Here is a 288,358-nt window from a genome sequence, read left to right as displayed (position 1 = left end):
TGCATCTACTATGGAAAACAGTATGGACATTCCTCAAAAAATTAAAAATAATTAAATTAAATAATTAAATAATTAGACACATGATCCAGTAATTCCACCATTTACCCAAAGAATATGAAAACACTAATTCAAAAAGATATATGTACCTTATGTTTATTGCAGCATTATTTGCAGTAGCCAAATTATTGAAGCAGCCCAAGCGTCCATTGACAGATGAATGGGTAAAGAAGATGTGGTATATGTGTGCGCGCACGCGCGCGTGTGTCTGTGTGTGTGTGTGTGTGTGTGTATGATGAAATATTACTCAGCCATAAAAAAAAAAAATGAAATCTTGCTATTTGCTACCACACTGATGGATCTAGAGAGTGAAATAAGTCAGTCAGAGAAATACAAATACCATATGATTTCATTCATATGTGGAATTTAAGAAGCAAAACAAACACAGAGAAAAAGACAAACCAAAACACAGACTCTTAACTATAGAAAACGAACTGCTGGTTAGCAGAGGGGAGATGAGTGGGGGATGAGTGAAATATGTGAAGGCGATTAGGGATACACTTGTCTTTTTTTTTTTTGAGATATTATTTCTTTATTTGCCAGAGAGAGTGAGAACACAAGCAGGGGCAGTGGCAAGCAGAGGGAGAAGCAGACGCCCCACTGAGCAAGGAGCCTGATGCAGGACTCGATCCTAGGACCCTGGGATCATGACCTGAGCTGAAGGCAGCCACTTAATGACTGAGCCACCCAAGCACCCAGGATATACTTGTTGTAATGAGCACTGAGTAATGTACAGAACAGCTGGATCACTATATATTCACCTGAAACTAATATAATACTGTATGTTAACTCTACTGGAATTTTTTTTTTAATTTAAAAGAAAGGGAGGATATCAAGGTCAAAAAAATTATTGGATTAGAAAATATGTGACAAGTTAAGATCTATTTTGAAGTGAAGCTAGGACGTCATTGAAAGCTCCCTTTGCAGCCTAGCATTTAGCAGGTAGTAGGGACTCAATAAATAATTACTGACTGATAATAAAAGCAAATATTTATTGAGTGCTGTTCGTGTACTAGATCTTGTCTCTAAGGGCAAAAAATAGCACGCTACTTCATTTAATCCTTGCATTCACCTCTGAGGTGAGTTCTATTATCATCCCCATTGTACAGATGCTTATACTGAGTTTCAAAAAAGCTAATTTGCTGATAATGGCAAAGTTGGGCTGCAAGCCCAGATAGTCTAACTCCTGGAATTTTAACCACTGCACCATGCAGCCTCCAAAATTAACCTTCTAGAATCCCTGCTCATGAAACACTTGGTAGAGGACACGGAGAGAAGTCCATCTCAGCATCACCTTGGCTCTGTCAATTGAAGGAAAGAATAAATGGACATGGCAGGCCATATATTTTGTCCTAAGATCTCTAATATCCAAAACAAAAAAAAGGAAACAAATTTAATTCTATGTTCTGAAAGACACTGTGTCTTTCAGAAAAAAACCAAACCAATTTCTTAAGAGAAGCATAAATAGATACACATAATAGGTGCACACAAGACCAGAAGACAAAATGAAAAACTTAACAGTGGAAATACCAAGTTCATATAGAAATATGACCCATCATATATGTTTCTTTAATTGTGGAGAATTTTAAACAAATATTAAAATAAAATAACATAATGAAGCCATCATCCAACTCAACCATTATCAATGCATGGCAAATCTTGTTTCTTTCTTTCTTTCTTTTTTTTTAGGTAAAAAGTAGATATTTATTTGGAAGAAGAAAGAAATTACATCAAATTTCAAATTTTTAAGAGCTGACAAACTTAGACAAATAATATTGTGCTTGAATTAACAGCCAGATGCAGCTCTGTAATAATTTTTACTGACCTATTTTTTATTTTTTCCTTTTTTTTCTTTCTCAAAAAATTATTTTAATTTTTTAAAATTTAAATTCAATTAATTAACATACAGTGTATTATTAGTTCCGGAGGTAGAGTTCAGTGATTCATCAGTCTTATATAACACCCAGTACTCATTACATCACGTGCCCTCTTTAATGCCCATCACCTGGTTACCCCATCCCTCCCCTCCCCTCCAGTAATCTTCAGTTTGTTTCCTATGATTAAGAGTCTGTTATGGTTTCTCTCCCTCTTTGATTTCATCTTTTTTATTTTTCCCTCCCTTCCCTTTGTTTCTTAAATTCCACATATCAGTGAGATCATATGATAATTGTCTTTCTCTGATTGACTTATTTTGCTTAGCATAATACCCTCTAGTTCCATCCATGTCATTGCAAATGGCAAGGTTTCATTATTTTCTGATGGCTGAGTAATATGCCATTGTGTGTGTGTGTATATATATATATATATATATATATATACCACCTCTTCTTTATCCATTCATCAGTTGATGGACATCTGGGCTCTTTCCATAGTTCGGCTATGGTGGACATTGCTGCTATAAACACTGGGGTCCATGTGCCCCTTTGGATCAGTACATTTGTATCTTTGGGGTACATGCCCAGTAGTGCAATTGCTGGGTCATAGGGTAGCTCTATTTTCAACTTTTTGAAGAACCTCCATACTGTTTTCCAGAGTGGCTGCACCAGCTTGCATTCCTACCAACAGCGTAGGAGGGTTCCTCTTTTTCTGCATCCTCACCAACATTTATCGTTTCCTGACTTGCTCATTTTAGCCCTTCTGACTGGTGTGCGGTGGTTCTCCTTGTGGTTTTGATTCGATTGATGGTGAGCATTTTTTCAGTCTGTTGGCCATTTGTATGTCTTCTTTGGAGAAATTCATGTCTTCTGCCCATTTCTTGATTGGATTATTTGTTCTTTGGGTGTTGAGTTTGATAAGTTCTTTATAGATTTTGGATACTAGCCCTTTATCTGATAAGGCATTTGCAAATATCTTTTCCCATTCTGTCAATTGTCTTTTGGTTTTGTTGACTGTTTCCTTTGCTCTGCAAAAGCTTTTTATTTTGATGTCCTAATAGTTCATTTTTGTTCATGGCAAATCTTGTTTCTTCTGGACCCACCCCATTCCCTCATTTTCCACCCACACTATATGATTTGAAGGAAATCCTAGACATAACATTTCATTCACTAATATTTCACTATGGATCTCTTAAGAGAAGTTCTTTATTTCTTGACACAACCACAGTAAGATGACCAAATCTAAAAACCTAATATTTGGGGTGCCCGGATGGCTCAGTCAGTTAAGCGTTTGGCTTTGGCTCAGGTGATGATCCAGGGTCCTGGGATCAAGCCCTGAACCAGGCTCCCTGTTCAGCAGGGAGTCTGTTTCTCCCTCTCCCTCTGCTGCTACACCGCTTGTACTCTCTCTCTCTCAAATAAAATCTTAAAAAAATAAAATTAAAATTAAAAAATAAAAATGTCATAATAATTCTTTAATATCTGTTCAATGTTTAAATTCTCAATCATCTCTTGAATCTCATCATTTTTAAAAAGTTGTTTGTTTGAATCAGAATCCAGATAAGGTCCGCACATTGCAATTTATAACCACTTCTTTTTAACACAGAGAATGATTTGATTTCACTGCAATATATAAAGAAAGTGTGTCAGTCGTGGGGTAAGAAGTCATGAGGTAAAAGAGATGTGGGTTCATACATGCAATGGAATATCACTCAGCCATCAGAAAGGATGAATACCCAACATTTGCATCAATGTGGATGGAACTGGAGGAGATTGTGCTAAGTGAAATAAGTCAAACAGAGAAAGACAATTATCATATGGTTTCACTTATTTGTGGAACATAAGGAACAGCATGGAGGACATTAGGAGAAGGAAGGGGGGGTAGTCAGAGGGGGAGACGAACGATGAGAGACTATGGACTCCGGGAATCAAATTGAGGGTTCTAGAGGGGAGGGGGGTGAGGAGTTGGGTGAGCTTGGTGATGGGTATTAAGGAGGGCACGTATTGCATGGAGCACTGGGTGTTATACACAAACAATGAGTCATGGAACACTGCATCAAAAACTAATTGTGTACTGTATAGTGACTGACATAACATAATAAAAAAATTATAAAAAAATAAATAAAAATAAATAAACAAGAAGTGAACTAATCTTTCAAATCATTCTGTCTATGAATGTATACAGTCTTTGCTAATAAAAGTTATTTTTTCTCTAAAAAAAGTAAAAATAAAATAAAATTAAAAATTAAAATTAAAAAAATAAAAATGTAATAATTCTTCAATATCTGTTCAGTGTTTAAATTCTCAGTCATCTCTTGAATCTCATCATTTTAAAAAAGTTGTTTGTTTGAGAATCAGAATCCAGATAAGGCCCACACATTGCAATTTATAACCACTTCTTTTTTAACACAGAGAATGATTTGATTTCACTGCAATATGTAACGGAAAGTGTGTCAGTCTAGGGGTAAGAAGTCATGTGGTAAAGGAGATGTGGGTTCAGGTCCACTTTCATCTGCTTGACCTTGAACAAGTCACATTCCCTCTGTCTATAAAAAATAAGGAGGTGGCAAGACAATTTTCAGAGTCTCCTTCAATGAGATAATGGCTGGTCAAACCATTCTGTTATGGATGAGGGGTTCATGACCAAAAAGTTAAATGGATCACAGATTTAAATTTACAACAGAAAAATTAATTATTTGATGTAATTCATCAACTCATTCATAAATAGTATCTCAAGAATTTTCAAGCAATATCCCTCACATTACTTAAAGTCCTGCAGTTTGCTTCTCTTGAGTGACTAATCTCACCCATAAGTTTAACAGGCCTAATTCTGTACCACATTGATTCTAATCAGAACCAAGTCTTTAAAGCCTATGACTATGGGGGTGCCTGGGTGGCTCAGTCGGTTAAGCGTCTGCCTTTGGCTCAGGTCATGATCCCAGGGTTCCGGGTTTGAGCCCCGAGTTGGGATCCCTGCTCAGTGGGTAGCCTGCTTCTCCCTCTCCTTCTTCCATTCCCTCTGCTCGTACTCTTTCCCTCTCAAATAAATAAATAAAATCTTTTAAAAAAAGCCTATGACTATGATTATTCATTATATAAATAGTGGTTATCTTCAGCCTTACAATCAATCTCTTTCTCTGAAGCTAACCTATCCAACTGGTAAAGATAGGATGGAGAGGAAAGGGTGAGAGAAATATTTATTAAGTTGTTATAATTATTATAATTTATTATTATTTAGAAGGTTGTCTTGTCTTGTTTAATCCCCAGGAAGGTTAGTTAAGATGGCAGAACAGGAATTGGAACCCAGCATCACTGCTCCAAAACCTGTGCTCTATTCTTGTTTAGAAAATAGAAATATTAGGGGCACCTGAGTGGCTCAGTCATTAAGCATCTGCCTTCAGCTCAGGTCATGATCCCAGGGTCCTGGGATTGAGCCCCGCATCGGGCTCCCTGCTCAGCGGGAAGCCTGCTTCTCCCTCTGCCACTCCCCCTGCTTGTGTTCCCTCTCTTACTGTCTCTCTCTCTAATAAATAAATAAAATCTTTTTCAAAAAAAAAGGAAAATAGAAATATTACCCTCAACTTCAGAACAATGTGATAAGGATTAAATGAAGAAGAGAGAAATGTTTTTTAAAAAGTGCCTTCTAAATCATAAAGTGCTATGTTCACATAGGGCAGAGTACATGGTCTCCTAAGGAATAGTTTACTTGTAACTTTTAAAATGTACTGACTCAAGAGTAGCATACTGGACATACCTGGTTGCCCCTGTGGGCTCTCAAATTGAGTCCCCCAAAATACAGGGGGACATTCTTAAATTCCAATTCCATCTCCCTTCCACACACCTCTCCATCCACAAGCAATGTCCTGAACCACATTTGTCTTCTCTCGACTTTCCCCAGGACTGTCCAGTGCTATAGGGAAAGAAAAGCCACTTCAATCGTTACACACAGCCAGCCGAGCATAGAGCAGGACACAGTCAGGAAGTACTTTCCAAGACATTTGATTTCATTAAAATCATCACCCTTCTATTTCCCTATAAATTAAATTTCCTACACAAACAGCAAGTAAGCTGCCATAAAATTTCCGTCTCCATCTGGCAAACTCAGCGTTATGCATGGATTTCTGTACCATAAGTGAAGGGTATTGTCAGATTTGAACCTTCCCCAGAGAAACTGGGACACCAAGCACAACTGGAGACAGGAGCCTTAGAAATGCGGACCTGTGGTGTTCATTCTAAATGGATGACACATGAACTTCAAAGAGCATTTTACAATGCACTGCAGAAAAGAATTCAAGTCAGGGGTGGCTGGAATTGAAAGACAAAACAAACATTTCCATTTGCTAGGTAGGGAGTGAACCAATTGCAGTGAGCCCCCCTTGTTAAATTCAGGGCCTGGAGTAAAAAGTGTAGTGAACATGCAGAGCTCATTATTGTGCTTCCTAGTAAAGTGGACAAAAAGCATATTTCTGAAATGATGTTTATTACCATATCGTGTATTCTCTTAAGAGGCTGAACAGCTGCTGTCTAACCACTGTTCTAATGGAAAGCAAATTTAGGACTTTGGAAGCTTTCAGTGGTGTTGAGAATTGGGGGGCTGGCAGGGAGAGAGGGTTTCCTTCCTCTCTCTTCTACTCTCTCCTTTCTTTCTTTCTTTCTTTCTTTTCTTTCTTTCTTTCTTTCTTTCTTTCTTTCTTTCTTCCTTTCTTCCTTTCTTTCCTTTCTTTCCTTTCTTTCCTTTCTTTTCCTTCCTTCCTTCGTCCCTCCCTTCTGCTTGCTTGCTTGCTTTCTCTTTCTTTTTCTTTCTTCCGTTATTTTGCAAAGATTTTAATATTGGATTATTGACTGGGTTCTTTAACCAAATCGATGTGTAAGCCTCCATTACACCAAATACAAAAGAAATCAGAGTTTATGGATAGGTGCAGAATTTTACTTTGCCCAAATAACTAAATCACTAATTGTTCCTATGCACTGTCCTCAAGAAGAATAGCGTGACCATCCTAAGAAAAAGGTAAGGGAATTCATTTTACCTTTACAAAACTTCCTAAAATTCACTGAACACTGAGTTTTCAGACCCACATAGGATCATCAATAAGTAAAACTACAGCTAATTTTCTCATCTCATTTAATACAAAGAGATATTTTGGCACTGCAGTCTGCTAAATTTTCAACATTAACCAAAAAACAACCTGCTCACATTATGCAACAAAGATTCAGCAAAAATAGCCAAAAACAGAGTGTCTGGGTGGCTCGGTCGGTTAAGCGTCTGCTTTTGGCTCAGGTCATGACCCCAGGGTCCTGGGATCCAGCCCTGCATTGGGCTCCCTGCTTAGCGGGGAGTCTGCTTCCCCCTCTGCCACTCCCCACCCCTGCTCATGCTCGCTCTCTCTCGCTCTCTCTCAAAAATAAATAAATAAAATCTTTTAAAAAAATAGACACACACAAAGTCCAATAATGTTACAACACACAGCAGAAGAGTGGTCAGGTGACAGGTGTGTTAGACAAATGATACTGGGCTGCCTTGAGGAAATAGCACAAACTCTCTGACAAGATGACAGACAAAGAGTAAAGAGTCCCCAACTCCTCTTCCAGTGATATGATGCCAGAGGGTCAACATAAGAAGCGGCAACCCAGAAATTCCAAAAATGTCATGGAAAACACAGAATTTCAATTATGTCTTCATACAGCTGGGAAAATATTAAATTTTTAAAAATTTTTAAAAAGAAATACTAGTCCATCAACACATACAAAACAGCAAGCCTCGAATTTCGATCTTTACTCCCAGGATTAAACTTGTAGTTCTTAAGTACTGAACCTATAAACTTTAAAAAGTAAGATGAAAAGGCAAAGAAACAGAGCAAGGATTATATGAACCTAGTATATTCCCCAAAGAAGGCTCATAGGGAAAATCAGTACTTTAACCCAGAATAATCCTCCACGTTGCAACAGATGACTATGATGGCTACCATCAAAGTGAGAGTGTGTTTGGGACTAATTGTGCATTAGACACTTTAGGGGAAACTAATTGAGCCTCCCCATACCATGGAACTTTTAGATTCATCCCGTTCCCTGATTTCTGATGATTGGTTCTCATCATCCCACCGTAAAGATTTGGATCATCCCAATTACGTTTTGCAGTTACAAGGGCCTGAACACATCTGCAGCACAGCAGGGAACACTGTAGACCTCAAAGGAAAGCCATCCACATGAGATCCATGATGTGTGTTTCCAATGTCAAATGCAATTAATCTTTAAATGGATACTTAGATTTTAGGAGCATTCACCCAGAGCTTTCACTGGTGATTGCCTGAGTGATGATTTCAGTTCTGCTCATCAAGGGCAGCTGTCCCTTCCATCCACTTCCATCCACTCACTCCCAGAACAACCTGACACTCATCCCAATCTGCTCAGCCCATATGGACAAGGGTATCCAGTCTATGTTTGTTCATGATCATCTCCCAAAAAAAGTCACTGAGAGGGAGAAATAGTGTTTGTGAGAAACAGCCTCCATTACTTTACACCACGCTTAATATTTTCTTAATTGCCCTTTGAAATGTACAGACATGGGGTATAATAGATATCAGAGCATAGGGTTAGCCTGCTCTATTTCCTGTGTTCATCTGTGTAACAATACGTGGCATTTCATTAAGTAGAAGTCTCATTTATGCTGAATGCAGAATAATCCACTTTCTGCTACCATTAATTCATCATCCTGAAGTTCAGAAATAGGTTGGTTCCATTTCTCTGCCCCACAGATTATCATTTCATTCACATGTGAGCAGTTTTAGATGGCTGATATTACAGGTAAGTGGTTTTCCCTAGAACTAGTTATAAATGGTTTATTGTCCATTTGGGACCATGTAGTCAAGATCAGAGCAGGAGTCTAAGCAGGATTCAGGTACATTTGAGTATGTGTGGCCAAGTGGTGAGGAAAGACTCTTTGAAGCCATTTGCCTGTGGCCTGAGGTGCCTCCTAGGAGCACACAACCTGAGAGGAGAGGCAGGTTGAGGGGAGGGATGGTTCTGACATTTCTGTCACTCTTTTACAGTTTTCCTGCCAGCCTGGCACCCACTGTCCCCAATCCTAAAAGCAAGAGGGTTGTGAGTAGAGGGGTGAGAGTTCTTTCTCTAAAAACTCAGTGAAACCTTGGATCACAGAACAGGTTGCTTTAAGACTCCTCACACCACATATAACACAGCATTCTTCCCCTTCACCGGAGGTCACTCCACACCTGGTCACTTTAGGGATTCAGGGTTTCAAAAAATTGACGCCAAGGGGAGTAGGGGTGGAACCTGGAAAGAGCTGGGACAGAGATTATGGTAAATTCATGTGCAACACCCCCAGGACTCGAACAAGCATTAGGGGGAGAAAGAGGAGATGTACATCAGCACATGAAGAACAGAGCCAGCAAAACCTGAGCTGTGATGTTATTACAGCCCATCCATATCCACAGGTGGGGAAGCTGTAAAAGACCAGTGTACACTGATCGATATCCTATAGGGGGTCTGCCTCTCTAGACAATCAGAAATACTGATCAGTGAAATGGGTAACAGAAAAAAAAAACTATGCTGCTTAAATTCAGCTAATTTTGAAGATTAGAATTCAGTTTTAAGATTCAAAACAATCACAGGAAATTAACGATGATCCTAATACATTTATCTGGAACTCATTGCCAATACTAAATGATGAGCTACAGGTTTTCAAGGTGCTCTGTAGAAAATATTAGATAGGTAAATATAAATATAAATGAATGGATCATGTAGCAAGCCTAAGCTCCAGGTGACCTTATGGCTAGATTATGATTCTTAGAGGTGTTTAAAGTTTACCCTGTACTGTATCTGTTGGCTCTCAAGCCCCCAACGCCAAATGTATTGGGCAAGCCTACAGTTTCCCTATGAGTAGTTTCTAGGACTCTCCTACCCCAAGCTAGGAGGGAGGAAGTGCAGGTCCAGATAGGGAGCAATTCTTTGAAACCCCGAATCTGAAATTAAGCATCTTAGGTATGTGACTGTGCTGAATTTCAAATTTAATCATTTAAAATTTAAAATATTAAATATTATATTATATTATATATAAATATTATAATTAATAAATTTAAAGAGTATAATAATAATACCCAAAAGAAAATGGTATGGAATTTACAATTCATTTACCAAAAGAAAAGAGAACTAATCTGGATTAAATAGCCCTCTTCAAGTATTGTATATAAATGACAATATTATGAGAAGAGAGTAGCTTAGCTGATATTTAATCTCACTGCTTTTAGAATGTGAATTTAATTCAGTGATAACAGGTATTGAGTGCTATGTAAAAACCCCGCATTAGTCTGTGACTGCTCAAGTTTGTGTTTGATATTCATACTGGACAAGAAAAAGGGATTTCTGTGTAGTGAAATTGGTTGTGAGGGAGCAGAAAGGTTATGAGTTCTGTTCTGGTGATATTAAGGATAAATATCTACCTGTCTATAGAATGGACCTATTTGGAAATAGGGGGCATCTAGCAAAAACCTTTCATCTTAACCTGTTACCTTTTACAAATTTTTAAATTTCTGAATAAATTATAATTACGGTAACCTAAAATTTTAGATTTGCCTAACATACATGGTGTTCTATGGTAATATCCATTGCTTCATCAATGAAAGGAAAGATTCTGGAATGAATCTGCACTCTTGTTACAGATGGGAATAGAAGCAGCACACTGAACGTGGAGCAGAGGGCCTGAATTAGCATCCTGACTCTGCCATTTACCAACCAGGTGACTGTAGGCAAATTATATAATAAAATATTATAATACATATTATATATTATATAATATTGTTATGTATTATATACTTATATATTATATAATTAAATAATTATAATATATAAATAATATATTATAATATTATAACTATATTATAGATTATATATGTATAGTTATGTTATATATAATTTATAACTCTCCAAGTCTCATTTCCTTCACATGTAAAATGCAGATATTGATAATCATCTCTCAAGAGATTATTCTGAAAATTAAATAGCTCCTAGAATATTAGCTTCGAGCACTGAGATTTATGTCCAGCACATATATGTTTAATAAATATTCATTATTGAATAAATGATCCAGTATATACATTGCCATCATCCTTAGCAAAAATATGGAAACTGTCATAACCTCCTTGTGTCAACCACACTTCTGTAAACATGACATTTTTCTCAAGGATCTTATAAAAACGTGTAATGGGCAAGCTTCATGCTGTAGCTAGAATCATAATCCTTCTTGATATTCCTATCATAGGGAGCATTTGTTGAGACTGATTGTGTGCCGGGCACTGTGCTAAGTGCTTCACATGCTTATCTCATTTCATCCTCACAATCATGCTGGGAGGAGTGATTTTACAGATGGGGAGCAAAAGCTAAAGGAGGCTAAGGATCTTTCGCAAAGTCTCCCAGCTAGCTAGTGACAGAGCTCAGAAGGAGAATGCAGACATCTATGTCCAGAGCTCATGCACTTTGGTAAGAGCAAGAGTTTGGAGCAAAGAAGACCGGGTTTGAGGACTGGCACTGCCCCTTCTGAATGTGGAAATATTGATGTAAACTTAACTTCTCCAGCCTAAATAAACATATTCAAGAAAAACAAATCCTACATCACCAGTTATTGTGATAACCAAATAAATTACCGTAATTTACTTCCCTATAAACTTTCTGAGAGTAGCACCATGTCTTACTAATATTTAAATCCTGAGTACCTAGCATATAGTAGATCCCTAGGAAATTCTCTTGGATAAACAGGATTTAATAGGAATTTAATAGGAAATTCTGTTGGATAAATAGAATTTCCGTCCAGTAAATTAGTATCCTTGAGTTGCTTTGTAACTATAAATCACTTTACAAATTCCAGTTATCATCTTTATCAGCAACTATTGACCAAGACTCTCCAGACTGTAGAATCTAAGTGATTCCCAAACTCTTGCAATGAACCTATTCTCCTCTCCGATACAAAGGTGACTTTGAACACCACTGCAGGTAAAATCCTGATCTAGGCCTTAGAATAGGAGACAAGTAGCTGGTCATCCTAATTACCAACAGATGATTTCAGAAATGAACTTTTTTTTTCAAGGAAGTAGTTGAGAAATCATTATAAAAACATTCAAAATGTGGTCTACAGCAGGGGCCCAGCGTGAGGCTTGCAGCAAACAGTGGAATCTTTAGAAGCCTACTTTGTGTTCCCAAGGTCAGGGGAGCAAACACAAGCATATTGCAGCATTTAGCCACCCCAGGAGCCAGAAGCACTCCTTCAGCTATCTTGGGCTTGGCAGGAAAATGAAAGTGATATTGTCCATAATATAAATATTACCACTATAGGCTATATCAGATATGGCATCTCAGATATGTCAAAAACCTATTTGCAAAACATAATTTGTCAAATATCTCCTATTCTGAGCTAAGAACGTGAAACTATGGCTAACTGTAGCCCAAGGCACGATGTCTCAAGAGGTGTCGTCACCTACCTTGATGCTGCAGTAAGCATATCACTGGGCTTTAGTTTCTTTGAGCATGCAGTTGATATTCTGAGGGCTTAGCAAAATCTAGAAAAGGCCCAGCACCTCACCATTCTGTTTATGTGGATAAATATGTCCAACAAGACAAAGACTGAAAAACACATCAGAAGGAGTTTAAATCGTAGCTCATGAGAAGTAATTTGGCATATGGTTTCACTTATGAATCTATCAGTATCAGTCAATTCTTTCACTTAGAAATATCTTCCATGATATGACTCTGAACACAGAATAGGATAGACTACGGGGAAAAAAACTTTATCTGGGTCAGAAATTTCTTTTGACCTGACTGACATACTACTTTGAAAAGAAAGGACACTGCCTTTCTTTCTTTCATGGAAGTAACTACAGTATATATCAGGGTGTGTGTGTGTGTGTTTGTGTGTATGTGTACGTGTGCACGAATGTGCGTGCATGGCAGCATGGATATTGGTAAAGAGAGTACTAGCCTAGGAATTAGGTTCCTGAAGATCTGTTCCTGGCTCTAAATCAGCCCCTTTCAAATTCTTCATCCAAGATCACCATTGCACCATTCAAATTGGACATGAATCATGATCTATGTACTCCCAAGTAGGCTACCTCACTTAATCCCCTCCCTTTCTAGACAAAAAAACAAAACAAAAACAAAAACAAAACCTGATCCATAAGAAGCCAAGTGCTAGATGTAGAGAAAAGAGCATAGGATGTGAAGTGAGAAGGCGGAACGTGTCACTCTCCCACCACACACAGCTGCTTGGCCTCTAGTTTAACTTCCATGAGTAATGCATCCTGGGACACTCTATAAGTACTCTATAAATAAGGATGCTGCTTCTTTCTGTCCCTGTGCTCAAGAACATGAAACTGTTAGTGTCGATGCTAGAATTCAAATTCACATCTGTTGATTTAGAAGTCAAAAATAATCTTTCTTCTGTGGAGGGGGTGACAAGGTCTGCCTTGAACAGGAAGGTGACTCAGAGTGAGCCAAGAACAGAGACTGGGGAGGGCTCAGAGGCAGGGAACCAGCAATGAATTGTGAGGCAACCCCTGGGCTGTCCTGCCCACCTCCGATGAGTCATAGTTTAACAGCCGAGAAGACACTATTTGCAAATTACATCATTTTTTCACATCTCCTTTTTGCTGAATATGAAAGTAATCTAGATGCTGAATATGGAGGAGCATGGCTTTGCAAAGGCTTAGACAAAGGAGAATTATTGCTCTAAAACATATTTAAAACATAAATTATATAGGTTATTTCATAGAGACCTTATCTCCCCATTCCATCTCTGGAAATGGCAAAATAAAACTAATATCTGCTGGTAATAGAAAAAAAGTATCAGCCATAGTTAACCACACTTAGAGAGCGACACTGTTAACATTTTGGTGCATTTATGCAGCCATGTGGAAAACAGTATGGAGTGTCCTAAAAAAGTTAAAAATAAAACTACCCTACAATCCAACAATCGCACTACTGGGTATTTACCCAAAGAATACAAAAACACAAATGTAAAGGGATACATGTGCCCCTATGTTTATGGCAGCATTATTTAAAATAGCCAAATTATGGAAGCAGCCCAAATGTCCATTGATTGATGAATGGATAAAGAAGATGTGGTAATATATAATATATATATATGCAATGGAATGTTATTCAGCCATAAAAAAAGAATGAAATCTTGCCATTTGTAATGACATGGATGGATCTAGAGAGTATAGAGAATATAAGGTTAAGCAAAATAAGTCAATTAGAGAAAAACAAATACCATTGATTTCACTCATATGTGGAACTTAAGAAACAAAACAAACAAGCAAAGGCAAAAAAGAGGGAGAAAGAGACAAAGCAAGAAACAGACTCATTATTATAGAGAACAAGCTGGTTACCAGAGGGGAGAAAGGTGGGGAGAAGGGTTAAATAGGTGATGGGGGGCACCTGAGTGGCTCAGTCGGTTAAGCACTGGACTCGGTTTTGGCTCAGGTCAGGATCTCAGGATTGTGAGATCAAGCCCCACACCGGGCTTGCTGGGCATGGAGACTGTTAAAGATTTTCTCTCCCTCTGCCCCTCCCCACCCTCGCACATACGCTCTCTCTCAAAAAAGAATTAGTAATAAATAAATAGGTGATGGGGATTAAGGAGTGTACTTGTGATGAGTACCAGGTGATGTATGGAAGTGCTGAATCACTATATTGTACACCTGAAACTAATATAACACTGTACGTTAACTAACTGGAATTAAAATTAAAACTTAAAAAAAACATTTCGATGCATTTACATTTAGTCTTTTTTTGATGCATATATATTACATATTTGCATAGAGCATATGTATAAATATGAAACTGGGATCCCACTGTACAGTTTTGTACCCCTCTCTTCTAAATGAACTTAAATTGCTTCTTAATAAAATTTTCCAGATTTTGATCCCCTATTGTTGGATATGTTGGTTATTTCCAATTTCTTTATCCCATTATAATCAATGTTGCAATGAGCACCTTTATACATAAATTTGGCAAAGCCTTTTTCAACTTTCAAGAAGATGTTCTAGGTAAATTTTGGGCATGTTATGAGTGTCTACTATGTGCCAAATACTGTGGTATAATTTATGAGCATTACCTCAATTCTCACCATATTCCTATGAGATAATCTACAACTAATAGTCCATTTTACAGATGTGAAAACTGAGTATAAGAGAGATTAAGTAACTTGCCCGAGTTCACACAGAAATAACAGAGATCTGGGGTGCCTGGGTGGCTCAGTTGGTTAACGACTGCCTTAGGCTCAGGTCATGATCCTGGGGTCCCGGGATCGAGTCCCACATCGGGCTCCCTGCTCAGCAGGGAGTCTGCTTCTCCCTCTGACCCTCTTCCCTCTCGTGCTCTCTATCTCTCATTCTCTCTCTCTCAAATAAATAAATAAAATCTTAAAAAAAAAAAGAAATAACAGAGATCTGAACACTTCCAGTCTGCCTCCAGAGTCTAGACTTTTAATAAAAATATTGCCAAACTTGCCATGTCTTCTAACATTCTCTCTCCTCAAAAGGAGATTTTTCTCCACATCAGATGTAGTGTATAGGACCTGTCCGATTAGAGAGTCCACCTGGGATGACCTGGGAAGACTCAGGAAGCTGGAGTTGTCCGTGGTTGTTCTGAGCTCAGGGTGTCATCAGCATGCAACCACCTAGCCTGTGAGATGAGCCAAATAGACCTGAGTCCCCCCTGCTAATGACAGAAAGGACATTTACGTCAAGATCCCTGAGAACACACAACCTAATAAAGCCACACTGCAGATAATTCTGCAGGATCTTCCCTTAAAGTTCACTTTTCATCTTGTTGCTTAAGAACATGTATCTTTCTTTACTACATTTATCTTCCTCCCATTCATGCACAGACCTGAATTTGTCAAGTATATCACAGAGTTGACCTATGAAGGTTAAGCCCATTGAAGAAATACACAAGAGCTCAATAATTAGTCTGGGGGTAAAATAAGAATTTCTAAAGTTGCAAATTTACAAAAATTTCTCAAGAAACAGATTTTTAACCCCCCCCCACTTTCTTATTAAAATTAGACTTCTGTGTTCACGTATGAGGAAGGGTGCAAATGAAAAATGGTAACGTGAATCCCAAAAAGTGAACTTGCAGTCTCCAGAATCGAGGACAGGATGTGTAAAGGAGAGTGAACAACACAGAAGTGGTTTTAATAGGGGTAGTCATGGAAGTGGGAAGCAGCATGCAGCCACCGGGACGGAGCCTTGGTACAAAGGCAGGGCCTGGTGGTAATGGGATACAGCTGAAGAAGGAAAACTCAAGATGAGTATCAGACAAGACTTCCTGGCGGTGAGAACTGCTGGATTTGAGAATGCCCTCCCCAGGGAAGGGCGGGAAGCTCCCTCACTCGGGACACTGGAAACCAGACAGAGCAAAACAGCAACAGCCATGCTGAAGGAAGAGAGTCTGCACTAACAGAGGATGAACTGGATAACCTGCAAGGCCTTTTCTATCTGGAGTTACTTTGATTACAGTAATATAATCCTTCAGGGATGTAGGAAGTTGTAGGGGGTGGGGTGCTTTAAATTTTTGAGTGAACTTAATTCTGATGGAAGGTGCTAGACTGACATCCCGAGACAGAAGTTCTCTATTCATCCCTACAACATTGACAGAGATATGTTTCCCCACTGGGCTTTACCAAATGTGTCCCCAGTCCAGGCATTAAAGGAGGAGGAAAGCTGTGTCCTTTTACCCCTTGACTCTTGGCTTCTCCTCATAGCTTCACAACAACAAAGGGGTTGTTAGTTTTAGACATTGGCTCTTAGACCGAATGCCCTGCTTCTTCCGTCCCACTTCTAACAACTGAAATGCTACATTTTGAGGGCACCATGTAGAATTTCCTGAAGCATCCATCTGGGAAGCATTAAAATCAGCAAACCACTTTCAAATGATGGTGTGTGGCAGCAGGCCGTAGTCTCCCTTTGTCTCTTTCCTCCATGGACAGATGTCAGAAGGATGGACAGGTAGACGGATTGGGTATGATTTCTACATACCCTCTATTTCTAAGTCTTGGACAGGAAGGAGATTTCACTTAAATTCCTGTTCCCTTTCCATTCTTCTTTGTCTTCCATCTCCTTCCACACCTTTCCTTCCAAAGAATAATTTTTTTCCTTCCTTAAGTTTGTTTGGAACATACCAGAATAAAAGATGTCAGTTATAAAGAGTTGGAGTATAGACTTTCACCAGGTTAATTCAGATCTCTTGTGCTGTATCATGCACCTCTCCTGAATTACTGGTTTCTTATTTTCTTTACTTGAATTTTTGCAGAAGTAACCGCAAAGTGCTGGCTAAGTTCTGCACATAAACCAAACAGTAACATTCATCCGACACACAGCTCTTTGATTTTCTCTGCAAAGAATGTGTAAATTTGGGTGTTTTGTCTTCTATATCTATCTTCTGCTAGAGCCAGACATCACTGGCATGTCCACGTAGTTACCCATCTCCCTTTTATATGAAGCCTTGGTCTCCCTATGTCCCAGTGTAGATATTTTACCCGCTTTTCTAGAGGGGTATAAGAGCAGAATGCCTGCTGCCTTTGTACGGTACGTTGGGCTTTGCAGACCTAAACAGCCATGCTTCCCATCCAGGTAGATGCAAAATCTTCTGCTCAAACAAGTGTAAAAGGTGTGATCGAGCTTGCCCTGGGTCTCATTCTGATCTCAAGGACACTAAGCATAAAGGGGAAATCCAGGTTGGACTGTTCCCCCTGACCCTGCGATTTTGCATGGTGATTGTTAACAAAATCCCCTGCATGTTCTGACAATAAGCATATTCAATTAGGAATTTCCTATAGAAAGTTTCTCTTATACTTCAATGAACTTGGGTGAAGACAAGGCCTGACATGTGGCCCCACAAGGGTTCATATGGCGCCTTAGCTGACACTTGCCCACAGAGGTTGGAACCTGTTTTTCCCCTCTATGTTTAAGTAATCAAATGAACATCTACTCAATGAGACAGAGAGAGCTGAATTTGTCAGGAAGTAGTTGTTACCTTTGATTTCCTGCTCCTTCATTGCAGACAAAAGCTTGCTATATAGTTACCTCCAACTGGCGTATGGTGTACATTGCAGACCACAATGTAGGTGAGGTAATGAATCCTGTGAGAATCTGAGTGACCTGACCCAAGACCCCACTCACAAGTGGACAGACAACGTGGAGCCTGTAAACACATTGTTTTTAAGTTAGTGAAAAGCGATTTTCAAAAACTAAAATCACAGAAAAAGAGCACACAATGACTCTCCCAACAATGATTATAAATATTTTCACGGCTAATAAGAAAGTGAATCAATGCATACCATGCCCAAGGGTAAGGCATGGTGGAATATAAGAAATGCAGTAAATAATTTCCTCCTTGTATCCACCTACTGCCAAAAGGTCTCCTGCTTCAGAACTTGTCTATCTCCACACCTAAACCACCCAGCAAGAGAAAGTTTCCTTGAAAAAGTACTTGACGTAAACTTGTAATATAGTAGAGCCATGATAACCTCTCTACAACCCCTGGAATAAACGTATCACTCTATCTGCAGACACTCAGCACATCGACTCCCTTGTACTTCCAGAACTGCAGCTAAATTATCACTCGGTGAGTCCCTCAATCCTTAAACAGGAGTGCAGTTTGCCAAGAATGCCTTTCCTGAACTACGGGACCACAGCCCTCCCAGAATGTGGCAGAGCAAGCTAGCACAGTCTGTGTGCTGTCAGTAAGCAAGCTCTCACACATGCCACAGGGGGGCTGTGGCCTTGCATGTCTCTGTCTAGTCCACAGCACGGCTAAGGTGGCATCCTGGGTCTTTTACCCAGGGACCAGGTTCTTGGTCCAGAGGACCTGAAACCTTTCTTTATACTCAATTCTTTTCATATGGTTTTTATTTTCAACTCCCTTATAAGGAGACCTCCCATTCAGCTGGGTCTCCTACATAGTAAAGAAGCGCTTGTTCTGAACAAATTAAGTAAGTCATAGGTTTATAAAGAGTTTTTCTATTGCCCCAGAGCCCCTTTGCATCCACATACTGAACCCACATCAATATAACCCCATTCCAATATAACTTGGAATGCCAGGGCCAATTCTGGATGTGAAGGGGCTACGTCCTCTCAAAGCATTCTTGATTTGAACTGACTAAGGGGATCCATGGAACCTTACTCATTAGCCTCCCAAGATACCACCTGCTCCATGTCTTAGTTTGAAATTTTTTCCCCATGAAACCCTAAGCATGGTCAAAATGTTCATAGCTGGCTAACCAACAGTCCACTTGTCCTCTCCCATGATAGCCCAACTTAACCATATTCTCATTCCCACCCATAGTTTTTCTACATTATTTCACAGAAGTAGCTTTTAAAACTTCTTTTATTTTATGTAATAGCTTTCAAATTTGTTTTCTAGAACACTTGAAGCACACACGTGCATGCACACACACACACACGCAGAGTCTTCTCTTCCTTTTACAGTCATTCAGTTACTTAAAACATCCATCACATTTATGCTCGGAGTTTTGTGGAGAGAGCTTGGCTGGGTGGTTCATCTCTGATCCCCATGGCATCCTCATGGGGGAGCTGGGAATCAAGACTCCTCTTCTATGATGATACTTCACTCAAATGTCTGCTGCCTCAGTTCTCCTTGGTCTCTCTCCACATGGTGTCTCCAGGACCTCTCCATGTGACTTGGACTTTTCATGAATGATGGTCTTGAGATGTGCTTCTTAAGTAGCTTAGAGTTGCAAGAAAGATCATTCCAGATGTCCCAAATGTAAGCTGCAAGGCTTCTTATGACTGAGCCTCAGAAATCCCTGAATATCATTTGTGCCATATTCTATTTATCAAGCAAGTCACTAAGGTCAATCCAGTATCAAGGGGATGGGAGAAGTAGATTCCACCTCTTAACAGGGGAATTCACATATACAAAGGGAAAAGATCGATATGGCCATCTTGGATATGAACTACCCACACTTTCTCCATTAGCGTCAACTCCTCACTGCTAATAATGTGTTTTAGAACCAGGTTGTCTGGAGACCTTCTTTTTCCTTCAATGATAAGTTCTCATCCAGGATGCTCCTCAGTTCCCTCAATCTTCTGGAACGTCCATTTTGCCAGGTCATTTGCCAGGTGACCTTTGCCAGGGTCACCAAACATGCCTAGACATTATAGATCCCAAATGGTTACTACAGCCTGGGCTCAAGCTGAGACCCCTGCTACCCAACTTAGCCCAGCCCAGATTCTGGCACAAAAGAGATACCCAGCAAGTATCAGTTCCCATCTTCTTTCCTTCCCTGACTATGTACTAAGACCTATGTTAAATATTGGATTATAACTCCCACATAAAGATGATAAAACTGAGCTCATAAAAGTTAAGAGGTCTGCCATGTTCATATAACCAGAGTGTAATGGAATTGAAACTTGAACCCAGTTCAGCTCCACCATCAAAGTGTGTTTACTCCATGAATTCGAAGGTATAATATAGAGAGCAGAACCTTCAAAGGAAAGGAATATAGCAGTAAGAAAAATGGGGTTCCAGGGTTGGTGGAGACAGGCATTGAAACAGAGGTAGTGTGCCATAAAATCACACTACCCACTCACCAGTTTTGCTTGGAGCCAGTCTTATATTCCCCAGAAATATTATTCCAGAGGATTTACTCTTGCAAAGGGTGTTCTTTTTGTTTGCACTGGAAAATATCAGTTACTCCAGTAGATAATTTTTAGCCTTGTGCGGCCCACTCCAACTCCCTTTTAATCCCTCACATCCTGCTTACAGTTAATGGAATGCAGAATTCCATCTAGCCCCGCTCTGCAGATCCCTTCACAGGGACGTCACTGCTGTGTATCAGTTACTAGGTGTGAGTTTCCTTTTGCACCAGCTTGTCTGCCTTCCCAGGGATGAAAGGAAGATTTCCCCAAGGAGCAAACCCAACATCATTGCCTCTTGCCTGGTCAGCTTCCATGGAAGGCCAGTGGCAGCCTTTGCTTCCATCAACAACAGGCTGCGTATCCATAACAAAGGCAGCAGGACGCTGTGATCTGGCCGTCTTCAACTCTGTCATTTAGCCAAGATGGTTTCCGAGCCTTGCCGCAGAGACCTAAGCCTCTGGTCTTTGGTGGCCCTACCACCTGGTGTACACTTATGAGTCAGCAGACAAGATGAGCCTAGGTTCCCCTCTCCGTGACTCACCAGATCCCTGTGACCCATGCTGAGTAAAGGTTACTTCCTTTACTGAAATAGCCAGAGGACATCTACAAAAAGGGTAGGTGACCTTAGACCACAACCATATACATCACTTTGGAGAAAAAAGTTCATAAACGCTGTCCAGAATCACAGCATTTTTACACTATCCTGGAGCAAGAAATAAACAGGTGCCTTAAATTCTGTGATATTTCATTTTAAATTACCAAAAAAAGCATACTTTACTCATTAAGTACAGGGTACTGATTAAAATATACAAGTTGAGATTCTGGAGAGAAGTGTGAGAATTCTGTCCTTGAATTAATTGTTCCTTTCTAGAGAAATATGCCCAGTAGGATCCACTAGAGTAACAATAAAAATAGCTCTAACTATGCAGACAACATATGTGTGTCACCAAAACAGGAAAGAGTAAAGGGAGAATAAATATATTATGTTCACCTATTTAAAATAGGCTGTAAAACATTAGTTGCATTCAATCCATTTTATTAACTTCTAAAATTATACAAGTTATATGTAGTCATTATTTAAAATAATCAAATAAAAAAGAGAAAAATAAAAATCACCCATAGTCATATGACTTTGACGTAAGTACTATAAATGCCTTGGGATATATGTCCTCTGCTTTGGGTTATGTACCTTAGACATTACCGTGTGTGAGTGTGTGTGTGTGTGTGTGTGTGTGTGTGTGTGTAAAATCTTTTTGACAAAATTAAGTCCTTTACAGTTCCTAATTTTCTCTTTATACTTAATAGAGCATGAACATCTTTCCATTTTGATAAACATACATCTACACTTCAAAATATGAGCCTACATTATTATAAAGGGGAAAATGTGCCTTTAAAATAAAGGCACTTCCCAATTAAGTGTGGCTTTGCCAATAATGTGATTACCAGATATTTTACGCCCCATGATACAATGTAGTGGGAGGTATACACATCACCTATAAAGTGTTCTTGCCCCAAATTTTTAACCTGAATTTAATCCTGAAAAAATAGATTAATCCAGAATGTAGGGCATTCTGTAAGAAGGCTGCTCTGGACTTTTCAAAAGATTTGATGCCCTGGGAAGACAAGGAAGTGTTCTAGATTGAGGGGAACTAAAACTTCTATGCATTTTAAATGTTTCAAAATAATACATATTTACACTTATATGTAAATATGTATTTACATATATATTTTATATAACTCATCATATTTAATGACTAAATGTGATTCTATTACATGGATTTATAATAATCTAACAAACTCCTGATTTTAACACTTTCTTCCAATTTTTAACTTAGAAGAACAAGTTCCAAAAACAATTCTTGTAGTTGCTTGTACATATTCTTAATTACTTATTTTGTATAAATTACCAGAAGCAATTGTTCCATCAAGTTTAGGATATTTAAAAATATTTTGGTACTACCACCTACAGTACAATTATCTGATTCGGCCTTGAAATTTTTCTGTGGCCTCAGGCCCCAGGCCCTAGTAATTCTCTTTGAAATGATTTCATTTGTCAAATGGTAAGACTTCTAATGTTGGTATTCTATTTCCTGGGTTAATTATTAAAATCTGTACTCTCAGTCCTTGACAGCCTCCAGCAACTTTTTGTACATAATCATGGACATTGCAGTCTCTACCAAAAATTGCTTTAGTTGTAACCGTGAGTCACCTACAGAACTTAGGGATTGTCAGCCACCTTTCATGTGCTGTCCATATGCTCTCATACCATCTACCTGAATTACTGGCAGCAGCACATCTTTGGTCACTGTCCCCAACAAATGTGGCACCACCTTGGCTCTACCAGGACCTAGACCCAAGCAGTGTGCCACAACCACTGACACTAGGTGAGACACCTCTCTGGAGGAGACAGTCTGAGTTCTGCCATAGAAATAAACACAGCCTTGACCACTGTCCCAAGGATTCACTACCTAACACTCATTACGTGATACACACATCACTAGAGTAACACTTATTAAGCCTCCCAAACCAAACCTTAGCCAGTCTCAAAGGTGCTCCCAATAAGGTTTGGTCTGTTGAATAAACCACACTTACTGTAACAACACATTCAGATGTGGCTAATTCGCTCGTGCTCTCTGTCTCTGTCTCTCTGTCTGTCTCTCTCTCTCTCCCAGCCCCCTCCCCCAACACATGCACACATCTCCCCCCACACTTGAGCATATGGAGAATATTTTCCAGGACCTCACTTTGGCCAAGTGACCAAAAAGGAAAGGAAAGTTAAGAAAAATAGACATAATCTTTTTATGTAGTATATTTTCTGCCACTAGAAGTGAAATAGTTGACCCAAGAATCCAAGCAAATGCTGTTTTAGCTGGATCCCTTTCAAGTAATAATAATCAACAAATCTTCAAATAACTAGAATTAAAGTTACCATTTATGGAAGTGCTGAGATAAACTCATGCCTGCTTCATGCTTCTCACAAGTTGCAGGATCAATATTTTCTGTTACTGCTTCTAATGTGGTACCCAAGCCCAGATCACGTTGACTAATAACAGAGAGTTCATCCAAAGAAAATAGATAACAAGTTCTACTGAAAGTCTTAATCCCTTTCCAGAGCAATTATTTTTCTTAGGAGCTCATGGGAATAGTTCCAATGCCTCTTTTCGGTGGTTTGGTTGCTCTTCTCACGCTAAAACACACTGGCCCTGGTTCTTCCATTGACTCATATGGTACAACACATTTACTTCCTAGATACGGAGCCATGGTGGAACATTCCTTAGGGTGAGGCAGTGTATACGGAGCACACGGGAAATGCGGATCCCGGAAAGGGGTGCAGGAGGTCTGGATCACCCACACAGACTGTGTAACCTCAGGCAAAGCTCATAACCTCTCAGAACCACAGATTCTACATTTGTGCTCTGGCCTCCATAACTCAAATCCACAAAGCTCCTATGTGGAGTAGGTGGAAAACCAAACTACAAACGTTCCACAATGTTTATTATTTTGATAGAATTACATAAAAGAAAAATATTTAGTACATTCAGATGGTTTTCTGGTCTCTTTTGAAGAAAAAATTAGCTAACATAAGACCAAAGAAGGGCCTTATCTGAGGTTACTATTAAGTGATAAGTAAGAAAGAAAAATTTTTGTGCTAAAGAAAATTGTTTGAAAATTTTATCAATAAAAAATGTTTAATATATGTGCTATTATCTGTTTTTTTACAAAACCAAAAGATATGTACATCAATAATTTTTAAAAACCTCAGAGGCACATTTATTTTACTTCTTAGGTCAGTGTTCAATGGGAGACCATATTCTGGATCCTTCTGCCCAAGGTTATATATTCCCTGGCTGTGACCATGGGTCTGGAGTTCAGCCACAACAAGTAAATAGCCTCCAGCCATTCCATTTAGAAGCTGTGTGACTTTGGGCACTTGCTATACCACTCTGAACTTGTTTTGTTTTTTTAATTTACACAATAGGGGATATAAATCTTTTTGTGTGTGTGCATCATGTGACTGATTTTTATTCAGAACTGATATTCTCTCTGTCTCTCTGCTCTCTGATATTCTCTCCCTCAGTTTAGAATAACTCTTAAGGACTACTTCAGCTTCAGAACTCCCCCAGTAGGAGAAACCAAGTCTTTTACTGCAAAGTCGTAATTCCACATCTTCTTTGCCTAATCCTGCTTTCCTTCTCTCTCAAATGTGTTGGCATTTCCCAACACACTAACTGTACATAAATTTCAGTGCTTCAGAGTCTGAGGGAACCCAAACTATAACACCCTTGTTCCACAAATAAGGAGGAAATATCTGTATCACAGAGGCATGTGATGCTAAGTATATGTTTTAGAGGTCATCAAAACCAGGATAAACAACAAGAAACCCTTGGTGGTCGGGTTTCTAGTTCCTTCAACACCTGCTGCTAAGGAATCTAACTAGAGCAACTTAAGAAGATCTGACAGTGTCTGCTATCAATTGTTCCTCACTCCTAGAAGCAATTTCAGTGTTTACTCTTTTCTTTAGATTTGCCTCCCTGTCCTATATCATCAATTCTTGCTTTACCTTCCAAATATGCAAACCACGCATGTGATAGGATCTTGGTGTATCCTCAAAACCGACTCGCTGTCAATCTTTTGCAATTACATGCTTGGCTCTGGCAACACTCTGACTTTATTTCTCATTCAAGCTCTGTATGCCATAATGGACCCCATTTCATTATTGTCTCAATCCTCAATCAAAGATCAGAGAGCTACCTAGCACAGGGAATGGGAAGACTTCAAGACTGATTTCAACTGGCTCAGGAACAAGTGCCTCAAACACTGAGTATGCAAGTCATTTCTTAAAAGAACGCCAAAGAACTCTCCAGTGGCATATAAAACCCTCTATCTGGAAATGGAGCCTTTAGAACTATATTTAACGCATGGCATTATCTCCTCCCGTTTTACCACTAGTTATGTCTAGTCTCTTTGGAATCTGGTTCTAGCAGTGACAAGAAAATTATGGAAATGTCTCAAAGGTGTTACTAAGATTCACCTTTACCACTACTTCTACATTCCTAAAGATTCCAAGTGCCTCAGTCAATTAGGTGATAGCAGTTGGTGACCATCTAAACACCCTCTGCTAGAGCTGCTGACTGTGCTAGAGCTTAGTCATGGTTTTCCAGAGAAAAGTGAAAGTCAATGTAAAGATGAGATGCTCCCTTGACAGTGTTCATCTTGGCAGACTAGAGCCTTAGAAGCCCATGTGTTGCCAACAGAGCTCTCAAACTATGGGATTCAATAACAGCACAGCAGAACACTAGCAGATTCAACTGGTGTTGAAAAGGCCTTCAAATATATATACTTTTAAATAAATGTGACTATGGTATGATCTTCATTTTTGAAGTGCTTTTGTGAACATTGGCTTATTTTTCCTTCTGTTCTTGCCACACCAGAAAGGGAATTGTCCTGCTGAACTCCCTTCATGACTGAGTCAGATCCATCCAAGAAGCAATACTTTGAACAATGTTGTGGTGGTTATAAATGTCTTATTGTATGTTTTCCCTCATAACTTTAAACAAAGAAATTCCAATGTTTCTAGCTTGCCCCCCCCCCGCCCTCAACTTGAATTAGTCCCTCCCTCTCCCTCCCTCTCTGTCTCTCTGTCTCTCTCTCTTACTCTCAACAAATTTCTTAGGAGGTCAAAATTTTTTATTATTTCTAGTTAGTAACAAAAGAAACTTAAGTGTACTTGAGTGAATAAGATATAAGTGTTTATGTTGTATACAGATCATGGCACCTTTCAACTAAAGTACATATTTTCTGCCTCTTTATATTGCTTGTTTTTCTAATTTGCCAGTGTTACATGATATTAACCCATCAAACACAAAACAACTGCTTGGGCATAGTTTGAATAGGACTAAGGAGCCATTATTACTCTGTTTAAAATCACCTCATGATCAAGAATCAAAACTGGTATATGATTAACTGAGCTAAAGGAGATTTAATAAGATAAATTTTTATCAGTGATAGGTTTAAACTCTATCTGGATTTCCTAAATTTAGATAGAGCCTAACTGAAAATGGACATTCCTGAATGTTTCAATTACATTTTGCTTCTAGTTTGGTAAGAAATGGAATCAAGGAAAAGCTTGATTCCTCTCCAAATCCTCTGTATATAATTCATAAAGTATTAAAAATTAAATAAATATTATATAGTCCTAACTCTGATAAATGTGAATTGATTGCATTTACAAGATTACATTTCCTATTCTTGCTAATATAATGTTACATCAATATTTTTAAATAATATACATTGTATCATTGAATGGGATTTTGTGCCTTTCATTATTTTTAATTAGGAACAAACTAGAGAGAAAAAGTTTGAAATAATCTTTATCCTCCCAACCACTCCTCTAATTACATGTTTATAATTATAGAAAAATATTCTTAGAAACCAACTTGGGTCACTCCTGGGGAGTTCTAGAAACATTTCACAACTTTTTGAAATGGAAATAATAATTAATTTACAGTAAATGTTTGTTTGTTCATGCCTGTGTTTAAAAGTATTTCTCTGAGGGCAGAGCTATAGGAAAAAAAAAAAAAATGTTAGGACATTTAGAATAGCTCAACTTTTAAAAATATTACCTGTAGCTAGAATTCAGTGTTGTTTAATTCATATACAAGCTCTCATAGCGGGGTCTAAGAGAGACAATGTGGTATATCAGAAAGAGCAAGAGGGCAAGAGTCAGGGACGTGACAAGGGACCTCTGCCATGAACAAGGTATGAAAGCCGGCTAAGTCACTTTACTACTCTGGACCTTGCTTTCCGGAGGCCTCCTGCTTCAACATTCTGCAATTGCTCATTCGCTTGACAAACCTTACTGAGTGCCTAGGAAAGGCAAATTTGCTTTGAAGGGATCATCGGTTATGTTGCCCTTGTTTCATCTGGTGCCGATGCCAAACATTACACTTCACTTTTCACATCATCTCCTTGAATCCTCTATTTTGAGGGACAGATCAAGCATCCCCAAGCTCAATTTTGAATGAGTAAAGGGAGCCACAGAACAGCGAAGTGACTCGAGCAGCACCAGCACAACTAGTTCAAGAATTCAGGTCTCCAGAGTCCAACAAAATAACCTCTTTACTTGAACCCTCTTTGCACAAATAAAAGTACCTGGCTGTATTACTGCTCTCTTGTTTCTTTCCTGTAAGAGCTTGCATCAGCTGTCCACGTGTTTTAGGATTGCTGCTGACAGTTATTTGCACAGGACTTGAAATCTGGGCTGTGGCTTGATCCCAGTCTCTCCTCCACCATCCCAGATGACCTTGGGCTAGTGATCCACCCATGAAATGAAGATCTACACCCCTGAGGATACTCTTGGCATTAGGCTGTGTTAACTGCCCGGGTAGGTTATGAGGGAAGATGTTTGTGGAGTCCTTGAACTCATGAGGGAAGGGGAAATAAAAACAATAAACTTTATAAATAGGCTCCTACCAAAGTTTTTTCTAAAGAAAAAGTGAGGTTTCTAATCCCTGCTTTCTCTAAGCCATTTTTGACTAATGTCTCTTGGTTGTCAAGGACACAGTAAGGTCATTAAGACTGTCATCATGCTTATTTCCATATTATATTCCCCAAAAGGCAGAGCTGGTTGGTGTCAGATTCCTGGAGATATCGTGTGGAAAATAGGAGACTTGCAAATGCTTATGGAGGTACTAAAATATTCTGTGTGCTTTTCACATCTTGAAATTTTCAAAAAGTCAAACTTTTGCTATGGCAAAGGACTGCAACAGGAACATTTTCTAGAATCTAAATTTGAACTAAGATTTATTCCCCAGAACTCAACTCCTACTTTCAGCTTATTTCAATCATACTCTTTTTATGCCCCCTTCTTCAACCCCAAGTGGGGAAACTGATCAAACGCATTCTACACATACCACTGAGCCCACAGATTCAGCCTCCCAGCTGCAGTACTAACCTCACAAATTCACAGACCATCTCCAGTTTCCAAAAGTGGAGCAACTTTCTGGACTAGAGTAATATGCTGGACACACCTACTATTCTCGGCTTGCCTTTCACATCTCTGTCTTATAATCACTGAGACACCATCTTTCTGTCAAATCAGACTATTGGATAAAACGGATTTCTGTTTAATAGAAAGAGCTTCCCTCTGTATTCTTCTACCCTCCCCCCCCACACACACACATCACATCACAATTTTGTCTCCATATCCACTAGTGTTATACATCAGTTGCCCGACTTCTCTGTCATGAGGTGGTTGGGACATCGTCAGGTTTTCAGCCAGCAAATAAACTGGCTTTATGTAGTCTGTGTGTGAAGAGTTTGGCAGATGAAAATTCAGAAATGCTGCCAATGAGGCAAATGTTTAATCTTGAAGAAAGCTCTTCACACGAATGCAGTTGACGTAGAGGAAAGGAAACCACAAAACAACAGGGCAATAACATTAAAGACTGGTTTACACACACCAAAAGAAGAGGAAATTCAGAGCCGACTTCCACATCCCTTCTTATAATTTATCACAACAGGATGAATTATGCAGCTGGTGTTTCCTCTATGAGACTGGAAAAAGAGCAGAAATTTCAAAATCAGATGAACACAAATGGAGTAAAATGTCTGGTTATTCTTTGCACCTTGATAGTTATCTTCCATATAAGGTTCTTGTAATATATTTGCAACAATTAGTCTTCCTATTTCATAGCTGGGAAAAGTAAGATCCAGGCCAATAAATTAATCCCTTCAAACACGCTGAAAATCAGAGCCACAGAATTGAATTGCAACTTTTTTTTCTCACAAACTGTTATAAAAATCACTTTCTGGGGAGCATGCTTTTCTCAAAAAGAAATTGGCTTTTATTTTAAAATATTCAATCAGTCAAATAAATCTATAGATTATTGCAACAATAACAATATATGTTTTAGACCAAATTTTATTTTATATGTAATAATTTGAAAATTATTTCATGATACTTCTTTCCCTTTACCACCTCACTTTCTAATTCCAGAGAATCCATAAAATTTATAAGGCATAATTATATCTATATTCTGAGAATGACTTTTTATTCTTTTTAGTCAGACTTAAAAAATCATAAAACACTGCCCTAAATCCCTAATACACAAAAATAGCTTAAATAGTTCAGATAAAATTCATATCTATTTAAACAAGGTATGTAGGTGTATGTACATGTTGGGAGTTTCATTTGATTTGTTCTAAGTAATGCTTAAATTTCTACCAAGGTAGAAATTGTGAGAGAGTTTCCCCCATCTATCCCAAGATCCTCTCTGTCTCTTTTTCTATTAAATGTGTCATCACAAGAACCTGAATTTTTTGAACCAGCCCACCAAAAGTTATACACATAGAAACTATACTGAAGTCAGGGCTTCTGGGATCCAAGTCTGCCTTGGAGAAAGATTTATCCAGAGTGGTTTCCTGCAGCATAGCTAGAAAAGAATTTGGGTAACAATCAAAGAGGGAGTAAAGAGCCTCCCTATGAGACTGTGCCAAGTCTGATCTGAAGGGACAAATAAGACCTCTGAAGAAGAGAATGTGAAAAAAGGTCAAAAGTCAAGAAGAGAAGGACAGAAAGCACAGAAGATCCGGAGGTGAACCCTTCCTATGCCACAGGGCCAGCCAGCGAAGAAGGGAGAATGAGGGTGAAAATATTAAAAGATGCCAATGCTCCCATTTGGGTGCAGCCAGATGACTGACTGTGGCACGCACGCATGCGCGCAAACACACACACACACACACACACACACACACACACACACACACCAAACAAACAAAAACACAAATAAAAACCAGTCATACAGAGGCAAAGAGCTCCAAACAATGCTGAAAGAAAGTCAGGTAAAGGTCAATAAATGTTCACGTGAAAAAAAATTTTTTTTAATTACTGCTGATTCTCAATGCAGAATAAAGGTAAAATAAAGACATTTTTAAAATAAGAAAACCAAAGGAGTTCACCACTAGAAGACAGGCATAAGAGGAATTCTAAAGGGTGTTCTTTGGGCAAAAAGAAAGTAGTCCTAAATGGAAGGATGAAGATACAAGTAGGAATAAAGACCAGTAAAAAAATGGGATGTTGATTAACCTAAATAATTACTAACTATCTAAAAGAAGAACAGTGCTAGAGTTAAGCTCAGACCTCAGAAAAACATGAGATACAGGAAACAGGATAAAATCGAAGGAATTCTCAAGAAGGATGATGAGGAGACATCCCCAGGACGGTAGCTACACTGGAAAGAGAGAGCAATTAGCTGAGATTGGAACAATCTTACAGGCCCACGTCGAGGACTTTGCCACATATTTCCTTTTCATCATGAGTTGAGAATGTCTGGCTGAACCAGCCCAGACTTTTATCTGAGTAATTTATGGCTCTCCATTCCATGTGCCACAGCCTAAATCGGCTCAAGACATTCAGTTCACTTCCCAGAAGTGTTCTTCTTTGATTTGCTCCTGAGAGCTGGACGTAAGCTTGGAAGCATAGCAGCAATGTGTAGTGTAGAAGCAAAAAATAAAGAGCAACTTACTCCCACCACTAAACATTTTTCTATTAAACAGGCAGAACCTAGCCCACAACACAGTCCTGCTTACTGGCCCAATTCCAATATTCCATCCAGCCCAATGTTTTCCATGATCCACTCAAGATCTTGCCCAAAGACTTCTCCAGAGGAGAGGTCTTGTAAACTTTCAGGGAAGCTACAGCTTGATTGTGATCATACAGTTTTGTTCACTCATCTTTTCCCAGAAGCCTCTATCTCAACATGGTAGTATTATCCTTTCCCTACACAGCTAGGTTCGTGCTTCTTACCATTTTCCAATAGTAAGCGAAATGTTGTGTAGCAATACAATATATAACTGATAAATCTGTAAGGAAGCATTAGAGAAAATAATTTTTAAAAAAGTAGGATAATAGTTACCTCTGGGAAGCAGGGAAACGATATAACTGGGGAGAAGATCACAAAGGCTTTTAAAATTCTGGCAATATTTTTCTTTAAGATTTTATTTATTTATTTATTTGAGAGAGAGACAGAGATAGCAAGAGAGCACAAGCAGGGGAGGAGAGGAAGAAGCAGGCTCCCTGCTCAGCAGGGAGCCCAATACACCAACACACACACTGGGCCTGATCCCAGGACCCTGAGATCATGACCTGAGCTGAAAGCAGACACTTACCCTGACTGAGCCACCCAGGCGCCCCAGTCCTGGCAATATTTTTATTTCTTAATCTGGGTGATGAATAGTCATGTTCATTTTAATAAAAATCTTTACATTGTTCCTATCAATTCTGTACACAGCCAAAAATAAAAGAAGAAAAGTCACATGGCTCTCTCATCAACCCAAACTTACAGTACCTAGTATTTGCCTGCCCTTCTTTGGAATCCTGCCACCATCATGGTCTAAACCACCCTCATTTCTTGCCTGGAATACAAAAATTTCCTAATTTATCCCTCTGCTTCTACTCCTGACCCCCTACATTGTGTTTTTCACACAAAAGCCAGAGTGATCTTTTTAAAGCCTAAGTTAGGTCTTGTCACTGCTACTCAAAACCTCCAAGGCTCTCACCCAACTCAAAGAAAACCATGGGGTGCAGGGCCCAAAATGACCTGACTCTCTGCTTTCATCTGCTGGCTCACCTCTTCCACTTCCAATCATATTGGCTTCCTTATCACTTCTAAATACACCCAGCACACTCCTACCTCAAAAGCTGGCTTTTTCATCTCAAGATATCCATATAGCTCACTTTTCTCCTTATTCAGACTTCTGATCCATCACTTCTTGTCAGAAAGGCTTTCCCTAACCATGTATTCTTTTTAAATATTATTCCCCTGACTTGCTTTATTTTCTTCTTAGAACTAATTAACATAAGACCCATGTATTTGCTCGTTTCTTTATTATCTTTCTTTCGTAACTAGAATGTAAGCTCCATTAGGCCAGAAACTTTATCACTTTTGTTCACTGTTGAATGATATCTGGTAACATAGTCAGAGTGTTTTTACTATTTGTTGAACAAATGAAGGCTATTCCTTTATTTATCCACCTTAATTTAATCTCAGCCAAATTTCCCAACAAGTCCTAGTTTTACTGGACTTTCTTTTCTTGTTTTCTTTTCTTGGGGGGTGGTGATCATAGACCTTGATTATGATTATGGTCTTTATCATTCATTAAGCAGCCTGCACAAATCATTTTCTTTTCCTCTGCCTCAAATAGCAGCAGCTGCATCCAAGCCCAAGATGGAAAAACACAACTACAGGAAGGACTTGTAGAGAAAAGCCAACAGGTGAGATCTCTGCTTCTCCCAGCTTAGGTGAAGGTAGAACAGGAGAAGTATCTAAGTATAATATTCCAAATACTCTGTTCTTCAAAGCTGAGGCCTGCAGGACAAGAGCTAGCTGAAGGATGCAGGTGAAGGCTCACAAAACTGCCCAACTCGGCCATCAAGCCAAAGTTCCTTCCAGAAAAGCAAATTCATCCACAGCTTCTATTTCATTATCCAAATCTCTCCTCTGGAGGGTTTTCCTCTTTCCTTGTTGAGCACAGCAGTAGGCACTGTTTGCAATGGTCTCCGAGGCTTGTGCCAGAATAAAGATGGCTTCCTGTCCCTCGAGGGTCACGTCGAGGTCCGCCTCTATGAAGGCCTTCACTTGCGCCAGAGGCAGCCTCCAGCTAAAAGCCCGGGCGCACTCCAATAACAGGGCTTGGGGCTACGGCACTGCTGCCTCCCCCCATGGGCCCCTCCTCCGCTTCCCCCAGACGGTGTCCCACTTCCAGGCCACTGCCATCTGGCTGGAGCATGCTGTGCAGGGCCACCCTTCATCGGACTTTCTTATTGTCCACTCAGGTTCTTAACAAATGATCACCGGAAGCAGACCGATGGCATGTCAAATAAATCACTCAGGCAAAAATTGCAAGTTCACAAAAGCAAGAGAATATAAAGATATTGGTGAGCTTTGAAAAACCCAGATCTGGATTATGTGCTTAAGAATAAAAATAAGCAGAGCATAAAAAATATAATTGGAGAAAATAAATACAACTATGAGCCATGCATGGAATGTTTAACTGACTTTAGGTTAAATCCACACCTCTAGGGAAAGAGGCCATTTAAGTTACAGAATAGAAAAAGACATACCCTCAGCCATTCTCAGCCAATAACTATATTTAAGTGACTATGAAAATAAACAGGAGGAATGGAAAGGAAGAGTACTTGAGATTTAAATTGTAATAAATCGTAATGCATTTAGTTGATATCATAGACTATTGAAAACAAAGTAAATTTTAAGGAAGGATTCACAGCCATATTGGGAAAAAAAATCAGTTAATACTACTTCAAAATTTATTGCTACATCTGTTTTCTTTATTTTTGTCTTTTTTTTCCCCCAGTAGAAAAGCTCATCCCTAAATTTGAATTAGTTGGCTTTTGCTAGACCAAAAATCTTACTTCTTAAGTCCTGTTGAAGATAGACAAGCAACCAAAAGATGATACCATTTACTCAGATCAACAGGTGACAACCGGTGAAAACTTTTTTTAAGGTTCAAATATTTCTTTTTTTTTTTAAAGATTTTATTTATTTGAGAGAGAGAATGAGATAGAGAGAGAGAGAGCATGAGAGGGGGGAGGGTCAGAGGGAGAAGCAGACTCCCTGCCTGCCAAGCAGGGAGCCTGATGCGGGACTCGATCCTGGGACTCCATGATCATGACCTGAGTCAAAGGCAATCACTTAACCAACTGAGCCACCCAGGCACCCCAAGGTTCAAATATTTCTTGACATAATACAGCTGGATTGCAAGAGCTAATTAACACCTTGATTACTTTTCCATTACATTCCATTATTTTAGACATAGGTTAATATGTCTTTTGGCTTATGTTTTAAAAATCCAGATTTTTCCATTAGGAATATAAAATTCATTACCATCACTTAGCCATATTTCTTCCCCATGATATTTCTGTTTAGGATTTTTTAATATTGACATATGAAATTTTCTATTTTAGGAAAACTGGACAAATAATTTTTCATCTATCCCTTAACACTGAAGATCATTTTTAGGGTTAGTAATAAGGTAACATATATATACTATTTTAAGAACAGCTCCTGGCTGCTACTGGGCTCTAGTAGAGATGAGCGTCTGATTGTGGGTCAAGAGATTTTAATTCTAATCCTGCCTCTAGCAATAATAACTAGTAGCTCTATCACTTTCAGGAAAGTCATTTAATCTTTGTGTATCTCAGTTTTTTTCTCATCTGTAAGAGGGCTGGAGAAGGACTAGGTTGGCTTCCATCTTTAAAATTTTATGAATCCATATTTTGTTTTGTCTGGCATGGTTTGATGCATTCCTGATCTGAATCTGTACAATTATAAATATATGTGACCCTAACAACAGAGCTCAAAATACATGGAGCAAAAACCATCAGAACTGAAGGGAGAAATTCAAAAATAATAGTTGTAGGTTTCATTATTCCACTTTCAAAAAAGGGTAGAACAACTAGACAAAAGATCAGCAAGGAAATAGAAGGCCTAAACAACATTGTATTTTATTTTTTTAAAGATTTTATTTATTTATTTGACAGAGAGAGACACAGCAAGAGAGGGAACACAAGCAGGGGGAGGGGGAGAGGGAGAAGCAGGCTTCCCACTGAGTAGGGAGCCCTATGTAGGGCTCGATTCCAGGACCCTGGGATCATGACCTGAGCCGAAGGCATACGCTTAATGACTGAGCCACCCAGGAGCCCCTTGAACAACATTTTAGACCAACTTGACATAACGTATCTAGAAAACGCTCCACTTAACAATAGCAGAACACAACATTCTTCTCAAGTGCAGATGGAACATTCTCCAGAATAGGCCATGTATTAAGCCATAAAACAAGTCTCAATAAATGTAAAAAGACTGCAATTATACAAAGTATATTCTCTGTCCATAAGGAAGTAAGTTAGAAATCAATAACAAAGGGAAATTTGGCAAATTTACAAATATGTGGAAATTATAAGTACGTAGAAAATATGTGGCAATTATAGCACACTCCCAATCCTTTTCAAAATCTCAGCTGTCTTTTTTTTGCAGAAATTGACAAACTAAAATTCATAATAGCCAAACAATCTTGAAAAAGTATAACAAAGTTGGAGGACTCATACTTTCCAATTACAAAGCCATGAACTCACCATAAAGCTACAGTAATGAAGACTTCGTGCTATTGGCATAAGGATAAACATATAGATCAATAAAATAAAGATCCCAGAAATGAACCTACATATTTATGCTCAACTGATTTTGACAAGGGTGCCAGGATCGTTCAATAGGAGAAAGAACAAGCTTTCTAACAAATGGTAGGTCAACTGGATATCCACATTTAAAAGAATGAAGTTGGACCCCTATCCCACACCACATACAAAAATTAACTCAAAATGGATCAAAGGCCCAAATGTAATAGCTAAAACTATCAAAATCTTAAAAGAAAACAGGGAACTAAGTCTTCATGTCCTTGAATTAAGCAATGATTTCCTAGATACAACACCAAAAGCACAAGTAACCAAAGAAAAAATAGACAAATTGGATTTCATCAAAATTTAGAAATTCTTGCTTCAAAAGACACTATCAAAAAGTGAAAAGATAAACAACAAGATGGGAGGAAATGTTTACAAATCATATATCTGAAAGTGATCCACTTTCTAAAATAGAGAACTCTTGCCACTCAATAATACAAGACAACCCAATTAATAAATGAGTGGAGGATTTGGATAGACATTTCTCCAAAGAATATACACAAATGACCAATAAGCACATGAAAAAATGCTCAATATCCTTAGTCATCAGAGAAATGCAAATCAAAACCACCATAAGACAACACTTCACAAGCATCAGATGGTTATAATCAAAAAGACAGATAATAACAAATGTTGACAAGGATGTGGAGAAATTGGAACCCTCAAACACTGGTGGTGGGAGTGTAAAATAGTGCAGTTATTTTAGAAAACTACTTAGCAGTTCCTCAACAAGTTAAACACACCGGTATCATATGACTCTTTAACTCTACTTCTATGCATATATACCCAAGAGAACTGAAAACACATGTTCACACAAAAACACACACATGAATGTTCATTACAGCATTACTTATAATAACCAAAAAGTGGAAATAACACAAATGCCCATCAACTGATGGAAGGTTAAACAAAATGTGATACATCCATGGAATGGATATATTTCGTAAAAAGGAATGAAGTACTGATAGGTGCTACAAGTTGGGTGAACCTTGAAAGAAACCAATCACAAAAGGTCATAGATTACATAATTCCATTTAGATGAAATGTCCAGAACAGGCAAATCTATAGTGACAGAAAGTAGATACTGGTTGCTGAGGGCTGGGTGAGGACAGAAAATACGGGATAACTGCTAATGGGTATGGGATGTCTTTTGCGGGGAATGAAGATGTCCTGGAATTAGATAGTGATAATAGTTGCACAACTTTCTGAATATATTTGGAACTACTGAACAGTACACCTTAAAAAGGGGAATGTCATGATATGTAAACTAAACTTCAATTAAAAAAAAATCCAAATCTGCAGAGTGACAAGTTGTGTAAAATGCACTATATTCTGGGGTGTATTCTGCTGTGACACACGCAGAGTGGAGGTAAAGCAAAGAGGACAGACAGGTGGAGGTATATTGCTAGAAAACGAAAAACATCAATATTTTTTTCCTTCAGGCAGAAAAGTTTCTATACACCCATGACAAGGAGGCTAGTGACTATATCCAGAACTGATGTAGACTGTGAAAAATGAAGTGCTTAGTATTCAGATATGCTTTTTTTGTGGTTTTAAGACCAAGAAATGGAAGGAGTTTCAATTCCTAGATCACACGTTTTTACTGAGCAAACAAGTCTGGGATAGTTATATTTAATTTAAAATCTGTACCCCTCCTCAATCAGGTCCTTTAGCCAAAGACGTGCTGTGCCATTTTTCCCTGTCCTAGTTATCAGGTTTTTTAAGCTGAGAAAAAAAAGCCTGTCACCAAAAAAAGAGAGAAAGTTAAAAAAGACTTTGTATTTGAAAAGTGTCTACTTTGATTTTCAAAAAATAAAATTTCCAATAGCTTTGTACTTTTACTGTGAAGAAAATACATACCATTTCAGGATAGTAGTTACATCCAGAAAGAAAGGGAGAGAGAAAAAATGGGCAGGGGTTGGGGGTGGGGGTGGGGGGCTCTATCTTTAACATTGTGCTTATATAAAGACAGAGAGAGTGCTAAAGCAAGTTATTTGCATTTGTTTAATTTTAGTGATAGGTATATGGGCCTCTGTTATTTTATTTTTTGAACTTTTTGGTATGTTTGAAATAGTTTTAAAATATTAAAAATTAAAAATGTTCAAAAATGATTTTTAAATTATTTGATATTAAAACATGATATATTCATCACTGTAATAATATTTTCTCATCATGAACACATTTTATGCTTTTTAAAATTAAATTTTTAATTTTGTTTTATGTTTTCATCATGAAAAGTGTACTCTTTAATCCCCATCACCTATTTCCCCCATCCCCCTACCCACCTCCCCTCTGGTAACCATCAGTTGGTTCTCTGTAGTTAAGAGTCTGTTTCTTGGTTTGACTCTCTTTCTTTTTCCCCCTTTGTTTTGTTTCTTAAATTCCACATATGAGTGAGATCATATGGCATTTGTCTTTCTCTAACTTATTTCACTTAGCATTGTACTCTTTAGCTCTATCCATGTTGTTGCAAATGGCAAGATTTCATTCTTTTTTATGGCTGAATTTTATATAGATATATATATATATAAAATATATAAACATATATATTATAAATAGATATAAATATATATATATCACCTCTTCATTATCTAATCTATTGATGGACACTTGGGCTGCTTCCATAGTTCGGCTATTATAAATAATGCTGCAATAAACATAGGGGTGCATGTATTCCTTTGAATTAGTGTTTTTGTATTTTGGGGGCAAATACCCAGTAGTGTGATTCCTTGATCATAGGATAATTTTATTTTTAGTTTTCAAAGGAAAGTCCATACTGTTTTCCAGAGTTACTGCACCAATTTGCACTCCACCAATAGTGCAAGAGGGTTTCTTTTTCTCCATAACCTTTTTGTTTCCTATGTTTTTTATTTTAACCATTCTGACACGTATGAGGTGATACCTCATTGTAGTTTTGATTTGTATTTCCCTGATGATGAGTGATGTTGAGCATCTTTTCATGTGTCTGTTGGCCATCTGTATGCTTTGTTTGAAGAAATGTCTATTCATGTCTTCCCACTTTTTACTTGGATTATTTATTTTTTGGGGATTGAGTTATATCAGCTCTTTATATATTTTGGATACTAACCCTTTTTTGGATATGTCATTTGCAAATAGCTTCTCCCATTCAGTAGATTGTCTTTTAGTTTTGTTGATCCTTTTCTTCATTGTGCAGAAACTTTTTATTTTGATGTAACAATATTATGAAAACCTATATGCCAACAAATTGGACAACTTAGGAGAAATGGATAAATTCCTAGAAAGATATAACCCACCAAAACTAAAGCAGGAAAAAATAGAAAATTTGAAAAGACCTGTTACCAGCAATGAAATTGAATCAGTAATCAAAAAAGCAAAAGTCCAGGACCAGATGGCTTCACAGGAAAATTCTCCCAAACATTTAAAGAAGAGTTAATACCCATTCTTCTCAAACTATTCCAAAAAATACAAGAGGAAGGAAAACTTCCAAATTCATTCTATGAGGCCAGTATCACCCTGATACCAAAACCAGATAAAGACACCACAAAAAAGAGAACTACAGGCCAGTATCTCTCATGAATATGGATGCAAAAATCCTCAACAAAATATTAGCAAACTGAATCCAACAATATATTTTAAAATAAATCATTCACCATGATCAAGTGGGCTTTATTCCCAGGATGCAAGGTGGTTCAATATTCACAAATCAACATGAAACATCACATCAATAAAAGAAAGGATAAAAAAAATAAAAGAAAGGATAAAAATCACATGATCATTTCAATAGACACAGAAAAAGCATTTGAGAAAGTACGAAATATATTCATGATAAAAATCCTCTGCAAAGTAGGTCTAGAGGGAATATACCTCAACATAATAAAGGCCATATATGAAAAACCCACAGCTGGGGCACCTGGGTGGCTCAGTCATTTAAGCTGCTGCCTTCGGCTCAGATCATGATCCCAGGATCCTGGAATCGAGCCCCGCATCGGGCTCCTTGCTCAGCAGGGAGTTAGCTTCTCCCTCTGCCTCTGCCTGCCACTCCCCCTGCTTGTGCTCTCTCTCTCTCTCTGTCTAATAAATAAATAAAATCTTAAAAAAAGAAGAAGAAGAAGAAAAACCCATAGCTAACATCATACTCAATAGTAAAAAACAGAGCTCTTCCCCTAAGGTCAGGAACAAGACAACAATGTCTACTCTCACTACTATTATTCAACATAGTACTGGAAGTCCTAGCCTTAGCAATTGGACACATAAAGAAATAAAAGGCATCCAGATTAGTAGGGAAGAAGTCAAACTCTCACTATATGCAGATGACGTAAGACTATATATAAAAACCCTAAAGACTCCACCAAAAAAACTACTAGAACTGATAAATGATAAATGAAGTCAATAAAGTCATAGGATACAAAATCAATGTACAAAATACTCTAATAATGAAGCAGCAGATTGTGAAATTAAGAAAACAATCCCATTTACAATTGCACTGAAACCAATAAAATATCTAGTAAAAAACTTAATCAAAGAGGTGAAAGACTCGTGATCTGAAAACAATATAACACTGATGAAATAAATTCAAGATGACACAAAGAAATGGAAAGACATTCCATGCTTTTGGGTTGGAAGAACAAATATTGTTAAAATGTCTATACTACCCAAAGCAATCTATAAGATTTAATGCAATCTTTATTTAAATACCAATAGCATTTTTCACAGAACTGGAACAAATAATCCCTAAGGTTTGTATGGAACCACAAAAGCCCTCAATTAGACAAAGCCATCGTATAGAAAAACAAAACTGGAGGTATCACAATTCCAGACTTCAAGTTATATTACAAAGTGGAGGTAATTAAAACAGTATGGTACTGGCATAAAAATAGACACATAGATCAATAGGATAGAACCAAAAACCCAGAGATAAACCCATAATTATATGGTCAATTAATCTTTGATAAAGGAGGAAGGAATATCCAATGGGAAAGGACAGTCTCTTCAACAAAAGGTGTTGGGAAAACTGAACAGCCACATGCAAAAGAATGAAACTGGACCATTTGCTTACATCGTATACAAAAATAAACTCAAAATGGATTAAAGACCAAAATGTGAGATCTGAAACCATAAAAATCCTTGAAGAGAGCACAGGTGGTACCTCTCTGTCATCAGCCATAGCAACATTTTTCTAGATCTGTCACCTGAGGCAAGGGAAATAAGAGCAAAAATAAACTATTGGGAATGCTTAATTTTATTTTAAAGATGTTTCTTGGTATAATTAATAATTACTAAGTCCTACTATAAGCTGGCACACAGTCCTTAAAAATACATTCCATCAGTCATGAAACATTTTTGAGGACCTATCGTGGCACCATGCACCAAGTGCTATGAAACAAAGTGCTTGTGAGACAAAGATAAATAAGACAATGTCTCTGTCCTCAAAAAGCTCTTGGCCTAGTGGCTAATTCAGACCACTGAAGGAATAATCCCAACACAATTTAGTAAGGGCTATGAGAGATATATGCACAGAAAGGAAGTGAAAAACAAAATCAGTCACATGTACTCCCCAATTCTCCCTGATGGATACATCAATCCATTGGGGAAGGGAAGGGAAGGAGAAGACAACAGAAGAGTTTATTTCATCTAGCATAGGGACACAACCCACTGAATGTAGGCCACAATACATATAATTTTTCCCTCTATAATTTTTAAAACTTAATTTTATACAGTTATTTCAATCAAATTCACTTAGCCAACTATGACATTTTTGCATACTTGTACTGGGAAACTTTCATGGCTAACATTTATTTTTTACTACATGGAAGTCATTGTGCATGGATTATTTCATTAAATCTTCATAACATCTCTGGGAGATAGGCGCTATTATCATCCCCATTTTACAGAGAAGAATAACTAGAAAATTTAGAGTAACTAGAAAATTTGTCCGGGTTTGCAATTCCAATTAAACAGAGCCTTTAACCATCTGTTCATGCTACATCAATGTCAGTTATATAATAGGAAAATAAAGGATCCATAGAACCCTCTGTTAGCACAGAGAATATTTTCATCATGATGTTTGAAATTCCATCCAATTTTTAAGATGAAAAAAGCCCTTGAAATTATTTGGCTTATTATATCTTAGTAACAGAGTACTTGTATGTTTAATCTTTAACTCTGCAAAGTGTGCAAAGAGAAACCAATCTAATAGCATTCATTTTCCGTGATCGAACAACTGGATTTGGTTCTGGTCAATTAAAATGGTCTGCCCAGGACTCTCAACAGGATGGTGATTGATGTTAAGAAAGAGCACTTATTGAGACCTACTGGCTGCTTTAAAAAGAAAACTCACAAGGATCCCATTCCTTAGTGCTGTTTGGACTAGGGGGACACAGTGCCATTGGCAACCAGCAGGGTGTTAGAAAAAAAACAAAACAAAAAAAAAGAAAGGCATGTATTGTTTAATAGAGATCAGCTGCTCAAGAGACACTTATCAGAACCCCTTTGTTCCCAAGGCTGGGAGGATCTGCCACAGACTCACCAAACAACAAGAACTACAAGCAGCATCGCACAGAAGAAAAACACATCAGAAACTACCCCGCAGCCCAAGGGCCCAGGGAAATAGCCCAAGAACCGAGTAGGAGTACAGAAAATGATGATTGTCTGAACAGCTCTCCAACATTGCATGATGCCAGACTCCTGGGACAACAGGGGCTGAGGCGTCAGGGCTGCCAAAAGATACAGAACTGTTGCCATTTAATGAAGCCTGAAAAAAAAGGGCTGCGTGGATATATTTTTACTGTTTTAATGGGCTTTAGCTCAGGTCTGGGCTAAGCGGGCTCCTGTGTCTCTCAGAGACCCAGCCACCAGAAAGACTGCGCACCCACAGGGACCCTTCCCATCCCATCAAGTGTGCGAACAAATTTGGTTGATTCTCCTCCAGAGAGAGCTTGACAATCACACAGCAGGTTGTGCCTCCCACAAAAAGCATTTCCTGGTATTCCAGTGACATTTGCTTCCAACCCTTGCTTCGACCCCTTGCTTCCACCTGTTTGCCTTGTCTGTAACACATACACTGTGTTACATAAGACATTGTTTTGTGGGCTCAGGAGACATTCTTTATTATTTGACTGAGGCTATGGGTCACCATAATGACAGTGACGGTCCTCAAAGAGGCCAGGTCAAGGCTGAGGGGGCATCCACCACCCTGCCAATTCACTTCATTGGAAACAGTGCATAAAGCAGAAATTCTAACTGGGTGTCCTGGCTTTGAAGCTTACTCTCTCTTTTCCCTTGTATAAGAACACGAATTAAACAGAAGGCTAATTTTGCTAGTTTCAGAAGGCAACATTCAAATGGTAACTTACCTAAACAAAGTGACCTGTCTATTCATAGGGACAACTATACAACTATAAAGAGCATAAAAGCACTCTGTCTGAAAATGCACATGGCATTGTAAGTTAAGAGTTGAACTAAATATTTAGTTTACATTCTCTATTTAAAATGCTGAAACCTACCAGGGATAACTAAGGTCAGAATTTTAGGTGCTTAGTTGTATGCCACAGTTCAGAAAATGATGCTTTGTATATTCAACAATTTCAGAGACAATAGGCCCCCAAGTTTGGGGGTTCTTATAAAGACAGCTCTTCTGTAATGGCTGAGGATTCCATGTGGTTGTGATATTTTCCAGAATGAAGGACTAAGTCAATCCTGATGAAATTTTGAAAGATGCCACCACGTCTAAATGTTTCAAAGCCAACACTTCAACTGCTAAATCATTCCCTCTGTTTTAAAGGAGTGATTATTTGATTGGCAATGGGGGTGGAGAGAAACCTGTCATCAGTAATGCAGATGGGCACATCATCTCCATGATTACATATGAAAGAGAATGGGATCTGGGGAAAACCTCCTGATTCGTTCAGACACACAAATCATCTGAAGGAGGGGCTTACCCCATTTTCTCTTGAACTCTAGTAGGAAATTTCCCATGCCATAATTGTATTTGTTATACTGCAATGATCAAAGTCAATAAATTCCTCCATCCATCTCCATTCAGGGAAACCATATGGCATTACTAGGAGAGTCACATGCAAGGCCAGTTTGTCATATACATGATTGAATACCCATGGGGAAAAGGAACACTGAAGAGAGCAAAAGTATTTAAGACTAAAGCATGAATTCCAAGAGACATGGGGATATATACTCTACTTCTCAAGCTCTCAAATGGCAGGTCTATAAAGAAAACATACTGCAATATGATCATGAAAAAAAAAAGAACAGATTCCTGAAAAGAATAGGTGATTTCACTCAGCAGCTGTGCACATAGAACCACTGAGGTCTAACTCAGAAGTTAGCACTTCTAGGAGGCAAGTATGTCCATTCTGAAGTCTATTGATTATCAGACAGTCTTATTTTCTAGTGCTCTGTTTGGTTACAGGGAAAGGAAGGGAAGGGAAGGGAAAGGAAGGGAAGGGAAGGGGAGGGGTGGGGAGGGAAGGGGAGGGGAAGGGAGGGGAGGGGAGGGGAGGGGAGAAACAAAAAGAAAAGAAACAGAAACTGTTTAGTAAAATGCCCCAAGAAGTAGGACTCTGAAGAACGAACTTCTACTTTTTCATCTATCATTTTGTTCTATTTGATATTTTTCTTTTAAATAAGCATGTAAACATATAATTTTTTTAAAACTAACTTGTAAAACGTCATCTGTAGCTCAAATTTTTCTTTTTCCTAATGAAACATTACTGAAATACAATTTATATATAATAAAATTCACTGCCTTTAAGTGAACAATTCAAAGCGTTATGACAAATGTACACAGTCTTGTAGCAGCTATCATAATCATCATCTAGAATATTTCCATCACTCCTAAAATTTGCTCCTATCCTTTTGCTTACTAATTCCATAACCCTATCCCTGGGTCCTGGAAACCACTGATCTGCTGTCTATTACGAGTTTTGTTTTTGCTTGAATTTCATGTACCATAATCATATAACAAAATCATATAAAATGTTGCATCTGGCTTTTTTTACTTGGCATAATACTTTTAAGATTCATCTATGTTGTTGTATGTATAAGTAGTCTGTTCCTTTTTACTGCTAAGTAATATTTCATTGGGTAGATACACCACAACTTGTAAATCTAGTCACCAACTGATAGACATTTGAGTTCATTCTGATTGTTGACAATTTCAAATAAAGCTATTCTGAGTATTCAAGTACAAGTCTTTCTGTGGACATTTGTTTTCATTTTTCCTTGATAAGTACCTAGGAGTGGAATTACTGTGAAATGTGTTTTTCATTGATTTTTCTCTATTTTCCTTTTTTCTTTCATTTATTTCTGCTTTAATCTTTATTATTTCCTTCCTCTGCTTATTCTGTGTTTAATTTTCTCATCTTTTTCTAGTTTCCTAAGGTGGAGGCTTAGATCATGGATTTGAGAACTTTCGCCCAACTGTTATAGAAATTAATGCTTTAAATTTCTGTTTAAAGCAGTGTCTTCACTGCATCCCACATGTGTTGGTATACTCTGTCTTCATTTTTCTTTTCAGTTCAAAATAATTTCTAGCTTTCTTTGTAATTTTTTTCCTTGGCCCATGTTTTGTTTTTTTAAATTGTGTTGTTTAATTTCCAAACCTGAAGATTCCTCAAATAGATATCCTTCTTATATTGATTTCTATTTAAAGCCATTGTGATTAGAAAACATACTTTGTATAATTTCAATGTTTTTTTAACTAATTGGAATTTGGTTTATGGCTCAGAATATGGTCTACCTTGGTGAATATTCCACATGCACAAAGGAATATTTATTCTGCTATTGTTGAGTGAATTATTCTGTAAGTATCAATTAGGTCAATTTGGCTGATAGTGCTGTTTAGTCCTCTTCCTCACGAATTTCTCTGTCTACTCTATCAACAAAAAGAAATAATAAAATCTACAACTATAATTGTGAGTTTGTCTTGTTGTCCTTTAATTTCTATCAGATTCATTTCATATATTTTGAAGTTCTTTTATTACATGCAATAACATTTAGGCTTGTTAAGTCCTCTTGATGGACTTCTCTCTTCATCATTATGAAATGTCCCTACTTATCCTGGTATATTACTTATCCTGAAATTTATGTTGATACTAATATAGCAACTCTAACTTTCTTTTGCATAGAATATCTATTTATTTCCTTTTATTTTTATATCATCTGTGTCTTTATATATTTTTTAAAGATTGTATTTATTAATTTGAGAGACAGCATGAGTGGAAGGGGGGGCAGGAGAAGCAGACTCCCCAGTTCGGGGCTTGATACCAGGACCGTGGGTTCATGACCTGAGCCAAGATCAAGAGTTGGACGCTTAACCGACTGAGCCACCCAGGTGCCCCATCTGTGTCTTTATATTTAAAGTAGGTTTCTTTATAGATTTTTGATACTAACCCTTTATCTGATATGTCATTTGCAAATATCTTCTCCCATTCTGTAAGTTGCCTTTTAGTTTTGTTGACTGCTTCCATTGCTGTGCAGGAGCTTTTTATCTTGATGAGGTCCCAATAGTTCATTTTTGCTTTTATTTCCTTTGCCTTTAGAGATCTGCCTTGCAGGAAGTTGCTGCGGCCAAGGTCAAAGAGGTTGCTGCTTGTGTTCTCTAGGATTTTGATGGATTCCTGTCTCACATTTAGGTCTTTCATCTATTTTAAGTTTATCCAGTGTTCATAGCAGCAATGTCCACAATACCCAAAGTGTGGAAGGAGCTGAGATGTCCCTCAACAGATGAATGGATAAAGAAGATGTGGTTTATATGGACAATGAAATATTACTCAGCCATCAGAAAGGATGAATACCTACCATTTACATTGATGTGGATGGAACTGGAGGCACATGGATAGGAAAACTATCACATGATGTGATGAGCACTGGGTGTTATATGCAACTGATGAATCACTGAACACTACATCTGAAACTAATGATGTACTTACTATATGTTGGCTAATTTAATTTAAATAAATAAATAAATCATAAATAAATAAATACATAAAGTAGGTCTTATAGATGGCATATAGTTGAGTCTTACTTTTTTAATCCAAGATGACAATATTTGACTTTTAACTGAAATATTTAGACCTACACTGTACAGTATGGTAGACATTGGCTGTATGTGGCTATTAAGCACTTGAAATATGGCTACTATAAATTGACATGTGCTTTAAGTATAAAATACACACAAGATTTTGAAGACTTCATCTTATATGAAAACAAAATAGAAAGTATCTTAATAATATTTATCTGATTATATATTGAAATGACAATGTTTTTGATATTTGGGGTTAAGTAAGTTATTAAAATTATCTTCACATGTTTTTATTCTTTATGTGACTAACAGAAAAATTTAAATTATACACGTGGCTCATATTGTACTTCTATTAAACGAAGCTAGTTTAAACAATGTACATTTAATATCAGTGTCAATGCGTTTGGGTTTAAATCTACTACATGAATTTTTTTTTTAGGTTCAGAGCAAATATGAGGAGAAAGTCCAGAGATTTCCCATATATCCCCTGCCTCCATACATGCATGCATAGCCTCCTCCTTTATCACCATTACTTACTAGAATGGTACATTTGTTCCAGCTGATGAACTTTCATTGACACAGCATAATCACCCAAAGCCTATAGCTTACCTGAGGGTTCAGTCTTGTTATTCAGTAGGTTTGGACAATAATATAATAACATGCACCCATCATTATGGTATCATACAGAATATTTTCACCACCCTAAAAATTCTCTGTGCTCTGTCTATTCATCTCTCTTCAACACTATCCCTTGGAAACCAACGATCATTTCACTGTCTCCATAGTTTTGCTTTTTCCAGAATGGAATATAGTTGGAATCATACAGTATGTAGCCTTTTCAGATTAGCTTCTTTCACTTCATAACATGGATTTAAATTTCCTCCATGTCTTTTCATGACTTGATAGCTCATTTCTTTTCAGAGCTGAATAGCAGCTGTTTCTAGATGTACCACAGCTTATGCATTCACCTGCTGAAGAATATCTTGGTTGCTTCCAAGTTTGGGCAAATATAAATAAAGCTGCTATAAACATCACGTGCATATTTTTGTGCAGAATTAAGTTTTCAACTCCTTTGGGTAATTATGAAGAGCATGACTGCTGTATCATATGGTAAGAGTATGTTTAGTTTTGTAAGAAACCACCAAACTGTCTTCCAAAGTGTTGGTACTATTTTGTGTTCCCATCAGCAATAAATGAGAAGTTCCTGTTGTTCCAGATCCTCTCCAGCATTTGCTATTTTCAATGTTGCAGATTTTGGTCATTCTAATAAGGTGTGTAGTAGTATCTCTTTGTTTAATTTGCATTTCCCTGATGCCATAAGGTGTGGAGCATCTTTTCATATGCCTGTTTGCCATCTGTTTGGTGAGGTATCTATTAAGGTCCTTGAGCCATTTTTTAATCTGGATAATTTTCTTTTTGTTGAATTTTAAAGGTTCTTGGTGTATTTGGGATAATAGTCCTTCATCAGATGTGTCTTTTGCAAATATTTTTTTCCCAGTCTGTGACTTGTCTTCTCATTTTCTTGACATTGTCACAGAGCAGAAGCTTTTAATTTTAATGAAGTCCAACTTAGCAGTTATGTCTTTTTTAGATCATGCTTTTGGTGTTATATCTAGAAAGGTCATCTAGGTTTTCTCCTATGTTATATTCTAGGAGTTCTATAGTTTCTTATTTTACATGTAGGTCTACAATCCATTTTGAGTTAACTTTTGTGAAGGGTGTAAGGTCTGTGTTTAGATTCATTTTTCTGCATGTAGATGGCCAATTGTTCCAGCAGCATTTGCTGAAGAGACTATCTTTGCTCCATTGTATTTCTTTTGCTCCTTTGTTGAAAATCAGTTAACTATATTTATGTTGATCTATCTCTGGTCTTTCAATCTATCTTCTGTGCCTTTGAGTTATTTGTCTATTCTTTTGCTAATACCTCACTGTCTTGATTACTCTGGCTTTATAATAAGTCTTGAAGTTGGGTAGTAACAGTCCTCCAATTTTGTTTTTCTCCATCAGTATTGTTTTGGCTATTTTAGGTCTTTTTCCTCTCCATATAAATGTTAGAAGCATTTCTCAATATCCACAGAATAACTTGCTTGGATTTTGATTGGGATTCAATTGAACATATAGGTCAGGTTAAGAAGAACTGATATCTTGACAATATTGAGTTTTCCTATCCATAAACATAGAATATCTCTCAATTTATTTAGTTTTTCTTTGATTCATTCATCAGAGTTTTGTAATTTTCCTCATATAGATCTTGTACATATTTTGTTATTATTTATAACACATTTGTTACAATTTTTTATACCTAAATTACACTTTGGTGGGTGCTAATGTAAATGCTATTGTGCTTTTAATTTCAAATTTCATCTGTTCATTGCTGGTATATGGGAAAGTAATCAACTTTTGTGTATTAACCTTGTATCCTGCAACTTTGCTGTAATTGCTTATAGTTTTGGGAGTGTTTTTGTCCATTCTTTCGATTTCCTACATGGATGACATATAATTTGTGAACAAGTTTTATTTATTCCTTCCCAATCTGTATACATTTTGTTTCCTTTTCTTTTTTTATTGCATTAGGCAATATCCAGTACAATGTCACAAAGAGGTAGTGAAAGGAGACATACTTGCTTTGTACCTGATCTTAGTGAGAAAGCTTCTAGTTTCTTACCATTAAGTATGATATCAATTATAGTTTTTTTGCAGATATTCTTTATCAAGTTGAGGAAGTTTTCTTCTATTCCTAGTTTACTAAGAGTTTTTATCATGAATGGGTTATTATATTAATATTTCTTTTCTTTTTTGTCCCATCTGTTTTTTGTTCTTTTTTTTCTGTGTCTTTAACTGCTTCCTTTTGGATTCCCTGAAGATTAATTTACTTCATTTTATCCCCACTATTGGCTTAATAACTATACCTCTTTGTTTTACTTTTTTAGTGGCTCCTCTAGAATTTGCAATATACATCTTTAGTTTATCACAATCTACCTACAAATAATATTAATTGCTTTTTGCATATTATAAGAACCTAAGAACAGAATACTTCTATTTGCCTTCTCTTATCCATTGCACTTTTGCTATACTTTTTACTACTATATGTTACAAATTTCATATTACCTTGTTAATTCTTTTTGCTTTAAACAGATCATTATCTTTTTTAATTGTCCATATCTTTTTTTCAGTATAATTCTACTTCCAGAAAGCTATCCTAAAGATTTAATAAACATGCATTCCAAGAAGATTCAATGGAACAGTATTTATTAAAGTGAAAATATGACAACAACCTAAATGATCTGTAGGAAGGGAAGTGTTAAATTACTGTATTTCCGTACAATGGATTATTAGAGAGCTCTTAATTTATGTTTAAAGACATTTAAGGACACAGAAAATGCTCACATTTTTTTAAGTGAAAAGAAAGCAGAAACCTGAAGATTCAGTCAGTGAAACTTAATACTTGAGAGAGACAGACAGGTTCTGAGAGAGAGAAAAGTAGGCAGATAGAATGATGCAAGAATACCACAAAATGCTTATCTATAACTGGTTAGGTAATTTTAATTGTTTTTTCCTAATCCATTTTTACTATTAAATTATAGAAATATTTGTTTCATTGAAGATGCATATTATAGAATATCCAAAAATGCTACTGAATTTTAAATCCATTGAGTGGTTTTTTTTCTGTGCAAAGTTTACTTTCTAAATTGTTGTTTGCAGGGTTTTTTGTTTTTTGTTTTTTTTTTAGTTCTTACAAGCTCTGAGATAGATATTTACATATCTATCCCACTGGTCATAAAAGATAATGAACTTTTGGGGCACCTGGGTGGCTCAGTCGGTTAAGTGTCTGTCTTCAGCTCAGGTCATGATCCCAGGGTCCTGGGATGGAGCCCCACAACGGGCTCCCTGCTCAGTGGGGAGTCTGCTTCTCTCTCTCTCTCCCTCTACCCTTCCTTCTTCCCCTCCCCATGCTCGTGCTCTCTCTCACTGTCTCTCTCAAATAAATAAATAAAATCTTAAAAAAAAGATAATGAACATTTTTGTTCATTGAAGTTCATAATATTTTAAAGAGATTTAAATAAAATAAAAATTGTCCTTTTTTAACCCAAATAGTGATCATTTTCAGAACTGTTCATTTCTTTATGTACATCTAGATTTTTATATGGTATCATTTTCCTTCTGCCTGAAGCATTTCCTTTAATATTTCTTGTAGTATAGATCTATTGTTAATTAAATCTTTCAGCATTCATATGTCTGAAAAAGGCTTTATTTCACCTTTGTCTTTGAATGATATTTCCACTGGGGAATTCTAAGTTAACTATTTAAAAAGTTAAAGTTGTTGCTTCATTGTCTCCTGGGCTGCATTATTTCCAATGGCAAATCAGTTGTCACCCTTATCTTTGTTCTTCTGTATTTAAGAGGTCTTTTCCCCACTATCTATTTCTAATAATTTCTCTTAATTGTTGGTTTTGAGTAATTTTAGTGTTATATTCTTCTCTGGTGTGTTTTTCTTCATATTTCTTCTGCTTGCAATTCATTTAGCTTCTTGCATCTATGTATTTTTAGTTCTCATCAAATTTAGATATTTTTCAATTGATTATTATTTTAAATATTTTTCTACTAATCTATTTTGGGGGGAGTCTATTTGTTAAGTTATCATATATTACAGTTCTGTAAAATGACACTGAAGTATATAAACCTCTGAGAGATAATATTACATCTTTCCTTCACCCCACATCTTACTATCATCCTGGATGAAGCCAATATGTACAGACAACTACTGCAACTCTATTTTCACAATTCTCTGAAGTGTTGATTATTTTATGCTTGCCTGTCAGATCCAAATTTTGTGCTTCTCTGCTTCTTTCTGCCTTCTGGTTAGGTTTAACCAATAGAAGGTCCTGGCAAGAGATCCAAGGGTGGGAGGAGACAGTAATCCCATCTGCCCACATTCTTTTTCAGCCAAGGTTTTGGCAAGAGCCGCATTCATCTAGGTATGGCCAGAGCTCCTAGAAGCAATCCCTCTCCCATGGCTACAAAACCAGCCAGATTCTAGTAACACCACTCCCTCTCCTTGGTTCTTCAGGTCTAAGAATGAAAATGGCTTAGCTTTCTGTCACTGCTAGTTCCTGAATGTATTACCATTCCTGTTTGCATTTTTTGTTTTGCCTGCTCACACCTCTATAATTGGTTCCTTTATTAAACTCTCTTTGGTTAATCCTTTAGTGGGTCATTCATTTCCTGCTGGGGTCTCTACAACTTCAGGCCACACTATTAATTCTCTACCTCTGAAATCATAAATTCAACATCCCAGTCTCTGACTACAACTTCCTATCCTTTCATTTTCTACTCACATGGTTTTTAATCTGTACTTTCTCCAATCTCATGCCTCATCCCCTCCTCCTGCTTCTCCCAATATTTAAGCCTCTTTCTGTTTTTTCCCCCCAGTTTAGCCTAGATTCAATAGTCCTATGGCACTGACTATGATGACATCTTTCAATGATTCTCTCCATTTCCAAGAGTCTGACTCCAGCCTGGTGGTCAAGTTTTTATAAATACTCTGGGTCTTTCTTTGTCTATAGAATGAAGAGTTGGATAATACAGTCTTGAAGTAGGATAACCATTGCCCAACTGGGTTGGTTTTGAGCATGAAGGGGAGAGCTATTAATTAGTACACCAGGATAACAGGACAGTTGCAAGGAAACTGGACATGTGACCATCTATCTCTATTGCATCTTCTAGTTCTAAAATGCCATGATTATATTACATACATTAAAATCAGAAAATAGATCTCAGTTTTTTCTAAAGTCATGGGCTTGCCTTACAATACATCTGCTTAGTGAACACAATGAAACATTTGGAAAAAATTAAGATAAGGATAAGAAATCAAAGATACAGAGGTGATGGCTTTGAAGTGTGAAGACAGTGCAAGAAGAAAAGATCCACAAATAAGTGTTTCTTTCCAAATCTCAGACTCATCTGACAGTTGCCCTCAAAGAAAGGCCCTGCTTTTTCTAACAAGTAAGTGGAAACAAATCCATAGAATAATCTACCCATTTGGGTATAAATGGAAAATCTAATGCCCTCTCGCCTTCTTGTCTCTTCTCTTCCATTTTCAGTTTTCAGTTTCAAACTCACAGAAGCTGATGCTCTGCCTGGTGCACTGCCTCCTATCCCACAACAAAAAGACTCCTCAGCCTGAATAGGCATGGTCGCCATGGTAGCTGGGGGTCATAAACTCCTGAGCTGTGGGCCTTGGCACAATTCCATGCATTATCTGCATCCTGGTGCAAATCAGTCCCTTTATCTAATTAGTAGCCTTACAAATAGCCACCTGCCCCAGAGCTTAACCATTAAAGATGCAATATTGGCTGAATAGCTTGAGACAAGGGGCGAGGATAACAGAAAACTGAAAGCTGATCTTGGTGAGGCCCTGTCTCTCCTGGCAGCAGACACCTGCAAGCTCCAGCCCACCCACATAGCAGGAGTTCAAAGGAGTCCAAGAACAAATCGCTTCTGTCTTCTTTTCACAGCTCACCTTGAGTGTCTCCTGATCTACTCGCCTCCCAGAAGCTGGGCTTGGTGACCTCTGCCTATAGAACCTGCATGACCATTTCTGCTCAGTGCCCAGCTGTTCCCTGCTTCAGAGCTTCTCACCTGAAGCATCCTGCCCTGTCTCTTATCTCTAGAACTTGACTAACTGCTCTGGCCTGCTGTAGTCTATACTCTGATCCTGGTATTTCAGAACTCTCTCTTGATTTACTTGAAAGATTGGATCCTTTCTAACTTGTTCAAATGCTAAAACTTTCTTGGACGAATGAGAACTTACTCCAGACTCATATTCTCTGGATGTTTGTTGGGTTCATCTTTTTCTTCCAGTTAAAAATTCTGAGACAAAAAAACAAAATTATTTTTATTCAACATTCCCTAAATAGAAGAAGTATCTTCCTATAGTCATTCTAAAGATAATGAATCTAAACTTCTAAAAGGTTGAAAGGAATGCATTCTGGAAGTGTACACTGTGGCAAATCTGACTTTTGCACCCTGGGTTGAATTTCAGAAATGATACAAAATGTTGGGGATAGAAGGATGGCAGAGAAATCTAGTTACAGTTTCACAGTTGATGCTGTGGTGCCCCATTCAAGTGTTCCATTACAAAAACAAAAGAGGATTGTAATGTAGTATATCTACCTTGAGCTTCTGGAATTGAAACAGACTGAAAAATCACCCAATATTCTCCTTTACTATGGGAAATATTTGTTCCATATATGCTGAGCAAGTACATGTCTCATTGTAATTTTATTGTCATATAATGATTTCAAAATTTCTTGGTTTTTATTATTATACTATGTGTTTATTTATCCAACAGAAACCTCTTAAAGTAGGAAATGATTATCCTCACTATGCTGGCAATGGTCACGTATGAAAACTACAGATAAAAACCTAGAGGTAGAAAATGTTTACTAAGCCTTTTCTACTCTTTTGTTAGTGTAAGCTATGATTTCTTTTGTTTTACTATCAGATTAGTCACTCCAGTTTGAAACAATATCAAGCAACAAGGTTTCTCATACATCCTTAGATATGCTAGTCCAGAGACTAGCACATCTGATTGATACAGGCTTCTTATTATTCAGATATAGTCTGTTTTCTTGAAGTTCTTATTATTCTTATTTGTTAATTTATATTGTTAAACAAAATATCTTCAGGATCTCTGAAAAGAAGTCGGTGTTTTAAATCTGGGCAAGCAAAAATGAAGCCAGGCCTACATCCCTCCCTGCCCACTCTGACTCCCCAGACCATTCCAAGAACAACCAGATTCAATAGCTGTGCTCTGAACCAAAGCCGTAAGGCCATTATTTAGGTTTCCTTTGAAAAAGAGGGAAACTGCAAACTTAAAAACATGAGTTATCTTTGTGAAAATTCCCACTTTTCCTCTCCAGCCCTCTTCTGCTAAGGCTGCCAACTAATCACTACTGTATTCAACACAGTTTGAATAATTCCTATGTGCATTTGTCTCTTCGGCAACTTATAATTCTTATCTGGTGTCAGCTGTAATTTTATTAAACAACAGCATTCAGAGATTAAGGAGGTGAGGTCTTCCTGGTACATAATTGCCTGTTTAATGTCTAATTTCACTTTAGATGTTGAACTCCATGAGGGAAGGCACAGCTCATTTTTTTGTCACCACTCTGTCCCTGTGAATGGATGCTTATAAGAAGGAGAAAGTATGCAAAGGCCTCTTTATTGTTTAGGAACTATAAAGAAGAGTAAGTTAAAATTCTATGGCTTTTGGGAATTACAAAGTAGCATTTATATTACCAACAGTCTCTTCATAATATAAACCATATTATCATCAATGAATGAGAAAAACAGTATTCGGGCTTTAAAAAGCAATGGAAAATATGTTTGCTGAACCTATGACTCAAAAAATTTAAGGAAAATAAAAATTTCCCAAACAACCATTACATTGAAAGGCTAACCAATTTGAAACTTGCTGAGTTACTCAAAGGAAGGTGTGTTGACCAAAAATGCATTGTTAAGAAACACATGAGATAATCTGTAATTTCTCACTTATGTGGTCTTTGGGAGATAGCTTTTGACTTAAAGATAACCTTCCCAGCTTGAAAATTTTATCATTATAATTAATAAATACAGAATCATTTGTTTTTCTTTCCAGACTGTCTTGTCCTCTTCTGCAAATCCCATAGAGGACACAGTAGAGAAGTCAGGAATGCAAAGGAGGTCTGTGGTTTGGAAATGGCCCAAGACAAACTGAATTTTCCTAAATATGCATTAAACTGTCAGCAAAGAGCACCATGACCCAGGGCTTGAACAAAGGGAAAACCCCATAACCCTCTGAAGTCACTGGTTCTGTGAGTTGTATTAGGGAAAGGGCAGCTAAGGCCCAGTAAAACTTCCTCATGAGTAGAAAACTGGAATTATTTCCCTTCCTCCATCCCAGATTAAGTGTATACTCCCCTGAGCAGCTCAGATTTGAGAGCACTTGCTGGATCTACAGATCCCCACATTTGCTCTGAGACTTGCAATACAGGGTCCTGCCCTCATCCTAAAGGAAGGTTCCAGGAAACTGACATTTAAGATCTGGGATTGCAAGATGATTGGAACCTGAAGGTAAGCAACTGGCCCCAATTCTTCCTGAAACATCACCTTATAGAGATATCCTAGCTAATGGTGTGGGTGGGAACTCTGGCAGAAATATAGGGGCAGGAGAGAAGGGAGGATGGTGACAGAGACAACCATCTGCTCAAGATTCTCCCATCTCCCCTTATTCTGATGTGACTAATTGGGAAAACAGAAGGTAAACAAGAACCATCTTCCCTCACATGTTTATTAAGTTCTTATAAAGTAAGTCTCTGGTGACTATATTGATTCATGTATTTATATCCAAGGAACATGAAACTTAAAATGGCGTTATTGATACAGAAAATAAAGAACAGACAAGAGCATAGAGTTAAACAACTTTAATCACCAAGGCTTGTGTCTGCTTAACTAGCTGCATGAATACAAGCAACTTAATTTCTCTAAGAATAATTTCCCCATCTTCTATATGAGGCCAAAAGTTTCTATTACTTCCAGCTTTACAGTTATATGATTCTCTGTCCTAGTAATGAATGTCTATAAATGCTACATGTAAGCAGAAAGCATATGCTGTGTGACATTCAATAATAGTAAAGAGGGAATCATGAGGGATGTGTGTCAGTGAGAGTTCGCTGTTCTCTTCCAGTCATCCTGGAGGAATTTACAAAAGAATAAAACGTTTTGTAAAAATGTCTGCTTAGCTAAAAGGTACAAACTTCCTAAATCTGAGCTGTAGCCAAGGTAATAAAACTTAAGGATGGAGTAGAAGCATGAAGAAAATTTTTCCTAGAAAGGAACAAAAATATATGTATCAGGAGATGGAGAAAATGGACAGAAGTAAACTCATAAGAAGCAGAGAGCTAAAGAGTTTTGAAGTAGAATACGAGGATCTAGACATATTTGAGAAGATATGTCATGGTCAAAATGAAGGACAGAAAAGATGAATCAAGTCCACCTTGACAGATATTTAGAGAAGGCCAATGGTGATAAGCATGAATCTAATGATGATAAAGAGGGCAGTAATAATACCTGCCATTTACTGAGCACTTACTAAATTTTAGAACTCTTTGCTAGAAAATTTATAAATATCTTGTGTAGTTTCTAGAACTCTCTCCAAAGGATACTTGTAATATTCACCTTATAGATAAGTAAACAAAGGCTCAGGAAAAGTGACTTCCCAAGGGCAAACCCAGGTCTACCTGCTCTGTTTTCAATAATCATTCCTGTTTGCCCATGAACAGGAAAGCCCCTCTAGGGCTTTGGACAAATCTAAGGTTTTGGGCAATCAAAATTATTAAGAAGGAAAAGCAGTCAGAGGTAACCATTGATAGATCAGATGGAACTATTTCTCCCTGAACAAAGGGACGGTGTCTTCTTTATGTGCTTGGTCCCTGCACTTAGCCTAGGGTCTGGCACCTTGTGGTAAATGCAGACATATGCCATCCAGGTGCCCCTTCATGGAAAGACTTGTTGCCCAGCCGCTGGGAGTGCAGTCAGAACTCCAGCTGTTGCCTCCATTTAGTTGGCCTCAGGTGTAGATGGTGATTGCCTCACTTGAGATCATGCCCTTTTCTGGAAGCCTGTGTCTTATACCCAAACAACCAAGGGGAGTGATGTAGGAGGATAAAGAATGGAAGCCAATCTGGGACAAAGCTGATGGGCAGTTCTGACTCCAGAGCTCCGTGACAAATGGACTGAGATTTTGTCAGCCCTGCTTTGTAATTTGACTTCTCCCTTGGTCCAGTTCTGCTGCCACCTACTTCTTTTCATAGCTCTTGGTCCCTGATAAAGACCTTGTACTCCAATTCCATTTCAGCAGCTGCTTCTAGAGAACATAACCTGGAATACACCCACTATGTACTCAATAAATGTCTGACAACTGAAGGGATAACTGAAGTAGTAAGAGTTAAGGAGCATTTTTAAAGATTCTTTTCCCCACCAAAAAATGTTCTCATTATCTGGTGATTAAGATTCTCCAATGAGAAGTTATTCCTTTGTCTTAGTGTTTCTGCCCTTGTAAATACTCATGAGGTAAATAGCATGTTGATCTTATTGTACACTTACACCATAATGTAAAGAAAGTCCTGAAAGCATATTCTGACATTGTGGTAGAAGTTAAAGAGAAAAAGCCTAGGTACACTAATCAAAAAGCATCGACACAAGTGTCTATCAACAGATGGATGGATAAAGAAGATGTGGTATATATAAACCACATACATACACACACACACACACACACACACACACTATTACTCAGTCATAAAAAAGATGAGATCTTGCCATATACAACAACATGGATGGACTTAGAGGGTATTATGCTGAGTGAAATAAGTCAAAGAAAGACAGATACCATATGATTTCACTTACCTGTGGAAACTAAAAACCCAAGGAATAAACAAACGAAAAGCAGAAACAGACCCATAAATAATACAGAGAACAAACTGATAGTTGCCAGAGGGAAGGGGGATATGAGATGGGCAAAATGGGTGAAAGGGAGTGGGAGATACAGGCTTCCAGTTATGGAATGAATAAGTCATACGGATACAAGTTACGGTCAATGGTACTGCAATAGTGTTGTATGGTGACAGACGGTAGCCACACTTGTGGTGAGCACAGCATAAGATATAGATTTGTGGAATCACTGTGTTGGGCACCTGAAACTAATGTAACATTGTGTGTCAACTATACTTTAATTAATAAAAAAAAGAGTATCAATAACTAAGTGCCTGGATGCAATTCTCATTCTACCAACTTCCTAGCTATGCATCCTTGGACAAATCCCTTAGCCTTTCTGTGCCTAAGTTTTTGTATCTATAAAAGGGGAATAATAAGTGTAACTACCTCAAAGGTTGTGAGAATTAAATGAGTTAAAACACCAAAATATTTTGACAAGGAAATGACAAGAAGTAGAGCACTGAATAACTATTAGCTATTTCTAGTACTAAGTTCATACTTTTGCTATTGAGCAGGCCTAGCCATACCTAGACATTAAATATTAAGTTGAAGAAAATGAAGAAGATAAGAAAAAAGTGAGTAAAATAGGATTATACGAGTATAACTAATAATACAGTCATATTAATGTAATATTTTCCCATCACATTCATCTCCAACCCAGCCTGGGATAGGGGTTTCTATGATCTCTTTGTATTTTCATTCCTTGAATTACCACCTTGCTTTACAACTACCTGTCCTTGTGTCTATTACCACTCTCACCTCATCATTGTAAGGTACTCACAGTAAACTATTCCATCTTATTCATCCTTATCTCCCCTTTCCATCCACCCATTCATTTATTTCTCCATTCATTAAACAAATATTATGTGCATTTCATCAGTGTTTTTTTTTTTTGAAATAAAACAAGAAACAAAATTCCTGTTCTCTTGGAGCTTATGTGTTGCCAATTTACACAGCAATAATAAAACAAATATCCAGCATATTATCCAATGAAAGGTGTTATAACGAATTACCCAGTGCTGAGCTCAGAGCTGGTTTTCAGTAAATAATTGTTGAATTAATGCATTTATGCAAAAGACAAAAAAAGAGCCAAAAGGCAAATAAAAGACAGTTTCATTGTTCTTTCTGCTTAATCCAAAATGGAAGAGCTGTATAGGACCAGATGACGGGGACAGGAGATACATTTTTTGTGTTCTGCAGCTCAGCCATTCAGAGGTTGAGCAAAGTAAAGCCAACACAGTAGAGCTAGGGAACCATGGAAGTCATTTAAAGGCGAACATTATCTTCTTATGTATGCTACCTTGGTGCTGCTTGATGTGAATTTTCATTCTCATGCATTTTTCACTCCTTTAGTGATAGAAAGATGCCATCATACCAGGAAAATAGAAGCTTAAGCTTTTCAGTGAGTCTTTGTGTTAATTATTATTATCACTATCACTATCATCATCATTACTACAACAGACAAAAATTATCTACCCATCTTAAGTCATCGTGGTGCCATTGTCACTGCTGTCATCCCCCAGGCTACTTCTCCTTTGTATATTATTGTTTTGAGTACTTCTTTAAGATGAAAGGAAAATGGCACATCCACTTTCATATGCAATGATTTACCACCTCAACATCTCTTTGGTCAACTGAAGGAAAATATCCTCTACAATTGAGGATAGTTAAATAATATTAAATTGTTTCAAGATACTTTCAATCTCTTCTTATAATTTTCACTTCTCCCTTAATGTCTGTCCTCTAAGAATGGCCTTAAAATCTGAAGACATTTTTTAAAAACACAGTGCATGTGTCTCTATTAAAAAAAATGTTACAAATTTGACATTAGAATTGTCTTATCCAAAGCAGTTTTTTTACATGTATATGCAAAGTAGATGAAATTGGAAGAAGGAAAAAAATCACTCTGAAGACTTTGTGCCCCCCCATAACTGCTTTGTTCTCCCTGTTGGGATGGTAGCTGGTTATGCTTTTTTGTCATCTTATTCATCCTTAAAATCCTGTCCAACTCCCTAAACCCATTCTCTATCATGACCATACTACCACTCCCCTGCATTTTCCTATCCACCCAATATTCCTTTTCACCAATGCACATTTTTAATTCCCCCTTCTGATACAAGTTTTCAAAGAAGAAAAAATATATTTCTTAACTCTGTACTCTTATTTAAAATCTCTTCCCTCTTCTCCTTGTTCTCACCCACTCACCATGTCTCCAGCTCACCTCTGACCTCCACACCTCCCCGGCAATTTCATCACTAACTTGGCCTGAGTCAGAGGAATGATTCATGGAATCATAAAATTCAGGGTGGAAGAGACCTTAAAGGTCAGCTAATTCAACCACTCAACTAAGTGGAAAAACCAGCTCTCATTTTCATTCTTTCTTCCCTGATTTTCCAAACGCAATTGCAAACATAAGAACAGTGTCTCTAGTTGTCACAGAACTTCCTGCTTTGTATATCCCTTTTCTCTGGGATAGCTTAGGCAGAGTCCTGTCAATGGTAGACAATGGGTTACAGATGAGGAAACCTGCAATCCTCTGAATATTGAGTTGGCCACTCTTTCAAAAAGTGTTCAAAGGTGAGCATATTTATATCACTGACTCCATTTATAACATGAAACAACTGAATATTATTCCCAGAAGATATAAATAGGTAATTCATCAAAAAAGATATAAAAATGGCCCATAAGCATATTAAAATATAATAACTTCATTCATAGTAAATAAATGTCAATTAAGACTACAATAAGATAATATTTATCATATGGCAAAAAATTAAAGCAGGCACTCTCACACATTGCCAGTGGGTATGTACAAAACATTTACAGACAGGGATGTGTGGTATCTCACAAAATTACATATGTGTCTGCCTTTTGAGCCAGCAATTCCACTTGTAAGGAATTTACCCTGAAAATACACCTCCAAAAATACAAAAATATATCTGTAAAATATTATTTAGATTATTCATTGCTGTATTGTTTATAATTTTTAAATATTGGAAACAACCTTTATGCAGTTGCAATTTAAGCAGTTGAATAAATTCTGGTGTGTCCACACAATGGAGTACTATGCAACTGTAAGAAAGAATAAGATCTATGAACCAATACAGATTGCTCTCCAGGATGTACTATTAAATAAAGAAAGAAAAATATATCTATATTAAGTTATTTTGTGTAAGAAAAGAGAGAGATTTAGAAAATATACATGTATCTACTCATTTGTGCATAAAGAAACATAGCAGGATAAAACAGAAACCAGTAAGACTGTTGAAAAGAATAAAACAAATGTGGGAAATCATATCACTTTTTATATAATCTTGACTTGTGGAAACGTGAATGCTTCATATACTCAAGAAAACAAGGATGAGGGGGGGAAACTGAAAAATGAAATATAAACAGAAACAAACAAATGAGCCAAATCGGAGGGAGAACAAACTCAAATAACTTGTAAGTGGAATAGTTGGACTATATCCCTTCAAGTTAAAAACAGAAAGTGTTAACAATTATTGAAGTTCAATCAGTAGAGTTTTCTTTTTCTCATAGACATATAGATTGGCAACTCTGAAACTACTTTCTGCATATTCTAGTATTAAGCAAATAAGTCAATATACTATGGTCAATGGGAGACAGTTTTCTTGCTGACAAAGAAGAGAATTACAAATGTGGAAAGGAGGAAGTTCTGAATGATCCCTGTAGCTTTCCCAGCTCTGTCAGCTGAGATCTAAAAGCAATGACACCCGTTTTCCATTTACAAAACAAAACAGGTTTGGGACAGGGAAAGTATAACTTGGGTGGGAGAAAATAAGAATGACAAGGATATATCAAAAGGACAAAGAAGCCAGCTTGAAGGACTTCTCACTAGTCAAATCTTGGAAATCTGGACATCAAAATGATAAAGACAGTAACTTATATCCTATTGAATAAAATAAGAATCATGAGTCCATAGTGATATGCATATATATATACACACACACACATATATATATATACACACACACACACATAACGTAGGAAGAGAAATCTCTTCTTTTTTTAATTTGTCAGAGAGAGAGAGAGCACAAGCAGTAGATGCTTCGGGCAGAGAGGGACTGAGCTCAGGGACTCCGCTGAGCAAGGAGCCTGATGCGGGACTTGATCCCAAGACTCTGGGATCATGACCTGAGCCAAAGGCAGATGGTTAACTGACTGAGCCACCCAGGCCTCTCGAGAAAACCCTTCTTTACAGTGCAAAAGCAACTAGTAAATATAGAAGAAATGATGTACAGGGAAAGTCACTATTTAGCAACTGTCATTGAAATAATTGCTTCAGGCAAAAATCATCAATGGATGGTAAACTAGTATCTATCAATTTGAAGAGTCATCAGTTATCTATATAGTCTCAAAGTTTCTCCCTTAAGATATTTATTAATTACAATGAAAAAAAGTAGTAACTTTTTAGTGCAGAATGATGCACTGAGAAGGACACAGCATCTCTCCTAGGTTTTTCCTGCTGAAAATGTATAACCTGAATCTAATCATGAGGAAGCATCAAATTAAAATTAAGGAACATTTTGTAATATAATTGGCTGTGCACTTCAAAAATGTCAGTGTCATAAAATATGAAACAAGGTTGAAGAACTATTCCAGGTGACAGGAGACTAAACAATGCAATGTGAGATCCAGCAGCTTTTTTTTATTGTTGTTCTGTTTGGTTGATTGGTTGGTTGGTTAGTTGGTTGGCTGGTTGGTTTCTTATAAAGAGAATTACTTGGACAATTTGAAAAATCTGTCTGTATATTAAGTAATAATTTATATCAATGTTAATTTCCTGATTTTGGTGATTCTATTTGTTATGTAAAGGAATCTCCTTGATTTTAGGGTATACACTTGAAATATTTAGGGATAAGTTGCAACATATCTGCAACTTTCAATGTTAATCTTTTTGAGAATCTTTTAGGTGAAGGGTATCTTTTGAAATCTTCTTGCAATTCTTCTATAAGTCTGAAAGTATGTTAAAATAAAAACATGTAAGAAAAAAAACTATTATCCTTATGTGGTTGATCTCTCCACTATTGAGCATTTATCATGTGCTCTCTCCTCTACTTCATCTTCTTTTCCATTTACAGCATCTTCCACCCACTCATCCTGGTAACAAAATTGAGAGTTTGGGTGGAGTGGGCAACCTTTGATTCCCCTAACTCTCGGATGTGAAAAACAGATATATTTCCATTTTTGCTTAAAAATCCATCCTTCACACACAGTAGTAGTTGTTATAGGTACATATGTTGCTCTCATTATGTCACCTACCAAAGGTGGCTGCAAGAATATGATGTGGGACATTTGGATCAATTCCAACCCTTTTCTATAAATCTGTTCTAAAGCAAGATACTCAAACACCTATATAGTAGGTCCAAAGAAGCCTAAGGGAGACTAAAATAGGTACATTTGTACTTTTTAAAATTATCTATACACTTGAAGATGAGTTTGTGTAGTATATTTACGTTGTGCAAATGTGTGTGACTCATGTATTCATTTATTCATAAGAAGGCCTTTATGGAAAAGCTAGTACTTGCCAAGTTTTATGGGTACATTCTATAGATTCCAAAGCTAAAGGAAATGTTCCTGGCACAAAAACAGACACATAAATCAATGGAACAGAATAAAGAGCCCAGAAATGGACCCTCAACTCTATGGTCCACTCATCTTTGACAAAGCAGGAAAGAATGTCCAATGGAAAAAAGACAGTCTCTTCAACAAATGGTGTTGGGAAAATTCGACAGCCACATGCAGAAGAATGAAACTGGACCATTTCCTTACAACACACAAAAAAATAGACTCAAAATGGTTGAAAGACCTCAATGTGAGACAGGAGTCCATCAAAATCCTAAAGGAGGACACAGGCAGCAACCTCTTTCGACCTCAGCCGCAGCAACTTCTTCCTAGAAAAATCACCAAAGGCAAGGGAAGCAAGGGCAAAAATGAACTATTGGGACTTCATCAAGATAAAAAGCTTTTGCGCAGCAAAGGAAACAAAAACCAAAAGACAACTGACAGAATGGGAGAAGATATATGCAAATGACATATCAGATAAAGGGCTAGTATCCAAAATCTATAAAGAACTTATTAAACTCAACACCCAAAGAACAAATGATCCAATCAAGAAATGGGCAGAAGACATGAACAGACATTTTTCCAAAGAAGACATCCAAATGGCCAACAGACACATGAAAAAGTGCTCAACATCACTTGGCATCAGGAAATCCAAATCAAAATCTCAATGAGATACCACCTCACACCAGTCAGAATGGCTAAAATTAACAAGTCAGGAAATGACAGATGTTGGCGGGGATGCAGAGAAAGGGGAATCCTCCTACACTGTTGGTAGGAATGCAAGCTGGTGCAACCACTCTGGAAAACAGTATGGAGGTTCCTCAAAAAGTTGAAAATAGAGCTATCATATGATCCAGCAATTGCACCACTGGGTATTTACCCCAAAGATACAAATGTAAGGATCTGAAGGGGTACATGCACCCTGATGTTTATAGCAGCAATGTCCACAATAGCCAAACTGTGGAAAGAGCTAAGATGTCCATCGACAGATGAATGGATAAAGAAGACGTGGTGTATTATACAATGGAATATTATGCAGCCATCAAAAGGAATGAAATCTTGCCATTTGCAATGATGTGGAAGGAACTGGAGGGTATTATGCTGAATGAAATAAGTCAATCAGAGAAAGACATGTATCATATGACCTCACTGATATGAGGAATTCTTAATCTCAGGAAACAAACTGAGTGTTGCTGGAGTGGTGAGGGGTGGGAGGGATGGGGTGGCTGGGTGATAGACACTGGGGAGGGTATGTGCTATGGTAAGCGCTGTGAATTGTGTGAGACTGATGAATCACAGACCTGTACCTCTAAAACAAATAATACATTATATGTTAAAAAAGAAGAAGAAGAAGATAGCAGGAAGGGGGCAATGAAGGGGAGGAATCGGAGGGAGAGACCTACCATGAGAGACTATGGACTCAGAAACAAACTGAGGGTTCTAGAGGGGAGGGGGCTGGGGGAATGGGTTAGCCTGGTGATGGGTATTAAAGAGGACATGTTCTGCACGGAGCACTGGATGTTATACACAAACAATGAATCATGGAACACTACATCAAAAAGGAATGATGTAACAGACATTTTCCCAAAAAAGACATCCAAATGGCCAACAGACACATGAAAAAGTGCTCAACATCACTTGGCATCAGGGAAATCCAAATCAAAACCTCAATGAGATACCACCTCACACCAGTCAAAATGGCTAAAATTAACAAGTCAGGAAACGACAGATGTTGGCGGGGATGCGGAGAAAGGGGAATCCTCCTACACTGTTGGTGGGAATGCAAGCTGGTGCAACCACTCTGGAAAACAGTATGGAGGTTCCTCAAAAAGTTGAAAATAGAGCTACCATACGATCCAGCAATTACACTATTGGGTATTTACCCCAAAGATACAAATGCAGGGATCTGAAGGGGTATGTGCACACCAATGTTTATAGCAGCAATGTCCACAATAGCCAACTGTGGAAAGAGCTAAGATGTCCATTGACAGATGAATGGATAAAGAAGATGTGGTATATATACACAATGGAATATTATGCAGCCATCAAAAGGAATGAGATCTTGCCATTTGCAACAACATGGATGGAACTGGAGGGTGTTATGCTGAGTGAAATAAGTCAATCAGAGAAAGACATGTATCATATGACCTCACTGATATGAGGAATTCTTAATCTCAGGAAACAAACTGAGGGTTGCTGGAGTGGTGGGGGGGTGGGAGGGATGGGGTGGCTGGGTGATAGACATTGGGGAGGGTATGTGCTATGGTGAGCACTGTGAATTGTGCACGACTGTTGAATCACAGATCTGTACCTCTGAAACAAATAATGCAATATATGTTAAGGAAAAAAAAGAAGAAGATAGCAGGAAGGGAAGAATGAAGGGGAGTAAATCGGAGGGGGAGATGAACCATGAGAGACGATGGACTCTGAAAAACAAACTGAGGGTTCTAGAGGGGAGGGGGGTAGGGGGATGGGTTAGCCTGGTGATGGGTATTAAACAGGACATGTTCTGCGTGGAGCACTGGGTGTTATGCACAAACAATGAATCATGGAACACTACATCAAAAACTAATGATGTATGGTGATTAACATAACAATAAAAATTTAAAGAAAAAGAAAAAAAAGTAATGATGTAATGTATGGTGATCAACATAACATAATAATAAAAAAATAAATAAAAATAAAGGAAATGTTCCTCTTCTGGAATAGTATTTTCAGGAAAGAACATTGTGGTAAGTGCTGTAATTGAATTATACACTATGTATTATGGGAACACAAAGGAGAACACAATTAACCTCACAACAGTTGATATTAAATCACAGAAACAAAAGTCAAAAAGCCATAAAAGACACCTGAGACACCTAACTACCTTTGCTAGACTGACATTCTAAATCTTGTCTATGGTATTCCTGACCAGTGACCATAGAAAAGGCTGTAGTATCATCCCTTGCCTTGGAATTCAGAGGCAGGAGCCAGGAAAAGGTGGGGCTACTGAGGCAGGGATAGAGTTGACCAGAGTGTCAGATCCCCTAGCCTTCCTCCTCTACCCATACAGAGTGCCTCTACTTCCTATCTTTAAAATATAGACTTGCCACATAATATTTCATTTAACAAAAAGATAATGGTGCTAAAAAAAATCCAACAGAGCATGAATTTTAGCACACAATTTCTCATATTTATGTGAGTGTGTGTGTATGTGTGCACGTGTTTCCAACTGGAATGTAATCCTCTCAATACCAGGCATCTAAGTACACAAAAAGATTGTTCAAAGAGGCTGTGCTAACAATAGTTGATTTCCGTAAAAGGATAATTACTGCTGCCACATTCGTAGAGTGAAACTCTGATACAACTTAAACATTCAGCAAATGGTTAGGTAAATGTTACACTGAGCCATATTATGAAAGGATTTTTTACAGAGGTAGATTTATATATGCTCATATAGAAGACTGTTCCAGATATATTGTCAAGTATACATACAATTTTATTAGCATTGCAATGCTAATGAAGTATGAATCTTGATCTGTAAACTTAGATATGCAAGAAATGTAACTTTTAAAAAACAATGAACTGAATTTCTGTTTTAATCTTACTTTTATGTGGTAATAGAAAATTAATTTCTGATATTGCATTTGAGTTCCAGGAAGGTTTATTTCGGCCAAGTTGTGGGTGAAAAGACAGCTCATCCCTGGTTTTGTCCTCTATCAGTACTGGTATCCTAGGATCCATTCTTGCCCTGTCTGGCCACCCATCTTAGGATCATGCCAATCATTTCTGTGTCTTTCCCTTCCTTAGTCTGCTCTCCCAGCTACTCCCATGCCCTTCCCATGAGTCATTCCATACATGCTAGGCTGTAGGAAATTCTGAGAGACTCTCTAAAGTCCAGTGGATTTTATGTATCCACACAAGCAGTGTGTATTGGAGATTGTCTCTAGAAACAGGGAAAGTGGTAGAAAATTCACCCTTGTCATTGCCACAAAGAGTGATTTATGGCTTTGTTCTTTTCTTAAGCTCCCAATTTGGCTTCATACTATTTCTTGTGTGGGCTTTTATTCCTGAATCTTGGCTAAACTCCTTAGGCTTAACCTATTGGCCTCAAAACAAAACAAAACAAACAAAAACAAAACAAAACAAAAAACCCAAAACCTATTGGCCTCAAAAATATTGGGCAGTTGCATTTTCTGTCTATGTCCTCATTACTATAGTAATTGGTTATATACTCTTATTTGTAATAAACATGATGAGTACCTCTCCACTCAATGCCATTCATACAATCATAGGTACTATACTAAAAATCAACAGTAGAAGAAATACCAAGAGACCACCCCAGCATTAAGAAATATTGTTATTGGGGCACCTGGGTGGCTCAGTCGTTAAGCGTCTGCCTTCGGCTCAGGTCATGATCCCAGGGTCCTGGGATCGAGCCCCGCATCGGGCTCCCTGCTCCGTGGGGAGCCTGCTTCTCCCTCTCCCACTCCCCTGCTTGTGTTCCTTCTCTCGCTGTGTCTCTCCCTGTAGAATAAATAAATAAAATCTTTAAAAAAAAAAAAGAAATATTGTTATTAGTGGGGCACCTGGGTGGCTCAGTCGGTTAAGCATCCAACTCTTGATTTCAGCTCAGGCCCTGATCTCAGGGTTGTGAGATTGAGCCCTGCGTCCAGCTCCATGCTGGTATGGAGCCTGCTTAAGATTCTCTCCCTTTCCCTCTGTCCCTCCCCACTCTAAAAAAAAAAGAGAGAGAGAGAGAAGAAAGAAGTATTCCTACTAGTGAAGTAAACCAAATGTTCCTTCTTGCAGTCAAAGAACTTTATGCCAAAAACTATATTATATATAGACTAACAGCAAGCATTCATTATAAATTTTTGATACAACCCTGACCATAATTTCAACTATCTTTTTTATTAACACCTGATATTGAAATGTAAAAAAAGCAAGTTGAACTTCTCTTAGATTAAGTTCTATTAATTTTATAAATGTTCTCAAATATTATTTATTAATAGACAATAAATAAAATACTGCATTATAAAAAGCTGGCTACTCCCATTGACATTTCTTTTCCTCCTGGGACTTGCCACCACCCCTGCCTGAGAGTCTATCTAGAAAGCAGGCACAACGTCTCTACCTTCAAATTCCCTAAGCCTGTTTTTGTCCTGTTACTTTATTACCAAGTTCACTTGAGTTGGGGAGGCCGGACAGAAGATGTTCTTTCTCAGGAACCCCCAAGGAAAGATGTCTTATACAGTTATGTAGTTTGAACACTCTAGAGAGATACTTGCTGGGGCATGAATAGGACTGAAATCTAGAAAGGCAAGACCCTTGGCATGGGGCCAAGGCTGCTGGAAGAAGGAAGGGCTTTTGTCTTTGTACAAAGGTGTTGCCAGATGTCTAAGCCACTGCCCCTAGGAAGGATCTACTCAACAAGGCACCTTATTGTAATTCATACACCAAAATGTGCTCTTTTTCTAATTTTCAGAGAGAAGCAGCATAAGTTGCCAGAGGTCCTTTCTTCCTAAATCTCTCTCTTCTCCCAAGAGTTGAAATCTTTTTTATCTACTCTTAAAAGCTCTAAGGCATCTTCTGACTTATCATATATTCTTTCAAATCTCTTTTTATTCCCTGTGTCCTTCTCTTCCCTCAAGGACTAGAAACTCAAAATTAGAGACTCAAAAGTTGTTGACTTCCTTTTTGTAATGTATTCAGTTGGGTTATCTTTTCCTGAGGCAGCGAAGGCCGAATGTGCTAGCTGGAATGGGTGAAAGGCCAGGACCACCAGGAAATGCAGTGGAAAGAAAACCCCTCAGTTAATATTTCAAAATGTCATCTGCCATTTTGTGTGCATAGATTAGTTCTGGATGGCTACTTGTGTAAACTGTTAGCAGTAATTCCTCTCGGGAGTGAAATTTGGAAATGAGACCCATATTTTTTGCTATGTAAATTTCTGCATTTGAAGTGTTTTTACAGGAGCTTATGCGATTCTGCACATTTTTTTTGAAAGGCAAACTTTGTTAAAACCGGAGGAAAAATGTTCCAGTGTACTTTCAGTGATGGTATTCAGAATGACAATTTGTTTGTTCTTGCCTCTCATGAGTGTTTTGCAGTACATCCACCTTTCTATGTCAGAGTAAACTATTTTTAAGTTCTTGCATACTGTTTGTAATTCTCAGATTAATGTTAGTTGCAGAAATGGCAGTACTAATCGATGGAAATAACATGGACTAAAATGTACATAATTTGTATAATTCAGTATGATTTACTTCCCAGGTCCCACACTGGAATGCCAATTTCCCATTTCCTTTTTGCAGATGAGGAAGGGTCAGTACTTAACAGATAACAAGAGCAAGTCCCAAAGGGTGGCCCAAAGGAACAGAGCTGAGAGACTGGGACCAAAGCTCCAGTTCCCTAGATTCCAAACCAATGTTATTTCTATTACAGAATGTGCTTTCTCAGCTTGGGCTACTTCTTTCCTTTAGTGACATAGAGAGAATGGTGAGCAGAGGTGGATTTACAAGAATGAGGTTTAAGCTTTAAGCACCTAGTTTGCATGGGCCCTTTCTGAGGTCCTAGGAGGGCCACAGCATTAGGTTCATATGGGCACATGATTTTGTAAAATGTGCACAGTAATTTTTTTTTAACAGCAATTGGTTAAGGCCACTGTCTCTTTCCTCTCCAGGTTCCGCTCATGCTAGGTGGTACTCAGTAGCCTTGTACCTTTTGAGGATATGAGTTAAGGAGCAGTTGATTAAGTTGGGATACACACAGTTTCAGTACATTGTCATTTATATGGTTCACAGTTAAGTTCCATGAAAATTATTGACAGCTAGCTATCCCAGTGTAGGGACAAATTCTAAGAATACCCTTACTGCCCACTGTGTCAATTCTCCTGGTCTCTTGACACAAAGGTGCAGAGCCAGAGGTTGATTATTACATGACAGCATATGGTGGTGGGGGTAGGAATTACGGAGCCAGAAGCTAATCTGTAGAGAATTCTTCCAATCAACAAGTACATAAAATTTTAACAGAGGGTTTGGATCCCATCAAGATCTAATCAAAACAGATGCTTTCTCCTCTCAGGAATATATTTGAGAATACAGTACATACAGTTATAAAAGCTCCACATTTTTCATAGTTTATGGTAGTTGTGTGAAACAGAATATTTCAGAATTGCTAGGTTTGAAGGGAAGAAACCTGTAACTATACTAAAAATAGAGCAGGTCTGTAATAGTTCAACAGCATGACAAGAGGTTTCCCCAACTAACAGCTGACAGCAGTTTGCATGTCACTATTAATAATGATGGCGTTAAAATTTTATAAACTACAAATACTTTCTTAAAACATTCAATCAACACTAGAGCAAATTATCTTTCTATTCTCTCCACAGAACATAAAATCGATACTTAGTTAAAGAAGTAGTCAAAAAAAAAAAAAAAAAGCAATCAGAGGACACAGCCAAAACAATATTTGAAGTATTATAGAAGTATGGCAGACAGCTAATTAATTTAAAATTGCTCTTTCTGGGCTTTTTTTTTAAAGTTTTATTTATTTAAGTAATCTCTACACCTAACATGGAGCTTGAACTCATGACTCTGAGATCAAGAGTCATATATGCTTCTGACTGAGCCAGCCAGGCACCCTTACCCTTTTTAGACTTTTGTTTGGTATTTGTGACTTTGTGACCTTTTATAAACATATAATTTGTATGATCTTTTTGTACCTGATTTCATACTCTTTTTTTTTTTTTGAAAGAAAGCCCCTCTGTGTATGCTTCAGAAAGCTATTAAACTCAGATTCACCACTGATGGTGAACATAGTTTTAGATTTTCTTTTGATGCTTGCCTCTAGCAGCTTCGTTAATCCCTGCATTTTATTGAGTTCCCATCCCAATTCTTTCTAATTCTCTCCCTCATCCTTGAAGGTGACATGCACAGAAGCCTTCCCAAGATACCTAGTTAGAATTAATTGTTCTTTGTTTCAATTTCCATAGCAGCCAGTATTTAATCTCTGTCATCATACTTATCAGAATCTGCTCTGGATTAATTTATTCATCAAATATAACTTGAGGACCAATTATATGCTAGGTTCTGTGCTGGGTCTCAGTACCTCCCTTAGACCAGGACTTGCCCAGGCCCCTGTATTTTAGAAGGCCATCCAGTCACTCCCCTCCAAATGGGCAAAAAGTCTGCAAGGCAAAAGGGGCGTGCTCATCCAGAACCCCGATCTCCTTCCCTAGATCATGTCTCAGGTACCTGGGACTCCAGAATTCCTAGCTTAAATCCAGAGTCCACTTCGTGTGGGCTTCTTCCACTGGCCCTTCCTCCAGAGGGCCAACTTACCTCTGGGATGCTCACTCCAAGGGCCAAGGAGAAGCTGCTATTGAAGTGGGAGAGAGAATATACAGAGCTTGGATATAAAGCTGGTGTGTCCACACACATGCATGTCATCTCACAAAGGTAGGAGCTGTAATGGGAAAAGAAAGGAGCAAGCTAGTAGCCCCATTTGTACTCATGCCCGGGACTCTACAAATGTCAATTATGGCCCTGCTAAGACTGTAGTTGAATGTCTATATCTTGTTTTTATCCCAGAGATTCCTAAACTGTCTCTGTAAGTTCTTTTCATGGCATAACTAGGACAAAAGAAATGCCTAACAGTTCCACTTATTAAGTAATTAGGTCCAAACAACTTACTAGTAATAATTCACATTGTGTCTGACAGATGTCATATTGTTTCCCTCAAAAATGTCAAGTATCCTGTAGCTACCTGTGAATTTGTTACAGATACCTGGGGTACCTTAGTGCATAGTTCAAGAATCGTGCTTTTATCCACTAGATTATGAGCTTCTTTGGAAAAGATGTCTCATTCATCATGGAAAATTGTGTCTTTCAAAGATGACCCCGTTCTCAGTCCCACATGCTTTTCTAGAAACACACCACTCCCTCAATGAGATATAAAATCTAATTCTCTTCCCCTTGAATTTGGAGGGACTGGGGACTCACTTGTAATCAACAGAAAGTAGCAGCAATGACACTGTTTGACTTGAAAGGTTAGGTCTTAAAAGGTGATTAATTTCTACCTTGTTAGCCAGAACATTTGCTCTGAGCTGCCATGTAAGCAACCCAACTGTCTTGAGGCCATCACGCTGCAAGGAAGTTCAAATTAGCCCACTCAGAGACATCCCATGAATAAACCCTGAAGCTACTCAAAGGAAGATAAAGTCCTCAGTTCCTCCAACCCCCTGCTCTCCCAGCTCTGACCACTACCTTAGTACAAACACAAGAGATATCCAATGCCACCACCACCCATCTGAGGCCTTCCTGAATTCCCATCCCACAGAATCTGTGATCATAATAAAATGACTGCTGTTATTTTAAGCCATCAGTTTTGGGTGACTTCTTAGGCAGCAATGGTAACTAGAGAACACTTTTTCTTTTTTTTTTTTTTCTTTTTTTTTGGCCTTAACAGCATAGTATTTTAAGATTTTATTTATTTACTTGAGAGACAGAGACAGAGATAACAAGAGAGAGCAGGAGCGGAGAGGAGAGGGAGAAGCAGGCTCCCCGCTGAGCAGGGCTCCATCCCAGGACCTCGGGATCATGACCTGAGCCAAAGGCAGATGCTTAACCAACTGAGCCACCCCAGCATCCCAGCAGCATAGTATTTTGAGTACTTGGGAGGTTCAGTAAATGCTGATCAAATTGAATATAAAAATGAAAATCTCAAAATATGGATTAATCTAAATTTCAGTGATGACTGAAAAGAACAAAATTATAGATATATATGTTGAAAAATATGGGAAATTGGTTAGATGTATAGTGATGCCAAAGGAAACCATGGATATCAGGGTTTGAGTTTTTTCAGAGTTTTCATAAATCCCTTAGATGAGTCTGTTTCCTTGCCTTTTGTTTTTGTCCCCTCAAAGGGCGGGGAAAGAATTCTAAATGCTCATTTGCAAACTTGCTATAACATGAGGTCACCATAGGGGTTGTACATGCTGAATTTTCCATTTTAGTTAATTGAGGATTTTAATTAATCAATTCAGACTAAGCAAGGTACTACTATAATTGGTGGATTCCAAAGGCAGCCATCTGTTCCCTTTGTGAATATTAATACTATGTCTTGTAGAGTCTAGCAAGGAGAAGAATTTGTCCAGTAGGAATTTTCTTAACATTAGCAAAAGGTGAATGCTTCAGAAATAAAAAGGAAGAGCTAGGAGAGCAAACAGACTAAAATAAGTAATAAGAAAAGAAAAGGCCCAGGAAGAAAGGAAACAGTCCAATTATTTGGTATGTTAAGAGAATCAACTGAATTTAACCTGAGACATCTGTTTGTGCCTGGTGTTGTTTTTCATTGGAGTGGAGGGAGGTAATTAAAATGCCATGTAGCTGCTTGCCTTGTATGCATTTCTAAGCATAATTCAAACTCTTATGAATCTGCCCTCTCAAAGAAATGGCTGATTATAGAAACAGAACAAAACCTCTTTGATCCCTCTTGTGATACAACTAGGTCATGAGAAGCAGAATTCCAAATATATTCTGTTTTGGATGGCTCTTCATGGAAAGTCTGACTTGGGGAGGTTTTGAAATGAACAATGATGGAAACCAAGTCAGAATATAAAGCAAAAGACTTGTTGGCATGAAAAAACATCAACTCTGCAAAGGTTACCTAAATGGACTTTTTGTTAACAACAACTTGTTTTCTGACTTCCTTCAAAATAGGGTTTTTCTAATGAATAGTACCTAAAAGGTATAATGATAGATATCAGGTGTGTATAAAGATAGATGAATTGATTGTGCCATGCAAAAACCCATAATATCTTGGGTACTTGTGGGGAAAAAAAGTATGCAATACTTATGAGTTTCTCATAAACTTCAACCTGTTTTGCTAGTGGTTTTATTGTCTAAAATACATAAATGTATCTTTGTATTCTAATCAGAGGAAACTTTTGTGCTTTTGGAATTAGTTGTGTGTCTCTCTAAAAGCAAAAACTTAATCAAAATATTTTGTGGAGAATCTAATATTTTTTAAAAAATTCCTATAATGATTGGGATAAGGCTATATAACCATTATTCTCTTCCCCTTGCAAAGGACAGGCAACCACATACTAACTGGTTTAAAAACAAAAGGGATCTAATGGCTCATAAAACTGTAAGGTTCAGTGTTAGGACTGGTTTCAGCTATAGCTCTGTCAGGGACATGGCTCTGTTTTTCTATAGTTTCCTTAGTTTAGCCCTCTATAATGTCATCTTCAGACTTCCTTCAGGATTCCAAAACAGTCTCACAGGAAGGAGGGTTTCACGGGTTCTCACATCTCAATATGCTCCCTGATCGAACTTCTCATCATCAATCCCAGTGGCTTGGAGACTGTGCATGTGCATACATAAGCCTAGAGCAAGCAGAAGGGGCATGTTCTGATTGGTTGGTCTATCCCAGTTCAGGGTCCACCCCTGGACTGGAGTCAGTTCAATCTCACCTCAGCTAATAGCTACTACCCAGTGATGAGGGAAAATTTGAGTATTGCAATTTAGTGGGGCAAGGGGTAATAGGTACTGGGAAGATAATTAATTTTTAGTCCAGGTAGTTCTTATTAACTGTCACAGTAGCTCTTCTGTTTTCTGGACAAGTATGATTATGGGCAAGTATACGATTTTCATCAGAGAAAATAATCCTATTTTAAACTGTATTTATAAAACGTAGAAATAATGAATTTATCAGAAACAAAGAATCAAATTAGCAAAGATTTCAACCATGGCAATAGTTTTGATTCTTTTAACAAATACTTATGTGTATCAGGTGCTGTGCTAGATTCTAGACACGAAGGAGTTCTTTATTATTTTTCTACACTAATTCTACATTACAAAAAAAAATTACCTATCAAACAAACAACAAAACTATTCATTTGTTTTTCCATTTTAAAGATTAATCAAAAACACATAAATTATAAGAAATCCTAAGACATAAAAAAATGACATAAATTTTAAGAAATCTTAAAAGGTAAAAAATGAAATTTTGAAAACAATTGAAGTACTGAAACTGTGAAGACAATTGACATTTTTATTAGTCTATTCAGTATCATTGTAATATAAATATATTATTCAGTTGCCTAAAAAGCATTATTAAAGATTAAAATAAATAATATGTATGTGATCTCTCTTGGCTTTTAAAAATAATGACTTTTTTTCCAAAAAAATACTCATGACTACTATTGTGAATTACTGGTGATACAAGGGCCCCAGATTAGGAACAATAATCATAAAACAAAAACAAAACAGGGACGCCTGGGTGGCTCAGTCGGTTAAGTGTCTGCCTTCGGCTCAGGTCATGATCCCGGGGTCCTCGGATCGAGTCCCGCATTGGGCTCCTTGCTGGGCGGGGAGCCTGCTTCTCCCTCTGCCTGCCTCTGTCTCTCTCTCTCTCTCATAAATAAATAAAATCTTTAAAAAAACAAAAACAAAAACAAAACAAAAAAGTGTAGACACGGACATATAAATCATATAAATCCTGTACACTGTTGCTATCAATTTTAAAGCTCACTTCTCCACTAAATCATTTTCTACCACTCTGGTGAAGGGCCCCCAAATTTCTTATTTGCCATTTAATTCCCTACGGAGTCAGAATGAGCCATCCTGACTCAATCTGAGCTCAACCTGAAGTTGCTTCTTCATCATATGACCTCAGGGTGCCATTGGGTATGCAGTATGCAGAATTAACCTTAAGAATTAACATCTTTAGTATTCAAGTAGCTCATACCACTCACAAATTTCTAACAAAGAATAGCCTGTATTTTATACATTAGTTGAAAACCTAGCAGAAGTGTACACAGGACTAGGCAAGCACACAGTTGACCTTGTATCAGCAATGAATGCATGCTGAGCACCCACTTCCCACTTTTCATATTTCCATCCTGCCCCCACACAGACAACCTCTGTTCAGATGAGCATTTTTATGAAATACTTCACCTCCCACAAAGCAATAGTGTATAAGATTTATATAATTAATGTTTGTAAGGGACTGTTAGAGCCTTGTCTGAAAGATGCCTTTGAAGAGGAAAGGATTGTTGATACTGTGATGTCCTGGATTTCTTATCCTTATCAAGACTGCTTCTATGGGGAAAAGCTACAGAAATGATAGATGGGACCACTTTTATTCAGCACAGTTACAGGTGGCAAAACACTGCTGCAGGACTCAAGCAAGAATATGTCCCTTGGCAACATCAACACTATACACATGTATCCTGTCAATCACTAAGAATGCAGGTACCATACTTTACAGATCAGGGATAATGTTAATTCCATCCTGCTTACAGTGTGCTTTGTACTGATAAAGTTCAAGGAGCTTTGCAAGCACCATAATTTAACAAAGCATGAAATGAAAGCTATATATAGGAAAATTGAGGCATTTCGAAAAATTAAGACATCTTTATTCAGCCATTAACAAGAAGGGTTGACATTTAGTTTCAGAGCTACAAATGCTTTTCCCCATACAGACTATTTTTGTTGTTATTTAGAATCGACCTTCATTGAGAATATACAATGGACTATACATTGCTAGGAGGTTTCACGTTCTTTATCTTATTTGATCTTTAAAACAACTCAGTGATGTATATTTTACAGTTGAGGAAACTAAGTCTTAGAAGAAAAATTAATATGGCTAAGATAACACAGGATACTAAGTGACAGAGCCAAGAACATAAGTCTGCATGATTCCAAGGTCTGCATGATTCCAAAGCCATTGTTCTTTCCATTATACATACCTACATACAACAGGGGAAGAATATTCACCATCAATCTAATACAGTTGACCCTTGATCAACATAGGGGTTAGGGGTGCCAACCCCTACATAGTCAAAAATTTGCATATAACTTTTGACTCCCCAAGAACGTAACAACTAGTAAGTAGCCTAATGTTGACCCAATGGGTTTGGGTCATTATGAAGGCACCCAGGACTAGTAACTTGGGGAGACAGGAATGAAAGGTAGATAGAAAGGCACATGAAAGAATGTAAAGAAGACATTAGAGGATGGGTTGTCTGGGTGGCTCAGTCGGTTGACCATCTGCCTTTGGCTCAGGTCATGATCCCAGGGTCCTGGGATTGAGTCCAGTCCTGCATGGGGCTCCCTGCTCAGCGGGGAGTCTGCTTCTCCTTCTTCCCCTCCCCGTACCCAACCTGCCCTGCCTGCCTCCGTTCATGTGCTCTCTCTCTCTCGCAAAAATAAAGAAAGAAAATCTTTAAAATAAAAAAAAAAAAAAAGGAGGTGCCTGGGTGGCTCAGTTGGTTAAGCAACTGCCTTTGGCTCAGGTTGTGATTCTGGAGTCCCGGGATCGAGTCCCACATCGGGCTCCCTGCTCAGCGGGGAGTCTGCTTCTCCCTCTGACTCTCCCCCCTCTCATGCTCTCTCTCTCTCAGATAAATAAAATCTTAAAAAAATAAAAATATAAAAAGACATTAGAGGATGTACTTGAGAAAATGATTCTAAAGTTCTTCCAGAAGTATAAGCATTTTCTAAAGTAATCTCTACACCCAACATGGGTCTAGAACTTATACCTCCAAGATCAAGAGTCGCATGCCCTACCAACTATATAAATAGTTGAATGGATACACAAAATGCAGTATTACATACAATGGACTATTATTATTCAGCCATAAGATAGCATAAAGTTATGACACATACTACAACATGGATAAAAATATGCTAAGTGAAATAAGCCAGACATAAAAGTACAAATACTATGATTCCACTTATATAAAATATCTAGAAAAGGCAAATTTATTGAGAGAGAAAGTAGGTTAGAAGTTACCAGGGGTTGGGGGAAGGGAGTTGTAGGAAGCTATTATTTAATGGGCATGGAGTTTCTGTTTGAGGTGATGAAAAGCTTTAGAGATAGTGATGATGGTTGCACAATATTGGGAATATAATTAATGCCACTGAATTGTACATTTAAAAATGGTTATAATGGAAAATTTTGTTTTATGTTATACATGTTATACCACAATGAAAAAAATAGTAAAAAAAAAAAGGAAGAAAGAAAGAACAAGTCAAGAAAAAATTAGAGAAAAAAGAAAGAGGAATGAAATTAGCCCTTGTCTTACTATTAATTAAAATACATTGTTTTAAAATTATAATAATTAAAACAATGGGATCCTGGCACAGAAACAGAGAAACAAGTAAATGGTATCAAATAGAAAGTCTATAAGCAGACCTGTTTATACACATGAATTTGGTATGCAATGAAGAAGGAATATAAGTCAGTGAAACAGTAATGTAGGAGCATCAACAGTCTATCCTGAGACAACTAATGAGCCATTTAAAGGATGAACTCCCACCTGAGGACAGGAATTCTACCTGCATTGTGCACCAATTTCCCAAGCAAAAGCATGATACCTGGTACATTGTAGGCATGCAGTTAATGTTTGCTGAATGAACTAAAATTCATTCCTATGTAAAAAATATACCAAATTAAATTCTAGATTAAATAAAGATTGCTTCTAACTGGGAAAAAAATTAAATACTGATAAACTTGAAAAAGTAAAAACCTCTATACATAAACATCAAAGGTACATAAATAAAATTTAAGAGAAAATGACAAACTGAAATAAATATATATGTATATTTATGATATTTGAGACAAACATTAAGTGCCTTGGTTTATAATTAGCAGCTTTAACTCAATAATAAAAAAAAGACAACTACCTCAAGAGAAACATTAAGTATGTTAACAGTCACAAGAAGTTATAGAAAGCCAATAAGATTATGAAAAAATCTAACATCATTAATAATAAAAAAAACTAAAATTAAAATAGATACTATTTCACCTATCAGGTTGGCAACTATTGAACTATCTAGTTTTGGTGATGATTCAGAAAAATGAATATTCTCTTACACACTGCTGGCAGAGATATAAATTAGTCCAACTGTTATTAAAGGTAATTTGGCAGGAAATATCAAAAGTGATTTCAATTTGAATACTGTTTGGTCACCTGACTCTATTCCCGATAATTCAGACTAAAAATAATTAAAACACATGCACATTTTTTTTACCTATAAGGTTTCTCTAAATTGCAGCATTGTTCATAATAGAAAAAAACTGTAAACATTTAAATGCCCAATATGAAACAGCTAAGTAAATTTATGATATATCCATTCCAAACACTACTACACTATCAGAAAAAAAAATGATGTTATGGACTATTTAATGACATGGAGGAAATGTTCACTATACTAATTTTAGGTTTAAAAAGCAATTTACCAAATAGTATTAGGCAAAATGATTTCATGTTTTGTGAAAATGAAAAAATATATAAAATTGGAAGGATAATCATCCTCATCACTAATGGTGATTGTCTGATTATCAGGTTAAATGGCAATTTAAATGTTACTACTAACTCAATTTACTAATTTTTCTGCAAATCATGTATTGCTACTATAATATAAAAGCAGTAAAATATGCCTTCAATTTCAATAAAGAAACAAAAGGTGGGCACCTGGGTGGCTCAGTTGGTTAAGCGACTGCCTTCGGCTCAGGTCATGATCCTGGAGTCCTGGAATCGTGTCCCGCATCGGGCTCCCAGCTCAGTGGGGAGCCTGCTTCTCCCTCTGATCCTCTCCCCTCTCATGCTGTTTCTCTCTCTCTCAAATAAATAAAATCTTTAAAAAAAAAAAGAAACAAAAGGTAACAAGGAAGTTGGTCCTCTATTATCAGGACCCACAATTAGTTAATTAGTTACAATATCTGTCTCTTTTCACATATCAAGCATATTACTAAGCACTTGACACCCATTATTTTATTTGTTCCTTACTCTTTTATTAGGTATCATTAACCCCTGAGGTCCTAGGTTCAGAAAAATGACTGCTCAAGGCCATGTGGCTAGTGACAGAGTTGGGAATGACCCCCTAGTGTCTGAAGCCAAAGCTGATATTCTTAACCACAAACATTCTTGTTGTGGAGTAGTTTGACTTTTTGAAGGAAACCCTCAAAACAAACAAACAAACAAAACACACACACACACACACACACATCCAAAACCAAACCGAACCAAAAAAAAAAAAAACTACCAGGTATCACATAGTTGCTATGAGATTTGACACTCCAAACAATACACTTATAAATGGTCTTTGGGAAACAAATTTTTCTCAAACTGTGCATTGCTTCTACCTGTTTGCACTGGCTGTATCTGTCTCACATGCATCCATTTTGGAGGCAATATCCAGTAATGGGTAAGAGTACTGGCCCATTTTTGGATTTCCTAAGTCAAACCTGACTCTACCACTTAATACCCATAAAACCTTAGGCAGTTATTTAACCTCACTGGGTCTGATTTCTCACCAGTAAAATAAAGATGATGATTGTCCTACCTCAAAGGAGTTCCAGAGAGGATTAAAGAAATGAATCCACATAGTGCTTTGTTAGCTAACTGACACAAAGTAAGCACTTGCTAAATGGCAGCTATTCCAATCATCAATGTATCCTCTGGATAGTAAGTTCCCCCCAAAATCACATGTTACACTGCTTTTGAATTCCCTAAAGAACTCACTAGATGATTGATCAGTGGATTGAAGCTCGACATAAGGTAATCCAATGCCAAATCTCAGCACTGCAAGTTTTCTACTCTGATTCAGTAAGAGCCCTACCTTGTTAACCTTTGTTCAGTAATAGGAGCTTTGTTTTATTCTGATCTGCAATGCAGTGACTAAAAAAAAAAATCACTATTTTGAGGCTGTCTTGCATTTCCTTCTTAAACATCACTGTTGTTTATTGATTGAATATTCAACATTTAAATGCAAGTTACTTTCACTTCCACAGGGCCTTTCGGGGAAGAATGTAACTTTATGAGTCTAAAAACAGTTAAAGGACACCTGAATTGTAACATCCGTAAATATTTATGGCACCCAGTAGAAAAGTAACTGGAACTTATTTTTCTCTTTCAGCAAGAAAGTAGAGGAAAGAATCAGGGCTCAATCTTTCACTGCAAATATCTAATCTGGGTAAATCTGAGATAGCTTGCAGTGTTCATGTACCATAGGTTACTCAGAAGTCAATGAAGCTGAAAATCTCACTTTTAGAAAGTTCTCTTAATCCTTGAGAGTATAACCGTGTATTGATTTTAATAATGACATGGCAGATTTTTAAACAAATCTGTAAATATTGATGTGCAAATCATGGCATAATTCTGTGAATTCTCCACAAAATAGACAGTGAACATATTCTTTCATCTAAACTGGGTCATATTAAATAAATCCAAGAAATGTAATTAAATACTATGAGTTTCCTGAAGGCCAAGTTAACAGTCCTGACAATTCTCTTCCACTAAAAGACTTACACAGAGAAACAAAAAGTATAAAAAAGTCCATTTAGAAAGACAAATTTTCCTGGAATTTTTCTTCTACTACAATGTTTTCAATTCAAATTAGTGATGACAAAACAAGAAAGAAACATGAATGGATCAATCTAATTAATTACCGCTCTTGCAGGCAGGCAAACTTCTCCATGATTTGGCTACAACTTAATTCATTTCCCCCAAACAACTCTCTCCCTTAGACCACGTTTCCTCCAGATCCTTCACTGTAGCTGGGGATCACTTCTTTCCCGTAGAACGGCCTGCATCTTCAGCCTCTGTGTATCTTGGCAAACGCTGATCCTTCTCCAAGCAAGTGTATTTAGGATTGTAGCTATTCCAGACATCTTTCAAGTCTCTGCTCAAATGCCACTTTTTCTCTTAATCCTACAATTGCACCAACGGATAGATAAGAGGTTAGACAACCCTCCTCATAATGTTTGACAGCAATACAAAGATATCCAATAATCGTAATATCTAAATGAAAACTGTGCTTATTATATAAGTGGAAATTGAAGACAAAAATCCTTGGGTCACCCCCCCCCCCACACCCCTTCCAACACGATTGCTGCCTCTAATCCTACACAAAAATTTTGGAACTACCATGGATGAAATCACCCTCTAAAAATGAATTTTTCACTTTATGCCCACAGCATGCAGATTTATTTTACTTTGGCCTTGAATATATCCCATCTTGTGTAACAGTTCCTTGTGTTTGGACTCCTATATTATTTCTCCTGCTATTTCTGGAGAGTGGGAATTGGGTCTTATTCACCAGGTATTACCCACACTGCTTAACAGAGAGCACTGCTCAAAGTAGGTATTTAATACTTCAGTGGCCTGGAAATAAGAACAAATTTAAGAGAGGCACAGTCCAAAAAATCAGGCATGATTAATGAGTGAGTCTTAATACTTTCAAGTATACAAACTAACAATTCTGTTAGTGATCTCTGTTCATACTCTCTTTGGTTTCATTTTTAGAACATTTCCCCCACAGTTCTACTTATTTAGCCCCTACTGTGATGTTCCCAACATAGTAATTCTCAAACTACATTTTTGAATGAGAATGGTATTTCATTGTTAAAATCAAAGTGTGGATATTCTTTTCCCAATTCACACAAAAACATTAAGTTATTGTCAGAATTTGTCAATTTTAAATTTTGCTCACACCTTTGTTATCACAACTGGAATCTATGCAAACAAATGTTAATTTATCAATATTTCATGGGTTCACACAAACAGAACATGATTTTTCAGGTGTTTCACCTGAACGCCAGAGAGACTCACTCTCCCAACCCTTTTATATAACAATCTTAATTCCCCTTGCACCAAGAGATCCAAAATACTAAAGTCTGCTTTTCCAAGGGTGTACATTTTAAAAATTGAAGAAACAGATTTAAAAATGTAGATGATAGAATAGACAAAAGATAAGGTATTTCAGTATCTAAAATAAACTTAAATATAATGAATGCAATTTTCAGAAATAGAGAAAATACAAAACCTACAAAATTTGCAAATTCCATTTTACAAATGGTGGTTTAATTATGCAATGCAGGGGTGCCTGGGAGGGCTCAGTTGTTAAGCGTCTGCCCTCGGCTCAGGTCATGGTCCCAGGGTCCTGGGATTGAGCCCCGCATCGGGCTCTCTGCTCAGCGGGGAGTCTGCTTCTCCCTCTCCCTCTGTGCTCTCTCCCTCTCTCTCTTTCAAATAAATAAAATCTTAAATGAATAAATAAATAATTATGCAATGCAGCATTTTCCTCTCTGACTTGAACTATTGGTCTGTACCAGGTATTACCATAGTCTCTTATATACTAACAATCAAGGCATGTCAATTTAAAAACTTTTAATTATTTTGTGCTTTGTACGTGTATCTGTATATAGACACTTCTATCTACTTACAGATGGATAAACACTTAAGTGCCCATAAACAACATTTGTATGGGTTTTCTATTTGCTATTCATATCTTGACCTATTTTCAGACTTTATTAATGTTCCTGTTGAGACTATTCTAGCAAAATCCTGATAGCCAGCCTTGACAAGTAAACCCTACAATGCTCTGAGTTTTGATTCATCCATGATTCACTAATGCCCTAGGATTCTCAGATTAAAAGTGCTATGGAAACACCTTTATTACATATTCAAGATGCACCTTTCTTACATATTCAAGGCACAGTACACAGCCCTTTCCATCCCGTAGCTGAGCATGTTTGCTCTCTGCTAAGCACCATGACATTTTGTTTTCAAAGAGGTTGCATTGTCTTGATGAATGTTGCAGTTCCTAAGAGAACTGTTATTTTTTTTAAAGTATTCATTTCCTAGAAATAGAATGAGCTATTACTTAAGACCAAAATCTATCTCTAAAAAATATATCTATCTCCAATGCCCACAATACATTATTACATTAAATTATTTTGAAGGCTATAGGCAGAAAAATTTTAAAACTTCTGTGTTTTGCCTTTCAACCGATAGATCCCCAGAGTTAGTTAAATTTGTATCTGCTAGAAAAAATACAGTCCTGTCCTGGGGGGGAAGAAAAAACCAAAAAACTTGCTATTTTTCTATGTTTCTCACAAAGTATGTACTTCAATATGTTTGCAAAGCATGAAGGTCCAGAAATAGCCTGTTATTTTTCTCCACAGAAAATCTAAAATTAGCAACTTATTTCCAATCTAGAATTCCCCTCCCCATAAAGTCATCTATCAATTTTAAAATAAGCAGTAAGTGCAGAAAATGTGCACACATCTAATAAAATTTCCAATGAAAGTGTTAAGGAAATATAGGTGTTCATTTGCATTCTAGTGGGAAATAATTTTACTCTTAAATTTTTCCACAGCATTTGATATTTCGGAAACCTATGGTGTTTCTTTCTTTCACTCTCATCAAAAATGCCAACCAACCAGTTCCAGGAATCTTTGATTTAAATTTTTTTTCTAAAACTGGAAGCAGACACTTTCCTATGGAGAATCCAGATTTTTGTAACTCTTTGAGGTTCTGGTCCTATTTATGTCAATTAATTAAACTTGAGAGCTTAGTAAATGGCTTATTCAGCTATTAGGAGATAAACTATTGTCTTCATTTACACATAATATGAATGCTATTGTTCATGTTGTAATTAATACAGATACTTGGAAGAAAATTTTAGACAAAGAAAATAATTGTTTTCAATAAAATAAAAATGTTATAGTCTATAAATCAAGCGGTCATGCAGTTCTTTTAGAATTCAGCTGCTGGATAAAGTTTTTCTTTTTTGAAAAACAGATGTGCTTCCTCTTTTCTGGTTACAAGAATTAGAAAACTCACTATGTTTCTCTTTCTGACTTGGCTGCCAGGAAGCTCAGAGCTAAACTAAGTTCCCATTAACAGTAAATGCTTTCCTAGCTTTTAAATTCATGGTTGTTTATTGCTATTTTATTATGCCAATGTATTTAAATTCTATGCATGTGGAAAGAAGCAGGAAGTTCATTAATTTCAAAAGAATTTCAGTTCAAACCACTTATTGTGCACCCCCTGCCTGTCAGGCCCTACTCTAGAGGATGCGGATGAGGTTAGTTAAAAGATTATTTTCATGAGAGAAGTGAATATATCTAACTGTAAAGAGGAAAAAGAGGAAAAAAAATTCCAGTCAAACCAACTTCAAGAAAACAGAAATTGAAAAGAATCTCTTTGAAAGAAAAGCCTGCCAATATCAATTTAACCCTCACAAAGAAGTTGATAGAGTGGGTGTAGTTATCTTTTGAATGTGGCTTACCGGGATATGGAATACTAGTTACTTAATTATACAACCTTCTCCTCAAGGGTCCAACAATAAAACCAGTCTTCATTCTTGGGCATGTGCTAAGAACCAATAACACCATTAATGAAATAAAAGCTTTTAAATAAATTACCCCTTAATAGCAGAGATCAATTTAAACATTCTAACTTCGAAGAAAGGAGGCTTTGGGTCTAAGATTTCCTACCTCAGAGTTTTTGATGTAACAAATAAGTAGCACCTATTGGGGTAAGCCAAGAAATATGATGCACTTTATGTGACCAGCAAGAATAATTGTTAACTAGTAAAGCAGTTCCCTTAAAGTTGACTTCAAGGTTGGTGGGCCTACATCTGCCCTTGCTTTCTGCTTTGTTTTACTTTACTGGCTTGCTAATATGTGTCCTGTCTTATGTGACCCTAGGTTGGCTTGCCTTCTGCCAGCCTGATGTTGAGAAAAGTATTAAAATTTACAAGGATCTTGCCCTTGGCCTCTGCTCTCAAGGGTGCAGCTTTTTCACACACTTTAAAACATTGCCAGCTCACAATAGCCTTCCAGTCAGGGAGGGAAGCCCAACAAAACTGCCCACAGATGCACGTGCTTGTCACCTGCCCCAGCAATTGCAAATAGACTACCACTTTTCAGAGCCACCTGTTTGTCTTCCCTTTGCAAGAGAAAGCTCGTAAATAAGTAAAATATGTATTTCAGATAGGCCCAAAACTGGACTTCTCAATTTGAACTATGTGCACACAGGCTTCTCAGACTAACATAGTCTTTACATAACAGGGCTGCCTATAATTTCACTGAGAACCAAGTTAAAACATTTTTTTAAATTGGTGTCGTGCCTTGGTGATTTTCTAAGAGAAGCCAAACATTAGAATGGCAGATACTTTTTAAGTAATTGTAAGGAGCATCTCAAAGGATTCAGAGAAGTTACAAATAGCAAAGTGTATGACAATTGATCTTGAAACATTAGAGAGCTCTAATGAAGAAAAAAAGCAGACCAAGAATTTTTTTTTTAAATCCTAGTTTCCTTCCCTAAATGGTGCAAGGAGAATGTCAGAATTACAGCAAAGTAAGCACTTCATTAATTTGTGCAAGAAAACCCAAATTTTGTGGGACAATATAAAACTAGGTCAAGATCGCCATACTTAGAAACACAGGTACAAAAATTGTAATTTAAACAGCTGCAAAATTAAATGGGTAGAAGAGTTGGGGAAGGGGATCAAGGCCATTGAGTCTGATGTTTCCAGATCTTGGCATTCAACATCTCACTCCCACGCCTTTAAGTGAGCGAAATCACATAAGCACAAAACATGGGTGAGATGACCAATTTCGGAAAGACGGCAGATTACCCCCTCCTCCATTCCCTTTAGATCCTCGTCCTGAACGTTCTCTCTTAATGGCATTTCGTTTCTAGGGAAGTCTCTCATATCTTTCGGTCTCATTATCTCATTGTACAAATCTTTGAAAAGGAAAGAGCCGTAGTTTGCTCCGTGCGCGGACATCTTTTCTTCTGCCCGGGCTCTTAGTAAGCCTTCAACCAACTTTCACTGAAAAGGATGTCGCTGAGGGGTGATGAGGCTTGAAATCCCACCGCTCTCTCATTCTTTTCTTTCTCTCCACATAGGCCACCCCTCCATCCCCCTCTATTCCCCCGACAACCCACAATCCACAACTGTTTCTACGTAAACCGGGGCGATCCTCCCTGTTTCTTCCTCTGACCCGAGAGTTACTTTCAGTGGAAGATAGACCAGACAAGACGCCTAACCAGGGGATAGTCAAATGGAATGCTTGAGGGGAATAAAAGACCTAATTGAAAAATCCCATGCTGCCTAATTGCGATTAAGTATTTTGCAGATAAGTGAGCATATTACTCTTTTGGTAGTGGTTTTTGTTTTGGCACCGCGGTCTTTTGCCCTATGCATTCTTGTTTATTTAAAGGACTTATATAGCGCTTACCATGTGCCGGCACTGTTCCAAACACTTTTTAAAATATGACCCTCTTTGCTTAAAAAAAAATTTTAAGCGACATTAAATCCGCGTGTGCTTTTCGAACGTCCCTGCTGTATTTTTCTTTATAACAAGTTACAGCAGTTAAGTCTTCAAAGACAAATATGGAAAAATTATAACCAGTTGCTAGTTTTTTGCAAGAAAACCATTTCCCTCTCTGCAATTTTTCACAATTATAGTAATCAAATGTACTAATATAGTGAGAATGAACTCTTAATTTTTTTCAGTTACGATCTCAGATTTTGCCTCTGGCGTTTGGAAGCGCGGGTTCATTTGCTCGCGTGGCAAACGTTAATTGCACTTGTAGGCATTCACTTTCAGAAAAACGTGCATCCCTCACTGAAAGTTGTGAAGGTTGAATTTGCGCCAGGCCTGGTGCAGCGCATTCACCTGTGGCCCGAGCCGACTGGCCATTGGCACATCCTCCTTGGAGGTGGGGCGGGCTACCCGCCCGTCGGGCTCAGCACTGCAGAGCTACGGGGATCCCGAGCGGGTGGCGCGGGGGGAGGTCGGAGCGCGTGGGAAGCCGACCGGCTCAGCTCTGCTCAGCGCGCTCAGATGAGCAGAGGCCCTCGCGGGCTGGGTACCCACCCTGAGGCAGGCAGCAGAGTTGGGGGGGGGTCACTGCCCCCCCCCCCCCGCGTCCCTGGCGTCCTAAGCTGACCTGGTCCAGCCCACCAGGGCTTGCCGGGCCCCCGCCGACTGTGTGCTTTGCCCGAGGTTAAGTTTCAGAAGTCAGGATGAAACGTTTTGGGTTTCTGTTCACACGGTTATTGCAGGCACCGCGGCGGGGACCGCACAAAAGAGACGAGAGCTTGTGGGGAAGGGGGTTTTGTGTTTTAATGAGGGCTTAACATGCTGGCTGCAAGTCCTCCCGCTCTCCCCCGCCCAACCCCCGCCCGGGCCCAGTCCTTTCCCGACGCATCCTTTCCTCTCCGCCTCCCCGCCCCGCGAGGGTCTTGTGTGGGGACAGAATGGAGTGTCAATGGGACGCCCTAAGCAGATCCCTAGAAAATCAGGAATCCGTCCGTGGCGGAGGGTTATGATGAATGACAGACGCCCCTTTCTCAAAGCCTTTTCTCCTCCACTAAAGAAAGCACGGAGCTGTCCCGGAGCAACGAGTCTCCGGCTCGACCGCGACCAACCCGCCGCCCGCCTCGCGGTACCGCGGCTCCGGACCGTGCGAGCTCACATCGCCTCTCGCGCTCGGTCTGCTCAGCTCCAACCTTCGCTGAGGCACCTTGGTGTAGCCTGTTCAAGTACCGCAACACACGCGAAGAGCCGCTAGAAAACATGTTTTGAAAGCACTTCTGTAGTTTTTACAACCCACCTTGTCCAACGCTCTAAAAACTGGACACGAATTCGTACTTTAGAGAACAAATTTCCAAGCGCGAATTTTTTCACGTTCGGAATTCTCATTAACTCTACCGCTACGACTGCACACACCAAAGGGAGTAGAGAATTGCCATCATCGGGATAATCCAAGCCCGAAAAACTCGAACTTGAAAAACTACTAAAATTGTGTCCTGAAATACCTGCGTCATTGGTCTAGTCTTTCCTGCCACCAGAGCGGACACAACTCCGGCTCACGGTCTACTCAGCGGAGTCTACTATCCACAGCCCCCGTGGCCAAATGGAAATAACTGATTTAGAGCAAATCGAACGTCACATGGTAGCCGGGCTCAGACCCTCAGACAGCCAGCGGTTAAGTACCTGGTCGGGGAAACTCACGTCCTTATCTGTCCACAGCCCAGAGGCCACGAAAGCAGCCTCGGGAGTTGCCAGGGAGAAAAGCAACTTTGATTTAAGGTTTTCAAAAACCCCAGAGGGCAAATGTGACCCTCAGGGTCAGCCAGTCAGCAGTTTTGGTCCAGACAAGGGACAGCCGAGTGGGGCGGTTCGGTTAAGCCACGGCGCCTCCCAACGTCACTACACGCTCGCTCACACTCAGCCACGCGCTTGGGGTTATTCTTTAAACACAAGACAGAAACTTCACCACCAGACTGTGAGGGGGTGCGAGGGAGAGCCGAAACCCGAGGTCGGGAGCCCGCCCCTCTACGGTCCTCCCCCGCCGCGCCCGCGCCCACGCCCACGTCCGCGTGCTGCCCTAGCTGGAGCTATCAACCTCGCGCTCACGCTCGCCGCTGCCTCTCCCGCCCGCGCGCAGCTCCCGGACCCTAGGTGAGCGGCAGCGTTCCCACGCCTCGGCAGGAGGCTCGCCGCGAGCATTGGCGAGCGCGGCCCCGCCCTTCCGCCTCAGCCAATCGCAGGCCACGCCGCGCCGGAGGAGGCGGAACCCGGCGGGGCGGCGGGGGCCTGCGCGCGGGAGGCGGGCGAGGTGGCCCCGCCCGCGCGGAGGGGCGTGGCCGGCGCCGGTTCTTGCGGCCGATCCCGGCTGCGGCGTGGGAAAGAGCCGCGAGGAGCCGACCGCGCCGCCGCGGGAGCCGCGCCTTCCCGGACCCAGAGAGGGAGGGAGGAAGGGAGGAAGGGAGGAGGCTGGCAGGGCCCCCTGGGCGCTGCGCTCCGCTCCGCTCCGCGTTGGTGGCTCGGGCTGGGCTGTGCCCCGCGCCGTCTTCGCCGCGATGAAGCGCCCTTGCGAGGAGACGACCTCCGAGAGCGACATGGACGAAACCATCGACGTGGGGAGCGAGAACAATTACTCGGGGTGAGCGCGGGCTCGACGGGAACTGCCGGGAGCCCTAGGCGTCGGAGAGCTTTGTGCGCGAGCGGCTCTTTGGAAGTCCCGAGGCTCCTCTCCGCGACGTCCTAACGGAGCGGGGAAAGTTTTGCCCCGGGAAACTGAGCGGTGGGCGCTCACGGAGCGTGCGTTGGGGTGGGGCGGGGGATGTAGGTTTTCACACCAGGGGTGGGGCGGAGACGAAGGGGGACGCGACTGAACCACAGCGCAGGAGTTGGCAAGGGAGGGTCCCCGGCTGTCAGCGTTGGGCGCGCGGACAGGCAGGCGCTGGCGACGGGCGACGCCCCCGCCACTGAAACTGCGGGAGCACTTCCAGGATAGGCCAGGCGAAGAGAGAAACAGATTGATATACAATTTTTTATTTTTCAAGAGACTAAAAAGATGATCTGCCTTTTGGAGAAATCAAAGCAATTTGCAATTTTAAGGCTAAGTAGGTTGAGCTTTCCAGGTTGACTATGTGTGAATGGCCTGACGGGAGAGTGAGTGACAGACGTTAAGGATCGTTTCGGGCGTAGATCATCTCTCTTGACTGCTTGTTCTTAAGTCTGGAAAAGATCGGGGTCGTGATCACAGAAGCCAGACCTCTACTTTCCAGTGACAGAGGGGGATTACCGAGGCATTTTAATGCCAAGGCGGGTCAAATGATAATTGCTTCTAATTGGCATCCCCACAAGCTCCTTAATTATTTATCTGCAGCTGTCACTCAAAGAGCAAAATTCTTCCTACCTTTGGAAAACTGGTTTTCTTTCCACATCGTTATTCTAATAAGTACAAACCAAAGCGTGAAATCGGCAACAGCAGAGATATTTACATGAAACGTTGCTTGCGAAGGATCTTTTTAATTATTAAAGTGTGCGTCTTCTTAAAAAATGAGATCTGAAAAACAGAAGAAGTCATGTGAAAGGCGAAACCAGTTGGGATGGGGTGGGACTGAGGGGGACACTTAATTCAGAAATAGATCCAGAAGTGAGAAGGTGAGGTAATAAGAACCTGGTGTGTGCAACAGTCCTAAAATGAAAGAGAACAAATAACAGGAATCTGGAGAATTTGAGAACATAAAGAAGCATAGTATCCATGAATTATGAAGAGAAACATGTACAAACTAGAAAGGATGGCAAAAGCTGTAAGTGACAAAATAATGATTTGATTGAACTTTCAATACAAAATATTTTTTCATTAGTAAACTCAAGATGGATTGCAGCTTCTAGAGGTTTAAGCTTAGGCTGAAGACTAGGAGATACCTACAGTTTCATTTTCAAAGTAAAACATTTACCTAGTAGTTGATCTCATTTTAATTTCCCTATCAGTGGCATATTTAATTTGGGGCATTCTTTTGGAAGATCAGTATACAGAACATTACATGTGTCTTTTTTTTCCCCTGCTGTGAGATATGACTGATTGAAGTTTTGAAATAGTAAGATAACTTCTGTTTATTTTGAAGATTGCATCTAGGGACAACAGTTTGACATGTGATGACTGTCTATCTGTTTGATAGTGGTGCTAAACATGGCCTTTATTTTAAAATAGCTTTGCTTTGTTTAGTGTGTCTGACCGGAGGTTGGAGGAGGGATGCTCTTAGAAATTAGTTGATTTTTAAGAAATTTTTATGAGTGGAACTAGGAAGTACTAATAACTGACTTCTCACTCTGACCGCTCGTAAGTTTTTCACTGCAAGACTTAAAAGTTTAGGGATGTTTTTGCAAATGGATTTGGTGTCTGGATGACTTGTTTAAAAAGGGGGGAGGGCATGATTCTTACCTGAAAATAGATATAAGGACTGAAAACAAAGTATGTTAAATGTAAGAATTAAGAATAAACACGCAACTGAACTGTGCAATCACTCAATATTTAATGGATGCCATGAAGTACCCAGAAGAAACCATTGTTATGTTAATGCAGCACCTGACATACTGTTCCTATTTCATAGGCAAAGTACTAGCTCTGTGATTAGATCAAATTCCCCAACAACAACATCTCAGATTATGGCAAGAAAGAAAAGGAGAGGGGTATGTGAATTTTTTTTTATTTTTATTTCATGTAATCCAGCCTAATGTGTAACAGTTGTATTCTTCCATTAAGAGTAAATTTAGCATTTGTGTATTCATAAACTTTTGTTGCTGTTTTGCTTCCTTTGGAATAGATAATAGAGAAAAGGCGTCGAGATCGGATAAATAACAGTTTATCTGAGTTGAGACGACTGGTGCCAACTGCTTTTGAAAAACAAGTAAGCTACCCTTACCCCTGACCACCCCACCAAAAGGCTCAAAAAAATCTGATTCTCTCATCTGGGAATGTGGGTTCTTGTTAAAGCTCATTAAAATAATGGTGTATGTGCCCTGATCTGGCACAGAGCAGCTATTTCAATAAAATGCTTTGTTGTGGCAAAACTATTAAAAACATAATCCATCATGAAGTTGAAAAACATTTCCATTCTTCAGCTTATTTTTCCCTTAAGGGTAACAGTGTTCATGCTTTCTCTGTTCTTTCTATGAAGACCAGTAGTGGTTTTGTTTAAAACTGAGCTGTATGTCATACTCTTTTAAAAAATATATCATGTGAAATTTCATTTTTGTGTCAAACGGTTAAAAAAAGTGCTTTTTATTTTAAAAATAACCAAAGTCCAGGAAGTAACATCTCTAGCTCTATTTCCTATGGTAATACCAATAAAATTTTTTTACCAAATCACTTGGTTTCATTTTTAATCTCTGGATTAATAGAACAGTGTTCCATTTGGGGCATCTTTTTGGAAGTTTGGTAAAAATAGAACTAGCCATAAATTTCCTTTTTCAGAATTCAAGGTATTCCTTTACCAAAAAAAAAAAAAAAAAGATTTTGCAAACTTAGAAAAGGAAGAAGCCAAATGTTTAAATTTTCCTTTGTTGTTTTGGAAAAGTTTTGTATCTCTTGCCACAGTGGCTAACAGCACAGATTTCTAAGCACATCTTTCAAAGAATATGGCATCGTATGCTATTGAAAATACTTTCAATTTAATTCAAATAGGGTATAAGGCAGCAGTTGTTTGTTTATTTTGTTGTTTACTTCATGAACCACAACCATACAGCAAGCCCTACAAAGCCCTTGGAAATTATCCAGAAACTGCAATTTTGTTATTTGTCACTTTCACTAAAACTACTGTACATCTTCATGGAGATACTGCAAATTGACAGAAGTACAAGATGTAATATGCTCTTGATTGTACATTTTTGAGAGAAAAAAGATACCTATATGCTGAAACTGCCTTTGGTAAGCTAAATGTAATATGGAAATTGTAGTTTTGATTAGTAACATTTTCAATGACAATAGGCTGAAAATGAAAATACCAGTAATTGGCGTTTTCACTTTGAGTACTGAAATGTCTGCAGTTATGAAGAACAGTTTGATTTTTTTCCCCCCTTAGTTTGTTAGGGTTTTTTTCTTAAATGTCGACTTAAAACAAACCTTAAAAGCAAACCTCAGTTGTTTGGCAGTTAGTTACCATAAACACAGGCTTTCCCATTTGCCAAGCTTGGCTACCAATCTTAGTGAGCTGGCCCTGTCACAGTATGATTAGAAGAGTGTTCTTTCTAGCAGTTTAAATAACTCTGGCACTCTCACCATGTACAGGGTGCTGATAATTTTCACAAAACAAGTAGAGCATAGGAACCTGAAAAAAACTTCAGTTTCCTTTTCAAAAAGACATATTGATTTAATTATTTAGCTTTTCCAGGAAATTAGCAGCCACCCACAGTCCTCTGAGGCAGTTCAAGGTGGCACATCTGTATTTCAGTTGGTTTCCAGAGGTTGCCTTATTTTAAAAAGTAGGACATATAAATATATTTCCAAGATATTTTATTAAGAACTATTTTAAAGTGTTCAAATATCTTTAAGCATTTCTGATGCTTTAGATAGGTAGTAAGTTATGCTTTCTTGTTTATGATCTTGGAACTCACAGTGACACCTGCTGGTAATTTTTGGAAAAAAAAACCCTTAAAAGTCTTCCCTTTTTTATTTTTTGTTTCTGCTTACCAGGGTGTGCCTTAAAGACTTATTAGAACTTTTTATTTTTGAAAAATCTAATTTGCTAAGATCCTGTCTCTTTATCCTTCAGAGTAGGATTCAACTGATCTAGAACTGCGGCATTATATAAGACTATTAGATGTTCCCTAATGAAATAGAGGGTAGAGATTAGATGCAAGGTTTGAGATTTTTGCAATTATAATTGTTTTAGTGGAGTGATCTTAGGAGTATAGTTATTCTTATGATTAAAAAATTATTTGTTATACCTCTTAGTCTTTAAAAGATAAATTGGCCAATATCTGTCATTAGGTGAGACACAGTAATTATTGTTTACATGTAAAGTTTGCAAAGAACTCAGATGTTTCTGTGAAAAAAAATAAACTTGGAATTTTCTAATGAAAAGGAATACTGAAAATCCAGTGTAAAATGTTCCAAATCAGTTTCCATAGAACTTCTAAGACTTTATTATTTGTTTATACAGGGATCTGCAAAGTTAGAGAAAGCCGAAATACTGCAAATGACAGTAGATCATCTGAAGATGCTTCAGGCAACTGGGGGTAAAGGTAAGTAGGTGACTTCATTTTTACCCCCTTGCCACCTCTCTCTTTGCATTTTTCCCCCTAAGATTATAGGAAAGTCATAGTTGAACAGTTCTTTAACAAGCTGAGATAGGAGGTCCCAGATTAAAGCTGTGGAAATCAATGCTAATGGCAGGATTGAACTCGTGGGAAAGAACTTCTGGAACAAAAGAAGCACTTGACCCTGGGCTTGTGTTTGCTTTCATAATACTGTGGGAGTAAAGCTTCATTCACAGCAGCCTGGTCAGAGATTTGTTTGGGACCTCAGGAGCACATGCTGGAGTCTGTACAGAAAGACAAAACACACACACAAACATCTAAACATAAACAGGAGGTTAAAGGCAATCTTTTTCTCTTCTTCTTTCTCTTCCCCCGATACCCCCCATTAAATCAAGACTAGGACTCAACCTAATGCAGCCATTCCAAAGGAATTGACTTTAGAATTATCTTCACTGTTTTCAGATTTTGGTTGATCTTGGGTTTAGACCAGACAGAACATTTGAAGTATAGGTAGTGAATCTCTGTACTGAAAACTATTAAAGGAGCAGAGTCATTCCTGCAGAGAGCAAGCAGGAAGAGGAACCCTGGGCCCAGGGCCCTGGAGACATGTCTTCTGTACTAGATAGTGATTTAGGAAAGAATCATCCAGAGGTCAGAGATGGACCCCTCCTGTCACGTTAAAAATAGACTTGTGATCCTGAAAGCTGTAATATTCATTCAGATTTCATGATCCCTCTTCTCACACATTACTCAGACTTGATTTTGCCCTTTTGTATCTTTTTCACTCTTCAAGCAGGCCTTTGCTATTCACCTTCACCAAGAGTCTTTTGTTATTTAATGTATTTGACAACTGGGTAGGGAGAGACTACCACCACGAGGGCTAAGTGCTGCCCTCCACCCTGGCAGCTTCTCTGCTCAGCATTAGCGTTTCATTACATAGTATCACAGTTTGCCCTAGATCAGAGCAGGGGCAAGGCATTGGAGGGAAATAGCCATTTACCAATTGCTGTGGAAGTACTTCAGTATTTAACTCCAGTGTGGCCATACTGCCAACGACCTGTGGATCATCATCCCTGGCCTTCACTGTCTTTTACCTGTATCAGGTGTGCAGGGAGGGGCGGTGATCACGTAAAGAGAAGCCCCCATGGTTTGACTAAACCTCAGTTGCACCTTCTCTAGAAACCATCCTGAATGGGTACGGAATTGTCATTTCTTATCATGAAAATGTAACCCTCAGCATAGTATGCAAAAACTCTTACATAATAGAGAAGAGAACTGGATGAAATCGTAGAAACCAGTGATCCAGCCTAGCTTGGCCATTGTCTTGCCTTTAACCCAAGACAGAAGTGCTCCGCTGCACTGTGAGGCCTACACTAGCATTCTGAGCTCTAAAGCCCCTGCAGCCCCATGATTTTGATTCTGCACCTGCCACCTCAGGATAGTAGACTGATTGAGTTGGTGATGGTGCAGGAACAGCAGTCTAACTGCTCTGCCTCCCTTGGTGTTGTTCACCACAAGGCTAAGAATTCTTACCAGGGTTTCAAATATTTGGCATAAGCTATACTTCTAAAGAGGAATACTGTTCTTATGTCTTATTATAAAAACTAAGTTCCATTCTTGGTTGCTATTCTTGGCTACCTGAACAGTCCTAAAATTCATCCCAGAATAGTTTATGAACAGACATTTCCAAGCAAGTTCCATACAAGTTGCCTGATGGCCAAGTGACCAGAGAGGTCATCACACAGGAGGAAGTATGGGCCTTGAAGAGGAGGGGTTGGCAGTGGGGGCTCACATCATCCAAGACTCACAGCTTCTATGGGGCCTCACAATGTAGTGGTGAAGGACACAGACTGCAGTTGGGTTGCCTGGTTTCGAATCCTAGCTCGGCCATATGTTAGCTCTGTGACCTTGGGTAAACTACTAACCCCGTCCGAGCCCCAGTTTCCTCATCTGTAAAATGAGGACAGTGATAGTGTCTACCTCACAAGGTTGTTGTGAGTTTATTCACTTAAAGCCATACAGCAGTGATGGCACAGAGGAAGTGATATGGACCCATGTGCCTTCATTATTGGCCCAAGATTATTCCTAGGGGACAGCTGCTCATCGTCATTTTCCTCTGCATTCAGCAATAGAATAGGAATTACACAATTTATATTCCTTAATATGCAACAGAGAACTCAGCCGTATATAACAACACACAGCTGGCAAATCACAAATTTCAATCACTTTGTGCCCACTCATGAAAATTCTTGGAAGCCCCTGGGATTCCAGTTCTGTTGGTCCATTCTTTATAGTCTGTCTTGGTACTGCAGCGTCTTCTAAAGAGAATTTAGTAGAGTAACCTAAATTTCTAGATCCCTCTGTGTTTCTGGACTCTGTCTTCTGTTGGATTACATCCATCCTTCTCTCGTGAAAATTAGAAGCCTGAAAAGCCCGACAAAGAACCCTGAGGGTTCTCATGTGAACTCTTTCTATGGAGGCGTCTTCTTCAGGAAGAGCTTTCTCTCTTAATCCCAGGGATTTTGTTGCTATCTAAGCTGAAGTCCTGGGATTATAACTATTTTTGTTGCTGATTTTCCACATTTCATGATATTCTCTTATATCAGCTTTGTGCTGTTATTGTTACTGTTTTAATGGTGTATATTTTTGCCCCAAGTATCTTTTTGAGACTTCCATATTTCTGTTGCTATAATAGCTTTGGGAGTTTGAATATTGTGACTTCTATTTTCCAAAGTGCTTTGATTACACAATAAGATAATTTAATTTTTAGTAGGTGATAAATGAAACAGATAATACTTGGCTCTGCAGAAACATGAAAAAGATAATACATTAAATGCCTTAGGGAAAAATAACTTTGTAATATTTTTCATTTCTGTATACCCATTTCCCAAAACTGAATAAACTTTTAATTTGAAAATTGCTAAAAAAAAAAGTTGCAAATGAGAAAGAATCTGAAAAGGATACATTTGTACACACTAGAGGTCATTCAGAGTGGTGACATTTCCCCAAATGTCTGATTGTTATTCTACCCTAAATTGGCACTGATAATAATGATACATTACTATTTTTTATCTAATGTACTATATTTGGATAAAAAGGGATTCTCATAAATGTGACTCAGCTCCAGCCATTTTTATGGTTGTAACCTTAGGTGTGGGAGGGGCGTGGTGCATGCATACACTGAAAAATTAACACACAGTTTTTTCTTGGGTGGATGCCAGGAAAATATAAGCTAACCAGTAAAGGAAATATATCTTTGAATTTCAGGAAAGCGAGGAGTTATAGTAATCTCATATCAGTAAAGCAGCCTTATTTGCCTGATAGAAAAATAAGATCTCCAAATTAGTAACCCCCAAATTAAAAAAAAAAAAAAATTTTTGTTTTCATCAAATTTTTTCATACAAAGTAATTTGCTAAAAAAAAAACACCGTGAGTCAAGAAGCATTTATGAATTTATTAAGAGATTCTAGCACATTTTTAAAGAAAGTCCTCAAGCTGCTAAAATGCATTTCATATCTCTGTTACAAATGCCAAGAGTGCGGATGTTTCAGAATAACCCTTTAATCTCCACCACATGTGACAGAGACGGACTGAAACTCTGTAGGACCGTGAAAAAGTTTAGGGAATTTCTCTATCCCACAGTACAAAAGGAGAGACCCCCCCCCCCCGCCTTGCTTTTTTTAATGGAAGTATTTGAAACACGGATGTTCTTAATTTTTTTCCCCACTGTGATATTTAGTTGCAAGAACTATAGTATATAGCATTGCTAGTGTTGTCACACATGTGAATGCAAAGTATACTTTCTTCTGTAGCAACTACAACCAGAAATAACTGGCAACATTTTCAGAAAGGGTCATTCTCCTTGACTATTCGTAAGCACAGAGGGAAGCACAGTCAGTGGTTACTCATAGTCACTGTACCGCTTTCTCTTGCTGCCCCCTCCCGGTCCCCCCTTTGCTCTGACCCCCTCTCAGGCTACTTTGACGCACACGCTCTGGCCATGGACTTCATGAGCATTGGCTTCCGGGAGTGCCTAACGGAAGTGGCCCGGTACCTGAGCTCCGTGGAGGGCCTGGACTCCTCCGACCCCCTGCGGGTGCGACTGGTCTCTCATCTCAGCACATGTGCCTCGCAGCGGGAGGCGGCGGCCATGACGTCCTCTCTGGCCCACCACCACCACCCCCTGCACCCGCACCACTGGGCGGCAGCCTTCCACCACCTCCCCGCGGCCCTGCTCCAGCCCAACGGACTCCACACGTCCGAGTCCACGCCTTGTCGCCTCTCCACCGCTTCGGAAGTGCCTCCTGCCCATGGCTCCGCCCTCCTCACGGCCACGTTCGCCCACGCCGACTCCGCCCTTCGGATGCCGGCCACGGGCAGCGCAGCCCCCTGCGTGCCGCCTCTGTCCACCTCTCTCTTGTCCCTCTCCGCCACTGTCCACGCGGCCGCGGCCGCAGCCACTGCAGCGGCGCACAGCTTCCCTCTGTCCTTCGCGGGGGCCTTCCCCATGCTCCCCCCTAACGCAGCTGCAGCCGTGGCAGCCGCCACAGCCATCAGCCCGCCCTTAACCGTGTCGGCCACGTCCAGCCCGCAGCAGACAAGCGGTGGAACAAACAGTAAACCTTACCGACCCTGGGGGACAGAAGTGGGAGCTTTTTAAGTTTTCACTGAATTTTTTGCAGTGGTAACCGAATGTCCTTCGTTTCTGAGTCAGCTTAAAACCTCTGCACCCTGAAAGTAGCCATACAGATGTCTACAGATCCACAAAGGAATAAAGCTATTTGAGACACAAACCTCACAAGTGGAAATGTGGTATTATCTTTTTTCTCTTGGTTTGTTTAGGGCAGCTTGGTAACTGACAGCAGCAGCTTTGGAAAACTTCACACTTGTATTCATTTAGAAGTTTCCTGGAAGATATATGGACTGTATCATCCAGCAGTGCATCAGTATGTCTGTATTGGGGAAGGGGGAAAAAAAAAGTCCTGACTGGATTCTCTTTAAACTAGATGGAAAAAAATATTCGTGTTTCATAAGTGCCTGAGCTAGTAAAGTTTTCTTCTGAATATATAACATTGCACAAGTAAAGAAGAGCGTAGAGGTTAGGTTAAGAAAGGAAAGGGACAGAAGTCTTACATTAGGCTGCAGACATTTTAATACAGTGCCAGAGAAGAGTACTCTGTTGAAACCAACAGGTTTTTACTGGCCAAAAGGATTGCTGAAAATAATTTTCAAGTTGAAAGACCTAGTTTTATCTTAGTTTGCTTTCTTTGTACAGACTTGCCTGCCAAGTGGTGACATTTAGCAATGCATTGGTATAAGCAATTATTCCATCAGTGCTCAGATTAACAACCATTTCTGCCCTGCCTGCAAGCCCCCAGGCACTTTTTTCATGGCTCAAAATCCGGTGCTTCTTTATGTAAACCATTTATATAGAGAGTGCACCTAAAAGCAGTTGCCTACCATGTGCCCAACAGAAGCTATTTGATTCGTGCCAACTTGAAAATTCTCCAGTTTGTAAAAGTTTAGGTTAATTTATTGTTTCATTTGGACTATTTTTACATACTTCCTCTCTTCATTTTGTCCTGATAATGTGTAATATCTATTCTTGTCACCCTTTGGGAAAAGTTGCATTTCTGGAGGTCTGCGACAGGGATAGAGCATTGGGAAGAGAAAAGCCACGATTTTTAAAAACTCTTTGTCAAGCTTATGATTGCATTTGATCCCAAATCAAGATGAATGTATGCAATGGGATGTACATAAATTATTTTTGTTCATGCCTAGACTAGTGCTACATAATGGTGTTTTTCTTTTGTTTTTTTATTTTGTTTAATGACAAAGTAATCTCTTAATACATTAAAATTGAGCACATGAGATTTTATGTTTGAAAGATGAAGACACAGCATGTATTATTATGCACTTCATTTCTCTGCTGTGTGGAGAAAGCAATAAACATGAGAATGTTAAACATTATGCAAAATTATACTTTTTAAATATTTGTTTAAAATTATTGTACCCAGTCTTTTTTGCATTACTTTGTAACCTTTTTCTATGCAAAAGTCTACATATCACTAATTAAATGAAGTCCTTTTTGACTATTTTTATGTGGATGAGTTGCTTTGCAGAATGGAAAGTTGACATGAATTTCAAGCAAGGCCTTCTTTCATTAACAGTTTAAGCCGTGGCTTTTCTTTTTCTCTTTCAGAGTCATTTAATATAATTAATATAATTCACAGCTTGCCTGAAAATAACATGTATCTGAGCTTGTAAATCAGTTAAGCATAGGCGGGTATGACATTATTGGAGACAGGAAGTGATCAGTTTCCTATGCCTTTTATTCTTAACCATGGTTCTTGGAAAAGTGCAAATATAAGAACTCCAAATAATGGTAAACTGAACCTAGGATAATAAGCTAGAATGTGTCATATATTTTGTAACTCAAAAACGTTTGTAGAGGGTTTTTAAAACATCACATGCATACATGATAAGCATATACATGCTTCCTGATGATAAATCCTCTGTACCTACCTCAATGAAACTTTCTTTTGATGCTATAGAAATTATGCACATATCTCTCCCTCTTCAGTGAAGCCTAGAAGAGATTATTTCAGTTCCTGAAGCTATTGGGCCAAACATAAGAAAAGAATAAAAAAAGAATGTTTTTTATTCATATCAGTTATCCTCACAGTTAAAGGAAAGAGTGCGAGGGTTCTTACATTATTTTAGTTTTGAAAAGTTACATAGTTTTTCTAATTTTTGTCTATAAGTGGTTAAAAAAATGAGCAAAAACAGATCACTTTGTTCCTCCTGTCTGTAAGTTCTGTGGTTATTGTATCTTCAATTAGCTCTGATGGAATTAGGTAGTAAATAAGAAAATGAATTTAGTAGTATTTGAAGTTTGCTTTTTAATCATGATTTGTGGACAATAGGCATAGAAATAATTCTTATTTTAAGATCTAATAGCTGATTCTGTGCCTCTTGTAATGTCAGCATTCAAAGAATTTCTTTTCCTTTTTTGGAATGTAAACCATTTTAGAGATCAGGAATTTTTATTTTTAATTTTGATTAAATATTTTAAGATAAATCCTCTTTCTTCCTCCTTTCCTCCCTTTCTTGTCCTTTCGTTTTTTCCTTATATTTTTTCCTTCTCAGTTACATATGGGTTGTTATTTTTCCAATTAAATGATTAAAATATTTGCAAAACAAATTGCTACATAGTTGCTAAAGATTGTCATAGTTCCTGAAGTTAATTGTTGTCTGTACTTTTGGTCATGTGAATTTAATTGTTTCTTGATAAATGTTTCATATCCTCAGCTGTTAACGTCACAGTACACTGTTAAAAAACAAAATGCAACTAAGTAAATTTAAAGATCAAATTGGCTTTATTCAACAATTCATGAATTGGGTAGCATCCCATGTAGCAAATAGAAAGGAGTTGGAAAAAGCCATACAAAATGGAAGGCTTTTATAGGCAGAAGGGGGCTGAAGAAGGAAGTTTGTAACAAAGAGTGGATTGTTTCAGGCAAGGTCACCTTCCTTTGGGGGGGGGGTCTGTGACACAGATGACCTCACTGGTACTGATGGGTTAATTCCAAATTGACTGGTTAAAGGTCACTGCAATTTGGTTAGATAGTAAGTCTTGGTTTGCTGATGTGGGGCTTGCACAAGTGACTCCATTTTGGACCTGTTATTTATTTTTCTTTTTTAAGATTTTATTTTATTTAATTGAGAGAGAGAGAGAGAGAGCCCAAGAGGGGGTAGGGTCAGAGAGAGAAGCAGACTCCCTGCTGAGCAGGGAGCCCGATGTGGGACTTGATCCCGGGACTCCAGGATCATGACCTGAGCCGAAGGCAGTCGCTTAACCAACTGAGCCACCCAGGCGCCCCCTGTTATTTCTTTTTAACAACTGTTTCCCATCTCAGATCCAATGTTTTGTGAAAGTAGTGTCCCACCTTTAGGTGTGATTAATTTTCATGTTTGTTCCCAAAATAGAAAAAAATTAGTTTTTATGGTCCAAGGGGAAAAGAACTTTTAAAGTTTAATTTATGGGTGGCTTTTATTTATGCCAAAGTTAGTCCCAAAATTAATTCAAGGGATTTTTGGTAGGATAAAAGAAAAGGAACATTTTTAGAAATTTCATTTTCCCCAAATGTTAAAAGCTATATGCATGCCTAATGTTAAAAAACAAAGGAAACTATTTAGCTGATACAAACAAACTGTAATACTTCATGAAGCAGTCTCCTTTTGGAGAACTGCAAAATAGGGTGGAAGGCAGGGAGATTTTATAGGATAAAGAATAACAAGGAAGAGAAAAATGGAAAATATCTGATCGGCAGGGTTACACAATCAACCTTGTTTATGGTGAGAAGGCCCAGAGTTGGCCTGGCATTGGGGGATTGGCTAACTGGATATACTGCATTTCTGGTCAAGTGGAACATGTACAGGGACTCAAAAGTTAGCTAAAGTTCCATTTGCTGATGTAGCACCTGGGCAGGAGTGGCTCCATCTTGGGCCTAGAAATGTATTTCAATGCTAATTAAAACACAGTTCTGTATTTCACATCAGTGAACCAGAAGGTATTTATTGAATAACTACCCAGCACTGTGTGTACATGTTAAGTTTCGAAGGGCATGTAGTAGCACATGCAAACGCGCTTCTAGAGCCTGAGAGTGATAGGTATGGCTGTCACTCTCGCTATTCACAAGGGCCCTCAAAAGAAGGAGATGCCATGAGAGTGAGGGTTTCTGAGAACTAGTTGGGAGAGGCTTGTTGGTCTTTTTGGGATCTTTTGCTACTGCAAATATGGTAATCCTATCATTTGAACAAATGTGAGGGATTTTAAAGTAAGTTGAAACATAAAAAAGGCCAAATATTAACTAGAGTGATGGCTCTAATGATCCACATGTACATATGTATCATGAATCTTAATGAAGCCTTTTGGATTATCTTCTTTATATAATCAACTTGTTCCTTTTCCAATCATTACATGAATTCAGAGTAAGAGTAATCATCATCACAAAGCGATTTCCTTAAGTGTAAGGCTCCATCAGTTGCAAAATACACTTGGTTTAAGGTCAGTTTTTAAGGAAAAGAACCACCACAACAGAATATTACCTATTGAACATAAGACATCCCAATTTTCAGAGTGTAAAAATGAAAAAAAAAAAAAAGGTACATCTTGGATCTGAGGCAATAGTGTAGTATAATAACATACTTCAGTGCAATTTTAAAAATCCATGGTTATGGGGTGTCTGGGTTAAGCATCTGCCTTCAGCCCAGGTCACCATCCTGAGGTCCTGTGATCGAGCCCTGTGTCGGGCTCCCTGCTCAGTGGGGAGCCTGCAGCTCCCCCTGCTTGTGTGCTCTCTCTCTCAAATAAATACATAAAATCTTAAAAAAAAAAAAAAAGTCCATGACTAGAGATGTATAGAGATTAAAATGTGGCTGACTTAGCTTACTTTAAAAATACCTCATCAAAATAGGGTCCTAGTCAGATTATGAATCTGGACTGACTTATGAATCCAGATTATGAATCTGGATTGTAAACTTAATGAGCTAAAGATAGATATATTTTTGAAGCTTTTCATGTTTTTATTGCCCAATGGGACTATTCCCAGTTCTGTGTTTTACTGAAGAATGGAGTTTGACTTCCCCTTGTAATTCTTTTAAGATCTAAGCAATAACTGAAGTTGTGAATATTTCAGCAACTAAAACAAAGCACTACAGCAAATATGACATCATAAACTGTGACTATAGCTCAAATTCTTTGGAAGGATAAGTCTTTGAACTCAGATGGGAGAATTTAAAAGAAAAAAAGCCCCTTAGCTTACATCAACAATCTTGTATGAGGGGCCAGAGGCATATGAGAAATGGTTCCCCAGGTACCACCCCAGGTGGTACTTTCTCCCTCCCTTTCAACTTCAAAGGAACAGACAGGAATGGGTTTGGTCAGAGAATTGGGTCCTCTGCTATAACTGAGAACTGGTACCCACCTAAGTCACAGGTCTAATAAAGAAAACATGTTAATACTAACTGCAAATATTGTTCAGTTGTTCTCTGTGCTTAATTCTATGCTAAGTGTTTGAAATCTGTTGTCTCATTTAAGCCTTGTAACCGTCCTATGGCGTGCATATATTATTATCTTTGCTTCGCATATTAGGAATTGGAGAGTAAGAGGTTAATTGCCCAAGGTCACACCTAGCAGTTTGAGCTATGACTCAACCCAGGCTTGTCTGATTCTTCAACCCATACCTTTGAACCTCTAGGCTATGGCTTTTGACACTGCTTTTTCAGACTCAGACTAACCAAGAATATTTCAACCTGCATGGAATCACTTTGAATTATTGACAAGAGTAAATCTATCGTATTAGCATAAAAGCCTCTACCATCTTACCCTTTTAATATATGAAAGGATTTTAAAAAAGAATAACCTCACTTTATTCCATCATACAGCATAAAAGGAAATAGTTTTGGCAGTTTTCTAGTTTTAACTTTCAACTTTCAAGCAGGTCATGCCTACCTTAATCAGTGAGCTTGACCCTCAGTAATGGCTACCAAAGAATATCCTATAATCTCATTCAAGGTGGTTGGCAAAAGCAAAGCAAAATGGTGAAGTGTTAAGATGAGGTACCTGGGGACTCCTGGCTGGCTCAGTTGGAAGATCATGCAACTTTTGATCTTGGGGTTGTGAGTTTGAGCCCCACATCAGGTGTAGAGATTACTTAAAAAAAAAAAAAAGAGGTATCAGAGTAAATTGAGTTCGAAAAGAAAATAAAAACCCCCAGTCTCCCACTGGATGTAAAAGAGGTTGTGGATGGGGGGGGTGTGGAGAGAATGCTGGATCATTCTGATTACTTATACTTTCCAGGTCCATCATATCATAAAACAATACTCGTCATTTGGCCTAGAAAGACTTGCCCAGTAACCCATCCACTATAACAATTCTTATCATCAGGAAGGGATTTTGAACTAGCCTTAAAGCTTTGGCCTACAGTTAAGCATGTTTTCCAAAGCCTTTAACAGTTTATATGTGTATAGTTTTTTTAAAAATCTTATAACCAGAGGCATTTTTATATTCCTCTAAATTCTTAGTCTTCTGAGAACTGAATATTCTGTTTCCTTGACCTTGGTTGTCATTCTATTAGTCTGTGGGAATGAAGAGATTCATACATATGAAATGGATATGCATGTAATAGAATGCCTTGTAAGGTTTTTTGTTGTTTTGTTTTTAAGGGATAGAATGAGGTTGAGTATCTTTGGCAAGTTAACTCTAAAGTTTCTTGCATTAAGTGTGCATTGTAATAGTTTTGTGTTTTCACTGCAGTGATAACAAAGTCATGTTTTCTCATGTGGAAGAAAAAGTATTTGGAAAGAATGGCTATTATTCATAATGTCTCACTTGTACAGGTGGGCTGATAAATTTTAAATTGCCCATAAACTCCTAAAACAACTGAGTATTTTAACTCAGTTAACCCCTCCTTTTGTGATTATAAGCTATCAACTTGAATATTATTTACCATACTGTAAAACTCTGCTTCCTAGATCTTTCATCACTTCTTTTTAAACCTTTCCCTTAATTATAGAGAACATAAAGACTTTTTTTTTCACCAAAACAATCCAACTAGCAACTAGCACTTTGTGTAGCTGTTTGTGTCGACTTTCTCCTGGGCCAGCAATGGCTCCCCTTCTCTTTTCTAGCCAGTCCAACCCAGAATGCCTGCTTTAAATAGGCTTCCCTTGGGGTCTGGCAAGATGACAGAGATGTGCTCACAGTCAGGAGGGCAAAACACAGAAGGACATAGACCGTGTTTTACTCTCGTCATAACACATTTTTCTGTCACAGTCACACGCCACCTCCTAAACAGGAACTAAGCCAGCCACTTTTTTTTTTTGGTCTCACAAGCAGCCCCTGCTAGATTTATTTTGTTGTTTTGAATCTTTCTATCAGGAAGATAAGCATAGCACAGTAAAAATGATGGGGTGTAGTAACATCATCAAACCCACATATAGTCTGGTGACCATCAGATGAGGGTATGGCCAAGCTCAGTAGGCAAGCGTTGCCTCTGATGACAGACATCATTTACTCCTATAGTAAGGAGGCTTGAGGGGCCAGTGTGCCCCCTTTCGAGGTTCAGTAAGCATGCCTACCGAAAGATATCCATAAGTCCATCACAGCTGAATCATTAAGTAGACCTAAGGCAAATGTGTTGCACCAAAGGAACAGATGCAAACACCAAGTGCCTCCTGACCATGACCATCATAGGAACGGGTCCAGCAATAAACTGATGAATTATCTGTCTGATGTTGACCAGTTCTCACAACAGAGAACACAATTCCGTTTGATATGAATCATCAAACCTCAAGCATGCTTAAGAGTGGGAGTTACAGACAAAACAACACGGGAGCAATAACTCAATATAAATGCATTTAGTCACTTCTCCAAACGACAAGGTCTGGCAGGCAGCTTCCTTGCTCTGGGTATCAGGAGTTTGAAATGAAAGGAGAAACAGAGTTCACCATTGTTTGTCATCAGGATATGACATAGCGAGAAAAGCGATGGAAGCTATTTGTCTAACTGTTCCTTTTAAATATATAGCTTAGGAGTTAAAATTCTGCAAGCATGTCCTTGACTGATACAGCAAAAACATACTGACAAGGAGATGGTTTGCTTAATACTAGTGCAACTTCACAGCCATATCCAGGATAGTGCATCTTTAATTCATTAAATAAGCAGTTTTGTTTGTTTTAAGATGTGGGAGCTTATTAAAATTCTTGGTACTTATTCAACAGATCACTTATAAATAATTTGAAATCCATATTTGTGATTCTAGTAAATTTCTCTCTATTTTACTCAATATATATGTCATTTTTAAAAATCTCAGCTCTTCAAGACATATAATAAATAGTATAATGACTGAATGGACAAGTTCTGAAATCAGACAGATCAAGATACATCTTGAGATGCATTAACTGTGTGAGTTTGAAAAATTACTGAATCTGTGTAAGCTTTGTTTTTTAATTAGTAAAATAGGATTAAAAAACAACACCTATCTCACAAGAATTTTCTGAGGATTAAGTGAGATAATGTTCATAAGATCTGGTACATAGTACACCATCAATAAATGGTAGTGTAGCTTATTCAAATTTAGCTTATTGAAAATGCCTTAAGATCCAAAATAAGTCTCATTCAGTCCCATTCACACACCTTTATTCAAACTCATACCAAGGTACTTCCCCAACACCTGTTCTCTTTACATTACATTATTTGCCTGTACATTTTGCTTTATATAAATAAATTTGCAGATTTCCAAAATTTCAGAGTTAGAAGAACATAACCTAGACCAGTGCTTCATTTTACAGAAGAAGAAAACTGAGGCCCAACCAAATTAGATCACCTTTCCCATAGTCATGTGACCCAGATCTCCTGATTTCTAATACATGGTTCTTTCTAAGACAACAGGATTATAAACATTTTCTTTCATACCTTTTATATTTTAGATGCCAAAGCTTTTTATTTTGTTGTGGATGAGCTGAATAGATCTATTAGTTGGTTAAGAAATCATCCTTTATGTTTCCTATCTTCAAAAGCAATGGTTTTTAGACTGATTCAAAATAAATACTCTTTAGTCATGTCTCTTTAGAAGACAAATCTTGAATCTAATGAATATGGCTGAGATTGAAATTATCCTACTGTCTTTAAATGATGTCCTTCACCATCAAAAAGCAAATCACACATACGTCGGTGAACAGAGTTGTGCCACTATCTAGCACCTAAGGCAGAATCTTTCCTAGACACTGATAAAGCTGCAGATTTACCAGTGACAGGGCACAGGCTTTAAGCCGCTGTTGCACCTGCTCTCCTCTGTGGCTCCCCCCATGCTCTCAGTATGAAGACAAAGTCCTTAACCTCAGGCTAAGAGCCATGCAAGATCTGTCTCCTGCCCACTTCTTAGACCTCTCCTCACCTTGCTCTACCACCTTGGACTTGCCATCCAGCCATCCGGGCTTTTTTTCAGCCCCTGGTAATCGCCTTGCTCTCTCCTGCTACCAGCATTTGCACACTTTCCTTCTACTTAGAATGTTCTTTTCTTTCCTTTTTACCCAGGTAACTCACCTTCGTTTTGCAGATCTCAACAGATGGATCCCTCTGCAGACATCTCCAACTGATTCAAAACATTAGTGTGGAATCACATACTTCTCCTTACGGAATTTGTCAGCTGCAGTTTAAATTTGTAAGGATATGATTATTACCTGTCTCTACCACTACGTGAAAAGCAAATGATAGTGACTCTGTTTTTGCTCATATTAAGTCTCCAGGGCTTCTTTGACTTACGTCTGGTACAGAAAGAAACAACAAATATTTGCAGACACTGGTTAAATGAATGACTATACGAGTGCATGACTGAATGAGAAATGAATGAATAAATGTCATAAGCTGGACCTGCGTACTTGTTGCGTTGGATTTATTTGAATTGCTCCCCTCAAACTTCAATCTGATAACACAGAATATATGCAAGTAAAATCAAGCACAATTGATGAAATGAGAAGAAGGTAAAAGAATAAAAATATCCTCTGCTGCTCCCTATGAATACAATAAACTCTAGATTTTAATTATACTCAACATTTCCAAGGCAAGTGGATTAAATGTGTCTGAATGAGACACATGCGTCTATGATGCCACCTTGTGGTTTATTTTCACATTTGTCACTTTCAAAATCCTGGAACTTCCCTACTTTAGAAAAGCACCATTATTAAAAAAACAAAACAAAAAAACAGAAAAGCACCATTATAAACTATGACTACTGAGGAGTGAGATTTTGCTCAACAAAATATTGCTGGCATGCCATCATCCCAAAGAGTTTGCCCAAACATATCATTCATTCCTTTTTGTTTTTTAATTAAATATCGAACTGGTGGAGAAAAATAGTATAATTTGTTATAAATAATCAAATGAGAATTAACAACTGTGTACACCCTGGCTAGCGTTACCAGTATTTCAAAATACCCCTGCGTGTTTCTTGCCAAATCCTTCCTCTCTCTTTTCTATCAACCAGGAATAACCACTCTTTGCTTTTCTTTATAGTTCGTCATCTGTGTATATATTTACCAATGAACAACATTTTTAATTTAGCGTTTTAAAACTTCAAATAAAATGGAATCATTCTGCATTCGATTTGCTTTTAAATCATATTTTTCTGGATTCATAATGTTGATAAGAGGAGCTGTAATCCATTTATTTTCACTGAGCTGCCGTATTTCATTGCATGACTAAACCACAATATATTTAGCCACTCTACTCTCAGTGGACATTTAGGTTGCTTCCAGTTTGGGTCTATTATGACAGCGCTGCAATAAACATTCTATGTATCTCCCGGTGCACCCGTGTAGTGATTTCCCAGGGTTTGAATTGCTGGGTATGGGAAACTGTAACTACTAGATAACACCATATTGTTTTCCAAAGTTATCGTGCCAATTTACACTTCCACCATTAGCGTGTAAGAGTGCCATTGTTCTACATCCTTGTCAACACTTGGCATTGGGTTTTTTTTCACTTTTGCCACTTTGATGGGTATGAACAGAATCTTTTAAATTTTAATTTGCATTTGCTAATCACAAAAGAAGTTGATACTCTTTTAAAAAAAAATTACTGGTCACATATGTTTCTTCGGAGAAGTGCCAATTCCAGTCTTGCCTCATTCTTTCATTTATCCACTCAAGAATCATTTGAATTGGCCCTGTGTGCCAAGTACCGACATAACCTAAAGAATACCAAGAGGAAGGTGATATAGACATTGCCTTCCTGGAGCTCTTGGCTTACTCCCATGTTAGTGCCCTCAGGCATCATACTAATTATCAAGACCAAAAAACAGCAAGAATTTTTGGCCACCAATGATATGATTGTCCCTTTACAAGGCAGAAGAAGTATATTTTATGAACTCTGACATCTAGGAATTTACAAAAACATAACAAACACAAAACTATAGCAAGTTATATAATATAAACTACATTATATTATGTGATATATGTTATAGAAATTCAGAGGATGTAATAAGCTGGTAAAAAAGCTAATCAAGTAGGTCCATGGCTTAAATTTAAATTGCTGTCCTTTTATGTAACTAATGTAAAAATATTATTTTTCTATAACCTACCTATTAAAGGAAGAAGATAAAAAAACAAGAATCATGTTTAAGTCAATAAAGTAATAATGATCAAATGGAGATGTGGTAAAAATGATTTTTAAATAGATAAAAACCATACTGAAGAAAAAAAAAAACACTTTCACAAATCAACATGCTTATCCATAAATGCAAGTACACTGTGTTTGCTGTTGAACTTTTTTCTTAACTAAAAGTTTTCCGTGGTGCCTGGGTGGTGCAGCTGGTCAAGCATCTGACTCTTGGTTTCAGCTCCGGTCATGATCTCAAGGTCCTGGGATAGAGCCTGGCTTCCAGCTGCATTCAGCGTTCTGTGTGGGGTCGACTTGAAATTCTCTATCTCCCTCCCCTTTTGTCCCTCCCGCTCTTGCTGTCTGTCTGTTTCTCTCTCAAACAAACAAATAAAAAAAAAATAAATGTTTTACACGTTTCTATAGAATCTGGTAACCCTCAAAACTACTACAGTTGACTTTTACTAAACTTGTCATGCATAGAATTCAATTATACCTCTAAAAGAGAACCTGAAATGTCATATAATTCCTCCTTACTTCTATGCAACACTCCCTATGAGCCATACTATTTGTAAAGACTGCCTTAAAGAAGATGCCAATGTGGCACCAGAAAATTTGTTGTAGTGTGGGGAGTCTTAAAGAATATCAGATCTGGGTTGGGCAAATCAGGTTGGAATCCTGGTTCCCCCACATACTTGTGTGATTTCAAATAGGTTAAATAAACTTTCTGAGTCTGTTTCCAAAACAAGGATAATTGTACAAATCGATTTGATTATTGTAGATAAATTGCTTAGTTCAGTGTTCAGAATCTGAAAGAAGTCATTAAGTTGTAGACATTATTCAGATTGACTCAGTGTAATTCTTTTTCCACTTCTTTCAGTGGAAATGTAGAGCTGTGGATCATAAAAAAATAGAATTACAAGGGCTGAACATGTATATGATTGTTTGCAAGTGAAGTCTTAGCAATCTACTTCTTGATTTAATTGATTAAGTAATCCATTAATACAGCACCAACTATAAAGTCCTTCCCTCCCTCTCCACCCTTGGTTCCTCTCTGCCATTTTAATATTCATTTACACATCACCCTAACCCTGGATATATGACGATTTTGTGTTTAAATGAAATAATTTGACAAGTTCAGAAAAATGTTTTTGGTATGCAGCAAATAACCTTTGCTTTCATCTGTACTGGTTAAATACTTCTAGTCCTTCATCTTTAAGGAAACTCCTCATATGTGGGATATTTCTGCAAACAGTCCTTCAGCATTTCCCCCTTTCTCATAAGTGCGGAGCTGAGCACAATATTCTGGCTCTACAAAGCAGCAGCTTTGTGCTGTGTTTAGGTAATGTGATAAAGTACTGCTGTGTCTAAATGACAATATTATTTAGGAAAAGGGTACTTATTTGACTAAAAATAGCCATAGTAGAGGTGAAACACAGTAAGGATGACACCAAGACTAAAGAAAATAAACTCCGTTAGAAAATTAAGCAAACAAGAAAAATGTCCTTTATGCTCTTAATGGGTACACTGCAATTTCTAGAGTCTTTCTTCTTTGGCTTCTTTGACCCTGACTTGGACTGACTCTTCTCCTTCAGACTTTCCTACTTTGTCCTCCTTATATTGGAAGTCAAGCCTGCAAACCTTGCCTCTTTATGCTGCACTCAGTCTCTTAGGAAGCATTTCTACTCTTGGGCCTTCAGTTCTCACTTCAAAGCAGAATCTCCTCCAGATCTATCAGTATTAGTCAAAATTTCACTCCATATGTACAGGACAAGTTCACTTGGATGACCTCTTCAAACCAAATCTTAAAGTAACACAGCTTCCTGCTTTACCACGTTCCTAATCAGCACCCTTTCCAAATTAACAGGCCATATTCAAAACCTTAATCGTGCTCTCCTTTGACTTTCTACACAACTGTGAGAGGCAGTTTTATTTGCCCCTTCACGTGCTGGGGGCCAAGGTTTTCCTCGCTCTACTTCCGGACATTTCTGTTGTAATTATGTACAGAGGACCTGGTCGGCCCTGGGTAGGAGTGTTTGCTCTAACTTCTATGCTTTGCTTCTCCTTCCGCAATGTTCTTGTTCAGTAAATCTAGTTTATTTTAGGAGACATGCACTGGAACAGGAAGTGTCCCCCATTTCCCCACTCACCACTCTCCTTACTGTCTTTCCTCTTCACCCACCTTCCTCTCTATCCAGGCCTCCCCTGCATGTCTCATAGGATCTCCACCTTTCACTTTGTTCCCTTCCAACTCTCCAGTCCCTATCTGGGTAAAGCGTCTTACCAGGTGCTCCAGCAGGAGGAACCCAATGTTTACATTCTCTTCGGTGCCAACAACCCGAAGGATGCTTTGAGGAACAGGGAAAGAACCTGCTGCTGTACCTGGGTGGAATAGAAGGCGTATTTTAAATCTTAGATTAAATAACATTTAAAGACGAATTCAATTTTTATGAGCGAATAAAATAAATAAATAAATATGATTTTTTAAAAATGAAAGCAGGTAAGAATTCAAGATTTTTAGGAGGTAGGATAAAACGTTTTCCCTGACCGGGAATCGAACCCGGGCCGCGGCGGTGAGAGCGCCGAATCCTAACCACTAGACCACCAGGGAAGCTACCCGTAGCACTCCCTGAAGCTTATTTGACACTTATAAAAAAAACTTCTACGTAAATTGGACCAGTAGAAAGAGAGTTTATTGGCTCTAAGCCCCACCCACTTCGTTACTGTTTTTGAGTCGCAGTCTCCTAAACTGAGGCAAATTTTGGGCGCTCCCAGCCCAGCACCCAGGTGGTTCCTGTGGGGAAAAAGCTGGACCCTCCAAATCCAATCCTCTTCCAACTGCCCTGCTAGAAAAGACTAATTACGTAATTACTTCTAATTATGTAACATAAATATCTATATCTATAGAAATGTTAAGAGTACTGCCCGGAAGCTTGTCATTTGCTTTGTTATTTTTTTAATCATCTAGCTGCTCTTTCTAAATCTAACCTCTCTCTCTTTCTGACTTTCCCTCTCACGCAGATGTTAAGTCCCACTAAACCTTGTACTAAATCTAGATAGATTGTCACCGGCGGAGAGCATTTCACGTTGTAGAGATGGGTGTGACACCGCACACTTCCTTGGCACACGGCGCAGGCTCTCTGTGGGTGATGAAGGCCACGTGGCCTTCTAGAACCCGATTATGTATCTACTGTGATGATTACTTGAGCCAGGCTAACGAAGCTGAGAGTTGCGGGTGACGTGTCTAGTGAAGCACTGCAGAGAGCATCTGCTCCCGGATCCGAGGAAACCCTTCAAATCCACTGCGTTTCCATTATCCTCATATTTTCTAAGTGTTATTAACCCGGCAATTGCTTCACGTCTCCGCTTTCTGTGCGAGACACGGCCAGGAAATGATGCAATTACCAGAGGAGTAAGAAACCTTACCGCCCAGCCTCGATTCAGAAATCCTCATGAAATAGGAGCAGAAGGCAACAGGATGTAACTCCGCTTTGAAGTGCCAACCGTTCCAGCTGAACAAACGTAACCCAAGAGACCCAGCTCCGCTGCAAGATGGAAGGAGGCTTAAGTAAAACAGATCTAAATTCGTAATGAACTTGCTCACAACCCCCGGCGCCACTGTGAGTTCCAGCGGTCATCCATCACCGCAGAATTTAGGTGAGCCTCTGCTTGAATATTGTTTCTTGTTCTCGGCAACCCAGAGATGGTTTAGATTATTGATAACATTTGTCTAAAATTGTTTAATAATATACAAGCAGGGAGATGAAACGGATTTTTAAAGACTGACAAAGATGGAAAAATCACGAGAAATTTCTAAACTTAATTATATTTTAGATAGGATTCATACTTCTTTCCTCTATCAAGGAATTCTTAGGAAATTAGGTTCAGTAGGTGGAGCTCTTTCCTCTGAATTGCGGGTTACAAGGGCTAAATAGCAAAGGATCTGGTTTTGAATACAAAGATAAAACATATTATTTTTAGAATAATTTCAAGTTTTAATAGGCTTAGTCACAATATGCTACAAAAGGATAGAAAGGTGCAGTAAACACCACCATCCCTCTCTTTTCCCCAGTCACTAATTTCTTCTTCCCAGAGGTAACCAGTGTTAACAGTCTCTTCTGTATCCTAGAAACAGTCTATGCATATACAACTAATATCTAATTCTCCTTTTTCCAGCTTTTTATCTTGAAAAATTCCAAACCTGCAGAAACCTGCAAGTGTAGGAAAATGAACACACATATACCCTTCATCTGAACCTGTGCTGTCCAATTTAGTAAGACCAGCCCATGTGACTATTGTGTGTTGAAATGCAGCTAGCACAAACTTAGCTGTTCTACAGTTGATGAGTGCCTACTGGTTTTTTAAGCCTTAATATAGGGAAAAAAGTAAAATATCTCAATAATTTTTACACTGATTACATTTTTAAATTAGAAATATATTGGGTTGGGGCGCCTAGGTGGTTCATTCGGCTGAGCGCGGGACTCTTGATTTCAGCTGAGTTCATGATCTCAGGGTGGTGAGATCCAGCCCTTTGTCCTGCTCCACACTAGGCGTGGAGTCGGCTTGGGATTCTCTTTCTCCCTCTCCCTCTGCCCCTCCACACCACTTAGGTGCATGCTCTCTCTCTAAAGAAAAAATTTTAAAAAAAGAAATATATTGGGCTAAAATATTATTAAAATTTATTTCACTTTCTTTTCACTTTTTAAGGTATCCACTAGAATATTTAAAATTATGTATGTGCCTTGCATTATATTTCTATTTTATAGTACTGATCTAGATTCATCAATTGTTAATATTTTGCCATATTTGCTTTCTCTTCATCTTTCTTCTGAAGCATTTTGGGTTAGTTGCAGACATCATAATACTTTACCTTTAAATACTTTTATCCTATATTTCCTAAGAACAAGCAAAACAATTATCACACTTGGGTAATTTAAATTTAATGCAATATTATTATTTATTATACAGTTAAAAATAAAATGTTTCAATTGTCATAATAACACTTCTTATACTTTTTCTTTTTACCCAGGATCCACTCAAGGATTATACAATGCATTTAGTTGTCATGTTTCTGTAGTCTCCTTCCTTTATTCTGGAACAATTCCCCAATTTTTTTTAAACAATATTGATCTTTTTCAATAGTGAAAGACAGTTGTTTCAGAACTGAATTTATCAATTCAGATAAATATCTCTTTTGACAAGAAAAGAACCTTAAGTGATGTGTCCTTCTCAGTGCATTACATCAGAATGTGCATGATGATAATGTATCACATTATCTCTCATGGCCAATGTTGTAGGCCGAATAATGGCCCCCATGGGGATGTCCCTGTCTTAATCTCCAGAACACATGAGTATGTTACTTCACATGGCAATAGGAAATTTGCAGATGTGATTAAGGATTTCAAGACACAAGAAATTATCCTGGATTATCTGAGTGGGCCCCAAATCATAACAAGGGTCTTTATAAGTGAAGAAGAGAGGTAGGAGAGTTAGTGTCCCAGTGATGTGACCCGAGGAAAACTCAACCTACTTCTGCTAGCTTTGAAGAAGGGGAAGGGGACCCTGAGCTGAGGAATCCAGGTAGCCTCTAGAAGCTGAAAAAGGCAAGGAAACGGATTCTTCCCTAGAGCCTCCAGAAAGAAAACAGCCCTGCCAACATCCAGATTTTAGCCTAGTGAGATCCAAAGTCAGACTTCTGGATTACAGAACTGTAAGATAATAAATTCGTGTTGTTTTTAAGCCATTAAGTTTGTGCTAATTTTTTTACAGCAGCTATAGGAAACATATAGTAAATTCGAGCATTTGGTTAAGGTGTCCACCATACCTTGAGAATGTATGAAGCTTCTGTTCCTCAGCAAACTTTCACCCACTGACAATCTTTGCTTGAATCAATTATTACCATGGTGATTGCAAGATGGTGTTATTTTAATTTTATCATTCTTGTGTAAACAACTTCGCTTTCTCTCCTTTCTCTTTTTATTCTCTATTTAATTTTTAAATATAGTTTGGACTCATATTCTTTTTCTGTTTTTATTCAATGTGTTATAATCTATCACTGTCATTTTTCTTAATAGTTGTCCCAAATTTGGCCAGAGGAGTCCTTTTATGTTGGCTCCTGTATTCTTTTGATATGTCTCCCTAATTTTTGAGCACTTCTTCACCTTCTGTCACAAGATAGTGTGGCACAACCTGTGCTTTATAGATTGGCTTAGAGAGAATTAAGATCTTTATGCCTTTATCTTTTCTTTTTTAATTTCTTTGTTTTATTTTTACACAAAGAGGAACATACTCTACATACTTTTTCTAACTTTTTAAAATTAATATCTTTTAAGGGATGTCCATTCTTTACATAAAAAGTTTTCTCATTACTTTTGATAAGTACATAGTATTCCACTATTTAGATATTTTATTAAAGCAGCTTCGTATCAGTCACTTAGATTATTTCCAATCTTTTGCTTTTACCAAAGTACTAATATGAATAACTTGGCCCAACATAATTTAGCATTTAGTTTTTACAAATTTGCTCCAAAATGACTCAACTTTTAGAGTGCCAATTTCTAATTTGAAGATGTTGTTATACATTGGAAGAAAATTCATTGCATCCAATTCAAATGCACTTATAATTTATTGACAGTTTTATTTTTCAATTTGATTTCAGTCTGACTCAGCTATTCTTCTGTTCATTAATTTGTTCATTTATTTAAAAAATACTTATTGACTAATATATGTCAAGGACTATATTAGGCACTAAAGACATCAAGATGAACAAAATGGGATTCCTGACCTTGAGGTTTAGTCTGGTGGGGTTCAAGTAAATAAGGAACAACAGTAGAATAGTGGATATTAAGAGACATGTAGGGCTATACTTTAACAAATTTATTTAATACATTAAAATGTGCCACTCATCATGCATACTTTACTGATGGGAATATAAAATGGTACAGCTATTCTGGAAAATAATTTGGCAGTTTCTTATAAAACTAAACATGCACTTACCATCTGACCCATCTCTTGTACTCTTGAGAACTTACCCCAGAGAAATGAAAACTTATGTTCACACAAAATCTGTCCACAAATGTTTACAGCAGCTTTTTTATAATAGCCCCAAACTGGAAACCACAGAAATATCCTTCAGGGGGTGAATGTGGTCAAACTGTGGTATATCCATACTATGGAATACTTATCAAAAAAGGGAACAAACCATTGATCCACATAACAACTTTGATGGATCCCAAGGGACTATGAAAAAGCCAATCCAAAAGGTTATACAGTATGATTCCTTTTGTATAGCGTTTTTTAAATTATAGAAATGAGAAGGAATTCGTGACTTGCAGGAATTAGAGATGTGGTGGGGAGAAAGATGGATGCAACTATAAAGGGGTAGGTCATGGTAGCTTTATGGTAATAGAACAATCCTGTGTCTTATTGGGGTGGTGGTAGAATAATCTGTACAGATGATAAAATTGTATAGGACACACAAATACTTAAAAAAGAGTGTATGTAAAACTGATGAAATATAACTAAGCTTGAAAGAGCATACCAATGTCATTTTTCTGGTTTTGATATTAGTGGAGTTACCCAAAATTTTACCATTGAGGGACAACTGGGGCATTGGCGGGGGGCGGGGGGGAACCTGGGACTTCCCTACATATATATTTTTGCAACTTTTTTGGATCTGTAATTATGTCCTTTGAAAAAAACCCTTTTCAGCTTATTGCACTGTAAATTTCTTTCATCTAATAAATCCAAGCAACAACTACCAGTTCAGTTTAGGGGTTCATTTCAGAATTTTAAATTATATCTTAGCTACAGTGTCTTTGTACCTGATAAGTTTTCCAGAAAACTTAGAAAATATGTAATGAATTCTCTAGCTACTGAACAGACTTTTCAGCAGAAATAAAACAGCAGAAACTCTCCAAGAACAGGTAACTTTTCAATGAACTGTGAATAATAAAAGAAAAGGACAAATTTATTGGGCTTAATCTAAATAATCAGCCATTAGTTCTACGTGTTGACAGGCACCCAGACAACAATCCGTTTCTATAGACGTCAGTATTTCTTTCTCAATACACTCTGGCAGCCTCCTCCTTTCTAATGACAAGGAGATTTCTACCTCCTCCTTAGACTTTATAACTGACTGAGAGAAGCACTGAGCCTAGGCCCATCCACAAAAGGACCTATTTACAGTTTTCTCAAAATTCAAGGGGTATCTATGATGCGCTGGACCAATGATAGCAGCTGTAAAAATGAACCACTATTAAATAGTGAACTCAATTCTGTCTCTTTAGGTCCAAGAGGGCTACCCACAGACCTCCACAGATGTCATTAGCATTTACCTGCCATGGAACTCCTGGGTCTCAACCAACCTAAGTCAGGTGTGTGAAAGATGTTTCCATGCTAGGAAGAGAAGGATAGGTTTAACCACTGAAGAGTGAACTTTCTTGGTGCCCATAGATTAAACTCATCACCCAATACACAAATCTCCTCTCCAGCACCTTTACGGAGAAAACTACTTTCCACAGGAGTTTCAGTTCTTTCAGTGGTTGTGAGCTCATTGCTTAGCCAAAGAGCATCTTTCATTCTGGCAAAGTATTAGAGCAGTATGTGCTGATGTTCTTGGAATTCCAGTTCAAGGGAAGATAACCAGTTAGTGTTGTGCTTAAAAACAGACACACTAGGGGCACCTCGGTAGCTCAGTTGGTTGAGCATTTGACTCTTGATTTTGCTGAGGTCATGTTCTCAGGGTCCTAAGATCCAGCCCCCACCTTGGGCTCAGCATGTATTCTGCTTAAGATTCTCTCCCTCTCCCTCTGCTCCTCCGCCCACTCCCTACTTCGGGCATACACTCTTCCTCCCTAAAAAAAAAAAAAAAAAAGGCACACTAGCCACACTTCATTACAAAATTATCTTTATTTTTTTGTTTTTCCTTTTAATTTTTTAATTTAAATTCAATTAATTAACACATAATGTCTTATTTGTTGCAGGGGTACAGGTCTGTGATTCCTCAGTCTTATATAATACCCAGTGCTCATTACAACACATACCCTCCCCAATGTCCATCACCCAGTTACCCTATCCCTCCACCCCTCTCCCTACAAAATTATCTTTAGATAGTTATGTAAGAAAAATACTGCACACATTTGCAACAACAGTCGCTATTGTTTGGTGGTGTTTCCCAAAGCCTCAGCAGACTCTGGGCTGAGCCTGGAGCCCCAGGCAGGGCTCGATCTCACAACCCTGGGGTCATGACCTGAGCTGAAATCAAGAGTCCAAGGCTTAACTGACTGAGCCTCTCAGGCACCCAAGGGATACAACTTTTTCTTTCTTTTTTTTTTTATATTTTATTTATTTATTTGACAGAGACACAGCGAGAGAGGGAACACAAGCAGGGAGAGTGGGAGAGGGAGAAGCAGGCTTCCTGACAAGCAGGGAGCCCGACACAGGGCTCGATCCCAGGACCCTGGGATCATGACCCGAGCCACCCAGGTGCCCCCCAAGGGATACAACTTTTAAGAAAGAAAACCTTTATTACATTAATGTATATTATAAGAGTAATAGCTAACTTTTCTTGAAGGTCATATTCTAGACTTTAGTCTAAGCATCATTCATGGATTACCTCATTTAATCCCTATATCCATCCCATAAAGTTGATACTATTTTCATCCCCCTTTTACAGATAAAGCAACAGAAGTTAAGCAACACATCCTAAGTCAGCACAGGGAGAACTATAGTCTGAGGTCAAAGCCTGAATTCTTAGAGATTGCCATGTTCTCAGGAAGTACACGTTCTAATGAGGTTCGATCTTTAGTGTACTAAGATTTCCCAAATTATTTTACGTATTTCATCTTATCTCCCAATTAAAATTTCACCTTCTATTTAGAGTGGCGCTGTCCAGAATAACTTTTTTGTAATAATGGAAATGTTCTATTCTATACAAAAGAGTAGTCACTAGCCATGTGTGACTCTTCAGCACTTGAAGTGTGGCTAATGGAATGAAAAAATACATTTTTAATTTAAATTTAAGTGGCCACAGATAGCAGGAGAGGAAGAATGAAGGGGAGTAAGTCAGAGGGGGAGACGAACCAGGAGAGATGATGGACTCTGAAAAACAAACTGAGGTTTCTAGAGGGGAGGAGGGTAGGGGGATGGGTTAGCCTGGTGACGGGTATTAAAGAGGGCACATTCTGCATGGAGCACTGGGTGTTATGAACAAACAATGAATCATGGAACACTACACCAAAACAAATTATGTAATATATGGTGATTAACATAATAAAAAAATTAAAAAAAAATTTAAGTGGCCACATGTGGCTACTGTTGGACAGCACACATCTAGCACACTAGAGGATAAAGGAATGATTTGTTTCTTCTGATTTCTCCAGAAGGACAGAGCTTGGGCAAATCAATAAATGCTAAATTAATGAGAAGGAACTAGTGAAGAATCTTTAAGAGGGGATTTTCTCTCCCTCTAAGCTGGGGAGCAGAAATCTCTATTATACCAGGACTTCCACTGTAATGTTATAATAAGCATACGATACAGTATGCAGTCCTAGAGGAGTTCCTGAAGATAGGAAAGAGGATCCTTAAGTTACCTTCAATGTTCTTGAAAGGCTGGCAAACATTTTATAAATTGCTGCTTACTACTTTTAAAATACATACTCAGTTCTATCTTTGTCTAATAAAAAAGATCACTAGTTTCTTGCCAAAACATGGGGTCTATATAAAGAAAAACAGAAGGGGACTCTTGGTGGCAAAAGGATGGAAACAAGTCAAGAATTGCAACTCATTGAACATTTCTACAAATGTCCTATAAACTGCATTCTAAGGCAGGTTTCTTTATAAGCATTGTTAGAGTAAGCAACTGTGAAATTCTCTTTAAGTGGCTTCGTTCTGTCATTTATGCATCACATATATACATAAACGTTTCTATAACTGAGTTATTCTGAATTTGGAGGTAAAATATCATGAATAATAAATGGTATCTTTTGAATATAAACTGGAGCTCTAGATCAAAGTGCTCAAAGTGGCCAAGTCATGTGCCACTGTTTCCTGACTCCCAAGCATTTCAGTTCCTACCTTGCTCCACATGAAACTCCTCTCAAGAAGTCTTAGCGATTTTATCAGTTTGTATGGCTATGGAACATGTCTTATCTTTGCCCATTTTAAAAAAGTAACCTTAGATTTCAAAATCATGAAAGCACTCATCAAACAAGTGTGAGAATGGCTCAGCTGATTTTTCTGGAGATCCCAATCAATCTTTTGATTCAATAAAATCAGCTCTTTGTATTTTAAGAGTCTAATTTTCCCTTGAAAATAACTTGCAAATAACACAACGCCTAAGGATGTAAACCGGAGGTCCAATTTTATATACGTTCAGTACAGAATTGGGCAATTATTCCATACCTTGCAAAATAGTATAACATGACCACTTGCAACTGAAATCCCAAAGCCCATAAGCAGCATCAACAGCTCAGAGGAGGCCGCTATCTAGTGTGCCTGTGTGTATGGCCTCTGACATACCAATGTTATCAGACCAGCTGCAGACTGTGCCTTGACTTTTTTTTTTTTTCTTTTTCTGTGTGTGTAAGGGTAAACCTCAAGGCCAAATCCTCCTAGTCATCTTGCAGTGCTGGTCATGGGACCTTAGAGGAAACAGCTCCCAAGAGGGGATGGGAAGCTCACCAGCACTGCGCCGTTGCTGATGCAAATCCTCCCAACTAAGGCTCTCTCGGGTCTCTGCCAAGAGCCGGTCCGGAGAACCCAGTTGCTACGTCCCTACTGCTGAAGTGATTGCAGTTTGGCAGCACCCGGGATGCTGTACCAGGGTCGGGAGCGGGAGGGGGAGGATATGATGGGCCCCTTTGCGAAACGTAACGCCGAAAAGGACAGACGGATGAATTTATTGTGGCCAGTGGTCCCTAAGCTGGAAGGAAACTCAAGGCTTTAAGACTCGGGGAGACGCTTTATAACTCCAGCTCTGCTCTCAAAGCCTCACTTCCCACGAAGAGTGGTGGCCACGGCGGGCCAGCTGTAGGGGATGCGGCCCGGGGCGAGGTAAGAAGACCCTCCCAGACTTCACCGCCCGGCGTCCCGCCGGCCGGGTAGCAGCGAGCTCCCTCTCGGACGCGTCACAATGGGCCGAGGCCTGCGGAGGCCGCGCGCGCAGCTCTCCGGGGCGGAGCCGCCCGGCCGGGGCTGGGACTGCTCCGGGACAGCGGACGCTGCAGCAGCCGGGGGTGGCGGGGGTGCCCAGCCTTCCAGCTCGGAGGTCGCCGGGACGGGGAAGATGCCGCAGCCCGAGCCGCCGAGCCCCGTCGCGGAGCTCCCCGGCCCCCGCCGCTGCGGAGGGGCGCAGAGCGTGGCGCGGCCCGGGCGGAGCTAGAGGCGGGCGTCTGCACCGCGTCGCGCCACCCGCAGTTCCCCGCCTCCGGCCAGGCCTGTCGCGGCCGATGTCCTGACCGCGGGCGCAGCTGCAGGGTTGGCAAGGTGCCGCGCTCGAGGAGAGGCGTGAGGAGTCCTGGCGGCGCCCGAGTCCACCAGCTCCGGACGCTGGTCCCCGGGGGCACGCGCCTCGGCGCTCCTCCCTCCCGCCCCTGCTCCTCCTAGCCGCACGAACCTCCCCCGACCCCTCCTTCCACCCACCCTAGAGGATGCTCTCCTCCGCGCCGAGCAGCAGAGGCCACCGCTCCCAGAAATGCGTGCGCCCGATCCCCTTCTCCCGGACCCGAGGAGCCCGCGCCCCCGCCCTGTAGGTAGGTGGGTGAGGCGGGGACCAGCCCTCGCCGCCGGCCGCAGCTGATGCTGCCGGTGGGGAGAGGCGGGGGCCCGGGGCCAGGACTGGCCAAACTTGCCTCCCGCCCGGGGTCGGCGGAGCGCTCGGAGGTGTGCTAATGGCGCTGGGCGCAGACCCTGTTAACCTGACAACCTCTTCTGGAGCTCGGAAGGCCGAGCGGTGGCGAAGGAGAGCTCGACCCTTCCCCGCCCGCCCGCCTCCCGGCCCAGTGGGCTGCGCGCGGCGGTCGGGGGTGGGGGTGGACCCGTGGGCTAGTGGCTTATTTGGGGGCCGGGGTTGGGGAGAGGGGAGGAATACCGTTGGATTTTCAGCAGCTCAGGTAGAAATATGTCACCGTAATGTTTCGGCTGAATGAGCAGATGCGTTCTTCCTGTTTTAGCTAAACGTGTAGCCACGCAAAGCCTTATTTTAGCAGCACGTAGAAGTCTCCGGGGATTTTTTGTATATTTCGGAACTGGCTGTGTATGAATACAATTGATGGTTCAGTCCCTTACAATAAACATTTTAGGGCCAATTAGGGAAGGTCCTTCTAGAAGTCAGATTTTTCCGGAGGTAGATGAGGCTGGGGTATTCTCGTGTTGCCTACTCAGGAACCTCCTGCTTTCGTGAAGGGATGTGTGTTAAGAGTGGCAAGTTTGACTCAGGTGTCGGGAGTTGAGAATCTGCTGGAAGGATGCACCCAGGCGGCCAGCAGAGGCAGCCTTGGGCGCAGCCTAGTAGGTGTTACCGTTTGTGTATTTGAGAAACTGGTTTATGAATTCTTTCTTTTCCCCAAGTGTGAAGTTCATACATGAGGGCTTTGGGCAAGATTATCTCTTCAGGGGCTATCTTTTTTTAAATTTTATTTTATAATAAGCAAGCAGGTTTAGAGTTTTGGAAAGTAGGTCATTGTGAATTCCAATTTTATATTAACGTGTTAAGGTTTAGAGCTTTGGAAAATGAGCCAGTGTCAGCTCCAGGAGGACAGAGTCTTGTTCAGTTCTGTAATGCTCTGCGTCTGATGCGTGATGGGTGCTCATTAGTTATTTGTTGAATGAACTGTGTATTTTAGGCTTCATCTAAAAACAGTTTAGGATTACAGTGTATTTGTCTTGTGGCTCTTGAAGTTTAACTGGATTTTTAAAATTGCCTGTTTGTATGAAGTGTCAAATTAAATTGTCTTAACATTTAAGTATGAATTTTGGCATTCTTAGAACCACATGCTGTCCTTTTTTAAATTGTGTTATTAAATGAAGTAATTCTCCTCAACCCTTAATGTAAGTGCGTTTCATGTCAGCTTGCAGATTTTCTAGTCTTGTTGGTAATCAAATATATTTCTATTAAACTCTCAAACACAATTTCAAAAATACAATTCATGTTTACAAGAAGATTCTGCTACTCCAGAGGTAACAGTGTTTCGGTTAATAAGTGACATATTAACTCCGTTTAGACTTGAGTTGTAGATGATCTAATTATAATGTATTTTATTACAGGTAAAGATAAAAATAAAGCATTTAGGGGTGTCTGTGGTTCCTAAATGATTCAAAATATATGGCATAGATACATATTTTCAACTGTACAGGTTTTCTTTACTATATAAGCGTATCAATTTCCAAATTTGACAATTTGCATGTGTTGATGGTATAGTGGTGAGCATAGCTGCCTTCCACATTTCACAATTTGGAAATCAGGGTTTTGGAGGGTTCAGTGTCTTTTTGCTTTTAAATTTTATGTTATCTTGGAAGAATCAAGGATAACTGCATCATATTTCATTTGCTTTATTTTTGCACTGTGAAATTTCCTGTTTTGATTTTGTTTTTATTTTCCTGTTATGTAAGCTTTATGAATCAGTATTAACCTTTTTTCAGTAACTTTGTTTAACATAATTATCTGGGAGTGGTCCAGTCTTTTATTTGCTTTCTTTTTTTGGTCATTTTTTTTTTAAAGATTTTATTTTTAAGTAATCTCTACACCCCACATGGGGCTCAAACTCACACCCCAAGATCAAGAGTCGCATGCTCCACAGACTGAACCAGCCAGGCGCCCCTTTTTTGTCATTTTAATACCTTGCTGCTATCCTCACTACATATTACCCCGAAGACTTATTTTCATAAAATAACAGTAAACCATAGTTTATTGCTATTGCTTCTCCAGCCTATTTGGGCCTTTCCTAGATGGTGAGGAAATCACACTTTTATGTAAAAGGTGGTAAGATTGGGGGAACCAACAGGGGGAGGGAACATATGAAAAATATTGTGATTTATTAAAATGAAGCAAATGTCCTCCCCCAAATAAAGATACTTACATTTTATACATCTTACATTTGTAATCAAGAATATTGAGCAGTTAATTAATTCACATTGTTTTTACTTGTTCACTTTAATTTCTCAAAAGAGCCCTCAGCTGTGGGTACAGTAAACTCTTTTTACTTTGTTGCAGATAGTAAACCCTTACTTGTTCCTTTGACAAATAGAAATTGAGTACTTAGGCTGTGCTGACCCTCTTGGCCTTGAAACCAGTCAAGTAAGAGCTAGTTTTTAATCTCAGAATGGGAGAGGCATTTTTCTCTGTGTGTCCTGCATCCAAATGCACAATGCCTCTGTGATTGGATGACTCACTATCAGGGCCCTGTCTGGTGAACCCCCAACATCCCGCCTCCATATACACCACTGGAATGCAATTCTAAGACCAGGTATATAGTCTGTCCTCCCTTTCTGAACCTTTCCTAAGGTTTTATTGCCAAAACCTCTATCCCTTCCTTGCTAAATGTTATTTACTGTCCTTTTTTTTTCTTTTTTATCGCAGCCTATAAGTTTTGTTGTTGTTCTTTACATCCAGTGGGATCCACTCAATTTACATATGTTGGAACCAAAATTGTTATGGTTGCAGAGAAAGTATGGAAAAGAAAATTTGTATGACCTTGAATTTCAAATATGGAGAGGTGGTGGTTGAAGAATAATTGTTGTCTACTAATCTCCCCTGAACAATGGTGTAGAATGCCTTTATTTCTGTACATGCCAGAGAATATCAGTTGTCAGCTTATGAATTTGATCTGAATCTTAATGGAGAGAAATGATGGTTCTAGAAGGTTGGTGGTAATAAAGGCCATAAGGTCCACGCATTCCATTCCAATTCTAGATGTTAGACTAGGAGTCTAGCCAAATTTTCAGAAATGATGTACTTTGGTGACTTGTTTTGCAGCTCTTGCACCCCACCCCCAACTGTGCATATGTGGAGGGATTCTACTATAACAGCAGTTACAACGAACCTAAGTTAGGTTACTTAAGAGATGTCCTTACCAAGATCATCGTTCCTTTTGCAGCTCTTGTGTGAAGACCCAGGGAAGTTCCATTTAGCGATAGAGGCCAAAGAAAAGATTTACTTGCCCTGCACAACTGTTCTGTGCCTTTTTTTCATCATGCAAAACTAGCATCAGATAATTGATTATATTTCCCTTTCTGATTTGGCAACTAGCAAATGCTGAATCAAATTTGCAACTTGATTTTAATAACCCTATAAAAACCTATGACCTAATATTGATGTTCTAACTTTCCCTTTGGTATTGAGCTTCTGTACTACCTTGTTTTTCTCATTTCTGATTTTCATCTAATTACATTTTCCCACTTTATTGAATTTATTTATTTATTTTTTAAAGATTTTATTTATTTATTCATGAGAGACAGAGAGAGAGAGAAGCAGAGGGAGAAGCAGGCTCCCCGCCGAGCAGGGAGCCCAATGCGGGGCTCGATCCCAGGACCCTGGGATCATGACCCGAGCCGAAGGCAGACGCTTAACCATCTCAGCCACCCAGGCGCCCCCACTTTATTGAATTTATTATTTAAAGCTGACTCATATCCTTTGTGAAACAAGGCAAAACAATACATAAAACCAAGTGAAAACATTTGCAGAATCGATCTCTGGACACATATGTTTTTGATTAGCAAATTTAATCGATTCCATTAAGTATGTTTTGAATAAGTGTTGCAAGTTTAGTATATTTGAGGTTATATAGCCAAATGGAAAACAATGTTCCATAGTTTTGCAAAACTAAATTCCATTTATTTTGTAATATTAAATTTGCGTCCACTTACCACCAATTTAAAATTGGTCAAACCATTCAGTTTAAGTCAATTATTTCTGGAATCTACCTTATGTGCTTTATTAGACTGAACAGGAGATTCATTTCATATAATTTTTAAAAAGTCATTTTTAGCCAAGGGGCTAGCCTAAACTAGCTTAACACTCACCACACCAAACCTCAAATCTGACCTCTTTCATATCAGTAATTTATTTGATCCATCTCTGTTTTAATGAATCAGATTACTAGATTCTTCTATGTGCCTCATTTATTTGCCATAAAATTTAAAAGATCAAGCTAAGTTAATTGACTAAACTTTCTTCATTCTGGTATTTTGACAACTACCTGTTAAGTTGGTTGAATGTAACTACATAGTTATTTACTGTTATTTATCTGAGTTATTTATATGATGCGAAGTTCAGTTTGATAATGTTTTCACCCAGCTCAACAGAGAGATTGGCCCTTCTTAAGGTTCAGTCATGCGTGTGGTCCTGGAACCTTTGGGGCAAAAATAATCTGAATTCAAAAATGCAGTGTGAAACTTTAGAGTCGTCTGAAGAGAGATGTGGGTAGATTTTTACCCAGAAGCATTTCATTTCAATAACCTCTATGTCTTTTTTAAAAATTTATTTTTGTGGCAGGTACTACCTTCATGTGATTCAAAAGATACAAATGGGTATATAATCAAAGGACTCCCCTTTCCCCAGTTACGTGCTTCCCCTCTCCACTGGCGACAAGTGCCGTTCATTGGGAATCCCCTGGTGATTTTTATGCATCTACAACCAAGATGAACATTCGGCCTGCTTGTTTTATCTCCCAGCCATTTCTCAAATTCCCTTCTCTCCATTTCCACTGCCCTTGTATGGCTCCTCAGATGCTTTGGACTGTTGCCTGCATTTTACTTTCGGCTGCATCTCAGCTCACCACTTTTCAGCCAGTCTTCCTTCTCAACTTTCCTCTGCGAATCATCCTACACAGGGAGGAGTCCGCCAGAGATCTTAGTGGTCTCTGGGACTCTGAGGAATTCATCTGTTGCCCCCTGTACCTCCCTGTCATGCATTTGGCCCACAATTGTTCTTGACTACCACCCTACCCCTGCCCTAAATTATGGACCCTTTATGAAAATCTGATGAAAGTTCATGGTCTCATCACGCACCACACACCATTTTGCCTGCACATCCTTGTATATGGACCCCAAGTTAAGAATCTCTGCTGTCATACAAAACTGCTTGTCACTTCTTGCACATGCATAGTATATGATTTTCCTTCTCCGTGCTGTTGTTCCCTCTGCTTAGGACATTCTGTGCTCCCATTTTCCTTAGCAAGCCCCACCCAGTTCTGGTGTCTTCTCTAGGGGCCATTCTTAGTTGAGATTCCATAGACTTATGGAGACTTCCCCATGTAATTTAGTGCCCCAAATCAGTTTCCATACTGGGAATAGGCATTTCTCATAAACAAAAAAATTGCTTTTCTAGTAGAAATTAACTCTGATTTTGGATAGCATGCTAAGATTGGTTAAAAAAAAAAAGCCCAGCTTGAAGCTTATTTAACCATTCATCCCTCTTCTCCTCTTCCCCCCAGCCCCCCAGTAGAATACATGCCTGTATCATTTTCTCTAGCATCCTGGCTTCTCTAATTCTCTCTCAAACATTGTGTTAACACTCATTCAAAATAACTTTCATATTTCATTATGGCCCTCATCTTGGAGAGTGTCTTTTATGCCTCCACCCTTGGGTTTCCCTCTGTAATTGATACACAGAGTGGCAAAAGCTTCCAAATAGGATGCCATTAAACATTGACCCTGACAGATGACATGAACTGTCTGGAGAGTGGTCTATCCTAAGAAGTGACTCTTATGCATGCGAATGAGGTATTTTTAATTCCAAGCCAAGTAATCAGGGTATCCTGTGTGCTCAGTTTTATTGCAGTGTGCCTGGCACGAGGTAATTTGCTGTTGACTGATTAACAGAGGATTTAGAGAGTAAGAATATAATAGTGTTTGTTCAGCACTGTTCATGTGGAATCCTGACTGGTGGATGATTCTGATCACTAATCAGGTATGCCTTGTAGAGTAGGAAAAATTTGCAAGATGACTTTGTAGGTATGAGATCCTTCAAAATCTTTGATTTTCCTGCTGTAATTCTGACCTCACTCAGCAAACATCAGATTTACTGATTTGTTTCCTCAGACATGTTGATCCTAGGGTGTCCTGAGTGGCAGTAATGAGTTTCCTAGCCATTGGATGAGAATAGTCCCTGCTGTATGATGTAAAGCACAGTCTTGGGCCATTAGTGGGTTGGGAGTGTCTGCTCTGTCCCGGGTGTTTACAACTGAGCCCTCCTTCCTAGGTCCTGGTGATTCCTTCAACATATTGCCTGTCAATTGGGTCCTACTGAAACAGCTCATTAGCAGCCCTCTGATATCTCAAATCATAGCACTTTACAAAATAGTTTAATTTAATATGCCTTAATGCTTTATAAAACATTCTAGTAAGGAATTGTTTTAGTCCATTCAGGCTGCTATAACAAAATAGCATACACTGGGGGCTTATACACAGCAACATTTATTGCTCACAGTTCTGGGAACTGGACGTCTGAGATCAGGGTGTCAGCATGGTTGAGCTGTGGCAAAACCTCTCTTCCAGGTTGTGGACTGCTGATACCTCATTGTGTTCTTACGTGGTGGAAGGAGCCAGGGATCTCTCTGGGACCTCTTTTTTATTGTTATGTTAATCACCATACATTACATCATTAGTTTTTGATGTAGTGTTCCATGATTCATTGTTTGTGCATAACACCCAGTGCTCCATGCAGAATGTGCCCTCTTTAATACCCATCACCAGGCTAACCCATCCCCGTACCCTCCTCCCCTCTAGAACCCTCAGTTTGTTTTTCAGAGTCCATTGTCTGTCATGGTTCATCTGCTCCTCCGACTACTCCCCTTCATTCTTCCCCTCCTGCTATCTTCTTCTTTTTCTTTTTTCTTAACATATGTTGCATTATTTGTTTCAGAAGTACAGATCTGTGATTCAACAGTCTTGCACAATTCACAGCGCTCACCATAGCACATACCCTCCCCAATGTCTATCACCCAGCCACCCCATCCCTCCCACCCCCCTCTGGGACCTCTTTTATGAGGGCCCTGATCCCACTGATGAGGGGGCTGGTCTGACCTCATGACCTAATCACTTAGCAAGGGCACCACCTAATACTATCACCTGGGCATTAGGTTGCCAACATATGAATTTGGGGGCGAGGGACACAGTCGATAGCAGGAACAGGAAATTCACAAAACAGTAACTACAAAGAGCCAAGACAACACATTCAACTTAATTGCACCAGAGAAATGCAGATTGTAATTAGATTTTTAAAAGTCCATTATGGTGCTGGCAAAGTTGAGACTGGGTCATGTTCCTTTTTCAGGATGGTGAGAGGGTCTGTTGGTGTACTTTAGATTGAGAACAGGTTAGCTAGTAGAATTTTTTGGCACCGGTGGTTTTATTCTAAGAGCACCTCCTAAGGAAATCAGGAATGAGGTTCCATTTCAACGATCAGCACACTGTCTCTGGGGGGCCTGTGGAGTGGTCCCGGGGTTAGGAGGAGGGCTACTGGAACCAGTTGCCCGGCTTGGGATCCTCTTCCACCGTTTACCAGCTATGTGAACTTAGGCACGTTAGTTTCTCCTTGATTTTCTCATGTATAAAATGAAGATAATAGTATCTACCTCCCACATAGTATTGAGAATTAGATTAATATATGTAAAGTACTGTCACAGAGTAAGCAACTGTAGTAATTAGTTATCATCAAGGGTGACAGTTGGAAAATTTGAGACAAATCCAACAGTGGAGTCATTTTTTAAGTGATAGTATATAGTTTACCAAACTGTATGCACAAAAGGATCCTAATTTGATTTTAAAATGCACCTGCATAGAAGAAAAGACAGGAAAGTGACAAAATAGTAAAGCTTTTTCCCCATTGATGGGATCATAGGCAATTTCTATTTTTTGAATTTGTATTATTCGTATGTATTATAATGATATTTGTTAGAAATTACCAAAATTTAGGTGTCCTAGGATTCTTATAGTCTCAACTTTTCTTTACCAAATGCATATTCATTTTGACGTATTTTACTTTCTCTTCCTCCTTTCAAAGCTACTAATATTTCACTTCCCCAAAATTTTCACCCACATGCCATCTGCTTCACATTTTTTGCACTTAGCTTGCTTGTTTTGGGTATAGATCAGCCCCAAGGCCAGTTCTTCAAGAATAAGTAGACCAAATGAGATGATTGACGTTTTAGTGGTGGTGGCTTTCTCATGGAGGTTTAAGCGAGAAAATGCTGCTAAGGCTCTGCATTGTCTCCGCATTTCAGGCATTCATCTCTATCTCCCACTCCCCACCCGAATGAACTTGGCGCCCCAGTACCTCTCTCACACACACACCGGGTAATTCCTGCCTCCGGCCTTTTGACTGCCCCCTTTATCTGAAATTTCCTTGCCCTTTTCTTCCTTTAAAGCCACCATTCTGCACAAGGTTGATGCTTAGTTCCATGAACACTTTCCAAGACATCTACTCTACCCCTGGCTTTAGTTATTTTGTCACTTAACTATTTGTACCACAAATTAAATATTGGCTTGTTTTATGGCTTCGTTGTTCTTACAGTAGGCTGATAGGACTGTGTTTTATGTTACTCTCTTCCCTACTGTTTTCTAGCAATGTTGTTCATATATGTGCACATGGGACACAGGAAGATTGGGTGGTGTTGTGTTGACAATATTCTTAAGACATGATTTATGAGTTTTCTCTTCCATTTTTCTTCTGTCCAACCTTCTCCTTCCTTTCTTTTCAAAATCAAAATATTACCTCATTTGGTTCTCTCAGTCTTATAGATATTTAGCTGAAGTTTTGGTAATAAATTTTCATTCCCAAAGCCTAAAAAACTAAAGAGCTCAGTTGCAGAGAACACCATGGTTGGCTGTGGATTTACAATTGGGGTCCAGTAATATACAAACTAATCCTAATTGCAAGGACACCCTATCATCAACTCAAAAATATTGCTTGTTTGATCAGGACAATTTAAGGAATCTTCCAGAGAATGTTTAAAGTTTATAAATATGATAGATTCTCATAGATCTTGCATTTCCTGGAAAGGACAAAAATCCTAGGAAACGCTTTCATATATCTACCCTCGTAGTCTGGGCCAGTGGTTTCCCAACTGGGGTTCATGTGCCCCATGATGGTAAGGGAAGAATTTGCTAGAACGTCTGTATCATCTTTTCATGATTTCTATTTTTGTTATATGTTTTATAATGCATATATTAGTGCAGAACACATGTTTTTTATAAGTAAAAATATGCTCAGATACTTTTATTGATGTAGAATATAACTTTTAAAAATGGAGACCACTGACCTAAATAAAAGGTGAGACCTTATCGTTCCATGCCCTGAAGTCAGTTTCTGTATGGTATTTAGCCATAACAAATTAAAAATGAACTTACTAAACATAAATCCTGTGCTAGCCTAAACTAGAAATTGTCATGTGTGTATGTGCATGTGCCCATGCACATAAAACATAAGACACATTCCCTGCCTTTAGAGAGTTTACAGTATGATTAGAAGGATGGGGCATGATGAGCAATCAATTAGAAAATGATACAAGATAGGGCTCCCGAGTGGCACAGTCGGTTAAGCATCTGCCTTTGGCTTAGGTCCTGATCCTGGGTCCTGGCTCCCTCCTCTGCGGGGAGTCCGCTTCTCCCTTTCCTGCCCCCTATCTATCATGAATAAATAAAATCTTTAACAACAACAACAACAAAAACAAAATGGTAGGGGCACCTGGGTGGCTCAGTCGTTAAACGTCTGCCTTCGGCTCAGGTCATGATCCCGGGGTCCTGGGATCGAGCCCCGCATTGGACTCCCTGCTTGGTGGGAAGCCTGCTTCTCCCTCTCCCACTCCTACTTGTGTTCCCTCTCTCACTGTCTCTCTCTCTGTCAAATAAATAAATAAAACCTTTAAAAAACAAAAAACCAAATGGTACAAGATAGCATAACTATGCACAGGAAACCTAGCAGCGTGAGATGGTTAGACTAAAATCGCCAGAGTATAAGAGCAGCATAATATGTGGGGATGCTATATTCTCAGAATATTTCAAAACCCTTTTTATGTTAAGTTTATTTCTTGATAATCAGGTCAGTTCTTTGTCCCCCTATTCAAATAAGCTATGTTTAAATTATCTCCTAGGTACAGATGTTAATTAACTGTGGGGGCTTTCTGCTCTAATACTCAAAAAATTCTACCAGTGTTCTCAATTACTGGCTCACATTTCTTTAAATTATAAGAGGAAGTGGCAGAATAGCCATGGTGGGAAAGTAACAACATTTTTGATGCAGTATTCTTTTGGAACAATGCTAGTGTATACAATTTAAGATAAGTGAATTAGAGGGCGCCTGGGTGGCTCAGTCATTAAGCATCTGCCTTGGGCTCGGGTCATGATCCCGAGGTCCTGGGATCAAGCCCCGCATCGGGCTCCCTGCTCTGCGGGAAGCCTGCTTCTCCCTCTCCCACTCCCCCTGCTTGTATTCCCTCTCTCGCTGCGTCTCTCTCTGTCAAATAAATAAAATCTTTAAAAAATAAATAAATAAAATAAGTGAATTAGTTTCCTAGGGCTGCTCTGACTAAGTAGCACAAACTGGGTAGCTTAAAACAACAGAGATTTGTGCTGCAGCTCTGGAGGCTAGAAGTCTAAAATCCAGGTGTTGGTAGAGCCTTGACCTCTGTGGAATAAGAGAAAAGCTCCCTTGCCTCTTCTGGCTTCTGGTGCTTTGCTGGCTGTCCTTGGCATCCTTGGCTTGCAGCTGTGTCACCCTAATCTCTGCTTCTGTTGTCCCCCAGTGTTCTCCCTGTTTGTCTCTAGCTTCATATGGCCATCTTCTTAAAAGGACACTGGTCTTATTGGATGAGAGGCCCACCATACTCCAGTATGACCTCATCTTAACTAATTGCATCTGCAAGTACTCTTTTTCCAGATAAGGTCATGTTATGTGGTACTGTGGATACAACTTAAACATTTTGGGGGGCGGGGTAACACATTTTGCCTCATAACAAGAAGTAATATCAAAATCTATAGGTGAATATACCAAGATGTGCATAAATTACCCTTGGTGTCGGATGATGCCTTCTTATGGCTAAACTTCCATAGCCACACACATTGGTTATGGGGTAAATGACAACTGGAAGGAAAGGAAGCTTTCTTGGCTATTTGTGTCAATTGGCTGCTTCTGTCTCTGGGCTTTGGTATTCCACGCCTTGGTAGAGTTCTTCTTCTTCTTCTTCTTTTTTTTTTTTTTTAAGATTTTATTTATTTATTTGACAGAGATAGAGAGCACAAGTAGGCAGAGAGGCAGGCAGAGGGAGAGGGAGAAACAGGCTCCCTGCCGAGCTGGGAGCCCGATGTGGGGCTTGATCCCAGGACCCTGGGATCATGACCTGCGCTGAAGGCAGCTGCTTAACCGACTGAAGCACCCAGGGGCCCCGGTAGAGTTCTTCTTATAGACAGTAGTATGTACTATATGGCTTTGATCTTCCTGGTAAAAATCCACAAAATAATTTGTGGATCAGGATATTTCTAAGAGTGTTTTGGTTTTTTTGTTGTGATAATGCTGCATAACAGCCTCCAAATCTTAGTGGCTTAGAACCACAATTATTTATTTCACATTCATAAATTGGCAGATTGACTGTGGTTTGGCTGCTCTTGGTTGGGTTTGGCAGGGGTGGGCTGGCCTCCAAAGTTAAGGTAGGAGTTCAGGTCTATTCCACGTGTCTTTATCCTGGGACAGGGCTGAAGAAGGAGAAGTTGGTACCTGCAGCATGCTCTTCTGGAGGAGAGCAGAAATTTGCCAGGCCTCTTAGAGTCTCAAGTTGAATTAGGTACACTGTTAATTCTCAGTCTGTTGGTCAAAACAAGCCACATGGCCAAGTGGGTAGAGATGCATACTCTGCGTAGTGCAAAGCACCCCAAGGTGGCATAGCAAAGGGTACAGGTGTATATTTCTCTTACAGGGAGCAAGTGCATAATTGAGAACAACAATCCAGTCTAGCAAAGGGCAGTTTTTCTTGTGAGTTCTACAGGAACTTTTATGTGAAGCAACTTAATAAACCTTTAAAAGAAAATGTATTAAACCGTAGACTTGGTTTCTTAACCCAATCTCTTGGAAAATTATAGTTGAATTCACATACTTTTTTTTTTCCAAGGAAAGGTCATAATACTTCACAATACTGATTTAATTTTGTGTTGGGTCGATATCCTGCCCCTTAGACACTTTTTTATTTTGCCTTCTTCCTGAACCCATATTTGTATATTTAGCACATTTTCGATTGTACTGACCAAAGTACCACTTGACCCTCTCGGTCTTTACATTAGACATCTGAGGCAGACGCCGGTAGAATCGTCCTCTTCAGCATGCTCTGATAGGGAACATTTTCATTGAGGGTAAAATGTTTCTGGTTTACAGATATGATTGTTGGTCATGTGGCACTGTCGAAATATAACCACGAATGGTTGTTTTCAGCGAGATCCTACTTCAGGCGCCTTCCCTAACAACACTGGCCCGTGTGAACTGTCCCTTTTTTTCCCACTAACACGTCTCTGTGCATAAACACATTTTATCAGTCATTAATTTTTAACCTACCCATTTTTTTCTAATTGTTTTATTTATGTTAATTTTGTCTCCTTGTAAAAAAAATCAAAGTTTTCTTAGAGCCTGTTGAGTCCTTTTTGTGTTCATAGGTTTTAGATAAATAGTACAGTGGTAGGAATAAAGCAATTTTTAGTAAATGCTTACTGAATCGAAGAGATTGCATATAATTACGTGACAAATCACTGTTTTGAAGTAAGTATAAATTATTTATTGCCTCTTGTACTCTCCGTGTAAATAAATATACTGAAAGTACATTAAGAAGAGTGATAATTCAATTATTTTTTAGTTTGTATTTTTACAAGTATGAGCATATGCTGGTGTATTTTGAAAATGCATTCAGTTGCAGATACTATTCCATAAGAGAACAAAGAAGCATGTCGCCTTTTCCTTAGTGAACTAATTTACCTGGTAGAGTAAACCTCTATGTCTCTTGATAGTTCAAAAGACACTCAAATTGAATTGTTGAAAACCAGTGTTCGAAGCCCATAAACTGTATGTTCTTTGTAAAGGCATTCCACTGATGACATCTTTTATCCTTTAAATTTTATTGGCTTTGTGTGCATCTGTTACCTCTAATTCAGATCTACCAAATAAACACCTCCCACTAAGTGATAATAATAACAACAGTAAATGAGTAGTTGTAACCACTGCTCACATTGATTTCTGTCCTAAAATTGAAGGAGTCGGGGCATGGTGACAGTATGACAGCAGATGCTGTGAGCCCAGGGGGCTGGCACAGTGATTCACATTGGCAACTGTCCTCTACAAGGCCTTGGGGAGCAAACTTCAGTTCTGTACCAGTAGACAGAACGCCAGAAGAGTGTGGAGCTTATTCCTTTGGGGCCAAGACCAGAAGAGGTCTGGGGGAAAAAAAAACAAAAGGGCAGAGATCCTAGGATTTTAGCAATAGGTCTGATAATATTAAAAGCAAGTCCAGAAGTAACTGAGGACAAACTTCTGTCTCCTGTCACCTGTTCCTTTGTTAGTGCTCTGTGGTACGTGCCACCTTTGGATTCATCTTAGAGATCATCTGAGGGTGATCTTGCAGTGCTGGAGCAGTAGTAGGGGGTGTCCCCAGAAACCACTTCTGAGGATGAGGCAGGCGGCAGATTTTTCCCCACTCTTGTGAAAGACAATCATCTGCATGTAGCAGACGCCCAATAAATAGTGATTGATGGTGAGAAAGAGGAAGTTTTCCCTGTGTATGAGAAATGAGTTTGGCAGAGTAGACTCTGTTCTGTTTTCATTGCCTCTAATAACTTTCTATATGACTTTCTGCATATTTTTCTCCTCTAATCTGTCTGTGCACTGGTAGAAAGCTGTGCGAAATGGAATTCTTATATTCTTATGAATATTAATGAGAATGCGTGCAGTACATTAAAAGCCTCTGGTAGAATTTTTATAGAATCATGATTTTTAGCTCTAAAGAGGACCTATAATTTCAGTCCCTAGGAACAAAGGACTCTTGCAACTTAAAATCAATAAAGAAATATTATTTTAAAAAGATGAAAATTCCATTTGTTGATTCTCTGTCTTTACTAACATTCAGTGGAAAATTAATTGGATTGGCAGAAGATTACATTTCATAACAAACAAATGAAAGGTCAACTGCTAAGAAATATTTCTGGCGTATTCAAAGTTATGTCATTACTTCTGTCCTTAAGACTTAAGAGAGAATTCATTTAGTTTAGTGAATTAAGGGAATGTGCTTTCCAGTTAGCTCTTTGAAAGTCTAATTCAGTGCAGTAAATATTTATTGAATGCATGGACGTGTTTGCTGCAGTACTTTTATTAATGAGTAGTAGTGACTAGCCTGAATACAGTTCAGGATTTACATCCTAGAAGACAATTGGCCAAAAAGCTGGTGTTCACCCTCTTGTTCTTTTGATGGTGGGTAAATGCAGGAAGAACCAGGCAGTTGAAATGAAAATTCTGTATAGAGATCTAGCCTAGCATTAGAGGCCATTATTAGTGGGTTTGACTTTGGCATCAGGTAAAGCTAATTATTCTGGCTCTCACTCTATGGCTGTTTGACCTTGATTAAGTTCTTTAAACTTTCTGAACTTCAGATTCTTTATCTGAAATGGGTGAAGACTATTAACTCCCTCATACAGTCATAAAGATTAAACAGTGTAACAGCATCGACCAGAAAACTTGATGGTTAATGTTCGCTAAACGTTTAACTGTTGCTGATTGCTGTCATCTTTATATCCCTGGAGCTGCCTGGCTTCAGTTAGTTTCTGATATGATTTTTTTCTGTTTGGGGCAAATTTGAAGCTAGCTCTTCAGGTGTTATTGAAGGTAGGTATCATTTGTGTGAATACTTGAACATTTGGGTTCGCTGGAGAGAATTTTCTGTTCCATGGGGCACTAGACGCTATAGACACCTTTGGGACGCATTTAATCTCTTACAACAGCGCTTTCCAGATAAAGACGCTGAGGACCAGGAAAGCTGCGTAGATTGCCCAAAGTTACATACTTCAGAGATGCTGGAGTCTGGATGTTAACCAGGCCTGTCCTGCTTCATTGGTGCTGCGATGCCTAATAGCACGGTTCAGAGAGGTCAGGTGAAGCACGGGCATCTTGGGAACAGAGAACTTCCCGTGTGTGGAGTTTATATAATCTCAGTTTTGAAGGAATTTTTGAAATTAAACATTTTTAATTTAAAAAATTTAAATATTAGTTTCCCCACTGAGCTTGACTTTCCTCTATAATAGTAGTTCTCAATGAGTTTAGTATCCCCCCCCCCCGGGGCAGGATGCAGTTTGTTTCCCGTGGATATTGGGGGAGGGGGGCACTACTGGCATTTATTTGGGGGAGATGCAGAAGTGTCAAATGGCCTGTAATGAGCGGGACAGTTCTAGACAACAAGGAATTGTCCCTTACACTCAGGAATTTTCTATCTTCTGTAGGACCTATGTGAATATTTATTGGGACATTCTCAAGAAAAGAGAATAGCTTTAAATTACCGTGTTTAGAAATAGTCAATTATTCTTTATAGCACTAGTTTCTATTCTTTATTTATTTTTATTTTTTTTTTTTTAGAGATTTTATTTATTTGACAGAGAGAGACACAGCGAGAGAGGGAATGTAAGCAGGAAGAGTGGAAGAGGGAGAAGCAGGCTTCCTACAGAGCAGGAAGTAGGAAGCCCAATGCGGGGCTTGATCCCAGGACCCTGGGATCCTGACCTGAGCTGAAGGCAGGCGCTTAACGACTGAGTCACCCAGGCGCCCCACTAGTTTCTATTCTAATGTTCTCTGCACCCGACCCTCGCATTACACACCCCCTCCTATCCCCCTCACCTCTGCTTTTTCATTTTCCTATACTTCTCGTTTGTAATTAAAGATTTTATTTATTTATTTGACAGAGAGAGAGACACAGTGAGAGAGGGAACACGAGCAGGGGGAGCGGGAGAGGGAGAAGCAGGCTTCCCGCCGAGCAGGGAGCCCGATGCAGGGCTCGATCCCAGGACCCCGGGATCATGACCTGAGCTGAAGGCAGACCCTTAGCGACTGAGCCACCCAGGCGCCCCAATGAAATAGTTTCTGATCCCACTTCTCCTATAGCTGAAATTGCCCTATAGAAGTAGGGGCAAGCATCTGAGTATTTCATTATGTCTTTTAGTAAACTTGTGCCTGAAAATTTGCTTATTGAAATACCTGTTATAAATGACTTTCCTTTGGGGCATTATATTGATTTCATAAAATTAAGTGTGTAAGTAGGTTATATTAGCTATGAAATTCATTTCAATATTATAAAGGGCATATTATGAAATACCTACTTATTTAGAGGAGGGGTGTTGATTTTGATAAGGTTGAGAACTGCTGGCCTATAGCCATCTCATGAAATGGTTATTCAGCTTGTGCTCAGTCACTTTTGGAGATTAGGAAGCCCCCCTATCAGCTGTTTGCATCTCTCTGTAAGACAGTTCTTCCTTCTGTTGAGCCAAAACCCATCTGCCTCCATATCTAATGTCTGGTCCCAGGTGTTCCCCTCAAAGGTCTCCTGGTACAAGCCTAAATCCATGACCAGATAAGATCTTTCAGATATTTGAAAATAGATCAGTTCACTCCAACTCTTTGCAGATGAACCCTGACCAGCTCCTTTGACTATTAATCTAAAAACTTGGTTTGATGTCACTTAACCATCCTGGTTGCTCCACTTTCCTTATATTTCTCCTTTAGTGTAAGAGCTAGAGTTAAATGAAGTCATCTTGATATATTCTAATCCTCAAGAAGGGTGGCACAGACCATCATAATCTTTTTTATTCTGGGTTAAGTTGTTTGGTTTTTTGTTTTGTTTTGTTTTTGGAAGGAAGGGCGGTAGAATATCACTACTGGGTGTATGGAGCTTACTCTCACCTAAGACTGCAGGTCATATTCACTTGTGCTAATGCTAAGCTCTGTCTCTCTCATTCCTTAGCTCACCACCCAGATAAAGAACCTCAGGTTCATATGGGGTAAATTCCACCTTCCTACAGATAGCTGAGATCTGTCTGAATCCAAATGCTATTATCCCGGGATGTTATTTATCCCTCTTCCAAAAGTCTAATAAGGAGGTCCCTATTGTCCTTCAGGTCAGTGGTAAATCTACTGATGAGGAGAGGGGCTAAGAACAAATACTGCATTAAGCTATTAGTATCCACCCTCCAGGCTGAAGATGGAGGTCAGCTCCTGGCTCTGGATTGAGGTCAGTTGGTCAGCTCATACCTCTTGGTACAGTGGTTCAGTACTTTTCTTTATCCATGTAATCGTCGAAGCATCCACCCATGTCCAGCCCACATTTCTCCATCTTATCCATAAGCAGATCAAGAGAAACTTATGAAATGCTTTTAAGTACAGTTATATTGTATTTTACTTCATTTCCTTAATGTATGAGACTAGTAGCTCTGTCCAAGAGGGAAATTAGGTCAGTGTAATGTGAGTAAGCCCCCACTTGCTGAACTTCCTCCCCTCCACCAGCTCTGCACTCCAGCCATCCCAGACCACTCAGGATTCTCTGGGGACCACACATTGCCTGATGATGGCTCGCACAGCCTCAGTCTGCCTAGTGAGCCCAACCTCTTCTGCTTGCATTGTTGGGGAAACTTCCAGCTCTGGTGTCACCTGTGAAGTTGCCTTGACTCTCCTTCCCTTCTTAGCAGTTAGTAGCTTCCCTCTGTGCTCTGCCAATATCAGAGGACTTGCCACTTGTTGTACCAGGTGATGGGCTTCGCTTGCCTGTTCCACCTGAGCTTCTTGGCCCATGAATGCTGTCTTCATATTTTAACTCCAGCAGAGTACTTGGTCCAAGGTAGAGGCTTGAAAAAGGGGTCTGCTCGTTTATTTTTGTTCTGCTGAGTGGTTAGTTTTCTGTAAACAGTGTCCATCCCAGGTTTCACTGCCTCTTATTCCAAGTCCTGGCCAACCTGCCTGTCATGATCAGTTCTACAGTTTTGCTGGGAATCTCTGTAATGATCTGCAGTGTGTAATTTAACACAATCCCTTTTCTAACTTTTGTTGAAAATTAAAATGTATTTGCCCATTGTCAGACTGCTGGCACTTTCCACATCTTTGATAATTCTTGACCCTACAGGTGACTTTTTAGAAATCTCATATGCACATTCTCTTCTTAGATGAAACATATAAAATGATCTAACTAGCCTAGAGATGGGTCTTCATTTAAAGTATCTGGGAGTTTTGGGTGTCTGGGTGGCTCAGTCGGTTAAGCGTCTGCCTTTGGCTCAGGTCATGATCCCAGGGTCCTAGGATCAAGTCCTGCATCAGGTTCCCTGCTCGGGGAGTCTGCTTCTCCTTCTACCCCTCCCCTCTGCTTGTGCTCTCTCTCTCTCAAATAAATAAATAAATCTTAAAAAAAAAAAAAAAACATCCAGGAGCTTTGATGAAATCTACTTCTCCCTTTTTTTCTTTTTAAGTAAACTCTACACCCAGTGTGGGGCTCGAACTCAGGACCCCAAGATGAAGAGTTGCATGCTCTACTGACTAAGCCAGCCACGCGCCCCTCTCTGTATTTGTCTTAAATGAAACATTTGTTTAATTCTCTTCAGCTAATTCTAGTTCCTTAGGCGATGAGTAGTGGAATAAGAGCTGATGAGTTCTCCATTCATTTTGCCATCCATTGGCTTTGCCCCATTTTCCCAAATAACAGAGACCATTGGCCTGTCCTTGATCATCTCCTTGATTCAGGCATAACTTTTTAACTCTTGGTTCTGTTCTATGTGCTGTTTTCTGTTGTTTTGGTTTTGTGACACACATTTGTCTACTTGGGGACATTATCCCCTGGTTGCTCCCCTTATGTGTTTGTGGCACCCTTTTGTATCTGTTGCTATGTCTTTCTTCCCAGGTTTCCTGTTAAAGAATTCAAATTCAGACCTTGGTTAATGCTGAAATTTGAATATCCTTCCTTTGTTTAGATGATCATGGCTTTGAGAAACATGGAACACCTCTTCTATTTCTGTAGAAGTATAAGTATTTTTGAGGAGGAAATATCTGCATAGGAAGGTCCAGTTTGGTCTGTCCCCCAAGGGCCCAAACTTAGTGTGACCAAGCCTCAAAGCATGTTGTTGTCATTATTTCATTTGTATAACAGGAAACATGTTGTGGGGAAAACAGTTGATGGACATCATAGGTACACTGGTGTTTTTCTAGTCCAGACTGGTTATACCTGAATGTGCAAGGAGCTGCAAGGTGTTAGATGTGAAGCCAGAAAGCCACCCTGGGCTCTGTGGGTCCATGCTGGTTTGATGTACTTCGGAAGTCTCTTGTCGCTCTGTGCTTAAATTCTTTCTGAGTGGCACCATGGTCTCAAACAGGGAGCACTTTACAGGTAATAACAGTAAATATTTTGTCTTCAACACAGCGCTTACAAGGTAAGGATTTTGTAGGTGCCTTTTATTTGCATAATGAACTGAATTTAGGTTTAAATTGACCATCCTGATTTAAGATCACAAAAAGAAACATGTAGATAGATTCATCTTGTGCTTCCCTCCTGAAATTCTTTTTGATCTGTAATGTGCCGTAAATGCAGGAGACTTGTAATTCAGTGTTTGGATGAGTCTAGAGTTTATTGATGTGAAGAAAAGTCAACATTAAATGAAAGAAGGGCTTTTAAGAAGCCCATTATAACCACTTATAATGGAAAATGCAGTTCCCATTAGAGATTGATTTAAGGAGCTCTGGTCCTTCAGTGAAGCATGAAGGCTGCTATGCGGTCCTCTGTGCAAATCATTTTTATAGCATCCTTTGCTGTTCTCTTCCTGGTTAATCTCTTGGTGCGTCTAGATCTGAAAGGACTGCATATGTCTTGTTTAAGGAATACAAAAATTCCCAGAAATTTAAAAGAAATCAAAGATTAGTATATTTTTTCTTTATCAAATAGAATATTAAAAAAAAAAAAAAAGCTTCGCAAGTTCTAAACAGACACAGCAGCACCAGATGTCAGTTCTTGGATCATTTAATCTTTTTCTCTTGTGCTTATTTTTGTCAATATTTTTCCACTAGAACCAAATATTAGTTTCTGGCTCAGCTTGCAATATAAAAATTTTCCAATTAGATTGTTATGACTTCATTTTTATTCATGAGGAGAAATCTAATAAACAGGGATCATCACATATGGTGGCATGCAGGAGAGGAACTTTAAAATAAACCACCTGGCCCAGATCAGGGATTCTCATCCTTTCTGGTGTCTGAGAGAGAGAGAAACTGCTTTGCTTCTATATCCCTCACCCCCAAGTTGTTGTTATTATTTTTTTGCCTCCAAGTTATTCTTAATTGAGAGGGAGGGGAGAATTCTTGGATGTATATCAGTCTGCCATACTAATTGACCTTACCCCAAGCCTGGATTAATTCCTTGCTTAGCTTTTATGTGGATTCACTACCTAGTTCTGGGTTAGGTATTTAGGGAAGTAAAAGGAAATTGTGAAACACGGTGGTTTTTGACCTGAAGGCGCTTTTGGTTTGTGGCTGAGGAGGCTAAGTGAAGCAGCGGTGTCACACAGCGGATGACTCAGAGCTTCATGGTAAGTATTCAGTGACCTGTGAAATAAGCTCCTAAGGAAGAGAAAGGAGAGCACACAAGTGGTCAGGGAAGGCTGTAGAGCAGAACTGGGCCTTGTGCTAGGTCTGGTCAGATGGAGGAGTGTAGCCAAGTCCCTTGAAGCTTGGAGAAAGAGTAAGGATTAAGGTGCGGGGGTCAGTGGCAGGGGGGGGAGGTGGTGAAAGGACCCCATGGGGGGGGTGGTGAAGGGACCCCCACTGGGTTCAGGCCACAGTGTGACTGAGCTCTCGGGAGAGTTGGACACCACTGTCTTTTCTTTTTCGTCTTTCTTTCATCACCCAACTTCTTGAATGAATGCTCATTCCTTGAGGCATGGCTTCTACTCCTACCCCTCTGCTGGTGCAGTTCTGCTGGAGGGCTCAGGGACCCCCTCCCCCCACACCCAGCTACATTTGCTCTGATCTGCAGATTCTGCACCGAGGCATTGGGCACTGATGATTCTAGACTGCTTTTTCTCACTCATTTCCAAATATTTCTGGCTCCAAAGGTTATTGAAAGGCATTGAAGCGTGCACCAGACTGGATTTAAATCCTTGCTCCACCACAGCTGGTGCTGTGGAACTAGGGAAATTAGTATCTCTCAGCCTCCATTTAGTGAAAATAAGGGTACCGTACTTACAGGGTGGTTGTAAAGATTAAAAGAGATAACATGTGGATAATATGTTGAAGTAAGTAACTTCTGGTAGGCAGGCATTATGATTGGTTCCCTTTTCTTACCTGGTAGCCACTCTGTCCTTCCTGCCTGAACGTGCCTTGTTCTTTTTCTGTCCATACCTACGCCCAGCTGGTCCCTCTTTCTGGAATGCTCTCCCTCTTCTTTTTACCTACTGAAATCCTCACTGCCCTGAAAGACTTACTTTATCACCTCAATCAAAAGTGAACTTTGTGTCTTCTGTATTCTTACTACCTTTCTTCGGACAACTCCAAGTTACTACCTTGCGTTTTAGTGTTTTGCATACATCTTATTTTCCCTACTGGGTGATAAAGTCCTCGAGAGCAGAGGGCACACGAAGGACATGGAGGTAAAGCAGTCAGTTAGACTGTCCCTGTTGTTCCCATGGAGGGCTTTGCGCACGGCTGTCACGTTTGCAGGGTGTTATCATCGTATTCCTGCTTGCTTGCTTTTCTTTTTTTTGACTTAACCACAACCATATGCTGATAACTTCTAAATCTTTTGCCGCAGCCCTCACCACATTCGTGTTGTCAGCAAAATCAAACATCTGGTGAATGTCTCCAGCTGACTGTCCCACAGGCACCTCGAAGGCAGTGTGTCCAAACCCTGTTCTTTACCTGTGTCTGCGCCCTGACCCACACCCGGCTTGCCCCCCTCATGTTGACTGTGTTCTCTCTGTGGTGTCACTCTCTATGCAGCCCCTGCAGCAGAAGCCTGGAGGGCATTCTTCATCTCCCCTCTCTGAGGTTGTCCACACTGAATGAGTCACCAGACCTTGACTCATTTGCCTCCTAAATATTTCTTGAGCGCATCCCTGCTCTTTCTATGTTGGATACTGCTGCCTAAATGTGGGCCCTCCTCTCGGAACTAGTTTTGCTATAATTTCTTCCTAACAGCTCTATTTCACGCTGACTCAACCCTCTCAAGTCCCTCCTTCCAGTGTGGGTGTATCACAGTCCCTCGTGTAAAACGCTTTGGTGACTTCCTTTCACGTACATCAGGGATGAGAAAATTGGTTTTATCTCCTGTTGATCAGTTTGGTAATGTCTGTAAGCGAGTGCGGCCCTATTGCTTGGTGATGTCTGACACAGGAGCCACGAAGGGGCAGGCGGCACATAATGCATAGCTGGGATTAAGATCAAGCTCTTTCGTGTGACAGAAAAGGCCTGCCATGACCCTAATCCTGCCCATGTCTTCCTCCATTGCCCTGCTTCACGGTTAATCCTGGAGCAGCAGAGAAGTATCGTGTCTTCTTGTGTTGTGCATGCTAGACCTGCTTCCCTGTACCCTTTCAGTAGGAAATCCATACTCATCCTTCTAATCGTTGTGTGCATGGGGAGTACGTGGGGTGGGCCGTGCATGAGGCCGAGTGTTCTTCCTCTGGGCTCTCATGGCACCTGTGCCTCCTCCACAGCAGTCGGTATCCCATTGATCTCAAATCCTAAACATCTCCCTTGTAAGACAGTAAACTCTGTTAGGGCAAATACCATGGCTTCTTCATCTTTGGTCTCTGATACTTATCGTAGTACCTTCCATGGAATGTGTATTGTGAATTAAATTGTTTGTTGAAGGGGCACGTGGCTGGCTTACTCAGTAGAGCAGTGGCTGTTGACCTTGGAGTTGTGGATTCAAGCCCCGCACTGGGTGTAGAGATTACTTTAAAATCTTTTTTAAAAATTGTTCATTGAATTGAATTAGCAAATAATTTTGATTGATGAACATTCTTTGCTTTTACTTTGATACCCCTCAGGATGAGAGGATAGATTTTAGGGAAGGTTAATGCTTTGCAGAAAATTTAGGTGAGTGAATCAGGCACAAAGTAGACACTGGAAATTTTTGAGCAGGGGAGTGGCATGATGAAAGTGGTATTTAAGGAAGATTGATCTGGAGACAACCTTTTATTACAGGTTTAAGCAAACGCTCCTGGGAAGCATAGGTGAGGGTAGTAGGGTGGGGAGGGCAGAGCAAGCCTATAAAGCCATTTTGAAGAATAGCTTCCTGAGGCTTTATACTTTCATTTCCACATTTGCTCAAGTGGGATGTAGTCGCTGGCATGTTTCCGAAAATAAAATAGAACACTGATGTTATTTTTAAAGAAAGAACATTCTCGTAAAATGCGTAAGTGATCCGTTTTTCATAATTATGTATGAGACCTATTCATGATCAATTACCTATAAAAAGTGAGTTTGTAAATTTAGGCTGCATAGGCAGCCTAAAATCTTCAAAAAAAATCAGTGGTTTTCATTTTAGCACATTTCGAAATAATTGTTAATTGTAAGGAAAATACTTCAGTCTAATTTTCCAGCCACCTTTTATTTTAGTTTAACACTTCCATCCTGATGGTAGGTTATAAACCACCCCCCCCCCGCCATGGACATTTGCATTTCATGTATTACTCATGTGACTACATTTACTGGTTCAAGTTTATCTTCCGTTCATGGCGGGCCATGTAGCTCCACTCTGTTTTATTCTTCATCTTGGCTGTTATAAACTTCCTAATTTACAGTCACTTTGTTGTTTTTTTATTATAGGGTTATGATTCACTGATTTAAAAAGAAGGACTTTTCCAAATACTTTGCATTTTGATTGTGTATTATGGATACCAAGGAAGAGAAGAAGGAACGGAAACAAAGTTATTTTGCTCGGTAAGCATTGCTTTGCAAAATTATTATCAGTATTTAAATGTTTGTGGGGGGACTTTGTCCTCAAGTATTAGTTGGCATTCTGTGTTTGGCGAGTGTTCATAAAGCAGGTGTCCAGGAGAAGTTAAATTGCGCTTTGTTTTCATCCTTTTTCTTACTCGCAGTAGAGGAAGAACATTCGGTTCTCGGCTTTCCATCTTTGACAGTTCTCTCAGGCCGGTGCTGCCCAGGGGATCTCGCACCATCATTACGCACTGAGCTGCATGTTGCTTGGGATCCCACATTTAGCAACCTACATTGAATCTTAGATCCCAAATGCTTAGTTCCTTCTTCTCTCATAGCTTACTTGGTTTAGCTATAACTAAAAATCTATGACATATTTTAAGCTTATTACCTTGTTGGGAGTCTGTTACTGAAAAGTATTTTTGTAAGTAGATGGAATGGATGAAATTCTACCATTGGAGTTCATGTCATTACTAAAGCTGAACTCATCCAACATATATACAGTTGTTGGTTTGTGAATAGATGTAATCTAATAGATGATCAGTTACTCTTTACCGATTTAGCCATATATTGGGCAGGTACTCATCATAATAAAGGGCATGATATGCTAAAACACCATTTTGATAGAATGTGTTCAAACTCGAAGTGAGAACACATAGGCTTAAAATTATCATTATGGTCTCTTAAATTGAAATATTTCTAAGAACTGGATTCAGCCTCACCACATCCCCAGTCTGTGCTTGTTAAAGATGCATTTCTTGTTTTCCAAATGTAAGCCTTGGAAACTGAAAACCAAAGTTTTTTGTTGGTATTTTTTATCCAGAAATTAAGCTAGGTTTTAGACTGTTAATAGGAAAAGGAAGGAAATGAACTTTTAAGGAACTACTATGTATAAAGTTCTTTACTTATTATTTTATTTATCTTCACAATAAACCTAACCTACATTTCCCCCTATTTTACCAGTGAGGTAACTAAGACTCAGAAAGCATTTCATCCATTTCATGCAGCTTAAGAGTCAGTATTCGAATATTGGTATGCCCCAGTTAGTAATAGTAAACTGTAAGAGTTTTTGGAAAGCAAGAGTTAAACGACTAATTGTAGTGCGATATTTTCCATTATTAAGACTACAGAGTAGGAAGATTGGGGAAAGAAGAAATCAGGCATCTAATGGGTGGAACATTAGAAAGAGGGCACCTAGAATAAATAAGAACTAGATAGTAATCTTTAAAAATGCTTTATTTTAAGATAGTTATAGATTCACATATAGTTGTAGGATATATTACCGAGAGCTACCCTGCACCCTTCATCCAGTTTCCAACAGTGGGAGCACCTTATGCAACTGTCCTATAATATGGCAACTAAGAAATTGACATTGATGCAATCCACCAACCTGATTCAGATTTCACCAGGTTTACAAGCATTCATTTGTGTATTTGTGTGTATCTAGTTCCATGTAATTGCATCACATGTATAGAGTTGTGTGGCTATATCACGATCAAGATAGAAATCAAATAGGTTTCATGTGCTACCCTTTTGTAGCTGCATTCACTTCCTTCCCTCTACTTGCCACCCCTGACAACCACGGATCTGTTCTCAAGCTCTGTAATGTGTCATTTCAGAAATATTATATAAATGGAATCATATAACCTGTAACCCTCTGAGGTTAGATTTTTTTTCATTTAGTGCTATTCCCTGATGTTTTAGCCCACTCAGATCGCTGTAACAAAACACCACAGACTACATGGCTTATAAACAACAGAACTGTATTTCTCAGAGTTCTGGAGGTTGCAAGTCTAAGACAGTGGTGCCAGGTTCTGTGTCTGGTGAGAAGCCGCTTCCTGGTTCATATAAGGCCCTCTTCTTGCTCTAACCTTATATGGCAGAAGGGGCAAGGAGCTTTCTCATACCTCTTTTATAAGGGCACTAATCCCATTCATGAAGACACCGCCCTCATGACTTAATCACTCCCCAAAGACTCCACCTCCCAACACCATCACATTTGGCATTATGTTTGAACATATGAATTTTGGGGGTACACAAACATTCAGAGCATAGCACTTGAGATCTGTTCAAGATGTCTCATATATCGGCCCTGCGCCCCGCCGCCGCCGCCATGGGCTGCCTCGGAAACAGTAAGACCGAGGACCAGTGCAACGAGGAGAAGGCGCAGCGCGAGGCCAACAAAAAGATCGAGAAGCAGCTGCAGAAGGACAAGCAGGTCTACCGGGCCATGCACCGCCTGCTGCTGCTGGGTGCCAGAGAATCTGGTAAAAGCACCATTGTGAAGCAGATGAGGATCCTGCATGTTAATGGGTTTAATGGAGAGGGTGACGAAGAGGATCCGCAAGCTGCAAGGAGCAACAGCGATGGAATATATTATCCCTAGATGATGGCTACAGTTTCTCATCTTCCCGGCTATGTCCTAATCACACTTTGCATGCTGGAATTGCCTGGTCTTAGGAACTTCTAATAAGAATACTATTCTGTTGTGGGGGGGAGAGGGATGGGGCCCTACCACCTAACCTCAAAAGATAACTGAAAACAAACAAAAAAAATACAAAAAAAACCACACACACACAAAAAAACACAAAAAAATATGGCATGAAATCCTTAATTGGCAGAAATGTAGTGTAATAGCAATCCAAAAAAGGCATCTACATAAAAGTGACTGACAGTTTACTGTACCAAAAGTTGGCATTTGAGAAATATGACAAACCCTTATAGAACCAACTACAGTGTACTAGATGCTGCGCTAGATCCTTGAACCCTACTAATGCCTTGCCTGCACTTCTCTCTGTGAATCTGTTCTGCAAGTAAATATAAGAATTAACATACGTGATAAATAAAAATTCTCTGCATGTCTCAGCAAAAAAAAAAAAGTCTCATATATCAATAGTTCTGATTTATTGCTGAGTAGTGTTCCATGGTATGCCTGTATCACAATTTTCTAAATATTCGCCCATTAAAGGACTTTTGGGTTATATCCAATTTGGAGCTATTACAAATCAAACCACTAGGATCATTTGTGTACAAGTTTTTGTGTAAATATAAGTTTTAATTTTTCTGGGATAAATGCCCGAGAGTGGAATTGCTGGGTCAGATGTTAAGTGCATGTTTAATTTTGTAAGAAACTGCCATCCCCTCTTCCAGAGTGGCTGTACTACTTTACATGCCTTCCCATCAGCATTGCATAAATGACCCAGTTCCTCCACATCCTCGTCAGCATTTGGTATTATCACTTTTTCTTATTTTAGCCATTCTGGATAAATGTGTAGTGATAACTCCTGGTTTAATATGCATTTCTTTAATGACCAGAGAAGCTGAACATCTTTTCATGTGTTTATTAGCTGTCTGTCCGTCTGCAGAGCAGTGCCTTTTCATAAGTCTTTTGCCTGTTTTCTTATTGTTGAATTTTGAGAGTTCTTTATGCACTCTAGATACTCTTCCTTTGTTGGAGGGTTTGTAGCTCTTTCCTCCCAGTCTGTAGCTTTTGTTTTCCTCTTCTTAGCAGCATCTGTTGCAGAGCGTAAGTTTTTACTTTTGATGCGATTCAATTTATTAGTGTTTCCTTTTATGGATTATGCTTTTGGTGTCAAGTCTAATCCTTTACCCAGCCTTAAGTCCTAGAGATTTGCTTTTGTCTTTTTTTTCTACAGGTTTTATAATATTATGTTTTATACTTGTCGGTCATCCATTGAATTAATTTTTATATGAGATATGAGTTTCAGTCAATGTGTTTTCTTTTCTTCTGCTTATGGATGCCCTAGATAGTGACTTGGAAAGCTACAGTGCCTTCTCAGCTTGACTGCACACTGATTCCAGCAGTAAGGGTGATGGGTGGTTCACAACCTGTGCAAGGTTAACCACCTCTCGGTTCCTAAGATGTAGAATAAGGGGGGCCCCTTCAATTGAGAATGCAAGAGGACACTGTTCTGGAAGAACAGCACCGTTTTTTTTTTCAGCATCAGAAATGTAAAATTTAATTGTCATGCTTGCCTTGACCTCTTGTGACAACTGTTCTAACAATGAAAAGGAAAACATATCCAGAAATTAAGTATGACCTTACAAGCATAAGGATAACAGGCCAAGAACAAAAATCAGTGATGCTATTCTAACAGCACACTAACATGATTAGTTACTAGGAAATGGGAGAGACAGAGAGAGAGAACAGACAAATCTGTAGTTTAGTTGTTACAGTGCACTGGTGGCCAAAAATGGTCAAGCTATTAAAAGCCAAAGGGAAACCAGAAGACCCTCCATTATCAGAAAAAAGGCAACCAACGTTAATACTCTTTTCAAATGCTTTCTGACTAAACTGTGGAATTACCATAACATGGAATTACCAAGAGGACCTACTTGAAAGTCAGTTTCTGACAACACAGGGCTGATTTCTCTGGAGCAGTGTGCATAAGGGCAGTCCAAGCAAGATTTCCACAGCAGAATGTAAAGTCAGGCCAAGGGTAAGGCTGAACTGATGCAATCACACTACCTTACATAAATCTCTACTGGTGTGCAGAGGAGATCAAAAGATTTGTCCTTATTTCTACTTGTTACCATGATACGTATCTGAAACCCAAAAAATTGCTTTTGAACTGTTCCCCCTGTCTTCATCCCTTTTTCCTTCCATGTCATTAAATAGCCTCTGTTTTCTTGGTGTACTTTTTTACCATGTGTTTTCATAAACACTGTATGCTTGTATGTGTTTGGTAAATAATCCTTTATCTACCTCCTTTGTGGACGTTCCTCTCCCTCTCTCTGAATTTAACACCAAAGCAAAGTTAAGTTTAAAAGATCCCATTTTAATAATTTTGGATTGAAATTAGCAATTTGAGGATCACCCGGTACTTCCTTTCTTATCATTTATCTTGAACTATGCCGATGTAACTCTAAATGGAAGGGTGAATTAACATTACTGCTAGACAAATTTATTCTGGATATGTGCTAAGGAGTTTTCAGGATCTCCTGGCCTGGCCCACCTGGTTTTCAGGATCTTCGGTGTCATTTTATACCAGTTGTCTATTCCAGATCGAATGATTCATGAGACCTTTCCCCATGCTATTGCAAAGAATTTGTGTATACAAAATTAGTATATTATATATGTGGATTAATTCCTCGACACTTAACAGGTCTTGCAACTAAATGAAAAACGGAGTTATGAAAGCAGGTTGTACTCTGTGTGCTATCCTTCATCATCTTCTTCCACACTTTATTTGACATTATGTGGCTTTTGCAGAATTTAGAACCCATTTAGCGATTTTTGTGCAGGTCTCTTTATGCTCTTTGTATGTTTGAACAATTTTTTAAAAACAGCATTCAGGATCGAGCATCAATTTAGGATATCAAAAATAGATTTTCAGTGAACCTAAAGCGGTGTTTTGTAGGAGATTGACTTTTCCCTTCTGATAAGGTCTGACAGGGCCTGTAAATAGACACTGAGTGGTAGAGACTCATCAGCCGACTCTGTTTGGTTCGTATAGGTCCCTCTTCCCACTGCTTCCTTGTTTTCCAGAAAAGCAGAGCTGCTGCCGCCACCTGCTCTCTTCTTCCCCAGCCCCCCTGAGCCAGTTGTGTGCAGCGTGGAGGGGGATGGCGCTCTTCTTTCTGCCTCACCCTCCCACCCCAGACTCTGAAGGTTGCAGAATGTAGAGCACATCTCAACTCCGATCCCCACTCCTCTGACATGCCCCCACTTGCATCCCCAGCCTCCACCCTGGCAATTCTTCATCCTTGAACCTCTGCCCCGTCAGCAGAGCACCTGGTGTTTGAAAACCACTCCAGTGTATGATCTTGGCCAAGTTTTCTAAATTTCAGCCTGCATTTCTTGTTGTTGTTAAGTGTGGCTAATAATAACCTACTAACAAAATGTCTTTGAAGAAGGAAGCTTCCCAGCCTGAGCCAAGGTGATGAAGTCCAAATGGGACACAGCAAGGAGGACCAGAGTTGAACTAGGTCTGGTCCCTCATCCACACTGATTGAAGTTTAGCCCCTTCTTCAGAGAGGAGGATCTGGAGGCTGATATTTGAACTCACTGGATAGCCTTTTTATTAAATATACAGAGTCAATTGTGTGGCTCTCTCATTCAAGCAAAACCAAACCAAGATGCTATGAAGATGGAGGTAACATATTGCTTGGCACAGTGAGTGCTCAGTCACCTCTGACCTTGGCTTCTATGCTTATCTGCACCTTCGTCTTCACCTAAACATCTTCATCTTGATACCCTCCTCCCATCCCATGAGCTGCTCCTGTGGTTCAGATCAGGGAGGCACGAGTAATCACAACAGTCCAAAGTGCGATCAGCAGTTTCCCAAAGGTACATTGTTATGAGCACAGCTGGTTCTGGAATAGCATAAAGTGGAACTATGTAGTCCAAAGGGCTTTGAGAATTCTTTTTTTTTTTTTTTTAAGATTTTATTTATTTGACAGAGAGAGAGACAGCGAGAGAGGGAACACAAGCAGGGGGAGTGGGAGAGGGAGAAGCAGGCTCCCCGCCGAGCAGGGAGCCTGATGTGGGGCTCGATCCCAGGACCCTGGGATCATGACCTGAGCTGAAGGCTGACGTTTAGCGACTGAGCCACCCAGGCGCCCTGGCTTTGAGAATTCAAAGGCACCCTTTTATTTCATAGTGGGAGCCCAGGCCCATGGGATGAAATTGTCAATGACCTGCTGGCCCCATACCAGGCCACTTTATGTATATTAACTGGTAATCAGAGCCTCACCACTGGGATTTGACACACTCTCATGTCTTGGGTGTGCATGCCAGAGACACCGACTCCTCAGCCCTTAGAGTGGCTGGGTAGGACCATGTAGGCTGGTCACCTTTAGCCACGAGTAGCATTTTATCCCGGGTAGAGTGTATTACCCTCTTCTGTGGGTGCTTTCCTGTGAAAAAGGTTGGGAGAACTGACCCACAGTACCTTCATACCAAGCATCTGATCTATAAAAATTTTCATGCCCAAATACGATTGGATTGTTACAGAAATTTAGACTCAGAGGGGTTGGATAAACTTGAGTGAGATGATACAGCAGGTGGGTGAGGCAGGATTTGAGCCCAGCTCTGGCCTTCTGCAACCACAGCTTATACTCTGCAATGCTGCCCGTGGCAGTGGGGCAACTTGGTGGCAGGAGGGGGCCTGTAGAACACGGACAGTTCACATCATTGTGAATTCATGTGCGGAAGTACATCCTAAGTTCTAAGTGACCCTTAAAAAACAAACTTGTTTATGGCTTGTGAGGACATCCCATACTACCTCTTGTCAAGTTTAATGTCAGCATATTGACCAACTAAAGCAGGAGGAAATGTGTAGTCCGGGTAACACACCTACGTAAGTCAGGGTTTTATGTTACAGAGGTTCACATTACTCGCTAGCATTGCCTCTTATCTGAAAAGAGTAGTTGCCTATAATGGAAATGAATGCAGAAACACATTTGGTCAGAAAACCCCAGAATGCCCTTTTGGGCATGTACAGAGCCTAAGATCCAGTGGCAGGTATCAACTGGATGGGTCTGCCTGGTTGGTCTGCAGCGTTGCTGAGGCTACAGGGAGGGCTCCCCCTCTCCAGCCCCACAGAGGCTGTCTTTGAACCCTAGGAAAGAGCTACCACTTTGTGGTATGCCAGTGCTAAGAATGGATATGCCACATGCCACATGGGTGGTGCGGTGTGATGTGAACTCTCGCCCTTCCTTTAATTAACAGTCTGTAGATTGTTTTTTCCTGCTGGCCAAGGACCATTAGAGAACCTTAGCGTGTCCAAGATTTGAGGAGAAACTTGATTATTACCAGCGGTTGGATTCAAGATATTTGGTCATAATGTAGGTTTTCACTGAGCTGATACATGAAAAGCAAACAGTACTGTTTTAAGCAGTGGGTAAGTGTTATAATGCTCTACTGTCTTAATATATGGTTAATATTTTATCCTCTCAGTTTCGCTGTGTCTAGTGATGCTAATAAAAGTTAATAATAACAGGGGCGCCTGGGTGGCCCGGTGGGTTGAGTGTCTGCCTTCGGCTCGGGTCATGATCCTGGGGTCCGGGGATTGGGCCCCGCATCAAGGCTCCCTGCTCAGTGGGGAGACTGCTTCTCCCTCTGCCTGCCCCACCCCCGGCTTCTCCCCTTCTCCTCTGCTTAAAAAAAAAAAAAGTGAATAACAGCATTTGTTGGCCCTTTACAAAGTACCTTCACATGCATTCTCTTCCTGTATCCTCACAATGATCATGTGAGTAGATAAAAAAGCAGATGTCGCATCTGTAGTTCAGGAGGTTCAATAACTTGCCTCACATGACTTACCCTTTAAATGGATGAGCTGAGCCCTGAATCCCAGTCTACTTAGTATCTCTGATTCTTTTTCTTTATTCCATATTATCTTGGTTTAAATTGCATTAAGCATCAATTTTTACATTGAAGGGGGAATAGAACATGTTATTGGCATCGTAATGTGGGAAGTAGGAAAAATTGTACACGGGTTTGAAAGTAGAATGTTCTAGTTGGTTTTACTGGAAAGCGTATTTGATTTCAATTTCTAAGAACCGTCCTAGAAGACTGTCATCGCCATGAGTTCCTGCAGTGATCACCTAGCACGGCCCTGGAGCACTTCCGTGGATGATCTTCAGAGCTCTTGTTCATGTGTTTGCACTCCGTCTCCCCCCAAGTGGGCTATCTGGAGGGGTGGGACTCTGCAATAGGTCAGTGCTCCTTCCATGTGCCTCATTAAATTAATAGCAGTTGGCATGTGGCAAGTGTTAAATATTTTTTTTTATCAACTAAAAGACTGACAGTATTTAGAACAGCTTCTTTAGTGTAGGATCTAAATGGTTTGTGAGTCTTAAATTTTTTTATTTTTATTTTATTTTTTTAATTTTTTTTAAAGATTTTATTTATTTAATTGACAGAGAGAGAGACAGCGAGAGAGGGAACACAAGCAGGGGGAGTGGGAGAGGGAGAAGAAGGCTTCCCGCGGAGCAGGGAGCCCGATGTGGGGCCCGATCCCAGGACCCTGGGACCATGACCTGAGCCGAAGGCAGACGCTTAACAGACTGAGCCACTCAGGCGCCCCGAGTCTTAATTTTTTTAAAGATTTTATTTATTTACTTGAGAGAGAGAGAGAGAGAGTGAGCAGCAGGGAGAGGGAGAAGTAGGCTCCCCACCAAAGCAGGGAGCCCGATGCAGGGCTCGATCCCAGGACCCTGAGATCATGACCTGAGCTGAAGGCAGATGCTTAACCAACTGAGCCACCCAGGCGCCCCGAGTCTTAATTTTTATCACCATAAATTTTTTATTATTCAGCAATTTTTATTAATCTTAAGAAAGATTGAGAATATTTTAAAACCATTTCCTATAAAAAGCTGCTTGTGCCTTATTTGAAAATATTACTAATTGCCAATTAAACTGTTGAATGAGCTGTGATGTTGTTAAAGGCTTATGCTTCATAGTTTTTTGATTGAGTTCAGATCAAGCAGCTCTTAAGAGAACATTTACATATTGCCTGTCATTCATTAATGGGAAAAATGTCCACGGTCAAGTCGGAGCTGCTGATGTTTTTTAAGAAATCGTTAACTTTTTTTCTACAGATTTTTAAAAAAGCTTATAAACATTTAGACATTAACAGACTCATGCTTTTTGCTTTGTTTTTAAGGAACAGGCAGAGTTACTTGATTTAACTCCATGTGTAGTATACTGCTTTTCAGTCTGTAGATTACAACCCATTGGGGCATCATGAAATCAATTAAGTGGATAAGAACCTGCATTTCTTCTAATGGAATGGAACAGAATAGATTAGTTTGGACTAAAGCTAAACAGAATAGAAAATGTCAGAATGCATTGTAGGTAGTCAGAATAAATAGTATTTCATGAAAATTTTGTTTTAAATGTATATAAGTATGTATATCTTGAATCACAGTTTAAAATTATCTTTTATTGTGGGCCATGATCAATAGAACTCATTGTTCTAGAGGAGTTTTTGGTGGTTAGTATACTGGGAGTGAGGTTATTTTCCTCACTGAACAACAAATTTCTTTGAAAATTGTTGATTTAATACATGTTAACCAATTGTTCAAAGACAACTGTACATAAAGTACCTGTTCTATAAATATATTTTCCCCCACTGCAGTATAATGGCTCCCTGTAAAACTGATTTGAAGGATCAGTGACAAGCAGGTATCCTTCTATTTGAAATCTCAGGCTGATCTGGTTTGTCCTAGATCTTGGAGTGAGACCTGATGAAGCTGTAACCTAACAAAACCACCAAATGGAACTATTTTGATCGTGAAGCTTGGGGAACTTTTTTGTTTATGGGCCACCTGTAGGTTTCTCCTCTAGAACTACCTACTAGCTCTGGGGCCTTGGGTATAGTTTTCTCTAAAATGAGAATAATAGTACCTACTGTAAGATATTGTTGGAGGATTGAATCAAAATACATATATAAAGTCTTTAGAGTAAGTACCAATGAAAAATTAGCACTAATGGATTTTAATATAAAAGCATGCTGCCTAAGTGAGGAATACAGGAATAATTGAGAAAAAGGAGGAATAAATACATAGGCATACATTTGGTGTAAGTTTTCAGGGAGTTTATCTATCCCTTGAAACTTGTCCATAAACATGCTGTAGTCACAGCCTTCAGTGAAAGACCCAAGACTCTAGACACAGATGAGACCAAAGCACTTGAAAAGTAAATGATTTAAGCTGTCTCCCTCCTTTTTTAATGTTGTTGCTGACAGTTGAAGACTTCAACTGAACTGACTTGTGAATTTGTCTGAAACTTGGCACTGCCTCAGCTGGAGATACTTTGGCACATGCCTTTGAAAACTTTCATTATTGCTGGTACGGTGACTCTTCAGTGTGAGAAAATGGAGTTCTGAACCAGAAAAATGCTTTGTGCTCGCAGCTCTGGAACTTCCTAGCTCAGGCCTGGACTCCACTTGTTGGTGATTTTAGTAGAAAGTTTTCTTTCTTTTTCTTCGAAACTCGTATCTGAAAATTCCGTCTGTTGTCACCCCTTCTACCCTCATAAGTCAAATGCTAATTGCGTATCTTCCCACACATCTTCCCAGATTAGTCTTCCTGAGACAGAGCTCAGATATGTCACTGCTGCATCCCAGATTCTTCTCTCAAATTTGAGGTTCTGCACAATACGGTTCTTTCCTACCCTTCTGTCTTTATATCCTACTTGGATTTTTCTGTCCATGTCTTACACTTTATTTGTATGATGAACTTTGCTATCAGTGTCCGCCCTCTATATACAGTGAGGACAAACCCAACTGTAATTGCGATACTGTCTCCTTGACACCTTTCCTATTTCATTTAATTCTTAACCACCCTACACACACACACACACACACACACACACACACACACACACACACACACACACACACAATTAGATGTGCCCTCCCCTGCCACTGGACTCAGAGGGCATTGATAAGACCTCCTTATGTCTTCTCTTGGGGCCCTGAACACAGCCTGTCTTTGGATGTACCCATAACGCTCTCATCTTCTCTGCCTTATTTTTTGTTATTTATTGTTGGTTCTTTTTCATTTTTATATTCCTCATAAGGTCTAACTTTATGCCCTGCTTCTAACGGTCATTCAGTGTGAATGATAGCATTTGTTGAACATTTGCTGTGTAACAAGCACATTTGTGTACTCATTTAATCTCCTAATTACTCCATGAAGTAGGTCCTGTTATTATCCTAATTACAGATAAAGATGCTAAAGTTTATTATAGATGTTCTGGAATTTGCCCAAAGTCACAGAGCTACAAAGTGGCAGATCCAGGACTCAGCCCAGGTGTGCCAGACCTAGCCCATGCCTCCAATCATTATGCCATATTCTTCATTAAATTATGTTGAATTGAATTTCATAGAACTTTCTCGGTTATCCAGGTAAGGATAAGTGAGACTCACTGATCTAAATCATTAAATGTATTAAAGTACTAAACTGGTATTTTCTGATTTTCAATGCAAAATTGTTCTTAAGAACTTTGAAACAAACTAGGAATCTCTGGTCCTTCAAGGAAACTTCGAAACTCTCCACATACCAACAAAAATGCCACCAATCTCCTGAACTTTCTCTGTATTTTGGGGCATCTGGCAAGAAGTGCCCTATTATTTCCTCTCTAGATTCAAAGTTGGCGGCCCTAACAAGCTGAAATTGTCCTTGCTTGGCACTTTTATTGTAAAGATGCTTGGTGCTTGAGCCATGGGTCATGTGTTCATGCTTTTTTACTTCCCTTTTCCTTCATTTACCACTTTAAATAAAGTTTGCGTAAACAAAATGGGTAATTCCCCTTTTTTTCTGTACTCATTTTGTCGTGTATTATACCAGTGAATGTGCAACACCCCTGCCTACTTTTTCTAGCTTTTTTCTTTTCACACGTAAATCAAGTTGGTAGTGAAAAGGATAACGGGCCAGGTTTAAGGAGACTGAGTAAGACACATCGTAGTCCATGGTTTGCAGTGTGATTCAGCACCAAATAAGGCAGACTGTTGTGTCAGTACCATAGAGCAAGAATCCAAGGGTTTCATCATACTAGGGATAAGAAGGGAAGATGAGTTAGTTGGATCTGGGAAACCCTGGGTCTCCTCCCAAAGCAAGACAGGAGTTAGCTTCTGCTGAGGCAGAGGGTGGTGGAGAGCAAAAAAGGAGGTCTTTTCTCAGTAGTTTCATTACTAGAACCTTAAATCAGGCATACCCGAAATCACTTGAAGAAGAATTAAAGATGACTGTGCGGTGGGGCTATCCTGCACTAAAGTGAGAAATGTAGCTTGATGGTTGTGAGACATTAAATTGTTTAGGTGTGAACATAGCGTATGAAGTAGATATGGAAGAACCAGCGAAAAAAATATGGATTACATCCAGATTTTAAAACGGTTTTTATTAGTGTGTTTATGGAATACTTGATAGACTAGATGACCAAAATATGATCATGTGAACTTAGGAAGCAATTAAATCAGAGGCCAATTATTCATGCTTTAAATATTCTTTTCTATACTAAAAAAAAAAACAAAAACAAAAAAACAAATTATATTTCTGAATCACTCTACAGCATTTAAAATATAGTTTGCACATACATTTTCAAGAACACATCTGTTGTACAAAGCGGAATAGATGCAAAGTTGATGGATTCCAATTTTGAATATGTGGCATGATTTAAATCAAATTACTGTCGAGGATGGTTTGAGCCAAGTCATTAATCATTTTATTCATTTTTCCTGTGTCTATGAGACTATGTTACTGTTGATTATGACAACTGAGGTGCATGTTCTTCACAATTTAGAGCTAGGAGAGGTTTTGGTTTAGAAGTTGTAAAATATATAATTTAAAGGAGATGAATTTTGATATTTCAGATTAATTTTGTTAGCACAGCAGAAAGCTGAATGGTAATTTGGTTATTTCATTTTCAGAAGGTAATTGAAGCAGATGCTGGTGAGGTCACTGGGGACTGAGTCATCTCCCATTTCAATGGCTCCATCATTTTGTGTGTGTGTGTGTGTAGGGGTGTTTCCTTTTGCTAAATCGACTACTTTTACTAGATAATGAAAGAAATTTAATTTTCCTAAATACAGCCCTGACCATATATAATCAGGATTTCAGGTTATTTTTCTAAGAGTAAATGGATTTTAAATGCAAAAACATAAAACAGTTTTTCTTTTATAAGAACATATGGATTTTTTTAAACATAGAAGTTAGTTATAAACACACACACATCTTTAAGTGCAGTTTGTACTGTCTTTAACGGGTCAATGAAAACTTAAAATTATAAAATTAATTGAGTTATGAACCTAATATAAATAATCTTGACTTTCTTCCTGTTTATTTTTAATGCACAGGAAAACCTTTTTCTAAGTTTGAATAAATGACCATATTGGTTTTTATATTATCTGATGCAAGTAGATACTTAAGACATCTCTCACTTCTTTGACTTACTCAGATGTAAGACTTTGAGTCATATAATGTTTATCCTTGGATTTGAAATAGATTCTTGTGTTACAGGGAGAAACTTGTGCATTGCTTATATCTCAGAAAGACCTTATGTGCCTGCATCTGTTAAGCCCAGTGGGTAGAATGGTGAACACAACAAACGTGGGTCTTGCTCTTCTAGAGATTATTTTTCACAAAGACATTAAATAAGGAAATATAAATGCATATGTCATGAGAAATTGCAGGGTTTGCTATGAAGGAAAATAACAGGATGTTATGGAAGAATTGTGAGGGCAGTATCTACTCTAGATAGGAGTGATGTTCAAGGAAGATCTCTAGAAAATAATGATATTTAAGCTGATGTTGGCATGGGCAGGATTTGCCATATGATCCATGTGTTTAGGAGAAGTGCTGGGGAAAAAGGAAAGGAGGGGTCTGCTCTAAGTAGAGGAAACACTGAGATTCTAAGACCTTGAGGGGGGAAAAGGCCCATGGCAGATTCCTGGGTCTGCAGGAAGGCCAGTGGTGCTGGAACTGAGTGCTTTAGGGAGAATAGCACAAAAAGGGTGGAGAAGTATGTGCGGCAAGTCATGCAGGTGTTTGTTGGCCACATTTGGGAATTTGGATGAAGCAACTAGAGGAATGGAGGTACCATTAAATGAAATGGGAAAACTAGGAAAATAATAGTTTTGAGTGGGAATCTCAAGAACTTAAGTTTGGACGTGTTAATTTTGAGATGCTTATGAGACATACCAGTAGAACCGCAAAATGTACAGTTGGGTATATGTGCCTGGAGTGAAAACAGAGTGGTCTAGGCTGAGATAGAAGTTGAGGAGTTGTTGGCCCCAGCCAGCAGGGGAATGGACGAGATCATATAGGGAGAGAATGTAATGTGAAAAGAGAACAGAACTTAGGAATGGGGAACAGAATTGATAACTCTAGCCTTTACTGGTCTAGTAGGAAGAAATCCAGAAGAGATGGAATCACAGCAGCCAAGAGAAAAGAGCAAGCATTTCAAGAAAGAACGATCAGAGGTTTTGGAAGCAATGAGAGGTAAATTAGATGAGGACTGAAAAGTATCCTATCCATTAGGTTTGGCCACTTGGACGTCATTGATGATTGAATAAAAGCAGTTTCAGTGCGGTAGTGGGAGAAGCTGGTGTAATGCAAATGCGAAGTAAGGGAATGAAGTAAGAACTTCTAGGCAGTTCTTCCGGGAACTTGACTGGGAAGGGAAGCCAAAAATTAGGGCCATGGTAGGAGGGAGATGTGGAGGTCAAGGAAGGGTAAGTTTATAAAGACGGAGGAGGGCACCTGGGTAGCTTAGTGGGTTAAACGCCTGCCTTCGGCTCAGGTCATGATCCCAGGGTTCTGGGATCGAGTCCGCATTGGGCTCCTTGCTCAGTGGGGAATCTGCCCGCATCCCCCCCTCCCCCCCCCCGCCGCTCTCGTACATGCTCTCTCTCTCTCTCAAAAATTAGAAAAAAAAAAAAAAGACGGAGGAGGAAGAGAAGTAAAGCATGTTTGTTGGTTAGTGGGGATGGTCCATCTGAGGTGGGGGTGTGGGGTCCCCCAGAGAGGCCAGCTTGATGACTGACCCTTATGTAAAGTCATGGGAACATTAACAAAGCAATAAAGCAGGAGATCAGCCGCACCAGATTGCCTATACCCTATAGGTATAGGGTATATAACATGCTGTAAAGTTTTAGTTGTGTATATTGGCGGTCTACCCTCTTTTTTGCTGATTGCTCACTGTGTGCCAGGAGGCTTACAAATATGACCTTATTTAATCCTTAGAACAACCCATGAGGTACATGGTGGTATTTTCCTCATTTTGACAGGCAAGAGAGCAGGCTTGGAGTGGTTTAGTAACTCCCAAGTGATACGGCTAATAAGTAATCAGTCAGTATTTCTTCCTTCAGTGTTCAGCTCTTAGGCCTTTATTAACTACGACTTCCATACTGCCTTCCAAATATAGTGTAAAAATAAGTAGAACCAATCTATTCCATATTAGAAATTTTCAGTTGTAATATATTCATTTAGAACTTTATAGACATTTTGTCATAAATTTTTTTTTAGCAGTTACTAATGTGTCCTCTTTGTAAGATATGTCCAAAGGTAGCTGGAGAATTCCTAAGTGTTTAAGACTTCTTCCTTACTGATAATGAATCTTAAAAATAAACTATAAGTGAGTGGGTTTTAAACTATTGGAGTTTTAACATAACTTTTCTGTTATAGGTGAGCATCAGTTGTTTATGTACATTTTAAATGAAGAATGCCCATCTTAATGCTATGGGCAGGAACCTGATGTACAGTATGTTTGAGGAACACAGCTCCTGTTCTGTAGTAGCCTCTTCTGGGTACAGAAAGCAAGCCATTAGCAAATCTTCCTACATTTTGAAGTAAACATTGTGCAGTGGAATGGTTATGTCTGCAGCTCTGATAACAGCTGTTAAATTTCTTTTCCTGCAATCAGAATTCTAATGAATGTCTCCAAGACCTTTTTTTAGTACACTGTCTCACAGTGACTTCATTTTGTAGGCACATCGTGTAAGGAACTTCAGTTCCTCTCTAGCAGTAGGTGTGGGATGAAGAGGTACCAGGTAATAAAGTAATTCGTTAATGCCCTGGGAACCTGGAAGAAGTGATTGAGAAATTAGAAAGAAAAGATAGCATTTTCTTTAGTAAGCATCAATTTCATGTTAACTTGACATCTCCTTTTTCTTCTTCCACTCATCTTAATACAGGCACCATGTCTAAGTTCAGAAACATAAGATCTTTTAGGGGAAGGGCTGAGGTCATCAGGGCCACCATGCCAAGGACAGAATCTCTGCTGCATCTGACAAATAGGCCTTTTTCAACCTGGATTTGAACTTTTCCACCCACAGGGGCATTCCAGGCGCCCCCCCACCATGGGGGGGTGTACTTATTTCTTTCTTGAAAAGCTCTTGTTAATAGAAAGTTTTTTTAAAAGTTTTAGTTTAAATTTACTTTTTTTTCAATTTATTTACTTATTCTCAGTTACTGAGGATCCATGCAGAATATATCAAATCCCACTTTCATTTATTGTCATTGTATGTGTTTGAAGGCAACTTCGTGTTCTTCCTGAACCTTTTCTTTTCCATACTGAATATCCCAAGTTTCTCAATCTCTCCATCTAAGACAGTTTTTAGATTCTTCACTACCGTGCTATGGTCTGATTAATGCACTTATAGGAATATTACTTGTTATCCTTTTATTTTCATTAATACAGTAGTTTATTAGTTTGTTGATAACAATTGTATTCACACTGAGGGGAAAATAGTGTTTTTCCTTATGGGAATTGGACTTTTAATTTTATCTTGTTTGTTTTCTATCCCTTATTCTAATTTTCCTGGAATTTTGAAACCTGATTTTTTACATCAAACAGATTTGCCGTCCTTCGTCGCTTGGGTCAGACCTACAGCCTGAACAGCACGCCCTCAGTGTTCTTGTCCAAGCAGTTGCTGAAAACGCTGAGGTGGAGAGCTGTACACATTATGGCACATTAGTACTGTCAGTGGATTAAATAATTATCTTTAAGTCTTTCGACTTGCTAGAAATCATCTTGCTCTGAGTTCAGTTAACTAAATTCTCTAGCTCATCTGTTTCCTTCTTACCTTTAAGAAGGTAGTGCCAGACATTCTCAAGGACCTTAGTGAAATCTTGATATACATGCGACATGCCCATTCATTGATATGCCAAATCTAGCAGTGCTGTTAAAAAAGAGAACTGTGTTAGTTCATTTTCCCTCATTTTCTTATAGCCATGGTGGTTCCTAGCAGTCAGTAATGTCTCTTCAAGTAGTCACAGATGATTGGTCTAATATCTGTCAGTTTATTTTTCAGGGAGTCACGATCAAGCTGCTCAGTGTGTCATTTCCAGAATCTGATTTTTTTTTTCTTTTGAAACCCAGAATTTATTTTTTTCTAATTCCTGTCTTTCTCCAGGACTCTTCAAAGGTTACTGGTAATGGTTCCACAATGCAGGGAGTTATTTCTTACAGGGCTAGAGACTTCGTCCTGGATTTCATTTTCTTAGCCGTGCTGCTTCATCCTTTTTAGAATGGTCTCTTTGATAGAGCTGCTACACTGGAGTGAACTAGATCTCCTTTCTCCCTCTTATGAGTTAAGTCCACCCAGTGTGCCATGGGCACTGGCCCTATTGCTTCTTGCAGCCTCATTCTGTCAGCATCCCAAAAATTTCCTTGTGACTTTTTCCTTTGCATTGATTACAACCATCTGTTCATCCTAAGCTTCAGATTTCCATTGTTGTTCTTCTGGGTTTCTGTCATTTGCTTGTTGCTTTTGTCTAAGCTTCATTTTGTTCCTCTCTACCATTCTTTGTACATGCCTATTGAAAACCCGAGTTCATCAGGATACATTTGGTTCTCGAGATGCTTTCTGCTTTGCCTCTTCAGCAGGCTCATTTGTGATGGAGTTGACAGAATTTGTTTTGAAGAACATATCATCCTTCTTGAACCATTTTCCTTTTAAGCTCTGGCCATGAGATCATATTCATCTGTTCTTTCCCTCAGCAAACATTGGTAGGCTCACTCATACGTGGAATCTAAAAAACAAAACAAGTGAATGAACAAACAAAAAGCAGAATCAGCCCTGTAAGTACAGAGAACACACTGACCGTTGCCACAGGGGGTGGGCCTGGGGGTAGGGCAAGATGGGTGAAGGGGAGAGGGAGATACAGGCTTCCAGTTATGGAATGAATAAGTCATGAGAATAAAAGGCACAGCATGGAGAATATAGCCAGTAGATACTGTAATAGCGTTGTATGGTGATAGATGGCAGCTATGCCTGTGGTGAGCATAGCATAACATATGGAGAAGCTGAGTCACTGTGTTGTACCCCCTGAAACTAATGTAACATTGCGTGTTAACTATATGCAAATTAAAAAAAAAACATTTGTAGGAATGTACGGTCTGGTGTAATAACAGGATGCTTATAAAAGAAGTAACAATGGGATAAGCACCGGATAAGGGGACTGCCAAGTGCTAAAAGTATGAGGCAGAGGAAGTGACTGTCCAAAAGAGCCTGGGCATCATCATAAAAGAGGTGATATTGTGCTGTCTTCAGATGTCAGGAAGAGAGAATGAAGGGAGGGAAGTTTCACACGGATGAAAGAGTGTGTATGGATGCACGGACGCATGAAATTACATGGGATTTACGTGTGACTGGGACACTGAGATGGAGTCCTTAGATTCTTTAAGAGAAGCCTCTCATTTGGGTCAGTTCTTTTTCACTCTCTGCTGTATACTTCCATATCTTCCTTTTGACTCACAGTCCTAACCTTCAACTGGAAAGTAAGGGGAAAACATTGTTGACGACCCAAATCTATAAGATTCCTACCTAGAACTTCAGTCACTAGAGATTCATTTCATGTTTCTTCTGTTGGAAATCAATCTCTTGACCATGCGTCTGGACCTTTCTTGAATGATGGTTTTGATCATTCTTAGGCTGTTCTCTGCCACTTTGTGAATTAGTGTGCTAAACCTAATTCTACCAGGGCGGATTTGGGTTGCTTTTATTCCCCCTGACAAGGAGCCACCAGATAGCTTCCTCTTGTTTTAATTATTAAAGGGATCAGTGAAATAATTACCAACTTAATTTTCTTACTTCCCAGGCAAGAGAGCACACATCAGTTCATTGGTTATGCTACCTAAGGATTAAAGTTTGCACCCTGGATAGGAGGTATGAGTCCACAAGCCCCACAGATGATTGGCTTTAACCAGTCCCATTTTTCACTGGTCAGTAAAGATTCTTCATTTATAGCCCACGAGGGTCTAGCACACCGAAGATGCTCAGAGTTCACAGTTTTTTATCAGCTTTGGCTGGTAGCCTGCTCAAAATTCACAACCGATTTATAATGAAACTCAGCACCAAGTTTACTTCCCGGGGAAGTGCTGCTGGGAGCAGGAAATTCTCGGGCAGGACTGGTGAGGGATTGCTGTGATCTCTCAGGTGCCCTTATTATTTTCTGAGGCCGCTGGTGGCTCTCCCATCCATGGGACACCACCACACTGCTGCATCCCCACATGGCACGCTGCCGAGCCTTCCTTCTGCCTGCCCTGTGTCCTGCCCCCCAGAATTCTCTTACTGGTTTCAGTTTCTCTCTGGAGCTTCAAACTAATTTTCTTTCTTGGATCTTTTATAAATTATTTTCCAATTTCTAGAAATGCTGTTTAAGGAAACATTTATGTTTTTCAAAATAAAGTTTCTGTGTTACCGTAGAGTGAAACTATTGGCCTAGAAATCTGGTGATTTGTTAATTTGGGGTCATAATTTTAAGTGATTCTTAGAGTTTAACTGCATTGAAGGGAAAATAAGAAATTAAGGGGGCAAAAAATCAGAAACCAGGAAAGACAAATGTGCTTATAATGAAGATCAAATACAGATACATAGAACATTTACTTGATTAGGCAGACAACTAAAACTCTTAGAAGAAATAAGTGGGGCTGGTCTTTGGTGTCAGGACGGAGGCAGGAGGCTGCTTTGGGGGCCTTTGTCCCCTCTCCCAGTGACCATGTCATCAGCATTCCTCACATACCACCCCAAATGAAAAAAACAGGCCTGATTAAAAAAAAAAAAGTCTACCTGTTTAGCAGATGGGGCTTTAAAGCAAGGCTCAGAACCTTTCCTAACCCTTCCAGATCTCAATTCTGTTCCTCCTTTCCTCCTGGAGCAATTATAGACTGGCCCCACTCACTTAAGTAAGGCCTTCTTGCCTCTGTCTCTTTCTTCCTTTTTGTTGGTGCTACATAATTGTTTCCTCTGAGAATAATGGAACTTTTTAAAAAATGGCATGTTTAACTGAAGTTGTCACTGTTTTTTAAAAATCATACCGCATGCAAAAATATTTTCGTAGGGAGATAATCAAGAAATGATAAAGAATCTTTAAAAATAAGTTGCAATTGGATACACAGTGAGAGAAGTATTAAAAGAAACATGTGGGTGGCTTTTTTTTGTTTTTAGTAAACGCAAATGTTTGGCTTTAACCATGGAAAGCTCTCATGAAATACTTATCTGTCTGAAATCATCGCGAGGTAAAACTAAAGTGACTTAAAAATATAAATAATGCTTATTAAATACATGTGGACATAGTATAGTTAGTCCTCTGCGCCTATAAGAAAATTGTAGAAAATTTCATTTAAAATAACGAAGAAGTTTGTTCTCTGGATAGTCAGTCTTCCTATGATTTAGATTTCTCTCTTAGTTGTTTATTTGTATGGAATTAAGGGCAAGAAAATATCTTAAAAACTACTTAAGCTAACTTCTTGGTCAAGCTGAGTTACTGAGCCTTGAGAGGTGGTTACTGAACTGGAGTCACTGTCTGGTGAGGGCATCATTTACCCTTTCATTCAGCAAACATATTTTGCTTCTGGTGTATATCCTGGATACTGTGATAAGCACTGAGTATACAGTGATGTGTAACTACGACAGACATTGTCCCTTCCCTCAGGGAGCTTATAGTCTATGAGGGAAAACCAGATATTGAACAGTTAAACTGCAGTAGTGGTGATTCAATTAGACTATTGATAAGTGGTACAAAGAAAAATTAATGGCAGAATAGCCCTGGTGGAAGGTGGAGATTGAGATGGAGCAGGAGCCAGGGTCCGGGTTTCTACTTAAACAGCTGAGTGGACAGTGGTTTTCCAGTAAGGTAAGAGACACCTCAGGGAAACCAGGTTTGGGAGAGGTAAATGACAGACTGGATTTGGGTCCCCTTGAATTTGGTGTGCCTGTGGGAAGGGCACGTGGAGAACTGGAAGAGGTGATTGGATACACAGGGGAGAAGCTCAGAGCGTTATTCTGAACTGGAAGGATGAAGTTGAGAGACATCAGTTTAGGAATAAAAATGGAAGCCGTGGGCCATGGGTCCTCTGAAAAGAGAGCAGGAAGAGAGGACTCCCAACCCTGTCCCGTCCCTAATCTTCCCCATCGCTGTTAGTACATCTACCCCTTAGCTTAAACTGAAAATCTGGGAGTTGGTTTTAATCTTCTTTCCCTCACTTTCCACACCTAGTTCATTAGCAAACCCTGTTGGCTCCACCTCCAGAACATAACCTGTCTGTTCACTTCATCTCCTTCATCCTCTCTCTCTCCCGGATTGCTGCTGTAGCCTTCAGCTGGTCTCCTAGCTTCTACTCTTGCCTTTGACAATCCCAGTCCTCACATAGGAGTCAGAGAAGAACTTTTAAAACCCGAATCAGATCATCTCATCCTCTGGATTAACTCTTCCAGTGGCTTCTCATAGCCCTTGAAACAAAATCTAAACTCTTTACCTTGGTACAGACCCTGCAAATTTCAGCCTCTGCCAACCTCTCTGATCTGGTCTTACCAGTGTCCGCCTGGGCGCCGCATCCCAGCCGCCTGTGGCCTTCCTCCTCGAACACAAACATGAGCAGGACGTGGCGTCAAGAAAGCCAGAATATATCTGGTTGGTAGTTTTGATTGCAGCTGAAGGGTCAAGTGAGATCAGAGTCAGAAACTGTCCACGGAGGCTTCCCAGCCCTCGCTCACTGCTCCCTCCATCCCTGCTGCGCCCTCTGTGAGGTATTTCCTGAAGCTCCCGGCTCTGTGACTGCAGTGCCCCTGGGATGAGTGTAGGGTCCCCCAGGAGTCTGGAATCCTGACTGGTCAAAGGAAACGCACAGTGAAGACTTGTTCTTGTTAAAACAGAAAATAGAGACCAGAGGAACAGAGGATAAATGAGAAAGAATACAGTTTTTAAGGACTGCAGGGCTCACCCATGTTTCATGATTAAAAGCAACAGTAAGTGATAATGATAAGAAATTGAAAGAGTGTAAAAGAGGGTAGCATAAGTGATTTTAATTTTTTTTAATTTTTTTAAAATGTTTTATTTATTCATGAGAGTCAGAGAGAGAGAGAGAGAGGCAGAGGCAGAAAGAGAAGCAGGCTCCCCGCCTAGCAGGGAGCCCGATGCGGGACTCGATCCCAGGACCCTGGGGTCATGACCTGAGCCTAAGGCAGAAGCTTAACCATCTGAGCCACCCAGGCACCCCACATAAGTGATTTTTATTTATTTATTTATTTTAAAAGATTTTATTTATTTAATTGACAGAGAGAGAGACAGAGAGAGAGAGAGGGAACACAAGCAGGGGGAGTGGGAGAGGGAGAAGCAGGCTTCCTGCCGAGCAGGGAGCCCGATGTGGGGCTCGATCCCAGGACCCTGGGATCATGACTTGAGCCGAAGGCAGTCGCTCAACCAACTGAGCCACCCAGGCGCCCCCACATAAGTGATTTTTAAAGTCTTGACCTTTTCTTCCCTTCTCCCCTGCAATTTCCATTCTCTAAAGGTCATCTGGGTGATAGGATCATAGCGATCCTTTTAGAAATATTCATGCAAATGTAATCATGTCTTCTCTCCCATGCCCATAAATAGATCCCGATTGCTCTTTAACTTCTTTTGTTTTTACTTAATGTTATATGTAGACATATATTTATGATGATTCCATATTTTTTCCTATGACACTTGTCACATGTATGATAATATATATAAATTCCTTGCAATGATCAAGGTCTATGTACAGTTAAACTTTGACCTTTTGACCTTTGGTGGGTCAAAGTTTAACTGTAACAAAATTGTAACAAAACATTTAACTGTAACAAAAAACTGTAACAAAATTGCCCTCTGAGAATTGTGTCCCAGCTGGCATTCCTGCAAACAGTATTTTTCTTGGGATGTTACCATTCTGCTATAAACACATGCTTTTGAAAAGTTGCTACTGGGCTGGTACAGCCTCTCTGGAAAACAGTATGGAGGTTCCTCAAGACCTTAAAAATAGAGCTACTGTCCGTCCCAGCAATTGCATTACTGAGTATTTATCCCAAAGATACAGACATAGTGAAAAGAAGGGGCACATGCACCCCAGTGTTCATAGCAGCAATGTCCACAATAGCCAAACTGTGGAAGGAGCCGAGATGCCCTTCAACAGATGAATGGATAAAGAAGATATGGTCCGTATATACAATGGAATATTACTCAGCCATCAGAAAGGATGAACATCTACCATTTGTATTGACATGGATGGAACTGGAGGGGATTATGCTAAGTGAAATAAGTCAAGCAGAGAAAGACAATTATATCGTTTCACTCATATGTGGAACATAAGCAATAGCGCAGAAGACTGTAGGGGAAGGGAGGGAAAACTGAATGGGAAGAAATCAGAGAGTGAGACAAACCATGAGAGACTCTTGACTCTGGGAAACAAACAGGGCTGTGGAAGGGGAGGTGGGTGGGGGGATGGTGTAACCGGGTGATGGGCATTAAGGAGGGCACGGGTTGTGATGAGCACTGGGTGTTATATGCAACCAATGAATCCTTGAACACTACATCAAAGACTAATGATGTACTGGGATGCCTGGGTGGCTCAGTTGGTTGGGCGGCTGCCTTCAGCTCAGGTCATGATCCAGGGTCCTGGGATCTAGACCCGCATCGGGCTCCTTGCTCTATGGGAAGCCTGCTTCTTCCTCTGCCTGCTGCTCCCCCTGCTTGTGCGCGCTCTCTCTCTCTGACAAATAAATAAATTTTTTTAAAAAATCTAAAAAAACCCCAAAACTAATGATGTACTATATTTTGGCTAACTGAACATAATAAATAAATAAATAACAAAATAATAAAATAAAATAAAAAGTTGCTACTTTGGGGATGTTTTAGTCTACATCAGCTTCTCCTTCCTCTTTTCTTCCCATTTCCTGTCTTTTTGTCGTTCCTCATTTTCGGTCTTCCTTTCCTAGTTTTCTTTCTTCTTTCACTCCTTCTTTCCCTTCCTCCTTTTCTTCCCTTCTGCCCTCCTGCTCTCCCTCCATCCAGTCATCTGTATTTACAAAGAAGCCATTCCACACAGGGGAGTGTGCTATAACAGCCCTAAGCAGCTCGCGTCCTCTTGAGGGAAAGGATAATGGAATTCCAGGCCTCCCAGCTCAGGCGCCTGCCGAGATACTGCAGGCGATGAACTGTAGCTCCTTTGAGAGCAACAAATATATAGGAGCACAGACAGCTTGTATGAAGAGAAACGGAAGGTCCTGGAGATATTTAGCCTGAAGAAGGAAATTTGCTGGGTGGGTGTGCTATCTGCTTCCCATCTTGGAATGCCTGCCTTGAGGAGCAGAAAAGTCTCAGTTCTCTGATACAGGGGAGGAGAGAAATCAGACCAATGGCTGGAAACTTCAGAGGCGGATTCTGGCATTCAGCATCACAAAGAACTTTATAAATGCCATTTATTGATTTATAAGTAATAATTGTTTTCTATATCAGTGAGTGCTCCTTTTGATACAAGTGGCAACAAAACCCCACAAGAGTAGGCGAGCCATTAAGAAAGGCGGACTTCTGGGTTGGGACACTGTGTCTCTCTGCTGTTTTCCTGTTCACCCTCAGGCCCCACAGTGCGCTCCTGGGGCTCTGGACCCATGATGTGTGGTGACAGGAAGACTGCCAGACTCACATCTTCTTGGGTAGGAATGAGCAGGAGTGCTTCTTGGCAGCTCAGTCAGTTGCCCAGCTCGGCATCGCCCTGACTGGACTGAAGTGAAAACAACCCTTGGGGAGAGGGAGCAGGTGGGGAGCGCACAGTGGCCAGTGGTCGGCTGCACTTCCTGGTCTTGCTGAACAGGAACAGCAGGTTTTCCCAGCTCTACCAGTGGGGCAGTTCCCTGGTCAGCCTTGGGGCAGCCACCAGTGCTGCTCAGAGTGGCTCGCTCTTGTCCGTTTTCCTGACAACACTGAGGAGGAGCCTATCTGGAAGCTGGACTTCCCTTGGCGCCCATTTTCTGGTGGCATAGATTTGGGGACCTAGGGATTAATTTGGAGTTGAGCATTTACAAGTTCATATGTTTGACAAATGAGGGGTTTCTCTGGCAATACAATTCATTTAAAAAATTTTCAGGCTTTAATTCTATTGTTGTTGGCCACACTGCACGGGTTAGTAACCAGAACCATGGACTTTGGATGGAGATAGAACCGACTCAGGAATTTTGGTCTCTCAGCAGTGGGCTGGTACTCATCAGCTCATCTCCTGAGCCTTCAGAGAAGCACTGCCCTCTGGGTCTTTGCTTCAGGGCAGCAAAAACCAGTGGCCTGAGCTGGGGAGGCACTGCTTATTTGCTTCTTAGGAGCCCTGGTCTGTGTTCTAGCTGCCTCAGTGCTGTTGGACCACCATCCTGTGTGTCTGGCAGGGGGAATAAGTGAAGGTATTTGGGAGGAGCCTGAGGAAGAGAGTTGCTTCTAAACCCTCATCTCAGTACAGTAGCGTCTCCTACTTTTTTGCACTAACTTTAGTTGGGGGCAGGTAATTTGGCTTTTCCACGTCTGCCGGACTCCAGGGGTCACCAGGCTCTCAACTGTTGCAAGCCACAAACAAAAATTTTCTCTTAGCAAAGATATATTTTCATCTGGTTCTACTTTAAGCTGATAAATTATAGTCTGAGCTTGTCTCTTTCTTATAAGATCTTACTGAAGACTTGAAAGAAATGGAGAGTTTACTTTAGAACCCTAAAAATTCTCTTAAGCCCCCTAATAATACAGTTCTGATAGGCACACTGTCTGGTTTTAAGGTACAAAAGATATCCATTTTATTGTCACATGACAAAGATAGCCAGCTTCCCAGCTGGCATCCAACCCCAGCTCATCCGATCCATATTTTGGGATCCTTCACATGAAACAACCTTACTTCTTATGTAAATTTCCATAATAGATCTCTCTTTCCCCTTTGTTGGGGGCAGGGGGCCAGAGTCCCAAGTAACAGAAAACAGATGAAACTAGCTGAGGAGAGAAAAGAAGGCATTAGGGGATTTCCTGGCACACCTAAGTCAAAAGTCCAGGTTAAATTTTAGATTTGACTTCAGGAATGTCTGGATTGGGGCCCAAATAATGTCATCATGACTCAGTTTCTCTGTATCTGAGCTCTTCCACTCTTTTGTCTTCTCAGATTTTACTTGATAAACACTGCCGACTCAGGATCTCCCTTGAGCAACATCAGGCAAAGCAAGTGTGTTTGCCAGTAGTTGACATAGGATTCACTGTGACTGGACCAGCCGAGGCCATGTGCTGGTTCCTGGAGTCACTGCCTCTATCCCAGGGGCCTCAGTGCTTTGACAGGCTTGGGTCAAGTGTCCCATCCCTGGAGCTGGGGTGCTGCCCTACCCAGATACGGTATTAAAAGGGGGGAGGGTATATTTACTGAAAATTGACACTTGATGTCAAAACAAGGAGGAAAAGATTGTAGGGAGGCCACCAAAAGTCTGCTACAATTATCTATAGGGTGTTAGACACTGAACTAGGCACTGCAGTTAAAGTTTTTAATTTTTAATTTTTATTTTTTTAAAGATTTTATTTATTTGACAGAGAGAGACACGGCGAGGGAGGGAACACAAGCAGGGGGAGTGGGAGAGGGAGAAGCAGGCTTCCCATGGAGCAGGGAGCCCAATGTGGGACTCGATCCCAGGACCCTGGGATGCATGACCTGAGCCAAAGGCAGACACTTAATGAGAGAGCCACCCAGGCGTCCCTGCAGTTAAAGTTTTTAAAAAGAAGAATGATATATGTTGAGTCTCAGTTCCTAGGCACTGGAGAGTTTTGAGAGAATCTGTAAATATAGTACTTAATTCCATCATTGGATGATTTGATCAGATACGTTTTAAGGAGCTTTCCTACATGAGATTTTATGATTTATGCTTCTTGGAAAATGAAATGGAAAAGATAATTTGTTTATTAGCTTAGGTAATTATTTTATCATTTTAAATTTATCATTTTAGAGTTTTTAATATTGTGACAGCTTTATGTAGAATTCTGAAAATTCAATTCAGTGCTTTCTTTGACATCATAATTCCCCTAAACAATATCTGAATATAGAAGAATTAATATGCTGATGGAAAACACCTTCTTTTTTGTTTGTGTGGTAGCCTCACTAAAGACATAATTGTTGATAAATGCTGAATTTTAGTTTTTGTCCATGCCACTGTGAAATTGTAAAGTATATATGGGTTAAATATTGAACCTTGCTTTTTATTGATTGGAGCTTTATTGCCTAATCCATATAGACAGCAATGAAACTTTTCTTTATTTGACTTTCATTTGAACTGTGGCTAATATGCTCCCTGCAGAGAGTCTCCACAATAGTTAAAAACATATTTATTTTCCCCCATCTTATGCAATATTGTTGTCATTATATTTTGGTTTTCTTCATAAGCTGCCTTTAATCTCAGCCAAAATACAGTCCAGCTGAGTTTTCTTATGGCTTACCGAAGGAACATGGAAATCCACAGGAAATTTGGGTGACTATTATTATTCTAATGTTATAAGGGTTTAAAAAGTTTTATAATGTGTATTAAAAGGAATCCCTAAGATCAGAACACTTAAAACTATATAAATAAATGCAAATCTGTGAGAAATTACGTTGCCTTTTATCAGCTATTAAAAAAACTCCAAGTGTGGGGCGCCTGGGTGGCTCAGTGGTTAAGCGTCTGCCTTCGGCTCAGGTCATGATCCCAGGGTCCTGGGATCGAGCCCTGCATTGCGCTCCCTGCTCAGCGGGAAGCCTGCTTCTCCCTCTCCCGCTCCCCCTGCTTGTGTTCCCTCTCTCGGTGTGTCTCTCTCTCTGTCAAATAAATAAATAAAATCTTTAAATAAATAAATAAATAAACTCCAAGTGTAAGTTTCTTGGTACAAAATTGCTGTTGGAGAGGGTAGATTGATGACTCAGTTAATGGTATATAATGAACTCTTTTTTACGTCTGTGTCCTGAGAGACATAGTAGGTACAAAGAAGAATTAATGATAAGAAAGTCCAGTTTTGTTTATTTGGGGGAAGGAGGCAGGTGTTTGAATTGTGGGGGAATTGTTAGGTTTTGCCTCTCAAAACACCTTATATTATTCTTTGAATTAATAGATTGGTATTGGGTGGAGTTTGATTTCTGTGGTTGGAACGGTGTAGAACAACTTCCCTTGAGATGAGGTCCCTTTTAGTCTATGTGACATGGTCAGATTCAAGGGTTTTATCAATTTGATACAGATAAAACTCAGCCTGTCATTGGCCTGCTTTATCATTCCAGGACTAATGTTTGTTCATTTCCTTACTTACTATGTATTCATTCATTCGTGCCCCACCTTATTCTACAAGGATTTGAGACACCTTATAAAAATTACACACGTGTGTAACCCACGTGCAGCCAGCCTTGTTTTGGTCCACTCCCAGCATTAAGTCACGTTCAAAGAAATAAGCACGATAGAGAAAACAATTCAGATATTTGCTTCAACTCTCAGGAGACCTCCAGGAGGTAGTTAATTTTATATGATGGAACTGTTTTTAAAACCCTCTTTCGCCATCTGAACTTTTACATGGCTGTTGGCTATTTCACCAGACTCCTTCCTTCTTCTTGACCCTAAACTTCATGCTATTAGTTGTGTAGTTGACTCAGAACTACTTCCATGGTCAGTGTTACTAAGGGACTCCTTTTCAGGGCACCCAGCTGGCTTAGTCAGAAGAGCATGCAACTCATGATGCCAGGGTCATGAGTTCGAACGCCATGTTGGGTGTAGAGATTACAGTCAGTCAGTCAGTTAAAAATATACATACATTAAAAAAACAAAAACAAAGGGACTCCTTTCCATAGTTCTCCCTATTCATGAGTAGAGCACATATTGGTTTCCCAGCTGTCAAAACCCTTCCTCACCCTTAACTCTAAAATTATGTAGGACCTCATATCCTATATAAAAAGAACACTAAAAAGATGTGGTAGAAGTGTCTGTTATTAACATTCATAAAGGCAATTTGTTGCAGCGAAAAGTGCCAAGAGAGGACATGATGCCAATATAGGACTTAGTAAAAGATATTTTGCAGTGGGCCAACATAGTATGGTCCAAGACTGCAGCTTTCTGATCATCTGAATTGACCCAAGAATAAAAGTTTATGCTGTCTGGAGCAAAAAATGCAAACATTGACCTTAGAGACCAAAGCAGTGATGGAAATGAGTGGGCAGTAGGTGGTAACTGCCAGCTTCCAACGTTGGTGCTCTGTGGGGAAGGAAGACTGGGGCCTGATGACGACAGCACATGCCTTTTCCAAGGAGGGAAGCTGTTGTTCTCCTCCAGCCGGGTTGGCCATGTGGGGCCCAGGACCAGTGCTATTATGTCTGCTAATTCTTCAAGGTGAGCCTGAAATCCGCATTTTCATGTGAAATATCCTCATTTTAAATGCTCTCCTTTAGTCATTAGGATTTTTAAAAAGTGCTTGTGGGCCAAGCAGAACATACCAACAGGCATTCAGTCACATCTCTGATCCAGAAAAGGATAGCCTGCTTGTTTTTTGTACAGATCCATCAGCCTCACTTTCATCTTCTCTGTTGCGCTCAAGATTGGTGTTCTGCCGAGGTCTAGAGTCTGGCGTTCTCTGATTCTCAACATCAATTAGGTATCTATTCAGTTCAATTCTGACCCGAACTGCCCTGAGTCAGTGTCAGACTTTACAGGTTTAAGAGCTCAGTCCCTCAAGACTGTCCTCACTTCAGATGCCATTCATAAGTCCTGAATCCCCAGTCAACCCACACGTCTGTCCAGCTTGGCTGTACATTTGGGAGGTCCTGTGAGCCCTCCTCAGGTTTGACAATTCTAAAACAACTCACAGGACTCAGGAAAACACTTTGCTTACATTTACCAGTTTATTATATAACATATAATTCAGGAACAGCCCAATGGAAGAGGATGCATAGGGAGAAGTATGGGAGTAGGAGGGTGCAGAGCTTCCATGCTCTCTCTGGGTATGCCACCCTCCTAGCACCTCAATGTGTTCACTAAACCAGGAGCTCTCCAAACTGTGTCAGTTAAAGGTTTACATGCAAGTGTCATTGTAGAGGCATGATTGATTAAATCATTGGTGTTGGTAACTGAACTCAATCTCCAGCCCCTCTCCCCTCCCCAGAAGTCTAGAGGTGGGGCCAGAATTTCCAATCTTCTGGTCAAGCCTTGGCGGTTCTGGTGACCAGCCCCTATCCTGAGGGCATCTTAGCCCCCCCCCCCCACAAACCACAGGAGTCATTTATTGACACACAAAAGATATTCTTATCACTGGAGATTCCAAGTGTTTTAGGAGCTCTACGCCAGACCGTGGAGGGACAAAGACCAAGCATTTATTTTGTATTATAACACAGGGGTTCTTTTTGGTTGGCTAAGAGCAAACTAGTACACTTGAGAGATGACCATCCTTGAGGCTTTTTTGAAAAGCCCAACCAAGACCGCCGTGTGGTTGGAAGGTCATCACCCCAGAGACTGGCCCTCAGAAATATGAAAGCAAGGCCGGGATTTCTCTTTAAAAATCTGTTTTTGGTGTGCCTTTACATATGAATGAATAACCTCAGAGTTGACAGCAATTTTAGAAGGGAAAAATTTCGAAGTAGGTATTACTAGTCTTCCATCCCCTGAATCCTATTTTTGAGCAGTGTCATTTCCCAAGGATACGGACAGTACATAGCAAGTAGAAAAAATACCTCTAAGAAATTGAATGGACATATTGGATGTAAACCAACTAAATTGAGAGCATCTGCCAAAATAATTTTTCAGATTTTATACTTGATAATACATTATTCTTTCTGAAAGTACCCAAAATGACAGAAGAGTTATGAGGCAGGCCACTTCTAATTTATAGCATTGAAATAACATTATCATAAGAGAGGAAGCATATGTGTGTGTCTAAAATTATTCAAAGGCAGTTAAATATTATTAGAATGTATTTTAAAAGTTGGAAGGAAGAGAAGTTGAGTTAGAGCATATTCTAATTTTATGCCACTCATAATTGTTTTCCTCAGCAGGACATTTTTGCTGATCTCAGATGTTATGTTTCACTCATGAGGCTTTTAGGAGAGCATTAATTTATATACTAAACTGATTATTTCTGGACTGTAGTCCTTAGCTTTTATTTTCCTCCATGTTTCTACAGTTTAAGCAGTTAGCAAGGAATAGGTTAAAGTCAGAGAACAAAATCCCTGCTATCTCTGTATTTCTGCTGGGAAAATTTCAAGTAGCTCTGCTTTAGTTAGTTGCTTGTTTTGCTGAAGTAGCTTCAAGAAATAAAAATTTTTCTGTTTTTCCCGAAGAATCGTGTCTTTGCAATATAGCTGCTCTGCTGAAATATATAATGTCATTGAAATACATCCCGGAGCTGTCACTGGGGAATCCAAGCATATGATTGGTTTTGAGTAAAAAAGAAATGTTTTTTAAAGATTGTCATGGGGCACCTGGGTGGCTCAGTCGTTAAGCATCTGCCTTCAGCTCGGGTCATGATCCCAGGGTCCTGGGATCGAGTCCCGCATCGGGCTCCCTGCTCCACGGGAGGCCTGCTTCTCCCTCTCCCACTCCCCCTGCTTGTGTTCCCTCTCTCGCTGTGTTTCTCTCTGTCAAATAAATAAAATCTTTAAAAAAAATAAAGATTGTCATAAAAATGATTTCTGGGCACATAAGGAGCTCCAATAAAAGAAAAAAGTATTTGGAAGACTTCTTCACCTTTGTAGGTGATTATAAACAGTGAAAGACTGATTTCAGTGATGATTGAAGTGATCAGATATGAAAACAAGATTTAACCCTTTGGAAATCCAGCCTGTTAAAATTTTCCTTCCGATATCCCCATCTCCAAGAGGCTGTTCTGAGGTCACCCAACATAAAATGAAAGCTCCTGTCTGTAATATTTCCACTGCACCTTGAGATTTCAGGATCGTTTTAAGTAAACTTTTGGGTTTTGTTTTAGAAATAACATGTTTGGGCGCCTGGGTGGCTCAGTTGGTTAAGCGACTGCCTTCGGCTCAGGTCATGATCCTGGAGTCCTGGGATCGAGCCCCACATCGGGCTCCCTGCTCAGCAGGGAGTCTGCTTCTCCCTCTGACCCTCTTCCCTCTCGTGCTCTCTATCTCTCATTCTCTCTCTCTCAAATAAATAAATAAAATCTTTCAAAAAAAAAAAAAGAACTAACATGTTTACTACCGCTCACTGCAAGCAGTGAACTTTTCTTAGACCTAGTAATGATTTGGACATGGGCTATAATGTTGATTTTACAATTATTTAAATCACACATGCTAATTTAGCTAGTGTGGTAGACTAATTACCACCAAAGATAGCCAGGTCCTAATGCCGGAATTTGTGAGTGTTACCTTATATAGCAAAAGAGACCTTGAAGATATGAGTAAGTTAAGGATTTTGAGGTGGGGGGATTATCTTGGATTATCTGGGTGGGCTTCGAAATTCAATCTCAGTGTCCCCCGTAAGAAGGAGGCAGAGGGAGATTTGACTACAGAGAAGAAGGCAGTTGAGACACTGAAGCCAGAGACCGTGCTACTGGCTTCGGGGCTGGAGGAAGGGGCCACAAGGAATGCAGCCCTGCAGCTGATTTTGGACTTCTGACCTCGGCTGTCCGAGAGTAATTGTGTGTTATTTTAAGGCCGGAGCTCGTGGTAATTTGTTACAGCAGCAGACAAGGGGACTAATAGAGCCTCTTAGTTTAACTGTATGAAGTTAAATAAACCACATACAATTTGCAGGGTTTGGTTAAGTTCTGTGTTGCTGTGTTTATCAGCTTATTCTTGATTGATAAGGAGTAAAACTCCTAAAATGTAAATACCATAGTTACAGGACTTTGCTGATTACTCTTGGCACAACGCGCTTCTCTTATCACCTGGAGCAAGTTCCCTTTTCTGCTTCCCTTCCTCAGTTTATAGCTGAGTTCTATATTTCCACTGTCAGTGTCACTGATTTCCCCGTAACTTTTTCAGGCTGTGACTCAGCATCCTGACTTTTTAGAAAAAGGAACCAGACTCTCACACGGGCAATCTATATATGCAACAAAAGCCTGTCTTGTTTCATAAACACAAGGCAAACGTTCTACACAGTAAACATTCATTTTGTGGCAGTGCCATTGTCAGCCCGGTACTGAGGAGGGGCATGCAAGGTTCTCTGAATGTCCCTTAGGAACCCACGCCTGGTCTCTTCTGAAAGTGTGACAATTTGCATCCATTCCTGCACCTGCACTTTGATGAGCAGAGTCCCCTACGATCTACTGATCCCATCACTGTTTCCATAGAAATCCTAAAAAGGGGAAGTTTGGTGTTTTGTCCTTGATTGGCATTCCATTTAGCAATCTTTGTAGAATGCTTTTATTTTTTGAGGCCAAGGAAAATTCCGTTATATGTACATGTGTTCACCTGTGTGGATATATTGCTAGTTATTGAACTCAAAGCTGAAGGATCTCTTTTTCTAACTGTTTCTGAACCAGAGTATCTCCATTTTGACTGAATAATTTTCGGGGGGGGGAGGTGGAATCTCTTTGTCAAAATTAGACAAAGTGAGGAAAAGAATGCACATCTCAAAGGTTGGTACTGGAATCAGGTACATCTATAGACTTTTCCAGTGATTACTCCTAAGCTTTTTGGTTTTATTTGATCATAATTCTGAGAGGGAATTTTCATTAAGTGAGTGTTTTTGTTTGTTTTTTTAACTCTCTTCCCCCTCTGGCATGAAGTTCGATATTATTTGGCACATGTCACAGTTGGGGAATTTGCAGTGGAAACTGAAAACTGACCTTCCTTTTGTGAAAACACAAAATGAAATGAAATAATAGAAGTGATATTCTTCTAAAAATAATAAATATCTTGTACTGGTGACTAAATTTATAGCAGAGTTAAATAAAATTAATATTTATGTATAGCGAGAAAAATCGTGAGCACATAACATCTAGAATTTATCAAATGCCTTCTTTGATGTGTTCTAGTGCCTTAGATGTTAACTCATTCTCTTGGGTCCTGAGAAATCCCCAAGTGATCGCAATAGCTTCAGCATAACAAACGAGTAACTTTTGGTTATTGAGCCCTTGCTGTGGACCAGGCACAGGTTGCATTTAATAGTTACTGTAAGCTCTGTGTGCTAGTTAGCGTAATCATCACAAAAAAGCCATCTGACGCCATTCTTTCCCTTTGAAGGACAAGGGACCTGAGGCTTAGATTTAGTAACTCACCCAAGGATGCACACCTAAGAAGGAACAAATAAGACTTCAAATGCAGATGTTTCTGGCCCATTTCGTGGTGACCCTCCATTTCCCCGAGTCTGGAAATGGCAAGAGTCAGGTTCAGGCAACCAGGAAAAAACAGCGTAGGCTCGGAAGAACAGTGCAATGACAAGGTTGCAGTGAACAGCCAAGAGAGAGCCCCCCGACCGAGGGCGAGAGCCCAGCTCTGTGTGATAAAGGAGGGAGTGGGGCTGCTATGCAGGTTTTCCCGTGATAGCTGTAGGCAGGAGAAAGAATAAACCACTGACAGAGATTTGGCCAAATGTTGCTATAGCTGCAGATACTTCATTTTTACAAATTTATTGGCCTGATAATTACAGAAGCAATAAAGGATTGTTGTACCAAAAATTCAAAAACACCAAATTATATAAAGGCAAAGTAAAAGTTGCCCCACTTCTCTCTCCTCTGTTGACCAACCATTTTCTCATACCTACATATCTAAACGCACGTACGGATATATCGAAATGGAATAGTTGCGGGTTTGAGAGGGTTTTGCTTTGTTTTTTGTTCTGTTTCACAAAAATAGGTTCATACTACAATACTGTTCTATAATTTTTTTCATGAAAGACTATTACATCTATTATCTTTTATGTGAGTACTCTTATTTCCCTACAGAGGCAATTTTGAGGAAAAATATTTGTATTAAAGAAGACTACAGTTAACCCTTGAAGAACGCGAGTTCGAATGGCAGGTCCACTTATATACCGGAATTTTTTTCAGTAAATACAGCATAGTACTCTAAATGTATTTTCTCTTCCTTATGATTTTCTTAATAACATTTGCTTTTCTCTAGCTTACCTTGTTGCAGGGATACAGTATATGATACTTATGATACAATTAACAAAATATGTTAATTGACTGTAGATGTTATCAGAAAGGCTTCCAGTCAACAGTAGGCTTAGTAGTTAGGTTTTGGGGGAGTCAAAAGTTATACGTGGATTTTTGGCTGTGTGGGGGTCGGTATCCCTAACCCCTGAGTTATTCAAGGGTCAGCTGTATTTTGGGGGGTGGGCAAAATGGGTGAAAGTGGTCAAAAGGTACAGACTTCCAGTCATAAAATAAATAAATCCTGGGGATGTAATGTATGGCATGGTGACTATAGTTAATATTATTATATCACATATTTGAAAGTTATTAAGAGATCCTAAAAGTTCCCATCACAAGAAAAAATTTTGTCATTGTGTGGTGACATGTTAACTAGACTTGTTGTGGCGATCATTTCACAGTATATACTAATATCCAATCATTATGTTGTTCACCTGAATATAATATATGTTCATTATATCTCAAAAAAAAAAAAAGATGCAGGGGTCCCATACAGTGTTGGAGGGTCAGAACTTGGACCTGACCTGCTTGCATACTTCAGTGATGGGGACGCTACTTACGGAGCAGCCAGTCCATTATTGGATTGCTCAGTTAGGAAGTTATATATATATATTTTTAAAGATTTTATTTATTTGAGAGAGAGAGAGCAATGAGCAGGGGGAGCGGGAGAGGAAGAAGCAGGCTCCCCACTGAGCAGGGAGCCCGATGCGGGACTCGATCCCAGGACCCTGAGATCATGACCTGAGTCAAAGGCAGGCGCTTAACTGACTGAGCCACCCAGGCACCCCTAGAAAGTCATATTGAACTAACCTTTATTACTCTGTGACTTCCCCTCCTTCATTAATATGTTCTCCGGAGTTCCACAGACCAAATCTCATTCCCTTTTCACCTGTAACTGAATGAAATGGGACACCAAGGGCTTTCCTTAAGGAAGATAAGAGAAAACAAAAAATAAAAAACTAAAAACAAAAAATAAACAAGCAAAAAGAAGAGGATATTGTTCTCATGGTTGATCCATTTTGACATTTTCTACTTTTCTTCATGGAGCTGTTAGCTTCAAATTATAGGGCAGTGCTTTTTTGCCTTTTGTTTTTGTTTTTGTTTTTTTAATATCCTTTGTATGTAAATGGTTCATGTACAGTGGTTCATGTATCAGTGGTTTTAAGTTGGCCTCTGGACTTTCCCAGGGATGGAAACTGCAGTGAAAGGAAAATGTACTCAGATGGGAGGGAGCACAGGGAAGTGCAGAGTCTGGGGAAGGTTTGGTTTGGATTTAAAAGATTTTTTTAACCTCAAAACTGCTTCAGCACATTTCCTAATCCAGCTAAGTGTAAACTGTAGGAGCCAGACCAAAGCTTGAAAATCCTGTCATCAGCCTCTTGCTTTTGTTTTACCTTAGAAGTACAAGAGGGTTCGGCCTCCTTTTTTCAAAGCAGATCCCAGCTGATTACACAGAGAGCCACACCTAGAGTTGAAATCTTTCCTTCCAGCAAGCGTGTTCTCCATTGAAGCCCACTAGATTGCCAGGCATGTCTCCCCCAAATAGTTCATAGAATTTCCAAAGTCCAGTGAATTTTATTTTAAAATCCCAAAGATAAACATATAGGCTACAGAACACTTGTAGGAGCGGACCTGGGAGGCCCTGAGGCTACTGGCTCACGTGTAGCTTTGTGAATTCCTATTCCACCACTTAACTATGCCCTGTTGATGTGGAAATGTTGGGGTTCAGTGCCAAGGGCCAAGAAAGAATCCTTGAGATGTCATTGGTGCAAAAAGGTGGTTTTATTAAAGCACGGGGACAGCACCATGGGCAGAAAGAGCTGCACTGGGGTTGTGAGGAGTAACTGGTTATATAAGATAGTCTATCCTATAGAGGGGAGGGTGATGTTACAGACTCCAGGAACTTGAGTCTGTAGATTTCTGGAGATTGCTTTTTTTCTTATAAACCATTAAGACAGTTGCAAACTGATGGAGACTCCTGTCCTGCATGACTGTGATCTCTATCAGTTAACCATTTGTTTTTCCCTTTCCTTTGTTCTAGAGCCACTAGGAGAGCCTGAGGAATGTCACATGTATCCCACCTGGGGGAGGGGGGCAGGGTGTTAGCTTGTGCTTTGCCTTCATATTCCTTTGTGCTCCCTCATCATCCCCCCCCAACAATCTTGACCCTTAAAAAAAAAAGTATCTCTGTGGGTGGTAGGAATCATCTGTCGACGTGAAGTCATTGTAGATGGAGTCTCAGCACCAAGCAGAGAGACATTGAAAAAGGCAACATATTAGGATTAATATGGCTATAAGAATGAGAAGTCCAACAAAGAGACCCTTAATAGTTGACCATAGTCCTCCCCCAAACCCAATAACTTAATCGCTGAAAGAGAGAGAAGGATTTTGTAGAGCCTCAATTTGGGTATTCATATTATTCAACAGCCCTGTGACATGTCTATGATAATCTGGACTATATACATAGCATTGCATTTTAATGATGGCACATGTCCCACCTTGTTCTGCTGTTAAAACATCTAATGCCATTCTATTTTGTAGAACTGTTTTATGCATTTGAGTTCTTTCAGTGTTTTGTAGAGAAATGCTATTTGAATGTCATTTAGGGCTTTGACAGTATACTTATTAAGAGCGTCCATGTGCCAAATGACATCCTCCAGTCCTAAAGAGGGAACAAAGTTGGATGTTAGGTGGTTGTACGAATAAAACACAGAACATGCCCACTGCTGTTTTAAATTTGGAAGGTTGGCTGTGTTGGTAATGGCTTTAATAATGTGTCCGTGCATCCAGGCAAAACCCAGAGTCCAGCGGCCTATCCAGCTGAGGGAAGCTATGGCCACAAGTTAGAGCTGCCTACCCATCGGGTCCTGTTAGGAGCTAGCTGTCTCATTATAGGCCTTCTGGAACTGCAGTCAGGATATCAGAGCCGTTTGGTTTTGGAGGGCCACCTTTCCAGAGGATTGTGGATGCCAGGCCGAATGTAAATAGTAATTGATTTTTAAGGCCCAGCTATTTGCTGAGCTATTTGCACAATAAAAGACGGTCTGTTGTCACTTTGTAGGGACCAGGGGAATCCAAATCTAGGGACAGTTTCTCTTAGCAAAGTTTGTCACTTCAGTGGCCTTTATACCCAAATGAGTAGCCTGGTATGAGCCCTGTATTGCCCTCCATTGGTTATTTTTGGGTATAAGGATTTTTTTCCCTTATTATTAACAAGCCAGTCCTGTGCATTTTTGAATATCCTCATTCCTGGGCTAAGTGAATATTTTGGTCTGAAGAGACTGGAGTTAAGCCTTTATTGGGGTTAATATTTATTTATTTTGTGCTGCCTGCTTGGCTGCACAGTCTGCCAAATTGTTTCCTTTAGATTCTAGGGTCATACACCTTTGCTGTCCTTTGAGCTGAATTACGGCTACCTCCGCGGGTAGGTGTACAGCCTCAAGAAGAGCCATAATTTCAGGCCCATATTGGATTGGGGAGTTATGGCTTGATAATCCCTTTCCCTCCAAATTGCTCCGTGGGCATGTAGGACTAGGAAGGCATATTCAGAGTCAGTATAGATATTAATTTTGAAGCCCTTTGCCAGTTGTAAAGCACGGGTGAACAGTATTAACTCTGCCTTTTGGACACAGGTATTTGCTGGGAGGGCTTTAGCCTCAACAGACTTGAGTTAGACTGACGGTAGCATACCTAACTTTTCTTGTCCCCTTTTCCATGAAACTAGTGCCATAAGTAAACCAGCTGTTGTCTGCATTTCAATAGGGGGATCTTTTAAGTCTGATCTGCTAGAATAAACAAGATCAATAATCTCTGAGCAGTTGTGTTTTAACACAGAAGTACGATGGCCAGGCTCAGGCATAGGGTAGCTGGGTTTAAAGTTTGACAGGTTTTAAGTATAATTTCAGGTGTATCTGGAAGGGTAGCCTGGTATTTAATAAGTCGGCCTCCCATCATCCATTGGTGGCCTTTGGTCTCTCAGACAACTCTGGACCTGATGGGGTGTCTTTACAGCCAGGGACTTTCCCATAGTGAGCTTTGAGGCGGCTTCTACCAGGAGGACTGTTGTATGCTTGGCCAAAGCCTCTATTTGCAGTTTTACATTAATAGAGGTAGTTCCTGGGACAAATATGATTAAGGAATAAAACCATTCAAGAAACTCTCTTTATTTGAAGTCTAGCCTTAACAATATCCTAATTACAAGGAATCACTGGCTAATGGGAGAAGACTTGTCTCAGGAGATAAGAGCATCCCCAAGTGCACCATCCAATCCAATCATAAGAAAAGTGGGCTCATCCAGTCTCTCCACAAGCCCATAGTTAACCCCAAGGAGTGAGATACACTCTGGCTTTTAAGGAGTGATTTTGTCATCCCAGCCACAGAGAATTGGTCAAGGTGATAGTTGAAGGCCTAGACCTAAGGTACCTCAGTCCATTTGCCCTGTTTCCAGCAGAAGAGATCTAACTGATCGATCATACTGAGGTCATGCAGTGCTACAGGAGATCAGTCCTTATTAAATTTTGCAATCCGAATTGTTTCCAGTGGGTTAAAAGGCATTCCAAGGGAGAGTCCTTGGGAACTGAAGAAGAAAGAAGATCTCATGCTCCTAGAAAAGTAGAGAAGGTCCATTACCACGAACTGCTCTCCCCGCTCCCCCCCCCCCCGACTCCTGGGTAGCATCCCACACAGAATATGTCAGAGGTTCCTGGTGTCAAAGCAACCCAAGATGTCCCTTGAGGGAAATCACTATGATCACCGCCCTGCCATTAAAGCCCACCCCCCCCACCACGCTTCTGCATTGCAGTCTAGAATGTGAGTGGACTGAGATACTGTGCCTCGTCTTAAAGACTACACCACGAAGGCCTTGCCTTATTTTGCTTTGCCTTGAAGTCTGCACCTTATTTTGCTTTGCCTTGAAGAACCCACTGTTTTTAACCCTTGGAAAACACTAGAAAACTTTTACAAGGGGAAATTACCCAATTTTGTAATTTAAGCAGTTAGTGGGGGACATTGACGGAAAACAGTAAAGACAGAAATCCATGATGGTCTAAGTGACATTCCATCATGGGTAATTCCTTACAGCTGACTTCCCTAGAAAATGGTCCCCAGTTGGGTTTTAATTCAGTCGGGTACTGGTTTTGGCTGGCTCCAGGTGGGGGTCTCGTGGCTAGACTAGAGATGTGGGGGAGATCACATTAGACCAATGAGGAGGAAACCTTACACAGAAGTCTTGAGACTGGTAGCTGTCCTGGTGACTTAGGTGGCTGTCCCGTGCCCAAGACAGATAACTTTGTATAAGGATTGGAATAAAGAGAGGGCATCAAGTTTCTGGGTCTTATTACCATTCCAGCTAGGGTACTAACTTCCAGCCAAAAGGCAGACATTCTCCTCCCTGTAGAGTAGTCATGGGCTGGAGGATTGCAGCCTGAGCAATCAGCATGAAAGTGTTCCAATAAGACCATACTCCTTGAAAAGCCCCTGAAATGAAAGTAAAGCAAGAGAAGAGAAAGTATTCACTAAGTTTGCACCGAGGCTCAGAGTCCAGATGAGAAGACTGCGCCCCACACTCAGATGCCAAATGATGTGGAAATGTTGGAATCAGGAGCCAAGGGCCAAGAAAGAATTCTTGAGATGTCGTTGGTGCAAAAAGGTGGTTTTATTAAAGCACGGGCATAGAAGGAGCTGGGCAAAAGGAGCTGCACTGGGGTTGTGAGGAGTGACTGATTAGATAAGATTTTCTCTCCTGTAGAGGGGGAGGGTGATGTTAAGGTTCCAGGAACTTGAGTCTGTAGATTTCTGGAGATTGCTTTTTCCCTCGTAGATCATTAAGACAGTTGCAAACTGATGGAGACTCCTGTCCTGCATGACTGTGATCTCTATCAGTTAACCATTTGTTTTTCCCTTTCCTTTGTTCTAGAGCAGCTAGGAGAGCCTGAGGAACGTCACATGTATCCCACCTGGCGGGAAAGGGGGTGAGGGGGTGTTAGCTTATGGTTTGCCCTCAGCTTGCCTTTTGCTCTCTCAACGCTGTGACCTTGGGAAGAGGCCCTAATTTTTCTCAGTCTTTCTTTTCTTATCTGTAATAGGGAGATAAGATTGCCTACCATTTGGGGCTTCTGTGAGGGTGGGATAGTATTTGTAAAGTACATATCATGGTGTCTGGTTTGTTAGTCAACTCAATAATGGTTTCTGTTAGAAGAAACCTCTTTCAAAATTTCATAATAATCTTTTTTTTTAAGATTTTATTTATTTGAGAGAGAGAGATAGCAAGAGAGAGCACGAGCAGCAGGGAGAGAGAGAAGCAGGCTCCCCGCGGAGCAGGGAGCCCGACCTGGGGCTCAATCCCAGGACCCTGGCTGGGATCATGACCTGAGCCGAAGGCAGATGCTCAACGACTGAGCCACCCAGGCGCCCACACAGTTGTCTTTGTTAAAGAGCAAAACTCGATTTTTAAAATTTGGCAATATGTGTTGAATTATTCTTATGTAGGAAGAGACTTCAAAGACTAAATACTTAAAAAAAAATTTTTTCTGACTAGCTAATGTTTATATGTGGTATAAAATTCAAAAGGCACAAAAGAGAACACAATGAAAAGTAATTTTTCTTATTCTGTCTTTCCCCTTAGCCACTAACATTTGCCAGAAACTCACTTTACCATTTTTTTCATGTGTACCCTTGTAGACATATTCCATGCATATACTAAATAAGTTTAAATATTCAATGATTTCTGTCTTCACCCTTCCTTCTAGTCTCTTGCTCATAGAGCTAACTGTTGAATCAATAGCTCTACGTAGGGCCTCCTGGGTGGCTCAGTCGTTAAGCGTCTGCCTTCGGCTCAGGTCATGATCTCAGGGTCCTGGGATGGAGCCCCGCATCGGGCTCGCTGCTCAGCAGGAAGCCTGCTTCTCCCTCTCCCACTCCCCCTGCTTGTGTTCCCTCTCTCTCGCTGTGTCTCTCTCTGTCAAATAAATAAATAAAATCTTTTAAAAAAAAAATAGGTCTACATACTGTCCAATACTTTTTGTGATGAAAGAAGTGTTTTATATGTTTGTCACCCACTATGGTGCCCACTAGCACATAAGTCTGTTAAGCTCTTGAAATGTGGCTCTTGCAATTGAAGAACTGAATTTTAAACTTTTATTTAATTTTAATAAATTTTAATAACCACAAGTGGCTGGCTAGTGGTTACCATATTGGACAGTGCTGTGCTAGATATTTGTGTCTTTGGCACTTACTAGATACAGAAACTCACGGACCTCAAATTGTGGGATTAGGGAAAGAATCACATAGAACTACTAATTTAATATTAATTAAAGAAGTCTATAGTTTAATGCATTTTAAATTATATGTGGCTAATATATTTTCTTTTTCAATCAAGTATCTGATTAAGGAGATGTGGGAGTTTCTTTTTGACACATGCTGTTAATTAAGAAGATGGTGAAATGGCATGTTCGTAGGAGAGCCCTAGCTGGAAGAGCAGATCTCAACCAAACAGAGCCCAGTTTATTCGTGCGTTAATTTGTTCATGAGTTCGGGAAAAGCTTCCTGAGTACCTCCTGTGTACTGTGGAAAAGCCCCAGGAGTATGGCATTTTAACAAAACCTACTAGACAAATCCCTGCCTTCAAGAGGCTTTCACTCTAGTGCTCATGAAAGCCTCCTCTCATCGTTAGACGCCTCTCTGTGTTTCATGGCCCTGGGTGTCAGAAGCGGCAGAAGAGACCCCTGCAGAGACAAAGCAAGGAACTTCCTCAAGGTCCTGGCTCTGATTGTTGCCAGTACCCTGAACTTATTTCCTTTAGGAAAGGAAAAATCTTCAGAGGAAAACAGTTTTCATTCAGCTACTAAAAATGCTTTCTTTAGCAGTAACACCTTGTTTATTTCTTCAGTCTACTAACTCTGAGTTGGGTGCTATTTTTAATTTTAAAATTTTAATTTAAAAAAGCCAAGAGATTCCAGAATAAGTCCTTTAACACTCTTTTATGGTAGGGACGGGACAAATAAGCAGCTCAGAATCATGACCACGAGCCACCCTGCCTCATTCTTCTGTGCCTGGGGAGGGTCTGTGATTTCCCTAACTTCTGGCTTTCCTGTTCTCTCTCCCAAATAGTGACTGCTGCTGAGCATTAGCATTTCATTTGATATAAGTTCTGTGCTTTTTACTTTTCTGTATTTTAATATTTTTGAATATGAACAAGTACAAATTTCATAATAAAACAAAGAATAATTATCTTGTGAAAAAGAGTCCAGAGAGATGATGAAAACCTGAAATGATTCAATAGGAGCAGAGATCAAGAAGAGAAGGTGAATTTGAGAGGGAAGGATTTAGGAAACAAAACTGATAGGGCTTGGTTACAGTAGTGAGGGGAGATTGAATAATAAAACTTGTTTTATGTAATTTTGATCTCTTAAAGAAAGATAAATGCAGGATAACAAAATAAAGGTGGGTTTTTGGACTCGTATTCACAGCTCTCAAATATAAATATGTCTCACTGTTTACATTCATTGATCTGCTGAACACAATTTGCTAAGTATTTTTTTTGGTCCACAGTATAAATGTACATTTGGGGTCATTAGAAAAAGCTTGGTTTCTTTTCTTGTGTAACCTTTTGTTTTCAGTTTACCTTAATTTGGTGATGACAAAACCCTTTTGTGAGAATGTCTTACCATGGTAGATACTGACTTGCAGAACAGCAGAGAAGGCTTAAACAGGAATGTTTGAAGAGCATTAACTATACCACGTATGTCAGATGGCAGTTAGTCCCTCTTAGACGAGGTGTTAAAAATGTATTCCCTGCTTTGAAGGAAGGATTTTTACAGTGGGCTTCCCGAACTCACATTTGATTTCCAGTTATAAGCTCAGAATGTTATAGTCGTGTTGATAAACTCCAGAGAAACAAGTTCTCATGAGTACTCTAGACAAAATAAAAGATGTAGCTGATTGTAAAATTAGTGAAGTATTAAATTGGATACTGTTTTCTGTTAAACAAGTTTGGTATTGCTATTTTCTAGCTTTTTTTTTTTTTTAGAGAAAAACAGCTACTTTTGGCTATAAGTGTTGACAATAATGGTCTGTGCAGGACAGAGGCAGGTGAATAAAATGATGTACTCCGTTTTGTTATTTCCACGTGTGAAAACCAGTCTGTAATGAGCTGTCCCCAGACCGTCCTGCTCATCAAAACATGCGTCCTAGATCTGAGTGAGTTTAATTATCATGGGGACCGTGAAATGAGGACATTTAAATCAACTTAAAGTGGGAAAATCCAGAAGAGCAAGAAGCAGCATATTTCAGGCCACACAGAATTAATTCTTGACTCTTCTTTTCTCTCCTCCTGGAAGGAATGATTTTTGGAAGTGGGCAATAAGGTTCATCTCAAGCATGTTTTTGATCAGAACAACATCAACCCATCAATAGCCAGCTTTTTGGACACAGATAATCAGCTCTTTGCCTAGACCTCCCTAAGCGAAGTGCTGGTTTCTGTACGATATCTAGGTCATTATGGCATTATGCATACTAATTTCAGCCTCACATAGTAATCTTGATCAAGAGAGAAATTGTTTTATTAGGAATATTATCTGACTCAACATTGCAAAGAGCCACCTACTCTTACCAGAAATAATAAAAAAAAAAAATTAAACAGTTTAAAATTTGAGGTTAGAAAATAAAGTATCTATTGAATAGAAGTCCTTTTTATGAGTCTCCAGTTTTGTTTGGTTTGTGGTTTGGTTTGGTTTTTAATGAGTAAACATAAAAAGATAGTGAAACTAAGCAATGGGGAGGGTATTCATCTATGATTTTTGTCCAGCTGCCCTTTCTCCTAGGCCATATACTCATTTATTAGCCAGTGAAAATCTAAGAACATGGCTGCTAAGTGTTCAATGAATTACAGCCTAGTTGAAATATTTTGTTAGAATATGACACCTTATTTCCAAAGCTGAATGGGTCATGTATTCTTAGTTCTCATGTCATTATATGATTTATGAGGGGATATTTTACTATTTCTGTTTCTGTTTGTTTGTGTTATATGTTGGCATAGATTATCTCAATTGATCCTAATAGAAGACCCTGTTAAATGAGGGTCTCTTATTTAACGAGGGACCTCTCCAAATTGTTAAATGGATTTGTTCAATGTCACAAAGCAAAGAGGCAGAAAATCTAACCTTAGCCCCTTTGCTACCCTATAGGTATCTCATTTTTCTCCCAAAACATCTCCTTATCCTTGCCCAACATCAAATTGTATAGATGCTCAAGAGAGCAAAGGAACTAGACATATATGTATAAGAGATAGCTGACCATGTGTAAGCAGAAAGGGAACGTGCAAAAAGAGTCCTAATTAAAAATATTTACAAAGGAGCAGACTGCCATGTATACTAGAGGCCAGGACCCTTGTTCTCTACCTTCTGGTAAGGTAAAGGCATTCTTCAGAAGGGCTGGTAAGTACGGAGTGACACATCAATTAGAGTGATACATCAATTGGAAAGTATTTTGAGTTATTGGATTTCACCAAGTATAGTAAACTTCATCTCTTTGACTTAGGAGTAAGGAATTAAAAACATCAGATATGTTAACTAATGTATCAGCTATTATATTAGTGATCAGAATGATAACTTTATATATTGTCATTATGGCATTTTCTGTCTCAGGAGATGCAGCTCTTTCTTCAGTACTACTGTCATATGTATAAAGGAAAAGAATTGCTCAGAACTGAACCAGTTCGCCGAACTTTTATACTCAGTGTGTGAATCAATTATAAAGGATTTAGTTTTATAAATGTGTTTGCCCATTGAAAACCGAAACTCTTTTTAATGTAACACTGCAAACATGGCAGTTGTATATTTTGATTAAGAAAATGCTCAACATTTAATAGTCTGTAGAAGAATCTAGTTTTTCCCAGGCCTCCTAATAATTTTCTGAGATGTAAGTATTGAGGATGTAAAGTTGAGGAAATGCTACAGGTTTCCATGTAAGAATTTTTAAGTGATTAGGAAAGAAAAAAACAGGAAAATGTGATTAACAGTAATATAAAGAAAGTGTTTTCTGTATCAGTTAAGTAGTTTCTGGAAGCCCAACAGCATGAAACTAATATAATTCCTCCTAGAAAATCATTTCTCCAATGTTTTCCCTTTTTTTCCCCATTCCTAGATTGAAAAAGAAAAAACAAGCCAAACAAAATGCAGAGACAACCTCAACTATTGCTACAAGGACCCACACTGGAAAAGAGGATGCTAAAACAGTCATTTTAGAACAAGACAAATGCAACAGTGCTGTAGAAGAGGAGTATATTACTGATGAGAAAAAAAAGAGAAAAAATAATCAGTTAAAGGAGATCAGGCGTACAGAACTAAAGAGATATTATAGTACTGGTGAGTATCGGTGGGAATACTGCAATATTTTCATTTAAAGTCGGGGCACCTCAGTCGGTCAAGTGTCCGACTCTTGATTTTGGCTCAGGTCATGATCTCAGGGTTGTGACATCGAGGTCTGTGTTGGGCTCTGTGCTGAGTGTGGAGATGGCTTAATATTCTCTCTCCCTCTCCCCCTGCCCCCCTTTTCTCTCTCTCTCCCTCTCTAAAACAAACAAAAAACCCAAAACAAAAACAACTAGTAATTTTTAAAAGACTATTAATTTATAACTGCTCATCATCATTATAATGACAGTAGCAGTTTATTGAGAGCTATGATGTACCAGCCACCCTTGTTTTATATACATAGTCTTGTGTAAAGGGACATAATTTGGTGTGTCTCATTTAACTTTGTGTTTCCAGGATCTAGCACCTAGTGTGTGCTAATAAATATCTATCCAGTGGATGGTCACCTTCCCTGTATGAGAAATATTTTTCTTAACGTATGTAGACATATCCATAAATATGTTGCTGGAAATGCCTGAACTGTTTGGCATCAGCTGGGCAATAGAAAATTGTGGAGACATGGCCTAGCATCCATCAGTTAAAAAAAAAAAAAAGAAACAAACACAACTTGGGAGTTTTCGTTAAGGGTTTTTTTTTTTTTTTTTAAGGAATCTCTACACCCAGTGTGGGACTCAGACTCTCAACCCCAAGATCAGGAGTCACATGCTCCAGCAATTGAGCCAGCCAGGTGCCCTTAGTTAAGGGGAATTTTAAAAGAAGGCTGCAATATTATGTAGTTTCTCAGAATATTCATTGCATCTGAAACTGCATTAACAGAAGTGGCGTAGCTAGCATGAGGGAGGTGATAACGCTGCTTTACTGGGATCGTCCATTTCGCACCTCCTGCTCCTATCACATGCAGGGCTGGGGTGTGTCAGAAGAGAATGCCAAGAAAGGGAAGTGGGAGTCAAACCTTGATGTGGCACACAGGGTACAGGGTACTAAGATCGCTAGGCTAAGAGACAAGACGGTGTCTCTGAGAACGGACTGCAGGACAGTATGTGAAATGTGCTCTTGTAGCATATTCTTCCGGGGGCCCCCCATTAGGTCGTGGTTAATGCCGAAGGTAATGGAAGACAGATCTTGTCTCCATGTTTAATAGAACTTTCTAGCAGTCCTCATCAAAGATAAAATGGGCTGCCTCTGCTGGCATTGCTCCAGCAGAAGGTAGATGAGGTATCTGCTGTGGAGAGTCCACATGTGATTTTATCATATATGGATGATAATGTTATATCATGTATTACACAGCTTAACGGATGCTTTTAACCTCAAACCGCTTAGTATTTTATAAAAAGCTGTTAACTGTCACCTATTGAAGGAAACTTCTGTGTGATTAATAGACTTGCCTTAAAATTTAAAGTGTTGAGTATTATCCCTTCTTTCCAAAAAGAGGAAGAGGATTAAGGAGAATCGCATTTCTCATCTTCTTTTACATATGATTTGTGCACCTTGGAGATTTGAAAATGTGTGGTTTTGAATAGTTGTGCAGCTTAAAATATTATCTTTTTTTACCTTTATTGTAAATGCTGTTGCTTAAGAAGTATTTTAAAGTGGAGATATTTTGGGGCGCCTGGGTGGCTCAGTCGGTTAAGCGTCTGCCTTCGGCTCAGGTCATGATCCCAGGGTCCTGGGATCGAGCCCCGCATCAGGCTCCCTGCTCCGCGGGAAGCCTGCTTCTCCCTCTCCCACTCCCCCTGCTTGTGTTCCCTCTCTCGCTGTGTCTCTTTCTCTCAAATAAATAAATAAAATCTTAAAAAAAAAATAAAGTGGAGATATTTTGCTCTGTAGGGTTTCCCTGAAAGAGGCTGGCAGAGTCCTGTCGGCTGAGGTTTCCTTTAGTCAGGATGCTGTACTAACTGTAGACGATGTGTTAGGATAGCTTTTTAACGTGCTGCACTCTGATGCGTGTGTAATGCTTTGAATCTGAAAGAATACCTTTCATTCTGCTCTTTACCTAACCAACTCTCACTTGACCACAGAATCGGCTCGGCCATCATTTCTCACAGGAAGCCCTCCCAGTCCGTGGCCAGCTTAGACTCTCCTTCTGCACTGTCATTATGGATTTCTTTATCTGCTTTCCTGTTTATAGGCTGTCCTCACATGGACCCTGTATTATTAGCTTGGTGTAGTATCTGAGTTACAGGTGTTCCTTAAATGTGCACCAAGGGTATGAACTAATACAAAGATGAATGAATACTGTTTCAGTTTGCTTGAGTTTCATGAAAATTCTGGAAGGATACAGGTGGCAGTACAGTAGTTGGGTCTAGACTGGTCTCGAGACCAGTCTAGATGGCATCATAGTTTTTCATCTGCTCTCAAGAATGGCGATGATCGTATGATACATGTCTTTCTCTGATTGACTTATTTCGAAGATAGTAGGAAGGGAAAAATGAAGGGGAGTAAGTCAGAGGGGGAGTCGAACCATGAGAGACGATGGACTCTGAGAAACAAACTGAGGGTTCTAGAGGGGAGGGGGGTGGGGGGATGGGTTAGCCTGGTGATGGGTATTAAAGAGGGCACGTTCTGCATGGAGCACTGGGTGTTATACGCAAACAATGAATCATGGAACACTACATCAAAAATTAATGACGTATGGTGATTAACATAACATAATAAAATTAAATTAAAAAAAAAAGAATGGCAATGATCATTGGTTTGGAGGTTTGGGGCCTTCCCTTAGGAGAATTCAGTGCTTAGGTAAAACCACTAGATGGCCATTGAATTCCAGAGTTCTTTGTCCTTTTCACTTCCCTCTCTAGCTGACAAACACCCACGTGGGCAGGCTTGCTTGGTCTGATAGGGCTGACCTGGCATATTCCCTGGAGTTCCATCCCAGGGTGTTGTTCTGTACCACTAGGTGGAGTAGTAGGCCTCAAATCAAGAGTAATCCCATTTCTATTTCGTGGCTCTAGTCTGAGGAGAAGAGACGCTAAAATGGGAGGTTCTTTTCAGCCACACTAAGGATTTGGACTTAGCCAGAGTCTGTGGAAAGCTGTTCTGGGAACTGCATTAACTGTGTGACATTGGGTAGAAGTCAGCTTGAAATCAGGTGGAGCTGGTTGGAGACTGGGGCAGAGGGGAAAGGGCACCCAGGGAGAGATTTTGCTCATAGAATCAGCAGTATTTGGTGACCATTCTAGTGTGTGAGGGACACAAAGAACAGTCAAGAATTGACAAACTGGAAAACTCAAGAAGGAAAAAAGAGTTCAATGTCAGTTTGTGTTTGGAGATGTTTTTGAGGTGCTAAGTGGATTTGTCCAAAGGGGCCTAGATTTCAGGTGAGAGGCCTAGAAATTGCTACTTAAAGGTGTGACATAAATCCACACATGTCAGAGAAAAAACAGGGAATGTAGAGAGTCAAAACAAAAAGTTAATGGAGGACACATGATAATAAAAGTAGAAAAACAGACTGGAAGAACCTATAACAATATGTTGATAATCGTTTTCTCAGAGTACCGAAATTGCAAGGGAGTTTTGTTTTCTTCACTTTTTTTTTTTACATATTATACATTTTACAGTTATTTTTAATGTTAATCAAAAAATACAGAAAAATGAGTAACAGTAAACCCAAGCACTTTGCCAAAAGATCATTAAACAAATGTAAAGTTCTATGATCAATAAAGGAGGAACATAGTAACTTTCTATAGGTATCTATTTCCACATCACTAACATCTACCTAATCTAAGGAACAAAATGATGTTTTTACTTGTTGAATTAGATTTATCTGTGCCCCATGTAAGCCTCGGGTAACAATTCATTGCTATCTCCTGACACTTAGAAAACACAACAGTTAGTTATCTATAAAAGATGTTATGGAAAGATCGAGTCACTGCAGTTGCCCCATTGTAGCAAAATGATGCAGATTCTAAAAATGTTTTGTTTCTGAGAGGGGAGCAGGAAAGTGGAAGTGAAGTAAACACACGGAGGCAGATGGTATCAGATAAATCTAGATCCAACACCTAGTGTAGCACTTGGCACACAGTAAACATCCCAGAAACCCCCAAAAGCTTCTAGAATATATAAAGGCAACTCTTCTGTGCTTTCACTTGTATTTACTGATACCTAGGAGTCTTTCTAAACTTACATTTATTTATGTGAATTCCTAAGGAATTGTTTGATAATAGTGTATCTTAATATATTTTTCAAAATTAGCTATAAAGTTATAATTAAATTTGACACAGTTATGTTGGAATGTGTACATATGTTTCTTTTGTCTCATCCATGTTACAACATCAAAATATATTTATCAAAAATTCTTTTGTATTAAAGGAATAAATTATTCCTTAATTTAGAATAACGTACATCCTTGCTTCTGTGGAATTAGAAATGGGAAGGGGAATTTTACAAATTGGGTAATGTCTCAGTACGAAATTTCTTTAACTGAAACACAGGTATGCAGCTATAAGATTTGAAAAAAGGATGGAGAAATTTTACAAATAAGGGAGGCAAGCCTAAATTGGAATAAAATGTATTATTAGGATTTTGTAGTGTCTTAGCATAAAAGATTAATACTAAAAAATCCTGCTAGTGAAGTAGATATTTTAAGAGAATTGGGAGGTTATTTTACCAAACAGAAAACACTTAAGTGAAAGTATAGGCAGTTTGTGATTATCACAGTCAAAGGTTTATTTAGAGAACCTCTGCAGTGTCAAGAATGAGTTTAGCTTTCAATAATACATCTGTAATGTCTCTATTAATCATTTCAAATCATAGTTTTTCCTCCTAAATTCAAAAGCAACTTAATAAGAAAATAATAAGTGGAATTGTCTGCTTGTCCTTTTTAAATATTTTTGGGTTTTGCTACAACGTGAAAGTTACCAATTGATGAATTATTTTCGACAATGCAACTCTGGCACTTTTCCTTGCACAGGTTATTTTTTCAGAGTTGTTTTAACCACATGTGTGAAGATTTCTTATCTGTCATTTCTCTGTTTCACATAAGACGTTCAGAAAGACAAAGTTATGTTATTATGATCAATGAATTTCCAAACATAAAAGTAGGTCAAACCACAGCATATAATAGCATTGCCGTGTACTCACAGGTAACTATCGTTCTGGTACTTTAGAGCTCAGAGAATCACAGAATACAGAATTAAAATGGACTTTAATGTGGAGAGAGGATATCAACCAAATTAATGTTTTTTTAAAAATTTATTTATTTGAGAGAGAACATGCCAGTGGGGGGGGGAGGGGCAGAAGGAGAGGAGAAAAAGAATCTTAAGCAGACTCCCCACTGAGCTCAGAGCCCAACATGGGGCTCAGTCCCATGACCCTGAGATCATGACCTGAGCCAAAATCAAGAGTCGGATGTTCAACCGACTGAGTCACCCTGAATAAGTGTTTTTTAAATCAGGCAGAATATAGAGATTTGAGGGACTTGGGTATAAAATAAATTGAAATTATTAGGTTGGAAATAATTAGGCCTGTGCTTCTTGGGCTGTCAAGGAAGTCCGATTAATGTTTAAGTGAAGTCATACTGTGAAAACCTAGGTGGTGCACAAAACAAACCTGACAGGTACCTCCAGAATGCACAGGATTGTTGAGGAAGGAAAGCAAATGGTAAGAGAGAAGATCACAGATAATGAGAGGCGTGAGTGAAGAGTCTAAGAATCAAAGGTGTTCTTGGTGAAGAGTCAAAGCAATGGGGAAAAAGGTAGTAATCAAACATAGCATAAGACTTTCATACCAGACTGTGGAAATTAAAAGAACTCACCATATTTAGGCAGAATGAGGGGGTAAGACTCAGCATGTAGAAAAACTATGGCGGATGTTTACAGGTCATGCATAAACGGTAAAAACAGACTTTTTAAAAAATGTTAGGTACAGGGGCATCTGGGTGGCTCAGTCGGTTAAGCGTCTTGCCTTCAGCTCAGGTCATGATCCCAGGGTCCTGGGATCAAGTCCCGCCTTGGGTTCCCTGCTCAGTGGGGAGTCTGCTCCCTCTCCCTCTGCTGCTCTCTCTCTGTGTCAAATAAATAAATAAAATCTGTAAAAAAAAAAATTTTAGGTACAAAGGCACAAAGAAGAGAGTGAGGCACAAACTTCACAGCAGTGAACACCAAAGGAATGAAATCTTCAGAGTTGTGAAGTAAAAGTTGTTTCTCAAGCTTGAAGACAACAGGATATTCTCACACATACTCAGTCACAGGAAAAATACCATTTATGTTATACTGTTCCTAAACAAAGTTACTGAGTGGGAGAGACATTTTTTTTTTCTGAGACACACATCAAAATCTAATCCTCAAAAATGAAAAAGTTATTTTATGAAAGAATTGATGATGAGCATTGCAACTAATTAAACATAAAATTAAAAATATATAACCATTGCAAATATGGTTAAAAGCATGAATATAAAAATTTTAAAAATGTAAAAAGCATGAATACAAAAAGTGTCATCTTTTTTTCAGCTTTATTGACATATAATTGATATACCATTGTGTAAGTTTAAGGTATACAGCATGTTGACTTGATACATGTATATATTGCAGAATTATTACCAGCATAGCTTTAGCTAACACCTCCGTTGGGTCACAAAATTCCTATTTCTTTCTTGTGGTGAGAACTTTTAAGATCCATTATTTTCGCAACTTTCAAATATATAATACAGTATTATAACTATGATCACCATGCTGTACGTTAGTTCCTCAAAACGTACTCATCTTAGAACTGGAAGTTTGCACTCTTTGGCCAACATCTACCTATTTCCCCCATCCTCCAGCCCCTGGTAACCTGACAGTGATCAAGGGACATTCCTTCCTTTTCCTCTTGCAATGTCAGCACTCCCATTAATGCAGTATATTGTAATCCATTCTTGTCGTTGTTGAAGCAAAAAGTACGGTCACTGAACCAAACAGCTATGTTTTAAAAAACCTTTTGTACTAGAGCTAGATCTGAGTCTAGTCCTACTGTAATTGATCTGTTTAGTCCAAATATTGTTCCCTAATTAGTCTGTCATATCATATTTGTATTAGGAGAAATCTCGATGTGATTTGGGCTGAAAAAAGTACAACAGATCAGACTAAATATGGTCAGTGATTTTTCAGCTTGAGCAATTTGATTGAAAAATCAAATTAGAAGTGAACTGGGGAAAGGGCAAAGGAAAAATGCTCCAATACATTGATGGTGGGACAGTAATGTGGTCAAATCTTTCTAGAAGGCAGTAACCATTGTTATCAAGAGACTTAACCTTTTCCATACCCTTTGACCCAACAACTCTGTTTGTAGAAATTCACCCTAAGGAACCAGTCATGAGCGTATTAGAAGATTTAAATACAGTGACTATCATTTCATTGTTTTATTTACTATTTATTTTGTTATTACATTATTTATTTATACTTTAAGTTTTTATCTTAATTCCAGTTAACATACAGTGTTATATTAGTTTCAGGTGTACAGTATAGTGATTGAACAGTCCCATACATTATGCTATGCTCATCACAAGCGCATTCCTTCATCCCCATCCCCTATTTAACTCATCCCCCCAACCTGCTACCCTCTGTTTTTCCCCTTTTGCTCATTTGTTCTTTTCTTAAATTCCACATATGAGTGAAATCATGGTATTTGTCTTTCTCTGTCTGACTTATTTCACTCGGCATTATCCTCTCTAGCTCTCTCCATGTTGTTGCAAATGGCTAGATTTCATTCTGTTTTATGGCTGAATAATATTCCATTATGTAAATATGCCACATCTTCTTCACTGCATTGCTTTAAATAGTGGGAAAATAAAAATAACATAAATGACATAAAATGGAAGACTGTGCTATTTTTTTTTAAAGATTTTATTTATTTGAGAGAGAGAGAGTAAGAGAGAGCACGAGAGGGAAGAGGGTCAGAGGGAGAAGCAGGCTCCCCGCCGAGCAGGGAGCCCGACGTGGGACTCGATCCCGGGACTCCAGGATCATGACCTGAGCCGAAGGCAGTCGCGTAACCGACTGAGCCACCCAGGCGCCCTAGACTGTGCTATTTTTAAATGATGTAGAAAAACACTGTTGGAAATTTTCACAAAATATTGTTATGCTAGGAAAGCAGGTTGGCAATGTGTATAGATTATGATTCCATTTCTGTTTAAATAACCCCTATATACATACAAAAAGGGAGATGGAGAACTGCTGGTCTGATAGTCACCAGAATGCAAACATTGGTTCTTTCTGAATAGGGGTAACATGGGTGATTTTGTATTTTCTTCTCTTGTTCAACGGTATTTTTTCATGACCATTTATAGTTTGGATTTGTACAGAATTGATCTTTAAGAGCAGAAAGAGCCTATTTTGGATGAGTGTCTCCTGTAGGTTAGATGCTTTATTTCATTATTTAATTTACTAGTAGTCATGATCTAATGCAGGTGGTAGGAGCCTATTTTACAAATGAAAAAAAAAAAAACAACAAAAAACCTAGAAGCTGAGTAACTTACCAGAGGTCCCACTGTGGATCGGTGTAAAGCAGGGATTTGAGCCCAGCTCTCTGGCACAAAAGCCCTAAGGAAGCCATTGTATATTGTTCTGCTTCCCCCGAGTCAACTCTGAGAGAGAAAGAAGGCAAAAGTTAAATAAAATTTTAGTGTTTTCTCCATAGCCCCAGGGACATTGTGGTTTCTTAGTAAGGAGAAAAAGTTGATTATACATGCAGTTTCTATTTCCCCTGAGCTAGAGTGTGAATGATGATAAGGTGAAATTTCTCTCTGGGCTTAACTGCTTGACCTAGTCATATATGTAGTTACAGTCAACACCCTCACTAGTTTTATGGCTGGTATGTCAGAAGCTGACTGGACAACTGAAGTACTCTGTTTGCTTAGATACCTAGCGAGAGGTTAGTTAACTCATTCCACAAATACTTGAGGGCCTGCTCCCTGCTGAGGGTACTACTAGGCTCTGAGGTAAAGAATTCCACCATAAACAACTCCCCTATCCTTCTTGCATTCTAGATTTTAAATCAGGTGACTGTGACTCATGTTAGTCAAGGACTGTATATGCTTGAAGGAAGGAAGACATCTGCATGGCATTTCCCTTTGTGTCAACAGAGGAGAAAACATGGAGTTCATATTTAGTATAGTCCGTTCTTCCTCACATCCCTGCCCTCTCCATGAAGGTTGCTCATGACACACCTTTTAAAAAATTTTATTGTAACAGTTTATGATTCGGGTGTTCCAAAAGTTACCCTTACGATGCTAAATAATAATATTTAATATTTTCATTGCACTCGACAGAATGAGGCCAATAATTTCAGAAGTGTGTATCACCGATAGAGAACATATTTCTTTAAGCAAATATAAATCCTGTATTTTTCGGGCGCCTGGGTGGCTCAGATGGTTAAGCGTCTGTCTTCGGCTCAGGTCATGATCCCAGGGTCTTGGGATCGAGTCCCGCATCAGGCTCCCTACTCCTTGGGAGCCTGCTTCTCCCTCTGCCTCTCTCTCTCTCTCTCTCTCTCTCTCTCTCTCTGTCTCTCATGAATAAATAAATAAAAAAAAAGTTTAAAAAAAATAAATCCTGTATTTTTCTTCAAGGACATTTCTAACTTTATATTTTTAACTATTATTTATCTGCATTGATTTAAGAGTGATCTAGATTTTTCTCCAAATCTTAACTGGTGTTCACCCAACCTCATTTAATAGTAATCCTTAAGGTTTCCTGAGTCCTTGTTTCACACATTGTGGAGTGCTTTACCTTAATCGAATTGCCTTATGTAAGCCTTAGAACAGTAACTCTGTGGGAGTCCTGTTGGTATCCCCATTTATTTATTTTTAATTTGTGTGTGTGTGTGTGTGTGTGTGTGTGTGTGTGTGTGTTTTTAAGTAGGCTCCACGCCCAGTGTGGGGCTTGAACTCAGGACCCTGAGATCAAGAGTCACATGCTCTATTGACTGAACCAGCCAGGCGCACCTGTATCCCCATTTTACATGCTGGGAAACTGTCTTTGATTAAGTAAAGTTACTTAATCACACAGTGAGCCAGGGCAGACCAGTACTGTCATTCAGTCTGTCTGATGCCAAAGCCTCCCCTCTAACATGAAGTTACGTGACATTTATGGGAAAAGCCAGTCTTTTCTTACTGGTTTATAAAGGCATTTTTGTGTTACATTAAATTCCTTCAATATAGTTCTGATTTTTGATATTTCACCACATTTTTTTAATTGCTATGGCTTTGTAATCATTTGTTTTAACATAATACAGGGTTCCTTCTGTCTTAATTTTAATTGCTTTGGCTTTATAATCATTTGTTTTAACATCAATACAGGGTTCCTACTGTCATTTTTCTTTTAAAAATAATTTTGGGCAGTCTTATGATGTATTTATGCTCCCAGAGAAATATGATGATCAGTTTGGCATGTTTCCCTTATCCAAAAATTTTTTTTATTTGAATTGTGTTTAATTTAAACATTAATTTGAAGAGAAAGTGAAATATTTACAAGAATGAGATTTCCAATTTAGGAACGTTATATATACCTCCCTTTTTCAAGCTTCCATTTACATTAACTTTAGTAAACCTTTTAAAATTTCTTTACATATATATATATATACACATACATATATATATATATCTTGCAATTAATTATCTCATTATATTTATTCCTAGATATTTTCTAGTTTTGTACTATTACGGCCTGGGACTTTTCAAAACATACTTCTATCACAAATTAAAAGACTATTATATCTGGCCACCTTACTGAACAATTTCATGATATTCTGGATATTTTTATCATGTTGGTTCTTGAGGTCGACACTTCATCTGCTAATAAACAAAATGTCATTTCTTTTCAGTATGCAAAACTCTTTTATCTTTCCTTTTGACGAGGGATTCGTACTCAACACGGTTGAGTATAAACCATGGTAGTAGGAGTTCTTGTATTTATATTGGTGTTTTAATATTTGCTTTCAGTTTCTGCTATATGTGCTCATCTCAGTTGCCTTGCCCCAGGTATGCTTTTGGAGAGTTTTGGGCTTTATTGCTAAGGAGACGGTTGGTGAACAAGCGAGGACACATTCCATGCAGGTGCAGGCGTTGTCTCTCAGTGCTGTGAAAGGTGGCCTCCAAAGAATGGCAGAGATTCTCTCTTCAGCCTCGGGAGTTCCAGACTGCCGGCTTCTGTTGTGTTTGTAGTGTTGCTGCTTTCATCTCCATGACAAAGTTTATTTTTATTACCGTAAATTCTTGTGGTGTAGTCTTGTATCACCGTAGGTTAGCCTCTTTGTTGCAGTTTAGTGGATTGGGAGTTGTTCTGCCCAGAAGCCTTAAAAGCTTTGCTGGATGCTCTTAGTCATGTGCCTCCCACAGAATAACAGGACCAGAAGAATAGGGTGGGAGCTCCTGCAGTGCCTGAGGGTATTTCTTCCACTGTGTACCCTGGAGTCTTTCTTCTAGAAAGTTGGGGTGGGGGAGGGGCCTCACAGGTGCCTTAGTTCAGGCTGTGTTTAGTACAGACAGACCAGGAAGTGATCTCGGGAGGTCATTCAGTGCTTCCATTCTCACAGGGAAATTGCTTTTTTAATATACAACTTTTAGGGTTCTGTTGATTTTTCAGGAGCATATTTTTAATGAATATCAAAGAGTAACTAAAAGTTCTTCATGTTAAGGAAGTTTACTCCTATTTTTAGTTTTCTAACTGGTGTTATTTTAATTTTTTTTTTAACATAATGACTTTAATTTCATTGAAGGCTTCCTTGGGATGTATCGAAGTGATCAGATCTGGTTTTTCTCTTTTAAACAATTTATAATCCTCTATCATGTTAATGTTCTATCACTCCTGTGTTTTGGGAATGAAATCTTTTTGCTTAAGGTTTATAATTCTTTTAATACCCTACTCTATTCAAATTGCTATTAACTTACGTTGACTGCATTATTATTAATACTAGCATACTACTTACTCTGTGCCCGGCTCTGAGATAAATGCTGTGCTTGTCATCTCATTTAATCTTTTGAACAACGTTATGAGGTAGTTCTTCCTTTTACAAATAAGGAAGTGGAGGCCCAAAGATTTCAAATAACTTGGTTAATGTTGCACAGCTGTGAGAATGTGTCAGGATGGCTAGTTGAACTCAGTTCATTTTGACCCCCAAACTAAACTGTAATCAGAAGAATGTTTGGTGACATAAGGGAGATGGCACATGACTTGATCTTATGGTTCATATCATCAAACTGTCACAGCCAAATGTATCAGTTCCCAGTATAGGGATATGCCTGTCATTGGAAGTGGATTCTTCTGTTTATAAATCAGGGTGCCCCTTTCACAGAAAGATCTGGAGAGACATAGACAATTTTTGCCTCTACAAATCCACCTCATTTGGATGCCATGGAAAACTGTCCTCCTTCTTTAGACAAGTTGTTGAGGGTCCTATGCTGTCAGCTCGTGTACCCCCATTCAGATGGTCTTACGATAGAGACAGAAGGAAGGGAGAGAATGCACTGTTCGAGAAGAGGAGAGGACACCCACACACCAATTAAGTGTAAGGTCAGTACAGAATTGGCCCTGAGACTTTTCACGTTCTGTTTGTGCTTACTCAATTGATAACAGAAAAAAAAAAAAAAAAGGCTACATACTGTCTTTTCTGTCTTTCCTATATCTGTACAGAGATTATGGAATCAAGATCCAGGGAATTCACAGTTGTCTTTTGTCTCTTTTCAAGGGCAGTAGTGAACAATGTCAGTTGTCCCGACTTCACCCCATCTCCAGTAGTCTGTGACAGGAGCCCGAAGCTCAGGTTTGAACGACATGGGTATTGTCTTATTCTTGCATTTTTTTCCTCAGAACCAGAACATCTAGCCAGTGCTGCATTCCTTAACATCCCCTACCTATGCCCCAGCACACTCACAGCTCAGATCACTGCTTGAATCCCCCCCAGATTCCCTCTTTGAATCTGAGCCTCTTTTCCAAAAACCTGTTCTCCTCCTGTGGTAGGCAGGTCTGTGTCCTCATTTCCAAAACCTGTTAGGTTACACAGCAAAGGCTGCATTAAAGTTATAGATGGAATTGAGGTTGCTTCATCAGCTGACCTTAAGGCGAGCATCCTGGATTACCCAGGTGTGCCCAGTATAAACCGAAGGGCCCTTAAAAGTGGAAGAAGGCAGCAGAAGGGGAGGGAGAGCTAGAGAAATGGCACGTGGGAGGGCTCGGTTGGGTGTTGCTGGCTTTTGCAGGTGGAGAAAGGGACCTTCAGCCAATGAAAGCAGCCTCCTTGTAGGAGTTGGAGGAGGCAAGGGAATTAGTCTTTCCCTGGGACCGCCAGACACGGATTTTAGCCCACTGAGACCCATGTCAGACTTGGAACCTACAGGTCTGTAAGATACTAAGTTTGTGTTTATTTTTCATGTGGAGACACTACATTTGTGATCATTGGTTACAGTAGCAATAGGACAGGAATACATCAGGCCACTCTCCTCGCTGCAGCATCCCAGGGCCCCTCACCTGCCTCTGCTCTCGCTTCACTGCCCTGCTTGTGTGCCCTGCACCCCCCGGGTGGCTGGGGCAGCGTGGTATTTATTTACTCCACACCTGGTCTGTCACCCTGGTGATTAGAGCCCACCCCTCGGTGAATCCTTATTGCTTCTTTCAATATTCACGTCATTTTGAAACCTTAGTAATTCATTCAAATTTCACAATCCCTTAAGCTCCCAATCCTGTCTTCGCCCCCCCCCCCCCGTTTCACTTGAGTGAAAGGCCTTTTCCCCACTTTCCTGAGGAGGTTAACACCATCTGTGTTGAGATCCTTCCAGTTTTCATGTTAGGAACTGTGTGGCCTCCCAGGGATCCATTTGTAGGCATTTGTATCTCCTCCTCTGTGAGGCATTTGACACTGCCAGTACGGTGTCTTCCTGTAACTTTTCTCCACGTGCACTCACTTTTTGAGCCTTTTACTCCCCACTCCCAGGAGCCACCCTTCTCCTCACCCCCCACATCTAAGCTTTCCTTAGGGTCGGTCCTCAAACCTCAGATCCTCTTAGAATGTGTTCCTGCGGCAGTTGTAACCTCATGCAAGACTTCACAGACCACCACTGCAAAGGATTCCTTCACATCCAGCCTTCGTGCCCCTGTAGGCCCTGGACATCAGCTTCGTCTAGCCCCAGTGCACAGACAGAGAGGAGGCTTCTTTCAAGAAATGTGTGTCTAGAATCTCCTCAGACGCTTTGGCCGAGAGCCTTGTGTTGCAGACACTCCCGGCCCTCCCCTGGGGTGGGAAGAGAGGAGGCACGACTTGGGGGCAAGGCACCAGGTCCACCTGGGTCAAGGTCAACACCGGTACCCCCACATCCAGGACTTTATGAGAAATGAGAGGGGCTGGGCTAAGGGGCCTTCGTTTCTCTCCTCTAGGTGTCTTGTCAGTTTTGTCACAATTACTTCCTTATTAGGCTGCAAGAAACTGCCTCTGAGGCTTTTTTTTCCTGAGGTGGGGCAGGTAGGAGGTTCAGTTGCTTTGCTCTGAATGGCTTCTGAGGACCATCTGGCCAAGTTTCCCCTCCGGCAGGAGATACTGTTCCTTCATTTGCTCCAGGTTCTCCTAAGCAGGGGGAGGGTCCGACCTTGTGTAAATATAAGGGTCCGAGGAGGCTGAAGCAGGAAGTAAAGGTGTCAGTATCACTGGGAGATCCTTCCATCCTGGGAGATGGTGATGGGCCCTCCCCTGGAACACTGGAGGTGGAGCTCCATCCTGCAGCACGGCAGAGTAGTCCTTGCCCAAGGCAGCTCCTGTTTCTTCTCGGCTCTCTGCAGGGCCAGAAACCTCTGTCGTGCTTCATGGACTACGTGCTGCAGAGCCTGTCTAGGTAAGGTATGCAGGACTTCACTTATGGAGATACCTTGCTGGCCATCTTTAAAACTTAATGCAAAAAAAAAAAAAAAAAGTAAGCAGTATGAAGCTTTACCTTGTGCTATTATAAAAAGAGAAAGATTTATTTATTTGAGAGAGAGAGAGAGCATGAGCAGGGTGAGGGGCAGAGGGAGAAGCAGACTCCCCCACTGAGCAGGGAGCCGGATGCGGGACTGGTTCCGAAGACCCTGGGATCATGACCTGAGCCAAAGGCAGACGCTTAACCGACGGAGCCATCCAGGTGTCCTACCTTGTGCTATTGTGATATGAAGACAATTGAATTAGGTCCTTAGAATTAGCCGGTGTTTTGCTGTCTGTATTGAGTCAGTTGTAAAAATGGCTTGTGGCTTTGATAAGTTCATGTGATATTCCTGGTGTGATGTTCTGTCAATGACGATGTTGCCCGTAATCAGGCTTGTCAGGCTCATTGACCTAGATTGGGAAGTTCATTCGATCATACATACCAGGTGTCGTATTAAGGCACAAGACAAACAAAGATGGGTAGACATCATGCTCCTTACCTCAAGAATTTCAAAATCTTAGTTTCTGGAGGGAAGGCTTTTCTCTCCCCCTCTATTTCTAATGTTACTATGTTTGACTTGTTTCTGGCCTACCCACCTGAGACAAAGGAAAAGTAATTTTTTTACTAATTCAGGCGTACAAGTTAACTTTATCCTGAGAGCGGTCAGCCAGCACCTGTTTTTCTTTTGCAGCTGAGCAGTATGGAAACTCATGGTTTGGTGGCTTATAACAGTGATCCACTGGGCCCAGAAATAATCATGCACAGTTTATGGACAGGCATGGACCCGAAGCTGTCACAGATGGGAAGCACTTACAAAAGGATGGGAAGAGCCTGTTTGGAAAGCAAGAGCACCCACAGTGACAGTTGTTTGTAGTGACAAGAGAAGGGCCGGAGAGTAGAGCTGCCCAGTGATGGGTATTAGGGAGGCACGTACCGCATGGAACACTGGGTGTTATATGCAAACAATGAATTGTGGATGACTGCATCACAAACTAATGATGTATGATTAACATAATAAAATATAACATAATAAAGTAAAATTTAAAAAAAAAGGATGGAATACCAGATCATAAGCGTTGTAAAGTACTAGGATTGGGTTTTTCATCAGGCTGTGTAAATTCTCCCTTATCAGCAGAATCTAGAGATCTGGAGATCTCAAAAACACTGTCTCCTCTTCCTGAAGTAATTGAGATGTGGCCACCTGAGGGTAGGGAGGCCACTTTTTTAATAGTCTGGAGGAATTTCCAGAGGCTCTTTGGTTCTGTGAATGGATCCGATTGAACATAAAAATGACTGGAAAGGGACTCTAATGACAGCATCTATTCCTTTTTTCTTGGTTTTAATAATATAAAGGAAATATTTAAAAGGCAGATCAATACCACATGAATTAACTCTTTTTATGTTTCTGTGTTACCTTCCGGTTCTCAGTACACTCCTCCGTGTCCTGTGGATGCAGTGATCTTGTTGATCCGAGTGTGGGGTGTGGGAGGTTGTAGGACGTCAGATGTAGAGCGCTGAGCTAATCTTCTTAGTTCATGGTGTATCACCACTGGTCAGAGCTGGGCTCCCTGTTACTCATTCATTAATTTCTTTGTATCCTCATTCCCCACATCCCATTTCTCTCTCTGCCGCACACATTCTACTGTGTTCGGTGTGTAGACTTTTATTTGGATGTGACCTTGAAAAATGTGTAGTTGCTTTGTGTGCATCTATTTTAAATATACCTCATGGTATTGTTCTGTACGTCCCATTCTTTTTCTCTTGATGTAAACATGCTGAAGTGTATACTTCTGGCTAGTTATTTCTAATTCCTCGCTAGAATCCCAGAGCATATCTACTACATTTTGCTTACCCTCCAGCTTCCTGCTGTCGCCAACGATGTTGTTAGGTACATCCTCCAGCGAGTGACTTGATGATATATATAAAGTATACACCTCTTGGGGAGAGGATGTAGGTCTGTTAGATTGCTGAGTCATATGGGCTGTGTATATTTAATTCGCTGCCGTGGCTATACCAGCTTACATTCCTACTCGCAGTTCACATCTCTGCCAACACTAAAACTACCCAACTTTCTGATTTTTGCCTTGCTAATAGCTGGAAAATGATGCCTTGTCTTAATTTGCATTTTTCTGATCACATACAAGTTAGAGCATCTTTTCATATAGTTAATTCAATTTTATATTTTTTGTCACTTAAATTTTTATCCATTGCAGTATGTCTCTCTGGTTTTCAATATCTGGGCTGATTATGTTAGGATGTATTTAACCATGAGAATTAATTTGAATCATAATGCAGCTGCTAAACCTTAGGTTGACCCGTTCTGACCTATAAAAACAACAAAGTCTATGGCCCAACTTATAATATGTTGTTGGGCATTTCGGTCTTCCCAGATTTTCAGCATTATAAATAAGATTGCATGAACCGTATGTTATGATATATGGCAGTTTTCTTCTTTTGAATTTTTCCTTAGGATAAAAATCCCTAAGGGAAAGATTACTGAATCAAAGAATGAACATTTTTATGGCTATTGTTGCATATTGACAAATCACTTTCTAAAAGGGCTTGTGCCCCGTTGGTAGGAATGTAAATTGGTGTAACCACTGTGGAAAACAGTATGGAGCTTCCTCAAAAAATTAAAAATAGAAATATCAGATGATACAGTAATTCCACTACTGAGTATTTACTCAAAGAAAATGAAAACACTAAATCAAAAAGATATATCGTAGCACTATTTACAATAGCCAAGATATGGAAGCAACCCAAGTGTCCACTGATAGATGAATGGATAAAGAAGATGTGGCTGTGACATACACACACACACACACACACACCCGTAGAGAGAGAGTGTGTGTGTGTGTGTGTGTAATATTATTCAGCCATAAAAAGTAATGAAATCTTGCCATTTGTGACAACATGGATAGACCTAGAGAGTGTTATGCTAAGTGAAATAAATGAGAGGGAAAAAAATACCATATGATTCTACTTATATGTGGAATCTGAAAAAACAAATGAATAAATAAAATAGACTCTTAAATACAGAGAACAAATTGGTGGTTGCCAGAGGGGTGGGCGGAGGGAGGGTGGGGGAAATAGGTGAAGGGGATTAAGAGGTACAGACTTCTAGTTATAAGATAAAAAAGTCACAGGGATGAAAAGTACAACAGGGAATATAAGCAATAATAGTGTAATAACACTGTATGGTGAACATTGAGGAATGTACAGAATTGTTGATTCACTACATTATTTTAATTATACTTCAATGAAAAAACAAAAAACAAAAAGGTGGTATTGATTGACATTAGGCATCATGTATATCATAACTATATTAGTTTTACTGTAACTCCATCATTATATATTATCATTGAAACCATTACTTTAATAACTATAAAATATTACCTCATTGTTATTTGTACTATTTGATTATAGTTAACATAAATCATTTATTCAAGTGTTCATTGATGAATAGTACTTTTTTAAGAGTATGGTCTATTTGTGCCTTTAGTCCACTTTTCTAGTTGTGTCTTTTTTTTAAGATTTTATTTTTAAGTAATCTCTATACACAGTGTGGGGCTTGGACTCACAACCCTGAGATCAAGAGTCTCATGCTCTACTGACTGAGCGAGCCAAGCATTCTGAAAGTGGGTTTTAATGTACTATAGATTACCCTATCCTCGATCCCTGAAAATGAAATTATTCATTTATATACATTTTATTCTTCAGATGACAATCAAAACAAAACACATGATAAAAAAGAGAAGAAGATGGTGGTTCAGAAGCCCCATGGGACTGTGGAATACACTGTAAGTATAAACAGGAGGTATGAACATTTGTTAATACCACTGGATTTGCATGATGTTTCCCCATGACACATCCTGCCCCTTAGCTGCATTCCTCTTGTGTGCCCATTAACTAATGAAGCTTCTTAAAAATGTTCTGGGTCATTTCTCTTCCCTCCGTATTTTCTCTCTGGGCAATCTCATGTAAAACTGTGACTTGAATTACCTTTGATATGCCAGCGATGGCCAACTTTAGGTCTCATCCCAGCCATGCCTTCTGAGTTCCATAACCAGACTCACTTGCCTACTCGTCAGATCCATTTAGACCTCCAGACTTGGTATTTTTCCAAGAAGCAATGGCTCCATCAGCCACACATCTCTGCAAGCCAGAACTTTGTCCTTGACATCTTCTTCCCGTGACTCTCCGTGTTCATTCTTATCCCCTGTGACCATCCAGCCAGATCCCTCCATTTTACTCTCTCATAGATTCATGTTCCTTTACATAATTTATCTCAGTTTATTGATTCACTAATGTGATTGTTATTTTAATGTCTGTCTTGTGCCTTAATTCATGGACCCATGGAGAAAGACCCCTTTTTGGTCACCATTGTATTGCTGGGGCTCGCCAGGTTTAGGCTTCCATATTGTTGAATTGGTAGATGAATAATGCTATGCGTGTGTCCATACTGCACCTTCACAGTATGTGCCATGTACTCATCTCTCTCCTGCAGCATGAACTCCTGGAGGCTAGGAGCTGTGTCCATTTATCCCAGCTCTGCTACAAAGTGAACACTCAGTTCTAGATTTGTTTTAATTCACTTTGAAGTAGCGTTGTTGAGGCGTGTTCTCTGACTTCTAATAAGAAATTAAGTGCTGTTGTCATTGCCTGGTTTGGATTTTCTCCTGTGTATATATTTTCTACTCATTGTTCATATGCTGTGCCAGCCTCTATATAAGGCAAACAGCAAGACCTGATCCTTCCCTGGCATTTCCTTTGGAATAGTAAATGATCCCCAAGCCTTTCTAGAATCACACAGGAGAGCCTGGCACAGGCATTTCGTGCTCAGTGTTCTGTGAACATCTCCAGGCATTTTTCTGGGGGTTATAGGACTAGTCCTTTCCAGAAGGGATTTGGGGTAATTTTTTTTATTTCACTTTACCATGGTCTACAGTATGTTTTTGATCCCCATAACACCTCGCACAGTGCCTTACCTCCTAGTAGGTACTCAAGAAGTGTTGGATTATTTATCATTAAAAACAATATTAACTCAAAAGCCATGTATGTATCCAACAGTATTATTCACAAGCCCCTCCAAAAAAAATGAGAAGTGGTATTGGCTAGGAGATGCTTCACAAAGCATTCACTAAATGATGCAGTGAGAGTAAATAGCAAGCCCCATGTTAACTCATAGAAACAGGTGATCAAATTAGTAATGCAGCTATGCCTGCCTGTTTGATTGATAGGTTATGGAGATTAGTTTTACTTGGCAAGTTATTTTTTTGTACTTGTCATTGGAAATAAAAGGTGATTCATAACTTTGTGTTTAGAGAACCATGCTAGCACTTACTGGATTACTTATTTTGCTCCAGAGCTGTGGATGTTCAAGCATCTGTTTAGTTTTGTTTTTTGTTTTTTGTTTTTTTTTGGCATCTGTTTAGTTTTAAACATTTAATGATTCCAGTATCTGTCCCAGGGTCTGTGGCTGGATTCTATATTTATGTCTTATCCTTATGTAATAACTCCAGATTGTTAATGTTTTTCTCCTTCCCTAAACTCCCTAAACAGTATATTCTACAAGTTTTTTTCTGAAATATATGATGCAAATTTTTTGATCACTTGCCATGAAGTGAGTGCTGTGAAGCAGGAATAATAATTATCTGTTTGATGGAGGAAGACACTGAAACGTAGAGAAGTTAAGCAAATGACCCAAGGTCACACAGCTAGTGAGTCCCAAATCCGCAATTCAGATCCAATAGTCTGGCTCTAATATCCATTCTCAGCGTGTCTTGTCAGTACAAGTACACTCCTAAACCCTGAAACCTCCTAGATGTGAATATATTATGTAAATATATAATATTGAATAAACAATACATGCTTTAAAACATTTTTTTACTTTTAGTAAGGCTGGTTTTGCCCATGGTAGAAGTAGGGGCATATGGTTGTTAATTTTTCAGTGCCTTTTAAAAATACTACCTTGTTCCAGAAATGCTTTGAGGTCATTTTGGTGTCATCTGTAACTATGAATTTGATTAGTCTGAGACTGTTCATCTAGTTGGGGGGTTTTTGATGCTCAGACCAGTGGTGAGTTTCATTCTACTTCTGCATCTTCACTGGTCCACGACCTCCCGTCACCGCCTCATTCAGGACTTACCTGGGGAAGCCAGTTTGTGTTTCAGGACAGCCATAGGTCTTGACCCAGGGCTGTAGATGGGAACTTCTTAGTGACACACACCGGAGTGGCCTCCCACTAACAAGTCCAGTGACCCTAGACAGGGAGTTTGGGATATCGACCTGCCCAGAGGCAGCAAACTTTTTTGGGAAGTTTCCCATCATCTCATTGCCCTCTTTGGTCCCATTTCCCCTCTGTTAGAGAAGGAGAGAGACCTCCTCCTGGGCATGTATCATAGGTTTCACAGATTTAGACAACATTAATTTGGCTGACCATGAGAAGGTGTCATTTTAATGACTGAACAGTGATGGGTAGCTAATCTGAATTTCTTTCCGATTTCTTTGCCTTCCGTTGTATTCATTTGTCAAATGTTTGAGTACCTTCTGTGTGTTGGGCACTGTGCTGACACTGGGGAAATCAGCCATTAACAGGTCACCATCCAGGAGCCTTTAGAGCAGTGAAGAGACTGGCAAGAGACAACACTGAGAATAGAGAAAGTAGCCCCTGACTTCTTTTATACGGTGTTTGTGTTTTATTTCTTTTCTACTTACAGTTTTGTATTGTATCTCATGGACTTCTACTCATGCAGCTAAGTTGTGCCAAAGCAGATTTAGAAATCTAATTAGTGGACACTGAAATTTGAAGATAAGGGAGCCCAGATATGAACTGATTTAAGACTTCACTCTTCCATGGTTTTATTAAGGCTTGAGAATGCATCCACTTTCTTTTTCAGAATATGTCTCGATAGAACTACTTTTCATTCACTCATATCACAATAGATGAATGTTGAAAAGGTTTTTTTGTTTTTTGTTTTTGCTTTATATTTTGAATCTTGTTTGTCTGATTATTCTAGGCTGGAAGCCAGGACACCCTAAACTCCATAGCCCTGAAGTTTAACGTCACTCCCAATAAATTAGTGGAACTGAATAAACTTTTCACACACACTATTGTTCCAGGCCAGGTAATTCTTTTCTTGTTGGATATTACTTTTTAGAAATTTTGCATTTATCTTTAATGCCATTTTTAATGCTTCAGTGTTAATGTCACAGGATTAACATTGGTGATAATGTGCATTGGTTCAATCTTTCCCTTAGATCAAGAATTCTAAAAGCATTCTGGAACTGAGGAACTGTTCAGAGGTGAATGCTTTGCAAATGATTAACACAGTTTACTTAACTATTTAACTATCATTAGTTTATGTTGTGGGTGTTCCCCGTAGCATCAAGAGAAGTTAAATTTTACCTTTTCTTCTGTAGAATGTATCTCAAATGTTCTTAGAATGTTTAATTTAGAAGTGCAAGTTTCAGTTTATTCTACTCCTGGGATACAAAATGGCCATCATTTGATTTTAAATTAGGCAGAATTTTGGGGCGCCGGGGTGGCTCAGTCAATTAAGCGTCCAACCAACTCTTGATCTCAGATCAGGTCTTGATCTCAGGGGTTGTGAGTTCAAGCCCTGAGATGGGCTCCACACTGAGCATGGAGCCTACTTAAAATAACTAACAATAAATAAGGCAGAATCCTGTCGTTTTTGTCTTGATTTGATACCTGAGAAAAATGGTCAGTCAGCCAAAAGCTGAGAAATTCAGTAGGACTATCAAGAAAAAGCCACACGATTTTTTCCCCAGGTTTTTAATACTTTATTAAACTGAATGAAATTGACTAATTGTGTAATTTTGCCACTGTCAGTTAAACCAGCAAATTCCTTCAGTACCTTCCACATATTTAATAATATATTCTTGTATTTCTACTTTAAAACTACATTTAGCCAATAAATCTATACGACCCAGTCTTTGGCAGGTCCTGACTGAGGCCAAGTTTCCCCTCCTGTCCATAGAACTATCTGCTAGCCATGAGCACATGCTGGTTTCATTGCTGACTTACTTGAGCATCCTTCTGTCCCTGTACATGATAGTGACATATGATTCTTTCAGAATAGATACTGCTACCTTTAAGTACAATTTTATTGAGGAAATGCTGATATGGTTCTTTGCATTTCATTCAAGGGCCCCATATGAAGCCAACAGGCCCTAAGTTGGCCAGTCTGTATTATGGTGCATTTAGTATTTATGTTCTTGTCAAAAGGAGAAATTAGCGGGGCACCTGGGTGGCTCAGTCGTTAAGCGTCTGCCTTCGGCTCAGGTCATGACCCCAGGGTCCTGGGATCGAGCCCCACATTGGGCTCCCTGCTCCGCGGGAAGTCTGCTTCTCCCTCTCCCACTCCCCCTGCTTGTGTTCCCTCTCTTGCTGTCTCTCTGTCAAATAAATAAATAAAATGGGAAAAAAAAAAGAAATTAGCGTACTGCCAGTGCCAGGTAACTGAGGGGAATTATGCATTAAAACTCTTCAAAAATTAATAAAAATTATCTCCAGGAAAATCAACTGGGGTTTCTTATAATCTAGAGTATTGCTACATAATATGTCCCTGACCCATGGCAGAGAACCTAGGTGTATATTTACTAATTCAAGGCTAAAGACTATAGTCACTAGAGTGTAGGAACATAATTTAGAGTGATTTCTTATTTTTTTAACTATGTCCATAACAATATATCGGTACTAGGTTAAGGTCCAATAGCCAACTGGAGGTAAAAGGATTGTTTTATTTTTTATTTATTTTTATTTTTTTTAAAGATTTTATTTATTTGACAGAGAGAGACACAGCGAGAGAGGGAACACAAGCAGGGGGAGTGGGAGAGGGAGAAGCAGACTCCGTGCTGAACAGGGAGCCCGATGCGGGGCTTGATCCCAGGACTCTGGGATCTTGAGCTGAAGGCAGACGCTTAATGACTGAGCCACCCAGGCGCCCCAAAAGGACTGTTTTAATATGCCGATTATAATGGCAAAAATACCCAAAATGGGAGCCCTAAAGCTTTGTTTCCGACTGGCCTTGTGGTAGCTGTTAGACATGGGCAAGTCCCTCCCTTTTTTGGACCCCAGTTTTCTAAGCCCTGAAATTGGGGGGTGGGCCACAATATCCCTGGTGTCTTTTCTGTGATAGCCTCTGCAATGCTGTCTAGCCCCTCATAGAACTAAACAGTTATGTGCTGTAGGCTGTCCCAGGACCCAGCTGTAATCAGGATTTTGCTGACAAAGATAAGAAATCAAGAAGAGTTGAAATTGAGGGGCTTTCAAAAACTGTAGATAACTTTTTGTCTTACTGCCTGGAAGGTAGGTATTCCTTTCATCTCAGTAGATCTGATAACTCAAAGCTGGTTTTATCTGCTCTGATTCCAAAAAATTTGAGACTCACCCTTCTAGAGACTGATTTGGTGGTCACCATGGGGTAGGAAAGGAAACTGGTCTGGCTGGGTGAGTGACCACATGTAAGAGGTGATTTTCAGAGGAAGTTGTAACTTCCTGAAATAAAATCTTACTATAGACTTTTTGTTGCTTAAAAGATCAAAACCAATAGCAGACAAACTTTAAATAACTGAGGCATAAAAATTTTTTTAGAAGGTCCTGAGTTTGGCTATTAGTTTGGATACTTACATCAAATTTCAGGACATGTACAAAGAATGTACTTTTGCAAGTAGTTTATCTTGAGCACACTCAGAAGTTACCTCGCAGAGACATGGTTTAAGTTGTTTTTATATTCACCGGGTACCTTGGCTACACATGCTTAGAAAAATTTCTAGGCTAAAATGATGACAGGTTTGTTTTATGGTAAAGAATGTGAAGATCTCATATCCACCATTTACCTGTGTGTTGGAGCAGACCCAGTTTTATTTTCTGAAGTCAGTAGGTAAACTTTACCCCTGCCCGTGTTCCAGGTTCACATCCATGTTGAGGGAGCAGATGTTTTTACTGAGCTTCCCAGCATCCATCGGTCATCTCTATTTACACTGCAATGAACTGTGTAAGCACAAGAATTATCCCTTTGATTTGACATTTAGAACAGGCCAGACAATAGAATCTTAACCCCTGTTGCCTAACACTTGTCAAGAGCTCAGATACAGAAAAATATTCATGGAGAATTGCTTGGAAGAAATGTCATCTATTCATCCCCCTATATAAGGTAAGGAAGAGAGCTGTCTACCAAGACCATATAATTTTAGGCCTCTGCTCTAAATTGCTCTTATGGAACTCTACACGTCGGCATTTGGCCAATGATCCACATTGAAGATGTTATAAAGAATGGTCCTCCAAAACCGGTTATTGTATTAACTGTCACTGTGTCATCAAAGACAAGTAGTTCAACTTGAGATACTCTTTATGAGACTTTCGGAGAAAATACTTATGAGAAACTGGTTTGTTTTTAAATTCTGTTCACTAATGATGTCCATCCCTTTGCGCTGGTTTTTGGAAACTCAGAACCGGTTTTATGGCTCAGCGCTCAGTGAGTGGTAATTTTGGAGCACATAGATTCAGTAGTAATTAGTCCTCATCTTATTTCTCCTTGATACTGGTTTTCCTACCTTTATCATAAGGTGTCTTTTGTTGTTGCCTCACATTTTTTCTAGATTGTAGAGAGATTTGAATAACTAAAGTTAAAACAGAGACAAGATGGGAAAGAGTGAATAACAAACACTGTTGAACAGTTGTTATCTGATTAGTGCTAATTATGTTTTATAACAGCAGAAGTCATCATTTTAAGACGGTCTATGATATATGCCAGGATGTCACATGTCTCATTATAAGTGTGTTGAATGACAAGATCATAATAACATTTCAGGAACCGGTACATTTTGCAGAAGGAGGCTATTTTGTCAATTTGGGAGATTTTAATACTTGTTTTTCGATAAGCTGACAGCAATAGAAGAGAAAGTATTGAGGTTATTGATATTACCTTGTACCCCTTAACATACTATGATTTTACTAAGTTTGCACTCAGGGCCGGCTTAGAGTTAGCAAGCATGGATTTGTTTCATTTCTTCTTGATGCAGGTGTTATGTTTAGAAGCATTCCACACCACTCTCTCCTCTCCTCCCTTGTACCATTAGTACACTTCCCTGGAAGCTTCTTTCCTCCCTATTTAAATCTCCCATACTGCTCAAAGTTTCACTTGGACCCACGCGCTGTATATGACGTGCCCAGGGTGCTCACCCACGTTGCTCTCTTCTGTGAGCTCTTGCAGTGTCCGTACATATGTCCCATACCTTTTGCACTGCACACATTTCTGTTATAGAGTATTGTTTCATGGATTAGTCTAGAAGGCCCCAAGGTACTTAGGCGTTTTGCAAAGGCCAACTAGGCCTTAGCCATGTACTTGGCATGATACTGTGCAGAGAGCAACTGTTGTAAACACTGCCTAGTGTATGCCTGCCCGATTCTTGATCCTCAGCTTTGCTTCCCCATTTGCAGGTCCTTTTTGTTCCAGATGCCAACTTTCCTTCCAGTACCTTAAGATTATCATCATCCAGTCCTGGTGCTACTGTCTCTCCTTCATCATCAGATGCAGAATATGATAAACTGCCTGTATGTATGTCACTCATGAACTGACGTTCATATTTATCAAATATATTTTTTGAGTTGTAGAATTTTACATGTTGTTTTTCTCAGGTTTTCATCTGAAAGTCCCCCAAAGGGGTGGGGATAAGGATTTGTCATTAGTTGAGAGAATGCATCCTATCAAAAAGAAACCTGTTCACATTTAAGGTCTCAGAGGCAAAAATGCACACCTCGTTTATGTAAAAGTATGAAGTTAAACTCTCAGTGAGACTGATCGTTTATTTGTACGGCTTTCACTCCTTTCTCTAGAGAACTTGAACCATGAGTCAAATATGAATTCCTTCATTTAGGTTATTTTCTAAAACCATTTGATGAGCCATTTTTTACAGTTTCATACATATGCACATGTTGTTATTTAAACCTTAATGCGATTTGGATACTTACTGTATTTGTGATAATTTTTGAAGGACAAAGGATATTTGCCTTTTTTTCATGTTCAAGTTAAATAAAAACCAGTTCCTTACAGGGAACTTGTGTGCCTTGATTTATATAAATAATCTGTTTAAACAGTGCTTCTATTTGATTTTGGGAATTTTTGCTTTCTTAAAGGATGCTGATTTAGCAAGAAAGGCCTTAAAACCCATTGAAAGAGTCTTATCATCCACTTCTGAAGAAGATGAGCCAGGCGTGGTAAAATTTCTAAAAATGAATTGCCGATACTTCACCGATGGAAAGGTATATGGCCGTGTAATTTGCTTCCTTTTCTTGGACTCCATGGAAAACTAAAGTAGGTTCCAAATTACTCAAGACAGGAGACATTAAAATATCTTTCCCAAAGTTTCATCGTAAGATTTCATAAGTATCCATTTGTTTTCCCCTGTTGGATGCCTGGCATTGCACTTATTATACGATTCTTTGTGACCTTGGATTTATCATCTTCTCTTTCAGTTCTTGGTCCGTACGTTAGCAGCTAGGGAGCCAATATCGTACATGCTTGACAGCAAGGGCCGGAGTTAGATTCGGTGAATTTAAAATCCAGTTCTGCTACCCACTAGCTCTGAGACCACAGGCACGGTATTGGAGTTGCCTAAGCTTCCATTCTCCTCATCTATAAAATAGGAACAATAGGGGCGCCTGGGTGGCTCAGTCGTTAAGCGTCTGCCTTTGGCTCAGGTCATGGTCCCAGGGTCCTGGAATCGAGCCCCGCATTGGGCTCCCTGCTCTGTAGGAAGCCTGCTTCTCCCTTTTCTACTCCCCCTGCTTGTGTTCCCTCTCTCGCTGTCTCTTGCTCTCTGTCAAATAAATAAATAAAATCTTTAAAAAAATGAAAAATAAAAAAATAAAATAGGAACAATAATAAAATTTAATCTGTAGGAGGGTGGTAATTAAAAGGGATGGTCGCTGTGAAGATCTTAGCACCTAACTTGGAAAATGTGAAATTCTCAACCCATTTGCTGCTGGAAATGCTGATATTAAAAATAATGTCTGTTATGTTGTATGGTTAGTTTTATGATTCTTGGTGTGGTTTACAAAGCAAATCCAACTTTCAGTGAGCCTCTGAAGAAAGGGTTATGTTGATATAAAGTGAATTCCTGTTGTTCATAGTGGAGACTTCATGCCAGGTTCCAAGTGGTAAGAAAATACATTATTAATATGCATTTATAACTTTTGCAACCAAGAATAAGTAGTGCTTGAAATGCAGAATTTTTCACAAAGATGATCTGTTACTCATTAGGAGTACCAAGATAAATGGTCTGCCTATAGGGAGTCCTCTGTGGCCTGCTATCTCTGAGATAAAATCTATAAAATCGGAAACTGGCCAAGCTTCAGACAGACGGGCCCACCAAATTACTGCTTTTTACTATTAGCTTCCACAGTTTAGTTGTATTTATTTCTGGCTGCAGAAATTTCATATTCCTGATTGTGTCAAATTTTGCTGAATGTGGCCTTTCTAAACATTTCAGAGAAAAATGTTAGGACTCTCATTTGGCACCATGGCTGTGAGACAGATGCTTCCTTAGCCCAGTACCATGCACATGTTGGACACGTGGTGAACGTGTGCTGAGTGAGTTGTAAGGCACCCAGTTCTCAAGTGGGAAAGCACTTGGGACAGCCCCTCCCATTTACAGGGAACCGGGGCATGTAAGACATAAACTTGCAACGCAAGGTCCGACCACAATTGTGCTATGGCAGCGACTGTGCCAGAACTAGGCTCGGCTGAGTGCAGTAACGAGGCAGCTCTGTTTTCTCTGCCTCACCACACAGTACCCAACGTCGCATTTCTGCAGCCGGTTGTCCTAGCCCTCTGACAGGGGACGCGGTTGTCACGGAGGAGACCGTGCTTCCCCAGAGTCAACAGAAGGGCAACATGAGTTCATTAAGGCAGCTTGTGGTTGCATTTCTGTCTGTAGTGATTCTGTCGTGTCCCTTTCTCCCACAGGGGGTGGTCGGAGGCGTCATGATTGTTACTCCCAACAACATCATGTTTGACCCTCATAAGTCTGATCCCCTGGTCATTGAAAATGGTTGTGAGGAGTATGGCCTCATTTGCCCCATGGAAGAGGTGGTTTCCATTGCTCTCTACAATGACATTTCCCACATGAAGATCAAAGATGCCTTGCCATCGTAAGAGAGATTTCTTTGTTTACCAAACAAACAAACAAAAAAAACCTCGGTGTTTGGAGAATTAAATGCAATTAAAAAGTAGGGGCATTGGCATGAGTGAGAGATTGTGTAGAGGTGAATTTGAAGGTGGAAGATTTGTGCAGTAAATTTTTTTAAAAATAGAGAAATGAGAGGAAATGGAGATAAAGGGAAAGGTTGAACATACAAAAACGAAAGGAGAAAAATAAAATTGCCAGCACACAGAAATGGTATTTCTTTGTCTTATTTTTCTGAAAAGCATTGTGTGTTCTTAATGAATTAATGAAAGAAGAAATGAAGTTTCTCTGAAAGAATGTTAGTCAGGTTGCCAATAAGAGAATATTGTTTTTCTCTCCATTTAGTTGTTACACAGAGTTGTGTTCTTCTCGTTCAAACTCTAGGATAGGCAGTCTTCCTGACTCATGTTTTCCCTTAATCCTGCACAGAGAGAGCTGGGCGTGGACAGTGTGGGGGCCACTGCCTCTGTACCAGATCACCTGCAGTGGTGTGAAGAGGGAGGAAACTGGCCTGTTTGTCTCTGAAATATAGATGAATATTACCTTAGGCTCCATTATTTTTGCCTTCTAAAACTGAGGGTGTTTTTGGCAAGAGAGAGAAGGAAGTTTCCCATGAAAAAAGAGAAAGAGGGTTAAGAAAGCTCAGGGAATCGATTCATTTAGAGGGATGATTGGATTTGTCAGTGTTTCTTGTTTCTCTATGTCTGCTAGAAGTAAAAATCTTTAGAAACTCTCAGTGATAGAAAGGTAGAGGGAAAGCAATGGGTCCTAACTGTGCAAAGGGAAGCTAGCTCCTGGGACATAGAAAAAGAAGGGAAGGTAATTAGAGAACTAACCCAGACACAGAGTCCTTAGGAGTTTATACCAGCAGGTTTCCCTGGACTCTCAGTCCTTGGCATCTGACGCCCTCGGGCCTTACCCAACTCCCGGCACGGGCACTGAAGTAGAATTTCTAAATCCTGCCAGAAGTATCCAAGTGAGAGGTGTAGGAGGCAGTGCGGCAGGCCAGGCAATTCTGCATGATGACTAAGTCTGGAGCCACACTGGGTGTCTCTGGCTCTGCCACTCGTGGCTCCGTGATCTGCCCAAGTTACTCAGTCCCGTGCCTCAGTTTTCTCATCCGTTAAATGGAATGAATAGTATTCTTCAGCTTAGAGGGCTGTTTTAAGAACTAAACGTATTGATACACCAAGACTCTTAGAAAATAGCCTGCTGCCTACCAAGTATAAGCTGTTATTATGTGAATCTTTCATTCATCTCTGAAACTCTGTTCATCGTTCTGGGGAATCTTGTCCGTGCAGTTGAGGCTTCTACTCACCTTAGTGCATGCCTCTTGAGTGGCAAGGGTATGCAGATGAGTGGGTCATGGCCTCTGCCCTTGAGGAGGCTGCAGTCTCCTGGGTGCAAGAGACAGATGGAGAGAAGTGATAACTAAGTGCGTTGTATGCACAGAAGTGCACACAGCATCCCATGAGGACCCCTGGGAGGGAGCAGCCAGCTGCCTTGGAGTCTCAGGTGGAGGCAGAGAAGAGGACGTGCGGCGTTAATTCTGGAAATAAGGAACGAACATTAGGTTCTCTGCGACAAGAGGAAAGAAGATGAGAATGAGGAGAGATACAGTTCAGTTTAGAAGTGGATGGCCAGGCAAATGGGGCATTTCTTGCCTGATGATTGGGGAGTGGGAGGGATGGGGTAGCTGGGTGATAGGCATTGGGGAGGGTATGAGCTGTGGTGACCAATGATGGCTTCTAATAGAGGAATAACTATGGCACATCTTCAGCTCAGGATGTTAAATATTCTTTTAATAATAGAAAAGGAAGGTACATCTTTACAGAAAGATTTCCCTCATTGTGAGATTGTGTTTAACGATCTGGGGTACGGGGTTAATGCTGTAGCTGGAGGGAGAGAGAAGAGTTAAGAATTGGCTCCTACTGTGTTCAGTTTATTTCAGAATGGTGCAGATTCCTGCCTTGGATGCAAGTGTGTGAAGACTTTGCAGTCTAGTGAACAGTTTGTGCACGAGTGAGCAAAATAGAGTGTGTCAGTGGGATCAGTGTGATGTAAAATTAGTATTGACTTCAGAATTCCATCAATTGTTTAAAAGTTAAAAATAGCTTAAAATTTCATTATTACTAAAAGTTGTAAAACAAGGAGTACAAATGATCTAACTGCAATGTGCAAATCGTTTCTTTTTAAGAGTGTGTGTGTGTGTGTGTTTAAGATCTCCCCATCCTCACCTTCATGCTTCGTATTTCCTGTGTGGGACATTTCGTAAGTCCAGCTGCCCCAGACGGAGAGCAGGAAGGGAACAAATGGAGGGATTACTGATCAGTGTTAGGTGCCTGGCTGAGTCTAGAAAACATTAACAGTTGTGCCAGTTGACTCCACTGTGTACTTTGCCCCAGCAGTGCTTGGCAGCTGCAGCGCAAAAAAAAAAAAAAAAAACAGTTAAATAACTCCCCACTTGGACTAGGTAGATGAACAAGAAGGGAGGATTAGACAGGGTCATATAGGGGGCTCAGCAGAGCGCAGTCACATCTGTTTGTGGGAGTCAACTAGGCAGAGAAGGTAGAGATGAGAAGGGGTCTTGGATGTTCATGGAAGCAAGTTTTGCTTATTAACCAAGTATGTGAAGAGCCGAGTTTCTTTGTTGTAAGACTTCTTATAACCTTTAAGATGCCAAGTTAAATGTGGGGTCCTAAAAGTGGGACACATGACACTAGTTTATTTGACTCTTTCATGTCTCCTGGGATGCTAGAGTTGGGTAGGACATTTTTGTGCATGCAGGTTCCTGCAGAACAGAGACACTGTCAAAATCATCATTTAGCATATGGCATGGAGGGGCTCAACACATGTGTCTTGAATTGAAATGAATTATGAATTAAAGAAGTTTTTTCAAGCATCTGTCAGAGCCTAACAATTATGTAGGCTACTATTGGAAAAAGCATAGATGTTTCATGCATGTGATTTATAAAATAAGTTTGGGGAGATAGTCTTATAACTTGAGAACTTCCTGGTACTTTGTGGCTTTCTTGCCCTAGTAATTTCAAAGCCAGAATAATAAAGTATTACCTGAACATGATCTAGCCTTTTTAGAAAACAAAGTTATTTCTGAAATCTAAAAATGTTATTTTTATAAAGGGTCTTTATATATCTGTGTTTTAACCCAGTATCAATACTAAGGTAAGTGAAAATACAGGTTACTCAAAATCTTGCCAGTCGTGGCTTAAAAATTGTGTTTCTTGACCATTTATTTAAACTTTGGAGAACATGTCTAAGCAATATTTTGTATAATTCAGATCTGGGTAGAAAAGCATCTGTTGTTAAGGGACAGTATGTTTCCGCTGATAAACCACCACCCATTGTCAAGAAATTAATAATTTTAACTTAAGTATTTTAAAAGCTTACTTGATTTACTTTTCTATAAATTTTAAAGTGTAAAATGGAGCAGGTGCTATATATTCACAGTAATAGTGGAAAATTCTTGTATCTCCCTCAGGAGTAGAAGGATGTCTGTTATTGGAAACCTTAGGTCCAAAGTGCTGAGGCTCAAAATTAGGGTTCAGGGCTAGTAATTTGTACAACAGTTAAATGAGTAGATACTCAGTCAATGAGCCATTCAGAATTAATGCAATTGGTTTATATACTATTTTATAAAAAGGAACAGCTTTGAATATTTAAAGAATTTAGGTCATAGTGGTAAAACATTTCCTTTTCTTTGTCCTTTCCTTCATGAATATCAGAAACATTGTTTCATCACTAAAAATCTGGTGGGTGATAGCTCCATGTTCATAAACGACTTCAAAAATCATTCATGTCCTTCTAGTAGGATATGGTTCTTTGTGTTACCCCTTCTTGTGGCTTATTTATGTTTCATTTTGAAGTCAATTTCTTGATTTCATTTCCTTATTCTGAAATCATTTCAACATAAATTTAAGTTGTGGTATATTTATGTTTCAGTTTTCGGTTGGGTTTTGTTTTAATTTTTGCCTTTCCTCCATTTTGTTTTTGGTTTTGTTTTTAACATTCCGTGTGCACCCACCATTTTTCCCCCGACAGTGACCTACCTCAGGATCTTTGTCCTCTGTACAGGCCTGGAGAATGGGAAGACCTGGCTTCAGAAAAAGACATCAACCCCTTCAGTAAGTTCAAATCTCTCAACAAGGAAAAACGGCAGCAGAATGGGGAGAGAACCATCACTTCAGATTCCAAATCCATAAGACCTTTGGAGAAGTCAACAGAATACACGCACATGAAGCCCTCAGATGGCTCTCTGTCAGGAAAGGTAAAGACACTCGAGTCTTCTACAGAGGCAACCAGTGGATCTGCCACAGTGACTAAGGTCAGCAAGGAACCTTCTGACACTCGTGCTGCATTTGAATCTATAGCCAAAGAAAATTCCCTTTTAGGGGAAGATGATGACTTTGTTGACTTGGAAGAACTTTCTTCTCAAACTGATAGTGGAATGGACAAAAGAGACACCTCAAAGGAGTGCCTTTCTCTTGACCCAAAAGAGCTAAGGAAGGCTAAGTCCCGCATCATCGGTTCCACTACAGAAATGCAGGTGCAATCAGCTCTGAACTTTTCAGGAACAGATAATGACGCTGAACTGAAGGGGGCCCTAGATTTAGAAACCCGTGAGAAGCAAGATGTAATGCCGGAGGTGGACAAGCAGTCTGGTTCCCCAGAAAGCCAGGTGGAAAACACACTGAACATACATGAAGATCTAGATAAAGTTAAACTCATTGAATATTACCTGAATAAGAACAAAGAAGGGTCACAGTTAACTGAAAACTTGCCGAAGGCAGAATTAAGTGATGGCCAAAGTACTGAGCCAGTGGGAATAGATATCACCCTTAGCAGTTCTCTTCCCCAGGTAGGCGGTCCCCCAACTGAGGGCAGTAAGGAGACAGACAAAACCTGGGTGAAAGAGAGAGTGTCCCTCCCATTGCAACCGGCCTCTTCTACAGAAGAAAATGTGAATAAAGGGTCTTTAGACACCTCTTCAGAATCTACCCTGGACAACAGCTGCCAAGGGGCACAAATGGATAATAAGTCCGAAATTCAGTTGTGGCTACTAAAGAGAATTCAGGTCCCCATCGAAGGTAAGCCACTTTTCTTTCGTATCTTTATGTCCTGTCGTACAGTTGGCTTTCTGAAACTTGTGAGTACAAGTGAAATTAGAACAATTGTTTGAGAACAGTGTTCTCTCAATAGAGGTTATCTTTGCTGATAACATTAATTGGGGAAAAAAACCTTAGCATTATATAGTATCTACTTTGGAACTCCAACTGTGACATAGATTTCTGGTTCAAAAATAGTTTGTTTTTGTTTTTTTATTTTTTTAAAGATTTTTAGTTACTTGACAGAGAGACACAGCGAGAGAGGGAACACAAGCAGGGGGAGTGGGAGAGGGAGAAGCAGGCTTCCCGCCGAGCAGGGAGCCTGATGCGGGGCTCGACCCCAAGACCCTGGGATCATGACCTGAGCCGAAGGCAGATGTGTAATGACTGAGCCACCCAGGCGCCCCCAAAATAGTTTGTTTTTTAATTTCAAGGAACTTTCCTTTTCTCACCTTGAATTTCTAAATCTAAAGGGGTTTGAAATGTTTTTGAAGCTATTTCAGTTCTAAGCCAAATTGCCTTATGGTGTAAGTGGGTCCTCAGTATCATTCATTGAGATGTATTCTTGTGAAGTGCCACGTTGTGTTGGTTTTATGTGATGCAGAACAAACTGAAACTTGCAAAGCTTTTCCCTTTTGTGCTAAAGAAGGTCTGGAAAATGTGATTAGTTCTAATTTGATGGTGTTTTTGTCATATGTTTTGATTTTCTGTCACTAAGAGGGGATTGGGAACTATTCTCTGTAAGTTAAAGGTTTTACTTTCACCACTATTGTCAATATTGAGGAAGGTTTTTTTTCATGTGTGATTCAGATATACTTCCTTCAAAAGAGGAGAAAAGCAAGACTCCACCCATGTTTCTGTGCATTAAAGTAGGAAAGCCAATGAGAAAATCCTTTGCCACTCACAGTGCAGCCATGGTCCAGCAGTATGGCAAACGAAGAAAGCAGCCGGAGTACTGGTTTGCTGTTCCTCGGGAGAGGTAAGTGTGGGCTCAAATGGGAAATGTTGGTCCATTAGATTCTAATTGCACCTCGATTTTTTTAGATCTTTAATCTTATTCTTGAATAAGACATTTCTCTTAATTGTATATTTTAGAATTTCTAGAAGCATATTTTTTGAGTCGTTTTCTGCTAATGAGTGGGTTCAGTTTAGCAAATTTGAGGTCCTCTGTGCTGAAACCCTTTTATAACGTTCTACACAGTTGAATTTTAAATGAAGGAAGATTTAGATATTCTCAAGTGCTGGTAATTGGAAGTGCAGTTCTGTTAAGAATAAAAGAATGCCATGGAGCAGATCTGAACCTCTCTAAGGACAGGAGAGAGGCATGGGTGTAATTCTTAAAGTGCTTATTATTCCAGGGAACTAAAGTTTGTTTTGGCCTTAAGGAGGGAGTGTCTGACTCAGCAGCATGAAAAGTGTGAGATGGGCTCACGTGGGTGGGTTTGAGGGACTGTACTCTCTAGAGAGATTTGTATCTTTAAATTGCCAAAGAAGTGTTATTGGTTATATGATTCTAGGATAGCAGGGATAATGGCAAAGAAATTTTTTAGCAGTACATCATTAAGGACATCTTTATAGTAGAAAATAATTAGGAGCTACTATTTTTAGAAAAAATTAAGTGTTTTCCTTTTGTACATGTGGTAGAATAAAAATGTCTTTACAAAGGTCTTGCAGTTAGTTTTCCAAAATTGTAAAACTCACACATTTTTCCTCTTTCTACCTAGTCATTAACATTATCATCTGGGCAGACCTCTTGGCTAACACATCTGCCAAGAACGAATATACTCAGCAAACTTCCTTAAGCATGAACTGTTAATAAAGCAAAATTAAATTCCAAGCAAGAACACACCTTCTGGTTGATTAGTATCCAGAATACTTCTCATTAAGGGAGTTGCCCTGTTTTAATAAATTATAGTTTAACATGAAAAATAGTTAATAGGATTTTAATTAATGAATTTGCCAATATCTGTTCCCTGTCTTAGATACAAACCCGTGTTAACATGGACATTCAACGTAATTTTTGTGTTTACGTATTACACTTTTCTACCTATGCCTGCAACTCCCACGGTGTTTCATGGAAACTTTCAGGATATTGGGGAGATAAAAAAGAAAATGAATGTCTTTTATTATTTAAAAATGTTTCAACAGGGGCGCCTGGGTGGCTCAGTCCTTAAGCGTCTGCCTTCAGCTCAGGTCATGATCCCAGAATCCTGGGATCGAGTCCTGCATCAGTCTCCCTGCTCAGCGGGAAGCCTGCTTCTCCCTCTCCCACTCCCCCTGCTTGTGTTCCTGCTCTCACTGTCTCTCTCTGTCAAATAAAGAAATAAAATCTTTAAAAAAAAAAAATAAATAAAAATGTTTCAACAGAAATAATGTGAATTTCTGAAGCCCTGTTAAAATCAGCATGCTAAAATCAAATTTTACACTCAGCAATTCCTTAGAGATTTAGGCCCACTCCTGATTTTATAGATGAGGAAAACAAAGCACTGAAGCTTTTCAGCCACGTTGCTGGTGATGTGGACTTACAGGGTCTACCAGAAAAATTACCTGTTATATGTATCACTTTTTCTTTGGGCAGATGTATTGTTTATAGTATAAGGAAATTGTGGGCTTTTTCCTATTTTATTATCTTTAATGAAACTGTACACACCAAGGACTCTTCTAGAATAAGTATAGCAATCCCACACATGTAGTTATTATATTACTGTCATTTTTTAACCCAGAAGAAATCTGTAATGTTGAAATACTTCTCTTTGATCTCTTATGGGTGGTTTTTGTGGGCCTTTAATTTTTTAATTTTTTAATTTTTTTTGAGACGGGTGGGTTAGGGGCAGAGGGAAAGGTAGAGAATCTCAAGCAGCGCGGGGCTCGATCTCAGGATCCTGAGATCATGACCTGAGCTGAAATCAAAAGTCCCATGCTCCACTGACTGAGCCACCCAGGCTCCCCTTGTGGCCTTTTTAGAGTAGGTCACTTTTTGAATTCCATTATATTGTATTTTATAGTTTCTCTGACTTTTGTCTTTGGCTAACCTGATGTACTTCGTTTTCTTTCTTAAACTAATGCATTAGCCAAGCATTTTCTGGGAAGTATTATGTCTCACTATGTTATTGATGGATTTCTTTGTAGAGATGTTAGGAAATTTTTGTTTTAATTGCTCTTCTATGTGTTTCCCTTTCTACCTCCCCTACAGGAAGCCACATTTTAGTTTAAGACTGGGAAAGATGGAGCAGTTCTATAGTTAATTCCCACCTAGAACTCTCAAGTGCAGAGTGAGAAATAAGAGAAGGTTGTTTTTATTTGCAATTTGTGGAAATCTTTCGAACTTCAGGCTCACCCAAGTCCTTAAGGAGCTAAGACGTGGCATGCAATGCTTTCCTCATTTGTGGATTGAGGAATGATCACTTCTGGATTCCCTTGCTACATCAAATGAAGCATTTCTACTTGCTTTTCTATTTACTGGATCCCTGCATCCATTGGAGTTTCAGGAGCAGAGTGAGGTTCCCCTAGCAGTGGCTCCCTTTCAAGGTTAAACTGTCCTCTCATAGACCTTCCAAATGTGGCACGTTATTCTCATTGGAGGGCTCTTTGATTCCTCCAGTGCGCCAAAACTCCTTGTCACAGGAGATTAATATTCTGATGTTGACGTAGCTTCGCAGATGTGTTTCACTATTCCTTTCTGTTGTTCCTGATATTTTTAAAACATGTTTGTTTTTTCCCCTTTTGTTATTATTACTAAGAAATTAACTCTACCAAAATAGGGGCGCCTGGGTGGCTCAGTTGGTTAACTCTACCAAAATATTTCCTTCTTCACTTACGACATGCTCTGTGGTTTCCACGGTGCCATCACAGAATGAACAGTCTACCAAGTGTGAAAGTGGGGAGGGCGGGAGGCAGGGGAAGGAATCACATAGTTGCCCTTTATCCTCTTTGTTTGGGTTTTTCTCCCTGCAATCCTTGTTATTTCAATTTTAGATATAAAACTCCCTAACTACGTAATAATGGTTTTGTTTAACTTGGTAGAAATTGTCAGAAGATGTGACCACTGTGGATCCAGCAAAGCTGGTGCTTTCCTCTTGCACACCCGTACACTGCTACTTGAGACGTGTGCACATTCACCGAAGATGAGGTGCCTGTCAACTTTAAACCCTCCCTGTCTCACTTGCAGCTTGCAGAATCACACACTTCTCTTCCTGAGGAGGACAGTAGTCTGCTTGGGAGATTTGCCTTGTCCAGAACCTGAGGCATCCAGGCTTTTCCTACTCTCACTGTTGGTGCTCATTTAAACTTGAGGACAGGAGATAGTTTCATCTTATATTAATCATCTAGTATAGGATTTCTCAGCCTTGGCACTATTGACATTTTGAGCTATTTAATTCTTTGAGGGGATGTCCTTTGCATTATAGGATGTTTAGCAGCATCTGTGGCCTCTACCCATGAGAAGCCCGTCGTACCTCCCCAGTTGTGACAACCAAGAAAGTCTCCAGACATCGCCTGGGGGAGGAAGTTGTCTGAGGGACAAAATAAGCTTACAGTGAGAACCACTGGTCAAGTATGAGACCCATTAGACCAGGCCTATACACCATTCTGAAAGTGATTATGAACCATAATAGCCAAATAAGGGCTTTGACTACTTAAAACTTTCGTTATACTCAGTGGTGTTCCCAGTAACTTACTGATCTGTGTATACTTTGTTTCCTTTACTCAACCGTAATTTTTTGCAGAGAATTTCATTAAAATTTTTTAATTTAGTTATTAAACTATAGTTTTAGGTCTATAAAAAAACAAGACTGTTGCTCCTAAAGAAATAATTTATCTGGAAGAAAATCCTAAATTGATAGAATACAACAAACGAGAAGGTCTGTGATATTGACAAGCATGTATTTTTGCCCCTTTACTTTGCACAAGCCTGTGCTAGCAGCTGTCTCAAGGGTAAGAAGTCGACTGTCTCATGCCCTCCCCTGGAAGACATGTGGAGTCTCGGGTTGCTTGCTCTGGCCGGTGGAATAATGAGTCACAGAATCAGGCAGTGATGGATGAGAATTCCTAGGAATAGTGTGCCTTAGAATGAGATACTTTATCCATTTGAAACATAGTTTCTTAATTTGGAAAATGGGCCATTGTAGAGCACTAAGTAATTAGATCATGTTTGGACACTTAACTGAGTGCATTGGACCTGGCAGGTGTTCGGCTAGTTCTAGATAAATAAGATTGGGAGTTTACCTTTAGAAGCTTATGAAAAGCTCTTGAAATGGTTCCTAGTACTTTTTAGAGACTTTATATGATTGTATTTCATAGATTTGGATACTGTTCTATGTGAAAAATGCAATTGTCTTTTTTTCTTCATACTAAGAGATTATTTCTTTTTTTTTTTTTTGGAAGAACCAATAATTCCTGTTCATATTGAAACATATTTTTATCCCCAATTCCTTGTGTTTTCAATTCATGAAATGTTTTATAATAATTGATTTCATATTATCCAACTTTTAAAATAAGATGGAAGTAAATGGCAGGAATTGTGTAGAATTTGCCAAGTCATGCATAAATGTTAAATCCAAACTGAATTAATTGGTTAGTGTGATTCGTGTAATAAGTAAGGTGGTAAGAGAAAGGAAAGGGACAGCCTGTGGATGTTTTAAAGTTTTTTTAAACTTGAAAATAATTATTCTAAGATAATTTTAGCAACACTTGAACACACAGATAAGTTGGGGGGAAGCACAGTCTATTTTGCAATCTGCTTTTTCCTGCACTTAATGTTATACACATTTTCTACATGAAATAGTATGTTATTATATGTATACAAACAACATAGTTAGCACCCCTAATACATTCCCTGAATGATTTAATGATGCTCCTGCTTTTGGATATTAGATGGTTCCAAATGTTTTGCTATTAAAAGCAGTGTTACATTAAACATCTTTACAAAATCCTTTAGGTAGTCTTACCAAGTCAGGATATGTTTAAGGCACATGAAAGTGTGTAACAATTTATATACCACCAGCATGAGAAGGACCCTTTTCTCCACATGATGGGAAATCTAAGCCCTATGATTCTTTATCAGTTTGGTAAGGAAGCAAAGGCAGCTTTAAAATCGTTATTGTTTTGTTTTGTTTTAAAGATTTTATTTATTTATTTGACAGAGAGAGAGCATAAGCAGGGGTTGCTGCAGAGGGAGAAGGAGAAGCAGGCTCCCCGCTGAGCAGGGAGCCCATTGTAGGGCTCAATCCCGGGACCTTGGATCATGACCCGAGCTGAAGGCAAATGCTTAACCAACTGAGCCACCCAGGTGCCCCTTTAAAATCGTTTTTGTTTTGGGCTCCCTGCTCAGCAGTAGTTGGGCTCCCTGCTCAATGGGGAAATCTGCTTCTCCCTCTCCCTCTGCCCCTTCCATCCCTGATCATGCTCGATCTCTCTCTCTTATTCTGTCTCTTTCTCTCTCTCAAATGGATGGATAAAATCTTTATTTATTTATTTATTTATTTTAAAGATTTTATTTATTAGAGAGAGAGAATGAGAGATAGAGAGCACGAGAGGGAAGAGGGTCAGAGGGAGAAGCAGACTCCCTGCCGAGCAGGGAGCCCGATGTGGGACTCGATCCCGGGACTCCAGGATCATGACCTGAGCCGAAGGCAGTCGCTTAACCAACTGAGCCACCCAGGTGCCTGGATAAAATCTTTAAACATAAATAAATAAATAAGGGTGCCTGGGTGGCTCAGTTGGTTAAGCGACTGCCTTCGGCTCAGGTCATGATCCTGGAGTCCCGGGATCGAGTCCCACATCGGGCTCCCTGCTCGGCAGGGAGTCTGCTTCTCCCTCTGACCCTCTTCCCTCTCGTGCTCTCTATCTCTCATTCTCTCTCTCTCAAATAAATAATAAAAAAAAATAAAAAATAAAAAATATATATATAAATAAATAAAATCATTTTGTTTTAAAGTTGAGTGCTTGGTATGTGACATTTGTTTATATAAAGTAAGTTCAATGGTGGCCTGAGGTTTTTTATTCTAGGTGACTCCTTTAATAATAAAAATTTATTTATACCTTGGAATACAAATATATATTTAATAATTATTCTAAAATACCATGTTCTCTAATCAGCTTCTTATTAAGATCAGCAAGCACTTTGATTTATATGCAATGGTTATATTTTGTGCCTGTCCACATTTAGAATAAACTCCTCAAGTACAAGTTAAGTTGATTCTGTTTTAGAAAGCATGATATTTTCTTCTGTAATGTCAAGAATAACTGATGTTCACAAGCATTTTATGAAAGTTGAGTTGTTTAATACTTTCAAAATTATAATGAGTAACATATCCCTGAGCACACAGGTATCTGTCCTTTTAGAAGGTGCTACCCATGTTGTGTGCATGTTTCTCATATCCAATCTTTGGGCAGTAGTAGTACTTCCTGAGTTACAGATTCTTTTTGTAGAGTTCTGCATGGTTGCCTAGCCCAAAGCACAGAAACAAGTGTTCAAGACCCCATTTTTAGGAACAGTGCCTTTTCTTTAGGTCAGCATTTCCCTCAAAGATATTCAATGGAAACCCATCCCATGGACAAGTAATAGGTGTTTTGTAGTTAAATATGGTTCATAGTCAGTGCTCATCTCTATCTAGAATAGATTTATGCTCATAGTTGCTATTCTCTTAATAGGTTTTTATAGGAATTTCTTAGTTTAATTTTCTGTTTTCTATTTTTCCTGATATTAGGATAATAGAATACAGTTGATTTATTTTATCTCTATTTATATTTTAATTCTATGAGATTACTTGGATATTCATATATGTAAAGATTTATTTGTATTTAAAGACTTTATATATAGACTACATTAGTCTGATTTCTGTCAGCCTTAAAGTCTTTACTATAGTACATAGAATTTGGGATTTATTTCCCCTTTTCACATTTCTAGAAGTAGCAGCCACACATACAAAGACCATATATGTAACCTCTTGGTCATCAAAGCTATTATATTGTATTGTTAGGAGTGACTGGTTGATGGCAGATCCTGGTCAGGATCTTTTAACTATCTGTGTATCTTCTTCTCATTTTCAAAAGTGTTCACTCTTAGCTTTGGAATATTTAGAGTGAAGCTTGAAAGCCACCCGTACTGAGCTTTTCATGATGTGCCATCTGTCTGAAGTTGTATTCATTTTTAAACCATGAGTCTAAGCTTCTTTGGAGCCTGATAGAATTCTGGTGCCTAAATCACAACTTTATAAAGTGCATCAGATTAATCTGGTTGAACACATACTTTTAAATGATGCTCCATTGATACCTTAATCATCCAAAGCAGGATTGCCACTCTTAATTCAAGGGGGGAATATCAAAGAAATTACGAGCTCAACATTCAGTTTCCCCAGCTCTAAGTGAGAGAGGGCCTTAGCCCTCACTCAGCAGGCAGAGTGCTCAGTCCATGCCCCCCTTAACCCTTTTCTGGCATGGTACTCTGGATGGTTAGCTCACGTAAAAGTCATGAGAGTTTTGTGAGGCATGTAGTGTTATTCCTCATTTTACAAATGGTTTTCAACACCTTGCTCAAACTGGCAAATATCAGATCCATTTGATTTCAAATCCCATTCTCCTAAATAGATACTAGAGCAGGCAGCTGAAACTGCCTTAATTATACCCTTTATTTAGGCTGACAAATCACTGAAACAGGGATGGGAGATACTGCAAACATTCAAGGTTTTTTCTTGACAAGCGAGGGAATGAAAATTGGCAGCATCCCCAAATTGATTAATATCCTTGGGCCTTGCCAAAGTGCTCTCCTCCATCTGACTAGATGTGTTTCACTAATTATGAGGAGAGGAAGTGACTGATATTTTATGGATGATACTCCATGGGTGCTCATTAATTGAATTAAGGTGGTCTAATGAGAACATTGTATAGAAATAAAGAGCTTGACTAAGTGTCCTTTCTCTAATATTAGGTAGTTTAACTTAGTTGCAGGCTGGTTCTAGCATTGGCTTGTTATTAGAATGAACTTTTATGTGCTACAGTGGTTATCTGGCCCCAAACAAACAGAACGCTACAATATTCCTTGCTCTGAAGCTCCTACCACAAGATCCAGTTACTTTATTTTACATGACTCTTCCGTGAACACAGTGCTTGAACCTAAACTGTGGCTCCCTATTCTCTAGTTCCTCCCCTTAAAATCTGTTTTGTTACCTTATAGCCAAAAATCGTCTCAAAAGGTCTTTTGATTGTGTCACATTGCCACAAAAAATATCCTAAGCCTTTGGAATTAAAGTCTAAACCCCGTGTTCATTTGTTAAAACTCTTTACAGACTGGCCTACCTTCCTCACTTTTTCTTCATTTGCCTGAATCTGTGACTTTACTAAGATTGGTCATTTTATGGGTTTTGCCTGCAAGACCTAGGACCTTTCTAGCTTGGCACCTTTTAAAAATACTGTATTCCTGAACTCGGGTGGTTCCCCTCTCTTCTCTAGCTGTGCACATCCTTTGTTTCCCAAAATAGTGCCCCCACAATGATCTCTTCCCTAGACTGGCAGTAACCATCTTTTCTCAACCTACACTTGATGGGTGAACAACCCACAGACACAGAGGCACTGGGGGGCAGGGGAGGAATTGAAGTCTGGCAGCTTTTCCTCTGACAGGAGCAATCTTAGTTTCTAAATTCAGAAATATTGAGGACTAAAGCCTGTGAAAGGAGTATGTTCTGTCTCATAGAGATGAAAGCATATAGAGTTAACAAAGAATCCATGGCTTAGATGGGTGGGTGCCAAACTTAGCTTTGTAATAAAACCATCTAGGAGCCTTTAAACATAGAGAGTACCCAGGTCCTTCCCTGAACGTCCTGCAGCTTCGGATTTGGAATGGAATGCTAGAATCTGGGAGGTGTCCTCCATTTTATGATAAACAAAGGGAGATTATTGTGTTCTTATTTTACCATAACATTCTATAGCATTTGATACCACTGATACCATCATCCATTTCCTTGACACCCTCTAGCCTGCTGCCGTTCCTTCCCAGTCTTTCCTTCTTGTTTCCTCATTAAATGTTACCCCTTAAATGACCCTTTCTGTTTCTCACTATATATACAATTGCCTGCACCTAATTAATTCTTTCTTATATGTTAGTCGTGTCTAGCTATCTTCACCGTGTAGAACTTTCTACTGAGCCCCAAACACATATATATCTGATAGTTCTCAGTATTTGGATCATCCATGGATCAAACAAACTCAAGGCAGATCATACCCTACACTGGGGTTCTTAGTTCTTCTTTTGTCCCTGCCAATGTCCCCACAACTCCTGCCTCCTGTTTTCTCCATCACAGTAACTGATACCACCAGCTACCCAGTCCCCAAAGCCAGAATGTGGACAGAATCTGCTTTTCAGTCATCTTCCCACATTGGTCCGTTACCACATCCAGCTTATTCTATCCACTTAGTATCACTAGGATCTCTAGCTCCCATTCTGACCCTTCTGTGGACACCTGGCCATGTTTCAGTGGTAGGAAAGGTGAATCAGACTTAATTGACTGGCTTCAATATTAAGTGACTAATTGACTGGCTTCCTTGGGATGACCAGCCTTCCTTCCCCATGCCCAGCCCCATTACCCACCTCACCTACATACATTTATTAATTCAAATGTCTCCTCTAAGAAATGTTCCCTGTCTGGTTTAGATGTAATGTACCCCCACCTCTGTCATAGTACTTCCTGCACTGTTCTACAGATGTGGACTACTTGGGGCTTTTGACACTGTGTCTTATATTGTGTCCTAAAAACAGCATGGGATCTAATACGTAATATACTCCTAAATGTTAATTGGATGGAGGCATGAATAAATTAGCCTATAGTCTCATAGATAAAAATATTTAAATACCTTATTCCTTATAACTAAACTAATGCACAGACTTTATATAATATTTAGAAAAATACAGAAAAGCAAAAAGGAAGAGAAAGCTCAAATTTGTTACACCAAGCTAACTACAATTTATGTTTAGTTTTGTAGACCTTTGGCCTTTTTTCTATGTATCAACTGATGTAATGAAAGTATGTGTATATCTGTCTATATCTGATAACTGTGGGTATGTAAGCTATTACATCGTATTGTTAGGAGTGACTGGTTGATGGCAGATCCTGGTCAGGATCTTTTAACTATCTGTGTATCTTCTTCTCATTTTCAAAAGTAAACTGCTTTTACTTAAATGAATCTTTCTTTGCCATTATATGTTGAGCATGCATTTAGTTTGCAGCCATTACTTTTGCAGTAACAAGTAAAAATTTTAAAAAAGAAAACTGATTCTCTTATTAAACTAGATTTACAATGGAAAAATGTCCAAATCATAAGGACCGTCGTGAAGACTAAGCAAAGTGCTCTCAAGAGCATTTGCCTTGGAGAAAAAAGGACAAATTAAAGGCATCAAAAACTAACCTAGTTTTCTAGCATGAAATCTTTAACCATAGTGCTGCATTTTCTGATCAAAAGTCATCTTGCTTTTTTAGCGGGGTCAGGGCTAAATTGAAATCTTTAATAACTGTCAATGCCAGTAAGACCATAGTGTTAAATAGTCTTTAAAGTACTGTACTTTCTAGAACAGTTTAGGCCCTACGTAGCCAAACCAGATACACTTCAGAATACAAGCCCAGTGATTTTCAAGTATAACACATATCATACTATATTCTTACTGTGATGTTTTCAGGTAAAAGTGTTACTATGAAAGAAAGAAAAAAAAGGTCTCCAAAATAATCCCTAAAGGAATGATCTTTCTTTGTATTTAACACAAGTTTAAGTTCTGGAAAACTGCTGAACAAATACAAGTCATAGGATTATTAGTCACTGATATCAATATTTTTTTTTAATGCTTTAAAATGTTTTGAAGAGATACTGCTTCCTCTCATTCTTCTTCTGGTCACCTTACCTTTTGTCTCGTTAACTTAAAGTTCTAGAAATTCATCTTCACCTTCCAGAAGCACTATTAGGCAGCTACCCTTCAGTAATTTCAGTAACCAGCTTTGGCAAATGTCTTGAGTTAATCAGTGACTCTGTAGCCAGATCCAAGTTCATGAAAAAATAACCCCCTTCATAGGAGCTCTTCACTGTGGTGACTGTGCTTTTCTGCTGGAGGAGTGAAAACAGCACTTTGGAGCGTAGCTCGTGGCCTTTTTCCACTGCAGAATAGTTAATGCCAATGGGTGCTGCGCACACTGTTTGGGAGTAAGTATGCAGAAACAGTAATTATTGCAAGCCTACATGCCTGCAGGAGCCAGATGGAGGAATGGAGGGAGGGAAGCTTGGGGGGCCAGTGTTAATTACCTGCCCTGGGGAACAGCTGCCGAGTACCTGTGTACCTCCGTGCCTCATAGCTGAACGCTGCTATGGGGGGACGTGAGCCTGGTGTTGCTTGATCTTCCCATCTTTTTCAAAAGATGTTGAAATATGGATTATGGGTGTCAAATCTCCTCAATTTTTAAGTATTAGCCACTGTTTAATTAACAAAGAAAAGTACAGATGCTGAGTCCAAGGCTGTGTATGAGCTGCCAGCCTATACTGTGCTCCAGCATTGATATTAATAGAAACTTCTAGTTTTTACTTATTTGTAAGTGATCCTTTTTATAACTGTAGTTATTGTTCTGATCAATGATTCTCAAAAGAACTGTCCTATTATTTTTGGTGAACCAGGACAAAGAAGCATATTTAGTTGGTATTTTATAAATAAATTTTCTTTTTATAAACACACTAAGACCTTTTAACAATGGGCATTACAGCAGGGCATAACTAACCATTGGTTTCATTTAAAGTTGTAGAATATTGAATCTGAAAGGGACATTACAGGGCAAAGAAAATGACCTTATTCATATAAAGACCTTGGGTCAGGCCACTGAGGTGGGTTTTAAGAGGTGGTAGTTTTCTGGTAACAACCTCTGGGGTCCAGAGTGCTTTGCCTTGTTGGGTTTCTGTGGCTGTATTCAGAATGGAGCCTGGGGATGGTTTAGATTGAAGTACCCTGGAATATCTTTAATTTATAATCAACAATATAACGAATGGTGGGACTGCATATACATGTATTTCCTTACTCCCTGGGTCACATTCTTACTCTCTTCATCTCTTTCCTTACTATTTCCCATTCTCTGTGCCATAATGTACTCTAAAGTATGCTTCTAATATAATAGTTGTTAAATTGTTTGATGGTTCCTGCTTATAATTTTTATTTTTATTTTTTTTATTTTTTTTTAAAGATTTTATTTATTTGAGAGAGAGAGAATGACAGATAGCATGAGAGGGAAGAGGGTCAGAGGGAGAAGCAGACTCCCTGCCGAGCAGGGAGCCCAATGCGGGACTCGATCCTGGGACTCCAGGATCATGACCTGAGCCGAAGGCAGTCGCTTAACCAACTGAGCCACCCAGGCGCCCTATAATTTTTAAATCATGTGGATGGTTGGGGGTTATATCTTGCTGTGTGTAGCCCCAATTTCTTTTCCTAATAGTGAAGTGACCCTTGATAAGACAAGAATGCCTAACTGCTTCGGGGTCATTTTGGTCCAGTTTGTTGGTGTATATGGTAGCAAGATTTTAGATAATCACATGGAAGAGACTTTGTAAAAGGTCCTTCTGAAGGTAGATAGAACTTCCTTATACATTTAATGCTCCAGACACCTATATGAGGAGCTAGGTTTTCTTACCTTCTTCATTTTAGAAGCTCAGAGAGATTAAGGAACTTTCCCAAAGTCCCCAGCTAGTAATAAATGGGACCAGTTCAGGTCTTTACCTTAGACATGTGTGCTTTTTCACTTTACCTCACAACTATGTTAAAAAAAGAAAAGAAGAAGAAGAAAGAAAAAAGGTAACAGTAAACAAAATCCCACCATAGCTAATTTTGAGAAAATAGATTGTAATTGTGCCTAAAGCCCATATACCTAAAGTATGAATAGTAATGTTTTGTTCCAAGCATCAACTCAGATTTTTCATCAGGTTTTATATCCCTCAACCCTACAGGTTTTTTTTAAGATTTATTTATTTATTTTAGAGGTGGGGGAGGGCAGAGGGAGTGAGAGAGAGAGACAGAGAGAGAGAGAGACACAAGCAGACTCCCTGCTGAGCATGGAGTCCGATGCAGGCTCAGTCTCACGACCCTGAGATCATGATCTGAGCCAAAACCAAGAGTCTGACGCTTAACCTACTGAGATACCCAGATGCTCCTCAGCCCTACGGTTTTGCCCGTGGGGCTAACCATAAAGAAAAGGGTGAAGCATATTCATTGAGACGACGAACTGACCTGAGGTTGATCCCGGGTCCACCCCTAACCTACTGTGTGGTGTTGGTCAAGGTAATCTGTGTAAGCGTCGCTCTTCTTCCATTAAACAGAAATGATACCTATAGTGGGTACTTCCTGGGGTTATTATGAGGAAGAAATGAACTTGACCATGCACTTAATGAAAGTTATCTGTGCTGCCCCTATTGCTGTTCCTTCTCTTAACGTTTTGTTGCCCCGAGGTAAGGCTGATGCCCTTCACAAACTGGTATCATTGACCTTCTTCGGATTTCTCTTCCAAAAAGGACAACTTTATCTGCTAAACAGAGATTTGTAACTTGAATACGATGTCTCCTTTGGGGTGGATCCCTAAAGGAGCCTTGTGTTGACAATAAAGACCTTTGAAGTTTATGAAGAAATCTGATTAAGCCCACATTGGTAATTAGAAACCCTAAACAAAGCCTGGGTGCCAGGTGTTGGTATCGACTGTTGCGGGATGGGTTGGCACTAGTTTGGTGCCTGGAGGAATACGTATGGCGAGCTGCTCCCCATGTCTGCTGCCACGTGTGGGGCTGTGGCCTTGATCAGCTCTTGGCTGGATCACTGGTGTAGCCTTTGTTCTGGTACAGCGTTTGTTTCTAGTCCTATCTTTCCCTGCCCTTCTGTACTTGGCTCCACAGCGATCTTTCTAAACCAGAGATCTGGCCAGGCCGCTTCCTGCGAAAGCCCTTGGCTGGTGTGTCCATAGTACCCACGGCGGTGCTGCACTCGTTCACACACTTCCTCCCCAGTGTCCCCATATCTGCGTGCCGTCTGTACTGCTCTTTACTTAATAGTTGCCTTTAGAGGACTGATATCCATTTTTATTTGCTTAGCCAATCTTCTTTAAATATGTTGCCATTAAAATATGGTCCTCTGTGTACCCTCTGACATCACTAGAGCCGTCCCTGCTACGCTTTGGGAAACAGTAGCGGCAGGATAAGGTCCAAGCAGTTTATCTTGTGCTCAGGACTCTCTGTGACCCACCTGGTGACGCAGCCCCTCTGGCTCTTTCTTTCTCCTTTCCTGCCATTCTGTGAGGCAGAGACTCAGTCTCGCTCTTTCATTGCACCCCTCAGGAATTCCCACTCTGCACACCTCCCAGCTCAGATGCCCACTGGCTTCTGTCGCTGTGTTGTTGGAACTGTGTCTGGATTTTTCGTTTGCTCCCTTCTACCTGAGCGCTCTAGGGCAGGGCCTGGGTCCCCTGCATCTCAGTGGCCCTATCCTCATCACAGAACCCTCTGGCAGAGGGCACCAGTGACCCAACTGCATTGCCCTTCTTTCTCTTGACCATGTCCACTCTGTCCTCCTTCTGGCATCGCCCTGCTCTTGCGTGCCATGTCTTTTTGCACATGTTCCCTGCGGGAGAATGCCGTCTCCTCCCTTCCTCCTGTAACTGCCTCTTTCCCCTCCCTCAATAGTCCGAGTAAGTAACTATGAGCCCTGGCTTCCCTGACCCCAGCCTGAGATGATTCTCCTCCAGGCTTGCCCTTGTTGTCACCCTTCTTAAAAAAGAAAAATAATAATAATAATGATAATAATAAAGAAAAGAGGCATGAGAATGGATGTTGGAGCCAAGGTACAAGAGCATATTGCTGGAACAAAGAGCACATTTTGGAGACAGGCACGAAACCAAGCTCTCAGGCACCCCCAAGGAGTTTGATTTACCCTAAAACCTCCAGGGAGACATTGGAAGGATTTTACACAGCTGGGTGAAAGTGATCAGATTTGCATTTTGTAAGATCACTTCTGCCTTCCTGTTGTCTCTCCTTGGCTTCCTGCCAGGACCCACTTCTACTGTTTCCTCCTTACGAACTAGCTTTCCTAGGGCCCAGCGCTTGACCGCATTCCCTACTCACGTGTTTACCACACCCACTGCTACAGGACAGCCGCCAGTCTGGCAGTAATGACTGGCACCTGGGTTGGCTGGACCGGAGGTATCCTGAGACAGCTGAGGCCAGAGAAACCCGTGACTCATCAGAAACAGGGTGAGTTACTGAGTGGGTTTCAAAAAACCATCAACAGGCTTTCAGAAGTCAAGACAAATGATGACTGAGATTCCATCGAGTTTGACAATAAGTCACTTGTAAGAAAATCAGTTTCATTGAAGTAAGGAGGGGAGGGAACAAAGTTAAAAACTCTGCCTCCATCCAGATAGTGTCTGAGACAGGTTTAACAAAGGGCATATACTAAGAGGTTAATAAAATCAGAATGGAAGAATTCAGGAATGAAAAGAAGTTGGAAGATATGCTAACCCAAATGTTAACAGTATGTTCTGAAGGGAAGAAGAGGTATGGGAAGGGAGCTTTAGGGAGAAACAAAATCCAGAGGCTTTTATGTTTAAGGATGGGGAAATGCAGGTGGGTTTTGTGGATTAAGATGAAGGGAATAAGGGCATGGAGAGGTGGGGTGGAAATAATGGAGGAAATTTCACCAAGCCTTAGGACTGTTGAAAATACAGGCAAGAGGGTTAAAATGGGTAAAAGAAAAGTTCCTTCTTCTGAAGAGAAGGATGCTGAGGGACAGTGGAGAGGAGTGCATTATTAGGATGGTATGATGGAGAATGTTCAGAGAGGAAGGCGGGGAGGAGAGAGAGCTTGAAAAGCAGGGGTCTGGAATAGCCACTGCTGGGAGTAGTAAAGGAAGTGAGTTAGAGGTGAGTAGGGAGCCCCGTGAGGGAGGGTTTTCTTAGCTGAGGTTAGGGCCTTTGATTTGTAGTGATCCTTAAGCACAAATAAGAAAACCCAGCAACATCCATCATCCCGAGGGAGGAGGAGTCCGCAAGATGATGGTTTCTGTGAGGTGTTTGGAAGGGCAGGTGTAGTAGGAGGATCAAAGCTGCACCTCTAGGGGGCGACAGTGAGGTTGAGATGGAAAGACTGGCCTGAAGTGCGTGACTCCAGGAGGGGCTAATGGCTGGGGAAAGGGGGGGTGTGGGGGTCAAGGTGAGAGTAGAGCTGGTACAGAAAGAAGGAGGGGATGGGTGAAGGGGAGGCAGAGGGACAAGGAGGGGACCTCGAGGCCTGTTTCCAGAGGGCAGGGTTGACTTCTGGGAACTAATGACCAGGAAAGCCCAGTTAGCCAAAAAGAACCATTCCAAGAATTAGGTTAAATAAACTTAAATAAACTTAGTCACTCTGATCTAGAAGGAAAAAAGATGAAGTCATATCCTCTTCCCTGCTCCCCCCAATTAAATAGTAAAAATAAACAAAGGCTGGAGAATTGTGCAGAAGTGGAGCTGGAAAGGGGGACGTTGAATCCTTCCATTTGGTCTCCAGAGGCCTAAGAGTTAAGTAATCAGATTGGTTCCAAATGAACTTTAATTTTCTCTTGTGAAACAGGCCACGTTAATTCTTCATTCCTTTTGCCTTGCCATCAGAGGATAGTATGAGGACTCTGTCTACTGAGAGAAGGAGATTTTATGTGGGAGGCTGTTGTTGACGGAAATAATCGGGGTGTGCTTGTGCTCTGAACATCTGAGAGAAGAGACTTGAACATTTCCCATCAGGATGCCCTATTTGTGGAACGTACTTTTGAGGTTTCTCATCTCAACTTACCTGAGGCTTCCCAAGGTTGGGGTGACTTGGTTGGCGGCAGAGGTAGAGCCTATCGCCTGAGACAGGAGGGAGGCCATTCGGGGCTTTTGTCTTCCGTGTTGCAGCTGGTGGAGAACCATTCCCAGAGGCATGGCTGGGGTGAGGCGGCTGCCCTGTGATGTTGCCCAAGCAGGGAGCCCGGTCTTGGCCGTGCTGTGAGCCTGCTGATGGAAGGTGTAGGAGGAGGAAGAGCGGGTGGGCAGCATGTGCCTTAAGGGCCACCTAGGGCATCTAAGTAATATTACTTAAGCTTCGTTAATGAAACCCAAAGCCAAGGAAGTAGTTGCCCTATACTCTGAGACCTCTGACTGTGGACAGGTACAAAAATACACCGTCCTCCTTGGAGTTCAGCATTCATAAAAGAAGAGGCAGTTAGCTTAGATGTGCTGGAATATTTCCAGAGATGGGGTGTTTGGGCACATCATTCAATTTGCTGAGCCTCAAGCTGGGCATAGTAATACTTGCCTCTTAGGGTTACTGTACCATGGAAGGTCCTCGAAATGGGGAAGTACATCTTTTCTTTGTAGGGTCGCTGATACAGTTCATCAGCATTGCTTAAAACATAAGGTCGCTTCTGTGTTTAATATTAAAAATGTTTACGACTCTGACCCTCTTTTCTGCGATATTTTGAGAATACCTCTTTCCTCCTCTCTTGTTACTTCTTTCTGTGGCCGGTCCAAGATGCCCAGGGCTTAACCAGGTTAAAGGGCCAGCTCTGGCTGCTCTTGACATGCGGCTGCTGCAGAATCAGATGCTCGCTCTGGCAACAAACAAATCCAGAGGCTCGATTCACCACCCCCTGGAAACCCAGCAGTCCCAAGGGAAGAGGTTGGGGAGAAGAGGCGCTCTTACCAAGTCACCCCAGATTCCTGCCCCAGGCTGAGATATTTTCTTCTCGAGAGAACGACACTGGCAGGCAAGAATGCTTTATGCCAGAACTGACCTTGTCCCTCTCCGCCCCAACTTGTTACAGCTCCTGAGAAACTCACACATACGCATATGACGTATGTAGCCAGTCCCTTCCGTGGTATGCCCAGCGTGGCAGATAGTTTGGTCTACGTTTTACCAACAGCACACTGTGTCCAAATGGACCTGCTCCTAAAATAATCATGGCATTCGTATGGTTCCCCGGTCATCAATCTAGACCATTCCCTCCACTGCCTTGAAGAGTTTCTTTTCAAGAAGGGTACGGTGAGGATGAGGGTACTGTCCTCTCCTGTGGGCTTAGCTCTGTTAAGACCACCTTAATTAATCAAAGTGCTCTAATAATCTTGAAAATCTCTTCAAAAGAGAGGGTATCAGGCACAGGATTCCTCCTTCCTAGGAAATCCTTTGGACCTTATACAAATCTTCCCTCTCTCCCACCTTCTAACCCATCCACCCTCCCAGTGGGTTGGACATGCAAGTTGTCTTCATCAAGTAAGGAATGTCTAATTATATCTCCCTCCAGAATAATAAATCCTACTTATCTTACATCTGCATAAGAAAAAGGATTGCTTGAATGGTCTCCTCAAGCAATTTAATGTCTTTGTCACCAAAAAGAGAAGTAACTGGCAACTGCTAGGATAGGGTCTCTCCTTAAAATCTTTATTGACTTGCTGTTTGCACAGTCTATATTTTCTTCTAATGTCCAAGGAGGAATGAAATCTTTTTTTTTTTTTAAGATTTTATTTACTTATTAGGATACGAGCGGGGTGAGGAGGAGCAGCAGGGAGAGGGAGAAGCAGACTCCCTACTGAGCAGGGAGCCCAACACAGGGCTCAATCCCAAGACCCCAGGATCATGACCTGAGCCAAAGGCAGATGCTTAACCAGCTGAGGCACCCAGGTTCCCCTAACATAAAATCTATACCACATTCCTCATTCCCTTGTAGTTTTGCACAGGGTTATGTGTCAGCATGAGCTTTTAGCATTTCTTGGGATGCTTCTTCAATGTTCATGCTTACACAGTGACTTTCCCTATGAGGGTAAACTGTTAGAGAATACATGAGCAGTCCTTCATGGAAAGTTAAGTCCAAAAAGTGATAAAAATGTGTCTAGTGTCATAACCAGGAAGTGAACTGGGGAACGATTTAGAAATTAAGGTGGGATAAAGGGAGGGCTTTGTAGTGTGGTTGAAAGAACCCTGGTTGTCACCTCAGAAGATCTGGTCCTGGCTGTGAGGCTGACAATAGACTTCAGAGCCCCATTCCCTTATATCTAAGGAAAGTTAGCTGAATTAAATGATACCCAGTATCCCCATCAGCTCTCATATTCCTGAAGGTAATCTCCATGAGGGCAGGGTCACTGGCACATAGTGGGTGCACAGGGAATGTTGTTGAAGGAGACAGTGCCCTCTGGCTAGAGACCACTGGAAACACACCTAAAGTTGAATGAGTTGGGTTGACTTGTTGCTGTAAGGGAGAACGCATACCATGGGACCATGGGCCATCTCAGAAAGAGGGTGCTAGAAAGGAGGTAAAGGATTTAGATTTGTGTTAGGTGATACAGGGAAGGACTTAAGGAAGTGGGAATTTGTTCTAGATTAGATGCTATCAGGAAGCAGAGGTCATGCTATGATTGGGTATAAGTCTTATCTGAGAGGAACTAGACTAGAGAGGAAGAGTAGAGAGGTTAATGCTATAATAAGTAAAGAAGTATAGTCATTCATACTAGCCAAATTGGAAGGATGTTTGGTCATTTTTGTGGCTGGACCATGTTCATGGTTTTTTTTTTTTTTTTTTTTTTTTTTTTTTTATTCATGAGAGTCAGAGAGAGAGAGAGGCAGAGGCAGAGGGAGAAGCAGGCTCCCCGCCTAGCAGGGAGCCCAATGCCGGACTCGATCCCAGGACCCTGGGATCATGACCTGAGCCGAAGGCAGACGCTTAACCATTTGAACCACCCAGGTGCCCCATGTTCATGTTTTTGTTTGCATTCAGATATGAGACCTCAATGTGGTCTTGTTTTTGTCACAATTCATCATAGTCATAGAGCAGTCTTATGTTGAAGCTTCGTGAAATTGTTTATGTTCAACAGGAGAATACGAGGGTCTAGCTATGAGTGCCAGGCTAGCTCCAGGTGTCAGGGACTGCTTTTCTCTTTCTCACAGGTAAGCTTGCTAGCAAATAACTAGGAAGTCATTTTATTCAATGTGGATATGCACATAGTAAATGTCTTCTTTTCCAAGAGTTAGAGTGAAGCATGTTTGGTTCTCTATTACAAAGTACAGTTAAGATGGACTAAATCTTAAGTGTTAGAAAACTGAAAGAGTTAGGATTGTATACTCATGAAACCTCTCTGGAGTGATGATTAATTTTTTCTAAGTTAATTTTTAATGGGAAATTTTATGCTACATGGTAAAAATACTTCAAAGATTCAAGGAAGGCAACGATGATATCATTGTTAGGATAGGAAGACAAACAATGATATCATTCCTAAAAAGGGCAAATGGTCTTTATATAGCAAAGTTATAAGGGAAATACTCCTCTAACAGCACAGTCCCACTTCTGGGAATATATCCTACAACTATACCTGTATACATGCGAAGTGACTCACATACGAAGTTACTCGTCACAGCAGTGTCCGTCACAGCACAATCTTGGAAACAACCCAAGTGTCCATCTATAGAGGATGATTACATAAGCTCTGGTATAGCCCCAGAGTAAAGTACTGGTAGCTGTAAGAGAAAGGATGAGGAAACCATTTACATACTGATGTGGAAAGGTACCTAGGATATATTGTTAAAATGAAGAAAGCAAGATAGAGAATAGTACCATATTTTGTAGAAATGGAAGACAAAAAGAATATATATTTATATTTATTTATATAACACTACAAAAATATACAGGAAATGAATAAAGTGTTCACCTATAAGGGAAAAGGATGGCACAGGATTTGGTGGACAGGGATGTGAGTGAGAGGAAACGTCTCATTATTTACTTTTTAACATATAATTATGATGTTTGAATCATAAAAGTGTCCTGCCTACCCCAAAATTTAAAGTAACTTAAAGATATATATGATGTAAAACATGTCATTCTTCCATCCCATTCCATTCCCCAGAGGTAACCATTTTGATCGGTTTCTTATATAACCTTTCAGGAAGTCCACTGTACTTGTCAAGGATCTCCACAGAAACAGAACCAAAAGGATATGTGTGTGTAAATATACACAGACAGGTTTGCTCTAAGGAATTTGGCTTACATGGTTGTGGGAGTTGGCCAGTCTGCAGTCTGCTGGGGAGGCTGGCAGGCTAGAGACCCAGGGAGAATTTGATAATGTAATCTCAGTTCTGAAGGCTGTCTAGAGACAGAACTCCTCCTTGCTTTAAGGAAGACCTCAGTCTTTTTCTCTTAAGGCCTTCAACTGATTGCACAAGGCCCATCCACATTATGGAGGGTAATCTGCTTTACTGAAAGTCTGTTGATTTAAATGTTAATCACATCTAAAAAAAAAAAACACCTTCACAGCAACATCTAGACTAGTGTTTGACCAAAAAATGGTTAAGTGTTGTCATATAAAATTAACCATCACACCCATGCACAGTTATATCTATATCTGATTTTTTTTTAAATAGAAATGGTAACATACCTTACACCTGATACACACCTTATCTTAGATCCAGCTCTCCACGGTTTGAAGAAGTAGGAGTAATCTCCAAGGAAATAACACTTCTCAAATATATGAAAATTGATAATCCTATATTATGAAAGACATTAATATAAAAGGAAAACGAGGGCTTTGAAACACACTTCATAGTGGTTCATGTTTACATTCTATAAAAGTTCCCACGAACTGACAAGGAAAACACTGACTCCACAGTCACAAGGAGCCCATTCATGAAAGAAAAGCTGCAGCAGGAAGAAAACATGCAAAAATTGTTCACACACTCAAAGAAATGCAACGTGAGTCAGGTAAAACTTAAATATATATTAAACTCTTTTTTTAAAAAAGAGTAAGGAAGAGTGTTAAGAAACTCTAATGCAAACTGCAGGGCTGATGTCAGAGTAAATGAGTTAGCCTTTCAAAAGCAACCTGGCAGGATGAATCACAAGCTATAAAATCATGCCCTTTGGCCCAGTAATTCCTTTTCTGGGAACTAATCTCAAGGAAATAATTCAAAAGATGGTGAAAGGCATAGACCCTGAGGATGTTCACTGTAACATTTGTACAATTGAAGAAATGGGAACAAGCTAAATATCCTGAGGACACAGGAATCCAGCCTATTCATGACTATTACTTTCATGAAATTAGCCATTAAGAATCAGTGCAAAGACTAGCAACATGGCAGATGTGCATAATTTAATGGTACATATCACAAACGATTATATCTTGGCCCTGATGACAATGAAAATTGTATACATATGGACAAGAACAGATAGGAATATAGAAACCTAAAAACCTTTTGATCCATTGGGATTTCAGAATTGTGGGGGACATTTCTTTTTTGTTTTAGTTCTGTTAATATTTATCTTCATCCGTTCGGGCTGCTATACCAGAATACCATAGACTGAGTGGCTTGCTTATAAACAACAGAGATGTATTCCTCACAGTTCTAAAGGCTGGGAAGTCTAAGATCAAGGTGCTGGCAGATTTGTCTGGCAAAGGCCCACTTCCTTGTTCAGAGATGACTGTCCTTTTACTGTGTCACATGGTGAAAAGGGATTCTTTTATATGGGCACTAATCCCAATAATGAGGGTTCATGACGTAAGCACTTCCCAAAGGTCCTTAGTTGAAATACCATCACATTTGGGGTGAGGTTTCAACATATGAATTTGGGGGGGTACAAACATTCAAGCTATAGCAACATTGTTATAATATTTTTTATCTAATTATAACTTTTTAAAATGAGCAATAATCTTGGAAATTAGCCATCTCTCTATTGATTAAGTCCAGAGAGATGCTACAGTACCTTTAGATGTTAAATACGTATGAGAGAACAGAGAAACAGGAGGCAAACCACGTTCCCATATCAATGAGATTAGGTCTCTTCCTAATATTGAAACAACAACTAGTATTATTTACTTTGTAGTTATTAAAGGTGTTCTGTTGAAATTGTAACACTGCTTCAACTACATAAAACCCCATTGAAGTATTGTTTATCTTGTCCAACTAAAGGATCACATCAATTTTTTTCCCCATTGAATACAAGTGCTCAATAAATGAAGACCCAATGAGGAGTATATATTTGGTGTAAATACTTCATTGTGGTTTTCAGTGTTATGTCCCATCTATTGATCTTTCTCTCAGACTGAAAGACAGGTTCTCAGTGTCTGTGGACTTCTGTTTTCACTTTTTGACTTATTTTCCAAGTTTGGAATGCACTGGTAGAGACCATCTTCACGGTGGGAAATTAGTAAGATGGATTTGCCAAGCTGGGAAAAGATGGTTGTAAGTACTCAAGTCCCTACTTGTGCCTGCCAGGAAAGTGGATTTGGTGTTAACTCCTATGACAAACGTGTTTTTCAGGGTGGATCACTTGTACACGTTCTTTGTTCAGTGGTCTCCTGACGTCTATGGGAAAGATGCCAAAGAGCAAGGCTTTGTGGTGGTGGAAAAGGAAGAACTGAATATGATTGACAACTTCTTCAGTGAGCCGACCACCAAGAGCTGGGAGGTGAGCACTTAAGAGGGGCTAGACTGTCATGGTCCTTAAGTTACAGTATGTAATTAAAATCTTCTTGGGTCCAGATACCAAGAACTTCTTGGCTGGCAAGAAACTAGATTTCCTGTGCACTTTTGAAGTTATCGGGGAAAATAACTTCATTCCTCTGTCTGAGCTAATTATATGTGTCAGACAAATAACGCACTGCCAGGTCATTTTGCTTTTCCTTTTAAAAACTGCTAATGGGTCCCCTTTATGTACAGGATGAAGTTCAAGCTCCTTAATGTGGCCTGAAAAGCCCTTCATAATATTTTTGAGCACTTACCAAGCCTTTCCCATGTCAGGGGCACAATGGATGAGATAAGCAGAATTTAGTATGGATGAATCATTACAGTATAATTGAGATAATTGCCATTGTAGGTGGAGTGCCAAGTGCTATAGGAGCATGGAGCCAGGCCCCTGATCAGGGAGAGCCGCCCAGAAGGAGTGATCTGAACGAAGATCAGAGGGGGGAGTTCAGGCAATTGGGGTGGAATGGGACATGGGACATGTTCTGGCCAGAGGAAAGTCTGTGCAGAGGACTGACCCAGGGGAGAAACAGAGTGTGGGGCATTTGATAGACTAACAGAAGTTCAATGTGGCTGGACCATAGGGCGCAAAGCTGAAGGAGGGGCAAGAAACGAAACAGGGAAAGGAAGCAGGGATACATCACAAAGGACCTATGAGCCATATGTATCTTCCTAAAGGCAGTGGGAAGGCATTGAACTGTTTTGAGTCTGGAGAAGTATACACGCATATGCATCTCAGACAGTTCTTTCTTGCTGGCAGATGTTCAAGGATTGGAGTTGGACAGCACTTGAGTCTCAAAGACCCATTAGGAGGCGCTTTTGGTCATCAGTGTTGAGAGATAATGGTTGCTGAGAGAGTGGCAGTGGGGAAGGAGAAAATTGAGTGCTTTTGAAAGATAATTAGAAGGTGGAATATACAGGATTTTGTGAGTAATTATTATATGTGGAAAGTAAGGAACATGTCAAGATTGATTTCTTGGATTTCAGAGTGGGAACTGGAGGGTAGTGGTACCTGCCCTTCACTGAGATAGGAGCATAGCAAGAGTATTAGATTTAGTAGAAAATGCTCTGCATTCTGGTTTTAATCTAAATGTGAGGTGTTTGTGGAATGTCCAAGAGACAGCTGAGACTAAAACTTAGGAGAAAGATCTGAAGATACACTTTTGGAAATCATCAGCAAAGTTGAAGTTATGAATGTAGATGAGGTCATCGTAGGAGAGTATGTACAGTGGGAAGGGAATGGGGCTCAGAACAGAACACTTAAGGACACCTGCATTAAAGGGGCCAAAGGCAGGAGAGACCACAAAGGTGAGTGAGAAGGAACAGCCAGGGAAGGAGGTAGAACACAAGTAGAGTCATGTCTTAGAAGCCAAGGGAAGAGAATGTTTCAAGAGGGGGGTAATGGTCAGAATGACTTAATGTTGCAGAGGAGTCAGAAGAACTGAGGTATGTTTTCTGGATTTAAAACCGAGGTGGTAGTTGGTGACTTTGACAGAAGCAGTTTCATTAAAGTGGTAAGTTCAAAATTTAGATTCCAGAGGTTCAAAGAATGAGCGGGAGGTAAGTAAGTGGAACTAATGGAGGTGGGCAAACAACTCAGATTTGGTTCTGGAGAGTAGAAATGAGATGGTGAGCTGGAAGAAGTGAGGTGGAGAATGCTTTTCCTCTCATGAGAGAGACTTTAACCTTTTGGATGAGGTCAGCAGGAACGCCAGAGTAGAAGGTACAGAAGATAAGGGCATGAGGAAGGGAATGATAGGGAGAGCAAACCTCTGAGCATCGGCAGGAAATGTGGGGGTAGGGATAGGACTGGTCTTAGGTGGCTGGGTAGTAGAAAAGAAGAGAGTGTGTGCAAATAAAATGCAGCTTCAGTGGTGGTAAATTGTGGCATTTTTCATCCAGTGGTTTCTTTGCAGTGGAAGGAGGGGCATCTCCTGAAGTGAAGGAGGAGTTAGAGGAATATGGAGAAGGTAGGAAATAGCAGTTACGGAGGCTAGGAAAAACTCTTAACTGAAGACTGTCGTGGGGTGGCTGTCTGGTTTTGAGGGCCACTGGATTTTTCTAGTGGCCCCAGGCTTCGGTGAGGGGTGATTTTCTCCAGCACTCCCGGCCTGGTTTTAGATTCAAGTGGGCAGTGGGATCCTTCCAAGGCTGGAACCTTGCCAGTTTGGGATGAGCAAGGGTAATAAGCCTGCCCCTTACGTCTGATCCTTTCTGGAATACCAGGTCCTTTTATACGTGTGCTTGGACTCACTCTACCTTTTTTGTCATTCCCTCGTGGCCTGAACGTACGGCGGGCACACACACAGCTTTCTATGGCAAACTCCTGCCATCCTTCAAGGCCCCGCTCATTTGTCACTGCTGTGGCGTTCTCAGTCCATTCGCCCTCCTGCCCTCCCACGGCTCATTGTTCATAGCTCTCTCGTGTACTGCCCAGCAGTTTACTTGTTTACATGTCTCCCCACAGTTCACAGAGCTTCTTGTTTGAAACCACTGTTTGAAGATATTTAAGCCTATCAGGCTCTTCCCCCCTTGGCTTTTTCTATCAATTCTGTTGTTTTTTTTTTTTTTTCTGGTTTTTGCTCCTGTCTCTGGCCAGTCTTTCTGAGTCAACTTCACTGGTTCCTTTTCTCATGCTGTTCCCTAGGAGTTTGTCCTTGGCCCCCTTCTTATCTGTTACATCTTCCTTGGATGAGCTCATCCACTCTTGTGGCTTGTGCTGCTAACCGCCCCCCCCACCTGCCCCCACCACATACCTCCTTCCCCCAGCTGCTACTCTAGAGCTCATAGCTGCCCCACAGGCACTGCTGGAAGTATCCATGAGGCAGAGGTGGTGGGATACAGGTATTCTGGCCAAGGCACCCAGGAATAGCAAGTCCTGTCCTTACCTCATCAGCTCTCCTCAAGAGGCCCCCACAGATGAAGCAAAGCCAGGAAATGTACATTTTCTTACTGAGACTGTGGTCTCTTGCTCCAATATGGAGTTCCAGAGAGAAGGGTTACACTGCCTGGGGGACTTAATCCTTGCCTGATGAGGCCTGAATATCTTGAGCCAAAGCAGCCCCCTTTAAGGGCTATTCTGCCTCTCTCCACTAATCCCATCCTTGAATCTCAGCTCTTGACAACCCCGGGGCAGGGGGAGGCCACGCTTAGCAGCACCAGGGGAAAAGGAGCTACAGAGGTATGCAGCAGGGAGAGAAAGGTCTGCTTGATGATCTGGTGTGGGCCTAGGCAGTCGGCCCTAGGCCTTCTCAGACTCAGCCACTGAGGAGAATGAAAGAGAGGGCAAATTCCTCTAGAGAATACTCTCTAGATTTGTAGTGGAAGAGGAAGAAAAAAAGAAGGGATAGAGAAGGAGGAAGAAATTAGTTGGCCTATTCCAAGCTCCTCGGGCTTGTGGATAACTGGAGAGACAGGTGGCTGGACTGGTCAGACCACCTTATCTCTGTTTTTTTGCCATATGGCAGAGAATCCAAAAGTGCAGTGAGTAGAAGAATGCCGGCCACGATCCCTCCCATGCAGGAGCAGGCTCGCATGATAGCATTACCCTAAAGCCAAGCCACTATAATGGCACTGCTCCTCCTTTATGGGTGGGGAAGGGCACCTTCACTCCCCCCGAAGCTAGCAGGTGTCTGATCCTCAGCATATCCAAAAAAAAAAAAAGAAAAAAGAATCTTGCCCCCAAACTTGCTTCTTCTCACATATTCCCATCTTAATTAGTAGTGTGCCAAGCTAGAAACCTAGATATCATCCTAGCTTCTTTTCCTTTATCATATCTAGTCAGAGTCTTATTGATTGTGATTTTACATGGTGCAGGGACCTCTACTTCCCTCCACCAAGCCTGCCCCAGTCAGCCTGTCTTCACCCTTCACTTGGACTTCCAAGGGCACCTCCAGTCCCAACCCAACCACCAGGCCATTCTCCCATACATAGTCTTTTTAAATAAGCTTTATTTCCTAATTTTACCTAAGGGACACCTGCTTATTGTAGGAAATTTGGAACCTACAGAAAAGTACAATGCATAACGTTTAAAAATAATATGTGACCACACTTAACACTTTTGTACATTTTATTCAATTCCTTTTTTTCTCTTTTAGGATGTTATCTCGGGGGAGAGGGGTAGGGAGTCTTGCTTTTTATGTTTGTAAAATGCATTCATGCTTTATGTATAGGTTTGTATCTGGCTTTTCTCACCTAACATCTTGTGAGAATTGGATCATCTTAAAGATTTTTAAGCCTCATTTTAATGGGTTGCATAATATTTAAAAATCTCATTTATAATTTATTTAACATTTTCTCATTTTTAGGAATCATTGTGTTGGTTCAAGTTTTTCACAAGGATGAGATAATCTGCAACTCTTACTATTCTCTTAGCTTCCTAGAAGTGGCATTGGTTGATATAAGGGTATTAACTTTTTTAAGGCTCCTGTTTTTTATATATGACAACTTAGCTTGCCAGCAATATGAGGAATACCCCTCTTCCTGTGTTTGTGCCTGCAGAAAGTATTACTACTATTATTCCTTTCCAAAAAATTTTGCTAATTTGGAAGCTGAGAAACAATATATTTTAATTTTTATTTCCTTGGGTGAGGATAGAATAAATGAAAAAATATATATATGTATGTATGTAAATAGTTTCATCACACTGCATTATGATTAAAAGATACTAATTTTTGTTTTACTGATTTTTGTTTCCTGTATTTTTAGAAGATTTTATCCATTTATTTGAGGGAGAGAGAGAAAGAGAACAAGCAGGGGGAGGGAGAGGGACAAGCAGACTCTGTGCTGAGCGTGGAGCCTGACACGGGACTCCATCTCGTGACCCTGAGCCAAAATCAAGAGTAAGTCGCTTAACTGACAGCCACCCAGGTGCCCATCCTGTATTTTTGACCAATTTTTTTCTAGATGGCTATTTGTCTTTTAACTTTACTTATGTTTTTTGTTTATGTATTTTTTTCCCCTGTAGTGTTTTTAGGTATGGGTGGCCCTGTAGTATCAATCTAACCTCCACTCAATCTGCAGTTGATTTATTGATACATGGTAGTACTTTTAATAGTCAATTTTTTCCAGCACTGTTTAATGATTTCTGATGTTTCCTTCACCATATTTAAAGCTCTCATATATGTTCTGTGCTATTTTACTTGCTTAAATAACACATGTGAACATATACTCCCATGCTTAACACTCAGTGGCTCCCCATTGCCTACAGCTATCATTACCGGAACCACCACTTGGTGAAAATTTTTTTTTTTTTTTTAACTGAATCCTAGACCTTTACCACTAAAGACATTAATTCAGTAGGTCTGGGAGAGGAATGTCAGAATCTGTGTTTTTAAAAGCTCCTAGATGATTTTGAAGAATAGCCAGGTTTTAGAAAAAGTGGCCTCTAGAATGGCATTACTTCTTAATGGCATTACTATTCTTTATTTTCTCCACTTCTGTCCCTCCCCAGCTTCATCTCGACTTCTCAAGCCATAGTGAACCTAGAACACAGCTCTGTTTTCCTCCTGTACCCTCCACTTGGACAACTCCCCACACTCCACCTTCTGCTCTCAAACTGAAGCCCCATCACCTCCATATATAAGCCATCTCCGAAAACTCACTGGGTAGCCCCACCCACCTTTGAGCTGCTACTATTAACATTTCTATTACGTGGAGTGGCATTCATTTATTTATAAATGTCTCTAGGACACCTGGGGTGGTACAGTTGGTTAGGCATCAGACTGTTGGTTTCAGCTCACGTCGTGATCTTGGGGTTGTGAGATTGAGCCCCACACTCAGCACGGAGTCTGCTTGGGGCTTTCCCCCTTTCTCTGCCCCTCCCAATCATGTTCTCTAAGATAAATAAATCTTAAAAAAATAAAAATAAAAATAAATGTCTCTCTGCTGTCTCCTCACCCACTTGAGACTAAGGACTGCTTTGTGTCCCCAAGTCTGGCAGAGTAACTGGTACTTGCCATCACAGAGAAGGCAATCAGTAAATGCAAGCTGTTGTGAAGTGTCAGGTACTGAAGAGAGAATGCTGTCTCACTGGCACAAAATCCAAGTGATTCTGCCCCAGATTGTGTCTTGCTTCTTGCACTGAAAATAAGTTCTAACTGACCTGGGTCTGGTCACTAAGTATCTGCCAGAGTTCTCATTAGAACCAACCCTCAGGATGAGCTATGCAATAGCACTCTGACCCCCCTCAGCAGTACCTAAGACCATTTTAGATGTGGAAGAGTCACTGAAAGATCATTGAAAATTGATCCAATGGTAATCTACATTTTTTTCCAACCCCTCGTGCCATCTGATCTGGGAAGTAGAGGTGGGCTCATCATGCTTATTAGTCATTAAGGGTAAATGTTCCTTTGCCAGCTATTTTGAAAAACTGAATCTAAAGTAACATTTTTCTCAGCCTCATATAAACCAGATGTTCTCCCATTCTTTTAAGTTCCTCATATCTAACAAACATGATGTGGTATTGAAGTAAAATGCCATTGGCCTAAGTATAATGAACCTACCTTGGGTAAAGTCTCCTTTCATCCTTCCTTCGAGATTCAAACCTATGTCCGGCAACATCCATAAAGTTTAAAATGGAAATTTAGCTTTAGAGAAGGTGCTGAAAAAAACTCTGGAAAGGCAGGGCTAGAAGAGCTAGTTAGCCAGAGGACAATTAGGAAGGAAAGTATAAGAAGATAAAGGAAAAAAAAAACAACAACAAACCCCAAACCAATGGAGTTTTGTTGCAGTTAGGAAACTACCGTTTCAAAGGTGAAAGTGTCATTTTACAGCCTCACAGCTCTGCCTGACAGGAAGTGTGTGTTTGCTCTAAATCCTAATTTGGGTGTGTTCCTGTAGAAATGTTGAACCCTCTCCTAAGGGAAACAGAAACTCAATTATTCAGGAAACTAGATACAGCAAGAACAGTTGTAGCTCAGTGTGGCTGGAAGCAACAGTGTGTGACGGCAGAGGAAAACGCTGTTTCTCATTAGAGAGCAAGCAGACAGTTCTCCCTCCCATCAGGATGCGAATCCGAAGGTTGCCCTTGGACATTCAGATTTTCTATTGTGCCAGACCGGACCAAGAGCCTTTTGTGAAGGTATGTTGGAGTCCCTGAGAGCTAATAAGGTGCCGGTGAATCCTCAGAGATCCGCCACTCGCTATGTTTCAAAATGCCTTCTAATTAGAAAGGATGTGCTGACATTTCAACCGAAGCAGGTATTTTATTTGTTTGGGAGATGGATATGATGTGGTTTGTCCCTTCTCTTTGGAGTAAAAATCCATATTTTAGTTTTTCATTCCACAGCCCTATTTGTACCTCTGTTAAATGTAGAGTTCACTAAAAACATGTGCTTAATTTATACATTTAAAATGCTGCATTTGTGATTCTTTTTTTTTTTTTAATATTTATTTATTTGAGAGAGAGAATGTGAGAGAGAGAGAGCACATGAGAGGGGGGAGGGTCAGAGGGAGAAGCAGACTCCCCGCCAAGGAGGGAGCCCGATGCGGGACTCGATCCCAGGACTCCGGGATCATGACCTGAGCCGAAGGCAATCGCTCAACCGACTGAGCCACCCAGGCGCCCCTGCATTTGTGATTCTTTGCCAGGGTTTTCGGTAAAGCCCCCATGAGAAGATAATACAATTTAGTAATTTCCTTACCTATAAATCTGGCTCAGATGGTGGCAGGTACTTTATATCTGTCACTGTGCCTATTGGAAATTGAGTGGTGTGTCATCTGGCAACTTTCACTAGATGTAACGTGAATGCTTTTTCTCTATAATGCAAACGTCACTGATACTAGTACCGAGGTATTTTGCTGAATTAGTTACTATATCATTCAATTTCAGAATCATTTAGTGATTTATCCAGACGTTAGGAGGGACAAAAAATAGATTTTTAAGTTGAAATTGACTTTGGTTCATAAGCGTAGTTAACAATGAAATAATAAATGTGTACAAAATCCTGTTTCTCAGTTTTGAAAGGTTATTTTGATGGTTTCTGATTGTACAAAAAGAAATGTAACCTAATTGTAATTTAGCCTAAAGCTTTGTATTTCTTTGTATTGGTGCTTCTGGTGGATGTTACCATTTGTTAGTTCTATCAGGGTTTGTTGCTTTGTGCCATAGCCTTGAGAGAAAACATCAGAGGAGTCTTGATTAAACAAACTATCCTTATCTTCCCAATTTCCCTATTTATAGAAGACTTACAGAATGATTGCTGATGAGTCCGTTAACAATTCAAACTTAGATGTAGGCTAAAAGAGAATAATATAGGGCATTTCAAGGGTATAAGTCACCTGTGGAGTTATGCATAATAATTCACACTCAGTGAGCCCTCAGCCACAGAAGAGGAAAACCTGTGACTTTAATTTGCACATATTAAGTGTCTCGGTTGTACTGTGTTAAATTCCACGTTTGTTCAAAATTGTAGCTGAAATTAGCCCTTTTCCCAGAGTTCTGGTTCAATTTTTGTCCTACTGCTAAAACTCCAGCTGTTTTGGGCAATTGTGTACCTGAGGTCGTTTTTAGTAGGTGAAGGAAAAGCAACTATATCAGGTTTGGGGGGCTTCTCTTCTCCATTTCAGATCATCACGGTTGAGGAGGCAAAGCGCAGGAAGAGCACCTGCAGTTACTATGAAGATGATGATGAGTTGGCCCTGCCAATCCTGCAGCCCCACAGTGCACTCCTGGAGAACATGCACATAGAGCAGGTGGGCTCTCCCTGGGGACGTAGGACGGGGGTCTTCCAGGCCTCAAAGAAGCATTTCCCATCCCTGCATTTGCTCTTCTCACGGGGTGAAGGAAGAGCCAAATTTTAAAAGAAGAACACCAGCAGCCTAACCAACACCAGTGTCCTTTCTCCTCTTCTGAGGTTACATTAGCACTCCCTGTCACCTTCTCGGGAGTTTGGGGACGTGGCCGGAAACTATATCCATCTCCTAAGTCTGAATGAAAAGTCTTTCTTGTCTTCAACACAATTTTTAAATTGTCCTACCATAGTCTTCATGCATATTCCTAACACTTAAAAAAGGATCCAAATTTATCCTAGTGATTATTACAGAGTTCCAATAGTTTTAACTTATTGGGCTAAATAAAAGTTATATAGCAAATATACTTTACTAGCTTTATGAAAACTACCAACCCCAAGTAATTTTCCTTTGTCTGTGATTTCCTTTGTTCACTTTATATTTTCTGAAAATCTGTTACTTCAATTTTATGAAAAACTATGGTTTGCTATATTTGAACTTGAGTAAGGAATCTCTTGCATTTCTCCCATAAGTCAACTTAGAAACCTGAATTTCAGAGACCTTAAAAGAATCAAGTTCAACTCCCTCAATTTGCAAATGAGTCTGTAAAGGCCCAGGAACGCCAAGAGACTTGACCAAGCAGTTACAGAAATGGGGTTCATGCTGATATTACAACTGATATTAAGCATTCTGAAGACTTCAGTACTTCATAGCCTCCTTTGTTAGTATTTTTGAACAGACACGCATTATTGGTATTTATGGCAGCCAAATTTAAGCTAACTGTTAATGTAGGTGAAAGATGCAGCAAGATGAATACAGACTACATTTGACAACTAGCATAAAACACCTGCGTTTTCTTCTTCTCACTTCTGTGGGAAGCTGCAGTTAGTCGTCAGTAGCAGCTCTGAGTGTATGAGCATTTAGAACGAACTGGAGAACCATGAACTATTTGGTGAAGGGCAGGTTGAAGTGTCTAATTCATAGCAAGCTAGGTGATGTATCTTCAAATGTATAGTTGCCTAGTGACCCCTCATTCAAGTCCCTGAGAGGGAATGTATACTCTTGGTGGCATCCCTGCCAAGACAGCACCATCAAAGCAGTGATCTTTTTCCTTCTGTTTCCTGGTTTATAGTTACAAATATTTGTCAGAGTAAAAGGGAGCAACGTGTGGGTAAGTATGCTTTTTGAGTTTGAGCCTCAGGTACTTGCTTTGTGCTACAAGCTTATCAGATCCGTGGGCGAATTGTATATCTCCATCTCCATCTTTGGATTTGCAGCTGGCCCGACGCCTTCCAGCAAGGGTACAGGGGTATCCGTGGAGACTCGCCTATAGCACATTAGAGCATGGGACCAGTTTGAAAACTCTCTATCGGAAGTCAGCGTCCTTAGACAGCCCTGTCCTGTTGGTCGTCAAAGATATGGATAATCAGGTGAGGCTTGTTCCGCTCACAGAAAACATTTTTTTGATGAAGATTTTCAAACTTACACAATCGTAGAGAGACCAGTATAAGAACTCCCCATCATCCAGATTGTACAGTTAGCAGGATTTTGCCACATACACTCCATCAGTCTTTCTTTGTTGGTTTTTCTTTGCTGGAGTATTTTGAAGTAAATCCCAATTACTATGTCATTTCACCCCTACATACTTCCGAATGCATCTCTAGAAGAAAATGGAGTGGATTTCCAAATACAGTCACATACGGGAATTTTTTTCTGCTGTGCTCACTGTATATATAGTAGGAAGCAATAATGAAATTCTGCAACCTAAAGCTGGAAAAGTTGGACAAAAGTCAAGTCTGGATTGGGAGATAGTGCAGAAAGAAGTTCCAGTGCCATACCAGAACTCTTTCCAGGTAGCTGAAGTAGTGCCCACAAACCTTGTCTGCATGGTTGCTCAGATGGAGAGCCCGTCAGGGCTGTGGTGTGTTGTACCTGAAGGACCCAATTGTTATGAAATAGCAAGGAATGTTCTGTACCATTGCTCATTGCCCTTTCGCCTGTACTGTATGGAGGCAGTGGTGAATTCTCGATATTACCCCCTTGTGCCCTCACTAGTACTTCTCTCAGTCAGCGTGGGTGTGAGTGGAATCTGTGCAATTTTCTTTCATATACTACCCACTCAGGTTTTTGCTCCACAAGAGGAAGACATCTTTCAAGTCTGCTATTTATTATTCACTCCAGTTTATCTGTGTTATATCAAGAAGAAACTCCTTTACATTTTTAAGATGTAGATGTTATTCTTTTCTCTTTCTGGCATTGAAGCAGGTTTTGTTCAACAGCCTTTCATTCATTCACATGTTCAGAAAATGTACGAGTGCCTGTCATATGTGGGGCACTATTAAGCATTGGGAGCTTGCTGTGAAGCTATGTAATTGCGTTCATTTTAGGGAAATAGATCTTTGTTATCATGATTTGTCTTGGGAGAAATTAGAGAGAAGGGGGGTACTGGAGGCATTGTCTGTCTCCACTGTGATCTTTCCTGGGACTTTATTGCTGCGTTATTATAGATAAAGAATTGTGGGGAGTCGTTTAGTTATTTTCACTGTTACTATTATTATTATTTCTTGATGGATGACATCTTATTTAATCACCATGCAAGTGGGTAGGGTCAAGTTAAAAATTAAAATAATAATAACAGCAGTTTAAAACGGAATTATGTAGGGATTTAGTGAAATGTTTGAAAAGTTGGATGTTATGTTTTAGAGGAGCTATGGCTAGATGGTTTTAGGCCACACACAAACCCTCACCATAAGATAGATTAGTTCTCCCACAAATTTACCAAAAGATACCAAGTTTGTTGGGGAACGTGCTGGCAGCACAGAGCAAGGATGTAGCACAGTTTCACCAAGCTTCCCATCAGCACGTATATAAATGAGGCCTCTACCTGAAGCGTACACTATTTATCAGGAGGTGTAGTCTTACTGGATCTGGTGCCCTAGAGGCACTTGTGTTGTTTGAAAACACCTGAATACTAACTCTGCTCTCCACACCCATTTACCCCCAAGGCAGGAATGTGGCTTTGCTGTGTTTGAGAACATGATAGAACAACACCTGTAAATTTATCTGGGAATAAATTATATAAAACTCTAATTTAAAAGAATTATACATGCAGAATGGCAGCAAAGGGAGCTCTGCAGAATCAATAATCAGTGAAACAACCATAACTGGTAGAAATTATAAAAAACAACAGTCACTTCAAGTCTCTCACAATTGCTATGATATATCCTCGAGGGGCAGGCAGGTCCCTAGCACTTCTTACCCCCTATCCAAGATCTGTGTTTCAGAGGCTAAATTCTAGGTAAGGGCGGCTTAGAGGTAGAGGATTATTTTCTTCTACCTAACCTCTATTCCTAGGGGAGGTGCTCTACCTTAGGCATGGTAGCATAAAAGAGTATCTAAAGCCCTTGCCACAGCTCTTAGGGCAGAAGTTCTATGCCAGGTGAGGCAAGTCAAGACCACCAGCAACTTCCCCTACCTGCCACCCTGCTCATAAAATAAGTGTTCCTCTGAGGGAAGTGGGCCACTCTCCAGCCCCCAGCTCCACAGCAGAGCCCCTGGCTCCCAGCTCTGAGAGAAGAGGCAGATCCTAAGACCTAGAGCTCTGCTAACCTCCTCCTGTGGACACACCAAGGTTACAGAGGTAGAACAGTTCTCTCTGAAAAAGACCTGAAGACTAACAAAACGGATCTTCTATAACACAGGACAGGAAAAAAAAAAAGACAAAAGAAAAAAAGCCACATCGAGATGGGTAGGAGGGGCAGAAAAGTGGTCTTGACAGGACTCCACTCCATCCCCCTAGTGACCCACGAGAGAGAGATCACAAAACATGCAGCTCCTCTCTGAGAAGTGAGGGGTTCAGGTCCCACATTAGGCACGCCAGCCTATGGGACCTGTGCCAGAAAGGCAAGCCTCCAAAACAACTGTCTTTGACAACTAATTTCTGGGAGAGCATGAGGGCTGTAGGAAAGGGAAATTCCACTGTTGAAGGGCTCACACACAGACTTACTTGCGCTGAGTCTCAACACAGAGGCAGTAGCTTGAGAAGCACCTGGGCTGCAGGTGAGGGAGATTTGTTGACTAGTTTTAGAGAGTATACCAGAGGGGCAGGGGTCTGATGGAGATCTCTCTGGGAATAGAGACACTGGAGGGTGCTAGTTTTTTTTGTTTTTTGTTTTTTAAATGCTACTTCCTTGCTAGCGTGGTGCTGGTGGGTGCCATTTTTGGTGCTCTCAGTTTCCCTTGCTAGTGCCACAAGCTCACTCCATATTCCCCTGTGGCCCCACCCCACCAGGCCAGCCCAGTGCTCATCCAACTTGGCCTCTACCCTGCCAGACCAGGCACTTAGGCTGGCCCCAGCTCTGTGCTCATCCACCACAGCTGCTCCAGACATAGCACACAGACTTTCCCCAGCCATGCACTCATCCACTTGTCCACTGTGGCTCCCACCAGACCCCTTGTACATGCTCCCCCATCCTGTACTTATCTACCATAACCCCTGCCCTGTCAGACTCAGTGGTTGAACTTGCCCTGGCCTAGGCCCTGTCCACAGCATATATAAAAAACAACAACAACAAAAAAAACCCTAAAAAGGACATAGAGTTCTGAAGCTGTCCCCAAAGGAACTGACTTTATTTAGAAGAGTATGAAGAAGTTCAAGCCAAAGGGTACTCTAGAAAATGATGAAAATTTTGGTGGTAAACAATTAAGAGGAGGCCGGTAACTGCATGAAGACAACAAGCTAAACTGAGGAGCATCTAGTTTACCAGAGAGAACCAGGAAAAGAGATAGCTAAAGGAGGGCCTTCCTGGAGTTAGGATAAACTTCATGAACTGGCCAAAGAAACTACCCCTGCAGAGGGGCCCAGTTTCAGTCAAATTAGACTGTGGAGTAATTTATACTCCACAGGCATTGTGGAAAATAGCAATCAATATTCAGGCAATTGATAGAGTCTGATTTATACTAACTTAATTCCAGTGAGGTACAGAAATGTTACTTTGATATTGCTCAATTACATTTTCCCATTTTTGTGGTAATTTTGTTATACATATTACACTGATGTATATCAAAAACCCAATGATAAATTGTGCATTTAGGAGGGCACTTGATGGAATGAGCACTGGTTATTATATGCAACTGATGAATCATTAAATTCTACCTCTGAAGCTAATACTATGCTATATCTTAATTAAATTGAATTTAAATAAATAAATTTTTAAAAATAAAAAGATTACTACTTCATGTAATTTTTTCTACTAAGAAGCTGAGAGAAGAGAGGAGAGCAAATATACATTTATAGGTTTTGTTATATTAACCTTTTTTTTTTTTTACCACTTTTGGTTGTCTCAACTTTTTTTTCCCCATGGATTCCTTTGTTCTGTTATTGGCAAATATATTAAATTTTTAATGGTATAGACCCAACAATATCATTATATACATATCTGTAAAATTTCTTTCAAAATAAGTGAATAGAAAAGAGAAAATGGACATTTTCTTACATAACCACAATGCTATCTATGTACCTAACAAAATTAACAGTAATTTCTTAGTTATCATCCAGTCCCTAATCCTTAAGTAGATTTCCATGATTGCTAAGAAAATTTTAGCTAAGAAAGAATTTATTTAGGAAAAAAAAAAAAATATATTTAGAATCATGAGAGGGTGAGCGTAGGGTGATTTTTCCTATTCATTGATCAGAAAAGGACCCACTTTCTTCCACCTATGGCCATTGCCCTTCTTGTCCTATTTTAAGCACATGCTTTTAAAAGTAGATGCCTATCTCAGTGTTTTTTTTTTTTATTGAAAGATCACCAAAAGAAGGAAAATGGATTTTTGATGTTTTTGTTACTGTTTTGTTTTTGTTTGTTCTTAGCAGCTCTAGAGAAAGGCTTAGTAGCAGGAAGTATGAAGAACATTATTAGTTTCTAGACTTCTACCCTACCTAATTTTTAGTATTTCAAGTGCCAGGAACTAAGTGTAACTGGTGAAGAAGAGATTCCACATTGATTATAACCCAATTAAAATAATTTTCAAAAGTTATGACATTTTTCAGATAACCTCCATTTAACGCAATGTTTCTCCACTGGGTTTCCGAAATAGAAGGTATATCAGAATCACTTAGGGATGTTTTCAAAATATATATGTTCACTCTTGCCATCTCTTACCCTTGCAAGCACTGATCAGGATCCGAGCAGAAAGATAGGAACCAAGGACAGTGAGAAAAAAATAGAAAAATTATTGGTTCAAATACATCTAAATCACCCTTAAAGTCCATAGTACTATGGGATTTTTTTTTTTTCTTAAAAGCCATTTCGAGCTCAGAGATATTAGATCAGTCATGTTAAGGACACAGTGTTAATAAGCATATTGAGAACTCATTTTTATAAATCGAAAGAGAAAAATTTATTTTCTCTGTGGACATGTCTGGCCGTGACTCCACTTATAAAACACATAAGACACATGATTTTGTTCTTTCGACCACTCACTTCTGTGTGCAAGATGCATCTTGTTGTTTAATGTTCCCAGTATGTCATCTGTATTCACTAAAGGAAATTTGACCCCATAGTGGACTTCAGAAGTGTCTTAAAATTGGAACAATTGCTGGCCTTTGACAAATACGTTCTCTGAACCACTTGAGTTCCAATTAGAACTAGGGCTTTTTTATTTATCTGTTTGTTGGTAGTCTTTTTAATTTAAGAGCTCTAATTTAGTAATGGTCTTTGCTGAAAGAGGTTTAATGATATCTCAGAACAGGATTGTGTTAGAATATTTCAGAAAGCCATTCTTTGGGAGGCCATTCTTTAAAAGAAGATAATGTTGGGCGCCTGCGTGGCTCAGTCGTTAAGCGTCTGCCTTCGGCTCAGGTCATGATCCCAGGGTCCTGGGATCGAGCCCCACATCGGGCTCCCTGCTCAGCGGAAGCCTGCTTCTCCCTCTCCCACTCCCCCTGCTTGTGTTCCCTCTCTTGCTGTCTGTCAAATAAATAAATCTTAAAAAAAAAAAAGAGAGAGATAATGTTTCTATGTTCTTTTGACAGATTTTTGGAGCATATGCAACTCATCCTTTCAAGTTCAGTGACCACTATTATGGCACAGGCGAAACTTTTCTGTACACATTTAGCCCCAATTTCAAGGTACCTAAATGGGAGAAATACCCGATTTCCCAGTGTTGTGGTGTCAGGAGTGTGGGTGGGGTTGGAGGTGGGGGACTGTCTTTGGAGCAGCAGCTGTTCCATAACCTCATCTGGACTCACTGTAGCCTGGGTCCGCCCTTCATGGCTACAGCACACAAACTGCTTTGAGGGTCCTTCCTTGGGCCTTGAAAACTGCTTTTTTGTGTGTTCTGGGATCAAGGGAGGCATGATAGCAGGTCAGAGCCAACATGTGCTTGAGAGGTCTTGCCCTTTCAAGATCTTGTTCTGGTATCGGAAAGGTCTGGCAATCAGGAGCTTCTTCAACCAAGGGGTAGTTTCCTTCCACACAGAGGTACTACCCTAATAATTCCCTCTTCGCTGATTCTCCAGATTCACATGTCTGTTCTCTCTCTTGTGTTTCTACCCTAAGGTCTTTAAGTGGAGTGGAGAAAACTCATACTTTATCAATGGAGACATAAGTTCTTTGGAACTTGGTGGTGGAGGGTAAGGTTTTTGTTGTTATTAATTTACTGCCTGACCTGTGAGAGTTTATTTTGACCCAGGTAACCAAAACCTTGTGTCAGGTGATTTTTAGCTAGGCCATGTGCTTAATTATGACAGTGGCCTAACACATAGCCCTAAGAGTCAAAGATAAAATGGTTTATTTATGTGTCTAAAGGAGGGACTACTATCATTTGTCTTTTGGGAAAGATGAGTCATTTAAATGGAATAAAGGAAATGTATGCTTTGTTTTCCACGCAGTTTAGGGTTTTGTCTGTTGGTAGCATAAAGGAAAGAAGGTGGGGCAAGGGAGGGCAGAAAGTGTGCCACATGCGATTGAAGTGTTTGTACCTTTTTGTATTTGTGATCTTTTCAGGGGACGATTTGGTTTATGGCTAGATGCTGATTTATACCATGGACGGAGCAACTCTTGCAGCACTTTCAATAACGATATCCTTTCCAAAAAGGAAGACTTCATAGTTCAGGACCTCGAGGTATGGACATTTGAGTGAAACTCACTCAGACTGCCTTAAAATACCACATTAAAAAGGTCAGGTTCCATCAGCCCTCCTAAAGCTGGCTTCCTGGAAGACACAGCCCTGGCCCTGACTGCCTCATCCCACCATACTGCTTCCTTTCCGCCAACGTCTCAGAGCATGGCCACACCGCAGAGGGATTCTGAAAGGGACATGTGGAGGGCAGACAAGGAAGAAAGAGTTGAAGTCCGGAGTGTTGAAGGACTTTATACTCCCATTTCCTTCAAATCTATACAGTGAGGAATCAGAATATTTATAGATGTATGAGTTGAATGCAATTTTTATTTTTGGTAACTGTGAAAAAAAATACTGTGGAAATACATACATGCCTTGTGTATTTATCAACATAATTTTCATTACCAAAATGTACAGCATAATATTGTTTGCCATGGAAAAGCTTAGTCTCATTTAGAAAAATTGAAAGTGCTCGGCACTTAAAGGGAATATATGATTTTTTTAAGAATTGTCTTATTTATTATTTCTAGTATATTGTCTAAAATTTGTTGGCAGTTTTTTCTTTTAATGTGTCAAATTGAAATAAATGTATACATTTTGTGCTATGTTTTGGAAACAAACCCATTTGATTTATATAGTTTTATATTGAATTTTTTTTTTTTTGGCCCTGATTGTTTAGGGTGATAGGTTTTAAGCAGCATATATATATATATATATATATATATATATATATATATATGCATAATTCTGAAATTTAAAAAAAACTCATTACCAATGTTTATTGATTTGACTATTGTAGGCCAGCTTTCCATTTAGTCATTAAAAAAGGAACATTTTTACTTATTCTGAACATAATTGTGTAAAGAAGAAGCCATTTCCCACAGTCATAAGTTGGTATTTACAAAAATGGATACCTTTCTGAATCCAGACTTAGAACAAACCCTGCTTTTGAAAAGAAAATGTTCTGTTTCTTACAAAATCATGTGTGTTAATAACAAAAACTTTATTTTCATAGTGTTTTGTGCATAATTTTCCCAGGTTCTTAAATTGATGAACAGGCCTGTTTTAAAAGAAACTGAATGTTTTAATTTCTGCATATTTTATAGCAAATGAAAAATGTCAAATTAGCCCAACTGTATTGGTTTCTAGACTCTTTTGAGAAAAAGCAATGCAAAGAAGTGCATTCATACCAAAATTGGAATAAAAAAAGTAAAACCTATTTTTTAACATCAACCCATTTTCATATCATAAAATACTCTTCGTTAAAAATGATAATAAAGCCTTGTTAAAAATTAAACAATATTACTGATTGCCAAACTTGTATGAAAGCCAAAGACTGATAACGGAAAAAGTTTTCAAATAACAGCCAAAGCTGAGAAGTGGTCTGTCATAAATTATATCCCCAGTGATCTCTGAAAGGAAAAATTAATAACAAGTAGCATTTATATACTTGCATTTAAAAAAAATAAAACCATCTTTAGAATGTTAGCCTTAAGCTGGCAGAATATTTCCTTTGTTCTCTTATTTTAGGATATTTATGAAAGAGAACAAATTGCCAAGTGGCCTCCTGTCAGATCAGCAACTATTTTATTCACATTCCATGCAAGTTTAAATGAATTCTGTTAAATCTTAAATATGTAGCCTGGGTGTGCTTTCACCCAAGTTCTCCTATTGAGAACTCTTGATTAACAACATATTCACAGTTTAACCTTAACCTGCTCATTAAATGATGTGTTGGTGTGAGAGATCAGGAAGGTCTCATGATGATCAAGTTTAGCATTTATGCCATGTGCAACCATACGCTATTAATGAACAAAATGGTCATTTTGCATATAGTTCATGTCTACCTAGTTTAGTCCATGATATTATACTTGTGAGAGCATACCCAGATGCCGTGTTCTCTATTTAAAACAGTATTGTCCAATCAGAAATGTGTGGCCCTTCATTTATGGATATTGAGTATATGTAATGCAGTGCTAACCCAATATTTTCAATAAAGGAATTTATGCATCCAGTGTGATCTTCTTTCCCGAGGATTAATTCAACAGGTATTTATTGGATGCTAGAGGTCTTCTTGTGTGAGAGGATGATGAACTATCCAGAATTAAAAAAGGTCCAGTGTTCATGTCTTTATTGCTGCCTTGGAAACCCCCTTTTTGTTCCCAGTAGCCACCCTCTTATTCTCTCAGTCAGTTCATGAAAACTCCTGTTAGTTCCTAGAGCCAGTTTCTCTGTTCTTAATCCTTCTAGCTGTTCTTTGAATAGTGACCTCCTCTTTTTAACATCTCTCTTGATGTACTTCCTAATATCCATGAAGGATCTTACCATCTCATCAGTTTTTTTGATCCCAGGCATCCTGTCTTCTAGGCCCTAAAGATGAAGACCTCAAACAGTCTTCACTGCTTCTCAATTCCTCAGTTTATGAGACTACATCAAAATGCTAGGATGGGAGGGGGCAACCTAATGGCTCACCAGACTCTGTTGAAAATGATTTAGGTATATCCCCGTGCTACAAGTCACCAGGAACATCCTGATGAGCATGAGAAGTATTATTGCCCTTCATTTGTTCTTTTCCTTAATTACTTCTGAACTTTTAAAGGCATGTGAAACAAGACTAGTAAAAGAACAACTTTCCTTTTGAGGAAGGCACTGACAGTCCCTTAAACAAGATAGGGAAGCTAAGATTCATATTCTTTTTAGGATATCTAACTTATTTTTACCAACATAATCAGATAAGAAAGCAAAGGCTGTCTAAACCAAAGGCAGTTCCAGAAATTCTAGGTCAGTTATATTCACCCCTTATACAAATATCAGAAGTGCTTCTGACCACTTCCTTCTGCCCAATTGGGTCACATACTTTTTCTCATTCAGAGGAAATCCTAACCTCACAGCATCACATCCTCTGCTCCCACCTCCTTGCCTGTGACTATTATCCATAGTGATCCCCTAACAGAAGTGTCTTTACTGAGAAAATTAGGCTATATAATTCACACCAAAATCTAAGGTCTTACTGCCTGCCTTTCTGTTTCAAATCTAGTGGTTCAGAATAAAAACTAGATAGGGCCTCCCTGGTGTGGTCAATCAAGACACCAAAATGGTGTTTCTTGATAGAATATCTTTGAGGACCTATTGTTTATTTTCTAGATCAGTGCTGCTCAATAGAACATTCTATGATGATGGAAAGGTTACATGAATTTTTCACTATCCCTTATGGTAGCTATTAGCTATCATACTAGTGTTGAACACTTGAAATGTGACTTGAGTGACTAAGGAACTGAATTTTTAATTTTCATTTAAATTTAGCCAAATGTGGCCAGCCCCTGCCATTGTAAGCAGCACAGCTCTAGATCTAGATTTGGCATAGCCAAATCATATTTCATCAGCAATGAACTCAGACTATTATTCCCTCACCAGAAGAGAACCTTTAGTTCTGAGTACTTTCATTTATCTCTGCCATTATCCACACAGCTTGGCACCACCTAAAGTAACAGTGTGTGTCTTATTGTTTTGGGTAAGTGACCAGAGGACTGAGTTCCCTGAATCTTTCTAAACTGAAAACTTGAATCTCTCTAGGAGTACTGATCTCCATTGCTACCCGAAGATAATGAAAACCTCTCCCAGGCCTTGTTTCAAATCAGGATTTTCTGCCTCGGCCATCAGCATGTGTTTTGTTCCTACACTGGACGTGCTGCTGCTCATGGTAGCCCCGTAGGACGCCATATCCCTCATCAGGCACCCATCCACAATGCATGATGAACCACAGAAAGGAAAAACCGTTTATCCCTTACACAGAACTGTGCATCCAGTTTCAGAATCATCAAAGATTAATGAACCACCAGGAGTGCCTCAATAGTTATATTCAGTGACCAGTCTTCTTTAGTAAGCTTGTCAACTGGGATGCCCACTAGCTACATGCCCACCCAGAGAACCTGCTTGCATGTGGAGAAAGTTTTCAATATCAACCTGTTAGAATGAAGGGTGATCAAAAAGCATTAAAGACCACTAGATAATCTTAGTGTCCTATTTACACATCAACAAGGGCCCGTCATTTGATCAACCACTTCACCTCTAGGGTTACAAAAAATAACTCTGATGTAGCTTCTTAACATAACTCTTGAGGAAACCACTAAAGAAGAAACACCAACAAGAAACACTCATGTTCAATAAACTTGGATGATAAGGCATGTTTTCTCATGTCTCCACAGCTAAAAAAAAATAATCCTCCTTACCTTGAAATACTTTGAAAACTTTGGAATTCAGCCAATCAGTTCAGCCTTGAATCCCTACAGCAATCCTTCTTGGCTTAACCTCAGTCTCCACTAACTGATGGATCAACAACATTTTACCTAACAGCTGACTGAGATCAGCTCTTTCATTTCCAGTTAACAGTAAGAATATTTCTTCAAAGACATGCTGTGTTGAGGTATTATGTCAACCTTAGGAGTTGTTAAAAGGCCCTATTATTACTCCATACCCAGCAAGGCCTGGTCTTGTTCTCGTGCAGCATCTTGTTTCCCTATTAGGTCCTCCAAAGGGTCAGAAAAGTAGATAGGTGTGACCTGGAGTCCAAAAGGAAGAGTTGGGGGCATATGGCATAGGTCCTATCATCAGCTCACCCAAGTAGAAGTCAAAGCTTCTAAACATTTCAAAAGGCAGCTGGCATAGTGCCCAAGGTGTGAACATTCTGGGTTTGAATCTCCGCTTTAGAGCTTACTAGCTATGTGAACTTGGTTAAGTAATTTAACTTCCACGTGCCTCACTTTCCTTATCTACTAAGTGGGGTAATGATAATGACCACCCAGGATTGTATGATGATTAGAGCACTTAACAGTAGTGCTCAGGGTAAAGTAAGCACTACTAAATAAAGGAACTCTGCCCTTCAAATGGAGAAAACTAATGATGTGAGTTGCAAAGGAAGCTTCATTTTCTAAGACAGCACCTCATTTAGTTAGGAAAACTATTTTTCAGACACATTGCAATGGTTCCCATTTCCTCTTTAGATATTTTTACTAAGGATTTCTTTCCTTTCTTAATTACAAAAATAATACATGTTGATGGTAAAGTTTTCAAACAGTACAGAAGGCAATTCAGTAAAAGGCAAACATTTTCCTCCCTGCATTCCCAGAGATAACAACCATCAAACTTTCTTATGTTTCCTTCTGGAGCATTTCTATACACATATACTTATTTATAAATTCTTCACATGAACAGAAGAATACTGTATATACCGTTCTTCAGTTGTCTTTTTGATTTAACAATATACTGTGGACTACATTTTGTATGTATAGACTTACTTCATTCTCCATTGCATGCATCTATCATTGTTTAAACAGTTCTTCATTAATAGAACTTTTTTTGGCTATTAAAAAGTTCTGAGTAGGGGCGCCTGTGTGGCTCAGTCGTTAAGCGTCTGCCTTTGGCTCAGGTCATGTTCCCAGGGTCCTGGGATTGAGTCCCGCATCCGGCTCCCTGATCAGCGGGAAGCCTGCTTCTCCCTCTCCCACTCCCCCTGCTTGTGTTCCCTCTCTCGCTGTCTCTGTCAAATAAATAAAATCTTTAAAAAAAAAAAGTTCTGAGTAACATCCTTGTATATAGAACTCGGTGCATTTATGAATGGTATATTTTTGAGATATTTTTTAGCAGTGAGTCAGAGTTACATACTTTTTATTTAAAAAGATACTAATTATTCCTCCATAAAAGTTATACTAACTTGTTTGCACCAACTGTGTATGAGTATGCCAATTACCTCATACTCTCACCAACACTATGTCCATCTCTTTTTAATCTTTGCTGAAATGGTATCTTTTTTTCATTTTCATTTTCTAATCATCAATGATGTTGAAAATCTTCCCACTATTGGCTATTTTTGTGTCTTTCTCCTGAGTGTTCTTTCCAAGTCCTTCGTATTTTTTCTATTTTCATCATCTTACTGATTTTTTATAGTACATCATTAGTTTTTGATATAATGTTCAATGATTCATTAGTTCAGCATAACACCCAGTGCTCATCATATTATGTACCCTTTTTAATGCCCCTCACCCAGTTACCCCATCCCCCCACCCACCTCCCTTTCTGCAATCCTCAGTTTCCCGGAGTCAAGAGTCTCATATGGTTTGTCTCCCTCTCTGATTTCTTCCCAGTTTCCCGCCTTCCACCCCTATTGTCCTCTGCACTATTCCTTATGTTCCACATGAGTGAAACCATATGATAATTGTGTGTCTCTGATTGGCTTAGTTCACTTAGCATAATACCCTCCAGTTCCATCCATGTCGATACAAATCATTTTACTGATTTGTAAGCATTCTTTGTATATTCACAAAATTAGCCCTGTGTCATATATACACACACACACATATGCACATGTATGTTATATATACACACACACTATAAAATATTGTTTGGGTTATATTTTTAATATGCATGAAGAGTTTATAATTTCTTTGTAGTCATATTTATTAATCACTTTCATTATAACTTCTGGGCCATAATTTTTTAGATCAAGTCCAATTTATTCAGCATGATTTCCACTCCTCACTTAAACATCTCCCAAAAGTATGTATCAACACAATCTTTCACCTTATCTAAAACGCATCCTCTTCCTTATGCTAAATTACACACCCCCTCAAACTCCAGAACATTTAGAAATAACCTCCTCCAAGATCAATTCCACCCTACACAAGCCAGTAATCATCCTGTTAACACGTCAATATCTTCAGGAAAGGTCTTGGGTCAGGAACTGAATGTTCATCTTCAGTACCGTCCCTGCAGTGAGTAAGCGAGAGCTGAGCAGTGTCAATGGACAACTTCTGCCTGGATCTCCAAACCCTGTCATGATGCCTTGCTAAGGAACAACTGATATGCTAGCAGGAATAATAGTGCTGAAGGGGAGAATGAGGAGGATAGGTAACATTTATTGATCATGATTCACCCTCTTTTGTATGTATTATCTTATTTGATCCTCAAAATGGAAACTATAATTATTATCTCTGTTTTAGAGATAAGGAAACTGATTCTTCAGAAGTCTCACTTGAAGACACAGAGATCATGAGGGTTAGAGCCACAATATGTTTAGTAATGACTGACCCCAGAGCCGAGCTCTCAACCACAACAGTATGCTGACATTGCCTAGTCTCTGCAACATCTCCATCACCTGGTTACCCACACTCTGCTTAACCACCTGATGCACCAAGATCCACAGTTCTCTACTCTAGACAGAAAGCTCCTTAATGGCTGGGAGCTCTCTGTGGCTAATCAGGTCTTGTCTATCCTTATAACCCCAATGTTTGGCAGGGTGCATGGCACCTAGGAGACATCCAATAAATGTCAAGCTTAACTGACGTGCATTACTGAAGGATATGAACCCCAGAGACATTAATGGATTTGCCCAACATCCAACAACTGAGTGGCAGAGTTGGGACTAAAACACAGGTTTGGGATTCCTGGCTCTCTTCCCCACCCCCCCATACAATGTTCAGTCACAAACTTGCAAGCATGATTCTTAAGGTTGTGGTGCAGAAAGGAATGATCCTTCCTCTAGCTGCTCAAGTTCTTCCCTTAGGTCTTACGGATATAAGTGAAAGAAGACTGGGGAAGAGATTTCGGGGATATGGTGGTGGTGCTGGTATGTGTAGTTGCCCTTGGGAAAAGAATTCCTTCATTTTTAGATCTCTTAGTTATTGGTGTTCTGAAAAATGTAGACTGAAGGGAAGTTCCAGGGCCTCAGGGGTTTAGGACATTGGCTGGGAGTTACATTCCATTTCCAAAAGTGAAACCTAGAAAAGGTTCAGAAGACCATTTAAATGAAGAGTCAACTATCCACTGAGTTTGCACTTAGGTGAAGGGGTTGAGAGAAGAGTGCAAAGCCAAATGATAAACTGGATTCTCCAGTCTAACTTATTATGTTGACTTAGGGAGATTTATCAGGCAACATCCCCCCCCCAAAAAAAAACCCACAAAAAACAAGAAGGATATTTTATAAGAGCATCTTTCATAAAATAGATAATCTAGGCAAGGTAATACAGTGCCCGATACTATGTAAGCATGTAGTAAATGTTAGCTAGATCCTGCAACCTTCACTTACTAGTAGGTCATTTATCTGTAACTGTTTCATCTGTAAAATGAGAGTAATAGTACCTTCCTTAAAGAGATGTTAGGAGAATGAAATAGATTAATATATGTAAAGTGTCATTATAATATGTACATTTACTTGTTTTTTGTTTAATCCTTCAATATTGTTTCTAAGATTTATTCATGTTGCTTACTGCAGCCGTATTTTATTATGTGTGTGTTTAATATTCTTCTGGTGAGGGGTGCCTGGGTGACTCAGTCAGTTAAGCATCCGGATTCTTGATTTAGGCTCAGGTCATGATCTCAGGGTTGTGAGATCGAGCCCTGCCTCGGGCTCCACACTTAGTGGGGAGTCTGCTTGAAATTCTCTCTTTCCCTCTGCCCCTTCCTCTGCTCTCCTGTGTGTGCACGCTCTGCTCTCTCTCTCTCCCTCAAATAAATCAATCTTAAAAAAAAAATTCCTCTGGTGACTATACCACTATACCACTACTTATCCATTCTCCTGTCAATGGTTAGGGTTACTCACAGCTTTGTGCTTTTTGTTTTGTCAACAAAATGTGAAAGAGTCTCACTGGATGGAACTGCTGGACCCTCCAGTATGTGAATATTTGGCTTGACAAGATACCCTACAATGTTTCACAAAGCGACTGTACCATTTATATGCCCATCGTAAGAATACCTTGTCCAACATCTGATATTGTTAAATTTCTTCATTTCTGCCATTTTCAAAGGTGTGCAAAGTTATTTCATTGTGGGGCACCTGAGTGGCTCAGTCGGTTAAGTGTCTGTCTTCAGCTCAGGTCATGATCCCAGGGTTCTGGGATCAAGCCCCGCATAGGGCTTTCTGCTCAGCGGAGAGCCTGCTTCTCCCTCTGCCTGCCACTCTGCCTATCTGTGCTCTCTGTCAAATAAATAAAATCTTAAAAAAAAAAAAGTTATTTCATTGTAGTTCTAATTTGCATTTCCCTGACTACTAAAGAGGATGAGCATCTTTTAATAGTTTCTTGCTCATTCATGTTTTCTCTCTTGTGAGATGTCTATTTACGCCTGTTTCTTCTAGTCTGTCTTCTGCTAAGTGGTCACATGAGATCCTTGCCATTCCTGCCTTACAAATAATAGACATTAGTCAGCCTGCTAATCCTATCTACTTCTGATGAGGAGGACAAATAATTAATATGATGAAATCTGAGGTTCCCAGGCCATACGAGGGTATTTACTCAAAAGTCTCCCTTAAACAGGCAATAACGAGGGAAGGGAGTGAAAAAGGAGGATGTTTGTTGGATTGTGTTTTGCTTTGCAGATATGGGCATGTACTGGCACTTATTAATTTGGTTTTGTGATTTTTAAAAAAGATTTTATTTATTTATTTGACAGAGAGAGAGAGAGAAAGAGAGCACAAACAGGGGGAGCAGCAGACAGAACCAGAGGGAGAAAAGCAGGCTCGATCCCAGGACCCTGAAATCATGACTTGAGCCGAAGGCAGACACTTAACCGACTGAGCCACCCAGGTGCCACTGTGATTTTTTTTTTTTTTTGAAACATCAGCAAGCAATTTGATTGTAACAATAGTAAACATTTATTGAGTGCTTATGAGCCAGGCACTATTCTAAGCACTTTACACATATTATCTCAATTAATCTTCATAATAATTGATAATGGTCAGGAGACAGATACTATTATCATTATTTCTCAATTGAGGAAATGGAAGCCTTGAAAAATTCATGACTTGTCCAAGGTGGAATTACTAAATGACAGAAATAGGCTTCAAATGGTAGAAACAGGCCTCCCTAGCCCATGCCTTTAACCACTCAGATAACCACAGGAGTTGGCTGGGAGTATAGCAAAGATGGAGGGAGGGCACGGTGGGTGCCCAGAAGCTATTCTGGGTACTGATGGGCCTTTGGGATCTATACTGGGCAGGAATAAAAGTTGAAGATGGGAGGGCAACTGAAAGAATTGAAGAAAGATCAAGAACAGAAATTACTAAGAAGTCAGGAGCACTGTCCTGCTGGGACAGTGCTTACAGAGGTGTGAAGAGTCACTAGAGTCACCTAAAGTCACTAGGTTTTGAGAGCATCTGGGTAAATGCAAACTTAGGATTGGGAGTTTGGCAGCATTTGTGGGCCAGGTGCTGAAGCTTTCCATGAATCTGGGCAAGCGACCTAGAGCTGGTGGATGATGATGACTACGCTTCATGTTACAGCATGAGACTCAAAAGGGGGCAGAGGGTGGGGAGTTACATACAGGTAGGAATGGAATCACCTGGGACTGGCAGTTAGAAGCTAGGAGAATACCAACACCCCTGTCAAATCTCTCTCAGCATGTTGAAAGGCAGGGAGAAAAAGCAGTTTTTGTTTGTCAAGGCTCAAGGGAAGCGATGTCTTTGGGGGAATGCCAGGTTTCATTTAAGGCAAGAAAGTGAAGGTATGGTTCTCTGAGGACACTGAGGATATAGAATACTTACAGTGAAATTGTGGCTTTTACAGTGGAAAATTTCAAAGAGGTCGGCAGTGGAAAGAAGCTGGGGGAAAAGAAGCATAGCAATTTATGTATGAATAAAGAGTCTGAGGGTAACTAATAAGAACTAGAATGAATGGTATAGATGAGATTTTTTGACCCCAAAGTTATAAAGAAATGCAGGTATGAATTTGACTGAAAATTAACTTCAAAATGGGGGGGGTGCTGATTTACACAGTAGCTGTCTTCTGTCGATTTTGGGGGACAGAACGTACCTCTCTACTGCTACTAAAAGGGCTGCAGGATGCCCCCCTTTATCAACCACCAATTAAATGATCCTGAGTAGGTTGATTCATCTTCCTGTGTCCCATGTTATCCATTTCTAAAATAGGGACAATAATAGTTACCACTCTGAGTTGTTGGAGAGGCAAATTAATGTACATTTAAGAAGGTGCCTTAGAAAATGCCAGACGGGAGCACCTGGGTGGCTCAGTCGGTTAGGCGTCTGCCTTCAGCTCAGGTCATGGTCCTGGATCCTGGATGGAGCCCTGCATCTGAGCAGAGAGCCTGCTTCTGCTTCTCCCTCTGCTCCTCCCCACCCATGCTCATGCTCTCTCTCGCTGTGCTCTCTCTCTTTCAAATAAATAAAATCTAAAAAAAAGAAAGAAAGAAAATGCCAAAGATAAGTTAGTACTATTATGATGTTAGTTATATCAAACTTGGTTTAGACTGAATTCTTTATCAAAAATACAAAGTCCAAGTGTAAACTTGTTCTTGATAAAAAGTAAGAATTACTTTCAACAATTTGTTTGAAGACATGGCTTTCAGGAAAGCATTATGGGGGGAAAAAGCAGAAATGTCTGCATTACATTCTGTACACAAATAAAATAATTTATCAGGGAAATAGCTGGAATCAAAAGTCATTATAAGAAGGGATTTTTTTTTTCTTTTGTCATTCTTTCCATTACAAATGATTTACGCAGTTTCCACTTCAGAACAACAGTTCAGGACTTTCCTTAAAGTCTTTTAGCAAAACACAAACAGCCACAAGTTGGGACTCTGGGCCACTTGCCAATATTTATTCAAAGAGTGTTCTAAGTAAGACAGCTTAATAATCAGAAACTGGAAATTTCTCTCCTTTCCCACATACAAGCACTCCTCCCTCCCCTTCCTTTGCCTAGACATTTCACTCATTCTAACAGATGGAGGCCAATATACATGCAATATTTAGTACCAGGCAATAGCCGTTTTAGCCTGTATTTCCTTTTATACCGTTTTTCTTAAGAAAGGAGAAATGTGTTCATGCTTATCTTTCTTTTACCTTCAGAAAAATCTAACGTTCTTGAGACACTGGTGAAATAGCAAAAAATTATTTCCATTTACAAAATAGAAATCATGGAAGGTCTTTGTATTTATGTTTATGAAATTTCTATTTAGGATGTGGAAAAGGGTGTCTACTATGGAGATGATACTTTATGATATTAAGATAAATCCCCCGACACAATTTCCATATCTCACTGAAAAATGAAAAGAAACACTACACTGTGTCAGACACATAGACGTAGCAGTTCTATAGCCCATCTCTGCCAGAAATACAGTGAAATTTGCCTGAAAATGTCCTGTATCTTCTGACATCAGGGTTGAACAACTCAAAAGTTTATGGAATGAGATGTTGTGAAACAGAGAATGATTAAAGGAAATCAAGTTTATCCAGAATCCTGAATTTTAAAAAAATCTGTGAGGATGTTTTCCTTATGACAAAAGTAATATAATTTCATTGTTGAAGATGTAAAATATACATAAGCAAAATTAAGGAAAAACATCAAGCCGTCATTTATCCACCCAGAGATCACAGTGCAAATATACTGGTATATATCTTTTCACCATCTTCTTACAAATCCCTATGGATATATAACAAACATGGACTCACACTAGACATGACATCGTGTAAGCTACTGAACAGATGCATGTGTCAAAGGACCGTAGTGAGGAGCACAGTTTCCCAGCAGGCTGCCTGGAGGGGGAGTCTCAGCTGTCATTGACTATGGGATGACACGGAGCAAGTTTCTTAATCATTCTCCTGATGGGAATGGAGATTTTGAGCAGAGGAGTCACAGAATCTAGAGCTGGAAGGATTAGAACACCATCAGCCATGGTCAGAAGTCTGTGAATAAGAGGTTTGTAATGGGGAGATCAGCAGTTCAATCTACTAAACACCTGAGTGGAAATATCAAGTAGGCACTTGGATTTTGACTTGGAGAAAAGTATGAATACAGTTAGAAATGTGGGAGTCATGGCATATAGATATTTTAAGCTTTGAGACTGGATAAGACAAAGGAAGTGAATACAGATTGAGAAAAAGAGCAAGGAGTAAGCCCTGGGGCACTCCATCAAACACTAGGAGTTTAGAAAAGATGTATAAAGAAAGATAATTTAAAATGTGATACAGGTGGGGGCGCCTAGGTGGCTCAGTTGGTTAAGCGTCCAACTCTGGATTTTGCTCAGGTCATGATTTCAGGGTTGTGAGATCAAACCCCGAGTTGGGCCCCAGGCTGGCTGTGGAGCCTGCTTAAGATTCTCTCTTCCCCTCTCCCTAAGCCCCCCTCCCTCTCTTAAAAAATGTGATAAAGGTAGAGTTAATTGGTGGAGAAAGGATGGTGAGTTAGTGTAGCTCCCTCAGATTGCACGGAATGGAGACACCTGAGTAGATGACCTTAAATGATGAGTACTTACTTTGAGCTGGCAATAGCCACTCTGCTATTCCAGCATCTCTGCCTCTCTGATCCTTACCAGTGTAGCTGTAGTCTCTGGCATTCTTTTGGTACTTTCTTCTTCCTGTGAATAATCTGTTTGGTCTGTTCATACTTGCTCCCTTTATTTCATTTACTACCCTTCTCTCTTAAACCCACTAGAATGAGGATTCTTCCCCAACCCCAGCAGTAAAACTGCTTCTCTCAGCTTTACCAAAAAGCTCCACTCAGTTCCCGGGCCTCTTTGTATCCCATCAGCAGGTCCTGACAGAGCTCATCGCCCCCTCCAACCTGAGACCATCTTTGCTTTACCTCCAGCACATCACTTTCTCCTGGGCCACTTTCTCTCAGTCATGTTTGGCCTTTTCTCATGTTTCTGATTTCTAAATGCCAGAGTTCCCCTAGCTCAATCCTTTGAACTTTTCTCTTCTCTACTTATACTTACTCCTTTGGTGATGTCTTCTAACTTCAAGAATGTAAATACTACATGCTAAAGATTCTAAAATTCATACACATAGCCTGGATTTCTCTACTGAACTTTAGGCTCATATATCTAATCACCTAATGACATTGCCACTTAAATGTCAAACAGGCATCTGCAGTGCACTGTATTAGTGTTCAAAAGTTTTTGCCTTCTCCAGTCCCAGATTATATTTAACCCTGGTCCGCTGATGTCAGAGTTGGCCACGTGACTTGCTGTGGTCAATGACATAGGAGTAGAAGTGACTTGTGCTAGTCCTGAGAAGCCCTCAGGGCCATCATGTGGCTCCATTGGGCTCTGTCTTCCCTCTGTTCTGACACCAGAACCATCCCTGCTCCCTCAGCTTGGGTTACAGGATGAGATCCGCACAGCTAGGGCCAACGTGCAACAGACAGACACACATGTGAGTAAGAAACAAATCTTTTTGTTCTAAGGCGTTAAAATTTTTGGAGTTGCTTACTGAAACAGACTTTTATGAACAGACCAAACAGACATTTAAGTGGTAACTCTAAAGAGACTGAGCTAGCATTTCAAATTAGTATACCCAGAACTGAAAGCCTGGTCTTCCTTGCCCCCAAACCTGCTCTTCCAGGGTTCTCCATTTTAGTAATCATGGGCTTCAACTTCCCAGTTTTTGGACTAAGAACTTCTGAGTTGTCCTTGATTACACTTGGTATCTCATATTCCACATGTAGACTCTGGGGATACTTCGATGAACTGGAAACAGACAAAAATGATAAAAATTCCTGTTCAGATTACATTCAATGAGGATGAAACAGACAATAATAATCATAGTAAGTTAATGATATAATATTTAAACACTTATATATAATAATATTACCATATAGTATTAAATATTTAAGCATAAGTATCTAGAAGGTAATGGGTGTGATGGAAATAACAGAACAAGGGAAAGGGAAAGGGAAATCTAGGGGTGAGAATGAGGGGGGAGTTAAATTCAGCTACTTTGTTGTATATAATAATATTTTTGTCAGTTCTCTTGGGTTCCCTAGGTATATGATCCTGACATATAAAAAATAAAGATAACATATTGCTAAAAAAAAAAAAAGAATGAGGGGGGAGTTTGCCAAGGTGGTCAGAATTGACTCCACTGAGGAACATTTGAGCAAAGACCTGAAGGAGTTGAGAGGTGAAATCTGCATGGCCAGTAATAGAAAGTGTGTTCTAGGCAGAGGGACAACCAGTGCAGAGGCCCAGATGGGGGCGCAAGCCTGGCTGGCATAAGTAACAAGGAATCCGGTGTGGCTGGAGCAGAGTAAGCAATGGAAATGGTTGTAGCTGATGTCAGAATGTAAGGAGGTGGGCAAGTGGCATATAATGTCGAGACTTAAGGGTTCTCACAGCTAGGTCCTTTGGCTTTTACTCTCAGTGAGACACAGAACCACTGGAGGATGTTGAACAGAGGAGAGATATGGTCTGATTTACATTTTTAAAGGATCACTCTGGCTGCTGCATTAAGACTACACAGTAAAGGGAGTGGGAAGAAGGCTGAAGTAGGAAGACCAGTTAGGTTATGGAATAATTCACATGAGAGGTGATGGTAGCTCAGTCAAGGTTGACAGTGGTGATGACATCAGATTCTGGATGTACTTTAAATTTCCTGATGGATTGGATATTAAGAGTTAAGGGGAAGCATCAAATATGATCTCAAAATGTCCATCCTCAGTAGATGGCAGAACAGAGTTTTCCCTCAAGTAAGATGGTAGCAGGTTTGGGGAGGGGAAAAAGCTCTCCCCATAGCCTAGTTTCAGACATGTTTATAATGTGTGTGGGGTGGTTCAATTGGCAGTCTGGAGTTCAGGGAAGAGGTCTATACTAGAGATTTAAATTTGGGAGTCATTGGCATATATGTGCTCAAAGCCACAGACCATGTGAGATTACCAAGGGAGTGAGTTTAGCTAAAGAGAAGAATCTTATCAAATATGTACAGCTTTTTGTATGTCAGGGGGAGAGACAGTGGGGAAGGGAGGGGAAAAGGGAGGAGAGGAACTGACTTTACAAACCCTCACTCAGTCTCTGTGTTAGATCGGAGCACTGAAGCTTCTGAATTTAAATTCAAGTAAACTATCGGATCCCTTAAATTGTTTTCCATACCATCATTACCTATTGGTAATAACTGTTAACATTTATTGAGTTTTGTGCCAGGCTGCCAGGCTTCAGTTCTCAAAATAATATCTGCATTAAAAGCATTGTTATTATCCTCATTTTATAGATGAAGAAACAGAAAGCCTTGACACAGAAAGATAAATAACTTAGCCCAAATCTTCACAGATGGTAAACTGTAGAGTTGTCTGACTCCAGAGCATGCTTGAAGCAGGGCTGCTACTAGCCCATATGGTGCCCTTGTGAAATCAGAAGACATTCCATTTCGCAAGTAAAATGTTGTTTTTGTCACAAAACCCAAATGATGGTTTCCTTGGGGAGCTAACCAAGGCACCAACTGGTAGCAGCTCTTCCTGTGTGCACACAACTGCCCAGGCTTTTGCTTGATCCCACACCACTACTTCAGACAAGTTTTAAATAGTTTGTTTGCTTCTTCCACTTCCATGATAGACAACGATATCAAGTTCAAAGTTGGAGATGGGAAGCAAGTCTTTGAAAGTGCCAGGCAAGTGAGAGACCAATCACAGGTGTCTCTAGGAATGTAGTCAGGACAGGTACAACTTGTGCAGATGTGTGCCAATATGTAGGTGGATGGTCTCCGGAGTGTGTGTAGTCACATGTGTGTGTGGGTTTTTGTAGGAGTTAGCTCTTCACTGCTCCAGAACTTTAGGTCTGCCTGTGTGTGATTTTATGTAAGTTAATATTTATCTACAATGTAAATTAGCATATTCTTATTTATGGTGTTCTTTTACAGTGTGCAATCTGAACAGTACTATGCAGCAACCTTATTGCTAATGATTCTTTTATTCATTAGACAATTAAGTGAAAAACTACATGCAAAGCGCTGTAAGAGGCACTATAGTAGATTCAAAGACACCCATTTTATCAAGGAACATAATTTCTAGTAAGAAAAATACGTACATAAATAGTATATAATACAGAGTGATAAGTTCTACAAGAGAAGTATTGAAAAATTGCTCTGTGAATTCACAAGAGGAAGTACTTACTTCAGTTTGGTTAATTTTAAAAAAATGTATGAAGGAGGGAGCATTTGAGGAGTGGTTTGGAAGGTGGATTTGGATGTGCAGAGATGGAAACGAAGATATTTCAGAAGAAACAGTGTGGATTTAAAAAAAAGAAAGTGAGGTGGTGTATTACAGTGCATGGAAATAGTGGATACTTAGTAAGGCAAAGTAACGTACTCATTCTGAACTCTGCCTTGGATTCCCGATGGGATATGAAGCTATTATAGTGGTCCCCCAAACGACTGGCAAACTGCAAAATGAATGAAAAATGTCTTGAACACGT

General features: G+C 39.7%; 2 protein-coding genes and 1 pseudogene across 6 annotated transcripts; all 3 read left to right on the top strand.

The window, feature by feature from the left end:
* The first annotated feature begins 90,500 nt into the window (after positions 1–90,500).
* HEY2 (hes related family bHLH transcription factor with YRPW motif 2) lies at positions 90,501–100,070 on the top strand. The gene is made up of 5 exons (XM_028117075.2): positions 90,501–90,739; positions 92,700–92,778; positions 92,913–92,996; positions 95,250–95,331; positions 99,321–100,070. Exons 1-5 carry the CDS (start codon positions 90,657–90,659, stop codon positions 100,004–100,006), a joined length of 1,014 nt encoding a protein of 337 aa, XP_027972876.1. The 5' UTR covers positions 90,501–90,656; the 3' UTR covers positions 100,007–100,070.
* A 14,673-nt stretch (positions 100,071–114,743) lies between these two features.
* Positions 114,744–271,826, top strand: NCOA7 (nuclear receptor coactivator 7). 5 transcript variants are annotated; one of them, XM_028117016.2, is made up of 16 exons: positions 114,744–115,165; positions 148,314–148,427; positions 195,396–195,616; positions 214,200–214,279; positions 217,499–217,606; positions 221,947–222,060; positions 222,643–222,768; positions 224,474–224,658; positions 228,753–229,798; positions 230,627–230,795; positions 254,117–254,264; positions 262,889–263,014; positions 264,328–264,480; positions 270,084–270,179; positions 270,610–270,683; positions 271,057–271,823. In XM_028117016.2, exons 2-16 carry the CDS (start codon positions 148,378–148,380, stop codon positions 271,190–271,192), a joined length of 2,832 nt encoding a protein of 943 aa, XP_027972817.1. In that variant the 5' UTR covers positions 114,744–115,165; positions 148,314–148,377; the 3' UTR covers positions 271,193–271,823. The 5 variants fall into 5 exon arrangements, with proteins under 5 accessions (XP_027972817.1, XP_087880002.1, XP_027972818.1 ...); XM_088023876.1 differs by lacking the exon at positions 114,744–115,165 and adding an exon at positions 123,741–124,256; XM_028117017.2 differs by lacking the exon at positions 114,744–115,165 and adding an exon at positions 123,741–124,260 and having other exon boundaries at positions 228,786–229,798.
* LOC114219469 (guanine nucleotide-binding protein G(s) subunit alpha pseudogene) lies at positions 150,271–150,907 on the top strand (annotated as a pseudogene).
* Positions 271,827–288,358: the final 16,532 nt, after the last annotated feature.

The sequence above is a fragment of the Eumetopias jubatus genome, unplaced genomic scaffold, assembly GCF_037043125.1.
Source record: "Eumetopias jubatus isolate StellerSeaLion01/CBP00866 unplaced genomic scaffold, mEumJub1_p1.0 scaffold_6, whole genome shotgun sequence".
Taxonomy (NCBI): Eukaryota; Metazoa; Chordata; class Mammalia; order Carnivora; family Otariidae; genus Eumetopias; species Eumetopias jubatus.
Note: the sequence above shows the minus strand (reverse complement) of the source record. Positions and strands in the feature narration are given on the sequence as shown.

Excerpts from the sequence above, each read along its gene's own strand:
- HEY2 (XM_028117075.2), top strand. The coding sequence starts at position 90,657 with ATGAAGCGCCCTTGCGAGGAGACGACCTCCGAGAGCGACATGGACGAA. Across the intron at positions 92,779-92,912 it reads CAAGAAAGAAAAGGAGAGGG|ATAATAGAGAAAAGGCGTCG; the intron begins GTATGTGAATTT and ends CCTTTGGAATAG. Across the intron at positions 92,997-95,249 it reads CAACTGCTTTTGAAAAACAA|GGATCTGCAAAGTTAGAGAA; the intron begins GTAAGCTACCCT and ends TTGTTTATACAG.
- NCOA7 (XM_028117016.2), top strand. The coding sequence starts at position 148,378 with ATGGATACCAAGGAAGAGAAGAAGGAACGGAAACAAAGTTATTTTGCT. Across the intron at positions 195,617-214,199 it reads AAAGAGATATTATAGTACTG|ATGACAATCAAAACAAAACA; the intron begins GTGAGTATCGGT and ends TTTATTCTTCAG. Across the intron at positions 224,659-228,752 it reads ATCAAAGATGCCTTGCCATC|TGACCTACCTCAGGATCTTT; the intron begins GTAAGAGAGATT and ends TTCCCCCGACAG.